The sequence below is a fragment of the Rhinoraja longicauda genome, chromosome 3 (assembly GCF_053455715.1).
Source record: "Rhinoraja longicauda isolate Sanriku21f chromosome 3, sRhiLon1.1, whole genome shotgun sequence".
Lineage (NCBI taxonomy): Eukaryota > Metazoa > Chordata > Chondrichthyes > Rajiformes > Arhynchobatidae > Rhinoraja > Rhinoraja longicauda.
Genome location: NC_135955.1, coordinates 45,365,186 through 45,653,543, shown reverse-complemented (window position 1 = coordinate 45,653,543; position 288,358 = coordinate 45,365,186). Strand labels below are relative to the sequence as shown.

Below are 288,358 nucleotides of genomic sequence, written 5' to 3'. Positions count from 1 at the left end.
CTCCACATGCTCAATAACAGTGCGGTGAGGACAAGGCTGTTTTCCCCATGCTTCTTTAGCTAGGTCAAGAAGCCCCCTGGGTTTGTGACAGTATAGGAGCTCAAAGGGTTAGAAGCCTGTAGAAGCTTGGGGCACCTCCCTAACTGCAAACATCAGGTACAGGAGGAGCTGGTCCCAGTTGCACCCATCTCTTTCAATTGACTTCCTTAGCATGGCTTTAAGGGTCTTGTTGAACCTCTTTACTAGACTGTCAGTTTGAGGGTGGTATACTGATGTTCTGAGGTGCTTGATCCTTAGGCGGGAGCACAGGCCCTTGGTGACACGAGACATGAAAGGGGTCCCCTGGTCTGTTAATATTTCTTTTGGAATCCCTACTCTACTGCACAGGAGGAACAGTTCCTTTGAGATATGCTGGGCTGTAGCCTTTCTGAGGGGTACAGCCTCAGGATAACAGGTAGCAAAGTCTACCAGGACCAGAATATACTGATGCCCCCGAGCACTTTTGGGTAGGGGGCCCACAATATCTAACCCAATCCTTTCAAAGGGGACTTTAATGATTGGTAGTGGGATAAGGGGATTCCTAAATGAGGGCCGGGGGGCAGTGAGCTGGCATTCTGGACAACTACAGCAATAATTTTCAACTTCTTTGTGGATGCCTGGCCAAAAGAACCTCTGCAGAATTCTGTCTTTTGTTTTTTCCACTCCTAGATGTGCCCCGAGCAAGTGTGTATGGGCCAGTTGTAACACTGTGAGACGAAAAGCTTTTGGCACTAACAACTGCTCTGTTACCTCATCTTGCCCTTTTTTCATCTGATACAGAAGCCCATTCTTTATAGCAAAATGAGGGTAAGTTAAACCACTTCCCGGCCCCTGGTCCACACCCTCTAGTACTCTAACATTTTTTAAAGCATTTATCAATGTAGGATCTTTGAGCTGAGCAGTACCATACTGGCCTGAAAGCGGGGGTGGTCTGTCTGCTACCCGGTTGGAATCCTCACTTGATGATGGCCAATTGTTTCCTTGCGGCCCCTCCCCTTCAGAAGCCGGCCCCGTATCACTGGATGATGCTACCGCGCCCAGGAGAGCATTTACTGGAGGAGAAGTAGGCGTTAAACTAGCACTGGACCTATTCTTAGGACTGCTTCTCTTATGCTTGTTCTTACCTCTGGGCAGTGATGTCTCCCTAGATCGTCTCTCTTGTATTTCCCTCCAGAGTCTGTGGAACAGGGGGCAGTCTCGTCCTATTAAGAGTGGGACTGGCAGGGCATCCAAAACCCCTGCGTTGACTTCACATATGCCTTGGGTTGTGACTAGCTTCAAACTACTAGTAGGATACCCACGAGTGTCACCATGGACGCAGGAGACGGGTCGGGTCTTTTCCTGCAGCAAGTCTGTTTCATCTATTAAAGATTTGTGAACTAGTGTGAAATTACTCCCCGAGTCCAGCAAAGCTTCCACATCTTGGTTATTTAGCTTCACAGAGCACATAAAAGCTGGGTGTTCAGCACCCTCCATCAAGGCAGCATAAAGGTTTGTGGGTTGGCTGCCAGAGGAGTCTGCAGTGGGCATCAATTCATCCACTTTGTCACATTGCCATGACATATGACCCATTTCCCCACATCTGTAGCATCTTCTGGTGTCCCTGTCCAGGATTTTTCTCCTTCGTTCAGCCTGATATAATCCCTGTACATTAACCTGTCTGGTTGGGTTGCCCTATATGGGTTTTTGGGGCTGTGGCCGAGGATTTGCTTGACGTCCTTGAACGATAGGTTGCTCTTTTTTCCCCATACGGAGCATTTCATTAGTAGCCTGAAACTGTTCGACTGCATCCACTAAGGCACTAGCTGCAACAGGAGCACTGTGGCCGATAACCCTTTTTGCCTCATAGGGCAGAGCACGTAAATATCGATCCACAACAATGGCTTCCAAAATGGCTACTGCAGAGTTTTTATCCGGATCAAGCCACTTCTTTGTAATATGAATAAGTTCATGCATCTGAGTCCGGGGGGGTTGGTCATTCCTAAAACCCCAATTATGGAAACGCTGAGCCATTCCAAACTTTGTAAGTCCTATTCTGCTCAATATTTCCTGCTTCAAGATGTCATAGTTATTCGCTATTGTACTGTCCAAGTCTTGAAAAGCTTTCTGTGATTCCCCGGCTAGGAACGGGGCTAGGATACCAACCCACTGGTCTTTAGGCCACTTTTCTCTGGTTGCAGTAGTCTCGAATGCATGGAGATAGGCCTCTGGATCATCGGTGGGTCCCATTTTAGGAATAAAATCACTGGCACGGACCCTTGGGTTGGTGGTTGATGACTGGATCCTCTGTAACTTAAGTTCCTCTTCTTTCAACATATTGGCTTTTCTTTGTTCCTCCAAAAGAGCCCGGCTCGTCTCTATTTGGATCTGGTTACTCTGAGCCAGCATCTTCAACATTTCCTCCATGTTGTTCTCACTGGTTCTCAATTGTGCCAAGCGGATAGTCAAATCACTGATGGACATTCGTACTCACCCACCCCTCCTTATCTGTCATTCTCCACCATTGTGATGTCTTGAGAGGTCGGGAGCTTTTCTCTTGAAGGTTGGGAGGTGTGGGTGCCGGAAATGAAGACAGAAAAGTTCTTGTTTTCAAACTTAAATTCCATATATTTAGTCTTTTCCAAAAACAGGTAAACTTAATTGTTTGCAGACAGGTACACAAAACCAAAACAGGTAGTTAAATCAAAACTGTAGCTTGCTGCCTTCTTACAAAATATAACTCAATCTCTGCTCCAGTCGTTGTCTCTCTCTTAAATATACTGCTTCCCTTCCCTTTTAGCTCTCTCACTGAGGCAATCAGCTCATCTGGTTCAGCTGGGCAGCAATCAGTGTCAGCAGTAATCAGTGTCAGCAGCAATCAGTGTCAGCAGCAATCAGTGTCAGCAGCAATCAGTGTCAGCAGGGCAGGCAGCCCTGCTGACTATGGGTTTTGTAGTCTTTTGCTGGCTGCCATGATGGTTTGTAGTCCTTGTTGCATCCACCGGGAGGAAATGTATCTCCCCTCTATGACTCTACCTCTCATGATATCACAGTTGGTTTTAATTTCAGAAAGTTGCCTAGATTCAGGAATGGCTTCATTAGATTAGAAAACAGGTAGGTCCACTATTCAAAAAGGGAAGGACGCAGAAAGAAGGACACTATAGGGCAATTAGATTAACATTGATCACAGGGAAATGTTAGGATCTTCCTTGAAGGTTAAAGTAGAGCACTTAAAAAAATCTCGGTATGTTGGCAATGTCAACACAGTTTTGTGGCAGGGAAATTATATATAACCATTTCACTAGAATTTTTTGAAGAATTAACGTATGTTGTAGATAAAGGGGAACAGGCAAATGTAATCTATTGGTGTGAGAAGGAGATCACTGGCTGACAAGAACCAGGAGGTCAGATCACTTATTGGTCAATAAGTGTGTAATGAGTGATGTGCCGTAAGGGTCATTCATGGGCCACGTCCCTTTACAATTTATGTAAATTGCTTGGATCAAGCCACCAATGGCATGGTTACTAAATTTGCTAAAGGTACAAGATAGTTAGGAAAATAAGTCATGCAAGGGACGTACGAAGGTTACAAAGTGATGTAGATGCATTAACTTGCAAAGATCCGGCCAGTGGGTAATAACATGGGGAAATGTGAAATTGGTCATTTAGAGTCAGCGTCATACAGCACGGAAACAGCCCCTTTGGCTCAATGTTGAGGAAGGAACTGCATGTATGGTGAAGGAACAATGCGGTATGTACATTGACTTCTCCAACAAGTAACCCTTGCTTTCCCTTTCTCTCCATCCCCTCCCCCTTCCCAGTTCTCCGACCAGTCTTACTATCTCTGACTACATTTTATCTTTGTTTGCTTTGCAGTTATCTTCTCCCAACAAACAATGATCTATTCTGTGTGTTCCTTGATCTCCATTTCCTTTGTCCTGTTTTCACACCTTACACTTCCTTATTTTTACACTTCCCACTCCCCCGACATCAGTCTGAAGAAGGGTCTCGACCCAAAAAGTCTCCCATTTATTCTTTTCAGAGATGTGGCCTGTTCCGCTAAGTTTCTCCAGCATTTTGTGTCCAATGCCTATGCCGAACCAAGATGTCTCATCAACACTACTCTCTGCTGTCCATGTTTGGCCCATATCCCTCTAAACCTTTTCTATCCATGTTCCAGTCCAAATATATTTTAAATGTTATTATAGTACCTGGCTCAACTACCTCCTCTGTTATCTTGTTCTATACACCCACCATCCTCGGTGAGAAAAAGTTGCCCCTTGCGTTCCTGTTAAATTTTTCCCCTCGCATCTTAAATCTATGTAATCTGATTCTTGATTCCCTACTCTCAAAAGACTGTATATTCACCTTATCTATTTCTCTTATAATCTTATACACCTCTATACGATCACCCCTCATCCTCCTGCACTCCAAGGAATATAATCCTAGCCTCCCCAACCTCTCCCTACAGCAGAGGCTCTCAAGTCCTGACAATGTCCTCATAAATTCCACCAGGTGGCATTTAGCTTGTTCTTTAGCTTGTTTTATGTAGGGGTGGGGGGGAAGTTGGGGAAAACCTTTTTTTCTGATGTCTTACCTCAACGGAGATGTGATTTTTGTTCCGTATCGTATCTCCGTCTGCACTGCAGCCTAACATCGAGGAGTTGGCGGCCTTTGCTGGAGACCGATTTTGAGAGCTCCACCGTGGGGAGCCTATGGATCTTTAGCATTGCGGAGCTCGCGATCCCTTTGCCAGGGATCGATCTTGGAGCTCCAACCATGGGTGCTTGCAGACTTAACATCACTGAACCCGCTGTCTCTGGTCAGAGACCGACTTCAGGAACTCCAAGCCGCGGGAGTTTCGACCGTCTCGACGCGGGAGTTTCGATCGCCCCGACGCAGGAGTTTCGATCACCCCAACATGGGGGCTTTGACCGTCGGCCGCAGGAGCTTCGATCACCCTGACGAATGGTTCGACTGCCCCGACTGCGGGAGAATAAGAGGAAGGAGATTGGACTTTATTTGCCTTCCATCCTAGTGAGGATCGTGGGGAATCCACTGTGGTGGATGTTTATCATATCATATCATATCATATATATACAGCCGGAAACAGGCCTTTTCAGCCCTCCAAGTCCGTGCCGCCCAGTGATCCCCGCACATTAACACTATCCTACACCCACTAGGGACAATTTTCACATTTACCCAGCCAATTAACCTACATATACCTGTACGTCGTTAACTTTTATGTAGTTATGTGTCTTGTTGCTTTTTTTTTCATATGGCTGTATGGTAATTTGCATATCACTGTACCTTAATTGGTACATGTGACAATAAAAGACCTTTGAAACCTTTGAAACCTTTAAATCTTATCTGCACTCTTTCCTGCTTAACAACATCCTACCTATAACAGGATGTCCAAAACTAAACATATTACCTCAAATGTGGCCTCACCATTGTCTTGTACATCTGTTTCATAACATCCCAACATTTATACTTAGTACCCTGACTACTGATGGCCAATGTATCAAAAGTCTTCTTGACCACCCTATCTACGTGTGACACCACTTTCAAGGAACTTTGTGCCTACACTACTAGATCCCGCTGGTCTACAAGACTCCTCAGGGGCCTTCCATTCATGTGTAGGTCCTGCCCTAGTTTGACTTCCCAAAATGTAACAACTCATACTTATCTTCCATTAACCTTTCCTCAGCCCATTTGCCCAATTGATTAAGATCCTGCGTAATTTTTGACAATCATGTTGTTTTTGGCAGAACAAATAAAACAGAAACACATGCAAATTTTGAGAGATTGCAGAGCTCTGCAAGTACAAACGGCTTAGTGCATAATCTGCGAAAGATTAGCATAAAGAGGAAAGGTAACAGAACGGTTTGAAGAAGGGTTCCAACCCAAAATGTCACCCATCCTTTTTCTCCAGAGATGCTGCTTAACCCGCTGAATTACTCCAGTACTTTGTATCTATCTTAGGACATTATTATTTATTGTGAGTGGAAATTAATGTAAATGCAAATTAAGGAATGTATTCTTTAGTTACATCCGACGTTGTTAAGACTTCACGTGGTGTACTGTGTACGTTGTTAAGACTTCACGTGGTGTTCTTATTTAAGTAAGGATGTACCTATTTTGGAAAGTATTCACAGACGCTTTATTATATAGATTTGATACCTGAAATGGGTGGGTAGTCTTATGAGTAAAGATGACACAGACAAGCCTGGATCCAGGGTAGGTCAGAGGAACCTTGTCTGAGAGTTCCTGAGATGTTTTGACACAATGGATGTCAAGAGAGGAAATTCTGTTTTAGGAGAATCTAGAACCATGGGTCACTCTTTTTAAAAATGTGATTAAGACAGACGTGGTGAACATTTTTCTCTCAGAGGACCTTGAATCTGAAACTTTCTTCCTCAAAGGGTGGTGAAAGGAGACATTTAGTTTACAAATTTTAGCTCAGAATTATCAAAATATTAGATAAGAAAGGGGGGGGGGGGTTAAAAGTTATTGTATGGAATGAGCAGCTGAAAGAATCAAATCAGCCATGATCTTCTTATATTCAAGATTCAAGATTCAAGATAGCTTTATTGTCATCCAAATTGGACGAAATTCAGTCACCCACAGTCCAACAACAAAAGCATCAAAATAGGCATTAAAATTACACAACCCCCAAAACACACAAAAGAAACATCCATCAAGAAAACATCCATCACAGTGAGTCTCCTCCAGTCCTCTCCTCACTGTGATGGAAGGCCACAATGTCTTTTCCCTTCTCCTGCTGTCCTCTCCCGCGGTCAGGTTGTTGTGGTTGCAGGCCGCGCCGGACGGTCTGCAGCGGACCAAGCCTAAGGTGAGTCGCAGCCGCTCCCACAGCCTCCGAAGACGGCCGGCTCCGCCGATGATAAGTCCGATCCGGGGCGGGCGAACACGCTGCTGCTGCAGCTGTTGCTGCACGTCGGGGCGGTCGTGGCTCCCGACATTGAAGCCCCCGCCCAGCAGAGAAAAATCCCGCGGCCTATTTTATGGCACTCCTAACTCACATATTATGTGTTGTATCATCTTGCACATTCCTAGATTTACCTTGCTTCACTCCTGAGAGGCCTGGCTTTAAATTGTAGCTCAGACTCAATTGTTCTGACCACCCACCATATAGAAATGGTTCCTCTCAGTTTCTTTAATATTTTGAAGTCAACCACCAAAAATCTGGGAAACGCAACATTAAGTTTGGCTACTTCTCTTCATACAATAGCCTTTGGAATCTCATGTTGCTCTGGTGAATCTGCATTGTAATCGCTCCAAAGCATGCATAAACTTCTTAAGGTTTATTGTCCAGAACTAGTCAAAGTCTCTGAGTTGTGGTTAACCAAGGTTTCGTATCAAAATAACAAAACTTCAACCTGCTAGAAATCTACACCTTTGGACTTGAAGGCCTCCATTCCATTAGCTTCCTGTTATTCATGTTGATAACTATTTCAATAATTTATGCACATGGTGCTCTTTATTCCAATGCCAATTTCTAGTTTTTCACCTTTTAGAATTATTCTGTTCCATCCATCTTTGATTCAAAGTGGATCGCCTCTCCTTTGCCTGTATTTATCCTATTTTCACAATTCTGTGTTTTTTCAAACTCTATTGCAGTTACTATATCCTATGCTTCCATCAACAGTATCGCCTTGTACATTTTGTACACTTGGTAAATTTGGAGAAATGTCTTACTTTCCTATCAGTTAAGTCTTCAATATCCATTGAGAACACCAGAGGATGTCTGTGTTTGTTTGTTTGTTTGTTCGTTCGTTCGTTCCGGTGAAGGCGCTGTGCACACGGCAGCCAGCCAACAGTCTCTTGTCTTTTTCTTTTTGTTTTCCCTTTTAATTTCAAGTACCTTGTGTGTTGTGACTGTCGGCAGACCAATTTCCCTCCAGGGATGAATAAAGTTTTATCGTATCGTATTGTATCGTATCGTATCGTAGACTGACTCAAAACAAGGTTTTTTGGTGCATTCTTGGTACACATGACACAAATGAACCAACACCAATTCCAACACCATTACCTCTCACTCTAACTCATACCTTCCTTCTTCCTTCCTTCATACTCTTCCCTCAGTTCTTTAGTGTTGACATTCAGCCAAAAAACCTGCTCATTAGAGCCACTTCGTTGCTCAACGAAACAGAAGAGGAACAGAAAAGAAATGTTAAAAACTATATTTTAAAAAACTATCTCAGGTGCGTAAAACCAGAGTAGTTTTTCTTCTATTTATTAAGGAACAAATTTAGGGTGGCACTGTGGCGCAGTGGTAGAGTTACTGCCTTACAGAGCCAGAGACCCCAGTTTGATCCTGACTATGGACTTTGGGTAAACGGAGTTTGTATATTCTTCCTGTGACTGCATGGGTTTTCTAGATGCTGGAGTCAATTATAAAAGACGAAATTGTGGAGCATTTGGATAGTAGTAACAGGATCGTTCCGAGTCAGCATGGATTTACGAAGGGGAAATCATGCTTGACTCATCTTCTGGAATTCTTTGAGGATGTAACTAGGAAAATTGACAGGGGAGAGCCGGTGGATGTGGTGTACCTTGACTTTCAGAAAGCTTTCGACAAGGTTCCACATAGGAGATTAGTGGGCAAAATTAGAGCACATGGTATTGGAGGTGGGGTACTGACATGGATAGAAAATTGGTTGGCACACAGAAAGCAAAGAGTGGGGATAAATGGGTCCCTTTCAGAATGGCAGGCAGTAACTAGTGGGGTACCGCAGGGCTCGGTGCTGGGACCGCAGCTATTTACAATATACATTAATGACTTGGATGAAGGGATTAAAAGTACCATTAGCAAATTTGCAGATGATACAAAGCTGGGTGGCAGTGTGAACTGTGAGGAAGATGCTATGAGGTTGCAGGGTGACTTGGATAGGTTGTGTGAGTGGGCGGATGCATGGCAGATGCAGTTTAATGTGGATAAGTGTGAGGTTATCCACTTTGGTGGTAAGAATAGGAAGGCAGAGTATTATCTGAATGGTGTCAAGTTAGGAAAAGGGGACGTACAACGAGATCTGGGTGTCCTATTGCATCAGTCACTGAAAGGAAGCATGCAGGTACAGCAGGCAGTGAAGAAAGCCAATGGAATGTTGGCCTTCATAACAAGAGGAGTTGAGTATAGGAGCAAAGAGGTCCTTCTGCAGTTGTACAGGGCCCTAGTGAGACCGCACCTGGAGTACTGTGTGCAGTTTTGGTCTCCAAATTTGAGGAAGGATATTCTTGCTATTGAGGGCGTGCAGCGCAGGTTTACTAGGTTAATTCCCGGAATGGCGGGACTGTCATATGTTGAAAGATTGGATCAACTAGGCTTGTATACACTGGAATTTAGAAGGATGAGAGGAGATCTTATCGAAACGTATAAGATTATTAAGGGGTTGGACACGTTAGAGGCTGGAAACATGTTCCCAATGTTGGGGGAGTCCAGAACAAGGGGCCACAGTTTAGGAATAAGGGGTAGGCCATTTAGAACTGAGATGAGGAAAGACTTTTTCAGTCAGAGAATTGTAAATCTGTGGAATTCTCTGCCTCAGAAGGCAGTGGAGGCCAATTCTCTGAATGCATTCAAGAGAGAGCTAGATAAAGCTCTTAAGGATAGCGGAGTCAGGGGGTATGGGGAGAAGGACGGAACGGGGTACTGATTGAGAATGATCAGCCATGATCACATTGAATGGCGGTGCTGGCTCGAAGGGCCCAATGGCCTCCTCCTGCACCTATTGTCTATTGTCTATTGTCTATTGTCTATGGGTGCTCCGGTTTCTTCCCACACTCCAAAGACGTACAAGTTTGTAGGATAATTGGCTTCTGTTAATTGTAAATTGTCCATAGTGTCTATGATAGTGCTCGTCTACAGGTTTATCACTGGTCGGTGTGGACTCAACCGGCCGAAGGGCCTGTTTCAATGCTGTATCACTAATAGAATATTCTCCGTCCTGTTTAAATGGGAAATATGATACAATGAGCATCAAAACATCAAACCTTTGCTTCATTTTCAAAATATTAAATTAAGAAAAAAAAAGGATCAATTTCACAAGAATAGGCTCAACACCCATCAGATGCCTGAACAACATATAATACTAATGTAATTTTAAGGAATTTTCTGGCTCCAGTCATGACATCTCTGTAAGCAAAAACTGTTTACTCCTGTACTCTTTTTAAAATCGCACAACAGTTGCAAGTGCTGACTCAACATCCTGCTCATACTACTTATTTCCTATTCAATCATATACAGCTGTTTGACTGGTAGCCATTAGCCATCACCATGGACATATTCTGCAAACTGTGACTAACCTGCAAGGTTTTATTTTACAGATTTTGCATTACTAACCACAGAATATATCGTGCTGTTTAAAGTTCCCAAAACATTGGAGAATCACAGGTATGATTAAATCTAAAGGGTCTGTACGATTGTAATTATGCCTTCATCAGAAGTGCAAAGGCTATTTCAGGCTACCATCCCAGGCAATGGAAAACTGTAATCACGTGGGTATCATATATTTTTCATGCACCTTTGGATGATGAGCCTATTCTTATGAAATTTATTAAGTTTCTCCTGATTTCATATTTGGAAAATAAAGCAATGGTTTGAAATTTGGGTGCTCATTGTATATATCTCCCATCTAAAAGAAATGGGTGAATATTTGTTTCTGAATTGTGCAAACAAAAAGATTTAGTTCAGAAACATTGGCAGAAAAAATTAAACCATTGCTTAATTTTCCAAATATCAAATCAGAAAAAAGATCAATTTCACAAACTTGTCAGTAGATAAAGTATAAAAGTTGTTCCAATTTTAGATTCAATAAAACTACTAAGCCACTTCAGAAAAAGTGAATAAGAGCATAGTCACATTGGAATAAATCTCTAGAATGCTATATTTCTTGAAACACCAGATGGCGCTTTTTAAGGGGGCATGAACAGACTGACAAGTAAGCACGACATTTTTACTTAATGAATTTAAGACTGACAGAAAGATTTTTTAAAAATCTGTCAATATTAATAAAATTATATACATGATTCTTGCTACATATTTCAAACTTTCGGACAGGAACAGTGAACTGTTTTTATTGACACAATAACTTGTCATGTTATTTTATGCTGGGGAATTCGGGATGGTCTATCTAAAAGGCCTGTCCCACTTAGGCGATTTCTAAGGCGACTGCCGGCGAACTAGGCTGTCGCCGACAGTTCGCCGGGGTGTCGCAGGCATGATCGTGAGGAGTCTTCAAAGAATCGTAGTGGATCTCAGTGCTTCGCTGAGAAATTTTCCGGGTTGAAATTTCTCGGCGACAGCTGGCTTGTCGCCAGGTATCGTTGCTTATTGCGGGCACTGTCGCCTGCTGTCCACAGGTTTGCTAGGTTGTCGCGGATGCATTTAGAAGCACGTAATATTAAATTAAGTAAATTAATTTGAAGATACCTTAAAATACTTGTGTTTAACCAATTTATTTACCGCCAGGACATTTGACAGGTAGATTGGAAGCGACAGTTTGACGGTCAGGTAAGAGTGGGAATTTCGTGATGTTTATGGCCATCAGCGATTACTTTTAAAGTAGGCTCCCAACCTAGATATGCAACCCAGAAACCAGATTTGGATCTCCCGTACATTTTCAAAGAATGCCCACACTCCGCACAAAAATCCATTTAACCACGTTTTAAATTAAATTTCTTAGTACTGCTATTAGTAAACTGGAAGTCAATCCAGTTTATGCCTTGTTACCGTGAAGCTTGGTTTTCAAGTAACCCGGGCAAGATGTTATATTTCAAAACTCTCAAGTAATTACAGACTTGTTAGTGATTTCAGCGAAAATTAGGACGCCGGAGAAACATTGATAAGCGTGGGAATTTCGTCAAGTTTCCAAAGATGGTGTAATCTCTTAACCAGGTGCTAGTTTCATTAAAAAAGTAACTTGTATCGACCTGACTTGGCATTGTCGTGGTTATTGTCGTAGGGTTAAAGAATATTTCGGCAATCTGCTACGACTTTGACAGTCGGCGGCAGTCGCCTAAAAAATCGCCGAAGTGGGACAGGCCCTTTAGACAAATAAAAATGCTTAACTGTTTGTAGAGGGAGAGACGGTGATTTATATTTTAGATATTTTAGCACAACATTTTTGGGAACGTCTGAGCATTTTTTTGCAATGCGATTTAGTTCCTTGCAGAACAGTTTATATTATCACTTGCAGCATCAAATTTGTCTCATCCATGCTTTTGGGTTTGTTTGGGTTTAGGTTTAGGTTTATTATTGTCACATGTACTGAGGTACAGTAGAAAGCTTTGTTTTGCTTGCTATCCAATCAGATCAGATAATACTATCACATCGGTCCGAACACAATCACCTTCTCCCTGTGACTGCGTGGGATTTCTCCTGGTGCTCCGGTTTCCTCCCACACTCCAAAGACATACATGTTTGTAGGTTAATTGGCATTAATAAAGATTGTAAATTGTCCCTAGTGTGTAGGATAGTGCTAGTGTGCGGGGATCGATGGACGGCCTGGACTCGGTGGGCCAAAGGACCTGTTTCCACGTTGTATCTCTAAACTAAACTCAATACCATACAGAGCAAAGGGGAAGATACAGAGTGCAGAATATAGGTACTCAGCATTGTAGAGTATCAGTTCCAGATGTTTCATGATGTATGTGACACTTAGAACGCCAAAGCTTATTTAAAGAAATAATTTCCTTTAATGGAGTAAGGCTGCTGCCTGATTACTCATGCAATGCAACATGTCTGCACACATTTTGTCTTTCTTTCATCCCATGCAACTCAAACTCAGCAGCTACAATACCTGTGAGACCACTGAACTATCATTCAGCTTCTGCTGACTTCGAGGAAGCAGAGATCATTTTGCTAGACTATCTTATTTTATACCCTTGGGGGAGTGTCCAATTATTACTGGACTTCACCTTTCTGTTGCAATTATTGCTAGACAGGAAAGTCGATCAAAATCAGTGCCAAGAGAAATAACAAGATCACAGTTTGAAACTGTGCCAAACAATTTGATTATTTATTTGTTAAAAATGAAGATCATTTTATGAGCTATTTTTCAACATTATGAGAAAAATAATTTGTGGAACGTGTCACAGAGTTGTAGACTTCTTTGGAGTTTAGTTAAAAGTTGTAATATTTGCTGAAGTAAGTACTTGTTATTGGAGATTCCATAAGTATTTGTGCTATGTATTTGAAATAATATCACTGCAAGCAAGCCCAAAAGTTTGCGGCTGTTTTATTATGTTTAACGTCCACTTTTGGTCCAATCCATGGATTTTCTGTTAATAATAGGAGACCATTGCTTGGGTTAACATGTTAATTCAATATTTTAAATGTCATGATATATTTATTGATATATGTAGTGAAGCTACTTTACAAGTACAAGGAAGCACTGTTTTAGTAAAATGCATGCATCCTGATTTATTGAAATGGTATTACCATTTTGTAATACTTAACTTTTGCATGACAAAACAGACTGAGCTACTTTTTTTCTGCTGCCCCACAATTGTTTTCCTCGGTAGTTACATTTTTTTCTAATGTTCAAAGCAATGCATAATCACTGTTTAAAAAAATAAAGGACCAACATAGAAATAAGATGACCTCCTCTGGCCTATGCCTTCCTGGAGGATTAAGGAAATTATAACTTATTCAGCTATTCACCGTGTTTAAGAGCATATTGATCAGAAGAACTGCCTGACTCTGATGTCTTTCATCTTGGAATTTAATACCAACACTCCCTTTCCAAGTTTGCACTTGTGGAGTTGCCATTGGTTTGATGCATTGAAACGAGACCAAAAGCAGTGAAATCATGCATTTAGAAGAAATGGAAAATAATTGTAGGAAGGAAAGGATTAACTAAGGAAGAGTAGATCAAAAAAATAATAAACTTCAAGATTTGGAGTGGTTAAACCATTGCTCTCCAGCTAACAGTTGAAATTAATTGGCATCTGATTAATCCAAATTGGCTCAGTTGCAGAGGCATTTGATGAAGTCTTCTAAGGAGACCTCCCGTGGTATTAATGTCACATTTTAACATAGCTGATTTAAGATGAATTGATTGTGCATTCTTGGACTTATTTAGTTTAATCATTTCTTTTAAATGAACATAAATGCCAATCAAAAGCATGAATTATTCGACAAAAAACAGAATTTCTCAAGCTGCTCTTTTGACCCTTTGATTACATTGATGGAAAAAACAGACTATAAATCGAAATGAAAAATGACTACCCTGGAATATATAATTATCTTATGAAATAAACCTACTTAAAAACTAATTATATTTGAGATATTTTTACCAATATTTCTTCGCACATAATTCCAAGTAAAATTTCTATGACTTGATAAAACAATGAGATAATATGAAATACATTTGATGTATTTCCTGGAGCTTTTCCCACCATAATTTTACAAGAGTTTTGAATCAGTTTAAACTGAATGGTTGAATTTCTTCTAAAATTGTTTAAAAAAAAAGAAATTCAGCCAAATTAAATGTCGCTCATGATATTTGAATGTAATTTTGGGATCCAAGGAATAGTGCAGAATATAATGATCAAATGTTACAATTTTTTTCTGGTGAATCTGCATCCCTCACTGACTTGCCAGGAAATTCTGGATGCACGTGTTAGAAACATAGAAACACAGAAACATAGAACATAGGTGCAGGAGGCAGCCATTTGGCCCTTCGAGCCCTGTGATCATGGCTAATCATCCACAATCAGTAACCTGTGCCTGCCTTCTCCCCATATCCCTTCATTCCACTAGCCCCTAGAGCTCTATCTAACTCTCTTTTAAATTCATCCAGTGAATTGACCTCCACTGCCTTCTGTGGAAGAGAAATCCACAAATTTACAACATCCTGGGTGAAAAGATTTCTTCTCACCTCAGTTTTAAATGGCCTCCCCTTTATTCTTAGAATGTGTCCCCTGGTTCTGGACTCCTCCAACATTGGGAACATTTTTTGTGCATCTAGCTTGTCCAGTCCTTTTATAATTTTATACGTCAGATCCCCTCTCATTCTTCTAAACTCCAGTGAATACAACCCCAGTCTTTCCAATCTGTCCTCATGTGACAGTCCCTTCATCCCAGGGATTAACCTCGTGAACCTACGGTGCACTGCCTCAATAGCAAGGACGTCCTTCCTCAAAGTAGGAGACCAAAACTGCACACAAAATGCCAGATATGGTTTCACCAGGGCCCTATACAACTGCAGAAGGCCTTCTTTACTCAAATCCTCTCATTATGAAGGCCAACATGCCATTAGCTTTCTTCACTGCCTGCTGTACTTCCCCTTTACCTAATCTGACACCATTGAGATAATAATCTGCCTCCTTGTTTTTGCCGCCAAAGAGGATAACCTCACATTTATCTACATTATACTGCATCTGCCATGCATCGGCCCACTCACTCAACCTGTAAGTCACCCTGCAACCTCCTAACATCCTCTTCGCAGTTCACTGCCACCCAGCTTTGTGTCATCTGCAAACTTGCTTGTCTTACTTCTAATTCCATCATCCAAATCATTAATATATATTGTAAATAGTTGTGGCCCCAGCACCGAACCTTGCGGCATTTCACTCTCCACTGCCTGCCATTCTGAAAAGGGCCTGTTTATTCCTACTCTTTGCTTCCTGTCTGCCAACCAATTCTCTATCCATGTCAATACCCTGCCCCCAATACCATGTGCCCTAATTTTGCTCACCAACCTCCCGTGTGGGACCTTATCAAAGGCTTTCAGAAAGTCTAGATACACTACATCCACTGGCTCCCCTTCATCCATTTTACTTGTCACATCCTCAAAAAATTCCAGAAGATTAGTCAAGCAGGATTTCCCCTTCATAAATCCATACTGACTTGGACCAATCCTTTTACTGCTATTCCAATGCGCCATTATTACCTCTTTAATAATTGAGTCCAGCATCCTCCCCACCATCGATGTCAGGCTAACTGGTCTATAATTCCCCGTTTTCTCTCTCTCGCTCCTTTCTTGAAAAGTGGGGTTACATTAGCTACCCTCCAATCCACAGGAACTGATCCTGAATCTATGTTAATATGTGTGAATACAGAAACCCTGAACCTCTTGAGTAGTCTTCAGCACTGTAATTCCAACTCTCTGACAGTGGATTCCTCATGAAATCCAGTAGTAGAGTGCTAATTCCTTGCAGTTTACCCGCTGAAATACAGGAAAATCTGCTTGCTGAATGTTGCCACGTTAGATCCAGTGTAGTTTCATCAATGAGGTGGGTTTGCGAAAGAGGTCTCACAAAATATCACCAGCAGGCAGTATTAACGAAAACCCAGAGATATTCTGTCAATATATAAAGCGCAACAGAATAACTAGGGAGAGATGTATAGGAAAGAAAACTGCAGATGCTGGTTTAAATCGAGGGTGGACACAAAATGCTGGAGTAACTCAGCGGGTCAGGCAGCATCTCTGGAGAGATTTCCACCACCTCCAACAGGATCCCACTACTGGCCACATCTTCCCATCTCCACCCCTTTCTGCTTTACGCAGAGACCGTTCCCTCCGAAACTCCCTGGTCCACTCGTCCCTTCCCACCCAAACCACCCCATCCCCAGGTACTTTCCCCAGTAACTGCAGAAGATGCAACACCTGTCTCTTTACCTCTACCCTCGACTCCATCCAAGGACCCAAACAGTCTTTCTAGGTGAGGCAGAGGTTCACCTACACCTCATCTATTGTATCCGCTGTTCCAGGTGTTATCTTCTCTACATCGGCGAGACCAAGCGCAGGCTCGGAGATTGTTTCGCTGAACATCTCCGCTCAGTCCATCTTAACCAACCTGATTTTCCAGTGGATCAGCACTTTAACTCCCTCTCCCATTCCCAATCTGACCTTTCAGTCCTGGGCCTCCTCCATTGCCAGAGTAAGGCCCAGCACAAATTGGAGGAACAGCGCTTCATATTTCTCTGGGTAGTTTACATCCCAGCAGTATCAACATTGACTTATCTAACTTCTGATAGTCCTTACGTTCTGTCTCTATCCCCTCCCCCTTCCCTGTTCTCCCACCAGTCTTCCTGTCTCCTACTACATCATATCTTTGTCCCGCCCCATCCCCTGACATCAGTCTGGAGAAGGGTCTCGACCCGAAACGTCACCCATTCCTTCTCTCCAGAGATGCTGCCTGACCCTCAACTTTACGAAACCTCAGCTTGAGTAATGCATGCAGTTCTGGTCACTCACTGATGAAGGATGTGTTTACATTGAAGAGGGTGCAGAGTAGATTCACCAGGATCTGACCCAAATGAGGTTGTGATGAACCCAAGACCTCATCTGAGTTTTGAGGAGAGACTGGGGAGAATGGGAATCAAGTCTCTTTTTACTGGGGCAGAGGAGGTCAAGATGAAACTGCCTGAGGGGCATGGATAGGGTAGGCTGCAGGAATATCTTCCACAGAGTTAGACAGAACCACTACAGATTTAGGATAAGTGGTAAGAATTTTAGAGGAGTTCTGAGGGAGATCCAGAGAGTGGTGAGTACACTGTCTGAGAGAGTGATGGAAAGAGAACCACTAATAGCATTTAAGAAGTGTCTAGACCAGTATTTTTTACCACCCTGGCATTGATGGCTGAAAGATGGGATTAATCTGGATCGGTGCTTTCTGGTCAACATGGATATGATGGACTAAATGGCCTGTTTCCCTTGTATGTTTCCATTCCTTTCAATTGTGAGGATGAAATCGCAAACCTTGAGTAAATAACATTTTTTTAATTCACTAAGTTTTAAAAATCTACTTCTTTTATGTATTTGACATTATAACCAAAATATTTAACAGTTAATTTTTAATAGCTTTTGAATGTTTGTAAATGTCGATGTCATTCACAAATATTCAATGGTGGTCACAGATTTGACAGTGAGGCAGACAGAACATTGTTTAACCAGATATCAAAGCAAAGCAATGTGTAGATGAACCATTTATGATCAGAGGTCTGAGTGTTGGAGGGGTCTCACCAATCAGGTCATTACAAGAAGAAGGGTTGAAAGAAGGGCTCGACTCAAAATGTCACCCATTCCTTCTCTCCAGAGATGCTGCCTGTCCCGCTGAATTACTCCTGCATTTTGTGTCTATCTTAAATATTACCAGCTTGCTGGATTATATCGCTAACGGAAGATCTGATCCTTGTGTTCATCTGCACAAATTGCTGTCCATAATTTTAAACATCTGAAAACCGCAGGGAGTTTGATTCAGATTTTTCAATGGATCCTTCTGGCAGTCAAAGAGTGGATTGGTCATGGTTGTTCCAATTTATGTTTCCTTTCCTTATACGCTTTAATTTGTGTACTTGCTTAAAATAAATTAGTCCTCAAGGGGGCAGACTAGTACCACAGCTTGGTAAATCATGTGGCTGCTGAATGAAATTGAGCTGAATGCAGCTAATAAATAGTATAGGTAACCATATCCCATTGATAAAGTTTATTTAATTGTGAAGATTTACATTTGTGTTTGCACAGGTATAAAAGTAAAATAACAGACAAATGGTTAAAAAAGCTATTTTCTTATCAATAATCTATTTTCATTGGTTAAACAGAGCTGATCAAGAAAGTACATGAATTAATAATTGAACATTTTTACAATACATTAGAATCAGTAAAGGAAATATTTCCTCTAATGATATATAATTAATCCTCGCTTCAATTACAAGCTTAAACAGAAGCATGTTAGATTTGTACAATAGTCTTGACAAGCAAACAAAAATCAAACAGTAAAAGTTTCTGCAAATTTACTTTGAGTAAACAAACATCCCATTTACAATCTACTTGCTTAGGTGTTTGACAACATTCGGGATGTCTATGAGGATGCTCTCGATCTTCTACAGATGCACTACAGAAAATGTACTGCTGGGATCAGTCTCAGCCTGGTCTGTAGCCTTGCTCTTAACCACCTGAACCTGCAGAAAGTGATGAACACAGCCCAGGTCATCATAGATAGACACAAAAAGTTGGAGGAACGCAGCATCTCTGGAGGAAAGGAATAGGTTGACGTTTTGGGTCGAGACCCTTCTTCAGACTTCTGCTGGCCAATTCACATCTTTGTGATCAAATGGTTTGTGCAGAGGGCATTGTCATATAATGACTTGTTCTATTTGTGTTTATCTGTTTTTTCGGAGTTTAGTAGCAGAGGGTTTTTGGAGATGAAAAAGAGAATAAAAATGGCTGCACATGGCTCAGACTGTCTCTGTATGGTCACAACACATCACATTTTACAATGTTAATAACTTTAGCATGAGTCAAAGGTGTAGCATCAAAGCAACCAGAGGATGGAATTATCCAACCACTAAACAGCAAGTTTCACATTCATATTTTCAGATGTTATAGAGGAAGGCCATTTGGCCCATCAAGTCAATGTCAGCTCAGTGAAAATTCATTCTTATTTTACTCTAACCTGGTAGCTTACACATGCCATCAACTCTACCCCGATTTTCCTTCCACTTGCCTATACTGGTGATAATTTACAGTAACCATTTAACCTACCAGCACATCCTTGCGATGTGAGAGGAAACTACAACACATGGTGGGAAATTAGTCACAGGGAGAATGCACAAACTCCACACAGATTGCACAGGAGATCAGGATCAAACCCAGATCACAGGAGCTGCGAGGCAGTAGTGCTAACCACTGCAGCCTTTAAACTATTCCTTTAAATAGACTGCTGAATGTGTATTCAGCTGTACAAGGTTAAGTGAGGGCATCAGCTGGACTCATAAAGACTGAATTTGGCAGCGCTGATATCAAATCAGCATTTTGAGACAGAGCTGAGGAAAAGGCATCTGCAGTTTTACACATACACACACACACACACACACACACACACACACACACACACACACACACACACACACACACACACACACACACACACACACACACATATATATATATAAAACAAACACACATAAAACAAACACACATAAAACAAACAATAATAGTGCAAAGACAAATACAATTCCCCAATGTGAGGAGCAGAGTTGCAATAGTGCAAGATACACTAGTCAAACTAATTAATGCATGGTCCACATTGGTGGCTCATATATACATGGCATCTGGGGTCCTGGAGGCATGTATATGCCTGCGATTCACATATTAAGGCAGTAGACAAGTTGGCCCCTTGTATGGAGCCATCACGATCTGTTTATAACTTGAGCATCACACAATGAGCTCAAATATTTCAACTCGCCCTTGTTTCCTGACATTATTCCTGGAAGCAGATACAATTGAGTTGCATTTCTGCGAGATTTGTATTTCTCTTCATGAGATTTTTTGCATTATTGAATTTGCATTTTCTCAATTACAGCTGTACTAAAATACCTTTCAATTTCTTTGTTCTTCCCCTATTCACTTTAGTATTTTTCTTCTTCAGGTATTTATTCATCTAATTTATTCTAGATTTCTTGACCTGAAATATCACCTATCCATGCTCTCTTGATATGCTGCCTGACCTGCTGAGTTACTCCAGCACTGTGTTTTTTTGTGTATTAACCAGTATCTACAGTTCTTTGTTTTGTTTCTTTTTTGTCTTATATGTATCAAAATGAACCTATTCTATGTATTCAGACATTGAGTAAAACAACACTTTGATCAGCAGTTGAAATGTGTGTGACTGTGTCAAAGAAACCATTTTTATTTGTATACTCAACAGAATCTAGGACAGTCCCTTCCCAGGTCTTATCTGCAACTAAGCCATCCTATCACCAACTAAAGACTGGTCCTGACCTACCATCTACCTCATTGGAGACCCTCGGACTATCATTAATCAGTCATTACTGAACTTTATCCTGCACTAAACGTAATTCCCTTTATCCTGTATCTGTACACTGTGAACGGCTTGATTATAAGCATGTATAGTCTTTCCACTGACTGGATAGCACGTAACAAAAATGCTTTTCACTGTATCTCAGTACATGAGACAATAAAATAACGAAAACTGAGCGTGTGAATAATAATAGGACTATAATGCAAACTTCCCATAGGGATTCAAAGACTGCCCTCACTGTCTCAAAGTGTGTCAGAGTGAGGGAGAGTGCCCTCTCATCACTCTGGGCCATGGAGGGCACAGTTCGGAATCAACGTTACAAACCCCACAATGCCCCTGATGGATAGCGTACAGACAGCATCAATCCCACCCAAATATGGCACATGCACACAGGTCATCATATCTCTTACCTCTTAAACTTAAATGTAACACAGACACCAAATAATATATTGTAGCGACCATAGAGAGTGGTCCTAGTCGTCGAACCCTCAGATTGGCCAGCAAGGTCACGTGTGGGTGCGACCATAAGGATTGGTCCAGAGAGCGACACCGCTGATTGGACAGCGTTGTCATGTGCGCTTTTGGCGCCCGAAAAGAGTCAGTTGGGAGACGTCTTCGAAGAGAACAGTTAGTTTTAATGGTTGTCTGTAATCTTGTTAAGAAAACTTTGTAATCGAATATTGCTATCGCAATAAACTTCTTCAACAAAGAACAAGTTTCCAGACTCGCCATATTGGTGACCCCGACGTGATCTGGGCGATCACCGACCATGAATGAACACGACGCCCCGTTGTTGGCTGCTGCGCCCGGCGCACCGGAGCTAAGCGCAGTCAGCGTTCACCTTCCATCGTTTTGGACACATCAACCACAATCTTGGTTTGTCCACACCGAAGCCCAGTTTCACTTAAGAAACATCTCGGTAGATGCGACAAAATACTACTACCTCGTCAGCGCTCTATCGCCGGAGACAACCACACGCATGATGCGGTTCATCGTAAACCCTCCCGCGGAAGACAAGTACGTGGCCATGAAGGCACTGTTACTACGAACCTTCAGGTTCAATAGGCATGACCGAGCTAGGAAACTTCTGCACCTACCAGATCTCGGAGATCGGCTGCCGTCCGTTCTCATGGCTGAGATGTTAATGCTAGCAGGTGAACATACGGAGTGCCTCATGTTCGAGCAGGCATTCCGAGAGAAGCTTCCCGAAGATGTCAAACTTATGCTCACGGATTGTTCTTTTAAGGACCCCGTGGCATATGCAGAAAAAGCTGATGCGCTCATGGCGTCCAAATCGAAAGGAAGCGGTTCGATCAACAAGGTCTCGACATCAGTGACCACGCCACAGCGACATCAAGATGGCGCCGCACCTCCCGCCATTTCTCCAAAAGCCCGCCAAAGGGATCCGCACAAGCGTGGCTGGTGCTATTACCATCTACGATGGGGTGGAGAATCCCGCAAATGCCGCTCACCTTGTACCTTCTCGGGAAATGCCTTGGCCGATCGTACATAGGGGCAGTTGCGATTGGCCAGAACCGACGCCTCTACGTCCGAGACCGATTCACGGACACAGAATTTTTGGTGGACACGGGAGCCATTGTCAGTATAGTACCACCGACCGACCTTGAGACCAGATCGGGTAAGACAGGTCCTACCCTCATCGCGGTTAATGGCAGCCCCATCCGCACGTTTGGTACGCGGAAGATGTCCCTGGTTTTAGGCCTCCGCACATATGAATGGCCATTCATTATAGCAGACGTCAGCCAAGCGATCCTAGGCGCAGATTTTCTCTGGGCCTTTTCACTGGTCCCTGACGTCCACGGTAACGACCTCCGACCCTCCGCCAGTGATGAGCCCGTCGCTTCGACAACCGCCACCCCGCCCAGCCCAACTGTCCAGGACGTAGTCGCGGCCCCCGACTCGTATGCTGAGGTCCTGGCGGAGTTTCCAGAGCTGCTCGTCCAGCGTTTCGATGCCCTTTCGGCCAAGCACGGCGTTGTCCACCACATCCGCACCGAGGGTCCCCCCGTTTTCGCTCGGGCCCGGAGGCTACCGCCCGACAAGCTGGTGGTGGCGCGGGAGGAATTTAGGAAGATGGAGGAAATGGGAATTGTCCGTCAGTCCGACAGCCCGTGGGCCTCGCCGTTGCATATGGTCTCCAAAGCATCTGGGGGGTGGAGACCATGTGGCGATTATCGGCGTCTCAACGCTGTCACCATGGCTGATCGCTACCCCATACCGCACCTGCAGGACTTCTCGTCTGGGCTGGAAGGTGCGGTGGTGTTCTCCAAGATCGATTTGGTGCGGAGATACCACCAGATTCCTGTGCGGCCGAAGGACATACCAAAAACTGCCACGATCACTCCGTTCGGGGTGTTCGAATGGTTGCGCATGCCTTTCGGTTTAAAGAACGCGGCACAGGCTTTCCAGCGACTGATGGACCGTGTGGGTCGGGGTTTACCCTTTTTGTTTATTTATTTAGACGACATCCTGGTCGCCAGCCCCTCAGTGCAGGAACACCTGGTCCACTTGCGGACTGTATTCCAGTGGCTCCAAGACCACAGGCTCATCATCCAACCCTCCAAGTGTCAATTCGGCCTCCCTTCTCTCAATTTTTTAGGGCACAGAATCACCCCTGCCGGCGCCTCCCCTGTGCCCGAGAAGGTGGAGGCTATTCGAGCATTTCCCCGGCCCACCACAGTGAAAGGACTACAGGAGTTCGTAGGCATGGTTAACTTCTACCATAGGTTCGTTCCGGCAGCTGCGCGGGTCATGCGCCCGCTCTTCCAGTGCCTTGCGGGTAAACCTGTAGAGTTGATATGGTCCCCGGCTGCAGAGTCGGCTTTTACAGCAGCTAAGGCAGCATTAGCAGACGCCACCATGTTGGTCCACCCGAGCCCCTCCGCCCCCACGGCCCTGACGTTTGATGCGTCTGACGTGGCGGTGGGTGGGGTTTTGGAGCAGCAGGTCGGTGGCCTTTGGCAGCCCTTGGCGTTTTTCAGCCGGCAACTGAGTTCGGCTGAGCTGAAGTATAGCGCCTTTGACCGAGAGCTTCTGGCCCTCTACTTAGCTGTTCGTCATTTCAGGTATTTCCTTGAAGGCCGCCCATTTGTGGCCTTTACGGACCATAAACCATTAACTTTTGCTTTTTCCAAATTGTCCGACCCATGGTCGGCCCGCCAACAGCGGCACCTGACTGCCATCTCTGAGTTTACCACCGATGTCCGTCATGTCGCCGGTAAGCTTAATGCCATTGCTGATGCCCTGTCTCGGCCTGCTGTTTCCCCCATTTCGGCGGTGGACTGCGAGGTGGATCCCCAGGAGCTTGCGGAGGCACAGCTCCTGGCGGACACCGCCCCGGCATACCAGTCTGCCACTTCGGGGTTGAAGTTGGCTCAGGTGGCCTGCGGGCCAGAAGGCACAAAAGTCTGGTGTGATGTTTCCCTTCCCCGTCCCAGGCTGGTAGTGCCGCCCGCCCTTCAGCACCGGGTTTTCGATGCCATTCACGGGCTGGCGCACCCGTCCATCCGCTCCACCTCTGCCTTAGTAGCCGCTCGGTTTGTGTGACATGGCCTGCGTAAACAGGTAGCTGTTTGGGCCCATTCCTGCGTTCCCTGCCAGACCGCTAAAGTCCAGCGCCATGTCCAGACCCCGGTACAGGAGTTTGAGGTCCCAGCGGTCCGTTTTTTCCACATTCACATGGATTTAGTCGGGCCCTTGCCTTCCTCCCGGGGCTACACCCATCTCCTCACGGTGGTGGATCGGTTCACCCGATGGCCAGAGGCTTTCCCATTGTCAGATACCTCTGCTGCCTCTTGTGCCAGGACTTTGGCCCTCCATTGGGTGGCACGTTTCGGGGTTCCGGCTGTTATTACCACTGACAGGGGGCCACAGTTCACTTCGACCCTCTGGGCCACGCTGCGGTTACAACACACCACAGCGTACCACCCCCAGGCTAATGGACTTGTGGAGAGGTTCCACCGTCAACTCAAGGCGGCCCTCAGTGCGAGGCTAGAAAGCCCGGACTGGGTAGACCAACTTCCCTGGGTCCTTCTGGGCATCCGGACTGCTCCTAAGCAGGATCTCGGTGCTTCGTCCGCGGAGCTAGTATATGGCTCGCCACTTCGAGTACCCGGGGATTTGCTTCCGGACCCCTCCGGCCAGCTGCCTCCAGTCCCGTCAGTCTTGCATCGCTCCGGGCACGCGTGGGTTCCCTGGCCCCGGTTCCGACTTCACGTCATGGGTGTACCATGGTACACGAACCTGCCCTGAAGGACTGTGAGTTCGTATTTCTGCGTAGGGATGCCCATCGTTCCCCGTTGCAGAGGGTCTATGAAGGGCCGTTCCGGGTTTTGCGTAAGGGAACGTTCACCTTCACCTTAGACGTGGGCGACAGGAGTGAGCTCGTCTCGGTGTCCAGGCTTAAACCTGCGCACTTGGATCCGGACCGCCCGGTCCTGGTCGGCCACAACCACCTCGGAGAGGCCGGCCTCCGGCAGTTCCGATCAGTCCAGGCCCCCCCGCTCCGGCAGTTCCACCAAGTCCGGAATCCCCTGCTCCTGTGGTTCAGGCTGCCCCTCTCCTTACTCGTTCTGGTCGCGAAATCCGGCTCCCTGCTAGGTTCCGTACCTCTGGTTCTGGGGGGGTCATGTAGCGACCATAGAGAGTGGTCCTAGTCGTCGAACCCTCAGATTGGCCAGCAAGGTCACATGTGGGTGCGACCGTAGGGATTGGTCCAGAGAGCGACACCGCTGATTGGACAGCGTTGTCATGTGCGCTTTTGGCACCCGAAAAGAGTCAGTTGGGAGACGTCTTCGAAGAGAACAGTTAGTTTTAATGGTTGTCTGTAATCTTGTTAAGAAAACTTTGTAATCGAATATTGCAGTCGCAATAAACTTCTTCAACAAGGAACAAGTTTCCAGACTCGCCATAATATACATAAAATATAGCCAAATGCTTCAAACAAAACTGTAAAACATTCCCACCAAAAATAGCTATTTATCTGACGGTTATCTTTCTCAATGCAAATAATACAGTTTGCACTGAAACTCCTTACTACATTGTTTTTACTTACTATATATTTTATATCATAACTTTTTATATTTATATCTTGTTATATTACTTACTCCATTTGTTTAAGTGAAAGGTGGGACACTTGTGGATCTGATACAAAGTCATCAGGTTGAACTGATGACTGTGGAGTAAGGTTTCTCGAATGGACTGGTGATAATAACAGTAAGCTCTGTTTTCAACAAATCCAAGTGGACTCTGACATCTCCATCCATCAATAACCTGCACTCTACCCTAATGTGGTGTTTCCAAACAGGAAAAGCAGAAATGTAAAACCTTTGTCTCCATTTGTCAGCCTTTTCAATCCATTAAACACAGGGGAAATTGCCCTTTCCACCAAACTGTTTAGGCTGGCTGCTGCAGAACCATACACACATATTTGATTCAGCGTCATTGCAAATTCAGCATGAGTGCAAATTCAGGATGAGTGAAGTTACATTTATTCTCCACCACAAGCAATCCTGGAAGACTATGCATCACAAAGATTATTTTCAAATTTAAATTAATCTCTTGAGATGCAGAAGTATTGATAGGAACTACCATCACTTTGAATGTGTTTATCTCAAGGTCAAGATCAATTTTTTCTATAAATGGAATCACAAAAACCACATGCATCTTCGACTCTCAGTTGTTCCATCTGTGGGCATGGGTTGAAAAGAACTGCTGGTACTCTTAACATTACTTACATTCCTCTGTACTGTCATTCAAATGCTTATCCATTCCAGGCCACCAGTCAAGCCTTTGGCAACCTATTTGATCTGTGATTGACCTAGCCTGCTTTATGTAAGGTCATTTTTAATGTGGTGAAATTAGGTCTAGATCCTCAAAGAACTATACTAATTTGGGTGGCTAGTTTGTACCTTTTTCTGTATCGTGTTAACAATGTGTTATCCATGCATTCTCTATCCCATCGCTGCTGGGTGGGTACATGTAGGTTTGGTCATATCTCGTCATGGTGGTAAGCTGTTGGGTGGTGCCTGGCAAAGGGGTTAATATATTCCAACAGTGACACAATCTAATCCAGGACTGCTGTCTCACATGGCAATATACTAACTAGTAGATGACACACTGCAGTCACTTTCTAACTGCATTGACTATTCTCATATTATCTGTCGGCATATGCAAGGATGCCATCTGAGATAGTCCCATGTGCAAGCAACCTCCACCCTGTGAAATGACTTGGATGTAAACGTGGATGGATCGGTTAGTAAATTTGCAGATGACACCGAGATTGCTGGGGTCACAGATTGTGAGGAAGGCTGTCAAAGTATACAGCGGAATAAAGATTAGCAGCAAAACAGGGCAGAGAAATGGCAGATGGAGTTTAATCTGAACAAGTGTGATGTGTTGCACTTTGGGAGGTTGAATGTAAGGGGGAAATATATAGCTAATAGCATGTCCTTTAGCAGTACTGATGTACAGAGGCACTTAGAGGTTTAACTCTATTACTCCATGAAAGTGGCATCACAAGTGGATAGAGTGGTAAAGAAGGCATATGATATGTTTGCCTTCATAGGTTGTGGCATTGAGTATAAGATTCAGGAAATCATGATGCAGCTTTATATGTCTTTGGCTAGACCACATTTGGAGCATTGCCCCATCACAGGAAGGATGTTGAGGCTTTGGAAATGGTGCAGATTTGCCAGAATGATGCCTGGATTAGGTACAGGCAGAGGTTGGACAAACTTGTATTGTATTCTCTGGAATGCTGGAGGTTATGGGGAGGTCTGATGGTAGTATGCAAAATTATGAAAGGTATAGATAGGGTAGACAGTCAGAACCTTTTGCCCAGGATGGAAATATCAAGTAACAGAGCGCATAACTTTAAGGTGAAAGGGTCAATGTTTAAAGGAGATGTGTGGGGCAAGTTTTTTGACACGATACGATACGATACGATGTGATAAAACTTTATTCATCCCCGGAGGGAAATTGGTCACAAAGGGCGGTGAGTGCCTGGAACGTGCTGTGGTGGTGGTGTTGGTGGTTGAGTCAGATATGAGAGTGAATTTAAGAGACTTTTGGAAAGGCACACGAATATAGAGATATGGATTATGTGCAGACAGATAACAGTTGGTCTTGGCATCATGGTCAGCGCAGATGTTGTGAACTGAACAGCCTGTTATTATGCTGTACTGTTCTATGTTCTTTAAGTTCTATTCCTAGAAAACCATCCTTATTGCAAAACCCTTTGAATCCCATGTTTTAAGTGGAGATGCGTTCCTCCGGGATGTTTAACTCTTAACAGTGTTGATAGTTCCGCAGTTGCTGGCACATGGCAGGGGGCCACTTACGAAGTGACAGTTTTCAGTGCAAATTTCCTAAGTGGTCAGCAGCTGCATTTGAAGATGCCAGCATCTGCAGATGTTATAGCACGCACCACGGTTTAAGTGGTTGCAGACATTCTTCTCCAGTAGCACATCTTTGTAAAATATCAAATTTCACAACCAGTGAATTTCTTTTTCCTGATCCTTCAGGTTTACTACTTGCATTTAAACTGCTCAGATGTCTTGAGGGTAAATAACATGGAAAATATAACAAAATAAACTGCTGGTCAGCACAATGAACCTATGGCACGAAGAAAAAATCATATTACCTGCACGTGTCAAGAAATGCAAACTGAAAAAAATACAAATCAACAACATTTGTGGTTTCTTTAGCATTTTGAGTTTATTTTCATTCTTAATTATTTTTTATTAATATTTCTCACATAAATTTCGTAAAGGTAAATTTTATTCTATATCTGATTTTTAGGTATCAATTGTGAATTCCATGAGGATAAATTTCTGTATCCCGAACAGCCATAAAGTAGGTGTCACCTGTATTCAACAGATGCATCCTGCAGATGTCTATGGTTCATCAAAATTGTTAATTTCCCATAGTTCAGGTACTTATCAAACTTCATCACTCTCCAGATGAAAGTTAAACCTTTCTCATTTAATTGTGAATATATTGTTTTGTTTTGGAACGAGGCCTTGCATGCCAAACTAATTGGTTGCTCATCTCCATCTGCCATATGATGTGTCAAAACTACAGGATGGATCATAATGAACAAGAACTCACAAATTCAGAAACACCCGCTTCATCTCTTGGAACACAGTTTCTTATTTCCATTTCGACTTCCATTTCTTCTGTGATTCAGTAACTCAGAAGTCCTACATCTTTGGTTAAAGACAACAGCAAAGGTTCATAGGTTTGAACATTTGTTACCTTCCAAGTTGAGCAAAACAAAATCACCTGATAAAGGTTTATCTTATAACCTAATGGCGCCATTTGACTCCACTACAGGAACAATTGGAGCAGCCAAGTCAGAAAATGTATCCTATTCAATCCTAGCTGCTTTCTACATTACCTGCAGCTCTTCCCCAACATATTTCTTTCGAGTGGAGTACAATGCGTGTTCAGTTTAGATTTTAGTTTAATGTAGTTTGTTATTGTTACGTATACTAAGGTACAGTGAAAAGCTTTTGTTCGCTTGCTATCCAGTCAAAGAAAATACTATATGATTAAAATCAAGCCATCTGCAGCACACAAGTAAAGGATGAAGGATACAACATTTAGTGCAAAATAAAGTCCATTAAAGTCCAATTAAAGATAGTTCAAAGGTCTCCAATGATTAAAGATAGTTCAAAGGTCTCCAGATGGGAGGTCAGGAACATAGACTAGCTGAGGAGATGTTGTAAGACCCAGAGTTACTCCTTGAGTTTCATTGCTCTATTTGTCAAATATAATTAATATTGGTGTGCGTTTTCATTGACAGCTCCTTTCTGTCAATGTATAATGTACATTTTGCACGTTTTGAATGTTTCACAAAATGCTGGAGTAACTCAGCAGGTCAGGCAGCATCTAGAAGAGAAGGAATGGGTGACGTTTCGGGTCGAGACCCTTCTTCAGACTGATGTCAGACTGATGACGTTTTGAATGGTTCACTAATATTTTGAATTAGTCTATAAATGATCTATTTAAGTCCCATCTTTTTCATCTGGTTCACGTTCAATGTCCACAATTCTCCCTTCCAGGTTTCACATTGCTTGGTTGCTTGATTTGCCATGTTTTTGCTTTGCTGTCAACAAAACCAATTGTTTCTTTAATATCTCAATAATATCTGAGATAAGATTCTTCAAAGGTCACAACATCAATCCCACACTAAGCTCACAGTCTTCTGAGATTTGCTCTACCTACATCATTCTCTCAGGGAACATGAAACAGTACAGTCAATGCCCTTCCAAACACATCCTTGGGATGCATTCAATCTAATGAAATCTGCTCAGTTTATTAACCAATCTGTCATCGTGAATGTATTGTGTAGAGCTCTCATAGATAACCACGTTACGACTTTGGTCTCACCTACATATTTCAATATTGCGGATCATATCTAAGTTCGACTCAAAAAAGGGAAACAAGATTAAGTAGCAAGGTGGCACTACAGTTACCATTACTGCCTCCTGCCTCCAGGAACTTAGATGTGTGGTGTGTGGTGTTTGCAGTTTGTGTGGTTTTCCTCTGGATGCTTCTATTTCTTCCCAATCCCAAAAACAAGCTGGTATATTAATCAGCTATTCTAAATTGCTTTGTTATGTCCGTAAGTGGTAAAAGATTGGAATAGGGTTGTTAGTAGGCAAGGGAGAGACAATAGAATTCAGGGGCACATAGGAACAATGTGAAGGAATAGTAAATGGATGGGATTGCTCTGCTGGGAGCTGGCATAGGCTCAACAGCCAAATGTTCTTCTAAAATGTTGTGATATTTATGCTAGATGGCAAGGACCTGAATATCAATCATCACATCATCTCCCAGCCTCCAATACTCACCCCCCAGCAAGTTAGGATTACACTCCTGTTAACAAATATAGACATTTAATTTAGTTTAGACATACAGTGTGGAAACAGGCCCTTTGGCCCACCGAGTCTGCGCCAACCAATGATCACCTGTACACTCGTTCTCTCCGGCACACTAGAAACAATTTGCAGAGGCCAATTAACCTGGGTGCCTTTGGAATGTGGGAGGAACGTGGGAGCACCAGGAGGAAACCCACGCGGTCACAGGGAGAACATGCAAACTCCGTACAGATAGCACCCATTTTCAGAAACAAACCCGGATCCTTGGCACTGTTGTGCCTTATTTTACATTCATTCAAGGGATGTGGATCTTTCAAGCTGAGTCTGTGTTTAATTTCCGATCGCTAGCTGCCCTTGAGAAGGAGCTGATGAGCTGCCTTCCTGAATTGCCACCGTCCTTGGGGTGTGGGTATACCCACAATGCTGTTGGGGAGAGAGTTCCAAGATATTGACCAGCAATAGTGAAGGAACGGCGATATATGTCCAAGTCAGGATTGGATGTGGCTCAGTGGGCAACTTCAAGGTGGTGGTGATTCCATGCTTTTGCAGTCTTTGTCTTTCTAGCTGGGAGAGGTTGTGGGTTTGGAATGTGCTGCCGAAGGATTCTTGATGAGCTGATGCAGTACATCCTGTAGAGGGTACAGGGTAAGTATGTTACAGCTGCAACTCATCCAGGCAAGTGAAGTCTTTTCTTTCACCCTCCTGACTTGAGCATTATAGATGGTGGGTAGGCTTTAGGGACCTAGGAGGTGAGTTACTTGCTGCCATATTCCTTGCTTCTGTCCTGCTCTTGTAGCAACAATGTATATACTTTTGTGTTCTTGTTCTATGTCTGTATGAAACTTTGCAAGTCTTCATGGTACAGCAGAGGTCTTTATTACATTACCTCATGCTGGCAGCAAGACAACTAAAATGGCTGCAACTACACAATCTGACTGCTCACTCCACACTGTGCACAGCCAAGATAACTATGTACAAAACATCTCCCTTTGTCCTGTGCAGCGCCACCTGCTGCACGGGAGGAGCAACGGGTCCTCCCACCCCACACAGTCCATCAAACATCACATATATGTCTATGTCAATTTAGTTGCTTATCAATGGTAGTTTCCCAAGCATTGACCATGGGGGATTCATTGATGATAATGCTATTACACAATAGTGGGTGATCGATTTTCTCTTCTTGGATTTTAACATTGCCGAGCACTTGTCTAACATAAATGAATTTGCCACTAATCAGCCCAGGCCTGGATATTGTCTAGGTCTTGCAGCATTTGGTTGTGGGTCATTATCTCGGTTATCGTGAACGGTGCTGAAGATTGTTCATCAGTGAACATCCGTACTTCTGACCTTACAAAAGAAAGAAGGGCATTGAAGAAACAACTGAAGATATTTGGGCCTAAGACACTACCCTGAGGAACCCCTGCTGAGATGTTCTCTGGCTGAGATAATTGATCTTCAATCACCGCAACCATCTTTTTTGAGTTAGCCGTGATTCCAACTAGCGGAGAGATTTTCCCCTGATTCCCATTGACTCCATTTTAACCAAGGCTCCTTGATCATCAAATGCTACCTCGATCTCAAGGGTAATTACTCTCACTTCACCTCTGGAGTTCAGCTCCTTGTTCATGTTTGGACAAAGGCTGTAATGAGAATAGGAGCTGAGTGTCTTTGTTGGAACACAAACTGTGCTCCTGTGAGCATGTTATATAGTCCTATAGTCATGAAATGCTTTGAAAGGCTGGTCCTCTCACACATCAAATCCAGCATCCCTGCCTCACTGGACCCACATCAATTTGCATACAGGGTAAACAGATCCACAGAGGACGCCATCTCGCTGGCTCTTCACAGTGTCCTGACTCACCTGCAGAGACAGGGCACGTATGTGAGGATGCTATTCATTGACTATAGCTCTGCCTTCAACACGGTCATCCCCACCAAGCTCATCACCAAACTCCACCAGCTAGGCCTCAGCTCGTCGTTATGTGACTGGATCCTGGACTTCCTGCTGGAGCGACCGCAGGCAGTGAGAATGGGCCTGCACCTGTCCTCCACTATCACCCTGAGTGCCGGCACACCACAGGGCTGTGTTCTGAGTCCCATGCTCTCCTCTCTAATCACACACGACTGTGTTCCTGCATTCAACACCAACACCATTGTCAAGTTTGCAGATGACACAATGGTGATTGGGCTGATCACCAACGGTGATGAAACAAAATACAGAGCGGAGGTGCAGAACCTGGCGGACTGGTGCTCTGATAACATCCTGTCCCTAAATACCACCAAGACCAAGGAGCTGATCATCAACTTCTGTAGGTCACACAACGGGGAATATGCCCCGATCTTTATCAACGGGGACAGTGTGGAGAGAGTGTCCAGCTTCAGGTTTCTGGGCACTCACATTTCGGAGGACCTAACATGGTCCACTAACACTGCTGCGCTGGTCAAGAAGGCAAAGCAACGACTGTTCTACCTAAGAACACTGAAAAAGTCTGGTCTACCCCAACAGCTGCTGACGACTTTCTACCGCTGCACCATAGAGAGCATCCTAACACATGGCATCCCTGTGTGGTATCTCAGCTGCACGGAGGCAGAGAGGAAAGCTCTTCAGCGGGTAGTCCATAGAGCTCAGAGGACTATCGGAACACAGCTACCAGCCTTGGAGGGCAACTACAACACACAATGCCTCAGAAAAGCCACCAGCATCCACAAAGACTCTTCACACCCCTGCAACAGCCTGTTCGAACTTCTACCATCGGGCAGACGATACAAGGCCTTCTACGCCCGCACCTCCAGACTCAGGAACAGCTTCATCCACAGGGCCATAGCTGCTATGAACCGGTCCTGCTGAGCCGGATGGTCACATCGCACAGTGATCCGGCACAGATCTACTTGGACTTTATTCTGTTATAAAACTGTTCTAATTTGTTTCATTGGGTTGTTTAAATTAATACTGACTAGCTAATTAATTTATTGCATCGTATGGGAGGCGCATTCCCAATCTCGTTGTACCCCTGTACAATGACAATAAAGATATATTGTATTGTATTGTATTGTATTGTATTGTATTGTATTGTATTGTATTGTATTGTATTGTATTGTATTGTATTGTATTGTATTGTATTGTATTGTATTGTATTGTTGCTAAGCAAGTGCTTGGTAGCACTGCCAATTATCCCTTCACCACTTTGCTGATGATCAAGAGTGCACTAATGGAGTGCTAATTGGCCAGATTGGATTTGTCCTGTTTTTTGTGGAGAGGACACACTTGGACAATTGTCCACCATGTCGAGTAGATACCAATAATTGTAGCAGTGCTGGAACAGCTTTGTCATGGGGCTGCAAGTTCTCGAGTACATATCCTCAGTGTTATCGGCTGAATTTCTATCAGCGTCCACCTGAGCATATTGTCTGGTTGCATCATGGTCTGGTTCGGCAACTTGAAAGCCCGGGTGCGGAAAGGACTGCAAAAAGTTATGAACACTGCCCAGTCCACCACCGGCTCTGATAAGAGTTGGTCAGCATCATGTGCGGAACAAACATTGTGGGCTGAAGGGCCTGTTCCCATACTGTGTCCTATATTCTATGTATTAAATTGTAGTGGCCTGTCTCCTTCACACTGATAAGCTACTGGGGAAGAGAAATTCACATGGTGCATGGAAAGCTGTCAGTATCATTCTAATCATAAGCAGCTTCAGTTTTACACCTCAATTTTATTTACAAACAAGGTTTCAAGGAACAGATTGCTGTTTTCTTTCCCAACAGATTCATGTCCCCATCAGAAGTACAAAGTCAGAAAATAACCTCTGCAGTGCTGCTAAAATTAAAATGCCACTCTCCTGGAAGGCACTAACTGTTACAGACAGCTGAAGTAGAACATTTTGAAATACAATAATGGAAAATACTTTCTATGCCTAATTTACAATAGAATCAGAACGCTTCCTCACTCTCAATAAATTTCTATTTCCATTTTCTCTTTAATTAACTGTACTCAATCTCATTGCAGATCTTTATTAATCATTGGACAAAGCATCTTTCTTTGTTCCTGTCAATGGACTGTCTTTGTTCTTTATAGATTAAGGGCAGTGGCCTGGAAATTAATTCTTATCCAAGTGAAAGCACTAAACCCGCAGTATACAGTTAACACATTCCTATTCAGGTCGCTGTGGCCGGGTTGTGATATTTAACTGCAATCCTCATGAAAATGTATAGGCGTATTTTAAATTTGCAACTTTCCATTTTCCACTTGGCTGACCAATTAACTGTGATTAGTTGGTCAATTCTGTGCACCTGCCAACCTATTCATGTGTGAACGTACAGAGCACGTTACCGCAGCACGCATCATTTCTGAAAATGACCGTCTTGCTTAGCTTTGAAATACTCTGAAGGAGGCAAAGAAGTGGAGGACCGTACTCCATGTTAGGGTCTGTTAGACATGGGACATCTTTCAAGAATTATAGGATAGGGGTTAAAGCCAGTAATACAAACAAGAATCTTCCTTAAATAAATTGTTTACATGTAACTTCTCAGCAGGCTGATGGTTCACAGCAGGAGGCCCCTTAAGAAATATGCTTAGGAAACTGACAAGGCAATCTCATCTATTAATACTCATAAATTATACTTTATTACACAATGTAACATTCATCAATTCTGCAAGGGCATTAAAACCCAATCATTGAATGGGGAATATTCCAATTCTGCACCATTGCAACTATGCAGCAGAGACAGTAAATGAGTTTTTAGGTTAATCAGCCCTCATTGAAAGGACCGAGGAGGAGATTGGGGAAGGCATTAAGAACCCATCTCCAGTATTAAAGTATAGTGAAAGATATATCCTTGCCACCTAAAACACAGTTCAAGACATATATGTTTCATCCATTAATATATTCTGGGTGTTTGTATATCCAGGAATCCACCCCTCAACACTAAGAACACAGGCATTTTGAGGTCTGGTACAGAAACAAGGAAATACAGATGCTGGTTTATACCAAAGATAGACATGGAGAGTTGGAGTAATTCAGTGGTTCCTGAAACATCACCCATCCTTTTCTCCGGAGATGCTGCCTGACCCGTTGAGTTACTCCAGCACTTTGTGTCTATCAAGGGTGTCTCTGGTGTTGTGCTCGGATCCTTTGGGACTGTCACTAGTATTTGAATATGCAAAGCTGTCAATTGAGATGTGCCCCATTGTAACCCATCTGTTTAATTTTGTTTAGTTTAGTTTAGAGATACAGCGTGGAAACAGGCCCTTCGGCCCCCCGAGTCAGCACCGACCAGCAATCCCCACACATTAACACTATCCTACACACACTAGTGACAATTTATACTCATACCAAGCCAATTAACATACAAACCTGTACGTCTTTGGAGTGTGGGAGGAAACTGAAGATCTCAGAGAAAATCCACGCGGTCACAGGGGGAACGTACTATGCACTTATTTTACGCTTTAGAGTCCTTTTGGAGTGCTTGGTTTTGATGTAATTATACTGTATCATCTTGCAAAAAGCAAATGCACAGGCAGGATTCAGGTCATTCCTGTAGATACAATTAACTGCAGGTGCTGGTTTAAAAAACAAAACAACACAAAGTGTTGGAGTAACTCAATGAGTTAGGCAGCATCTCTGGATAATATGGATAGGTGATGTTTTGGGTTGGAACCATTCTTCAGACCCGGCTCAAAACTCCAGCACTCCGCGTCTTTTTCAGGTTTTTCCAGTCTCTAAGGCATGCAAATGTGTAATGTGCCTGAAGTTCAGTATGTATTTGATAAAATGCAAATGAGGTTTCAATCAATGCCATGAATAATGTAGGCTTCATCTTTAAAGACAGGCATACTCAATAGCACAGATCTGACAGAGATAGATGACAGCTTGGAGCATATCTAGAACAAGGTAGTTGAAATCATTAAGAGGTTGAAACATGTCTGAAAAGTTTCCCAGAAGAGGATTTGATGAAATATGATATGGAGCAGCATATCATATGTAGTAGATTCTTGTAGAGAACCAGTTAGGTATAATAGGTAATGCAGATATCGGCCCACATTTGGGACATGCTTCTGTAATAGCCTTGTGAGATGGGGAGGGGAGTCTTGGTGTAGGATCTTATGCTGATTTATTTAATTAGAATCCTCTTAGACTTTGACTTTCCTGAGAAAGATTTCAGTGTGAAGGCCAAAAGAGGATGTTTGTTAAGAGGATATGTTTCAGGAGTTGTAGGATCGGAGTAACAGCCAAAATATTAAAGCTGACTATGTAATTATGACCATTGAGTCAGGAGTGTTTTATTGTCATACAGTATGTCCCAGAGAGAACAATAGGCTTCTTACTTGCAGCAGCACAACAGAATATGTGAACATAGTACACTGTAAACAATCTAATAAACGAGAAAATAAGTTCAGGGTCTATGTACACACATACATACATACACACACACACATATATATATATACATATGCATACATATACACATACACATATATATATAAATATATATAAATAACTTAATTACAGAGATTCTCCAGATTGTCTCCATGAGAGAGACAATGGAGTGACTGGTAGATGATCATTCAGCACATTCTTCCTAGTCTAAATATGCAGCTTAATTAGAATAAATGTCAAGACAGAGCAGCATTGTTCTTATGGACATTTTAGGTCATGAGATGAAAGAATTTCTTTGGACAATGTAGCAAAGTTCACATGTCAAGCTTAACATTCATAGTGCAAATGGGAGGGAAAATCTTCCATGATGTTCATTGATATGACTCAGAAACAAAAGTAATCGTTAAGTATAAAAGCATTCTCAATAAAAATGATAAGGGTAATCTGGACTCTGGAGCATGCACAAGGTGTATCATACTGCCAATAATGGATCAGAGGAATTTTTTCCTCTTCACTGCCCAGAATAACAGCCCAGCACATTGTATCAAATATCCTTTGCAGAGAGCTTGTCTAATTTCATTTCTATTGAAATGAATGAGCTAACATGAAGGAGATTTCATTGCAGTTCAGTGACCCGCTCTGCTAAATTACTGCTCACAGAGCAAAGAGCAACCTTTATGCACATGGCTTGAGAAATGTTACCATCGTGCTGCAGCCTCACCAACAAATAAGCACATGACCTCCTTTCTTCTCTGGTTTGAAACAACAAATATGGATTAGCATAAATTCAGTGATCAGGCTGATTGTGTACAGAAAGATTAGCCTTTTAGTTTGATTTTACTAAGGGTGCAGAGACCTACTGACATTCATAGCTTTAGCTTTAGAATAAACAGTTGCATTTGCTGACTTTAGAATAGACAGTTGTATTTGCTCACTCTAAAGCTGCTTGGTTCATACTTTCTAATCTAATTATTCGCTACCTCTACAACTAATGGGGATTATTAAATGTGGTATTAATTTCATGAGTCAGTTATTACAGGTTGACATTGTAATGCCACGTTCTTCTCTGCCAATTTTTGTTTTAATCTAAAAGTTGTGTTAAGAGCAGAAGGCATCCTCAAGAGACAAATTAAGAGTGTTTAATTGCCATATGTACCAGCCACAGAACAATGAAATTCTTACCTGCTGCAGCTTGACAGGTTCATTAATGCAATAATACACTCTTAATGTACAATAATCAAGAATAAAATAAATTAATAATCAGTAATACTAGGTACCCAGTGCAAAAAACAATGTCATGGTGCAACCAATACAAAATCCATAGAAGATCATAGATGCTAGGTAGTGGCTAATGTTGTTCAGTGTTCAGGACCCTGATAGTTGTTGGAAAGAAGCAATTCTTGTAGTGAGATGATTGTGTGCAGTTCTGGTCGCCCCATTACAGGATGAATGTGGTGGCTTTGGAAAGGGCACAAAGGAGGTTTGATGTCTGGATAAGGGGGTATTAGTTACAGGGAGAGTTTGGACAGACAAAATCTGTTTTCTGTGGAGGTTGCAGTGAGATCAGATAGAAGTATATACAATTATGAAAGGCATAGATAGGGTAAACAGTCAGATCCTTTTATGCAGGATGGAAGAATCAAATAGTAGAGGGCATGGCATTATGTTGAGAGGGGCAAATTTTAAGAGAGATGCGCAGGGCAATTTATTTTGCACAGAGGGTGGTGAGTGCCTGGATCGAGCTGCTGGGGGTGGTGTTGAGGCAGATACATTAGAAGCATTTAAAAGACTATTGGATAGGCATATGGATATACAGGGAATGGAGGGATATGGGTTATGTGCAGGTAGACAAGAGTTGGTCTTGGCAGCACGTTCAACACAGACATTGTGGGCCAAATGGCCTGTTCTTGTGCTGTACTGTTCTTTGTTCTATAATGTGGCCAGGGTGGTGTGGGTCTTTGATGATGTTAGCTTATTACCTTTATATAATTTCAAAGCCTTGCAAATGCTTTATGGATCGATGTTTTTGTTCCTTTCACCAATTGGAAATCTGTGCTTCTGCCAACAGCACTGGCTCTTATTGATAAGGGGTGAATAAGGTCCCCTTTAGACATTAAAAGCAAAACAAATTGTTACCTAATCTTCACATATTCAAAGCTCTGCAGCTCAATTTTGCCAGCTGATTGAAATGCCAATAATATTGCTGGAAAAATATACCTGATAAAAACTTGACTGAGAGAAAAGGAGTTGATATGTAAGCTGAAGATATACACAAAATGCTCAGGTAACTCAGCGGGTCAGGCAGCATCTCTAGAGAAAAGGACGAGGTAACATTTCGGGCCGAGACCCTTTTTCAGAATGAGCTCAGTCCGAAGAATGGTCTCGATCCGAAACATCACATGTTCTTTCTCTCCAGAGATGCTGCCTGACCTATTGAGTTGCTCTAACATTTTGTGTTTATCTTGGGTGTAAACTGTATCTGCAGTTCCTTCCTACACATGATATGTTAGCTGGATTGTTATGATTTGCACCAAAATGGCAGAAACACATGATGAATGGTCTTCGACCAGAAATATTAACTTAGTTTCATTTTCACAGATGCTGCCTGACCTGCCGACCCATTTTCAATATTTCCTGATTTCAGATTTCCAGCATCTGCAGTTTTTTGATTATCAGTGGTTATAATTTCATTAGTGAACAGTACAGCTTTGGCTCACTTCACAGATCATGCTTATTAAGCAGAGTTGGTAGATTTTAAAATTGAGTCATTTAGCAATGTCTGCCAAAAAGGCGATATTGCAGAGATTTTGATTAAAAAGCCTATATTATCCCCTCCCACCCAGAAAAATGGTTTGCATCAACAGTAAAATGTGGAAGAATCATGTTCCCCTTTGTCTTCTGCCTGCACCCTAACTGTTTCTACCCATCTTTCATTCTTGACCGCACTGGGTGCTCATTTCCGAAAGTACAAGAATCAAGAGTGTTTAATTGTCATATATACCAACAATGGAATAATGAAATTCCTACAGGCTGCAGCTTAACATGCCCATAAATGTAATAACACACAGATAATATATAATTAGTAAAAATACAAACAATTAATAACTGTAATACTAGGAAGCCAGAATATTGCAAAAACCAAAGTCTGTCGTGAACCCAAGGAGGCAGTCCAAAGGAGATCATAGTTGCGGTGTTCAAGAGGCTGATGGTTGCTGGGAAAAAAGCTGTTCTTAAACTTGGTTGTCACGATTTTCAGACTCCTTCCCAATCATAGTAGCCGAAATGAGGGCATTGTGGTGGGTCTTTGATGATATTGACTGACTTTTTTAAGGCAGCAGCTCCTATAGATCCCTTCAATGTTAGGAAGAACAGTATCTGTGAGAGTGTCTTCCATTCTCTGGAGTCACCGTAGACACATAGTGCTGGCGTAACTCAGCAGGACAGGCAGTATCTCTGGAGAGAAGGAATGGGTGACGTTTCGGGTCGATGAGATCGAGAGATGCTGCTTGTCCCACTGAGTTACTCCAGCATTTTGTGTCTATTTTCGATTTAAACCAGCATCTGCAGTTCTTTCCTACACATTCTGAATTCTCTGTTGTTGCTGGACATCTGATAATCTGTTATTCAATTTAGAACTCCCAGTGTTTCAGCATCTGGCTCACCAGGTGATGTTTGCTGCATTCCTTTTTAAGTCACCAGGATCCTCATTTCTATGTTCCCCCTCAACTTATGAGGATCATGATACTTATGTTCCCTCTCAACCCACTGGGTCTCTGGTCCCTGTGCTCTCTTTGAATGCACTGGGGCCCGGTTCCCCTGCTCTCTCCCATTCAACCACCTTCAGCTCTCGTTCCTGTGCTACCATCCAACTCACAGTTCCTAAGCTCTCTTTCACTGGGGCCGCAGTACGTGCTTGTTTTCACCTACCTGGACCTTTATTACCAAGGTTCCTTTCAATTCAATGGAGTCCCAGTTCCGTTGCTCTCTTTCACATACGAGGAACCCAGTTCCTGTGCTCCCTTTCAACTCATAGGAACCCTGGTTCCTGCACTCCCTTTCAACACCAGGATCACTGGAATTTTTTTAATACTTTGTGTAACGGTTAAAACAACCGTGAAGTTCAAAGTGGGTTGAAGCATCAACATGAATAACAATCATTAGTCTCAAAAACCTGTCAGACTTGCACCAAAGTCCTGAGTATGCTCAATTACCTCCACATTCAAAAGGTAAAATACTCCAGATACTTGAATTCTGAATTTTTTTTTAAAATGCTGAAGTACTCCAAATTATAGTGACCATCTATTTCATTCCGAAGGTAGACACAAAATGCTGGAGTAACTCAACAGGTCAGGCAGCATCTCGGGAGAGAAGGAATGGGTGATGTTTCGAGTCGAGACCCATCTTCTTGACCCGAAACATCACCCATTCCTTCTCTCCAGAGATGCTGCCTGCCCCGCTGAGTTACTCCAGCAGTTTGTGTCTACCTTCAGAATGAAGTAGATGGTCACTATAATGTGTCTACCTTTGATTTAAACCAGCATCTGCAGTTTTTTTCCCTACACGTCTACTTCATTCCGATCTTCCCATGTACCTCATTATGGCCCTTGTACTTTAAAAAAAAATCTGCACTTTCTCTATAGTTGTAACACTATATTCTCCATTCGAATATTTTTTCTCTTTGCATTACCTGTTGTACTTGTGCATAGCTTGATTGTGCTCATGAATGGTATGAATTGTTTGGATAGCCCACAAATGGATATTGTTCACTGTATTTCAGTGCATATGAAAATAAACCAATACCAATCTGTGACGAAAAGCAGTTAATGTTTCACGTGATGATTAAGCATTGGAACTGATCAGCACAGAGGCCAAGGTTAATGAGAAATAATCTGGCTTTTCTTAGTATGACGGCTAAAAGATTTACATTTTGGATCTCATCTGCATAGATCACATTGGTCTCCCAAGTCTTCACTGACTGATGGTTTGTTGTAAGATTTTGGTTGGAAGAGGAATAGCTATCAATAACTAGTTCTGATCTTAGGATGGAAGCTTTGGGGTATAAGGAAATAGATGAATGAGAAATAATGGATCAGCAACAACTCAACAATAATCTCTGTTTTTGTTTATTTGTGGAATAGACGGGGGTATTTTCAGTAACAGAGGAAACAAACTATGAAGATTGTTGGTACTGGGGCAAAGATATGGTAATCCAGGCCAACCAAAGAATGGAGGTTGATTTACACTCAATGGAACTTAATGTGGTTGACTCGGAAATGGTGAAAGATGGCATATCCAAATGCGTACCAAAAGTACACAGTCTGTCCATCCTATATGGATTGATAGAATGAAAATGATGAGAGTACTGGACATTTACTGTAGTGTTTAGCTGAGGTTTTAATGCAATCTGAAAAAAACCCAGGACCTGACATATCCATCCACAAAATTTCCACAAGCGTATCGTAAAACACATCCTGACTGATGGAGATGACACTAACTCTGCTTTAGTTCTTATGTCTTAACTTTCACACCCTTTGTTAGAGTCATACAGCATGGAAACAAACCCTTTGGCCCAACTTGTCCATGTCGACCAAGATGCCCCATCTACACTAGTCCCATATGCCTAAGTGTGGCCCATATCCCTCTAAACCTCTCCTATCCATGTACCTGTCCAAATGTATATTAAATGTTGTTATAGTGCGTGCCTCAACTACCTCCTTTAGCAGCTCGTTTTATGTACCCACCACCCTAGGTGTGAAAAGGTTGCCCCTCAGATTCCTAATAATTCCCTCCCCTCTCACCTTAAACCTATGGCCTCTGGTTCTTGATTCCCTGACCCTGTGCATTCACCTTATCTATTTCCCTCACGATTTCATACACCTCTGTGATCACCCCTCAGCCTCCTGTCCTCCAAGGATAAAATCTTAGCTTGCCTAACCTCTCCCTGTAGCTCACGCCATTGAATCCTGGCAACATCCTCATTCTTTGCACTTCTTTGCACATCTTCTGCAATTTTCTTTGCACTTTTTCCATCTTAATGACAACATTCCCATAGCAGGTAGATCAAAACTGAACTAAGGCCTCACTAATGTGTTGTACAACTGTAACATGACATCCCAACTATTATACTCAATACCCTGACTGATAAATACCAATGTACCAAAAGCTCCTTGACTATCTGTGATGTCACCTTCAGGGAACTACCTCCCTGTATTCCTGGATCCCTCTGCTCTGCAACACTACCCAGGGCACTACCATTCACTGTGAAGGTCCTGCCATGGTTTGACTTCCCAAAATACAATACCTCGCACTTATTTGCATTAAACTCCATTTGCTGTTCGTCAGCCCACGTGCCCAACTGATCAAGATCCTGCTGTAATTTCTGAAAACCATTTTAACTATCTATGACACCACTCACTTTAGTGTCATCTGCATACTTATAAATCATGTGTTGTACAATCTCATCCAAGCGTATTATTCTGAAATGTGCTTCAGGCTCTTCAAGTGGGAGTTTATTGCTGGCAGCATGAAATATTTTGCACAGAACATCTTCTTCATCTGGAAGCATTAAAGGCTGTCTACACTGAAGGAAGATGCTCTCAATATTACAACAAACAAAGACATCCTTTGATCATCCAAACAAATTAGGACGTACTGTATGTGCCGGTGGAATAAAAAAATAAAAGATTGTTCAGCATATTTTTAATGTTTACTAAGCTCTGAGATTCTTTGCAAGATAGAAATTAACAGACAAAGAAAGACACAAAATGCTAGAGTGACTCAGCAGCTCAAGCAGCATCTCTGGAGAAAACAGGTACTTGTCTGAAAAAGGGTAATGACAGATTTTGCATTGGTTTATTGTGTCAAATAGTACAAAAATTACAAAAAATGTGGCTAAATTGAAAGCAGGCAGACATTTACACATCATTTAGTTGCAATATTTGTTTTGTCTGTTTAAGTAACAAAGGAGTGTGTTGTAGTAACAAGGAACTGCTGATGCTGGTTCACCAAAGAAAGACATAAAGAGCTGGAGTAACTCAACGGGTTTGGCAGTATCTCTAGAGAACATGGATAGGTGATGTTTCGGGTCGGGACATTTCTTCAAACAATCTGAAGAAACGTCTGAAATGTTACCTATCCATGTTCTCCAGAGATGCTGCCTGACCTGTTGAGTTACTCCAGCACTTTATGTCTTTCAAAGGAGTGTAGCAGATGGCCATGCTCAAAAGTAAGCCATCACCTATTATGGCAGGACCTGACATATCCATTTAGCAGAGAGCACAAAATATATCTCAGGTCAGCATGGAGCCAGTTGCAGGTCAGTTCAATGTGCAATAAGGACACCTGCAGCCAATTTGTATTTTGATGATCATTCAACAATAGAGCGATTAAGATATGGGATCTTACTGTCATAAACCGAACAGAGCTGAAAAAGTCTGGAATTCTTTCCAGCAAGATGTTTCTCTGCTTTATGTCAACTGTGATCCAGAATACCATTGTAGCAGTGGAACTAAAACAATTGCTGATTAGTATCAGTAGACTATTCAATCTACTAGTATTCAACGTGAAAGATAACAATCACATCTGATTGTTACTTACCATCAGCAAATAATTTTAAATGTATCGAAAATCTTGGGGTTGTGTTTCCCTTTCTGAGTTAGTCCTTGGTTCGGTCAATCTCTTTTCTCAAATCAACCTCGGTAAAGAACTGGGGCATAGAACTAAAGCTTTCTGTCGGTGATACATTGCACAGATGAAAATGAAATGTTACATATGAAGTGAGCACTGATGTATGGAAAAGGGAGTGTACTAAGAGTGAGACCTACACAAAAAAATATGAACAATCAAACATTTACATTTGAACATTTGAACTTTAAAAATTTCCAACAAGAATCTATTGCATACATGAATGAAATTGGGGATTTAAATCTTTCCTTTCTCAACTAGAAACTTTGATTGAGAATAAAATATTTATTTTCAAGACTTGGGGGTTGCCAGCAGAGTCAGCATTTATTACCCATCTCTAATTGCTCCCGTGAGCTGAAGAACGAGCGATTATTTCCAAGTCAGGATTGTGTACAACTTAGAGAGGATACACTGGTGATGGTATTCCCTTGCATTTGCTGACATTTTCCTTCTTGGTATTGGACATTGGTTTGGGAAGTGTTGTTGGAGTAATTGCAGTGCACTTTCTTGGATAAAACACAGCGGCCTCTCTGCGCTATTGCTTGATCAAGCAATCTGCTTTGTCCTGGATGGTATTGGTGCAGTATTCATCCAGGACTGTGGAGAATATTCCCTACACTTCTAACTTGGATACGCTTAATGGTGTCAGGAGGCAAATCATTAGCTGCAGGATGTTTATTTTTTGATCTGCTCTTGTTGCTAAGCTATGTATGTGGCCAGTTGAGTTTCCAAACAATGGTGATCCCCAGGATTTTGATAAAGGGGTTTCAGTGACAGTATTGCCATTGAATGTCAAGAGTGGATGGTTAGCATTGCTGTAGTTGCAGATGGCCAGTACACAGCACACATTTTATTTGCCACTGATCACTGCCTGTAAGTTGTGTAGATCTTGGTATATGCAGACATGGACAGCTTTAATTGCTGAGGAGCTGTGAATGGAATTGAACATTGTGCAAACATCATCAAATGTCACCAACATATAACCCAGAAAACAATACAATATTGAGATGTATTTTAATGGCAATAAACATAAAATGGTCCCAAGCAGTGCAATCTCCACAGAAGCTGCACCATTTTGAGCTTTAAGACTTAAGCTTGGTTGCTCATCATGTATGATGCAAAAAAAGTAAATGGTGAAGCAGTTAAAGGTGATTGGCACTAGAACATTGACAATTGCACATATAACATTGGAACTTCTGCTGTGATATCCTGGCGCTGGGATTGTTGGCTTCCATCAACCACGTGCAAAATATTACTCCAACAACATTTGTTTCAACAGAGTGCCAAATGATTCACTTGTTTAAATGCTGCCTTGGTGTGAAGGACAGTCACTCTCACTTTGACTTTAGGACAGCTCTTTGTTTCACATTTGGACCTAGAGTGAGATGAGGTCTGGCACTGAGTGGTCCTGGTAAAACACAGCCTGGGCAACATTGAGTAGATTATTGGTGAGGAAGTGGTGAGAGCACAATCAATGACAGCTTCCATCACTTTGCAGATCGGCAGGAGTGGGCTGATTGGCCAGTATTAAATTGAATTGAATTGAATACTTTATTGTCACATGTGACAACTCACAGTGAAATTCTTTGGTTGCATACTCAAGGTGTGCAATAGTCGCTACGTAAAGGGCGTTGATTAAGTTACAAAGTATTCCACGCCAGGAACACTCTTGTTCTCCCTCCCCTCCCTCACGGCGGTTCCCTCTTTTGTACTCCAATAAGCCAAATTGGATTGTTCCTGCCTTTTGTGAACAAGCCACATCTAGGCAATTTTCTACATTGTCTGGTAGATGCCAGATATATAACTGCACTGGGACCACTTGGACTAAAAGTGCAGCTAGTTCTGGAGAGCAGGTTTCCAGTACTACAGGTTAGACTTTGTCTGGTCCCATCGTCTTGATTGATTCCAGCACTTCTGCCTTTTTTCCCCTCAATATTCCTGTGATATTCATTTGAAGAGTTGACAAATGTTCATAATTTGCAAACAGGCTGCTAGTATGAAGCATTGGTAGAGATGTTTAACTGGCATGAAGCGCTGGAGACTAGCAAACTCTGGAGATTAGTAATCCCTGGTGACTAGCAAACCCTGGAGATGAGTAGCAAATTCTGGAGATTAGTAACTCATTGTGTGGTGTGTGTCAGTATCATGGTGTAAATTAAATCCGCAGGTTTTCGGTTGATAATCTCAACACTTAGTCTTAGATATATTTCTATATTTCCAATTGGAGCCAGAAAGTTTAAGACTCAAAATTTTCTGAGGGAATGCAGCACCTGGGACTATTTTACTTCTACTGCTGTTGAGGTACATCTCAATATTGGATTTCAGTTAAGAACTGGAAAGAATGTTTGGTCTGATTCATATTTTGGTGGGAAGCCACGCTAAAAGTGATTGTTGCATAGGAAGGAACTGCAGATGCTGGTTTAAGATAGACACAGTCTGACTCTCAGTCTAAAGAAGGGTCTGGACCCAAAATGTCACCTATTTCTTTTCTCTAGACATGCTGTCTGACCCACTAAGTTAAAAGTGGTTGAACGCTGGTTCAAAATATCTGATAGTCAACAAGTATAATTTTTATAAATGGTAATTTTGTACAAAATCTTTTGTTCATATTGTTTATATTTTGATATATCCTATCTACACGCACACTTCAGGATTGTTGGATTTACTGAAGATTTTATTTTCCTGGGCGGTAAAAAGACAGAACAAATTAACTTTTAATAGAAGCAGATTTCTGAACAGACATTAATTTGGAGCGAGATTCATATATTTTAGTTTAAGCACAATGTGCACTGCCAGATGTATTTAACTGCCCTTGTGATCTGTATCACTCTTTTTGATCATTAAATATCACCAACATTTTATCTTAAATAATAGTCTGCCAGAAACTATAATTTTCCCATTTCTTTTCAATAAACATTGAGGAAAAACACCACTCCTTTTCAGAAGGCCCATTTTATATACAATGTGAAGGAATTTTATTTTACCATTCATGATGCAAAATATTCCAGGGAATATATGCCAAGTACTGGTAGGGTTAATTTTTACCATCTGGGATTTGCAGAATCCATGTTTAAATGAAGGAGAGGGTGTTTTTAAAAATGTGGTTTTATGTTCAGGGGTGGCCATTGTTCGGCTCCTCTCACTGCATTCAAAAGGGGGTGGTGCTTAGTTACAACTGTGTCTGCAGTGACGGAATATAGTGCAGAGTACAGGCAGCAGGAATTCACACTGAATTCAGCACTGTGTCTTTGATAGTGTCTGTGCATGCGTGTATTTCTAATTTGTTCCTTTGAATTCTGATCTTCAACAACATGGGGAAGAAATCCAAAAAAGGATGTGATTTTAAAGCTGTTTTGAGGAAGAACTGGTTGCTCATGAGTACAATTCTCGCTGTAGTGTTGGGTAAGCTTTGCATGTAGGCTCCTGAATTTTTTGTTTGTGTACAATGGTCATTTCTTCATAAAGGAAAAGGTCTGAATAGATTCATGTTAGTGGTATTACAATATAGAGTTCTGTATAAAATATAGCTATATTCTAGATCTTATAAGTATTCATATCACCGTGCTAATATTAACACCTGCTAGAGCGGCTGAATGGTTTTTCATGCTTAAATTGATTGTTGACAAATTATGCAGGATTCCATTATCACATTGTCCCAAAGCTTTTTAAACCTACACAATAACAAATGCCAGATAGCATATTTTATGAGTTGTATGTGTATCATTGCAATGAAATATCTAGCTCTTGCCAGTAAATGTAAGAGTTAATCAGCCCATCACAAGAAATGGTATTTTGCAATTTTATTCTCTCTATTTATTCTCTTCTCTGTTAATTTAATTCATTGAGTTATCAATTACTTAATATTCACTGAAGGTAAGCAAACAATCTCTTCCGAGGTTGAAGCCACGGCCCTCTGTACATAACTGTTGGGAAGTATTCAGGAGTGTTTGAATTGAAATTATCTCAAATATGTGGAATTGATTTGCAAACAAAATGATGTAAAATCTACAAAAATAATTTCAATTTCATAGTAAGAGAAGAGTGCGAATGAATGAAGTAATATATGCTCTTTTTTCTTGTGTTGTGAGAATATCTACTTTCCGTCTTTTGGGGAAAGGTACATTATCATTTAAGAGTAGAGAGAGAGAGAGGTAGAGAGAGAGAGAGAGGGGGAGAGAGAGAGAGAGAGAGAGAGAGAGAGAGAGAGGGAGAGAGGGAGTGAGGGAGAGGGAGAGAGAGATAGAGAGAGATAGAGAGAGAGAGAGAGAGAGAGAGAGAGAGAGAGAGAGAGAGAGAGAGAGAGAGAGAGAGAGAGAGAGAGAGAGAGAGAGAGAGAGAGAGAGAGAGAGAGAAAGGGAGAGGGGGGAAAGAGAGATAGAGAGAGATAGAGACAAAGGAGCGAGAGAAAGAAAGAAGGAGAGAAAGTGACTGAGCAACACCAAAAAAGAAAGAAAGAGAGAGACCCAATTGACTTGAAAAGCTTTTCAACTTTTCTCCTCAGGAATAATAGAGGCATGAACAAAGAATATGGTAACAAATTAATTCTGTATTAACTGATATACAGTAAATGATTTCTAATTGGATTTGGGCAAAAGCTGCAGTTCTTTCTTATTTAACTTAATTATAATTTCATTGATAATTAAAGTAAAATTATTTTTTAAAAATCATTATAGCTCATAAACATTACAATTATTTGTCTAAATTTCACAAATAATGGCTAAAAGCTGTGTGCATCAGGATTTTTCTCTTAATGTAATTCTATAAAATTGATTTCAGAGTATTATTGCAAAAAAATAGTTCTTCCAAAGTGTCCAATCATCAACCCCAAATTTACTTACTAACTATCCTCCTTCCTTCAATACCAGATTCCCTATTATCTGTATGTAACTTTCACTCCATGTCTTCAAAACGCACGTTATCACCTGAACATCTGCAACTGGTAACTTTATTAGTACATAATGTATGCAAAACAAACAGTCAAGTCTGCTCTCTGGAGGAAAATAAATTTATTAGGTTGCATTTATCAGAGCCCAATTCTACTCAGTATTGTTTGCACAGAATTCATTTGATATGGTATTGTAACTGACCCGCATTCCAATGTTAATACATTACGATGAACTGCCCCTTTGAAATGAGTACTCAAGATTATCTGTGATCACATCAGAGATTTAAATTTTAAGTTTGCTCTGATAGATGTGGCCCATATTTCATCCTAGCAGAAATGAAGTGTGACTAGAATTGTTTTGTCATTGTGTATGTATAATATATGATCTGTAAGGTAATTTCCTTACAGTAAACCCTTGTTATAATAGACTATAGGAGGGTAATTGTGTCCATTATTGCCGATTTTCCGCTATAACAGATTGAGGTATTGTCATTGTATAAGTCGTTGAAACAAACAACTGCATTTGCTGGTTAATCCACAAAAGGACACTAAGTGCTGGAGTAACTCAGCAGGTCAGGCAGCATCTCAGTCCGCCGAGGCCTAGGCGATCTCCCGGTTGCTAAACACCTTAACTCCCCTCCCATTCCCATACTGACCCTCTCTGTCCTGAGCCTCCTCCACTGTCAGAGTGAGGCCAAACACAAATTGATGGAACAGCACCTCCTTTTTTGTTGGGCAGCTGACAACCCAATGGTATGAATATTGATTTCTCTTACTGGTTTTATGCCTCATTGTCACCTGCCCCTCAGCCAACAATGAACCATTCTACATTTCCTTGATCATCGTCTGTTTTGATCTGTAAACATAGAAAAATAGAAAATAGATGCAGGAGGAGGCCATTTGGCCCTTCGAGCCAGCACCGCCATTCATTGTGATCATGGCTGATCATCCACAATCAGTAACCTGTGTCAAACCTCTCCCCATATCCCTTGATTCCACTAGCCCCGAGAGCTCGATCTAACTCTCTCTTAAATTAATCCAGTGATTTGGCCTCCGCTGCCCTCTGTGGCAGAGAATTCCACAAATTCACAACTCTCTGGGTGAAAAAGTTCCTTCTCACCTCAGTTTTAAATTGCCTCCCCTTTATTCTAAGACTGTGGCCCCTGGTTCTGGACTCCCCCAAAATTGGGAACATTTTTCTTGCATCTAGCTTGTCCAGTCCCTTTATAATTTTATATATCTCTATAAGATTCCCCCTCATCCTTCTAAACTCCAGTGAATACAAGCCTAGTCTTTTCAATCTTTCCTCATATGACAGTCCCGCCCTCCCAGGGATTAATCTCGTGAACCTATGCTGCACTGCCTCAATTACAAGGGTGTCCTTCCTCAAATTAGTTTTCACACCTTACCCCTCCATATCTCTAGTGTCCCCTCCCAGACTGAAGGAGGGCCTCGACCCTAAACATCACCCATTCCTTCTCTGCCTGCCCCGCTGAGTTACTCCAGCAATATGTGTCTATGTCTGGTGAACATGGATAGGCAACGTTTCAGGTCAGGACCTTTCTTCACACTCTCGGCCCGGAACCTGGCCTGAAATCCAGGTGAGTTGACGGCCCCAGCCTGCTGGCTGCCGGGGGAGAGGTGAGGATCGGCGGAGTCATTGGTTGTGGCCCGTGGGTGGCCGGTGTGCAGGGAAGGGTTGGCGGTGGCAAGCACAGCCTGGAAGCGGCCGAGGAAGCTGTGTGAGCTGGCAGTGGCAGCAGTAGGTCTGGCCGGGGAGGCGGTGCGGGTCGGGGGTGCCTCTGGTAGTGTATCAATAGGTCTGTCCGCTATAACCAAAATCCATTATAAGGAGGTGCGTTAAAACAAGGGTTTACTGTACTTGGAGATACTTGGAGAAAAGTTGAAGTACAGTTTTGCAGGAATAAACAAAAAGAGAGTTTGCTCAGTTATTTCGAGCTTAACAATGGAATATGGTTGCCTGCCTTTGATGAAGTGCAGCGATGAGCTTTGGAATAAAGGTATCTATAGTTTGTGAGACTGCAAGCTCCAAAGGCAAAGATGAAATACCATGTTTCTGTTTAGCCAAGTCGTTAAAAACAGGTAAATATATCTGGAAATGTCTCAGTATGCTAGGCAGCAACTGTGGAGAGAGAAAAGAGGATGCTGTCAGACCATACTGAGCTGACAGCCAGCAGCAAAGCGTATGTCATTGACTGACCTCTGATCCGACCTTGGATTCACCACTGAGTCCTGTGATGTTCCTGAATGACCCTGAGCTAATGTGCCGATCCACTTCATATCCAATTCCTCAGCTTTAAGCACACATATATGAACTAGAATATGCCACCAAACTTCATTAAGGAGATTAAATTAATGTTTTAATTTTAATTTATTTGAATTAATATCAAATTTTAATTCATTGACATAGGTTAACTGTATTTTAAATGAACTTACTTTTTTAAATCTTTTCTCTTTTTTTCAATTGTCTCTAAGGGTCATAACTGATTGTAAAACAGCAGAGACATCTGAAACTATTGGAAAGGCTTTCCAACAGCACAAGCAATTAGAAGGCATTAGAAATGTTGGTGGATGGGTTACATTTATGCAGTCTGAAGCCTCGTTGCACTTCTGCTTTCAGAATGGCCTTGACAGGGACACCTGACGATCATTGAGAACTGTGTGGTTGCAAAACATGATGAAGTTTGTGGTGGAGGTGGAGTTGGGGAGTCAGGGAGAGTGGGGGGGGGGAGAGAAAGCTTTGTCTGTGATAGACGCATGCCAGCCAATATTAAATTTTGTTCCTTTGTATTCATTATAATGTGGTGTGTGTATATAGAGAGAAGGATGCTACTCCTTCCAGAGAAACAAATGGGTTGGAACAAATGGAAGCCCCAAGCAATGATTGATTGCACAATATATCTTAGTAGTTTCAGCAAATGTACTGTGATTGGATTTAGGATTTTGCTGCCCTTTAGATACAGATAAATAATTAGGAATCCAAAATTAACCATTACATTCCTGAATGGGTAAATGAAATTGAGGAGAAGATATCGTCATTTAGCATCTAATTGTAATATGTGACATTTATATGCTTTAGCCCTTCCACACATTTGATATGGGAAGAATGATAAGTTAAAGAGTAGGATTTGCGAGTTGTTTTTGATTTTGCATTGTTTTGCTTTAACACATGGCTGTTCAGCAATTTCCATTGGACAACTCTGTTTTAGATTTATCGATACACAGTCCGAATTTTAGTTTATCAATCATAAATCTAATTCTGTTCATTTTCATCAATTAATGCAATCAAGAAATTATTTCTTACATCTATTTATCGGTATCACACATGACAGAATGTAAAACAGAAAATGGTAAACACAAAGTTATGTAGTTAATATAATACTGATAAAACGTACATATGTAAACACTGAATTGTGTTCTCAATCAGTAACTGAAGTTCATTTTCGTAAAGCACGAGACCTTTGGCCATTTCATTCTGTTGACGCATAAAGAAATCCAGATGTAACAATACCATTCAGTAAATTTTAGCTAAATATTATCCTGAAAACTTAGCATTGTAAATGTTAAAGATCTGTGTTGAAATAAGCTTGGAGAAATGTTGGCACTCATATATCTCAAACGAGGTAATGGTTAAAAATCACGCCTATGAATCAACAATCAAGTACAATAATAAAATTACGATTATCTTTTATTTACAGGTGATCAATTGATATTCTGATCCATTACGATGAAGGGATTTAAAAAAAAAATTTGCCTAAATATTTCAGAGAGGAACATTAAAAACCTGCAAACAAATGTTTGATGGAAAGCTGTTTAGGACATGTATTTTATATCTATGGGATCAGCAATAAAAGGATTAGGCTGTAATTTTTTGTATTGGATAACAGACCAAAAACAGAGGGAATTAGGTCCTTCAATTGCAAGTTGCCTTGAGAGAACAGCAATCCCAAAAATGTGAACATCTATCAGAAGAAGCGAAAGTGACAATCTTCACTAGAAAAATCGGACATTTAAAGATGACCATAGGAATTTGATAGAGGAGACACAGGAATATAAGTGTCAGCAAATAACGATACAGCCGTATAGGATTTTGGTAAGGCCGCACTTGGAGAATTGAAAGTACTCCATTACAGTAAGCATGCAGAGGCATTTGTAAGGGTGTAGAGGTGGTTTACCAGAATGATGCCCTGAATTAGCAGATGTTAGCTGCTTGAAGAGGTTGGACAGAATGGAAATATCAGGGCATGGGAACTACAGGGTATATCTTTAAGATGGGAGGGGTAAAGTTTAAAGGAGATGTGTGTGGCAATATTTTTGTTTTACACTGAGGGAGGTAGCTGCCTGGAATGTGCTGTTCGAGGTGTTGGTGGAGGCAGATACACTGGTGGCATTTGCAAGACATTTGGATTGGCTCATGGATATGCGGGGAATGGAAGGATATGGATTATGTGCTGGCAGATAAGAGTTGGTTTTGGCAGCATGTTGGAATAGGCATTGTGGCCAAAAGTGCCCATTTCTGTGCTGTCCTGGTCTATGTTAATTCCAAATTCAGTAGTTTGGACAGGAATTCACATTTGAACTTATTGGAGGAGCATAGTCATGAAATTTTGAACATTCTGCACATCCAAAATTATATTTTAGAAGAGTCTTGGGTGAGTGGGGATGTTATGCTCCCAACATCTCTTTGCATGTCCCTTGGAATGGCTTAGAGGCACAGCTGGTAAATTGCCAGGGAACTGGGCTCAAATCTGATCTCCAGTGTGTGGAGTTTGCATGCTCTCATGTGGTAGTATGGGTTTCCTCCAGGTGCACCAGTTTCCTTTCTTAATTAGCCGCTGCAAATTGCCCGAGTATTTCGGTGGCATTGATGAGATTGTGAGGAGATTAAGAATTGGATTAATGTAGGATTAGTGTTAATTGGCGGCTAATGGCTGGCAAGATCGGATGGAAGACCTGTGCAGACTTTAGCGGCGGGAGAAGTCTAAAATATACTGCTAAATTCAAAATAAATATTTCAGTATGTTATTTATTCTTATGAGGATGAGAATATTTAAATATTACATTAAAATATATATATATATATATATATATATATATATATATATATATATATATATTTAAAGGGAATCTACAAAAGCACACAGGGGAACAGGAGCACATTGGCTTTTTATGTTTTTCTGTTCATTTTCAGGAAACAAATGAATTTAAGTTTGTTTCATGTTCTTTTTTGAGTGCTCATTGTATTTGTGAAATGAAATATCGCAACATTTCTCTACTAGCCTGTTTAAAACAAAAATAGATACATCATCCTACCTGAAAAAAACCTGAATAAATGCACCTTCCACTAGTTAGCTGCCCAAATGATAAAATCTACCCAGGTTTTCTCCAAGTATGTCAAAATTGCATTTGTACAGAAAAGACAGTATGAGACCAATCTTCTGTAAATTATTAAGGTCATTTGATGTAATGACAAGCCCAGTACAATGGAAATGAATAGAAGCAAAAATAAACAAAGACCTCAACTGTTCCTAATAAATTAAATGAAAATTATATGCAAGTTGGAAAATATAAATCAGCACTAACATTTAACTTATTATTTCCATGCTGCAAATTTGACCATGTCAACAGAAGTTACCTCGTATTAAGACCAGGAATATTCATCCTCTAACTTGAACTCGCTGCAGTATAGTAACACAATAGTTCTATTACTATGGATGGTTGCCAGTAAGTTCCCATTACACTGGCATTGAGACATGAGTTCAAATTCCCATGTTGGGGAATTTAAATTCTAATAATTAAATAAATCTGAAATTTGAATAAGATGTTCAATTCAGTAATGAAAACCATATCTCCATCAAGATGTTGTAAATACCTATTGGGTCTCTGCTGTCTTTCAGGGAAGAGAATATGCTGCCTTTACCCCATTTATTTATATGTGGCCAATGAAATTATATGTGGCCCGGGTTTGAGCTTGACCTCGGGTGCTGTCTGATTGGAGTTGGCATGTTTTCCCTGTGTTGGTGTCAGTTTCCTTCGGGTGTTCCTGTTTCCTCCCACATCCGGAGGACATGCGGGTTTGTGGGATAATTGGCTTCTACAAAATAGCTCTAATGTACAGCGAGATAGTCATAGAGTTATAGAGTGATACAGCGTGGAAACAGGATCTTCGGCCCAACTAGCCCACACTGGCCAACATGTCCCAGCTACACAGATGAGATGGTGGAATAACGTAGAACTAGTGTGATTGGGTGATCAATAGTTGGCATGCTTGGTGGGTTGAAGGGTCTGTTTCCATGCTGTATCTTTAAACTAAACTAAACAGTGATGCCAACTCTCAGTGCCTGTTGGCTCAATATTTTCTCATTGTGCCATGAACTCTACACAACATCTTATTGCTGGTATCCAGATAGACAAAGTTCCTTGTTTTGTGGAAAATCAAGCCTGTCATGTAAATGAGGGATGGAAATGATCAAGGAGTTGAATGATAGGCACATTTTAGAATTCCTGAACACTTTGTTTCATAATTTTATGGTAACTGGAAAATTATCCATTGAGGATTGACCTAAAATTATGTGTTAAATTCCAGTTTAGAAATGTCATCCTGGATTAATTCATAATACTGGCACCTCTGCATTAGTAGATTGCAGATTCATGTTTCTTCACGGATTAGAGTAATTGATGAGGTGTAAAACAGAAGTCTTTACTTTCCATTCTGGTAAGACTGAAATATCTCACAATGTTTTTAAAATAAGGGTCCGATAATGTAAATAGTCTTACAGCACAGAAACAGGCCTGCAGCCCTCGTGTCCATGCCTACCAAGATACCACATTATCCCATGTTTGATGCATATCTCTCTGTCCATGCACCTGTTCGTTTGTCTTTTAAATGTTATTATTGTACTTGCCTCAACTATTTCTTCTGCTCGCTTGTTCCATTAATGTACATACCACCCTCTCTGTGAAAAAGGTTGCCCCTCAAATTCATATGAAATCATTCCCTTCTCACCTTAAAAATATGCTCACTAGTTCTTGATTCCCCAAACCTTGGAAAAAGACTATGTGCTTTCATCCAAACTAGGCCCATCGTGGCTTTGTACACCTTTATAAAAATGACCTCTTAGTCTTCCATGCTCCAAGGAATAAAGGAATTATCTAATTATATTGCTCCGTTCACCTGTTCTATAACACTTCCCAGGACGCTACTCTTCATTGTGAAATTTCTACCCTGGTTCAACTTCATAAATTGCAACACCTCACATTTATCTGCATTAAGTAGGAAAAAAAACTGCACATGCTGGTTTAAATCGAAGGTAGACACAAAATGCTCGAGTAACTCAGCGGGTCAGGCAGCATCTCTGGAGAGAAGGAATGGGTGACGTTTCAGGTCGACCCTTCTTCAGACTGATGTCAGGGAAGGGGGCGGGACAAAGATAGGATGTAGTAGGAGACAGGAAGACTAATGGGAGAACTGGGAAGGGGAGGGGAAAGCGAGGGACAGAGGAACTATCTGAAGTTAGAGAAGTCAATGTTCATACCGCTAGGGTGTAAACTGCCCAAGCGAAATATGAGATGCCGTTCCTCCAATTTGTCCTGGGCCTCACTATGACAATCGATGAGGCCCATGACAGACAGGTCAGACTGGGAATGTGAGGGGGAGTTGAAGTGCTGAGCCACCGGGAGATCAGGTTGGTTAAGGAGGACTGAGTGAAGGTGTTGAGCAAAACGATCGCCGAGCCTGTGTTTGGTCCCGCCGGTGTACAGAAGTTGACATCTGGAACAGCGGATACAATAGATGAGGTTGGAGGAGGTGCAGGTGAACCTCTGCCTCACCTGGAAAGACTGTTTGGGTCCTTGGATGGAGTCGAGGGGGGAGGTAAAGGGACAGGTGTTGCATCTCCTGTGGTTGCAGGGGAAAGTACCTGGGGGGGTTTAGGTGGGAAGGGACGAGTGGACCAGGGAGTTACGGAGGGAACGGTCTCTGCGGAAAGCAGAAAGGGGTGGAGATGGGAAGATGTGGCCAGTGGTGGGATCCCATTGGAGATGGCGGAAATGTTAGAGGATAATTTGTTGTATATGACGGCTGATGGGGTGGAAGGTGAGGGCAAGGGGGACTCTCTCCTTGTTACGAATGGGGAGAGGGGGAGAGGGGGAGCAAGAGCGGAGATCTAAAATGGAAGAGGGGAACCCTCATTTTCTAAAGAATGAGGACATATCTGATGCCCTAGTATGAAACACCTCACCCTGGGCGCAGATGCGGCCTCTTGTCGGGTACGTCAAACAATCCCTGTTCCTGGCATACACTGGCCCTATCCCCGAACTCTACCTCTGCTACATTGACGACTGCATTGATGCTACCTCTTGTACCCATGTAGAACTCACTGACTTAATCAATTTCACCATAAGTTTCCATCCTGCTCTTAAATATACTTGGACCACCTCCGACATCTCCCTACCGTTTCTGGTCTCACCATCTCCATCACAGGAGATAGACTAGTGACCGACATCTACTACAAACCCACTGACTCCATAGCTGTCTTGACTACACTTCTTCCCTCCCTTTTTCCTGTAAAAACTCTATCCCCTACTCCCAATTCGTCCGTCTACGCCGCATCTGCGCCCAGAATGAGGTGTTGGGAGTAGGGTACTGGTATTGGGGGTAGGGCAGTGACATGGATAGAAAATTGGTTGACAGACAGGAAGCAAAGAGTGGGGATAAATGGGTCTCTTTCAGAATGACAGGCAGTAACTAGTGGGGTACCGCAAGGCTCGGTGCTGGGACAGCAGCTATTTACAATATACATTAATGACTTGGATGAAGGGATTATAAGTAACATTAGCAAATTTGCAGATGATACAAAGCTGGGTGGTAGTGTGAGCTGTGAGGAAGATGCTATGAGGTTGCAGGGTGACTTGGACAGGTTGTGTGAGTGGGCGGATGCATGGCAGATGCAGTTTAATGTGGATAAGTGTGAGGTTATCCACTTTGGTGGTAAGAATAAGAAGGCAGATTATTATCTGAATGGTGTCAAGTTAGGAAAAGGGGACGTACAACGAGATCTTGGTGTCCTAGTGCATCAGTCACTGAAAGGAAGCATGCAGGTACAGCAGGCAGTGAAGAAAGCCAATGGAATGTTGGCCTTCATAACAAGAGGAGTTGAGTATAGGAGCAAAGAGGTCCTTCTGCAGTTGTACAGGGCCCTAGTGAGACCGCACTTGGAGTACTGTGTGCAGTTTTGGTCTCCAAATTTGAGGAAGGATATTCTTGCTATTGAGGGCGTGCAGCATAGGTTTACTAGGTTAATTCCCGGAATGGCGGGACTGTCGAATGTTGAAAGACTGGAGCGGCTAGGCTTGTATACACTGAAATTTAGAAGGATGAGAGGGGATCTTTTCAAAACATATAAGATTATTAAGGGGTTGGACACGTTAGAGGCAGGAAAATGTTCCCAATGTTGGGGAAGTCCAGAACCAGGGGCCACAGTATAAGAATAAGGGGTAGGCCATTTAGAACGGAGATGAGGAAAAACGTTTTCAGTCAGAGAGTTGTAAATCTGTGGAATTCACTGCCTCAGAAGGCAGTGGAGGCCAAGTCTCTGAATGCATTCAAGAGAGAGCTAGATAGAGCTCTTAAGGATAGCGGAGTCAGGGGGTATGGGGAGAAGGCAGGAACAGGGTACTGATTGAGAATGATCTGCCATGATCACATTGATTGCTGGTGCTGGCTCGAAGGGTCGAATGGCCTATTCCACCTATTGTCTATTGTTCCATAATAGGGCATCGGAGATGTCCTCATTCTTTAGGAAATGGGATTTCCCCTCTTCCATTATAGATGAGGCTCTCACTAGGGTCTCCTCAATATCCTGCAGCTCCGCTCTTGCTCCACCTCCCCCCATTCGTAACAAGGAGAGAGTCCCCCTTTTCCTCAACGTCCATCCCATCAGCCATCGCATACAACAAATTATCCTCCAACATTTCCGCCACCTCCAACAGGATCCCACTACTGGCCACACCTTCTCCCCATTTCCTTAACTCCGCTATCATTAAGAACTCTATCTAACGTTCTCTTGAAAGCATCTAGGGAATTGGCCTCCACTGCCTTCTGAGGCAGAGAGTTCCATAGCTTCTCAACTCTCTAAGTGAAAAAGTTTTTCCTCATCTCCGTTCTAAATGGCCTACCCCTTATTCTTAAACTGTGGTCCCTGGTTTGGGCCTCCCTCAACACCGGGAACATGTTTCCTGCCTCTAGCATGTTTAATCCCTTAATAATTTTATATGTTTTGAAATCCAAAAATGTATCCATCTCAGTGATATTTCTTCGGAAGATGGGTCAAAATGTGGCTGTTGTAGCGAGTCTGGGTCAAATAGTCTGAAGAAGGGTCTTGACCCGAAACGTCACCCATTTCTTCTCTCCTGAGATGCTGCCTGACCTGCTGAGTTACTCCAGCACTTTGTGAATAAATTTCTTTGGAAGATGATTTGTTGGCTGTTAATTGAACTCTATGATCTTTGCTTTTTCAGCTGAATATGATAGCGATAGAATATGCTTCAATTTATGAGAATATAGCAGGGATTAACTGTGGAATATAGCAGGGATTAAATGTGTTATTCACATAACACGTGAATAAAAGAAATTCAGAAAAGATGTCCCTTCTGCAACTCTCTTGAATAAAAAGATAAATCACACCCAAAGCATTGTTTTAAGTAGAAGAGGTGTGAAAATATTTTTAAATACAGATAATTTGCAACATTTAGTTTAAATGGTTAAATCTGTTAATTAAGTCCATTGTTGAGAAATAATAGTAAGAAGAAATTGTGGTCTGGCAGAAATAATGTTATAAATTGCCTGTTTGGATCAATTGTGGTGATGTAAATGGGCTGAATTATGTTGAGTGATAGCCAATGGGTATGAAGGACAATAGACACAAAACGCTGCAGTAACTCAGCAGGACAGGCAGCATCTCTGGAGAGAAGGAACGGGTGATATTTTGGGTGGAGAACCTTCTTCAGGCTGAGAGTCAGGAGAGAGGGAAACGAGATATGGAAGGGTACAAAGAACGTGTAAGGTGTGAAAAGAACAGATCAAAGCAGACCATGCTCCGGGAAATGTGCAATGGTTCATTGTTGGATGAGGGGAAGTTGACAACGAGGCATACAAACAATAAAATGAATCAGGAGGACAGTGAAACTAGTTGGAGAACTCGAGAAGGAAGCCACCAGCTATCAGACTCAGATTTCTATGCAAGCACAAGTCAATGATATCCTAAAGGTTAAATGCTGACAAGTATGACTCCTCACTCTGTAGCTGGATTCACCATTGAGAATGCACTTTCCATCTGTCCTGGAACTTATACCAGGAAAGGTTGGCATAACATAAGGTTATAAGATCTTAAGTGATAGGAGTAGAATTAGGCCTTTTGGCCCATCAAGTCTACTCTGCCATTCAATCATGGCTGATCTATCTCTCCCTCCTAACTCCATTCCCCTGCCTTCTCCCAATAACCTCTGACACCCATGACAACGTGGCCAATCCTATCTACTAGAATGTGGCTGTCCACACTGGAAAAAAATGTAAGTATAGGCTAAGGCTTTACTTATTTTACCTTAATGCTTTCTTATTTATGTGTTAATTACATTTATTAGTTTTGTGTTTATTTCTTTTAATTATTTGAATATGTTTTTAAATGTTCCTATCGAAGATATTTACATACTGTTAAATTCTGTTCAACAGTCTTAGAGAGTGGGTGAGTGTTGCCACTCAAAGGTTCAAAGATCAGACTGATATAATAGAAAAAGGCTCACACTTCAGTCACAGTGTAAATCAAGTTTATTAGCAATAGGGAGTAAGCATCTACTCATCTCGGTATGCGCATGGCCCCTTTTTATACAGTACTTGTCTTTCTCTCTCTCTCTCTGCCCCCTTCCGCAACGCAGGTCACAATCCAGCCAGTTGGTGAGGTCTTCCAGTCTAAATCAAGTTTATTGGCAATAGGGAGTAAACATCTACTTATCTAGGTATGCACAGGCCCTCTTCTACAGGAGCACACCTCCCTCTCTCAATGCCCCCTTCACAGGTGCCGGGCGCGATCCAGCCCGTTGGTGATACTTCCCTTCCGAGAACAAAGGAGCATGCAAGAGACGTCTGGTTTGTACTAAGTGACCGCCATAACACTATGTCTAGCCAATATCATTCCGAAATGCACCGTTAGTCCCCCAATGGCAGGGGCACACAGTCTTTCCTGCCCACCCTTGATACCAAGCTAAGCGCGACTACCTATTTGTTAACTACAGCCTATTCACACGCCAGGCTCTCTCACTGCAGCGAGTAAGCTCACCTCCTTGGATGCCAGCAGGGTGTAGAGAATGAAACAATTCAACCCTCTGCAGGCAGAAGAAAGAAATGCGGGTGGGTGAAAACTAAATACAGTGACATCAGGCAGGACAGGACAGGCAAGGAAATTCTGGCCCAATCTGTAAACTTTAGGTACAGGTGTCAGGGGTTATGGGGAGAAGGCAGGAGAATGGGGTTAGGAGGGAGAGATAGATCAGCCATGGTTGAATGGCGCAGTAGACTTGATGGGCCGAATGGCCTAATTCTGCTCCTAGCACTCATGATCTTATGACCGTATGCATTGTTCTGTTCTTCATATTCTGGGTGAGACTGAGAATTTAAGAATTGCAGTTCTTTAAATATGACATAAATATATTAAGAAATTAAAAAGCATAAAGATTTCTTCGAGGTAGCATTAGCAATAAGGTAGAAATACCTTATCAAGAAGGATATTTACTTAATACATTTATTGTGGTGGGTGCAGAACCTGTTCCATGATTCATACTTTATTTTTGGCAGAGAGCAGGTCAAATTTTTCCCAGCATACAATTCAATGGTGATGTTAGTATCTGAGGCAAGAATCTATCCGAGACTATATTGGTAAGGTATTGACGGTGTGCTGAAGCATTCAGCATGGGCAAAGGTTGACATCAATGGGTGTACTATGATGGGTGGATAGAGCTGCCATGTTAGAGCTCAGTGCTTGAGTGCCCTCGCCCTTAATCTTGTACAACTGATCGTGTGCTTTACTGCAAACAAAGCACTCCCCTACACTCCTAGTTGATGGATTATCAACTAGGTTCAGAGTAGCTGCAGATCACACAAGACTGTAATCATTTTGCAGTCTATTTTTTTAACATATTTTTTTTAACTATTAAAATGAATAAGCAAGTTGTAAGCAACACTGAGTTCGTCCAACATTTTATTTTAAGTGCTGAGACATCTGAAATTTTGCTATAATCAAATGCTTCCCCACGTATTTGCATTATTGGAATTTCCTTCGCAATGCATAACATGTTTTGGAACATGTTCATAAGTGATGCAACACAGGACAGGCTGCTTAGAAGGGAAGGAGAAGAGGTGAAAGGACCCTTGCCATCGGCCAGATATGTCCTGTGCAAGCCTTTCTGCACTTCTACCTGAACCTCAGTGAGAATCTGTGCATGAAATGTATGAGCCTGTGTAAAGGGATCCTAATTGAAATCTGTCACTTGCTGCAGTCATAATGCACCTTTCCCTTATGAGATGCTGTTAACATTAAATACTGCCTGACAAATTAAATTAGTGATAGTCAGGTTTTAAATTGCATTTTGCTGCAGTGTGCAGCCACTCAGCAGTATGTTAGCCAAGGTTGCAATCATTTGTAATTAGTGGTCAGTAATGTGTTGGCATGTAGTCTGAATCAAATAGACACTATTTGATTTTTATAGCTGCTTTGAGGACTTGTCAATTTAGTTCCCATTGACAAATGCAAAATTTCACTCCTTCGTCATATGCTTACATTTTGTATTATTCTAGACATGACCTTTAAAAGGAAACAGAATAGGATTAATCTGCTTTAAATCCATGTTTCCTTGCGACCATGAATCAAAGCATAAGTAATGGATTGCATTGGTATTCCCAGGTCCTTCGGTGCTGAGAGTGTAGAATATTATAATAGATCATTTCCCAAGGGCTTCTCAGTTGAACTGAATGAGTTCCTTCTAACATTAGAGGTGATACGGTGAATTCTGATAAGATTGAAATCCTCTTATATTAGTCACTTATACTGTACATCAATGCATCCTAATGCACCACATGAAGGCTTGGTCCCTGCCCTCCTCTCTTTTCCCGCCTTCTCCCCCTACTTCAATCAGTCTGAAGAAGTCTCGATCAAAGCTCCATTCCCTCCAGAGACACTACATGACCCAACATTTTGCTCAAGATTCCAACATCAATAGATTCTTGTGCATCCTTAAAGATTCTTGCCAAGACAATGCAGCTAATATGAATAGCTTTAATGTAAATGAATATGAAACTTTAAAATGAAAATCAATTAAACAGAAATCAAGCAAACCTCCATTGATAAGACTGTCTTGAATAATTCTGAAATAACTAACAACATACAAGCTTAAGGCACAGAGAAATACAACAAAATACCCAAATGTAGCAGATTTAGATGTTTCACTGAAAAGTTCAAGCGGAAAATGTTAAATCGGATACCAAGCAATCGAGTTGCAGCATAATTTGGTTAGGGCCTAAAAGAGAAAAACAGATGAATCTTACTAAGAATCATTATTTAAGCTGCCTAATAAAGTATTTATGCTTTGACACAATTTATATATGACAGTACCCTACTTCATTTTTGCATTTTTTACAGCTGGAGGATGAGGTTATATTCCAAATGAGATTTATTATTCAATAAAACCTCTGATCAGAATTCATCTTTGAGAATTTCAGTTCATATCCTTTAATCAATATTTTCCATTTTGTTTTAGAAATGCTATTTGATTGTCTATGGAAAGGATACTCATTTGGTCCATTTAGCTCTTCTTTCATTAAAATCTATGCTTCTCCATTTAGCTCCTCTTTTATTAAAATCTATGCTTTTCTATGTTTACGTTTACTTGGTTTTAAAGTTGCATTTCAGAGAGACTAGTATTATAAGTTAACGTGTTAATGGGCCTCTGTGGGCCTTTGTGGCCATCTGCAGCTGGGACTGTAAAATGGTGCCAAAATGGTGCCTCTTGCATATCGACTCAGTGCGCTGTTCTGTACATTCTGTACTAAACAGGGGATGGTGCTTATGTATGGTGATCGTCTTGCTGATCTGTAATCAAAAGGAGTATTTCACTGTACCTTGGTACACATGATAATAAAGAAATCATTGGATTATTGTTGTAGGGCTCGTGCCTCTGCTTCATTACCTATTGAAATACGACCCTGACTGCCTCCTACATGAATCAAGGGTTTGATCTCACTTTTTGTTTTTCTCCAGCTGACTTAAAGCAATCCCATAATTTAGCATCTGGCAGGGAATGGTAAACATATGCAGTTCATTTTGGGGAATAACAGGTGCATAGCCCATTACTTCCAGGAATTAATCTGTTATATTCCATGTTTCCTTATGATACTGAAAGAGGTAATACATCCCTTTGAAATCAATGGCAGTTAGTAGATCAATCCCACTTCCAAAATAAAATTTCCTGCAACCTATTCTACCATCAACTACCCTCAGATTACACCACCTACCTATACACGGGGAGCAAATTGAAGTGACCAATTAATGTATCACCCTGGATGTCTTTTGAATGTAGGAACAACCAGGGCACTTGGAGGAAATGAGGAGAATTTGAAAACTCTCCACAGAGGTCACGACTGAACTGCAGCTCTGTGATAGTAGTTTTACCAGCTATACCAACAAACTGCGCAGAGTTGCTGCCTTACAGTGCTTACAGCACCAGAGATGCAGGTTCAATCCCAATTATGGTTGCTCTCTGTCTGTACATTGTCCCTGTGACTGCGTGCGTTTTCTCCGAGATCTTTGGTTTCCTTCCACACTCCAAAAACGTACAGGTTTGTAGGTTAATTGGCTTGGTATAAGTGTAAATTGTCCTTAGTGTGTGTCGGAGAGTGATGATGTGTGGGGATTGCTGGTCGGTGCGGATCCGGTTGGCCAAAGGGCCTGTTCCAGTGCTGTATCTCTCAACTAAACTAAAATCAGATCTCCCAGAGAAACCTTCTGTTGGGTATGTCAGAGCTCTTTCCCAGCCAATTTTATTCATTATCAGATCACTGGATCTACTTGCCAGACATATTAAACACAAATTAATTTATATTAGTTTTTATAACCATTGATTTTCTTTTCTGCGCAATCTTAATTGACTTGGCTTCACTAAAGAGTTTGAAATTTCAATTTAAACAGTGACAGAAATTAATGCAAATAAATAATGAACTAATGCAGCAGTGAAAGGCAAATACAGCATTATGAAATTTAGCAGTGATCAATCTGAACCATCTTTCTATTTGGTCTGACCCGTTGGCCTCCATTAATAAAACAGCTCCATCCAGCATCAATTGGCCATAAACTTAAATGAATATTGTGCTTAATCATCGCAATCTATTGGAAATCCTTTTCTCGATCAGATATTGATTCTGTTTCTTTGAAGAAGCGAGTAAACTCTAAATTGCATTATTTAGGGATGATATACATTTTTTTTCTGATCTCCTTTACAGCTTTTACTTTTAACATTTTGTCCTTTCATTCTGCTTCACATTCCAAGTCAAATCAACAATCTTACAGTTACATCTGTCCAGTGGAAATAGAATAGCAGACCCATAAATGTTTCAAGTCAAGTCAAGTCAAATTTATTTGTCACATACACATACACGATGTGCAGTGAAATGAAAGTGGCAATGCCTGCGGGTTGTGCACAAAAAGAATTACAGTTACAGCATATAAATAAAGTTAATAAGTTACTATTAGTGTCGACAAAAATTTAGTCTCTGGGGTTATAAAAGTTGACAGTCCTGATGGCCTGTGGGAAGGTCAGTTTATTGTCACATGTACCAGTTAAGGTACAATGAAATTTGAGTTACCATACAGCCATACTAAGTGAAAAGCAACAAGACACACAACCACATAAAATCTAACATAAACATCCATCACAGTGGATTCCACATTCCTCACTGTGATGGAAGACACTAAAGTTCAAACTTCTTCCTCTTTGTTCTCCTGCGGTCGGGGCAGTCAAACCATCCACAGTCAGGGCGATCAAAGCCCCCGCAGCCGACGATTGAAGCCCCCGTCGGGGTGATCAAAACTCCCGCATCAGAGCGGTTGAAACTCTCTCCGCGGCATGGAGCTCCCGAGTCGGCCTCTTCTCACCAGAGAACGCGGGCTTCACGATGTTAAAGTCCACAGGCCCCGTGGTTGGAAATTTGATCCCCCGGCAAAGGGATCGCAAGCTCCGTGATGTTAAAGTCCCGCAGACTTCCCCGGCTTGGAGCGCCGGGTCGGTCTCCAAGAAAGGCCGCCATCTCCACGATGTTAGGCCACAGTGGGGACGGAGAAACGATACCGGAAAAAAAATGCATCTCCTTCGAGGTAAGAGATTGAAAAAAAGTTTCCCAACCCCCCCAACAAACCAAGGAACACTAAAATATATGTTTTAACACATACTAAAAATAACAAAATGAAGAAAGGACAGACAGACTGTCTGTGAAAGGTGACCTAAAAAGCCATTAACATCTCCATTATTATTTGTCCTGAAACCAGAGCAGGCCTCTTAAAAAGACCCGAAACATTACCTATCCATGTTGTCAGCCTGACCCGCTGAGATACCCCAGCACTTTGTGTCCTTTTAAAAAAAAAAATTTAATTAATTTTATTTAAATTTTAACAAAACAAATACATGTATGAACTCATAGTACACGATGGTACCTACATTATAAATTCGATTATACATTTTAAATTCGATTATACTTGTATTGTTCTGTATTATCTCCCCACCCACAACCCCCCTCCCCCCACCCCCCAGTTAGAAAAAAAGAGGAAAAAGGAGAAGAAGAAAGATAAAGAAATTAAAAAAAAAAAAAAAAAAGGAAAGAAAGAAAGAAAGAAGAAAGAAGGAAACCTGGAGACAAGGAAACACTTCCGGCTAATTTCTTATTAAATTCTTTTTAGGGGTATCAAAACAATCCTGAAATTAAATATTTCCAATTCTTAATCTTAGTTTTAAAGTGAATGGGTTCCAAAGTTTAAAAAAGAAATCATATTTATTTCTCAGATTATAAGTAGCTTTTTCTAATGGGATACAACTACGCATTTCTGCATACCATCTTGCAATTCTTATTTCATTGTGGTCTTTCCAAGTGCCGCCACACATTTTTTTGCTATTGCTATTGCTATTTTGAGAAATCTTTCCTGATATTTATCTAAAATTAATCTTGATAATATTCCTTTAGTATCTCCCAATAAAAACAACCTTGAATACAATGGTATGGTCTTATTCATCAATTGTTCCAAAAAGTTTTTTAGGTCTTTCCAAAAAGGAGTTACCTTCGGAGCACTTTGTGTCCTTTTGTGTGAATCAGCATCTGTAGTTCCTTGTTTCTACTCCCAAGACTTGGAGATTATTTGAAAATGATAGTCAATAGTCAATAGTCAATAGTCGTTTATTTGTCACATACACATAAATGTGTAGTGAAATGAAACATTACCCGCAGTTGAAACACTAAGACCAATAAGAATAATCAATAAAAATGCAATAACACATACAATCATACACTAACACCAAACAAAAGAAACATCCATCACAGTGAGTCTCCTCCAGTCCCTTCTCACTGTGATGGAAGGCCAAAAATGTATTTTCTCTTCCCTGCCGTCTTCTTCCGCGGTCAGGCTGTTGAACTTGCCACGTCGGGGCGGTCAGGGCTCCCGACATTGGAGCGCCGCGCCGGACGGTGAAAGGTCCGCGGCCTATTCCAGGCCGCGCCGGACGGTGAAAGGTCCGCGGCGGGCCGACCCAAGCCCCGCGATTCGGGGCGGGCGAACACGCTGCCTCTGACGCTGCCGGAGCTCCCGATGTCGGCCCCCATCCAGGGGCCTGCGGGCTTCCGACGTCCACGCGGCCCGCGCCGGAGCCTCCGGACACGAGTCGCAGCCCCAAGTTGCACATTTGTTTTTCCTCAGTAGAGATATAAACCATTTTGACTAATATTCCATGTATTTACTCATTTAATGAATTAGCAAGTGAAGACTCCTCTGATTCATTATCTATGTCCTACATTCCCTTGCATAGATGGATAAGAGAAGGGGATGGTTCACCTTTAGCAAGTTTGTTCTCTTGGTCTGTGTGACTGGGTCTGCAGGATGCCTGGTGGTCACCAAGAACAAAGTTGGAGCAGCAAGAACTAAAATAGAGTAAGCAAAAAATCATGGGTGCAAGGAAGATGCCCCATCATGGAGACATGCAAACTGAATGAATGGACAGGTCAGAGTTGTGAAAAAGAAATACTTCTGTGTTAGGAAATTATTATCTGGCATCTTTTCATGACCAAAGGAAGGTTTTCCATTCAATGAAGTGCTTTTCTTAATGTAAATAAGATCCAAAAACAGATCATGTTGGTGATCGTATAATCTGTTTTAATTAATCCGGAACACAAAGAGAACTCATTTACTCCACCTCAGATTTTTCCATGGGATATTTGTGGAAGATAGGGCTTCAATTTTACCTCTTCTGAAGCCCCAAGAAAATATTCCTTCAGTTTTGCACTAGAATGTCAGCCTACATTACAATATATCATTTTGATTTTAACACCATAAACCATATATGTTCCTTTTTTGATCTTTGTAAACCTAAGCTACTTTATTTTATCAACCCCATTGGAAGATAAGGTCATAAGGAATAGGAGTAGAATTAGGCCATTCGGCCCATCAAGTCTACTGCGCCATTCAATCATGGCTGATCTATCTCTCCCTCCTAACCCCTTTCTCCTGCCTTCTCCCCATAACCTCTGACACCTGTACTAATCAAGAATCTATCTACCTCTGCCTTAAAAATATTCATAGACTTAGCCTCCACTGCCTTCTGTGACAAAGAATTCCACAGATTCACCACCCTCTGACTAAAGAAATTTCCCCTCGTCTCCTTCCTAAAGGAATATTATTTATTTTAGCAACGTGTTTATCCAACTATCCTTCGAATGCTACTCGCATCAAGTACTTCATGTGGTGATGAGTTCACTTTCTAGCCATCCTCTGGGTAAAATCTTTCTAAAATTATTTTCTGAAATCACAATAATACATTTTGCACTGCAACAAATTATTGCTAGCAGTCAAAATGGCCTCTGTAATGCTCCACATAATTTTATAACCCCTGAATAATCCGTAACATTTATCAATCAACAGTGTTAAAAAACATTCTCTCTCATTTATACATGAATTATAACCCATGCAAAAGACAAACTGAATCCATTCTTCTCTTCATGCAGAATCTTTGAATGCTCATTATTGAATAATTATCACAGTAATCTAGATTAAATTGCCCAATTACTCCTCAAAATGACACCATTCTAAGCAATCATCTGGGAAAGTCGAAACATATGTAGCTCTATCAGCACCTTCGTCTGTTTTTCCATTCAATTAACTTGTTGTCAAACTATATCTTAACTCCACATATCTGTGTTAGTTTCAACTGTTTTCAGGCAACAGAATGGTCTTGTCCTCGGAGTGCAATCCTGACCTCCCATCTACCTCTTTGGACATCCTTGAATTATCTTTAATTGGACCAGTTATATCTTTGCACCAAATGTTACACCCTTTATCCTTTATCTCTGTGCTGTGGACAGCTTGATTGTATTCTTGTATAGCCTTTTCTCTGACTGGATAGCACCCAAACAAAGCTTTTCACTGTACCTTGGTAGATGTGACAATAATAAACCAGACTAACTTTGATTACCCTTACCAATGAATGATTGTGCATGCAATTACATTCTGAATCATAGAATTTTTCTCAATTGTTCACAATCTTTAAAAATGTTTGTTGTGAACCTTTACACCATATTAATGTACAAATTACGCTGACAAGAACTCACATGGGCCTAAAGCATGCTGTTAATTTGATGATTGCATTTAAATTAAAGACATAAAACTTGTCTTTCATAACTTCAGGACATTCCAAAAAAAATTATGCATTGCCATAAAACTGAGGCAGGCTTCTTGCCAATTCAATTGCAGACGCATAATACAGTGAATACTCACCATTTTATTTTGGATACTTAGCAATTTGTCTGAAAGACAAGAAAGTATTGGTGCTCAAATTAAGAACTGCTGTTGTCTGTTATGTTGATGTAAAATTAGATCAACTTTGGTTTAATGAGGAGTGCATACAAGGTGTACCTCAGAATGAGTGATCAATCCGGTGACAATACAAGGCAGGACTACTTGCATGCCAGAAGACATAAACAGAGCTAGATGATTCCACAACGTAACATTCACTGGTATTACCATCACCGAATCCCTCACTGTCGGTATCCAGGGGGTTATCAATGACCAGAAACTGAACTGGAGAAGCCATATTCACAATGTGCCTGCAAGACCAGGTAAGAGGCTAGGAATCCTGTGGTGAGTAACTCACCTTCTAACTCCCCAAGGCATTCCACTATCTCCCAGGCTCAATTCCGGAGTCTAATAACGTATACTCTCCAGTTGCCTGGATGAGTGCAGCTTCAATAACACTCAAGAAGCTCTACACTATACAGGACATTGCAGCCCACTTGATAAGCACCTAATGCACAACCATTAATTCACTCCACCACAGACGCACATTAACAGCAGTTTGTATCATCTACAGGATGCACCGCAGCAACTCACCATAACTCCCATAGACAACATCTTCTGAGGAAGGGTCCCAACCTAAATCGTTACTGATCCATGTTCTCCAGGGATGCTACTTGACCCGCTGAGTTACTCCAGCACTTTGTGTCCCGGAATGGCGGGACTGTCATATGTTGAAAGACTGGAGCGACTAGGCTTGTATACACTGGAATTTAGAAGGATGAGAGGGGATCGTATCGAAACGTATAAGATTATTAAGGGGTTGGACATGTTAGAGGCAGGAAACATGTTCCCAATGTTGGGGGAGTCCAGAACCAGGGGCCACAGTTTAAGAATAAGGGGTAGGCCATTTAGAACGGAGATGAGGAAAAGCTTTTTCAGTCAGAGAGTTGTGAATCTTGGAATTCTCTGCCTCAGAAGGCAGTGGAGGCCAATTCTCTGAAGGCATTCAAGAGAGAGCTAGATATAGCTCTTAAGGATAGCGGAGTCAGGGGGTAGGGAGAGAAGGCAGGAACAGGGTACTGATTGAGAATGATCAACCATGATCACATTGAATGGCGGTGCTGGCTCGAAGGGCCGAATGGCCTACTCCTGCACCTATTGTCTATTGTCTATCTCTCCTGGCTGGAAGGGCAGGGAAATCATATGAGCCCCACCACCTGCTGATTGCCCTCCAAGTCACGTACCATCCTGACATGGGAATATATCACTTTTCCTTTACTAACACCTGGTCAAAGTGTTGGGACTCCCTCCAGAAAAACACTGTGGGAATACTCACTCCTCAAAGACTGCAGTAGTTAAAGAAGGCAGCTCACTACCACAATCAAAGGTGGAAAGAGATGGGAAGTTAAAAGTGGGCTTATTCTACAATTCCCACATTCCTTGTGTGAGTAAAATAAAAATGAACCAAAACTATTTTTATCCTTGCTCAACATTTTACTGACCAACTTGCTTAATTATTTAATGCTAAGGCTTCATATATGTTTAATTGCACACAGGGATGGTATGTGTCTTTTTGGAAGTTGACTTGAAATGATTTGTGAAGTACATTTTATTTGACAAGCATATCTCTGGAACTACACAGGGCCTATAAGTTAAAGACACCATGATTTAAGGTCATCTTCAATTGCATTGAGCAACTGCTGCCCTCCAGTCTCCACTGGGCCCCACATATGACAGCATGCACTTGTGATATGCAGAGCAGTAACAATGTTTAATTACGTAGCAAGTCTATCTCGTAATGTATGTAGCTTAATTACACTGTGTAGAAAAAACAACTGCAAATGCTGGTTTAAATCAAAGATAGACACAAAATGCTGGAGTAACTCAGCGGGTCAGGCAGCATCTCAGGAGAGGAATGGGTGACATTTCGGGTCGAGACCCGAAACGTCACCCATTCCTTCCCTCCCAAGATGCTGCCTGATCCGCTGAGTTACTCCAGCATTTCGTGTCTACCCTAGCTTAATTGCATTTAAAGGCAACATGCCAATTTTTGGTGAATTTGTGCTAAAGACACCAGCCCTATGTTTTAATGGGGAAAAAAAATCAACTGCAAATTGAAATCATGTCATGGTTAAGGAGGAGCATTTTAAATTTACTTTTGGTGCAATCAACGGGAGAAAATAAAGTAGTGGGAAATATACATTTATGAGTGAATAGGCATCTGATCATAAAGTTCCCAATCATAGGTTGCTAAGTAACAGATATAATAAGGACAACGGTAAATAATAAAAATGAATGAAACGTTCACATACACCACTGAATATTTATGATGTACTTAGCATTATAATGAATTGGAGGGGTACAAAGTTTTATATGGAGATAGCATTTCAGCAAAATTCAAATATAGGATGTTTTCTGAATATAGGGACATTGAAGTTGAAGTTAAAGAAGCAAAAGCTTGGGAACATGTTTAAATAGAAAAGAATGGAACTGCGAATGCAGCTTCAACCAGAAAGATGGAGGGTGGTGTTTTTAGGGCCCGACATGCTATGGGTTAAAACTATCTCAATGAAATTCCCACAATGTGAATACATATAGCAAAAATATATTTTAAAATCACATTAGTCGAACATCATTAATTTATATTTTTTGCCATAAGCCAACAAGAGACCAGTAATGAAAGTTATAAATTTCCATTGAACAAATAATAATTTTCATTTCTTCAGAGAATCCTAGAAAGGTTGCAGCACAGGAGGAGGGCATTGGCCCATTTATCCAGCCAGTCCTTTAGTCTAGTTTATTGTCAGTGTATCGAGGTACAGTGATAAGCTTTTTTGCTGCGTGCTATTCGATCAGCGGAAAGACTATATATAATTACAATCAAGTTGTCCACAGTGTACAGATTTAGGATAAAGGGACTAACGTGTAGTGCAAGATAAAGTCCAGTAAAGTCCGATTAAAAAACAGTCTCAGGGTCTACAATGAGGTAGATGGTAGCTCAGGACTTCTCTCTGATGATAGGATGGTTCAGTTGCCAGTAAACAGCTGGGAAGAAATTGTCCCTGAATCTGGAGGTGTGCATTTTCACACTTCTGTACCTCTTGGCTGATGGGAGAGGGACGAAGAGATAGTGTCCCGGGAGAGACTTGTTTTGATTATGCTGTTGGCCTTGCCGATGCAGTGTGAAATGTAGATAGAGTCAATGGAAGTTGGTTTGCGTGATGGTCTGGGCTGTGATCACAATTCTCTACAATTTCTTGCGGTCTTGGATAGAGCTGTTTCCAAACTATGCTGCAATGCATTCTTATAAAATGGTTTCTTCAGCGCATCTGTAGAAGTTGATGAGAGTTGGGGACATGCCAAACTCCCTAAGCCTTCTAAAGAAATAGAGGCGCGGGTGTGCTTTCATGGCCATTGCTTCAATATTGCATTCCATGTCAAGTTGCTGGTGATATTTACTCCTCGGAACTTGAAGCTTTCAACCATCTCTATGCCTGCCCTTTGTCCATGGCTGTGCATTGTTTTCCTATTTAGTAATCATCTGTTCCCTTTTGAATTCTGCAAATGAGTCTATCTTTGCCATCCTATTCTGACAAATCATTCCATATTCTAAACTTTTTAAACAACTGACATGAGAAAAAAGTGCTGAATTATTTTTAAAAACTGCAAAAAAAAAGCCTCTTCGTGTCATGTTTGTTTTTTTGTTGCAGTCAATTGAATTTTTTGTCCTTTATTTCTTAATCCTCTGTCAATGGAAACATTTTATGACCTTTAGACATATTTGAAGCTGAATTGCTGTTGTTCTCCAGAACATGTGCAGCAAATGTCACACAAATAAATAACATGACATTGAATAGTTTATTATGTTAAATGCATCATTTAATTGAAATCTATTAATTATAGCTTAACAACATTGATACTGGACTTGTGGGTACATCTGACAGATTTGTGGAAGTTCAACTGTGGAGAATGCCATCACATACATGCATTCTGTGGCTCTAGTCTAGAGTATAGATTTGGAACTGGTTAACAGACCTCTTGCATTCAAACACTGTGTAATCAATTCTGTTGCTTGCCATCTTAACATTTTGTTTGTCCTATCAGTTTTCATCCCCTGAGACTTGGAGCAATTCCAAGGTTGTGCAACCATCATCTGAGGAGGTGAAAGGATATTTTCAGTAATTGATTTTTAATTATACACAAACCACAAATATACACTGCATCTTCTTGCATGAGAGAGGGCTAATGTGTCTGTTTAACTCCGTGAACAATAAAGGACAAAGTGGATTCCCCCATGAGATTGCCAAGAATTATTGGCATACATGTTATGAACCAATTGATAAAATGTACCATGATATTTGTGTTTTCTCTTGAATTCTGAACAGCAACTACATCAGAAGTGGGAAATGGGTGTGCAGTTTTTTGGCCATTGTTTGAAGAAGTGCTCTAATTGTCTGCTAAATGACTGCCACCATTTTACTACACAGCTTTTATTTCAGTTTCATCCGAGTAGCTGCAGATACCAAATAAGGCTCCCAATACAACTAACCAGCTCTAAATTCAGGCCAATCCTGGTAGATGGGACAAGAAATAGCCTTTTGGAGTTCCCGAGAAGAAAGGGGAATTGGAAAGGGCTATTTTTGGACTCCTCAGAATATAAAAAATAACACCACCTGTAGAACAAAGCCTATGGGTGTGTGCTTCACTCCATCATACTGTTTCAGCTGCAGGACCCAATTTGCATTTGATTTTAGCTACCTACTGCCTTAGAGTTTATTTCTGCAGATCTGGGGTACGTTTGGAGAGAGGATTGCAAAAGACAGAGAAGCCCATGTAGAAAGAATTGCTGAACTGTTTTTGGTATCCATCCTTTCTGAACAACAAGGAACCCTTAAGTTGAGCTAACGTTTTAAGTTCAATTGTTTGGCAGTTTTAATGTTTCCCAGGTCAGTGATTTGTTTTGAAATATTCTGCCCTCTTTGCTTATTAATAGTCCATTTATTTTAATGTGTCGCTTTGAAGCTAGCAGTACATTAAATCACTGCTTTATCTTCAGAGCCATCTGAATCAAGTTGATGACATAAAAGGCTGGAGTAACTCAGTGGGTCAGGCTGCATCCTTGGAGAAAGTGGATTGGTGACATTTCTGGGAAGGGTCCCTTCCCGAAGGTTACCTATCCATGTTCCGCAGGGATTCTGCCTGACCCGCTGAGTTACTCCAGCATTTTGTGTCTTTTCTTGGTAAGCCAGCATCTGCAGTTCCTTGTTTCTGCATGAAGTTGATTTTGGATATATACGAGGTTGTTCGGGTGTGCATAAATGTAGCACTGGTTTTATGTGCTGCTTTATTAGTATGCACCATCAAATGCCATTAAAATGTCTCCACTCTGCAACTTTCACTCTGTCTTAGATTGTCTGTGGAAATAAAACACTATTGCGAGCAGTCCCCTGAGCAGTCCATGAGGTAGAAATTCATTCTTTGTTTTTTTGCGTTAAAATACACGAGGAAACAACATAAGCAAAATTAACTCTGCTACTGCAATTTGGTTCCATTGATACACTTAGCATTTAAAATAAAGGAAAGCTTTCTACCCGCAAATTTCTTGTAATGAAATGCAGATGTGGAAAGGTCTGCAAGAACAGCCGAGGCCTGAAGATTCACCAGACCCAGATGAGGTGTTTGGAGGGAGAGGGAGCATCACAATGCACAGGTATCTTACCTGGTGAGACCCAGGAGGAGCCAGGCCTGGAAGCACCCCAGAGAGTCGGAAGCCTCCAAGTGGCACAACTAGTCCCTCAGAACAGATCTCTGGAGAAGGTTCGAGTCAAATGGCCACAGGCCTGCAAGACGGCAGTCTGGCATCAGTTCGGCGAGGACGCCGACAAGGTGCTAGAAGCAACAGCGAAGGGAGTCATGGATCGAAGGCCAATCATCGTCAGCCTAGCTGTGGAAAGGTTTGGAGCAGTGGAGAAGAAGCCTGCCAGGACACCCTTCACCATGAAGCAAAGAGCAGCAAAGATCCACAAGATCCGGTAGGAGCTGAAGGCCCTCAAGAAGCAGTACAAAGAGGCCAGTGAGGAGAAACGTTCCCCCTTGGCTGAGCTGAGGAGGAAGCTGCTGACACTCCATAGAGCTGAGCGGCACCGAAGACGCCGGAAGGAAAGAGCCAGGAAGTGAGCATCCTTCATAGCCATCCCCTTCAGCTTCACCAAACAACTGTGAGGGCAGAAGCGCAGTGGGGGTTTGGCTTGCTCTAAGGAGGAGATCGACCGGCACATGCAGACCACCTACAGTGCAGCACGAACTGGGCCAGTGCAACATCCTGATAAAACCACCTCCACCCATCAAGGAGTTTGACAGTAGAGAGCCACTCCTGAAAGAAGTCCAGGACATTGTGAAGAGAGCAAGATCTGGCTCAGCCGCTGGCACGAGCGAAGCCTTCTACAAGGTCTACAAGAATTGCCCCTTGTTACTGAAACGGCTGTGGAAGATCCTGAAAGTCATCTGAAGGAGAGGGAAAGTGGCACAGCAGTGGCGATTCGCTGAAGGAGTCGGGATCCCAAAGGAAGAAGATTGCAAGAGAATCGACCAGTTCAGGATCATCTCATTTCTAAGCTTTGTAGGCAAGATTTTCTTCAGCATAATAGCGAGGCGGCTGACCAACTTCCTCTCCAACAATGGCTACATCAACACCTCAGTGCAAAAGGGGGGCGTATCTGGAGTGCCGGCGTGCCGAGAGCACACGGGAGTGGTGACCCAGCTCATCAGAGAAGCCAGGGAGAACATGGGAGGCCTGACAGTACTCTGGCTTGACCTGGCCAAAGCCTACGGCTCCATCCCGCACAAGCTGATCCAGACAGTCACGGCCAAGCATCAGGTGCCGGCCAAGTGGAAGATCTCATCCTGGACTGTTACAACCAGTTCAGCATGAGAGTCTCAGCAGGATCAGTAACATCAGAGTGGCACAGACTGGAGGTGGGGATCATCACAGGCTGCACCATCTCTGTGATCCTTTTTGCCTTGGCGATGAACATGATCGTCAAGTCTGCTGAACCAGAGTGCTGGGGCCCTCGGACCAAGTCAGGAATACGCCAACCACTAATCAGGGCCTTCATGGATGACATGACTGTCACCACTGTCAGTGCCGGGAGGCAGGTGGATCCTGCAAGGGTTGGAGAAACTGATTGGATGGGCAAGGATGAGGTTTAAGCCAGGAAAATCAAGGCCACTGGTGCTGAAGAAGAGCAAAGTCCTGGACAGGTTCTGCTTCAGCATCGAAGGGACACCAACCCCAACACTCTCCCAAAGGCCATTGAAGAGTCTTGGCAAGGTGTTTAACAGCAGCCCGAAGGATACAGCATCGGTCCAGGCAACCTGTCAGGAGCTGTAGACCTAGTTGAGTGCGGTGGACCGGTTGGGGCTTCCCGGTAAGTTCAAGGCATGGATTTACCAGCTTGGTATCCTGCCAAGGATACTCTGGCCACTGCTTGTCCACGAAGTCCCAATCTCCATCATAGAGAGCTTGGAGAGGAAAGTCAGCAGCTTCCTCAGGAGATGGCTGGGACTACCCAGGAGCCTTAGCAGCATCACCCGTTACGGTAATAACACCAAGCTCCAGCTGCCCCTGAAGTCCCTAGAGGAGGAGTTAAAGGTGACTCGGGCCAGAGAGATGATGTTGTACAGGGACTCCAGCGACCCCAAGGCGGCTCAGGCAGGGGTGGAGGTGAAACCTGGGAGGAAGTGGAGAGCTGGTGAAGCTGTGCTGCAAGCGGAGTCTCGGATACTCCACAGAGTCCTGGTGGGAGCAATGACTCGGGGAAGAGCTGGTCTGGGAACCTTCCCAACTTCCCAGTTTGACAAGGCCAAGGGGAAGCAGAGGCGCAGGCTGGTCCAGGAGGAAGTGAAGGCAGCAGTGGAGGAGGAGAGGTCCAGCAGAGCAGTTGGCTTGAGGCAGCAGGGGGCCTGGACAAGTTGGGAGCAGGCCATGGTCTGAAAGGTCACATGGACTGAGCTCTGGCAGGCTGAACCACAGCGTATCAAGTTCCTAGTCCAGGCAGTGTACGATGTCCTGCCCAGCCTATCGAACCTCTTCATCTGGGGCAAAGCAGAATCTCCGGATTGTCCGCAATGCTCAGGCAAGGGGACGTTGGAACACATCCTGAGCTGCTGCCCAAAGGCTCTTGGGGAGGGCCGGTACACCTGGCGCCACGACCAGGTTCTGAAACCCATTGCAGAAGCCATCAGCATGGGAATCAGCAGCTGCAGGCGAGCACGCCCCACCACCCAGATGATCACCTTTGTGAAGGCTGGAGTGTAGCTGCCAAGAACCACAGCAGCCAAGAATCCATCAGGAATCCTGGCGACTGCGCGGGACTGGCAGCATTCTGTAGACCTGGTGAACCAGCTGAAGTTCCCATGGCACATCGCCACGACCACCCCGAGGCTGGACATCCTCCTGGTCTCAGAGGCGACCAAAAACATCGTCTTGTTGAAATTGACAGTGCCGTGGGAGGACCCTCTGGAGGAGGCCCACGAGAGAAAGAAGACCAAATACGAAGAGCTGGTCATAGACTGCCGTGAGCAGGGCTGGAAGGCAAGGTGTATGCCCATCGAGGTTGGCTGTAGAGTTTTCCAGGGCAATCGCACTACAAGGCCTTGAGTGCACTGGGCATCACCGGAATGGAGAGGAGAAGAGCCATCAAGAACACCACAGAGGCAGCGGAGGATGGCTCTGGATCAGGAGAGGATGTCCATGGGGAGGAGCGAATGCCACCTGAACACGTCGTGGTCCGATCAACCATGGCTGGGTCGCCCGGGCGAGGGTGTCTGATGTTGAAAGATCCGAAACCTGATGATGTGTTCAGGAGCGGCACGGTAGCGCAGCGGTAGAGTTGCTGCTTTACAGCGAATGCAGCGCCGGAGACTCAGGTTCGATCCCGACTACGGGTGCTGCACTGTAAGGAGTTTGTACGTTCTCCCTGTGACCTGCGTGGGTTTTCTCCGAGATCTTCGGTTTCCTCCCACACTCCAAAGACGTACAGGTATGTAGGTTAATTGGCTGGGTAAATGTAAATGTAAAAATTGTCCCTAGTGGGTGTAGGATAGTGTTAATGTACGGGGATCGCTGGGCGGCACGGACTTGGAGGGCCGAAAAGGCCTGTTTCCGGCTGTATATATATGATATGATATGATATGATCAAGAGATGTATTTATCAATGTAAAGTCTGACTCTGCAGTTCAATATCTAATTATACAATAATCAAATCCAGCGACATAACAATAAAGTTACCTTGATTTTGACTGAATCCTGCACTCTATTTGTGTCCTCTTGTGCTTGTCCAATCTGCCTGAAGGCAGTCCGAGACAATCAAGCATGTTTTGTTTATTTTCCTCGAAAGAAGCATAAGACACTAGACTTATTAATAATTTGTATCACCAAACTATCGGAGAGGAGCTTTGTAGATGGATGTTTGAACACTAGTGCGGGATTGATACTCAAGCAGTCTGTTTTAAATTACCCCCAGGGTTTCTGCACAAATAGATTTGGCCTCTGTAGAGTGATTATGAATGTTTATTTGGTTATCATTTCGGTAAGATGAAAAACTGTGGACTGTTCGTACCACAGCACTTCAACTGCAATCAAACTCAAAACCAATGCAGTGCACCAAAAGCCATTAAAAGGCCCCAAAATGTGACAAACCTCAAACATTAATAGAAATGACGCAAATTCTCTGATGCTGATCATTTGGCATTTCTTGTTACAGGTATAGTGACGGGACTTCTGGTTCGGCGGTATGCCGTATTATCAAGCTTGGACAAATTCTACTTTGGGTTTCCTGGAGAGATCCTGATGAGAATGCTGAAGCTGATTATTTTACCTTTAATTGTTTCCAGTATGATTACAGGTAAGCCATCTTATTAAGTTACATTATTGAAGAGATTATTGGAGTCAAGGAGACCGAGACATTTTCATTTCAACACATGAATTTAAAAATGGAACATCCATTAACTTGCTGAAATTTTCTGATTTCCTGCCTTTGATTAGCATTTTCACACCCGCATCCTCTAACCTCATCCCCATTCCACCTGGATCTGAAACTAGTGTTCCAATTTGAATACTATTATAGAACAATTTCCTTTTGTGTATAATTTAGGCATAACTTCAATTTAAACCAGCATCTGCAGTTCTTTCCTACACACTTTGGATTTAATAGTTTTACTGTGAATGCCTGACATGAGAACTGCATTCGTAAATTGTACTTTGTTTTCAGATTACTCTTTTAAAATAATGTTGATTACATGTAATAACAATGAAAAGAGGGAACATTACTTTTTACAGTGCCGTACTATGCCTACCTGAAAGTGTGTTGTTTTATTGCTACTAGGAGAATGAGAGCTAATTTGATAGAAGTATTAAAAAGTAACATGCAATAGGACAGAGTAGAATGAAACAAACTTTTAACTAGTCAAAAAAAGGTAAAGAACAATGAGAAGTTAAAGATTAATTTTAAAAGATTTAGTGAAATGAGGAAAAAATGTTTTATGTCAAAGGTTTATAGGTTGATTAGCATTATTGAGGGAATTAAAAATTGGATCAAGTTCTAATTATAGTTGAATTACGTGATTGAAGAGAGCAATAAAGTGATATGATTTTAAGGAGATCAATACAATTAGATTTATTACCGTTTTGGATGATAAACATAAACATTGCCTGTTTTTGCCAAATGCCCTTCTGCATTGCAACTTCCAAATAATTCTAAAAAAAGATTTCCTCACACAAAGTGACAAATTGCAGGGACTGTGTACAAACTCCAGGAAGTGCAAATGCTTTGCAAACATCATGCCCCTTCAAAAAGCAATGTGATAATTTAATAGATGATTTGAAATTCATTGAGGAAGTAAATAGCAGAATTGACAAAGGAGAGTTAGTGGATGTTGTTTAATTTTATTTTCAGAAGGCATTTGACACGTTGCCACACGTGAGACTGCACAACACGATGAGAGCTGACAGTTTTAGAGGGAAGATACTAGCATGGATAGAGTATTGGCTAAATGGCAGAAGGCGAAGAGTGGGAATAAAGTGGGCTTTCTCTGGTTGGCTGCCAGTAACAAGTGGTGTTCCACAGGGGTTGATGCTACTTTTCATGTTGTATATTAATGATTTGGATGATGGAATTGATGGCTTTGTGGCCAAGTTTGGGGATGGTATGGATAGGTGGAGGGACAGGTCATGTGGAGGAAACAGGGACTCTGCATAAGGACTTGGAAGAGTGGGAGATTGGGAGAGTGGGCAAAGAAGTGGCAACTGGAATACAGCCTAGCCAAGTGTGCAGTCATGCACTTTCAGAGTAGGAATAAAGATGTAGATTATTTACTAAATAAGGACAGGATTCAGAAATCACAGGTGCAAAGAGACTTGGGAGTGCTGGTGCAGGATACCCAAATGATTAATTTGCAGGTTGAATCGGTAATAAGGAAGGGAAATGCAATGTTAGCATTCATTTCAAGAGTACGAGAATATAAAAGCAGGGATGTAATGCTGAGGTTTTATAGGGTACTGGTCAGCCCACATTTGGAGCACTGTGAGGAGTTTTGGACCCCATATCTGAGGAGGGATGTGCTGGTGTTGGAGAAGGTCCAGAGGAGGTTTACAAGAATGACCCTGGGGATGATTGGATTAACATATAATGAGTGTTTGACAACTCTGGGCCTGTACTCGCTGGAGTTTTGAAGGATAAGCCTCATTGAAACAAATAATGAAAGGACTGGATAGAGTGGATGTGGAGAGGATGTTTCCACTAGTGGGAGAGTCTTACACCAGAGGGCACAGCCTCAGAATAAAAGGATGTACCTTTAGAAAGGAGATGAGGATGGATTTCTTTAGCCAGAGGATGGTGAATCTGTGGAATTCTTTGCTACAGATGGCTGCGGTGACAAAGTTTAGGGATATTTTAAAGTTAGAGATTGATAGGTTCTTGATTAGTGAGGGTGTCAAATGTTTTGGGGAGAAAGCAAGGGAATGGGGTTGAGAGGGAAAGACAGATCAGCCTTGATTGAATGGCCTAATTCTGCTCCTATAAATAGTTGATTGTTGGTGACATTACTGAAAGAGTACCATTTGTCAGAACACCGGGAGAATTCCTTATTGATCTGTTTTTTGTCCTCACTGGTACACTTGTCTGGCAATCTACATTGATGTTTAAGGACTACCAAGGAACTCGAACTCAGAAAAGGTAGAGCAAAACCAAATGACATTTTGGTAAAAGAATACACCTTCAGTTAATGCTATTTCTAATATTACAATTATTTAAAAGCTATAGAAAATCAGAAGTTTGTGAGATCAAAATCACTCCAAATGAGTAGATAATTCTAGATGATGCTTCAAGATGGTTTTAAGCATGCCCTGGATTGTGCTTTTTGTAATGGACTTTAAATAGGGGACCTATTAGCCCCCTTGGGTGTCTTTAAGTGACATTATCCAAAGAAAATCTCATGTACCATTCAGGCATTTCTCAGAACATTTTTTTTCAACTGACGTTGCGTGATCATATTGTCAGCTGTGAACCTTGCAGCGTAATACATGGCTGCAGTGTTTTTCTATACTTAAGACTACAAACAATGTTGCTCCAAGATCATGATAACAGTCATCTACATGTCAACACGTGACAAATTAGGATTTTTAAAAGGATGAAGAAAAGTATTTGTGGAATACATTGCAGTAGATGGGTGCCCTACAGGTTTAATTTTACCTAGTTTCTTTCAATAAGTAACAAATTGAAATTATCTCCATATATCTTTAATAAAAACATTATGGTAACCAGGTTCCCAAATCATTCTCTACAGGAGTTGCTGCTTTGGATTCAGACGTCTCAGGAAAGGTCGGAGCACGGGCAGTGGTGTATTATTTTTCAACTACCATCATTGCTGTGATTCTAGGTAATAAGCCATGCAGTGAAGTATTGTGTGTCTGGTAACATTTTTTGGTCTCTGAAAGTCCATGAAGAATAAAGTGCTGTTCTGTCACTGTTTGGGGAACGAATCAGAAAGAATCCAAAAGAGAAAAATATTTTCTCCCAAAAACTTCAGGCCTTGAAATTTATCCTATCGTAAAAATGCATGCATAAACAATAACATGGAAGATCGGTGCTAGTTGAAACTTGGTGAGTGATTTTGATGAACATAACTGGTATGAGGAGCTGTATTGTACAGTTGTGCAAACTGAACTAGATTGGAGGACTTGGGTTATACTAGACTGAAGGGCTTGAGTTATGAACTGAATCATGTCCTGTCATGGCTAAAATTCTAAAAGTGGAGGTTCTCAAACAGAGTGACTGGTGGAATTAATGGAGGGGCGAGGTGTGAACCATCATGGAGAACAGTTGATCATGGGAGCAAGCACATGTTTCTCTGACACTGCAATGAAGATTGTTGTGGCAGAAGAGAGCACAGAGAAAGTGGATCAGTGCAATGATGGCCTCCTCAGCAGAAATGCAGAAAGATCTTGCTTCAATGATCTCTGCCTTACCAGTATTACATCTGAGCAGAGTCAAACAATGTCTTCCTTAATGTGAACAAGGTGTATTCCTTTTAAGTCATGCGCAAGTGGGCTTTCTTCCTTCTATTGGACCTTATATTTCCATAGATGCTTTTGTACACAGTGGATAATCAACACAATTACTTTGTGTCCAGCATTCGTCTTGCAAAGGAGCTTGATGCACACTAAAGATCTGGCTGTAATATACTGCTCACATTTTGCCATGAAGCTTACGCTAAAATTCAAACACTAGCATGTAAAATGAAATCGACCTCTGATTAAACTTAGTGCATTCAGAAAGTATTCAGACCCCTTCACTTTTTCCACATTTTGCTATGTTACAGCCTTATATTAAAATGGATTAAATTCATTTTTATCATCAATCTACACACAATACCCCATAATAAAAAAAGTGAAAACAGGTATTTAGAAATTTTTGCAAAGTGATTAAAAAGAAATAACTGAAATATCACATTTACATTAGTATTCAGACCCTTTGCAATGACACTCAAATTGAGCTTATGTTCATCCTGTTTCCATTGATTATCCTTGAGGTGTTTCTACAACTTGGAGTCCACCAGTAGTAAATTAAATTGATTGGACATGATTTGGAAAGGCACACACCTGCCTATATAAGATCCCACAGTTGACAGTGCATGTCAGAGCAAAAACCAAGCCATGAAGACGAAGGAATTGTCCGTAGACCTCTGAGACACGATTGTGTGGAGACACAGATCTGGGGAAGGGTATAAAACAATTTCTGCAGCATTGCAGTTCCCAAAGAGCACAGTGACCTCCGTCATTCTTAAATGGAAGAAATTTGGAACCACCAGGAATCTTCATAGAGCTGGCCGCCCGGCCAAACTGAGCAATCGGGGGAGAAGGGCCTTGGTCAGGGAGGTGACCAAGAACCTGATGGTCACTCTGACAGAGCTCCAGAGTTCCTCTGTGAAGATGGGAGAACCTTCCAGAAGGACAACTATATCTGCAACACTCCACCAATCAGGCCTTTATGGTAGACGGAAGCCACTCCTCAGTAAAAGGCACATGACAGCTCGCTTGGAGTTTGCCAAAAGGCACCTAAAGGATTCTCAGACCATAACAAAACAAGATTCTCTGGTCTGATGAAACCAAGATTGAACTCTTTGGCCTGAATGCCATCTCATCACCTGACCAATACCATACCTACGGTGAAGCATGTTGGTGGCAGCATCATGGTGGGGATGTTTTGAATCCATTTTAAAATAAGGCTGTAACGTAACAAAATGTGGATAAAGTGAAGGGGTCTGAATACTTTCTGAATGCACTGTATCTTGTCACTCAATAACTAAATTATTGCTGCATTCTACATTTTTGCTTCCAAAGGCAAAAACTACTTGAGATTGCACTACAAGCTTTGCACTATTTTAGCATTTTGCATTCGTCATAGTAGTATGTATTGTTATCATGTGTACTATTTATTCCATGATCTTCATGCAAACACAGAATTGAATTGGACCCTGGTGTAAATGGCAATCAATGATGATGAATTTGAAGGAATGCAAATCTGGCAGACCTTGGAGATCATCATTAGCATTAAATCTTGGGACTTTTTTGTTTTATGTAGATCAGTTTAATTGATATTAATTATATAGAACAAAGTTTTAATGTACTTTCAATGCCAAGCCTCACAAGCATATAATTTATTTCGCTTTGTACAAGGAATTGTGTTGGTCATGACCATCAAACCTGGCATGTCTCAAAACGCTGAAGAAATTGACAGGAGTGGAAGCACCCCGGAAGTCACCACTGTGGATGCCTTGCTCGATCTCCTTAGGTTAGTAAATCACTCAGGATATGCAATTTGTAATCACTTATCTCCAAATACTTTGTCTATAATTAATGAACATAAAAAATTGACGGTCTGATTAAATTTATCTTGTCACTCTATAACTATATTGCTTGTTAAAGCAACATTCTACATTTGTACATATCTTGTTTGTATTAGTTTAAGGGCTAATGATTGCACAATATTCATATCCATTGTAATTCTCCAGCCTACAAACGAGCATGGATTAAAATGTGCCAAACAACATTTGCATCACTAAGGCTTCTCAAAGAGAGACCCTACTCAAATATATCCTTGATGTTCAATGGCATGTCCTTTCCCAAATCACCCACCAACTTCCTGGAGATTACCATTGATCAGGCACGTAAATAAATTAATACAGTGGCTACAAGTGTAGATCAGAGAGTCTATTTAGAGTGGTTCTGTGATCTGCAAGGCAAAAGTCAGGAATATAAAGAAATGTTGTTTCTACCTGGCCAAGCAACTCTAAAAACAGTCAAGAAACTCAACACTATTCAGAAACAGATAGACACAAAATGCTGGACGAACTCAGCGAGACAGGCAGCATCTCTGGATGGAAGGAATGAGTGACGTTTCGGGTTGAGACCCTTCCTCATTCGACCCAAAACGTCACCCATTACTTCTATCCAGAGATGCTGCCTGTCCCGCTGAGTTACTCCAGCATTTTGTGTCTATCTTCAGTTTAAACCAGCATCTCCAGTTCCTTCCTACACCATTCAGAAACAAGCAGGCAACTGAATGGCACCCCATCAACCACCCTAAACATTCATTTACTCACTCACTGGCACACAGTGGTTGCACAGTCTATTCTCTACAGAGGCACTGCAGTTATTAACTTAGGCTTCTCCAACACTATCTCTAAAATCTGCAACCTTTGCGATTAAGAAGGACAAGGGCATTAGATGCTTGGGAATACCATCACCTGCAGATTCACTCCCCAAATACACACATTCCTAACTTGAAGTCTATCACCAGCCCTTCATTGTTGCTGGGTTTCAATCTTGCATATCCCTGGCCAACAGCCCTTAGGGAGTACCAGCAGGAAAATAATGCTTCAAGCTTCCAAATGCTTCACCTTCTCAAGGTAAATCAGGATTAGTTTTGGTAACAAAGCCCAAATCTTGAATAATGAGCAACTGAAAAAAAAATGCACTGAAGTCTCCATTACACCACAATATTTAATCAACTTAATTTTGAATCACGTGATTTTTTGAAATGTACCATTTGAAACATCCATGCAAAGATATTTTCTTTTGAGTATTCTGCAATACATTGATTCTATTTTTAAAAATAGAATTGCAAGCTGGTGATTGAATCAATGCAATGATAGGAAATGATTAAGTAGAAGATTTTCAGGTGAAGCTCCGAGCTCCAAGATTTGATCTTTTGCCTTTTTCTAATAGATTATTGCTGTAACTGGTTATGTAAATCAATATGCAATCTCAATAAGCCAGAATATGCTAAATGCATTTAATTATACTTCAGAAAGATTTACTTTGTTTCCAACGCTTTAAACATTCCATTTGTCACCACCTGGTTAAAATGTAAATTGTAATAGGTTCTGAAAGAATCACCTGTTACATGGGAGTCATAAGGATGCTTTAGCATCATATCCCAAGCCACGTGCTTACATTGTAAGACATTACATTGCATCCTTTACTTTGCATTTTGAAGCAATTCTCATGTAGGTTATTTTGGCTCCTTGCCCGATTCCCTCTATAATATTTACTTGTCAATAGTTCCAAGTGTTTCTCTTCATTGACTCCTAACATTTGCTCAAAGTGTTCAGCCCCATTGTCAGACAGATAATTAACTATTTTGATGCACAAGCTTTCTGAGTATCTGTTAAGAGTTACAATTGCTCAGTAATAAGGAGAAGGGAGCAATGACTGTAAAGACATTCTCAAAATCATAGTGTGCACCCCACTGCACTTTATCTAGTCGCACTGGGAAATATATTATCAGTAACACATTGGTAAAAAACGTACATGGACTAATGAGTTTTGTGCAATTGTCTTTTAAATGTGAATTGCACACTGTCTGATGTCACCGTGCATGACTAGATGACTCAATATGTAATTGTATCCTGCAAGTGAAGGAACCAGAGCACATTCATCGTTCTGTGGTTCAACTGCCCATGAAATACTTGATTGCGTTAAACAATCTAGTTTTTAACAACAACAAAAAATCGCCATTCAGTGGTGCAACACCCAAAAGTGTTGCACCACTGAATGGATTTCTGGATCATTATTACCTTCCTGTGTGTGGAGGTTTCTGTGTGCAAACACTTTAATATTAATGTATTGGCTGTGAAGTGCCTTGGGACGATAGACAATGACAATAGGTGCAGTAGTAGGCCATTCGGCCCTTTGAGCCAGCACCACCCTTCAATGTGATCATGGCTGATCATTCACAATCAATACCCCGTTCCTGTCTTCTCCCCATACCCCCTGACTCTGCTATCTTTAAGAGCTCTATCTAGCTCGCTCTTGAAAGTATCCAGAGAATTGGCCTCTGCTGCCTTCTGAGGCAGAGAATTCCACAGATTTACAACTCTCTGAGTGAAAAGGTTTTTCCTCATCTCCGTTCTAAATGGCCTACCCCTTATTCTTAAACTGTGGCAGCTGGCTCTGGACTCCCCCAACATTGAGAACATGCTTCCTGCCTCTAACTTGTCCAATCCCTAAATAATCTTATATGTTTCAATAAGATCCCCTCTCATCCTTCTAAATTCCAGTGTATACAAGCCTAGTCGCTGCAGTCTTTCAATATATGACAGTTCCGCAATTCCGGGAATTAACCTAGTGAACCTATGCTGCACGCCCTCAATAGCAAGAATGTCCTTCCTCAAATTTGGAGACCAAAACTACACACAGTAATCCAGGTGCGATCTCACCAGGGCCCTGTACAAAGAGGGCGAAGGACCTCTTTGCTCCTATACTCAACTCCTCTTGTCATAAAGACCAACATGCCATTAGCTTTCTTCACTGCCTGCTGTACCTGCATGCTAATGTTAAGTGACTGATGAACAAGGAAACCCAGATCTCTTTGTACTTCCCCATTTCGTAACTTGACACCATTCAGATAATAATCTGCCTTCCTGTTCTTACCACCAAAGTGGATAACCTCATATTTATCCACATTAAACTGCATCTGCCATGCATCTGCCCACTCACACAACCTGTCCAAGTCACCCTGCATCCTCATAGCATCCTCCACACAGTTCACACTGCCACCCAGCTTTGTGTCATCCGCAAATTTGCTAATGTTACTTTTAATCCCTTCATCCAAGTCATTAATGTATATTGTAAATAGCTGCAGTCCCAGCACCGAGCCTTGCAGTACCCCACTAGTCACTGCCTGCCATTCTGAAAGGGACCCGTTAATCCCTACTCTTTGTTTCCTGTCTGCCGACCAATCTTCTATCCATGTCAGTACCCTACTCCTGTCTGGGACATCATGGAAGAGATGCAAAAGTCTTTTTTCCCCAATAATATGTGGCCAACAACATATTTTACAGTTCCCTTATGTGTGGTGTGTACTGTCATCTTCTTTGAGAATTCTGAATGTACAAAATCTTTGCAGGATATCAGGAAGCCAAATGCCTGCATGTTTGTTCGTAAGCACACATCCACATTCCTTTGAAGTAATCTTATAACTGTAGCGCATCTTTTTTTTTAAACATAGGAATGCATTCCCAGAAAACCTGGTCCAGGCCAGCTTTCAACAGGTAAATGATTTACTATTTTCTCCATGTACTTCAAAGCTATCAGAATCAGCCAGTTGCTTGAGATTGAATTCTTTTTTTTAAATTGCAATTGGGTAACTGATTGAAAAGTCAAAATTTACCATTATGAAGACATCATAAAAATAATTAATTGCAAAATCTTGCTGGATATTATAAATAATGTCATAAATAATATTTCAGGAATATCAGTAGCCAGATAATGCAAGTGATGCCACATTCATTTAGATGTCTCTTATGCTTGATGAGGCAGTACAAAGTCATCTTAAATGTCAAGTCTAAATCTAATAAAATTGCATCATCTGCACATAAATAAAACCGTGATAATAAATCTGCAACATTTTATGCTTGCGTCTACGAATCATCAGTGAGCACATTTTGCATTCATGTATGAAAACAGAATGAAAGTTTACCTTAGAATACTTGTATTTCCTGACATTGTTAAAGTAGTGCAACAGGAACTTGTCGTGTTAATTGTCTTCCCGTAAGTGCATTCCAATTGCGCTGTTGCATCCATCTGTTAGCTTTTCCCGAGTGAACCTGCTGTCATTTTAGGTCCACCAGGAATCATTACTTCCTTCTTTCATTGATTTAATTCTCATTAAATTGTTACAATTGCGATTCTCACTTTAAAGATCAAAGCTGCAGTCTGGAATGCTGGGTGGATGGCCTTGATGCCACCAGGGAAAAGCCTCAGTGAGCAGTCATTCACGATGTGTGGGATGGTCTGGTCTAGATATCCGCATTCGCAAGCAGGGCTGTCTGTCATCCCCCACTTGTGCAGGTGATGGGCTGGTCTTGCATGGAGGGTTGAACTATCCTGTTCAGGGTTAGCCATTGCTTGCGATCGAAGTCAAATCCCAGTGGTTTCACTGTGGGATCTGGGATGACCTCTCCATTGTTGGTGTTGGCATCTTTCCAGGCTCTGCCTTTCCAGGCTTGGGGTCAAAGTCTTCCAGGGATTTGGCTGAAGACCAGAAGGGTTTGCCGGACTTCAGGCACATGTTGGGCAGATTGTTCAAGTCAGCATGGATGGGAAGGTCAGGGTTAGCCTCGATGGTGCACCAATCATTCACCATCCTCTCCCTTCTACGTATGCTGGGAGGGTCGATGTGAGAGAGGACAGGGAGCCACTGCAAAGGTGTTGACTTAAGCGTCCCTGTGATGACCCGCTTTGCAGAGTTAAGGACAGTGTCAACTCGTTTGGTGTGGCAGCTATTAGCCCAAGCTGTTGAGCAAAACGCGGCTGTTGAGTAGACTTGGGCTAAGCTTGCAGTCGGGAGGGTGTGTGCATTGGATTTACAGCTGTTGCCTGCAAGTTTCCTGATAATGTTGACCCTTGCACAAGTGGTGAATTAATTAACATTATTTACATCACCATGCCAAATTAGTTATAAGTGAAATCGATCAGGAACTGGAAAAGCACTTAAAAGTTACTTTGGAAAGTGACAAGCAGAAAAAAAAATCTTGTCTTTGGTGAAAAATTGTCTATGGTGTCTTACCTCCCCATAGTAATCAGACACCATTGTCTCCAAAGAACATAATTCCCAGCAGGTGGCCATAGTAATTGACAAGCTATTGGTTCTATTGATACTTGTTCATTGATACTCTAATATATAGCATAACATACAGCCGTTAGTATTTTTAGTTTGTAGTAATAAAAATAAACTTAGAGCTATTAAAAAGATCTTTATTTTTGAAAATTTAGCAAAAAATCATTGTTATTAACAGACTGAAAGTCTATTGTAATAAACCTCTTTTCCCCATTCCCCACAATTGTTTTAAAACCTGATTTTTTATAATGTGAAGAACACACAGTACTGGAGTAACTCAGCGGGTCAGGCAGCATCTCCGGAGGATATGGACAGGTGATGTTTTGGGTTGGAGCCCATGTGAGGTTTCTTACGAACACAACCATTGCGTTATGGCATAGCTCTCTGTACTGTAGCTCCAATGTTGGAACTGGATGGTTTCCAGAGTCAACAGCTAGGAGAGCTATTTATCTAGCAGGTGAAAGTTTGAACTTCCACTTCTATAATGGAAATCTATAACCATGTCATTTCTCTCAAGTTATTCTGTATTTGCTCAATTGGTATTTGGGTAATTTTTTTAAAATGTTGATCTGAACTACTTTACCAGTTATTTACACTGTGTATTAATTGATCTGCCCTGCCATGTCAAAAACAAGCTATGTGTAATTTCCTTTTCCTGTTAATTTCCAGTATAAAAGCAAGCGACAGGAAATTGAACCTGTAAACAATGCCAGCGTTACCACTGGGGTAACAGTTACTGTTATAATGACCACTCAGATGAATGAGGTAACCTTGCTTCTTTGCTAGTCATTGCTATCATAATGCTTGATGAATACTTTTATCAGATAATTTTTACATCGGGTTTTTTAAGAGTGTTGGATTTGCAATTAATTGATCTAGAATATGGAACATAGAACAGTACAACACGGGAACAGACCTTTCAGCCCACAATGTCAGTGCTGAAAATAATACCAAGATAAACTAATCTTGCCTGCCTGCACATGATCCATATCCCTCAATTCTCTTCATATCCATATGCCAATCTAAACGTCTCTTAAAAACCACTATTGTATCTACCTTCACCACCACCCTTGGCAGTGCAGTCCAGGCATCTATGACTCTCTGCCTTTTGATAATTCCACTTTGGGACAAAGGTTCAGACTGTCTGTCCCATTCATGGCTCTCCTAATTTTACACATTTCTAGGATCATAGAACACCAATACATAGCAGGAAAGAATGAAGAAATGAGCAAAGTAAACGTGTCGTTTAGAAAGGTCAGTTTGTCTATCCAATGCATTCTATCTTAATTATTCCTCCCATGATGGCCCATCCACATTCAACAGGAATGTTGACAAGTGCTGATAGAAAAGAGTGCTGCAAATCTTTACATTCATTTGCAGAGGCACCTTTCCTGAACTGCAGAGACATGGCTGTCGTTCCTGAGAATCACAGTAATATTTATATCCAGAAATGGTCTGCAGTTTGAGAGTGGGGAGAGGATTCTGGCATGATTCTGTGCATTTGATCCTCTTTAATTTACATTTCAATAATATTTACAAGTTCTGCTGGAAACATGCAAGTCCATTAGTGAGTTGCTAAGGGCGCCATCAGTGGAGACACAAGAGATTGCAGATGTTAGAATCTGGAACAAAAAACAAATTGCTGGAGGAACTCAGTGGGCCGATGAGCAGAGTCTGTGGAGGGATGCAGAGTCTTCACCCAAAATGTTGACACTTCCTTTCTCTCCACAAATGCTTGACCCATTGATTTCCTCCAGCAGTTTTTTTTTGTGCCATCAGTGTATTGATTATCATAAATAGTTAAGAAATAGAAAATTAGACTATGATTTTTAATTTAAATCCTATCACAAATCTTCACAGAATAAAACCAAGGACTACAAGGTGGTTGGCATGTACTCTGATGGAATCAATGTGCTGGGGCTTATTGTCTTCTGCCTAGTGTTTGGGATTGTCATAGGACAAATGGGAGAAAAAGGAAAAATTCTGATGGACTTTTTTGATGCGTTGAATGAAGCCACTATGAGAATAGTGCAGATCATCATGTGGTGAGTAGGATGTAGTACTGAAATTAAGTTCTGCATTATTTATACATTATCTTTTTTATAATAAGTGAAAGAGGCATCAACACCATCGCTAGATTGGCTTTTTCCACCGAACAAATACATTATTTTACCACTTTATGTGATGGCTCGCTCTGGTAATCAAGTGTTCATCGAGGCTGGTGAAGCAAGATCTTGATTTGATGATCTTTATCATTCCTTTAGTGGCACTTCCAAATTCTTGGAAATGCAAGTAGTTAAAAGACACCACAATGTTCAAGCACCTCAAAGGGCCCATGGATCAAATCCCTGGCCAACCTTCTGTATTTGACAACTGAAAGTCCCTGTCGGTCATATCTAGGAAGGTTAAGCAAATAATCAAAATGGAAGATAAAACCACTTACTCTCTGAATTAAGACCCCAGGAAGTTGGCTGCTACAGTGCAGCACTGTATACGGTGTACAGCACGGCTACAGAACTAATACAGAGGAGAAGGTGCTTGGGAAGCTGAAAGGGCTGGCGGTGGATAAGTCAACAGGACCAGATGGACTGCACTCCAGGGTTCTGAAAGAGGTGGCTTTAGAGATTGTGGAGGCATTGATAGTGATATTTCAAGAATCACTAGAGTCAGGAGTGGCTCCAGATGATTGGAAAATTGGCAATATTACCCCACTGTACAAGAAGGGAGCAAAGCAGAATAGTGCGAACTATAGGCCGGTTAGTCTGACTTCAGTGGTCATTATAAAGGAAGAGGTTATGGAGTACTTAGAAGTTCATAATAAAATAGGCCGAAGTCAGCATGGTTTTGAGAAGGGGAGATCTTACCTGACGAATCTGTTGGAATTCTTTGAAGAAGTAAATAGAACAGACAAAGACTAGCGGAGTTCTGCAGGGCTCGGTGTTGGGGCCGCTACACTTCAGATTGTATATTAATGATTTGGATAGGGTGTTGACGGTTTTGTGGCCAAGTTTGCAGATGATACGAAAATAGGTGGAGGGCCAGGTAGTGCAAAACAGGCAGGGACGCTGCAGAAGGAATTGGACAGGTTCAGAGAGCGGGCAGTGAAGGGGCAGATGGAATATAGTGTAGCAAAGTGTGGAGTCATACATTTTGATAGTAGAAATAGAGGGGTCGACTATTTTCGAAATGGGTGGAGAATCTAGAAATCAGAGGTGCAAAGGGACTTGGGAGTGCTGGTGCAGGATTCCTAAAAGGTTAATCTGCAAGTTGAATCGGTAGTAAAGAAGGCAAACGCAATGCTAGCATTTATTTCTTATCATTTATCTCTTATCATTAAGAGGGCTAGAATTAAAAAACAGGGATGTAATGCTAAGGCTCTATAAGGTGCTGGTCAGACCGCATTTGGAGTATTGTGAACAATTTTGCGCACCATATCTGTAGAAGGATGTGCTGGCCCTGCAGGGGGTCAAGAGGAGGTTTACGAGAATGATCCCAGGAATTAGTGGGTTAACATATGATGAGTGTTTGACGGCACTGGGCCTTTACTCGCTGGAGTTTAGAAGAATGAGGGGAGACCTCATTAAAATGTACCGAATAGTGAAAGGCTTGGATAGAGTGGATGTGGAGAGTATGTTTCCATAGTGAGAGATTCTTGGACTAGAGGTCATAGCCTCTGAATTAAAGGACATTCCTTTTGGAGGGAGATGAGGAGGAATTTCATTAGTCAGAGGGTAGTGAATCTATGGAATTCTTTGCCACAGAAGACTGTGGAGGCTGTCAATTGATATTTTTAAGGCAGAGATAGATGGATTCTTGATTAGTACAGGTGTCAGGGGTTATGGGGAGAAGGCAGGAGAATGGGTTAGGAGGTAGATCGGCCACAATTGACTGGTGTAGTAGACTTGACAGCCGAATGGCCTTATTCTGCACCTATCACTTGTGACCTTCGTGCATATATTAAATCCAGTTTAACAGGAACATACATGATTTCCAATAATTAACTATTTTGCTTTTTTAACTTTAATTTGGCCTTCTTAATTACTTACGATTCAATGTGAAACTCTTCTGTTTCAGTAGTATTGTTCATCTAAGAGCAAATAAAATAATAATTTCTGAAATAACATATTGCCGGATTTATAACTATACCAAAATTAAGTTGAAATTACTTTTCCAGTATAACCATTTGTCAATGACTTGTTTCAGGTATATGCCAATTGGCATTTTATTCCTGATTGCTGCAAAAGTAGTCGAAGTGGATGACTGGGAAATTTTCCGCAGACTTGGGCTTTACATGGCCACAGTTCTGAGTGGGTATGTTTCATGTTACTTTAAATAGCTTTTAGAAATGTTTGAATTGGGTTGAAGAAAGAGTTCTATTTATTGAATTGTTGCAGAGAAAAGAAGTGGACCTAAAGTTATAGAGTTAAATAGTGGAGCTAAGTTGAAATCTTGAACTTTAGCAGTTGAATAACAAGCTGCTCTGTATTGAATCTAAAAACAAATGGTTCGGGTGATCATTGCTGAGGTTCGTGTGTTAAATACGTGGAGCTGACTCAATGCTGAACGTACAGCTTGAGTAATATAATGTTCGATACAGAATAAATTTATCAGTTTGTGTATTCCATTCTATAAAACCAGGATCTGGCGATTGAGGAAAGGTATTTGTGGTGTTCCTCACACAACTGAGGATCATCTACTGGGATTGGAATTGGGACATACTGCAAAGCCAATCGTGTGTATTTCTAGGTGTGCTCCCTGCTGAAGGCACAGTGGTATAAAAGTAAACTGAGTTTTATCCTCTAGCCAAACTATGCTTTGCTGTGTTGAGATAATCCATAGAAATAGCTTTCAGTCCATAAGAGTTAAATGATGTCTGGCAACAACAAATTCAATTTATGAAGTACCTCTAAGGCAGTAAAACTTTCCAAGGTCTTTCTTTCCTAATCCATTTATGTTTATTAACACGAGCTGGTAAATTCTCTTGTGTCTTTGAACCCATCTGGTTCTGCGAAGTAATGGATCTCCTCGAATCTCAGCTCCATGACTTTGGCTGGACAACAGGGACAGGGCATTGTGTTATTGAGGTCCTCAAGTAAATAATGTTAAATAACTCTCTGACATTACAACGTGGAATGGTCCTACTTTAGCTTTTATTCACTTTTAATTTTTTTCAACCTGCATTGTAGTAAGCTCTGGTTCATCATGTTTCTCAATCTATCTGCCCACTTTGACACTATCCCATTCCTTCATCATTCATCGATTTGCTACTGCTTGATTCTATTTGGTTCTATTTTTACTTGGTTCTATTTTAAGTATTGAATTATAGACATAGAATCACTTGCAATATGTCTTCCACCATCCCACAATCTCTTGCTTCTCAGGATTGCAACATTTTCCTCTCTCCTTCTCTGTTTTCATCTCTTCCCTTTCTCTCTTCTTTTTTCAATTAAAGTTTCCTGACTTTTCAGCAGTTGGGAAACATTTCAGTAGCTTGTGCGACTTACTCTGAAACAAGCAGCTGGAATGCATGTGGCAATTGTTGCACAAGGAGTATTATTTCTCTACATTCAATATACATAAGGCTACTAAATTTCAAATCATTTTTGTTGAAGATTTAATCTATTTAAAATATGGTTATGAAAGATAAATGTCCATAAATATACATTGTTGTTTTATAGATTAGCCATCCATGGAACAATCATCCTACCCATGATCTACTTTATTGTGGTACGGAAAAACCCCTTCATATTTATTGGAGGGATGGCTGAGGCATTACTGACTTCTGTGATGATTTCATCCAGGTAACTGTGCAGATTCTAATAATTTGATACAATCATCTAAGCAGTATGAATTGTTTATGAATCAAAATTTATAGTGCCTGGAATGAAATATTTTCCACTATAACCTAAACATAATTTGAGGCCTGCCCATTGCAAACCAATTGAAATTCAAAGCACTTGACTAGGAAATTAAAGTGACCAGACAGAATATGTTCCTTCACTAACAAAATATAATTTGAGGATGGAGACACAAGAGACTGCAGATGCTGGAATCTGGAGCAAAATAAAACAAACGACTGGAGAAACTGAGCAGATTGAGCAGCATATCTGGGGGAAAGGAACTATTGATGTTTTGGGTCGATACTCTGCATCACATATGAGAGTGGAGAGGGCAGATAGTTGAAAAAAAAGGACTGTAATGCTGACTGTCCTAAAGACACTTCCATTGACTGTGCCAAGATCCTGCTTTAGAAAATATTGTATCAGCCATATATTAAGAAGCTGGTGTAGCTAATGGATATCAGATGTATGCAAACTATGCTGAACAAAGCTATGGCATCAAATTGGATGAGTTTCCATGCTTTAAGTAATGATCAGGGATTCAGCAGGCCTCCCCCCCCCCCCCCTCCCCAACCTCCCCAATTTCCTATTGTTTAGAGATCATTAAATATTTGTAGAAAACATGCTTATTGTTTCCTACGTTCTAGTCACCTGGTCATTGAAAGCCATTTCCAAAGATTTAGTGATTCTTCTGATGTGTAAAAAATGCAATGCCATCTCATCTCATAGTAATATAATAATCGTAATCACAAAATATTTTAAGATAAGATGTGAAAATTAATTACCAAGATAGAGGACAATTGCACTGCAGGATTGTAAGTGAGCCATAGTATTTTTCTTCTACCATGTCTCTCTAAGTATCTTATACCATGACTCTTCAAGAATCATCAGAATGTATTGAAAAAGAACAAGCTGCAGTTGGCAACATAGCACAAAATGATGTAGATTTCCCTTTATCCAACACTGGATACTCTCGGACATCAGTTCAGAGGGCTCTCTGAAATCCAATATTATTAACACATTGGTGAATCAGCAAATCATGTTGAAGAATTCTCATAGACAGCAAAACAAGTGATATAAAGTAAAATATTTAACTAGTATTACAAAGGTGGCTACCGACTGGATGATCAGCCATGATCACAATGAATGGCAGTGCTGACTCGAAGGGCCAAATGGCCTCCTCCTGCATCTATTTTTTATGATCCCAAACATTGTGCATTTTGCTCCACAAATGCTGCCTGACCCGCTGAGTTCATGCAGCAGTCTATTTTTGCAAGAAGAAGTGTTGATAGATACTGCAGTTTAACCTATGTAGACAGGAACTGCAGATGCTGGTTTATACCGAAGATAGACACAATCTGCTGGAGTAACTCAGCAGCAGTGTCTCTTGAAAAAAAGGATGTATCCTTTTCGGGTTCCTTTCCGGACCAAAAATGTCATCCATCCTTTTTCTCCAGAGATGCTGCCTGACCAGCTGAGTTACTCCAGCACCATGTGTCTATCTGCAGTTTTACCTGATCTATTTAACCAATGAAATATATACTTAATACATAGCAGGAGATTATAAAGGTGTGCAAAAGCTTGTTTTACTGAGAATGTTGCTGATGCAATAATATTCAATCTTATAAACAGCTCAGCAACTTTGCCAGTGACTTTCCGATGTGCCGAGGAGAAGAATAAAGTGGACAAAAGGATCACCAGATTTGTGCTGCCAGTGGGAGCCACGATAAACATGGATGGAACAGCTCTGTATGAAGCAATTGCCGCCATATTTATTGCTCAGCTGAATGACTACCCATTGGATGCAGGACAGATCATCACCATCAGGTGTGATCTTTATCTCAAGCTTTCGTCAAAGTGTAAAGATATTTATTGCTTATTTTTCCAAGGTGACTTCGGAAGATCGATTCATTGTCAATTGCTCAAAGTCAATAGATCAGATCCAGATCTATTGTATACCACAGAAATTAGTTCAGACGGGGGTGTGCACATAGTGGTCACCAGGTAAGAGTAGCTAGCCCTCCCTAAGTCTGCCAACGTTTAAGAAACAAATAGGCAGGTACATGGATAGGTCAGGTTTAGTTTAGTTTAGAGGTAACAGGCCCTTTGGCCCACCGAGTCCGCACCGACCAGTGATCCCCGCACATTAACACTATCCTACACACTAGGGACAATTCACACTTATACCAAGCCAATTAACCTACAAACCTGTACGTCTTTGGAGTGTGGGAGGAAACCGAAGATCTCGGAGAAGCCCCACGCGGTCACGGGGAGAATGTACAAACTCCATGCAGCCAGCACCTATAGTTGGGATTAAACCCAGATCTCCGGCGCTGCAAGTGCTGTAAGGCAGCAACTCTAACTCTGTGCCACTGCACCATGTAGAGGGATATGGACCAAACGCAGGTAGGTGGGACTAGTGTAGATGGGACATATTGGCATAAGCAGTTACTTGTTTCTACCCTCTTAATCTGACATTCACACTTTTAGTGGAAATTCTGTTTAGAACAGGAAACCAGACTATTGGACAAACTGTTCTCTGATCAATATTGTAATGCCACAACATTTCTCCAATCTGATTGAAATTGGGAATTTTCTAGGGTTTTCGGCTCAATGATATCAGTTTATATAATTATCCACTTTGAAGGAGTGTGCTAAACCTGGACAGGGTGTAGCAGGGTATTACATGTTTTCTTGCTGATTAATTGCTAGGAAGCATGACCACGTGATTTTCATCTGTGCTTTTACATGCGTGTGTCTGCTCATTTCTAGTATTACAGCGACTGCGGCCAGCATAGGAGCAGCGGGGGTCCCTCAAGCTGGAATGGTCACCATGGTGATTGTTCTCACTGCTGTTGGATTGCCTGCTAACGATGTCACACTAATCATTGCCGTGGACTGGCTGCTGTAAGTGCCCGTGTGCGAAAAAAAAATCCCACTCGAAAGAAAATTCTAACAGTTTTACTTATAATTTAGCTTTAATTTTTAGAGATAGAGCATGGAAACAGACTCTTCGGCCCACCGAGTCTACGCTGACCATTCATCTCCCGTACACACTAGTTATCCCACAACTCACTAGGGGAAATTTACAGAGACCATTTAACCTACAAACCCACAGGTCGTTTGGATGATTGAGGAAACTGGAACACCCAGAGGAATCCTACGCAGTCACAGGGAGAACGTGTAAACTCCACACAGACAACACCTGAGGTCAGGATCAAACCCGGGTCTCTGGCGCTGTGAGGCAGCAGCTCTACCGATGCACCACTGTGCCACCATCATTCTAGAAAGAGAATTGAGAATTGTTTACAATGGGTAGATGCATATTATTTTTGAGCATTATTGTTACTTTCAGAATCATAGAGTTGTTTCAGCACAGAAGCAGGACATTCAGCCTGTTGTGTCCATACCAGCTTCATGGAGGGCATTCCCACCAGTCCCATTCCCCACCCTCATCCCCATTTATTCTCTCTGGTGTCCAATCAATCTCCTTGTCAAGGCATTGATTCTGCTCCCACCATGCCCAAGGGCATTGAATTCCAGATTATAAGGGCTTCTAAATTTGCACGCTTTGCATTCATTAGGTGACCGACACTCTCCACAAGAGCTGGGGAATCCATTGCCTTTCATGTCTTAGAAAGACAGCAACAAGTTAAGGCCACCCAGTTTTACAAGGTTCCTCACAGGGCCAGGATCCAATACACCACATCCAATATTTAAGAGGAACCTGAAGGGAAATGTCTTCACTCAGTGGGTGGTGGATATATGGAACGAGTTGCCAGAGGAGGTAGTTGAGCCAGGTACTATAACAGCATTTAAAATACATTTGGACAGTTGCATGGAGAGGAAAGATTTAGAGGGATGTGAGCCAAATGTGGGCAAAATGGGACTAGGTTAAATAGGGCATCGTGGTCAACATGGACAAGTTGGTTGAAAGGCCTGTTTCTGTGCTGTATGACTCTATGACATTCCCTCAGCGACAAGAAAAGGTTCCCAGTTCCTCAGTGAATATGTTGTATGTGCCAGAGTGTCAATGTGAAATAGGCTGGAAGCTGTCAGAATGTTTTCACCCTTCATCCTTCAAAACTTGCCCATACCTGACTGCACCATGGACTTATTTATAATAATAACTAGTCTGTGGGTTAATAATTAACAGTTAATTCATTGCTTGTTAACTGCTCCCTTGATATTTGATTAACAGTTGTTCAAACAGCACCGGAAAAGTGTAATAGCAAGATTCCTGTCCCAGCTTAAATGGTTATTGAGTGTCATCATTCTTAAAAGAATGCTACATTCCAAGTCAAGAAGGCCAAGGGTGTGCAAGTTTGGAGATTGTTGTGTCCTTCACAATTGCACTATTTACAAAAGCCTGGACTTTTGCAACAGTGGAGAAGTGGTTCTGACTTAAATTGGACTTGGAATTAATGGAGGAAAGCGTCAGCAACCTCCAGTCAGAATCTGCCAAGTTTGATGCAGGGGATATTATTAATTAAGTTATCCTTTCTTTATAATAGTCTGTCCCCTTATCTCCTACTACCCACATCCTAATGGAGAAAAACTCCCTTAATCCATCATGTAAGATTATTAAGGGGTTGGACACGTTAGAGGCAGGAAACATGTTCCCAATGTTGGGGGAGTCCAGAACCAGGGGCCACAGTTTAAGAATAAGGGGTAGGCCATTTAGAACGGAGATGAGGAAAAACTTTTACAGTCAGAGAGTTGTAAATCTGTGGAATCCTCTGCCTCAGAAGGCAATGGAGGCCAATTCTCTAAATGCATTCAAGAGAGAGCTAGATAGAGCTCCTAAGGATAGTGGAGTCAGGGGGTAAGGGGAGAAGGCAGGAACAGGGTACTGATTGAGAATGATCAACCATGGTCACATTGAATGGTGGTGCTGGCTCAAAGGGCCGAATGGCCTGCTCCTGCACCTTTTGTCTATTGTCTATTGTCTATCATCTCATTAACAATATGCCCACACAATATCCTTCTTACGAATGGTGTCAATAACTAGAACTTGATTTAAATTTGAGGCAGGCACAAAAGAGCACGTCTCTGTCACACCATGCGTCTAATTGCTGTGAATAATAAAGGTCAAAGCCAGTGCTTGTTGTACATTATGAACTTGAAGTCCAAATGAATACAGACTAACCTAATCTCTTCTTACACTCTGCATCCCTTGATTGGTTGCATGTAGCTTTATTTTCTCCAATCTGGTACTTCTCCAAAGTATATTCTAGGGGCTGATTGAAGTGAGTTTGCTCATATTTTACAAATAGGATAGGAAGTGGTTATTTTCTTACAGCAGCTTGGCCCAACTGTGAATATACAGCAGATATCACCAGATAAGATCTACTGTGCCTTGTGGCCATTGATGTCCACAAAATATTTCACCAGTTTTGAATCCAATGAGAGCTACAGATTTAGAATCAAACAGGTGAGTCACAACAATTAAATTAACAAACTAAGTTCAGCCCTTGTCCAAAGCTGTGATGTTTGAAAAATATTCTCAGTCAACTACAGAAGAGTTTAGGGTCCTATTTAGCCAGAGACAGGCTTTATCTCAATCTTCATTCAGAGTATGGCATGTTTTCTTCCGAAGATCGACACAAAATGCTGGAGTAACTCAACGGGACAGGCAGGTTCTCAGGAAAGAAGGAATGAGTGATGTTTTGGGTTTAGACACTTCTTAAGACATTATCATTCTTCAGTGACCCATTCCTTCTCTCGAGAGATGTTGCCTATCTCGCTGAGTTCATCCAGCATTTTGTTTCTTACTTACTTACTGCCCATTATGCCTCCTGGCATGTAGGGCAACAACGAAGGTTCTCCACTCCTGTCTGTTCTGGACTAGTTTCTGGACACTACCCCAGGTCAATTCCATAGTTTCCATTTCCTCTTTCACCATTGACATTCATCCTAGCGTCTGTCGATAGCCCTGGAAGTCCGTCACGCCCACTAGTGTTGATTCCTTCAGTTGTTGTTTCCGTAACATATTCGTTTTACGAGGCGGGGTTGTTAACCCTGGGCTCAACCCCCAACCTGGAGGCATTTTGTGTCTATCTTCAGTTTAAACCAGCATCTGCAGTTCCTTCCTACACATGTTTTCCTCCTATTTGAACTGCCAAGACTCACTCACATTCTGTGATTACCCTGTACCACCATCTGCATACTTTCTATCATATTGCAGCTAGATGAAGATATTTGATAAGAATATACTGTATACTTCTGGTACTGTAATACGAGGTTTTGATGAATGGAGGATATGGATTATGTGCAGAATTGGTCTATGCATCATGTTCAGCTCAGACACTGTGGGCCAAAGGGCCTGATCCTGTGCTGTACTGTTCCATGTTCTAAGGAATATGGCAATGCACGATTGTTAAGATGAAGGAAAAGCCTGCCGATTCTATTAAAAAAAGTCACAATTTTTAAGATTCTAAGTGAATATGCCTCAATCAGAGTGTGCTGTGGAAAAATTAATGGCAGTTGTTGGTAGAGTGTGGAAAACCAAATGGTACCTCTGGGTATTTAAAGAATAATGTGATCAGTTATCGTCTTTCTGAGCAGATCATTGAAAATTTGTATAGCAATGGTTTGTGTTTCAGGCTCCAAAAGAATAACATTTAGTGATGATTCCATCTCCACCTCCTCCCCTCCAGCACACCATGAATATGATTGTTGACAGGCTTTGTGCTTTCAGCACCCAACACTACATCTCCTCAGCAGAACTTCATTGAGCAAGGTGGGCAGTGACCCAAGCCTGTGGCAGTTTCTTCTCCATTTTGGGATTGTGCGCTGATCGCCAGCCAACTGATTCTTTGTTAAACATTTTTGAAGCGTGACAAAATAGTAATGGCACAGCCAGTTAAGCCAGCAGTCAACTGAATCAGACGGCAGCTATCCTTCAGCAACCTAATCCTCTGCTGCTGCACTCTTCTTCCAAAAGTGCTTTCCTCAAGGTCACACTGTGATTTTTATCAGCACATCGTGCTATTTCATTTCAGACAATTTTTACTCTAATCACCACTCCAAACATACGTACAAGGCTAGTATACATCTGCAAAGCCCAGCAACAATTTTTGACCACATGCATAAAAGAAGGGTGCACCTCACCATCTAAAATTTCCAAAAGGAGCCAAAGATCAGCACATGTCAAATCAGTTCATAAGGAATAGAAGTAGAATTAAGTCATTCGGCCCATCAAGTCTACTCCGCCATTCAACCATGGCTGATCTATCTCTCCCTCCTAAACCCATTCTCTTGCCTTCTCCTCAAAACCTCGGACACCTGTACTAATCAAGAATCTATCTATCTCTGCCTTAAAAATATCCACTGACTTGGCCTCCACAGCCTTCTGTGGCAAAGAATTCCACAGATTCACCACTCTCTGACTAAAGAAATTTCTCCTCATCTCCTTCCTAAAAGAACGTCCTTTAATTTTGAGGCTATGACCTCTGGTCCTAGACTCTCCTACTAGTGGAAACATCCTTTCCACTTCCTCTCTATCTGTGCCTTTCATTATTCAGTATGTTTCAATGAGGTCCCCTCTCTTTCTTATAAACTCTAGCGAGTACAGGCCCAGTGTCGACAAATGTTCATCATAGGTTAACCTACTCATCCTGAGATCATTCTTGTAAACCTCCTCTGGACCTTCTCCAGAGCCAGCACATCCTTCCTCAGATATGGTGCCCAAAATTGCTCACAATATTCCAAATGTGGCATTACCAGCGCCTTATAGAGCATCAACATTACATCCCTGTTTTTATATACAAGCCCTCTTGAAATAAATGCTAGCATTGAGTTTGCTTTCTTTACTACCAATTTGACTTGCAGATTAACTTTTTGGGAATCCTGCATCAGAACTCCCTAATCCCTTTGCACCTCCGTTTTCTGGATTCTCTCCCGATTTAGAAAATGGTCTACGCCTTTGTTCCTACTACCAAAATGCATGAATCCACACTTTGCTCTGCTATATAATCCATCTGCCATTTCTCTGCCCACTCTCCCAACCTGTCCTTCTGCAGAGTCCCTGCTTTCTCTACACTACCTGCCCCTCCACCCATTTTTGTATCATCCACAAACTTTGCCACAAAGCTTTCAATCCCCTCGTCCAAATCATTAATATACATATCTATGCAAAATGTTAAGTTTCTCCCTGTATCATAATCATAATCATTGGGTCAGGCAGCATCTCTGGAGAGAAGGAATCGGTGACGTTTGGGGTCAAGACCCTTCTTCAGACTGATGTTAGGGGGGGCGGGACAAAGAAAGGATATAGCTGGAGACAGGAAGACAGTGGGAGAACTGGGAAGGGGGAGGGGAAGAGAGGGGCAGAGGAACTATCTAAAGTTAGAGAAGTCAATGTTCATACTGCAGGGCTGCAAGCTGCCCAAGCGAAATATGAAGTGCTGTTCCTCCAATTTGCGGTGGGCCTCACCATGACACTGGAGGAGGCCCATGACAGAAAGGTCAGACTGGGAGTGGGAGGGGGAGTTGAAGTGCTCAGCCACTGGGAGATCAGGTTGGTTCAGGCGGACTGAGCGAAGGTGTTGAGCAAAACGATCGCCGAGCCTGCATTTGGTCTCGCCGATGTAGAGAAGTTGACAACTGGAACAGCGGATACAATAGATGAGGTTGGAGGAGGTGCAGGTGAACCTCTGCCTCATCTCTACACCTTTTTGGAGTCATGTATTTGAACACATTCCTGTAGACTATCACAAAAGTATTTCAAAAATCTTGCGTATGCACTCTGGATTACTGGATGCTTAAATCTTGCAACAGATGAAATGGCCAGAAAGCAAGTCTGCCTCCCTGTGTACTCTGCTTTTAATCCACGACGTTTTACATTCACTTCCTCAGGGATCGGTTCCGAACAATGGTGAATGTACTTGGAGATTCTTTCGGAGCTGGAATTGTGGAGAAGCTGTCTCGAAAGGAACTGCAACAGATGGACCTGTCAAGTGGCATTGACATAGTCAATCCCTTTGCTTTGGAAACAGCTAATTCGGAGAAAGAAGAAATGAAGATAAAAGAAGCGTATGTGAATGGGGCATTTGTTATAGATAAATCAGACGCAGTAGCTGTCACCGAAACATCCCAATTTTGACTGAATAAGAATGACAATTTGTGATTGTGACATTACAGCGATTACATTGGCAAAACTGTAAATCTGAATTAATTCATGAATTTAATCCCACCAACAACAATATGTTAAGATTAGCATTTGAAAGTGTAATATATACTGACCATTGAACACCATGATAATCAAATGCAAATTATTTTTCCATTAGCTTGCAATCAAGATATGTTAGTGCTCCAGGCTAAATGCATGGAGTGAGATACAAAACAATAACTGTTGCAAGTCAGTTGTTGTTGGAATCAGCTGATTTAAGAATGGGTAATAACTACTTAATGAAATTTTAAAAAAGTTCTATAAAAACAAATAATAGATTGCAAGAATTATTATTGGGCAATAATTGTAATTCTTGGTTCAGGTAAAAATTTATAACTATGTGCATTAGCTTATCATAATTGTCTCAAACTTCAATTAGCTGCATTAACCATTCCAATGAGCTATTATGTTCTAAATGATGTTTCAAATAGTACATGATCTACATTCAACGTTTGAGACAACAATGATTGTGTTATTACATGTGTAGTGAAAACTGTCTGAAATCAGACTTGAGTTAATAATCATGCAATTCTTGATTTGGTGAGCCAGGATGAAAATTCTGGGGTGAGGCAGATAAACCAAAATGATTCAACCTGCATTGGTTATGCAAAAGGATATGACATTACCTTGTAATATATCATGAATTTCTTCAGGGCATTTCTTGCAGTATTATTTTATGGTATTGTAATTTTGGTGGGAAATCTGTATATCTAAACTAGTACATATGTAAAATGAAATTCTGCTGATGTTATGAGAGCAGAATGGGAGATGGCTTAAGGAAATATATCCCAACGGTGTTGGCTCCAGTGTAAACTAAGGATGTCAGCATTATCCAGTTCATTTCATAGGTTTGCAAGAGCACCATTTATCAAAGATGGCTGATGCACAGATACCAATGCCTACTTTAATTGCTGATATTCTAAATGTACATTGGCAGTAGGTGCACACAGCTTTAATTAAAATGTCATATGACCTGATTATACTGGCTACATTCAATGGTGGTGCTGTCAATTTTCAAAACTTAGAACACCACTGAACATATATTGGGCAATAATTGTAAAAATGCACGGTAAGTACTGATGCCACAGCACACTGCTGCTTCGTTGATTAAAAGTGAGGAAAATAAATGTACTCTATTATTGCTAAATGAGTGAATGCATTGACTCTAGGTTGCACTCATCTGCTAACATTTATTATCATTTACTTTTTTGATATTGAATGTCCAGCAGTGGCTGTTACGCTTGGAACTATTTCCCCAGCATAATCTTTCCAATGTAACCAAGCCAATGTTACTCAATGTACATCTCCTATTGAGATTGTGCTTGTACTCTGAGTAACATTGTGTGCCTATTATTTATTCTGAATCTTGTGTTGGCATTCAGTTACCCAAGGACAGCTTTAACCAGTGTCATTATAACCTTCATAACCTGGCCCCATCCTACCTGACTGACCTCCTCCACAGACACACTCCCACACACACACGCACCCTCCGCTCTGCTGCTGCTAACCTCCTGTCCCCCCCCCATCCGGACCAAACTCAGATCCTGGGGGGACAGGGCTTTCTCCATCGCTGCTCCCACCCTCTGGAACTCACTACCCCAAACCGTCAGAGACTCCCTCCTCACTCACCACATTTAAAACATCACTGAAGTCTCACTTGTTCAACACCGCCTTCAATCATTGACCGTCGCTCCACCTTATTCATCCTTTTCTGTTTGTTTATTTATTTATCTTTATGTTAGATCTAATATGTAAAGCGTCTTTGGGTTTCTAGAAAAGCGCTATATAAATGTAATGCATTATTATTATTATTATTATTATTATAAACAAATGTAACTTTGACTTCTATCTACAACATTTGAAGACATTGATCTTGATATTACTCATTTTAATTGGCAGGAGAAGCTAGGAGAAATGGGAACCTGAATATCAGTGCATGGAAAAAAATACTATGTACTCAGTTCTCTTTTTTTAACTTCAACATATACAGTAGGTAATAGGCAGCATCTGTGGAGAGAGAAACAGGCAAGGTTTCATGTCAATGGTTTTTCAGCAAACATTCGGGATGTTTTAGCAAATGTTTGTTTCCCCTTGGTGTCTGTAGGGGATCAACTGTAATCTGATCAGTGTAAGCACGCAAACTAAAATTTAGTACAACTCAATCTTTATTAATACTCAGATCACTTAAAGTGTAAGGGGATTCAATTAACCCTTATGGCTCTCAATGGCCTTGCATTTTACTCACTGTTATAGCTTGCTATTCTTTACAGTACATCATAAAACCCGGGCACTGTTCGAATAAAATGAACTGGCCAGACTCACGCTGCTGGGCGTTAGTCTGCTCTGAGTTCAGAATTTGGTTCTTATTTTGGCAGTAATTCTTCCCAGATTGTTGCTGATAATGTACTCATTTAAAAAAAAAATATGGTTTGACATTAATCTTTCAGAACATTGAGCTCCTCAAACCTCAGCTGAGCCATTTAGGCACGGAGGAGTGCAGAATTGATTGCTGCTCAAGGTTTTCTCCAAGTCTTCCATGTAGGTAATTTATTGATTTAAGCTAGTTACTCTGGTTACTATGGTAACAATTAGCTCTTTTGGCTGCCGTTGAGGCCGTGGTTGCCAGTGGAGCTGTTTCAGAGTTTCTTATCTGACCACAGTTGAGTTGCTGTTGAGTTGCTGTTATCGATTTATTACTCCTCTGAAACCTTCGGTCGCAGCAAAGCCGCAAAATTCCCCACTGGGAATAATGAGGCAGAGAGACTGACACTTTGCAACTCCATTGCCTTTCATGAAAGCCTCGTTTCAATGTGTACTTGTAGTTTGATTGCCTTAGATGACTTCTCAAAAGGTTCCTGATTCATAATTCTGTGATCAATCAATCGCAATGGGAGAACACTCTTCCAATTAAGCGGTTAGCAATTTCCTCAGCATTTTCAAAGAACTTTGCAGACTATTAACTATCCTTGCGTGTGGCTTGTTCAAAAGGAAACACTTCTTTTCTGGCATGGTTGTTTGTAACCCTTTGCAAGCCAGTTTTGTATTGTTCTGCTTCACGTCTCACAATAACCTGTTGTTCGTATAAAATTGGCTGCTTTTCCCATCTTGCTTCGTAGAGGTTTAGCTGCTAGCCATGGGGCTGAGAACTGATGTAGGAAGAAGAAAGGAGAATGAATGGGAGGGGTGATAGCGGGTAATCAAATAAGCAGCGAGTAATCAAATAAGTCCTGTTTGTGATATAAGAAAATAATGTCAAAAAATATTCAGCAGGTCAGTCAGCAACTGTGGAAAAAGAAACAGTTAATGTGTCAGGCATGGTCTGAAAAAAGGATCTCGACTCCAAATGTCACCTATTCCTTTTCTCTAGTGATGCTGCCTGACCCGTTGAGTTACTCCAGCATTTTTTTCTATCGTCGGTTAACGTATCAAGTGTGTCAGGTTCAGATGTCAGACCTGAAACGTGAACAGTTTCTATTTTTTAACATGCTGTATGACCTGCTGAGTATTTTCTGTTACTTGTTCAGATTTCTAGCATCTGCAGTTTTTGTGTTTTGATGTTCAATGCTATTGGTGTCCTGAAAAGCAGGGAAAGATTAAATGACAAAAGGAGTGATGATGGAGGGCAAACACTATTGGCATCAGGACTGGTACAAAACAAAGTAAAGAGGCAGAGTTACTGTGAAGGACAAGAGAAGGATTATAACTGAGCTGTTTAACAAAAAATGGATGTGGTAGATATGAACTGAAATTATTGAATTGTATCTGTAAATTGGCTAATTCAAAAATGAGAAACTGTTCCTCAAACTTCCATTGAGCCTAAGTCAGCAGGACATGGGCACAAAGAATGGGCATAGTAATTAGATATGAAAAATTACTTCACAGTGGCACAGTGGTAGAGTTGCTGCCTTCCAGCGCCAGAGGCCCCAGTCCAATCCTGTCAACAGGTGCTGTCTATACGGAGTTTGTATGTTCTCCCCGTGTCCATGTGGATTTTCTCTGGATGCTCCAGTTTCCTCCCACACTCCAAGTACATACAGGTTTGTCAGTTAATTAGCTTTGATAAAAAATTGTAAATTGTTCCTAATGAGTGGGATGGTGCTAGTGGACGGGGATTGCTGGTCGGCAATCTCGGTGGGCTTATGGCCTGTTTTGCGCTGTGTCCCTAAACTAAGCAAAAAAACAAATTGCAATTGCAGGGTAACCAATGCTTGGAGATTGAGTGAGGATATTCAGTAAACCTATCATTCAGTCTGCATTTGGTCACCCTACTACAGAGGAAACTACATCTTGTGCAAAGAACAACTCTCCCTGCAACCACATTTGTTTTCTCTGGGTGCTCCAATTTCCTTCCACATTCCAAAGACGTGTAGGTTTGTAGGTTAATTGGCTTCTGTAAAATTGTCCCTTGTGCGTAGGATAGAATGGGTGATCGCTGGTCGGCACTGACTCAGTAGGCTGAATGGCCTGTTTCCACGCTGTATCTCTAAACTGAACTAAACTTTGGCCCCTCGAGAATGGGGAAGATCTGAGGTTTTCCTGGCTGCACTACACCACTGAGTTTCACGTGGTCTCCAACAGTGGAATAAGACGTTGCTGGGATTCTCCATCACTGAATACTGGGGGATCTGTTTGCAGATCCTGCATCAATGTAGATCTGGTGGCACACGAACTGCAGATACTGGTTTACAAAAAAACAACATAAAGTGCTGGAATAACTCAGCCGGTCAGGCAGCATTTCTCGAGGACATGTGTAGTTTTGGATTGTGAGCCTTCTTCTGACTGATTGTAGGTGCATGGCTTTAGAACCCATTCATTGGAATAACTATTGAATGACTATTTGAAAGAAATTTGTGCCATATATAATTAACTATTTGTGTTTGCATTAATGTTTTCTGCTATATAGGTGTTTGTTAAATGTTTTGAGGAGATTGTTTATTTTTATTAAAAAAAGCCCGTTAAACTGTCTCATTTCATTTGTAAAAATATCTGGCGGCTTGTCAGAGATGTTCAGAAGCATTAAAGTCCTGACAGTTTTGAGAGACAGCAAAGATGGGAGTAGGGCTTTGCTATCAATCTAAGACATGGGCCTGTTCTGACATGGCCCTATGACCTGATTAAATTATTTGAGGCTCATGTATCTCATAGGGCTAGCCCACCTGCTCCAGGGCCTTCTCAATAAGCAAGATGAGTTGGTAAGTTTGGGTTGTGAGGAATTAGAGCAGTAAGTACAAATGTGGGTCCCATGCAGCAACATGCCAACCATCAACTCTGGTTTTCTTCCGCAAACTACGTGACCTACTGAAAATTTCTAGCATGTTCTGTTTTTTTATGCCAGATTCACAGTTTGCTATTATCCTTTTGACTTCAATTTTATTGTTCATTTAAGTTCTCTCGTCCTCTTTCCCCACATCCTCTGCAATTTGCATTTGAGTTTTTTGTTTACTCACCATTTGGAATACATTGATGCTCTTACTTCGGACTGGAATATATTGCTTCATATTTCTCTTTGCAACCAGGAAAGCAATTGCTATATAGAATTGCCCTGAGCACCTTGCAACATACCATGTTCATTCATTCTGGCATTGTCTATTGCTAGTTAATGAATCAGACATTTTAATACTTAGGATTTATCAGAAAATTCCAAAGTATCGTGACTTAGGAGAAAATAGACATCATTTTGATTCATTCCTGCGATGGACTGGATTCAAGAAAGAAGAAATAAAGAATTGGTAAATGATAGAAGAAATAGGTTATTGTTCCTTGGATTGTTAAACACACTTGAAATATTTAAACGCTGTCCAAAAGGTTTTCTTTAAACAGGAAAAGGGAAAACAAGAATGAACGTCATTCAGAACCAAAACACAGTGAATCAAAGGTTATACTGACAGTTACCTGTAGAGATCATTGCATAAACATTCTGAAGCAAATGTTCAACACAATTTTGATAGAATGCATTTTATTATTTTTTATATATTGAAGGTAAGGAATGTGACGCACTTAAAAATGGATGCAAAATGTGCAGGTTGATGACTCCACCCTCTGGCCTGAACAAAATTTTGATTTAAGTTAGGCTGAATGTTATTCAACTGCTGCCCTTTGAACTTCCACCATAATGTTGGAGTTCACCAGTCAGACTACTGGAATTGACCCAGTTGGCCTGCAAGTAGAATCCCAGCAGGGGAGACAATTCAAAGAGGGTTATCACAGTGGCTGGAAGAAAAAAGAAAAACGAGTAAGTCAGCGGGTCAGGCAGTTTCTCAGGAGGATATGGATGGATGGATGACGTTTTGGGTTGGGACCCTTCTTCAGACATTCCAGTCTCCAGTCTGATGAAGGGTCCTGACCCGAAACATGGCCTATCCATGTTCTCTAGAGATTCTGCCTGTCCTGCTGAGTTACTACAGCACTTTGTGGGTATCTTTAGTAAACCACCATCTGCAGTTTCTTGTTTCTCCATCACAGTGGCTGGTCCTGAATCCAGATTGTTCTGGACCTCGGTTATGTTAACTCTTTCTTGAGTAACGTCTGTGTACAGATTTCTAGTTAGACCACTCGTTGGTTGATACTACCATGAAGAGCCACACACAATGCAAGCTTTCTCCCATTTGCACCTGAATTTTGCATTTGGGGAGCAACAACCAACATGGAGCATTAACCTGCATATTCCAGCGGTACGTTGCCACTCGTGGGGATATGTTGCTGTCCGATTGTCAGGCTTGTCTAAATATTCCATCTAGCAGGCCTTGCACATCATAGCAATGATGGTGTTACCCCAGTTTTCATCAACTGCTCATTATTTACGTGCAAGTTTGATAGCTCTAAGTTGAATTTCTCCCCTTGCTCTTTATCAATATATTTAATTGCGTGATAGTTGGTGATTGGATGACACTTTCCCAATTGCTTTTTGCATAGTTATACCCTTTCTCACCTCTTCTTTCCTCCCACTTTTCTTCAACACTCTCCTGAAATCATGCTACCCGTATGACAATACAGGATTATTAGTCAATGCCTTATCTCCCTTCACTGGTGATTATGCATGTCGGTGACAGCAAACATGAGTGATTGTTGGACTAGAGAGAGATAGCACAATAACATCTGACCGTGTCTTTATCTAACATTGATAAGAGATGGTCTTGTAGTAGCAAAGTTGTCTGATATAATTTCACTAATACACAAGCTAGTTATGCCATTCAAAACACGTACTGCTATCCAAACAACAAGCTTGGGAGGTTTTTAGTTTGTTTACTAAAAGCTATGGAATTTAGTTTTCACAATTGTGCACTACAAACCTGTGAATATCAAGGCTTAGAAATTCCAGTGCCCCGTACATAGTGTGCTTAATGATTGTACCAATAATGCAACAAAGACTGTTTCGGTTGTGGACTCTGCCCTGCAGACGTCAGGAGCTCCAGGACATGAGAAAGAGAAGGATGGCAGCCAGCAAGTAAGTGAGTGAGTTAAGTAGCTGGGCAGAAGTTTGGGGTTGGGGATAACAAGCAAGATCTGGGCTGGTATGGTGGGGTGAAGATCAAACATTGACGAGATCAGAGGCCATTTGGGGGTGAGAGTTGGATGTCAGAAGGATGGTAGGAAGGTGAAGAATTTGTTAAGTCCCATCTGGGAGTATTGGTTGCTGAATAAAAAAACACTGCTGGGATATAACGCAGGGGTCTCACTCCAGTCCTCGTTCTCAGGGTGATCAACAATGGCTTTGTTGATCACCCCTTGGCCCACTTACTCCACAGCACTCATGTGGGATTAATATGGAAACCACAATAAGTGTGCAAGGGTGAATCACACCAGTAAGTTCTCGGTTGAATTTCACACCCACAAATGATGTCTATCATGTTCCATTAAAAAAAAAAAATAAGATTAGCAGACAAGTGGTATTGAAAAAAACTTGCTACACTTTGGAATTGTTGGGACTTTATTTTAAAACAAATTCATTTTGTTGCTTTATAGATTTGTTCTTCAACATTTTGGAAGAACACTTGCAATGTTTTTAAATTTGAGGTAAATCATGTAAAATAAAGCAAGACCAAAGCGAAACAGCTGGTTGGAACGAGAGCAGAGGCAATCTCGCCCATGAATAGCATGGCCTTTCCCAGTGGGAAACACCAACAAGAAGGCAGAGGACCAGATGAAAGTCAAGTAGCCTAGAGGCTGCTGACTGGCAATAGATGAAGGTGCATGGCAGCAATGTTTGTTGGCAGAAGGTGCATGTGGTGAGGGCATTGCAGCCTGTATAGATTAGAATGGTTAGCCTGAATCATGGAGAAGTAGTTTCAGCCAGGGTGGGTGATGTGCTCATCAACTTCCCAGGAACAACTATTTTTCATTTTCACCCCATCTAGCCAGTCCTAAGTTTACTAACTCAGAAGTTTAAGAATTCATATGGGTCTCAGGAATGTAAGCAAACTTGGTATTGAATTATTTTATTATGAAATTCCTGCAAGAAACCAGAGCATCATTTTCCATAAAAATCCACAGCACCAAAATTGTAAATAAGCAGTAATGGTGGCAGAAATATCGAGCTCTACTTTTTTAACAACTCCCCAGCCCTGCTGGGAAGGAATAGTTAATTTCACCTGCTTGCAGTTTACATAAATTGTTTGAAAAGGTCATATTTTGATGCATTTTAATAAACCATCTTATCCACATTATACTGCATCTGCCATGTCTAAACAAAAAAAAAAATGATCGCCGATGCTTCCAGAATAAAACTGTTTAAATCATTTTTACATTTGCAAAATTTGCACTTTGTTTTGATCTTGATATTTTTTTGTGGTAGATAATAGTATTGCATTTTTTGATAAAAATTAGTAACTAAAATATATAAGCATAATTTGTAGAAACAAAACATGTATGCAGAATCATAACATGGAGTTTGTATGCATGCACCATTGATTTAAAGGTACATTTGCTTGCAAAGATCTACATGAACAAAACATAGTACTAGCACTTACATGCACTTCAGCTACTGTTGGATTTTCATGGGAATAACGATTCTGAACAGTGTGTACTCCAAATCTTGCCCAAAGTGTGCAATAAATAGGATTTTTTTTTGTGGAGGTTTAGGGCATCCTGAGTAGAAAAGGCTCACAACAGAAGAACATTTGAAATAATTGTAAAATAACTGCATAAAAAGAGGTGATATTAAAAAATCTGTGATAATGTGGAAACAATCAATAGAAATTATATAGAGTTATTGAAACTCTAAACAATGAATGTCGATGAGACACAAAAAGTTTGATGGATAATTCATGTGTAAGCTTCCGAGGAGCAGAATGTTATAGTGGAGAATATTTGTACATCTCGTTTCCAGTTGAATAAAGAATTCCCGCAAGATGTGTACAATGATTAATTGGGTCAATAATTTCACACAGACACAGATTGGTCTTTTATTTGCATTAACATATTTGATCAGGTATTGATATTCTTAATGCCAATTAGAAACATAGAAACACAGAAAATAGGTGCAGGAGTAGGCCATTTGGCCCCTCGAGTCAGCATCGCCATTCAATATGATCTTGGCTGATCATCCAAAATCAGTACCCTGTTCCGTCCTTTTCCCCATATCCCCCGATTCCCTTAGCCCTAAGAGCTAAATCTAACACTCTCTTGAAAACATCCAGTGAATTGGCCTCCACTGCCTTCAGTGGCAGAGAATTCCACAGATTCACAACTCTCTGGGTGAAAACGTTTTTCCTCATCTCAGTCCTGAATGGCCTACCCCTTATTCTTAAACTGTGACCCCTGGTTCTGGACTCCCCCAAAATTGGGAACATTTTTCCTGCATCTAGCCTGTCCAATCCCTTAAGAATGTTATATGTTTCTGTAAGATCCCCTCTCAATCTTCTAAATTCCAGTGAATACAAACCCAGTCGACCCATTCTTTCATCAGGCCCGCCCGCCATCCCGGGAATTAACCGGCGAATCTACACTGCACTCCCTCAATAGCAATAATGTCCTTTCACGAATTAGGAGACCAAAGTTGCACACAATACTCCAGGTGCAGTCTCATTAGGCCCTCCTTGCTCCTAAACTCGCAATGAAGGCCAACAAGCCATTGGCTTTCTTCATTGCCTGCTGTACCTGCATACTTACTTTCAGTGACTGATGCACAAGCACACCCAGGTCTCATTGCACTTCCCCTTCTCCTAATCTGACACCATTCAGATAATAATCTGCCTTACTGTTCTTGCCACCAAAGTGGATAACCTCACATTTATCCACATTATACTGCATCTGCCATGCTTCTGCCCACTTCCCAACCTATCCAAGTCACCCTGCAGCCTCATAACATCCTCCTCGCAGCTCACACTGCCACCCAGCTTAGTGTCATCCGCAAACTTAGAGATGTTACATTTAATTCCCTCATCTGAATCGTTAATATATATTTGAAAACAACTGGGGTCACAGCACCAAGCCTTGTGACACCCCACTAGTTACTGCCTGCCATTTGTGAAAAGAACCCGTTAATCCCTATTTTTTGCTTCCTGTCTACTAACCAGTTCATCCATGTCAATACCCGACCCCCAATACCATGTGCTCTAATTTTGTACACTAATTCCTTGTGTGGGACCTTGTCAAAGGCTTTATGAAAGTCCGGATACATCACATCCACTGGCTCTTCCTTACCCATTCTACTTGTTACATCCTCAAAAAATTCCAAAAGATTAGTCAAGTATGATATCCCCTTCATAAATCCATGTTGACTTTGACCGATCCCGTCACTGCTTTCCAAATGTGCTGCATTAACATCTTTAATAATCGATTCCAGCATCTTCCCCACTACCGATGTAAGGCTAACTGGTCTATAATTCCCGGTTTTCTCTCTCCCTCCTTTCTTAAAAAGTGGAGTTACATTGGCTACCCCCCAGTCCACAGGAACTGATCCAGAGTCAAGAGAACAATGGAAAATGATTTCTCGGGCCACCTCTTTGAGTACTCTGGGATGCAAACCATCAGGCCCTGGGGATTTATCTGCCTTCAGTCCCAACAGTTTACCTAACACCATTTTCTGACTAATATAGATTTCATTCAGTTCCCCTCTCCCACTAGATCCTCGGTCCCCTGGTATTTCCAGGAGATTGTTTGTGTCTTCCGTAATGAAGACAGTACCAAAGTACTCGTTTAACTGTTCTGCCATTTCCTTGTTTCCCATTAGAAATTCACCTGTCTCTGACTGTAAGGGACCTCCATTCGTCTTCACCTTTTCCTTTTTACATACCTATAGAAACATTTCCTGTCAGCTTTTATATTCCCCACAAGCTTTCTTTCATGCTCTTTTTTCCCCCTTTTAACAACCCCTTTATCCTCCTCTGTTAAGTTCTAACTTTCTCCCAGTCCTTTGGTTTGCCGCTTCTTCGGCCAATTTATATGCCTATTCCTTGGCTTTAACACTGTCCTTGACTTCCCTCATCAGCCACGGTTGAGCCTCCTTCCCAGTTTTATTTTTTTGCCAGACCGGGATGAACAATTTCCGGAGTTCATCCATGCAGTCTTGAAATCTTTGTCATTGCCTCTCCACTGTCAACCCTTTAAGTATAATTTGCCTGTCTATCCTAGCCAATTCCCATCTCATACCTTCAAAGTCTCCTTTATTCAAGTTCAGGACCCAAGTCTCTGAATTAACTGTGTCACTCTCCATCCTAATGCAGAATTCCACCATATTATGTTCACTGTTGCCCAAGGGACCTTGCACAACAAGATCGCTAACTAATCCTTCCTCATTACACAATACCCAGTCTAGGATGGCCTGTCCTCTAGTCGGTTTCTCTACGTATTGGTTTAAAAACCTATTCCGTATACATTCCAGAAAATCCTCCTCCTCAGCGTTGTTATCAATTTGGTTGGCCCAATCTATATGTAGATTAAAGTCACCCATGATAACCGCTGTACCTTTGCTGCATGCATCCCTAACTTCCTGCTTGATGCTATCCCCAACCTCCCTATTGCTGTTTTGTGGTCTGTATATCACTCCAACAAGCATTTTCTACCCTTGGCTATTTCGCAGATCTACCCACACCGATTCTACAGCATCCAAGCTAATGTCTCTCCTTGCTATTGTATTAATCTCTGCTTTAACCAGCAATGCCACCACACCTCCTCTTCCTTTCTGTCTATCCTTCCTGAATATTGAACACCCCTGCATGTTTAGCTCCTAGCCTTGGTCACCCTGGAGCCATGTCTCCATAATTCCAACTATATCATATCCCTTAACTACTAACAGCACATTCAATTCATCCACCATATTTCGAATGCACCTCGCATTAAGGCATAAAGCTTTCAGGTTAATTTTTCTTATCTCCCTTCTACCTTTTGCTTCTGTCCTCCTTTTATGGCCCTCTGTCTCCTTGCATTGAGTCCCATCCCCCTGCCCTATTAGTTTAAACGTGACCTTTCCTACACTCTCTTTCCCGTTAACTGCACACATATGTGTCCACATTGTTGATTCCACCCCCGCACTGTTTAGTTTAAACCCACCTGTGTAGCACTAGCAAACCTGCCTGCCAGAATGTCGGTCCACTTCCAATTAAGGTGTAACCCGTCACTTTTGCACTGGTCACCCCTGCCCCAGAAGAGATTCCAGTGATCTAGAAATCTAAATCCCTGCCCCCTGCACCAACTTCTCAGCCATACATTCAGATCCCCTATCTCCCTGTTCCTACCCGCACTAGCACAGACCTGTCCGCCACTCAGACTGCAAGTGTCGTCTGCCCCGACAGCTCCAAAGAGGGCATATCTGTTTTCAAGAGGTACTTCCACCAAGGTCTCCTGCACTCGCTTCATCCCCTTTCTTCCCGTCTCTACATTCTTCAAACTATTTTTTAATGTTATTAATTATTTTGTTTTATTTGGTGATGCTATGTTTTGTAATTCATCTTTAATTGTTTGTTTCATTTTTGATGCTTTTTAAATATTTCTGAATGTCAGTCCTAGAAGCAGATGTGCCAGCCTGCTCTGCTATTGGGATCTAAAGACTGGACATGTGGAACATTGGGGAATTCAAGTAGCAAGTGCAAGCAGTAGGTCAACGATTGACTCCACATGAAAACACCTAGACTGTCGCAAGATTATTTCCAATGCCCAATAATCTAGCAGTGTGGCAATTCACCAAATATAAACATACTCAAAACTAATTACCTCCCGTAGTCTACAGGTGCAGTTATGACACTAATATATCTCATTCTCATGGTAATTCTGTTTAATCATCTTTTGGCTCCAGGATGGTTGACAGTTTAATTATTTTTAAATTAAAAAGAGACACAGCATGAATCATCAGTGACAGTAATGCCAACGACCTATACTTCATTTGTGTAATGAGCATTTTGACAGCAAGGACCTTTTACCGAAGGAGTTATCAAAATCTTAAATAATTTTCAGGAACAGATGCAGTGTTTACCAGTGAAACTGTATCATGATTTTATAGTTTTAATGCGTTGAATTTACAACACAGAAACAGGTCAGTTTGGTTTATGCAGTCTGCGCAAACATTTATTCACCATACTTCTCCTCCCCAACAGTTATTTCATTCCCTCTGTTCACATATCCTTCTATTTCATTCAAACTTTAAATCTATCTGTTATTCTACCTCAGCCATTCCATGTGATGACATGTTCCATTTTCTGATTTCCCTCTGAGAATGCAGCTGTTCAAAAATTCTTCATGGCCACTAGCTTTGGAATGCCTATAATGGAAACACATGTTGAAGAAACCAAAATACCCTGGTCATAAATGGATATATTTTGCCAGGAGCTCATAAAATTCTGAAAGGTTTATTCCACATTTATCACAGACCCAAATCCAATTCCTGTAGATGGCTCACTTGAATAGTTGGCACCCAGCCCGAAAAGGCAACTGCATTATTGAACAGTGCCTGCCGTATGGATAATCCATCCCTGGAATAGGTTTGGAATCTCTTAAGGCTCTCAGCAAGGTTCATGTTGCCCAGGGGTGCTATGAATGCTGATGATGCATGTGAAGGTTTTGAAGTTTGTAAAGCCATGAAAAAGCAGAAAATTTCATTGTAACTATTTTGATGTCGGGTGAATGTTTCAAATGATGACTGAGAAAATAAAAGCATCCAATTTCTAAATCTTAGTAGAGATGTTATGAGTTTGTAGGGAATTAAATTATTTTATTATAAGTTAGGGCCTTTCATTTATATTGCACAGTGGCACAGCTGGTAGACCTACTGCCGCCCAGTGCCAGAGATTTAGGTTCAATCCTGACCTTGGGGGCTGTCTGTATGGAGTTTGCATTTTCTCCCTGTGACCACATGGGTTACCTCCAGGTGCCCCAGTTTCCTCCCACATCCCAAAGATATGCAGATTTGTAGGTTAATTGGATTTTGTAAATTGCCCCTAGTGTGTAAGGAGTGGATGTGAAAGTGGGATAACATAGAACTAATGTGAATGATCAGAGTGGACTCAGCTGGCCAAAAGCCTGTTTCCATGCTGTATCTTTCAATTTCAAACTTGTTCTAGCACGGATGCAGGCTCTGCCAATTCCCTTTCACATTGTCTTTCAGTGTTTTGGAGAAGGCTGTTTTGGTTTTTGATTTTTAGTGCAGGGAAAATATAGTAGCAGTGATACTCGATCCAGGGAACTCCAATCTTACCTGTTCACATGTACCATCTCCTCTTCCCAACATCAAGACAATGGTAATCACTGAAAAATCCACCATGACTTCCACCATATTATTGGGAACTTTGTGAGTCTCAGAGAATCTTTCCTGCAAAATGTTGCATCTGGGAATTTGAAATAAAGTTTGGATTAAAAAAAAGTCACAAATGCCGGAGTAACTCAGCGGTCCAGGCAGAATCTCTGGAAGACATACATAGGCAACATCTCAGGTCAGGACCCTTCTTCAGTCTGATTATAGTGGGGGGGGGGGGGACAACGCTCAGAAAAGAGGTGGGGGCAGGATGCTGGTGAGGGTTTTTTTATTGGTGGATGGGTGGACAAAAGTGAGAGATGAAAAGAGGGCAAAAGGTTGTTGAGAGGAGTAAAGTATGAAGCCAGAGGAAGGGATGTAGGTGAAAAGCGACAAGGGGAAAGGGAGGCAAGATAGTGGGAGCAAGGGGCACATGTGCATGTGGGCCACAGGGAAGAGAGGGTGAAAAAGGTGTGGGTTTGCGGTAGGGGGGGTGTTGAGCTAATGAGCTTGCATTGGATCAATTCCTTTGACATAGACGATAGTTAGAATCCTAAATTTTCTGCAGTGAACCATTGGTTGAAGCAGATTTAGTTGATCCGCCAAAACATTATGACCACTGACAGGTGAAGTGAATAACATTGGTTATCTTGTTACAATGGCACCTGTTAAGGGGTGGGATATATTAGGCAGCAAGTGAAGTTAGTTTTTGAAGTTGATGTGTTGGATGCAGGAGAAATGGACAGGAGTATAGACCTGAGCAACTTTGACAAGGGCCAAATTGTTATGGGCAGACGACTGGGTCAGAGCATATCTGAAACGGCAAGGCTTGTGGGGTGCTCCCGGTCAGCAGTGGTGAGTACCTTCCGACAGTGGTCTGAGGAGGGTCAAACCACAAACTGACGACAAGGTGTTGGGCGCCCAAGGCTCATGTATGCGCTTGGGCAACAAAGGCTATCCCGTCTGGTCGGAACCAACTGTGGGAAGACGACAAGCCGGCGAAGGGAGTGTGATGCTCTGGGCAATGTTCTGCTGGGAAACCCTGGGTCCGGCCATTCATGTGGACACTAATTTGACACGTGTCACCTACCTGAACATTGTTGCAGACCAGGTACTCCCCTTAATGGTAATGGTATTCCCTGATGCCAGTGGCCTTTCAGCAATGCGCCCTGCCACACTGAGCATATTGTTCGGGACTGATTTGAGGAACATGATGAAGTGTTCACGGTGTTGCCCTGGCCTCCAAATTCTCCAGATCTCAATCCGATTGAGCATCTGTGGGATGTGCTGGATCGACAAGTCCGATCCACGGTGGCTCCATCTCGCAACGTGTAGGACTTGAAGGATCTGATGCTAATGTTTTGGTGCCAGATACCACAGGACACCTTCAGGGGTCTTGTAGAGTCCATGCCTCGGCGGGTTGGCGCTGTTTTGGCAGCACAGGGAGGACCAACAGCATATTAGGCAGGCGGTCATAATGTTTGGGCTGATCTGTGGTATATGACTTTAAAAGGTAATGATGTACAAAAACTGATTGTAGGAAGGCTACAGGGAAAATGTGGTTAGAAGGCTTGGAAATGAACAAGAGCATTCCGTTAGCACAGTGTCTGGTTAACTTCTAAGCCTCATAGCCACCAGATAGACTACGTAGATAAAATCACTGACGTAGGGAATGTCTGAAGGACCACATCTCATGAATGCCAAATTTCTGGGCATCATCCTGCCAGCAGGAATTTAGACACTGTCCATTCAATACTGAAGACTGTTATAACTGGCAAAGCTTCTGTACATGACTTGAATGAAGGCAAGTTTAGAAAGCAATGTTACTAAATTTGCAGATGACACAAACATATGTAAAAAGGATGGTGTAAGGATGATGTAAAAATACTGCAAGGGGATAGAGATAGATTAAGTGAGTGGTATAGGTCTGCAAAATAATGGGGAAAATATAACATTTACCATTTTGGCAAGAAAAATAAAAACAAAGCATCTATATACTAAAACTCTTGTTTGTTTGTTTGTTCTTGAACTACAGCCAAAACGGTACACGATAGCGTGACAATTTTAGGCCCACCTTACTCATTGTCGTCCCTTTGGTGCTAATGAAGAAGTTTCATTGAAATCGGTGTTATATTTTTTAAGTTATTTACATTTTAAAGTTTAAATCTATATCCTAGCGAGGGAGGGGGGAGGAGGGTGGATGAGGAGGGGTTGAGGGGGATGGAGTGGGGGGGAGGGAGGGAGGAGGGAGGGAGGGGAGGGAGGGGAGGGGGAGGGAGGGGAGGGGGGGGGAGGGGGAGGGGGGGGAAGGAGAGGGTGCTGCACCAATGCAGGAGAAATTTGGGCCCAACGGGTCCACTTGGTCTAGTATAATCTAAATAGTAAAAGATCTGAGAAGTAGCATGATTTATGTTTCCTGGAACATCATTTGCAAATGCTAGTGCACAGGAACAGCAAATAATTGGGAGAGGCAACAGAATGTTATTGTTAATATGAATAGAAGTGAAAGCCAAAGGAGAGAGGTTATGCTTTATATATGCAAAGCATCAGCGAGACTACATCATCAGTATGTTATCCGTCTTCTTATTCAACCAAGGAAGTACATCAGGGGTTTGCAAAATGATCACCTGGAATAGACTATGTCCCATGAGAAAAGATTTGACAGGCAAGACGTGTATCTGCTGAATGAAGAATGTGGATGCTTCGGAGAACCTGCAGAAGAGGTTTACGAGGATGCTGCCTGGATTAGAGAGTATTACCTTTAGAGAGAAGTTGGACAAACTTGAATTGTTTTCTCTGGAGCATTGGAGGCTGAGGGGCGACCTGATAGGAGTTTATAAAATTATGAGGCATAAATTGAGGCATACTATAGACAGTCAGAACCTTTCTCGCAGTATGGAAATATCAAAGTCTAGAAAGCATAAGTTGAAGATCAGAGGAGGAAAATTTAAAGATGTGCTGGACAAGTTTTATGCAGATTGGTAGGTGCCTGGAATGTATGGCCAGGGGCGATGTTGGAAGTAGATTTGATAGTGGTAAGAGGTTTTAGACAGGTACATAAATATGCAGGGCAGGTATGTATGGGCAGAAAGAATTTAATTTGGCATTGTGTTTGACACAGGCATGTGGACTGAAAGACCTGTTCCTATGCTTTACTGTTTTCTGTTCTATGAATCAGTTTAAACATAAGATCCAGAAAATCTTGACTGGGTTGATGTGGAAAGGATGTTTTTTTCTTGTGGAAGAAACCAGAACTAGTGGGGTCACTGTGTAAAAATAAGTGCTCATCCTTTTCAGACAGAGATGAAGCAATTTATTTTCACTATGAATCACAAAGGACAGTGGAAGCAAAATATTTGATTATATTTAAGGAAAAGATGTGCATGTGTACGTGGGAATATGGAGCTGAGTTAACAATTCAATACAATAGATTACAATATGAATCACAGAGTCATAGAGGATTATACAGCACAGAAACAGGTCCTTCAGCCCAACTTGTCCATGCTGATCATGTTGGCATAATGGGCAAGACCCTTTTTCACACATTTGGCTCATAGCCCTCTAAATCCTTCCAGTCCATATACCTGTCGAAATGTCTTTTAAGTCGTAATTTTATCCCCTTCTGTGACTTCTACATGATACGGACTACTATGATATGTAGATACGGACTACTATACGAGTGAAAATGTTGCTCCTGTGGTGAAATCTCTCCCCTCTCACGTTAAGTCTATGTCCTTTAGTTTCAGAATCATCTACCCTGAGAAAAAGATTGAGCGTTCAATTTGTCCATGCCCCTCATTATCTTGTACAGTTTAATAGATCATCCTGTACAGCTTAATAGATCATCCCTCAGTCACATACGCTCCAAAGAAAAAAAGTCCCAGACCATCCAAAGTCTACCTATAATGCGTGCTCACAAACCCTGATAACTTCCTGGTGAATCACTTTTATACCCTTTCCAACTTAACGACATCCATCCAATAGCTGGGTAAACGGTACTGCACACAGCACTCCAATGTGGTCTCACCAATGACTTGCACAGCTGCATCATGATGTGTTAACTTTTGCATTCAAGACCCTTGATGGTCAAATGCCTTTTTCACCACCGTGACCATCTGACTCGTCACTTTTCGTGGATGTGGCATCTGTATTCCAGCACTGCTCTCATTTAATGCCAGGTAGACTTAAAAGGTGAAATGATTTACTCCTCCTAATTTTTACAGTTGTGTGTCAAAATGAGCTGCATGTTCTGAGCAGGCTAATGAATGACCCTTGCTCCAAACCAGAAGGACAAGGCAGCATCAGCCACTACAGCAGGAGAAAGGATGACCAGTGAGCAACTACCACTCTAATGCCGAATGGAGGGGTAGTGGTGGTCTTATTCGGCAAGGTAATCAATTGAAACTGGGAACAAGGCAATGGAGAAGGTGGAGAAGTAATTTAATTATTTGATTGACCCAGCATCATGCCCTCAAGGATTGTATTTTACTGATTTGATACCAATTCATGGATTTTGACATGTACCTTGAGATTCATATGTCTCTAGATGACTTGTGTTAAGCATTTTTCCAGCAGGATATCAAAGTGCATTCAAATAAGCCTTAGTAACCTTGCAGATCAGGCAAGACCTCCCCTTCACAAAGCCATGCTGACTTCGGCCTATTTTATCGTGAACTTCTAAGTACTCAGTAACCTCGTCCTTTATAATGGACTCTAAAACCAGCAAAGTTACACTAACCGGCCTAGAGTTCCCACTATTCTGCTTTGTTCCCTCTCTGTGCAGTGTGGTAATATTGGCAATTTCCCAATCATCTGCAACCACTCCTGACTCTAGTGATTCTTGAAATATTACTATCAATGCCTCCACAATCTCTAAAACCACCTCTTTCAGAACCCTAAGTTGCAGTCCATCTGGTCCAGGTGACTTATCCACCTTCAGCCCTTTCAGCTTCCCAAGCACCTTCTCCCTAGTAATCGCCACTCCATTAACTTCCACCCTGTGACTCTCTTGAATTTCAGGCACGTTGCTGGTGTCTTCCACTGTGAAGACTGATGCAAAAAAGGTATTCAACTCCTCTGCCATTTCTTTATTCCCCATTATCACTTCTCCTGCATTATTTTCAAGCAATCCGACTTGCCCTGTTCTTACTCTTTAACTCTCACTCTTTCTTACCCTCACCGAGCACACAGCTAACAATGGCCTGTTTCCTTTATCATCGTTACTTTTTTGCATATCTTTCATTCATTTGTTCTATATCTCTCCACATCACCATCTATATCTCGTTTCCCTTTCTCCTGACTCTCAGTCTGAAGAAGGGTCTAGACCCGAAACGTCACCTATTCCTTTTCTCCAAAGATGCTGTTTGACCCACTGAGTTACTCATGTACAGTTAGTCACATACATCCACAGCCTCAACTTCCAACTACTCAACCATGGTAGACAGATCACATGGGAGGTATTGCAAAGTACTCAAACAATTCCCTCTATCACTTGAAAACGTTGGCAAACAATCGGCAGCTGTAGGCACAGACTGGTGGGGGCCGTCCCCAGGCAGATCGAGGAGGTAGTGCATTACTCTGATTAGTATTTAGTAGAACATTTTCTGTGAAGTTAGGAGCTCAGTCCCATGTTACAGAATATTACATTTCTATGATGTCCTTGAGGCCAGTGATTAAAGGTTGATTCAAATCAGTTTCTGGTCGGTGAGGTATGGGACAAGGTATTGATGATGCAGTTGAATCACCAACCTAAAGAGCCTGTCCCACTTTAGGCGATTTTAAGGCGACTAGGCTGTCACCGACAGTTCGCTGGGTGTCGCGGGCATGTTCGTGAGGAGTCTTCCAAGAATCGTAGTGGAGCTCAGTGCTTCGCTGAGAAATCATCCAGAGTGAAATTTCTCGGCGACAGCTGATTGTCGCCAGGTATCGTTGCTTATTGCGGGCGCTGTCGCATGCTGTCCCCAGGTTTGCTAGGTTGTCGCAGATGCATTTAGAAGCACGTAATATTAAAGTAAAGTAATTTGAAGATACCTTAAAATACTTATGTTTAACCAATTTATTTACCATCAGATTGGAGGCAACAGTTTGATGGTCAGGTAAGTAGCGGCACGGTAGCGCAGCGGTAGAGTTGCTGCTTTACAGCGAATGCAGCGCCGGAGACTCAGGTTCGATCCTGACTACGGGTGCTGCACTGTAAGGAGTTTGTACGTCCTCCCCGTGACCTGCGTGGGTTTTCTCCGAGATCTTCGGTTTCCTCCCACACTCCAAAGACGTACAGGTATGTAGGTTAATTGACTGGGTAAATGTAAAAAATTGTCCCTAGTGGGTGTAGGATAGTGTTAATGTGCGGGGATCGCTGGGCGGCGCGGACTTGGTGGGCCGAAAAGGCCTGTTTCCGCGCTGTATATATATGATATGATATGATATGATAAGTGTGGGAATTTTGCGATGTTTATGGCCATCAGCCATTACATTTAAAGTGGGCTCCCAACCCAGATATGCAACCCAGAAACCAGATATGCATCTCCCGTACATTTTCAAAGAATGCCCACACACTTTTCACAAAAATCCACTTAACCACTTTTTAAATTATTTTTTTAAATACAGCTATTAGTAAACTGGAAGTAAATCCAGTTTATGCCTTGTAACAGTGATGCTTGGTTTTTACGTAACCCATACAAGATGTTATAGTTCGAAACTCTCAAGTACTTACCGACTTGTCAGTGATTTCAGCGAAAATTAGGACGCCGGAGAAGCGTTGACAGCATGGGAATTTCGCGATGTTTCCGAAGACGCTGTAATCTCGACCTGACTCGGCATTGTCATGGTCATTGTCATCAGGTAAAAGAAAAGTTCGGCGATCTGCTACGACTTTGACAGTCGCCGGCGGTCGCCTTAAAATCGCCTAAAGTGGGACAGGCCCTTTAGAGTCTCTTTGACGTTACCCAGATGAGCTCAAAGAGGATTCCTCAACCAACCAGCCAGCAATGAATGATTCCTGTGAATACCAGCTTGCTGGCCTTCTTCTTGCACTTCATTCCCAGTGTCAATGGAAGTTCCACAAGGTATGTAACTTGCATAATTTTGGCTCAAAATGGCTGGGTAGGAATTAAGAGCTTTGCTTGAATATTAACATCATTTTTGATATTTTGATTTTCTTAGGGATGAGTGAAAAGTTGTTTCAACATCTCAATTTGCATGAGATATCTCCTAAAATGATATCAAATCAAAAGTTTGCACAATTGGTGACGTTTGAATTGATTTGAATTTCAACCTTGCAGTTTCACATATGCAAAGTATAAATCTTTGTGCAATATTTGTATTTAATTGACTCAAACCTCACTCTTCAACCTGTAAAATGCTCTCACACGAATTTACAAAGCATGAATTTTTGTATAAATGTAATTGTTTTTTTGTGCATCATGGAGATTAAAGTTTACAGGGTCATATAATACAGAAACAGGGTATATAACCCACCAAGGATAGACACAAAATGCTGGTCGAGATCCTTCTTCAATCTGAATACAGTCAGAATAAACAGAGGGGACTGGTTGACAGAAGCAGGGGATCATTAGTGGATGGGAGAGAGGCTTATGAAGCCAGGTGGGAAAGAAGAGGGATGGAGCTGGGAGCCAGAGCAGGTAGATGATGGATGACGGTAGAGAGAAGAGAATAAGAGGGACAGAAAGCTGCTTCATCAATGACAAAAATGGGAAAGTCCACGAATGGCTGTATGATGTTCAATTCCTTTCACAATTTCTCAGCATTTCTTTGAACCATGCCTCTGTGCAGGACTTAGACAACATCAAGGTATGAGCTGATAAGCAGCAAGCAAAATTGATGTCACCAAAGTACCAGGCAGTAATCATTTTCAAGAAGGTTCTACCCGTGACATTCAATGGTATTGAGTAACCAAACCTCTATATCTTTGGCCAAGTGTGAGGCGATGCATTTTGGTTAGTTAGACTGGGGCAGGGCTTAAACAGTAAATGGTAGGGCCCTGAAGACTATTGGGGAGACCTGGAGTAGATAGCCCCTGACAGTGGCGACACGGGTGGACAGGGAGATGAAGAAAGCATTTAGCAAGGACTCTTTGCCTAGTTATCGAAAGGATGCCATTAAACTAGAAATGGTTCACGAGGATGTTACCGGGACCGTAGGGTTTGAGCTGTTAGGGAAGACTGGATAGGCTGGGCCATTTTTCGCTGGAGAGTAGGAAAGTGAGGAGTGAAATATTTGTCTTGATAATTTCCTAAATTATCTGTATTTCTCCAGATTTGTTGATTTAATTTGTTCTATAAATATTAAATTTAATCTGCTTTCCCTATGGATTTCTTGAAACTTTTGTTTGGCGCAATTTCTATTTATCTAATGGAATTATATTGGATGGGTCATCTTCATGCAACACCAAAAAAAAATCCATTCTCTCCTTTGTTTTCTCTGTTCAAGTCTTCTGTGGGCAATTCAAAGCTTTATTATAAAATAATTTAGTTCCAGAAATTATCCATTGTCATTTCTCACAATTCAAAAAGATTCAGATTGGATTACCAATCCATTTAAAACAATGAACACATTAACTTTTAAACCACAAAATGAGGAAGATGGAAACCTCCTTAAAAAAAGAACATCATGTAAAGAAATCAGCAAAATCACATACGTACGTTTATTTGTAAATGTGAACAAGTAATTGGGTCTATATACATAAAGATCAATGGTGATTGATAAGAATATTTTTGATTTGACTTTAAACATAGCATTTGAATAATTCGGAGTAAGTAAAGAATAAAATAACACAATTAACAATAAATGTACTTAAAAAAAAAATTGCATTGTATATTCATTTGATTTGTCCTTTCGGTGAACAATTTTAGTCAATTATTATCATTGGCATGATAATACAGCATATTTCTGATTACTCATAATTACTCATAATTTTCAAAACTGTTCCCTAACAACATTTGAGGATCAGAACATTTAGGTTTAAATTACGTTATTCTTATATGATTTAAGTATTTTTATACATATATGAAAAACATTGCAAAATAATTTGAGAAAGTGAGGCAAACAGTAAAGAAAATGTAAATTAATGGTCAAAACTGCATTGTTTTTTAAAAATCATTATAAAATTGTATTTTAAAAAAATTAACAGAATGCCTTTCACAACCTCACAATAACACTTAATACATCATTAAAATAAAAAGCTGTGAATTATTTTTTGTGTGATTATGTAGTGCTGTATTTTTGTGCGCTATCCAATCTAATTTCTATGAAAATAAATTTCTATGAAAAGAAATTAATGAAAATTTGAAACTTATGTGGATTGTGAATTCTTGATTATTATTCCAGGGTCCTCTGTGAACTTACATTTAATGCACAGATTATTGTGAATATAAGATGATAAGACATAGGAGCAGAATTATACCATTCAGTCCATAGAGTCTATTCTGTCATTCGATCATGCAGGTCTGGATGCCAATCTGGGATTTTCAGTGCTATCCATGGGCCACTCAGAAGCAAGTTTCAACATACCAAGTTGCAGCACAGCTATGATAATCCAACTTTGTTGATCTAATTTTCAGATTTAGTCACAGATTTCCCCCTTTTCCTGCACTGCCCATTGCCTTACTCCCACATCAGTATTGTTCTCCAACTCAAGCACCTACCAGCTCCAACACCAAGAGAAACACATCATCACTGATCTTCACCTCAACCAATAATCACGGTCCCTGATTATCCAACTCCCACTCTCTCACCATGATCCTCAGCAGCTGACTTTCACCTCAAACACTCTGCATTTAAAACCAATTAATGACTCTCCTTCCTACCCCCTGCCCTTTCTCTCCTACAACCCCCCAGACCTGGCAAGAGCCTTATTTGAATTTATTTCCATACACACATTGCACTAATAAACTTCCCAGTGTCAGAGCTCTGAAAACATCTGCGTTCAGGTGAGGGATAAATATTAGCTAGGATAAAACCCATCTCATTCTTTTACACAGCAATATGGAATCATTACATCTATGTTTAGAGCAGATTAGCCAAGGTTCAATGTTCTCCTCCCGAAACATGTAATCTCTAACGGTATTGCACTTAAGTGCCAGAATCGACCTTTATGCTCAAATCCATGGAATAAGTTTTAAATTCACATGCTGCAGAGAATAGTCACTGCAGAGCAAACAAAGAAAATTGCATGTTGGGACATAAAACTATTGACCAATTATTGAAATGTTTGTTGACATATTAGTATCTCTTTGGAGATTTGTTTGGGCCAAATGCAATACGACCCAGAATAATTTTATTGCAAATTGAAATGGCGCTTCAGCAAAATCTGACTTTACCTGGGGAGGGTGAGCTGAACTGTGAAGGAAGAAATAGAGAGTCAGTTGAGGTGGAAGGGGGATCTGGTTGAGTCACTGGTAGTGGGGTGATGTTATGTTCAGAAGAAGAGAAAGGACTGGGCCAGAAAATCCTTGGACAAGAATAATAATAATAATAATAATGCATTACATTTATATAGTGCTTTTCATACACTCAAAGACGCTTTACAGGGATTTAAAGAACATAGGGAAGTGAATAGATAATAGATAAATAAGTAAACGAACAGAGAAAGGAGACAGAAGGTGAGGTGACCTTCAGTGGTTGAAGGCAGTACTGAACAGGTGAGACTTCAGTGATGTTTTGAATGTGGTGAGTGAGGAGGAGTCTCTGACGATTTGGGGTAGTGAGTTCCATAGGGTGGGAGCAGCGATGGAGAAGGCCCTGTCCCCCCAGGATCTGAGTTTTGTCCGGATGGGGGGGGGGATAGGAGATTGGCAGCAGCAGAGCAGAGGGTGCAGGTGGGAGTGTGCCTGTGGAGGAGGTCAGTCAGGTAGGATGGGGCCAGGTTATGGAGGGCTTTGTAGGTCATGAGGAGGATTTTGTACTGGATTCTCTGGGGGATGGGGAGCCAGTGGAGTTTGTAAAGGACGGGGGTGATATGGTCACGGATCGGGGTGTAGGTGAGTAGACGGGCAGCGGAGTTTTGAATGTATTGAAGTTTACTGATGATTTTTGAAGAAATTGGTAATTGGACCTTGGTGGGGATATAGACTGGTTACAAATTGGTGGATGGAATGGTTGATGGAATAAGGAAAGTGGTGGCCGCTAGAGGGGAATTCTTTGCAATGTATATGTATTTAATTTAAAGACCTGAGTATACTGGACTCTGGAGCCTGGGTCCTACTGAACCCAGGAGTTGGCACCCCTGAACCTTACACTGTAGCAAGCTTTACAAGCCTGCCTTTGTATAGGTGGTCTATAGACCATACATACGTGATCTTAAATCTTGTATGGCATTCCAACGTACTGAATCCCTAGTTGGACGCCACTGCACATATCCAGGCTTTCCTATGCATTATCATGGCAGGCAAACAGAGGACACAAAGCTTTGTAGAAGTGACATTCAGCAACTTGCAATGTCCTTGCTTTTCCTTTTTGATTATTTTTTCATTGAAAATTAATCATGTGGCTTATAACACTCTGGCAGAGCACAATGCAATTGCTCGGCTGACATGTTTCATGAAGAAACTTGGGATGCAAGTTTTAAAATCTAAAATAAAATTTCATAGTTTATTTATGAAACAAGTGATTTTTCTTTTACAGCTTCTGCTTAGGTGCCATTTTTTCCTTAATATTTATGTTCTGGTTTGCATTGCCTTTTAGGAAAGAGCAAACCTCCAAAGCAGTACGATTTAAAAAAAAATCAATAGTTGGTCGGCTTGTTCAGACATGGCTTTCTGGGGCTGACAAAGTGAGCATTGGGTATGCAACATCATGATAGCTGGCAGGCTTGCAGGACAAACAGCTAACTTCACAGCAAAATGCAGGGATAGCAAATTCAAAAAGATTTTATGAGGTTCTGGCACCTTACTCTTGATATTCATTGTAGAATAGATCAATTATAAAGTTCAAGCTTGCAATCTAGCTATTGGGAAAAATTATGGCAGTTTTTCCACAGCCTTTAGCTCTAATTTTCTTTTTAACCTATTCCACCCTATGAGAGTGAGGTACACTTGGACAAGTGTCCGACGTACGCACTGATTTTATGCTTCATTAACTTTAATGGAACTGAAAATCACATGAGACACAAATCGAGTACGTGACTTTAAACTGGACTGACCTCAGAAAGTGGGTTAGCTTGAAAACAGGGGTTCAATGTCGGATGATGAAATTAAGTTTTCAGAAATGCCTCTTAGCACACGAAGAAAATGTAGAACAAATTAATCAAATGTTAATACAGAGGGGTTAGCAAGGGGTGGAGCAATCAAAAACTTGAAATCCAAGCAGCATGTTGCTGTGAAAGATAATCATGACAAAAGTGCTTTTGTATCTTCTCTCAATGGGTTGGCAGAGAATTATTCAGACAGAGGCTAGTGGTAGGCAGATGGGCTGAATATCGTGTGCATTGCCTCCAAGTTACTGGAGAAAAAGCTTCAGGAAATGATTGGTGGCTAGAACAAGGCAGATTATTATCTGAATGGCGTCAAATTAGGAAAAGGGGAGGTGCAACAAGACCTGGGTGTCCTTGCACATCACTCACTGAAAGAAAGCATGCAGGTACAGCAGGCAGTGAAGAAAGCAAATGGCATGTTGGCCTTCACAGCGAGAGGATTTGAGTATTGGAGCAAGGAGGTCCTACTGCAGTGGTACAGGGCCCTGGTGGGACCGCACCTGGAGTATTATGTGCCGTTTTGGACTTCTAATTTGAGGAAGGTCATTCTTGCTATTGAGGGAGTGCAGGGTATGTTAACCAGGTTAGTTCTCAGAATGGTGGGACTGACATATGAAACATATGGGACTGACATAAGAAAAAGGACTGAGATTCAGGACTGAGATGAGGAAAAACTTTTTCACCCAAGAGCCATAAATCTGTGGAATTCGCTGCCACAGAAGACAGTGGAGGCCAATTCACTGGATGTTTTCAAGATTGAGTTAAATTTAGCTCTTAGGGCTAAAAGAATCAAGAGATATGGGGAAAAAGCAGGAACGGGGTACTGATTTTGGATGATCAGCCATGATCATATTGAATGGCGGTGCTGCATCGAAGGGCCGAATGGCCTACTCCTGCACCAACTTTCTATATTTCTAACTGGCCATTTCAAATACTGTTCCTTCTGTTATGTTCTAAAATGATGGGCATCTTCTATAACTATGAAAATCAGATTCTGATGGTAACACTGACATGGCTGATTTTTTGAAATCTGAATCTGCACAGGATAGGTCAGATTAGGTCAAACTTTCTGCATTCTCATTCTAGGATTAGGAAAATCCAGGCAAGTGGAAATATATGATATCCTTTAACATGGGAATCACTAAGTTCCTCCACCAATTGTCATTCCTTTTGCCCCTTGCAGCTCCAGTTACTCTGAAACAGTTCACCCGGTCTTCAGCTTCTACTTTCAAAACACATGGTATAACAGGTAGCTATTTATTCTTGATGTCCAAACTTTCCTGCTGCTGCCTAAATTCGATAAGTGATGAGATCCAGGAGACATGTAAACCTCTGGGAGTGAATCATTTTGTATTGATGGCAATAAGAATAAAATAAAATACAAAGATAAGAATCTGCAGATCATGCTGATTCTCCTCAACTTATTTCAAATAAAGATTTGCAACTACAACAAAGCAAGTTAAATAGTAGATTGGAGCAGAAAAAAAAAACTGATGGAGGAACTCACCTACTTGACCCACTGCGTTCCTCCAACAGTTTTCTTTTTGTTCCAGCATCTGGTCTGTTGTTTCTCCTTAAATGGTAGATTACTATTTAATTACTTTTTTTCTATAAACAAATAATGGATTGTTTTAATTTTCTGTTCCTCCAGTGAATATCGAACAGGTTAATAAAACTAATAGAAATTATGTTTGCACAATATTTGAGCACTTCCCAAGAATTTCTCACAATTTATGCACAAAACCTCAGCTTCACAACTCCTGCACTGCACAATTTGAGAAGAGCAAGCCTAAGGCTAATGTCCCAGCAAATATGATGAACCATGGCACAAGCACAACACTGCTTGTTCTGAATTGGGCATTATTGGTTCCAGATCCTCAATATCTTGCTCTGCCTATTCCCCACTCGAAATAACTCATGTATCTCAAACCATGGTATCATAATAACAAAAAAACTAAATTGATTATTGCACTTGATTCTGAATGTGTCCGACATCCTGTATTGAAACAAATTTGGGCCTGAAAGATATTTTATTTTCAAAATAATCAGAAAGTAAAATCTTGCAAATGTTATACAATGGAGGGCAAATAAATTAATTGGCACTGCAAATGTTGCAATAGTTTTAATATTCTGGCTTGTAGTGGAATACCCAGAACTAAACTAAGATTGAGGTAAGAGAAAATTGGGCAGTCAGCTTTTCAGCTAACTGCAGGTGCTATAAATTACTTAAGGCTAGGGAAGAGATATTCTTGGCTTTTGGTAGTGATGCGAATTAAATCAGCTACCCATTCCATTCTTTGTCTGACAGTCCATAAATAAGCATGGAATGCATGCCCTTGTTTTAAGGAGAGCCACCTAAAAAAGCTGTGCATTAAAGTTGGTATATTAAGTCAGCAAATCCTTTAGTTAGAAAGGATTATATATTGAGTGGCCCTTGAACAGTGCTGAGCTGACAAGCTACTGCTGGTTTAGTCTGTTGTCTTTTGCCAACTAACATTAATCAGCAATTAGGCCTCTTGAGGACATGAAACCATCAGGAATTTTCTGCCCTATTGGTGCAGTATAAAATTGCAATTCCTAACATTCCATATTGATGCAGTTAATGACCTAATCTAACTTAATTTAACAAACCAAAAAATAACTTAAAAATCCATATGACATGAAGCCAAACCAGTTATTCAAATCTAGTGTATCAGTGTACAGCAATAATATTTTATATTACCCACAACAGTTCACTCTGAATGTGAAATAATAGCTGATAAGAGAACTACATTACACGTTGTTGACAGAATTATGCTTGTTTATTTGTCCATGTCCTGTAGGCCCAATTGTATCCAGGAGGATCTTGCTCGTAGTAGTCTGTGCTTGACAAGCTGTTAAAACAATTAAAAAGCAAGTTTTTACTTCCCGATAAAGTTTAATAGATGAAAATAGTTAACATGTAAAAGATCTAAAGAACATTTGAGCAGCAAAAAGCTTAAACATGTGAGAAACAATGTATAGTAAAAACAGTTATTTTTATGATGTCAGTTTCCTTCTAGAATAAAATTATTTATTTATTAATTTACCTATGTAGGCTCGAATTAAAATGGCACCTGTTATAGATGAATATCAACATCAGTATGCAAAGTCTGGAAAGTCAATTCAATTAGAGGACATGGTTCAAAAACACAATGCATAATTTATATTTGACCACAAGGACATTTACGGACTTCACTGAATATAATTGAACACTGAGACATATTCTTCTGCTCTGTTAAAAGTAGTTGAAAAGTACCCAGGTATGATGTGGCCCTTTGATTCCGATTTTATGGGCAGCAGATTCTCAAACAGATTTAGTGATTTGGGGAATATCATTATCCTTTATCAAAAGTTAAGGAGAAGTTAAAATAATCAGAAAACTTTGTCATGTTGTTGATGGATAGAATTGATTTGAAGAAATTGGGAATATGACTTGGTCATGTGGGTCGAGATTGCTCCAGAAAATGGAAGTCATTGCTTGGATTGTAGATATAAATGGAGTGCAGCAAGTTCAGTGCACTATGGTAGACACAAAATGCTGGAGTAACTCAGCGGGACAGGCAGCATCTCTGGAGATTTGGAATGGGTGAGGTTTCAGGCCGAGCCCCTTCTTCAGAACTATTATGTGTGATCAAAGTTATAAATACCTATCAAAAATAGTAATGCTGGAAGAACTCAGCCGGTCAAGCTGAATCTGTGGAAAGAGAACCGAGTTGACGTTTCAGGTTGAAGACCGTTCAGCAGAATATTAACTGGTTTTCTCTTTCCACAGATGCTGTACAAAGTTTGCACAGACTGCAAACTTACTGCAAGCATTTCACCCTTGGCAGTCATGATATCCAAACACTGACACTCTTAATCTCTCTCGCTGAACAACCTGGTATACAACTAGATACAGCAGGTATCAAGGGATATGGGGAGAAGTTGGGCACAGATTACTGATTGTGGATGATCAGCCATGATCACAATGAATGGCGGTGCTGGCTCGAAGGGCCGAATGGCCTCCTCCTGCACCTATTTTCTGTTTCTAGGAGTGAATTAGAGGGAAACGTTAGCTTGTATATCTTAATTCTCATGGAGACGATGAATGATTATGTGTGGGCATTGCAATAAGCATGGCTGAACATATTGAAGATGATGGCATTATCACACCTAACCCTTGTTCTCAAATCCCACATCTCCCACCTCTTCTGATTGACAAGAGACTGGAATTGTGTACTTTTATTTCACTACTCTACGAACTTAAATTTGTATCAATTTCATTTCATGTATCCAATTATTCCAACCAGGTAGATTCATACTGGGACAGCAAGAAGACAGTCATTTCTTCACCTAATTTAACAATAGTCATAATTAGGTCAGATTCAAATATGTTTAACTTTGAGGTAGACACAAAATGCTGGAAAAACTCAGCGGGTCAGGCAGCATCTCGGGAGAGAAGGAATGGGTGACGTTTCGGGTCAAGACCCTTCCTCAGAATGAACTGTTTAATTTTGAGGATGGTTTCAAGGTGAAATGCCCTTATGAATACTCTGAATGAAACAATGAGCACATGGTTTACAACTGGGGCAAGGAAAAAGGGTTGGTGCCAACCAGAGGGCACCAGCCCTGCAGCAAAAAGCTTAGATAGGATTTTGAAAGTAATCTTTGGAAGAAAACTGATGGGTATGACATTGAAATGCCAGGTGCATTGAGGAGTTTGCAAGAAAGACTAAACGGAATCAATGAGAATTAAATAATCAAGCACCATTGTGTTTTTCAAAAACCATGGAGCCATTATGTTCTTCTGAGGAACCGCCAACCAATTCTGTTTGCATACTTGTGGACCCTAACTATAATGCAGCACCTTTGATGAAAGTTGAAATTTCAAAAACAGCATGAGGAGCAGCTTTCCAATGCTCAAGTCCTACTGTGGGAGAGCAGCCTGGTATAATGCTGGAAACTTAGTAAGATTTTAGAGTCCATTATAAAAGACAAGGTTTCTTAGAAGCATGATAAAATAAGCCAAAGTCAACATGGATTTGTGAAAGGGAGATCTTACCTGATGAACCTGTTGGAATTCTTTGAGGACAGACAAAAGAGAGTTGGTGGATGTGGTTTACCAGGATTTTCAGAAGACTTTTGATAAGGTGCCGCACGTGAGGCTGCTAAAGAAGACGAGAGCTCATGGCATCAGAGGGAAGATACTAGCATGGATAGCAGGTTGGCCAGATGGCAGAAGGCAGAGAGTGGCAAAAAAAGGGGCCCTTTTCTGGTTGGCTGCTAGTGACTCGTGGTGTTCCAAAGGGGTGGGTGCCAAGGTTGCTACTCTTCAAGGTGTATCTAAATTATTTGGATGAGGGAATTGAAGGCCAGGTTTGCAGATTATACGAAGATAGGTGGAGGGCAGGTAGCGTAGAGAAAGCAGGGACTCGGAAGAAAGACTTGGACAGGTTGGGAGAGTGGGCTGAGCAGTGGTAGATGGAATACAGCATAATAAAGTGTGGAGTCATGCATTTTGCGAGTAGGAATAAAGGCATAGATTATTTTCTAAATGGGGAGAGAATTCATAAATTGGAGGTGCAAAATGCTGGTGCAGGATTCCCAAAAAGTTAATTGGAAGTTGAATCGGTAGTAAGGAAGGCAAACGCATTTATTTCAAGAGGGCTAGAATACAAAAACAGGGATGCAATGCTGTGGCTTTATAAGGCACTGGCCAGACTGCATTTGGCTCATTGTGAGCAGTTTTGGACCCCATATCCGAGGAAGGATATGCTGCCATTAATGAGGACCCAAAGGAGGTTTATGAGAATGATCCCAGGAATGATTGGGTTTCCATATGATGAGCGTTTGATGGCACTGGGCCTATACTCGCTGGAGTTTAGAACGTTGAGGGGGGACGTCATTGAAACTTTCCCAATAGTGAAAGGCTCCACATAGAGTGAATGTGGAGAGGATGTTTCCACTAGTGGGAGAGTTTAGGACCAGAGACCACAGCCTCCGAATAAAAGGACATATGTTAGAAAGGAAATGGGAAGGAATTTCTTTAGTCAGAAGGTGATGAATCTGTGGAATTCATTGTCACAGACGGCTGTGGAGTCCGTCAATGGATATTTTTACGGCAGAGGTTAACAGATTTTTGATTAGTAAGGGTGTCAGGGGTTATGGGGCAAAGGCAGGAGAATAGGGCTGAGAAGGAAAGATACTTCAACCATGATTGAATGGCAGAGTAGATTTGATGGGCTGAATTACCTTATTCTGCCCCTAGAATTTATGAACTCAGTTTGCTGGTATGGTGCAGCAGTATATACAGTATAAGCCAAGGGTCTTTTGGCAGTTCTGCAATTCACCAACAGATTAGTATAACTGCTGTAGTACTACCTGGAGGAGTAGCATTGCCTCAAAACCAGCTGGCATGATGACAAAGTGAAAGACCACTAGAATGTTTTAAGGAGTAAGTGTTAGGTGCCTTTTGTAGGATTTGGGGATTCTTTCTCTGGAGCTGTGGAGCATCATGATTTACTGAGACCAAATTGAATTTCATTCATTTTCGGCTTTGTGTTGTAGCATAGTTAGAAACATAGAAACATAGAAAATAGGTGCAGGAGTAGGCCATTTGGCCCTTCGAGCCTGCACCGCCATTCAATATGATCATGGCTGATCATCCAGCTCAGTAGCCTGTACCTGCCTTCTCTCCATACCCCCTGATCCCTAGCAAAAAGGGCCACATCTAACTCCCTCTTAAATATAGCCAATGAATTGGCCTCAACTACCTTCTGTGGCAGAGAATTCCACAGACTTACCACTCTCTGTGTGAAGAAATGTTTTCTCATCTCGGTCCTAAAAGACTTCCCCCTTATCCTTAAGCTGTGACCCCTGGTTCTGGACTCCCCCAACATCGGGAACAATCTTCCCGCATCTAGCCTCTCCAACCCCTTAAGATCCCCCCTCAGTCTTCTAAATTCCAGTGAGTACAAGCCCAGTCTATCCAGTCTTTCCTCATATGAAAGTCCCGCCATCCCAGGGATCAATCTGGTGAACCTTCTCTGTACTCCCTCTAAGGCAAGAACGTCTTTCCTCAGGTTAGGAGACCAAAACTGCACACAATACTCCAGGTGCGGTCTCACCAAGGCCCTGTACAACTGCAGCAGAACCTCCCTGCTCCTGCACTGAAATCCTCTTGCTATGAATGCCAACATGCCATTCGCTTTCTGCACTGCCTGCTGCACCTGCATGCTTGCTTTCAATGACTGGTGCACCATGACACCCAGGTCACGTTGCATCTTCCCTTCTTCCAATCGGTCACCATTCAGGTAATACTCTGCTTTCCTGTTCTTGCCGCCAAAGTGGATAACCTCACATTTATCCACATTATATTGCATCTGCCATGCATTTGCCCACTCGCCTAATCTATCTAAGTCACTCTGCAGCCTCCTAGCATCCTCCTCGCAGCTAACACTGCCACCCAGCTTCGTGTCATCCGCAAACTTAGAGATGTTGCATTCAATTCCCTCGTCCAAATCATTAATATACACTGTAAATAACTGGGGTCCCAGCACTGAGCCTTGCGGTACCCCACTAGTCACTGCCTGCCATTCCGAAAAGGACCCGTTTATTCCTACTCTTTGCTTCCTGTCCGCCAACCAATTTTCTATCCACCTCAACACTGAACCCTCAATACCGTGTGCTTTAAGTTTGTACACCAATCTCCTATGTGGGACCTTGTCGAAGGCCTTCTGAAAGTCCAGATATAACACATCGACTGGTTCTCCCTTATCCACTCTACTAGTTACATCCTCGAAAAATTCTATAAGATTCGTCAGACATGATTTGCCTTTGGTAAATCCATGCTGACTTTGTCCGATGATTTCACCACTTTCCAAATGTGATGCTATCACATCTTTAATAACTGACTCTAGCATTTTCCCCACTACCGATGTTAGGCTAACTGGTCTATACTTCCCCGTTTTCTCTCTCCCTCCCTTTTTAAAAAGTGGGGTTACATTAGCTACCCTCCAGTCCTCAGGAACTACTCCAGAATCTAGAGTTTTGAAAAATTATCACTAATGCATCCACTATTTCTGAGGCTACTTCCTTAAGCACTCTGGGATGCAGCCTATCTGGCCCTGGGGATTTATCTGCCTTTAATCCATTTAATTTACCTAACACCACTTCCCGACTAACCTGGATTTCCCTCAGTTCCTCCATCTCTTTAGACCCCCGGTCCCCCGCTATTTCCGGCAGATGGTTTATGTCTTCCTTAGTGAAGACAGAACCAAAGTATTTGTTCAATTGGTCTGCCATCTCCTTGTTCCCTATGATCAATTCACCTGTTTCCGACTGCAAGGGACCTACATTTGCCTTAACTACTCTTTTTCTCTTGACATATCTATAAAAGCTTTTGCAGTCTGTTTTTATGTTCCTTGCCAGTTTTCCCTCATAATCTATGTTCCCTTTCCTAATCAAGCCCTTTGTCCTCCTCTGCTGGACTCTGAATTTCTCCCAGTCCTCTGGCATGCTACTTTTTCTGGCTAATCTGTATGCTTCATCTTTTGTTTTAATACTATCCTTGATTTCCCTTGTTAGCCACGGATGCACTACCTATGCAAAGATAACCACAATTAGTACTTTAGATTCCATTGATTGTTTAGTTGAGTCATTGATTAAAGATGTAGGACGAGGGAACACTTTCTCACTGCAAGTAACATGGCAAAATAGAAACCAGTCAACTTTCTTGAAACTGTAAGTGCTGAGATTTAAAGGTTGCTGAAAATCCTGCTTTTTTTCCAGGCAAACAAAGAGATCAATTTGTTAAGAGATTCAGCATTGAAACAAGCTCTTCCGCCCACTGAATCTACGCCGACCAGCGATCACCCAAACTAGTTCTATCCTATACATTAGGGACAATTTACAGAAACCAATTAACCTACAAAGCTGGAATGTGGATGGAATGTGGGAGGAAATGTGAGTACCTGGAGAAGACCCACGTGGTTACAAGGAGAACATACAAACTTCGTACAGACAGCACCCATAGTCAGGATCAAACCCCGTGTAATCTCTGGCGCTGTAAGGCAGCAACGCTACCGCTGTGCACTGGTATTGGCTAAACAACAGCATAAAATATCCAATTCCAAACATATGGTTGAACAATGCAAATTTGTAGTATTCAGATTAAATCATTGTGAAGTTTGTTGCAGGTTAGAGAAGCACTGCTGAAGCTTCCGAGGATAGTGCGAGCTCTGAGGAGATGTTGTGGGATCATATAGTTTACTGAATCCAACACTTAAAGAAAGTTGCTTCATGCAAAGAAATTAAATCTTAAGTAGACATTTGACATCACTCATGCAATGGAGAAAGCAATCAAGCAAGCACAAGATTTGCAATGTCATCCAGCGGAGGCTTGGATTGTTAACCTGGCACAACTATGACAATTTGATTCTATGCCATCAACAGGGCTAAGGAAGAATCACCCAGTGAGAAAATGTTATTGCTCCACCTGTATTTAACATCAAATCGATGAGTGGATCTGTTTTCCACAATTCTGTGAAAGAACAGAAGCAAAGGAAAACTGTAGCAAATTCATGCATTCAACTAGCCCTCAAAAACCCCCAAATAGTGTGCACAATCTCAGTGAAGGTGGTGGTGACTTAGGTGGAGCATCTAAACTGATCCTGTCAAGTTAGAATTTGACTAGACTTTTCTGTACTTCAGTATACATTAGAGTCAATGGAAATCAACAATGCTGCTGCAAATTGGGTGATCCTTGAGAAGGAATTTAAATGGCAGTGAAAGTTGAATGAATCATTCACCAGCCCTTTTAGCCACCTGGAGAAAGGATCAAGGTAAGGAGGATATGCAAGGTTTGAATTGATTGACCGATTATCCAGTTAGATAAGGTAGAGATCACGGACAATAAGGAACTGTCGACATCAACAGTACTTGACAAGTACTTTCCTCATGAATTTATAGCACAAAAGACATGAAAGTCGCCATTTATTTAATTTTTTTTAAAGTTAGGGTTAAGGGGTTCTTATTTTATTTATGTTGATGTTGTTGTACTGTTCTGTCTATATCTCTGTGAAAACTCAATAAAAACATGAGAAAACAAAAAAGGCACCACTTATTTGAAGGATAATGCTGCATATCAGCTTTGCAAACATGATGGTAAAGCAACTTGAATGAAGAACACTATCAACGGAACCCTGCTAACCATCTTCTGCACAACTATGGACTTTTACCTTGTTTTTGCATTATGTATTGTTTTGTACAGTCTTTTACTTTCACCATCTACATCAATGATTTATAATTTCTGTACAAGATGTTTTGTGTGTTGTCTGAGCTTAGTAGCCTAGCCTGCTGTAAGATTTGTATAGTACCTATACCTCACCATACTTGTACATATGACAATAAACTCGACTCAACTTTACCATCTGTGTGAATTTTTTGGACATAGAGACATGTAATTTATCTGGTTCTCAATCATGCAAGTTTATCACAAAGAGTGTGAACTTAAATTAGTTATAGTAGTTTTGAAAATCAACACCTATCTCTCAATACATTCATAAACACAATGATTTACATGTAATGGGAAAGGATGCAAAAGACCACAAAGGATTATAAGAAAGGGATATTGATTGAATTGGTTGAGATAGATGGCACTAACAGAATCAGTGGAGATCATGAGATTACAATCAAGAGGCAAGTTAAAGTAACTGCTGTTGGATGACCTGTTTACTCAACTAGAAGGGCAGTTCTTACCAGCTCTTGACATATCTGATATTCACAAGGAGATCAAGTTAAGCAAAGACTTAAAGAAGTATTCAATGATTTTGCTTAAGATTCAAGCATCGGCAGACTCTTATGTCTCCATGTCTCATTTCAAAGTACACTGTTTCAAAACAATTGACTTCTATTTAGTAAAGCATCAATCCTGGGAATATTTGAGAGAACAAAGTAGTTTGATCCAAGATCTCCTGGATCTCTTAGGTTATCCAGCCAATTGCTAAAACTCTTAAATAAATAGTATTCTGAGAAAAAGAATAAGAACATAAGTAGAATCAATAAGTTTTGATAAGCAGGTAGCAGGAGTATGGCTGAGAAAAAAAAATTGCTGCCTCAGAGTAAGCCATCTGGACTTTGATAGGACTCCACTCAGTTGAGGAAAGGTTGAAACAATGTCGGATGCATCTCGTCTAACCAGTTCGACAGAGCTAAAGGGTGCCTTTATGAGCTTTTCTGCTCACTTTAAGATTCCAATATGATTTGCTAAATCACTAGACAATATGAAAGCAGACAAGGTTATAAGAATATATATTTTAGGATTAAAGTAGTCACAGTAAAAACCACAGGGTGATATTTATCATAATCCAGTGAAGCCATTTATGCTGTCCTAGTATACACAGTTCAGTTTAGTTTCAGTTTAGCTTCTTGTCAAGTGTACCGAGGTACAGTCTAAAGCTTTTGTTGCATGCTATCCAATCAGCGGATAGACAATACATGATTACAATCGAGCCATTTACAATGTATAAATACATGATAAGGGAATAACAGTTGGTGCGAGGTAAAGCCAGTAAAGTCCAATTAAAGACAATCCAAGGGTCACCAATGAGGCGAATAGTTCAGGCTGTTCTCTAGTTGTGGTAGGATGATTTAGTTGCCTGATAACAGCTGGGAAGAAACTGTCCCTGAATCTGGAGGTGTGTGTTTTCACACTTCTCTACCTTTTGCCTAATGGGAGAGAGGAGAAGAGGGAGTGGCCAGGGTGCGACTAGTCCTTGATTAAGCTGCTGGTCTTGCTGAGGCAGCGTGAGGTATAAATGGAGTCAATGGAAGGGAGGTTGGTTTGTGTCTGGCCTGCCTCCACAATTTGCTGCAATTTCATGTGATCTTGGATGGAGCTGTTCCCAAACCAAGCTGTGATTCATCCTGATAAAATGCTTTCGATGACACATCTGTAGAAGTTGGTGAGAGTTGTAAGACATGCCAAACTTCCTATGCCTTTTAAGGAAGTAGAGGTGCTGGTGTGCTTTCTTAGAAGTTGCTTCAATATGGGTGGTCCAGGAGAAGTTGTTGGTGATATTAATAATAATAATAATGCATTACATTTATATAGCGCTTTTCAAACACTCAAATACGCTTTACTTTGATGCCGTCAATGCAAACTAGGGTATGTGTAACTGCTTTGTTTCCTGAAGTCGATCACAATCTCCTTTGTCTTGCTGACTTCAGTGACTTTGGGTGTTGGTGTTATTTTGTTGTAATTTACACAGAATAAAGGAAAATTGACTGAAAAGTGATTGTGATGCAAAGCCTCAGCAGAACAATGTTATTCACAGCCAAAGATATTTAGCTATTTTTTGCAAGATCAGGATTGCAAACTTCACAGGGTTATTTTTAGTGATTCCAGATGGATACCACAAGTGGCACTTACATTTTCTCATTAGACTATGTTCTAGAAAGTCAGAATGCAGATGCACCGAGCAGACCTACAGTTGGTGTAGTCCCATATGAAATTGTATCATGGCTGGAATACATGCCAGGCACAAAACAGGTTGCTACCACGATGATTTGCAAACCTTCCCTCTCTCGTGGATGCATGGACACATCCAGTGTAGATGCAAAGATAAAATAAAGGTGATACATTGTTTTCATATTATAGCAAAATGGACAAGTACAAAGACTAGTGCAGTTCTTTATGGATCCAGGGTTGTTGTTCCACCACAAGAAAGAGCATACTAATGTAATGTAAGCATAATCATGTAGGTACACATTCAAACTAATTAGTGTCATTTCAATGCATATCTACAGCTTGTGACTATTTCAGAATTATTTTTGCTCCACATGGTCTTCCAGAGTTACTTGGATTTCTCAGAGGGAATGAATACAAACATGTGCACAGAACTCTATCCCATCGGGCCTCAAATAGTTTGACAGAAGGAACCAGTGTGAAAAGTGGAAATTTAAAAAAAAAACTGCAGGTGCTGCAAATCTGAAATAAAAACAAAAAAATACTGGAAACATTTAGCAGGTTCTTGAGCTTCCAATTATCTTTCACTTTAATTCTCTATCCTATTCCTTATCTGAATGATCTATACACTGTTACAAGACTCAATGCAAATTTGAGGAACAATATCACATCTTCCATGCAGGCACGTTGCAGTCTACCAGACACAATATTGAATTCTCAGTTTTTCTTTTTCTGCAAACATAGTCTGGCCTGCAGTCTTTTCCATAGCCTTGCTATTAACACAATGCAGGAAGTAGCATGAAAAGTACTTCAAACTACAATACAATACAATATATCTTTATTGTCATTGTACAGGGGTACAACGAGATTGGGAATGCGCCTCCCAAACATTGCAATAATTTAATTAGCTAGTCAGTATTACTTTAAACAACCCAATGAAACAAATTAGAACAGTTTTAAAACAGAATAAAGTGCAAGTAGATCTGTGCCGGATCACTGTGCGATGTGACCATCCGGCTCAGCAGGACCGGTTCATTGCAGCTATGGCCCTGGGGATGAAGCTGTTCCTGAGTCTGGAGGTGCGGGCGTAGAAGGCCTTGTATCGTCTGCCCGATGGTAGAAGTTCGAACAGACTGTTGCAGGGGTGTGAAGAGTCTTTGTGGATGCTGGTGGCTTTTCTGAGGCATTGTGTGTTGTAGATGCCCTCCAAGGCTGGTAGCTGTGTTCCGATGGTCCTCTGAGCTCTATGGACTATCCGCTGAAGAGCTTTCCTCTCTGCCTCCATGCAGCTGAGGTACCACACAGGGATGCCATGTGTTAGGATGCTCTCTATGATGCAGCGGTAGAATGTTGTCAGCAGCTGTTGGGGTAGACCAGACTTCTTCAGTGTTCTTAGGTAAAACAGTCGTTGCTGTGCCTTCTTGACCAGCGCAGCAGTGTTATTGGACCATGTTAGGTCCTCCGAAATGTGAGTGCCCAGAAACTTGAAGCTGGACACTCTCTCCACACTGTCCCCGTTGATAAAGATCGGGGCGTATTCCCCGTTGTGTGACCCACGGAAGTTGATTATCAGCTCCTTGGTCTTGGTGGTATTTAGGGACAGGTTGTTATCAGAGCACCAGTCCACCAGGTTCTGCACCTCCGCTCTGTATTTTGTTTCATCGCCGTTGTGTTGTCTGCAAACTTGACAATGGTGTTGGTGTCGAATGCAGGAACACAGTCGTGTGTGAAGAGAGAGTAGAGCATGGGGCTCAGAACACAGCCCTATGGTGTGCCGGTACTCAGGGTGATAGTGGAGGACAGGTGCGGGCCCATTCTCACTGCCTGCGGTCGCTCCAGCAGGAAGTCCTGGATCCAGTCGCATAACGACGAGCTGAGGCCTAGCTGGTGGAGTTTGGTGATGAGCTTGGTGGGGATGACCGTGTTGAAGGCAAAGCTATAGTCAATGAATAGCATCTTCACGTACGTGCCCTGTCTCTCCAGGTGAGTCAGGACAGTGTGAAGAGCCAGAGTTAGTTACTGCTAATGTAACTGCAATATTCACTCATTTGGTCCCACCATATCAGAAATATTCCATTTATTCTACCAACCAACCCCGCACTATTTCCATTGCTGAAAACTAACTTGCTTTTTTTCTTTCCCATTTCTGATAAATGGTTTCTAACCTCAAACTGGCTTAGATTATTTCCAGCATTTTTTGCTTTTACTTCAGTGTGAAGGTTTGACTGAAATAGATGGCAAGAAGTGGAATTGTGACAAAAATGATATATTTATTCATTTATTACCAGAAAATACCATATAAATTGTGTGGCAGTACTTTGGGCCCAGTGATCATAATTATTTGTTTCTGGACAGTTACAGGAAAAAGATGGAGAGAAAGGAACTGCAATGTTGGAAGCTTAAGCAAAACACAAAGTGCTGAAGGAAAGTGGGTCAGGCAGCTTCTGTGGAGGGAATGGATAAGTGACATTTTGGGTTGTATCCAAAGCTTGCCTATAGTAGGGAGGGGAGAGCTGGAAAAGAGAGGTGGGGCAGAACAAAGCCTGGCAAGTGACAGATGGATACTAGTGAGGGAGATTTGATTGGAAGATGGGTGGAGTAAGTAACAGAGGTTAGAGATGAAAGGGGTCAAAAGGGAGTCACATAAAGAAGAAGAGGAGTGAAATGTAAAGCCAGGGAGAGGGATAAAGGTGGAAGGGTTTGGGGCTAAGGGGCAGGATAGTGGGAGAAATGGGTGCACACCAGGGTGGGGGTGGGTATGGCACAGGAAAGAAGGGGGAAAGTTTCAGTTACCAGGCTTTGTCCCACCCACTATCTCCCTCCCCACCTCCCTCCCCACTCCCCAACCATTACAATTATTGTAAAGATAGATTCTGACTCAAAACATCACCTACCCATTCCCTCCACAGATACTGTCTGGCTTGCTGAACATTTTGTGTTTTGCACATGGAAAAAGATAGGATTAACTGATCGACAAGTTAAAGTCCCAAAAGGGGCAAGGTTAATTTTGATGGCAGAAGCAGAAACTTGCAAACATTTGGGAAGAGACTGTTAGCAGGGAAAAGGACATCTGGCAAAGGAGGAGCTTTTAAAAGTGAGATGGAAAATGTTCAGGGCCAGCATGTTCATGTTAGGTGAAGGACAAGACTGGCAGGATTACGGAACCCTGGTTGATAAAGGATATTGTGGCTCTGATCAGGAAAAAGGAGTACTATGTCAGGCACAGACAGATGGAATCAAGCAAAACTCTTGAAGACTTTAAGGGATATAAGAATACATTTAAGAAGGAAATTTGGAGAGATAAAAGGAAACATGCGATACCCCTGACAGATAAGGTAAAGAAATATTCTAAAAAAAATCCTCAAGTATATTAAGAACAAAAGAGTAACTAAGAAGAGATTACATCCATTTACAGATCATTGTGGGAATCTGTCTGTGGAGCCATGAAGAATGAGCAAGGTCATCAGGGATAGTAGTAGTAATTAGGCCATTTGGCCCATCAAGTCTACTCCACAATTCAATCATGGCTGATCTATCTCTCCCTCCTAACCCCATTTTCCTATCTTTTCCCCATAACCTCTGTCACCTGTACTAATCAAGAATCTCTGCTTTAAAAATATCCACTGACAACCTCCACAGCCTTGTGTGGTAAAGAATTCCACAGATTTCAGGTCTTAAATGAATATTTCTCGTCTATATTTACCACGTAGAAACTTCTGAGAAGAGAACAGTGACATCCTGAGGCATATTGACATAATGTAAGAGGCAGTCTTGAAGCAGATAAAGGTGGAAAACCCACAGGGCCAGACCAGGTTACCCTGGGTCCTTGTGGGAAGTGAGGGAAGAGATTGCTAGGGACCTGGTCGAGATTTCTGGTATCTTTGTTAGCCACAGGTGAGGTGTCGGAAGACTGGAGGATGGCCAATGCTGTGTCTTTATTTAAGAAAGGTTGCAAGGACAAGCCAAGGAACTACAAGCTGGTAGGCCTTACGATCAGTGGTGGGAACATTATTGGAAGAGATTCTGAGGGTTTGAGTTTAGTTTATTGTCCCATTTACTGAAGTACTGTGAAGAGACAGGGTTTATTTGCATTCAGGAAGGCAGTGACTGATTAGGGATAGTCAGTACAGATTAGGTTCATGGGAGATGCCATGCTACAAATCCCTTGTGATGTCATGTCACAAATTTGATTGAGTTTTTTGAGAATGACCAACAGAACTGTTGACGGTAGGGTGCTGAATGTTGTCTATATTGACTTCACCTATTTGTACCACTTTGCTTCCTGAAGTTGATCACTATCTCCTTTGTCTTGCTGACATCGAGAGAAAGGCTGTTGTCTCGACACCAGGACACGAGGTTCCCAATTTCCTTCCTATACACCGTCTCATCATTATTTGATATCCAGCCCACAATGGTGGTGTTGTTTGCGAATTTGAAAATCGACTTAGATTTGTGCCTGGGTGCACAGTCATGGGTGTAAAAGGAGTAAAGAAGGTGACTAAGAACTAACGCACCCGTGTTGAGGATTATTGTAGAGGATGATTTGTTCCCTTTCCTCACGGATTGGGGTCTGTTGGTCAGGAAGTCGAGGATCCAGTTGCAGAGATGAGTGTTGACACCAAGTCCCATGAGTTTGGTGATAAGCTTGGATGGTATAATGGTATTAAAGGCAGAGCTGTAGTCTATGAATAGGAGTTTAACGTAGGTGTCTCTCTTAACCAGGTATTCTTGGGATGAGTGTAGGGCTGGGGCGATGGCATCGTCAGTGGACCTGTTGTCTGGAGAACATGGATAGGTGACATACAGGTCGGGACCCTCCTTCAGACTGATTCAGACTGCTGAGTAACACAAGCATTTTGTGTCGTTTCACCTTAAAACTAAGCAGCAATGCCATTCGTCTGCATCACTGAGCCCTTCTTCACCTGCTGCTGCACTACCTGGTTGAAGTGGTTGTTGTTGCGGCTCACATTGTAGCCCCTGGCCGTTAGTGCTTTCTTCAGGCTGCTACCATTGACAGGACGTGCTCTATCACCATGGGGCTCTCTCCCTTCTCACCAGCTACCACTTCTCCCTGGCAACCATCGCTTCATTCCACCTTGGAACATGTTGGTTACTCGGGAGGAGGAGGCAGTGGTGGAGGGGGAATTAAGAAGTGAACAAAGCGATGGCCAACAGGAAGAAGCGGTAGCTGGTGAGAGGGGAGGGAGCTCCATGGTGATCCAGCGCATACTGAAGAAAGCACTTTCGGCTACAATATGAGGAGATAAACTAAAAAGTAGGACCTCAAAGGTAATAATCTCTGGATTACTACCAGTGCCACGTGCTAGTCAGAGTAGGAATAGGAGGATATTTCATATGAATACGTGGCTTGAAAAATGGTGCAAGGGGGAGGGATTCAAATTTTTAGGACATTGGAACCAGTTCTGGGAGAGGTGGGACCAGTACCAAACAGGACGGTCTGCACCTGAGCTGGAATGGAACCAATGTCCTAGGGGGAGTGTTTGCTAGTGCTGTCGGGGAGGATTTAAACTAATGTGGCAGGGGGATGGGAGCTGGAGCAGAGAGACAGAGGGGTGTAAAATGAGGGTAGAAGCAACAGGTAGCAAGGTGAAAAGTAAAAGTGGCAGGCAGACAAATCCAGGGCAAAAATCAAAAAGGGCCACTTTTCAACATAATCGTACAAGGGGTAAGAGAGTTGTAAAAACAAGCCTGAAGGTTTTGTGTCTCAATGCAAGGAGTATACGTAATAAGGTGGATGAATTAAATGTGGAGATAGTTATTAATGATTATGATATAGTTGGGATTACGGAGACATGGCTCCAGGGTGACCAAGGCTGGGAGCTCAACATCCAGGGATATTCTATATTCAGGCGGGATAGACAGAAAGGAAAAGGAGGTGGGGGTAGCGTTACTGGTTAGAGAGGAGATTAAAGCAGTGGAAAGGAAGGACATTAGCTTGGAGGAAGTGGAATCGATATGGGTAGAGCTACGAAACACTAAGGGGCAGAAAACGCTAGTGGGAGTTGTGTACAGGCCACCTAACAGCAGTAGGGTGGTTGGGGATGGCATCAAGCAGGAAATTAGAAATGCATGCACTAAAGGCGCAGCAGTTATAATGGGTGACTTCAATCTACATATAGATTGGGTGAACCAAACTGGCAGGGGTGCTGAGGAAGAGGATTTCTTGGAATGTTTGAGAGATGGTTTTCTAAACCAACATGTCGAGGAACCAACGAGAGAACAGGCCATTCTAGACTGGGTATTGAGTAATGAGGAAGGGTTAGTTAGCAGTCTTGTTGTGCGAGGCCCCTTGGGCAAGAGTGATCATAATATGGTAGAGTTCTTCATTAGGATGGAGAGTGACAAAGTCGATACAGAAACAAGTGTTCTGAACTTAAAGAAAGGTAACTTTGAGGGTATGATGCGTGAATTGTCCAAGATAGACTGGCGATTGATGCTGAAAGGGTTGACGGTGGACATGCAATGGAAGGCATTTAAAGGTCGCATGGATGAACTACAACAAGTGTTCATCCCAGTTTGGCAAAAGAACAAACCAGGAAAGGTAGTGCATCCGTGGCTAACAAGGGAAATCAAGGATAGTATTAAAACAAAAGATGAAGCATACAGATTAGCCAGAAAAAGTAGCATACCATGGGACTGGGAGAAATTCAGAGTCCAGCAGAGGAGGACAAAGGGCTTAATTAGGAAAGGGAAAATAGATTATGAGGGAAAACTGGCAAGGAACATAAAAACAGACTGCAAAAGCTTTTATAGATATGTCAAGAGAAAAAGATTAGTTAAGGCAAATGTAGGTCCCTTGCAGTCAGAAACAGGTGAATTGATCATAGGGAACAAGGAGATGGCAGACCAATTGAACAAATACTTTGGTTCTGTCTTCACTAAGGAAGACATAAACCGTCTGCCGGAAATAGCGGGGGACCGGGGGTCTAAAGAGATGGAGGAACTGAGGGAAATCCAGGTTAGTCGGGAAGTGGTGTTAGGTAAATTAAATGGATTAAAGGCAGATAAATCCCCAGGGCCAGATAGGCTGCATCCCAGAGTGCTTAAGGAAGTAGCCTCAGAAATAGTGGATGCATTAGTGATAATTTTTCAAAACTCTTTAGATTCTGGAGTAGTTCCTGAGGACTGGCGGGTAGCTAATGTAATCCCACTTTTTAAAAAGGGAGGGAGAGAGAAAACAGGGAATTATAGACCAGTTAGCCTAACATCGGTAGTGGGGAAAATGCTAGAGTCAGTTATTAAAGATGTGATAGCATTACATTTGGAAAGTGGTGAAATCATCGGACAAAGTCAGCATGGATTTACCAAAGGCAAATCATGTCTGACGAATCTTATAGAATTTTTCGAGGATGTAACTAGTAGAGTGGATAAGGGAGAACCAGTCGATGTGTTATATCTGGACTTTCAGAAGGCCTTCGACAAGGTCCCACATAGGAGATTGGTGTACAAACTTAAAGCACACGGTATTGTGGGTTCAGTGTTGAGGTGGATAGAAAATTGGTTGGCGGACAGGAAGCAAAGAGTAGGAATAAACGGGTCCTTTTCGGAATGGCAGGCAGTGACTAGTGGGGTACCGCAAGGCTCAGTGCTGGGACCCCAGTTATTTACAGTGTATATTAATGATTTGGACGAGGGAATTGAATGCAACATCTCTAAGTTTGCGGATGACACGAAGCTGGGTGGCAGTGTTAGCTGCGAGGAGGATGCTAGGAGGCTGCAGAGTGACTTGGATAAATTAGGCGAGTGGGCAAATGCATGGCAGATGCAATATAATGTGGATAAATGTGAGGTTATCCACTTTGGTGGCAAGAACAGGAAAGCAGAGTATTACCTGAATGGTGACCGATTGGGAGAAGGGCAGATGCAACGTGACCTGGGTGTCATGGTGCACCAGTCATTGAAAGCAAGCATGCAGGTGCAGCAGGCAGTGAAGAAAGCGAATGGTATGTTGGCATTCATAGCAAGAGGATTTGAGTTTAGGAGCAGGGAGGTTCTGCTGCAGTTGTACAGGGCCTTGGTGAGACCGCACCTGGAGTATTGTGTGCAGTTTTGGTCTCCTAACCTGAGGAAAGACGTTCTTGCCTTAGAGGGAGTACAGAGAAGGTTCACCAGATTGATCCCTGGGATGGCGGGACTTATATATGAGGAAAGACTAGATAGACTGGGCTTGTACTCGCTGGAATTTAGAAGACTGAGGGGGGATCTTATAGAAACATATAAAATTCTTAAGGGGTTGGAGAGGCTAGATGCGGGAAGATTGTTCCCGATGTTGGGGGAGTCCAGAACCAGGGGTCACAGCTTAAGGATAAGGGGGAAGTCTTTTAGGACCGAGATGAGAAAACATTTCTTCACACAGAGAGTGGTGAGTCTGTGGAATTCTCTGCCACAGAAGGTAGTTGAGGCCAGTTCATTGGCTATATTTAAGAGGGAGTTAGATGTGGCCCTTTTTGCTAAAGGGATCAGGGGGTATGGAGAGAAGGCAGGTACAGGCTACTGAGCTGAGTGATCAGCCATGATCATATTGAATGGCGGTGCAGGCTCGAAGAGCCGAATGGCCTACTCCTGCACCTATTTTCTATGTTTCTATGAGCCACAACAACAGCTGCGTCAACCAAATGGTGTGGCAACTTGTGCTAGTGCACCTCGTAGATGTCAGAGGCTCGGCTGGAAGTTGCTATCCACCACCTTCCTCGTTCTCCCTTGCCTTCCCAGTGTTGCACAGACAGTGACTGAAACTGGAAAAACAGCGAGCCCGGTCTTCGCTTTTATGTCTATGAAACGGATACAAAGCCCTCGCCATCCTCCCATTGCATTAACACAGATCGTACAGGAAATGGGACCACCAATTGTGAGTTGTTTACGTAAATGCGTGTTTACGGAAGTCGCCTATAACACAAGTCGGGGAGGGCCTGTAGTGACAACAGTCAGTTCCAGCGTTAAGTCTAGAAGTAATTGATGTGGGGTAGATTTTGACTCTCTGTCCGGGAATATAATTTAGCAGTGTGGATCATCTTTTCCCTATCAAATTCATTCAAGTTCTATTGATTATACTGGATTATTTTTCTCTGTAATAATTTTTGTTCTTGCATTTCAACACAAAAATCTGTTGGCATCTTTATTTCACTATGTCTTATTGGAAAGATTCTTGCAACATCCTTTTGTTTTGTGATGAACATCGCCACCTTCTGGCAATGATTTTCTCCATAACTAAGACTCTCAAATGGTTCCCGAGCATAACCTATTGACTGTTTTCCTGTGGTCATTATTTGCAATTTCGTAATTATCTTATTCTGGTTTTTAGAATTGTTATAACCTGCCCGTTTAAGCACTTTACAGTAAATAATTCAGGTATTTTGATGGCATTTTAAAAATATTGCAATGTCGTCTTTCTGGCTGGGCAATATGTGAAAACAGTTACAGTCAGAGAACTCTAATGCTTTAGTACTCTGAGCAAGGATACTATAGTTGCCAGTTTTACTCACTATTTACTTTACTTATGCCTTTACAATTAAATCACACGTTGGATCAAAAACATGATTAGTAGCATACCTGTCTTTAATAGCATTTGCTGCTTTTCTCTCTCGGGTCTTGTGACGAGCAAATGAAATTAACATTCTTCTAAGGGTCAGATCAATTTAAAAAGCATTAACACTTAATACTTGAAAAATCTTGCTTCTGACAGATTCCTCATAATTAATATTATAATAAAACAATTACTTTCTAATGTTACTGTTGCAAAATCCCTTCCTGCATCTTGCAATATTTCTACTTTAAATAGTTTTCTAATAAAATATACAATTAATTTGACAATTAATTAAGAAATACCAGGGCTATTAATTCATTAATTAATAATTAATTGTTCCCCTTTAATCTACATTTTATCATAAATCCATATTTGATATTCTTTGATATATATGTTACTGAACATAATTGTTATCTTTTGATGTGAATATATATTTAAATTCAGGTTTGTAACTTTCATAGCTAACCACAGATACTTACCGCTGAGGCCTTTTCCTGTGCATCAATACTAGCCAACAGATTTTGTACTCTTTCATGGATTCTATCCCATGCAGGGTGACTCACTGGATCAAAATAACGCCTATTTAACAAATAAACAAGAAAAATCAGAACAAAAAACTGAGAGAAGCACACCATCACTGGTCTTCTTTGCAATTAATAAATTAAGGGAAATATCTTGAGAACACAACATATATTTTCCTTGGCAAAGATTTATTCAGTAATAATTCCCTAGTAAACTTATCCTGTTCCCAGAGAAGAATCCTGCCTAATGAGAACAGAGTCTGAAATAAAGCTGCAAATTAGTAATTACAGTGCTATCACAGGTGTATCATATACACAGGAAAACTGATTGTAACTATTTTTGCTGGGAGATACTGTATTTTAGGCGTCTAAAAATCACTCACACTGTAAGATTAAAGACATCATGCCAGCTCCCTACATTCCTTTTTTTGAAGAATATAAAAGTAACTGATGATATAAACTTCAAGCATATTTGACACAGTCTCTTTTATTCATCATCAATTCAAAGTAACTTATTGAAACTGGTAGTGTAACTTTTTAGGTATTTGATCTTGCCACTACCATTATTTCAAGCAGAAATTGCTTCACGAGCAAACTAAAACGAAACAGCAAGAAAAGTAGGTGATCTATTGCGAGCTTAGTTGCATTGATGATATATTTGATTTTATGCAAGAAATGAGTTTATAGACTGACTTGTGTTTAAACTCTGTTGGTATTAAACTCTGTTGAAACTCTTACTGATGAAAGATTGAATTAAGGATGTAACTGCACTTTCAGGTATATGGAAAAGTTTCTGAGTTAGAAATGTAGTGTGATTTGAGAAACAGGCATTCGGGAGGTGAACTGTTGTTGAATGTGCCTGATTGTGTGGCCTAAGAGACTATATTATTGCTGCTGGATCACGAAAATAATTGGTCAGATAAACTATTTACTGTTTCATGTTGGTTTAGGTGGCACCAGAGAATTGGGCAGATCTTAATGTACCTGAAAAGGCAGTCAGTAACACTGTAAACAAGTATACCTTTACTTCAGACAGAAACAAAGCTTTTGGACCAGCATGGGAAAATGGGGCAAATGCATGGGGAAATTGGAAGATCAGCCACTGGGATATTCCACTTTCATTCTGTAGATCTCAGTCTTGGTGTTGGACGTGAAGAGAGAAACCCTATTTTCAAAAAAAGAGGAAGGCTTCCTCGAAATATCTGTCACTTTCTTCCCCATCAATATTGCTGGTGTTGCAAGCCAGAGTCTACTACCCAAGAGACAAAATCTATGGTAATATGGATAGGAAATATACTGGGGACTCAGCAAAAAGCAAGCTGCTGGGGGAACTTAGTAGATCAAGCTATATCTGTGGAGGCAAAGAAATGTTAGTTTTGGGTTAAGGTCCTGTACCAGAACTGAGAGTGGAGGGGGATGAGGTGGAGGAGTGAGGCAGAGCTGGTAAATGATGGATCTAGGTGAGATGTGGGAGCTTGGGCCGAGAAGCCAGTAGGAGGTGAGTTTAGAGATAAAAGCTGGTGGGTGATGGATGGAAAAACATAAGGAAGAAGATTAGGGGGATGGAGTTAGGATTGGGGAGAGGAAGTGGATTGATATGATTTCCTGCCTAACCTTAGATGAAAACATGCAATAGAATCCTTTAGATTATATGTAATCTTTATTTTGTTTTTTGTGATCGTCTTCAATCTACCCTCTTTTATCATTACAAAATTATTCTACATTCAGGCGGATTACTCTGCCTTTAACCGAGATCCCCTCTCTTGTATGAACTATGTACACTCAATTATAGTTGCTCCTTCTCTTGACCTTTAATTGTTCCCAAAGTTCTCACTCCGAATACTTTCATAACATTGCCTCCCTTTATTTCCACACCCCATCCAGACAAATTAATTAGAATCATATGGCACTGAAACGGGCCCTTTTTCATCCCATCTCATGCATGCCAATGTAATGCTTCTCTAATCTAATTCTATTTGCCTGCATTAGCTCCTTATCCCTCTACACCTTTCCTATCCAAGTACCTGTCCAAGTGCTTTTTAAAAGTTGTAATTGTATCTGCCTCCACCACCTTCTCATGCTCCTGCACAATCTCTGTTCTCCAAATCTAACCTTTTTGTGTACCTGCTTACTATTCCATCATGAATTACAGCAATTTCATGACCAGGTCTGATTCTCTGGAAACAACCCAAAAATGAATTTAGCTACTTTGCTTTTACATAATTAAAAAAACAATTACTAATTGAAATATTAGGTCACCATTCCTAATTCCTTCACTGTTGCCTATTACTTTATGCATATTGTGCATTGATATTCTTTCTTCTCCTCTATAAAATGAAATATTAGTTGATGCAAAGATAAGGAAGTCATAGGTTATTTGTGTTCAGATATTGAAAAGCAATAAAGCTGTAGATGCTGAAAATGTGAAATGAAAACAGAAAATGCCAAAGACATTCAGCAAGTTCGGAAGTAGCTGACGTTGGTCCATGGAGGTATCTGTTTCCATTGATGCTATCTGACCTGTTGAGCATTTTATGCTTTTTTACAAGAATATTATGTTTTACATTTTTGATTAATGGAATTATTATTCTCTGCAAAAATAATCATAGTTATAACTACAATAATTACCTGTTGATATTACTGGGTGCTTTTCTTTGTGAACAGATAGAGGGTGAGGATTGATCATTTGGATTATCTCTTAAAGTTGAATTCAGTGGATAACTAATAAGATCCTCTGTATCTTTAGACAGTTCTTCCCAACTAATAGGTTCTCTGAAACTTGAACTCTTTAGGATTCAGAAAGATACAAGCATTATTTATTTTATTAATGAAAAATTAAATTCAACATTGCCAAAAAAGGTTTCTTCTAACATTTTGGATATTCTAATGCATTCAGGGAAAAATAAAACACTAGTTTAAACTTTGCAGATTTATTTTACTAATTACGTCTCGTGCATTCTGTGTGGAACCATGAAACCAATCTGCCGTACATCTATGATATGACTAAAGACATCATTCCTTTGGTGATGCCCAGAATTTATAGAATGACAGAGTCATACAGTGTGGAAACAGGCCCTTCGGCCCAACATGCACATGCCAACCAATATGCCCCATTTACACTAATCCCAACTGCCCGTGTTTGGTCCAAATCAAAACCTATTCTATGCATGTACCTGTCCCAATGTTTTTTTAAACGCGTGATACTACCTGCCTCCACTACCTCCTCTGGCAGCTTGGTCCATATACCTACTACCCTTTGTGTAAAAAAAGTTGCCTCTCAGGTTCCGATTGAAACTTACCCCTTCATGTTAAATGTATGTCCTCTGGTTCTTGATTATCCCACTTTGGGTAAAAAAAATCAGTGCATTTACCCTATCTATTCCTCTCATGATTTTATAAATCTCTAAAAAAAATCACCTCTCATCCTCCTGCACTCCAAGGAATAAAGTCCTAGCCTGCTGAACCACATCCTATAGCTCAGGACCTGGCAATCCTCATAATCTTCTCAGCACCCTTTCATAGAAACATAGAAAAATAGGTGCAGGAGTAGGCCATTCAGCCCTTCGAGCCAGCACCGCCATTCAATATGATCATGGCTGATCATCTAAAATCAGTACCCCGTTTCTGCTTTTTCCCCATATCCCTTGATTCCTTTAGCTCTCAGAGCTAAATCTAACTCTCTCTTGAAAACATCCAATGAATTGGCCTCTACTGCCTTCTGTGGCAGAGAATTCCACAGATTCACAACTCTCTGGGTGAAGAGGGTTTTCCTCATCTCAGTCCTAAATGGCCTACCCCTTATTCTTAAACTGTGACCCCTGGTTCTGGACTTCCCCAACATCGGGAACATTTTCCTGCATCTAGCCTGTCCAATCTTATAAGAATTTTATATGTTTCTATGAGATCTCCTCTCATCCTTCTAAATTCCAGTGAATACAAGCCCAGTCGACCCATTCTTTTATCAGATGCCAGTCCCGCCATCTTGGGAATTAACCTGGTGAACCTACTCTGCACTCCCTCAATAACAATAATGCCCTTCCCCAAAATTGCACACAATACTCCAGGCATGATCTCACCAGGGCCCTGTACAACAACTGCAGTCGGACCTCCTTGCTCCTAAACTCAAATCCTCTCGCAATGAAGGCCAACATGCCATTAGCTTTCTTCACTGCCTGCTGTACCTGCATGATTATTTCAGTGTCTGATGTCCAAGCACACCCAGGTCTCGTTGCACCTCCCCATTTCCTGATCTGATACCATTCAGATAATAATCTGCCTTCATGTTTTTTCCAGCTTAACACTATTTTTCCTATAACAGGGTGAGCAAAACTTAACATAATATTCCAAATGTGGCCTCAACAATGTCTTGCACAACTGTGACATAACCCCCAACTGTGACATAACCCTAAGTTCTATACTCATTACTCTAATGAAGGCCAATGTACCAAAAGCTTTCTTTACTACCCTACCCTATGCCACTTTCAAGGAGCTATGTACCTGCAGTTCTAGATCCCTCTGCTCTGCAACACTCCACTGAGCCATGTCATTCACTGTATAGGTCCTACACTGGTTTGTCTTCCCAAAATGTAATGCCTCACACTTCTCGGTATTAAACTCCATTAACGATTCCTCAGCCCAACTGCCCAACCAATTAAAATAATTTCTGCTAACCATCTTTGCTATCTACAAAGCCACCCACATTGGTCTCATCTGCAGACTTACTAATCATGCCTTGTACGTTCTCATCCATCTCATTGATATAGATGTCAAACAGCAATGGACCGAGCATCAAACCCTGAGCCACACCACAAATCCCAGACCTCCAATCCAAAAAACAACCTTCCACCATCACCCTCTGCTTCCTTCCATGATGCCAATTGTCTATTCAATCAGCAAGATCTCCTTGGATCCCATGCAAACTAACCTTCCGGAGCAGCCTACCATGTGGAACTTTGTCTATATATCGTTTTCAGCAAGACATTTGACAATGTCTACAGCTCTGCCCTCATCAACCTTTTTGGTTATATTTTCAAAAATCTCCCACATACCAAACTGTGCTGACTATCCCTAATCAGCCCCTATCTATCTAAATGCATGTATATCTTATCTTTCAGAATATTCTCTAGTAAATGTCCAACCACAGATGTTACACTCACCAGCCTATAGTTTCTAGGCTTTTCCTTGCACCCTTCTTAAATAGTGGCACAACACTTGCAACCTTCCAGTCTTCTGGTACTTCGCCTGTATTTAATGATGACTTGTAAATCTCAACCAGGGCTCCTGCAATGTCCTCTCTAGCTTCCCACACTGTCCACGGATATATCTGATCAGGCCCAGGAGATATGTCAACCTTCATATGCATTAGGACCATCAGCACCTCCACGACCGTAATTCTGACTGCCCTCAAGACATTTTCTTTGGCTGCCCCAAGTTCCCTGGTGCTCATGTCTTACACCTTGGTAAAAACAGAGGATAAATACTCATTGAGGACCCTACCCATCTCCTGTGGCTTCACACGGAGCTGGCCGCTTTGATTCCTGATGGGCCCTATTCTCTCTATAGTTACCCTTTTTCCTTTAATGTACATAAAATCTCTTGGTATTATCTTTAATATTATCGGCTAGAACCATCTCCTGCCCCCTTTTTACCCTTCTAATGTCCTTCTTTAGCGTGTTTGTCACTTCCTGAAACTCCTCCAATTACACACTTGATCCCAGCTACCTTTCCCTGTCCCCTGCCTCCTTCTTATTCTTGACCGAGGCTCAATTTCTCACCTTCCAAGCTTCTTGAAACTGACCTGCCTTGCCCTTCAGGAACATGCATGCCCTGAACTCTAATCTGCACACTTTAAAAAAATCCCACTTTCTGAACATTCCTATTCCTGCAAACAACATGCCCCAATCAACTTGAGCGAGTTATTGTCCAATACCTTCAAAGTTGGACCTGCCGAATTTTAACTCATGGGCCCGCCTAGTCTTTATCCATAACTATCTTAAACCTAATAGAACAGTGGCCAAACGGCTCATCCAAAAACACTTCATCCACGTACTCCTCCCAATTTCCTAAGACTATACCAAGCATTGTGTTTTCTTGTGTAGGGCCCACTATATATTGCCTGAGCAAACGTTTCTGAAGACATTTGACAAATTCCTACCTGTCTAAACATTTTGCACTATGACAGCCCCAGTCAATATTGGGGATGTTAAAATCCTCATCTATTACAACCTTATTAGTCCTGCAGCTAGTCCTGCAATCTCCTGGCATATTTGCTCTTCTAATTCCCATTGACTATTTGGGGGCCTGTCATACACTCTGAACAAGGTGATCATCCCTTTCTTATTTCTCAGCTCCACCCATCTCACCTCACTGGATGAACTATCAGTAATGTCATCTCTGACCAATGCCGTGACATCCTCTTTAATCAATAAAGCAACAGACCCTCCTCTTTTACCCCCATCTCTATCTCTCCTGTCGCATCTGTACCCTGTAACATTGAGCTGCCAGTCCCGAGTCTCTTTTAGTCAGGTTTCCGTAATGGCCAAAATATCCCAATCGCACGTACCTACCTACACCCTGAATTCATCTGCCTTACCCATCAGCCTCTCACAATAATGTAGCTCCCATATAAATCTCTTTGCAAGAAACCCAGATATAAGATCGTAGGTTAACACCTACTAAGATAACCACACACTTTGAAAGGTTCTTTGTCATAAATTTCAGCTGCACGCATGTTGGCATTGAGCCTTTCCATACTCTGACACACTGTGGTCATTACTGATAATGCATTACTAGAAAATACATTGAGTTATAGAAATTAGTTACCGGAAATTCTAACAAGCTTAAACTGTTCTTACCTTGTCTGCACTATATTTAGGTAAGCAAACATCTAGATAAAAGAATTAAATAAAAATGAGACGCACACACAAGATAATATACATTCCTAATGGGTCACTGAACTGTGCCTGAAAAAATACTGAGTTTTGGCAGTATATCCAGAACCTTTCCAGTTTTCTGATTTCTATTTGATAAAATGTCAAATAAGCCATTCTCTTTTGCATTGTTAAAAGTCCAACATACTTTCTGGGAAATAATTCCTGTCTAGCTATTTTACGCATTAATGCTTCCTAATTTCATTGGTGTGAAATACAAATTATTAATGCCGTTATTAACCTGCCAATATGAAGTCTGGTCATTATTAGCTGACTTTGAGCTCTGCTCTTGTTAAACTAAGGAGATTTACAAAAAAAAGACACAATGTGCTGAGGTAACTCAGCAGGTCAGGCAGCATCTCTGGAGAACATTAAAATGTGACATTTCAGGTCAGGGATGAGGTTGGAGAAAGCAGGAAGCGAAGTGGGGGCAGGACAAAGCCTGGTAACAGATGGGTGGAAAAAGGCAGAGAGGGTTTTTGATTGGCAGATGGTTGGACAACTGCTAGAGATGAACAGACAAAAAGTAAGAGATAGAATAGATGAGGTATGAATTGTGAAGCCAGAGGAGGGAATATAGGTGAAAGAGGATGGGAGCAGAGGGAGAAATGGATGGGAATCCAGTTGTGGCACAGAGAAGGGAGGGGGGGGGATGGTTGGGAAAGAAATGGGGTGGGGGAGTTTGTAGGTTAGTTACTGAGATTTACATTGCAAAATGCAGGCTATGCCCAGCATATTCAACAGGCTATGCTAATTTCACTAATTCTTTACATCATATCGACCGGTTGTTTGGCACTATGAATTTTTGAAGGATTTCCATTGCCCCACTTTTTTTCCAAGCCTAAAGATTAATGTTATTTATTCTGAGAACTTTTTGGATATTTATTAAGGAACTACTGGAGAGTAGGCTTTATCAGTTAAATACAATCCAAACACTCTGAGGGCATTGAAGTGAATATGGTCTTGAAATATTTCCGTGGCATGAGGGCTAAGAAATGTGAGGAAATAAACATTTTTTTCCTGAGATTGAAATAAGCAACCATGCAATGAATAAAATACGGGCTATGAATTTTGTAATCAAACAAGGCACCAGGACTGGATGCAGTGGACATAGGCAGTGGAAAACAAGTATGGAGTGAATTAAACAGAGTAGCAGTTGTCCTAGTGCATTATGTAAGTGAAAGATATTAACCATCGACATCACAAATGCAGACAATGCATATTTTTGGGTAATTAAGAGGGCTATGCTCTGGCCAGGAAATTCCATTGCAAAGGCAATGACTGAAATGCACATCAATAAAATCTTACCTTGACTGCATCTAGCCGGACTTGCAGTTCTTGGTCTGCTTTTTGGGCTTTTATCAAATGGTAAGCTTGATAGTGAAGAAGTATACTTCTCTGACTCCCTTCTGTCACACTAATACAAACAAAAGATGTTTTGCTATTATAATGTTGTCTAAAATGTTACTCATACTATCCTCAGCTGAACTCTCACTGACCAAGAGCTGAGCTTCAAACCTACCTCTAAATCATCTATTTCAAGTTTTCCTTGCAAATAGTGCTTGAAATCCTCAAAATCATTGATTCCTTGTGTTTCTTTTTCAATGCTCTACTCCAAATCTCTTTAAACATGTTTGAGAAACCCACCATTATTCAATATTCCTCAATTAACACTTAATTATATTCACTTTAAAAATACTTACAGTTTCGATCGTAAAAGGTCGCCTGGAAATAGTTTCTGACTTTTGTGGTGGTGTGTGCTGCGTATCATCTCGACGAAGTTCAAGTAAACACCTCCTGCAGTAAGGAGAAAGGGATCTTGACCTGCTCAGTGTTAGTGGCTTCTTCGGTTCCTTATCAGACCTCCTTTCAGTGCATGATCTTCCTATCAGGTTAAATGATTTTGCACATCTGGGTCTTCTGATTGGATTCTCTTTTCTTCCATTGTCTGACTGATAAAGCAAATGAAGTTTAAAAAAATGGATGCTGTTGCTTAATGATATGGCCTTTTTTTAAATGTTTTACCTTGTCGGCTTCAGTGGAAGCAGTGGAAATGTCTCTCATACACAAAAGCGAGTACAGACCATTCCCACAGTATAGTAATTTGGGTAATTGAAACCCACCCTTCCAAAATTCACAAATCTCTATCCAAAAATTTGAGATATACAATAAAATTCACTTATGGAATTCACAATGAAACTTTTTGCCAATTTTCATTTTTAGTCACTCAATACTATGAGTCAAAATTTGGATATGTCATCACTGCATTCATTGAGTTGGCAGTCACATCCAAGTCCCTCCTTTGCTGCGTTCACTCCAGCATGAGGACATATGAACAGAGGTCTCAGCTGGTGCAATGGTAGAGTTGCTGCCTTGTAGCGCCGGAGACCTGGGGTTGATCCTGACTTCAGGTGCTTGTCTGTATGGCGTTTATACGTTCTCCCTGTGGCCTGCATGGGTCTCCTCCGGTTTCCTCCCACACTCCAAAGATGTACAGGTTTGTAGGCTAATTAGCTTGGTAAATTGTCCCTAGTGTACATAGGATAGTGTTGGTGTATGGGGACTGTTGGTCGGCGCAGACTCAGTAGGCCGTTGGGCCTGTTTCCGCGTTGTATCTCTAAAACTAAACTAAAAAAAGTACAGCAATGCGTTGCTCTTCATCCGAGTGATTTTCTCTGACATGATGTATTGTGTAGTAGCTATGCCCAGTTCTTGCACGAGCACCTTAAATTAATCCCTTGGCCTTTACTTCACTTCCATTAACCCATTATCCCACTGAATTCCTTCTACATCGCCTTTCACCCATGAATGCAATTCTGAAGTCCCTCCCCTTTCCCTGACATTCCCTCTTCTTAAAAACGTTGCTAATCTATGAACCTTGTGCGTCAGACAAAATGCCTTGCAGATGAAAAGTACAGCAGTGCTGCATCCTGAGATGTCTTTTCACTTGTCCTCAGACTGGAGAGAACACAGCAAAGGAGGGACATGGTAATGACTGCCAACCCAATTGACAAAATGATTTCATGTCAAATCTTATTGCTGCACATAATGAGACTAAAAATAAAACGTAATGATTTATTTTGTTTCTTTCACACAAACCTTGTTTATCCCTTGAGACAGCGGTTAAGTAATGGCAGTCAGTCACTTAGTCATCAGCAATAAAATGGCTTAATGACAGGGAACATCCGGTAGCTATGCATCTTCACTTATACAATGAGATTCAAAGGGAAAGGATTTATATCACAGAAAATTACGATACAAATATTTTTCTAGTAACATAACCTAACCTGAGTAACGCAGGGGCCACATGTATTTAGAGTCAGAGTGATACAGTGTGGAAACAAGCCCTTCGGCCCAATTTGCCCACATCGGCCAATATGTCACAGCTACACTAGTCCCACCTGCCCACGTTTGGCCCATCCCCCTCCAAACTTGTCCTATTCATGAACCTGTCTATAGACACAAAATGCTGGAGTAACTCAGCGGGACAGGCAACATTTCTGGATGACATTTTGGGTCGAGACCCTTTGTTCAGACTGTCAGGGGAGATCAAGGAAAATGTAGATTAGATCATTGTTAGTTAGGAGAAGGTAACACAAAGCAAACAGAGATAAAATGTAAACAAGGACAGTCAGATTAGTCAGAGAACTAGGAAGGGGGAGGGATGGAGAGAGACGGAAGGCAAGGGTTACCTGAAGTTAGAGAAGTCAATCTTAATACCGCTGGGGTGTAAGCTGCCCTAGCTAACATTGAACAATTTCTGTTCCAGGTGTACATGGGCCCTATCCCCGAATATCTCTGCAACATCGACGACTGCATCGGTGCTACCTCCTGCACCCATGCCAAATCACTGACTTCATTAACTTTACTACTGATATTCATCTTGCACTCATCTTTATTTGGACCATCTCCGATATCTCCCTATCATTTCTTGATCTCACCGTCTCCATCACAGGAGATAGTCTAACTACTGGCATTTATTACAAACCCACTGACTCCCACAGCTATCTAGACCACACTTTTCCCCACCCTGCTTCCTGTGGAGTCCTACTCACAATTCCTCTATCTAAGCCGCATCTGTGCCCAAGATGAGGTGTTCCATACCAGGACACCAGAGATGTCCTCATTCTTTAGGGAATGGGGTTCCTCTCTTCCATCAGAGATGAAGCCCTCACTAGTTTCCTCGATATCCCGCAGCTCCGCCCTTGTACCCCTCCCCCTAGTCGCAACAGAGACAGAGTCCCTCTGGTCCTCAGCTTTCACCCCATCAGCCATAGCATACAGCACATAATTCACTGGCATTTTCGCCGCTTCTAATTGGATCCCACCACTAGCCACATCTTCTCATCTCTATCCCTTTCCCCTTTCCCCTTTCCGCCGAGACCGTTCCCTCCGCAACTCCCTGGTCAACTCGTCCCTTCCCATCCAAACCACCCCCTCCCCAGGTACTTTCCCCAGCAACCGCAGGTGATGCAACACCTGTCCCTAGACCTCCCCCCTCGGCTCCGTCCAAGGTACCCGACAGTCTTTTCATGCGAGGCAGAGGTTCACGTACCTCCTCCAACCTCATCTACTGTATCTGCTGTTCCAGGTGTGGACTCCTATATGTCAGCGAGACCAAGCGCAGGCTCGGCGATCGTTTCACTGAACACCTCCGCTCAGTCTGCCTAAACCTACCTGATCTCCCGGTTGCTAAACACTAACTTTCCTCTCTCAATCCCACACTGACCTTCTGTCCTGGGCCTCCTCCATTGTCAGAGTGAGGCCCAGCGCAATTTGGAGGAACAACTCATATTTCGCTTGGGCAGCTTACACCTCAGCAGTATTAATATTGACTTCTCGAACGTACAGGTTTGTAGGTTAATTGACTGGGTAAAATGTAAAAATTGTCCCTAGTGTGTGTAGGATAGTGTTAGTGTGCGGGGATCGCTGGGTGGCGCGGACTTGGTGGGCCGAAAAGGCGTTTCCGCGCTGTATCTGAAATATGAAAATTTTAAGTAACCCTTACCTTCCCTCTCTCTCCATCCCTCCCCCTTCCCAGTTCTCCGACTAGTCTGACTGTCCTCATTTATATTTTATCTGTTTGCTTTGTTGTTATTTTCTCCTAGCTAATAATGATCTACTCTACATTTTCCTTGATCTCCATCCCTTTTGTCTCGTTTTCACACCATACACTTCATACATCTCTGAATCCTCCCTCTCCCCTGACTCAGTCGGATGAAGGGTCTCAACCCGAAACGTTACCCATTCCTTCTATCCAGAGATGCTGCCTGTCCCGCTGAGTTACTCCAGCTTTTTGTGTCCGTCTTCGGTTTAAACCAGCATCTGCTGTTCTTTCCTACTGTTTCTTAAATCTGTTTCTTAAATGTTGGGATAGTCCCTGCCTCAACTACATCCTCTGGCAGCTTGTTCCATACCCCCACCACACTTTGTGTGTAAAAGGTATCCCTCAGATTCCTATTAATTTTTTTCCCCCTCACCTTAAACCTATGTCCTCTTGTCCTCGATTCGCCTACTCTGGGCAAGAGACTATCTATTCCTCTCATGATTTTATACACCTTTATCAGATCACTCCTCAACCTCCTGGTACTCCAAGGAACAGAGTACCAGTCTACTCAACCTCTCCCTATAGCAGAGACCCTCTAGCTCTGGAAACATCCTTGTAAATTTTCTCTGTACCCTTTCCAGCTTGACAATATCTTTCCTGTAACATGGTGTCCAGAACTGAATACAATACTCTAAATGTGGCCTCACCAACATCTTATACCACAATCTGACAAGTTTTCAGGAACAATAAAGTTATATTTCATTGCTCCGATAATTTGATTGTTTTTAATGCCACAATTAAACAAAGGCATTGTGGATACTACAAATCATGTGGATCACATGAAATTAAATCAATTATTTTCAATTTAAACTTTTTATTAAATCACAAATGGTTATAAAGCTTTAATTATAAATAGTTTGTATAATGGATGGTCAAAAAACAATGAAGCACATACATGACTTACCAGGCATAAACTGGAAGAAATTCTCTTTGTAAATCTCGGAGAAAACTCTGTGATTGTTGTTGTTGTAGAAAATTCCAATTTTGGTGAAATTAACTGCAATATCGATTGAAATGTTGAATTAGTAGTATAATATACTGAACTGTTTTTGAAAGTGTGTTTTGATGTCTAAATAGTAAAAGTGATTTTTCCAACAGGTGGGGAGCCAAAACAGAAGTATATACAAAACTTTGACAAAAGAGAGGCAAGAGTGGACACTGGACTGCTGGAAAATGATGTTGTAGTAGTAGTAATGGGGAACAAAGAAATGGTGGATGAACCAAATAAGGTTTTTGTGTCAGTCTTTACAGTAGAAGACACCGGCAACATGTCAGAATTTCAAATCAGTAAGGGGGCAGAAGGGAGTGCAGTCGCTAATGCTAAGGAGAAGGTGCATTGGAGCTGCAAGGTCTGCAGGTGGATCAGTCACCTGCACCAGATAGATTACACCCCAGGATTTTGAAAGAGGCATTAATGGTGATCTTTCAAAAATCACTAAAGTCAGAAATGGTTGAAAATCGCAAATGTAACTCCAATGTTTAAGAAGGGAGTGAGGCAAAAGAAAGGGAATTGTCGGCCAGTTAGCCTGACTTCAGTGATTGGTACGATTGTAGAGTCCATTATAAAAAATTAGGTTTCGGGATACTTGGAAGGATATGATAAAATAGGCCAAGGTCAACATGTTTTGTTTAGGGGAGATCTTGTATGACAAATCTATGGAATTTGAGGAAATAACAAGCAGGATGAACAAAGAGTCAGTGGATGTTGTTTACTTGGATTTTCAGAAGGCCTTCAATAAGGTGCCGTATATGAAGCTGCTAAACAAGATAGGAGCCCATGGTATTAGAGGCAAGGTACGAGCATGGATAGAAGATTGGCTGACTGGTAGAAGACAAACAGTGGGAATAAAGGGAGCCTTTTCTGATTGGCTGCCAGTGACTAGTGGTGTTCCACAGGGGTCGGTGTTGGGTCCGCTACTTTTAACATTACATGCTAATGATCTAGATGATGGAATTGATAGCTTTGTAGCCAAGTTTGTAGAAGATATGAAGATAGGTGGAAGAGCAGGTAGTGTTGAGGAAGCAGGGATTCTGCAGAAGAGCTTGGACAGGTTGGGAGAGTGGCCAAAGAAGTGGGAAATGGTCTCAAGCATAGCAAAGTGTATGTCATGCAATTTGGTAGAATGAGTAAAGGTGGAGACTCAGAAATCAGAGGTGCAAAGGGACTTGTGAATGATGGTGCATGATTCCCTGAAGGTTAATTTGCAGGTTGAGTCACTGGTAAGGAAAGCAAATGCAATGTCAGCATTAATTTCAAGAGGACTAGAATACAAAAGTAAGGATGTAATGACGAGTTTGTCTGAGGTACTGCTCAGACCTCATTTGGAATGTTGTAGTAGTTTTAGGTCCCATAATGAGGAAGGGATGTGCTGGCATTGGAGAGTATCCAGAGGTTTACGAGAATAATCTAGGAGGGTGGCACAGTGGTATTGCAATAAAGTTGCTGCCTTACATCACCAGAGACCCTGGTTTGATCCTGGCTATAGGTATTATCTTAAGGAGTTTGTACATTCTCCCTATGACCACATGGGTTTTCTACCACACTCCAAAGACATTCAGGGTGGCACGGTAGTTCAGCGATTGAGCGACTGCCTTACAGCACCAGAGAGCCGGGTTCAATACCCGTGACCTGTGTGGATTTTCTCAGATCTTCGACTTCCGTCCACACTCCAAACACCTACAGGTTTGTAGGTTAATTGACTTGGTATGAATGTAAAATTGTCCCTAGTGTGTGTAGGTTAGTGTTACTGTGTGGGGATCACTGGTCGGCACAGACTGTGGGCCGAAGGGCATTTGTCTGCACTGTATCTCTAAACACAGGTCAATTGATTTCAGTAAAATTGTAAACTGTCCCTAGTGTGTAGGATAATGTTAAAGGCTCTGACAATAGACAATAGGTGCAGTAGGCCATTCAGCCCTTCGAGCCAGCACCGCCATTCAATGTGATCATGGCTGATCATTCTCAATCAGTACCCCGTTCCTGCTTTCTCCCCATACCCCCTGACTCCGCTATCCTTAAGAGCTCTATCTAGCTCTCTCTCTGGACCCGTACTCTGTGCAGTTTAGGACACAGATGCAGAATAAAAGGACATACTTTTAGAATGGCGATGAGGAGAAATTTATTTAGCCAGAGGATGGTGAATCTGTGGAATTCATTGCTACAGACAGGATGCCAACTCATTGGGCATTTTTAAAGCAGCAATTAATAGGTTCTTGATCAGTAATTGTGTCAAACATTATGGGGAGTAGGCAGGAGAATGGGGGTGAGGGAGAAATAGATCGAATGGCAAAGCAGACTCAATGGACCAAATGGCCTAATTCTCTTCAGTATGACATGAGCCCCCCCCCTCCTCCTCCTCCTCCCCCTCCACCAATGCACACGGAGGAAACCCAGGGGGAGAATATGCAAACTCCATATAGTAGGCATCCGAGGTCACGATTGAACCCGGCTGTCAGGCATTGTGAGACAGCAGCTCCACCAGTTGTAATTCATTTCAGTAATGGTCTGTTTATTCACCCAGTGAGGAACAGGGCATTGTGTACAGGAGTGTTGGTGCCAAGGTGCTGGGTGAAAGATAGCAGAAATATCCAAATTGTGTGCACATTGCTTATAGTTAAATGGATCGATGGATATCACTGAAAGTCATAGTTTAAGCCTGGTCCACAGGTGCACCTGTGAAAATTCTAACATATTGTAAAGAACTAACTTCATCAGGAGCTTAACACTGGAAACAAACATAAACTAAACTAGAAATCCTGATTTCAGTCAAATGAAAATGTCTTACGAAAACTGTTGAACATCGTCTCATCAGCACTTCTCTGTCTACACCTGGGTATGAAGGAGTTAACTTCGGCTCAGGGAATAAGAAATTTCTTGTATCATCTTCATAGTTTGCTAATGTTTCATTCACTACAGCCAGAAAATGAAAATAGTGTTAGTTTTTTGACTACAATTTGCAAGTTTATATCTGTGCATTATTGCCAATGATTGTTCAAATGGTTCATCATTGATTCTTCCAGTTATTAAAATTTGGAAGCAATGTCCATACTGATATAAAAGCTGATGTAATGTAACAGAAAATTGCATCTGGGACTATTATTTATACTCTTCGTAAAATTCTGCCTGACATAAACCTCCTTCCTGATTCCTCAACTCATTTCCCATTTGTATTCAATTTGAAACATCTAGATTGTGCATGGAAACTAATTGTTATCCTACTCACTGACAATTTAATGCCAACAATATCCCAAGACTGGACATTAAGATGTGTTTCTTGGTGTTATTGCTAGTTTACAAATTCTAATGTAAACAAAGCTGTAAATGTTTAAACCAGGAAGCCATCAATTTAACCAGTTATGAGGTGTAATATACTGTTAATATTCTATTGTAACATACTAACTTCAAATTGAGCATTAAAACTGAATATTTTTAAAATTAGATAGTATATTCACAAGGATAGAAAAATGAAAAAAATCTGACAAAATATGCTGAACAGTATTGAAAATGGCTACTCGGGGCAAAAGGAAATGAGAACACAACCCGAACCAAAAATTGATTACAGATAAAGGAAATACAAGCACATTTGCAGATCCAAGTATCAACTGGAGATGATATGGTGAAAGAAAATTAGAGTAATTGAATGGAATATCATGGACATTGCATCCAATATTTTCTTACATGTACTTGTTATGTACACACACACAAAAAAACATGGTTTATAAAACTTACCCCTAAAATAAGCAAACCAAAAGATTCTGTGCACAGCATTAATTATGCTCACTATTGCAGTACTAGATGAAATGGTCATTTTTAATGAAAGAAAATAAGTATCATCGTTGTTTCATTGTCTTCAGGCGTAAATCATGACTAATTTGGGTTAACAATGCTTTATTGCATGGCTGCATTGAGGTGCAAAGTGGAATTCATGTTTAAGTACAGCAGCAGGACATGAAAGGAGGAAACTTAAATCATCAATTCTTCAAACTTCAATAGATTGTCCAATTGATGCTTAATGCTGTAAGATAAAATTGCTGAATACTGCATTCATATTTGACTCAGAAATACAATCATAAACTTGAATCTCTACTTTGGCAGCCGACATATTTCATCAGATTAAACAGGAAAAGATGTAGCCCAAGAATGACGCACCCATTACTATTTGCATTTGTGTAAGGAAAAATGTGGGACTTTTCACATATTTGCTAAATGAACCAGCTATTTTTCATGTAGGAAGAAATTGGAAGATATTAGCTATTGTTTTTTCTCTGGAGTGTAGGAGGCTGAGGGGAGACCTGATAGAAGTATATAAAATGAGGAGAGATCTAGATAAACAGAACCTCTTTCCCATGGTGGAAATGACAAAGTCTGGCGGGCATAGCTTTAAGGCAGGAGGGACAAAATTTAATGAAAAGGTGTGGGACAAGTTTTTGCAGAGTGGTGGGTGTGTGGAACACACTGCTAGAAGGGGTGGTGGAGGCAGATACGATAGTGGCATTTAAGAGGGTTTTAGATAAGCACATGGATATGCTTGGACATGGACCATGTGCAGGCAGAGGAGATTAGTTTAACCTGACACCATGTTCGGCAAGGATATTGTGGGCTGAAGGGCCTGTCCCTATGATTTGTATTCTGTTTTCTAAATCATGATTTTTGAGCAAAATGTAATCCTAAAAAAAAATAAGAAAAATAAAATGGTGAGAAGATCATTAAAATCCTGTATCACAAAATGTTGGAGTAACTCAGCAGGTCAGGCAGCATCTAGGAGAGAGGGAATGGGTGCCGTTTTGGGTCGAGACCCTTCCTCAGACTGATGTCAGGGGGGCGGGACATAATCCCCCTGTCCTCGCCTTCCACCCCATCAGCCAGTGTATCCAACAAATCATCCTCCAACATTCCCGTCACCTCCAACGGGACCCCACTATCGGCCACATCTTCCTATCTCCTCCCCTTTCAGCGTTCCGCAGTGACCATTACCCCTGTAACTCCCTGCTCCACTCATCCCTTCCTACCCAAAACACCCCCTCCCCAGGCACTTTCCCCTACAACTGCAGGTGATGCAACACCTGTCCCTTTACCTCCCCCCTCAACACCATCCAAGGACCCAAACAGTCTTTCCAGATGAGACAGAGGTTCACCTGCACCTCCTCCAACCTCATCTATTGTATCCGCTGCTCTAGATGTCAACTTCTTTACATCGGCGAGACCAAACGCAGGCTCGGCGATCGTTTCGCTCAACACCTTCGCTCAGTCCACCTTAACCAACCTGATCTCCCAGTGGCTGAGTACTTAAACTCCCTCTCCCACTCCCAGTCTGATCTTTCTGTCATGGGCCTCCTCCAGTGCGATAGTGAGGCCCACTGGAAATTGGAGGAACAGCACCTTATATTTCGCTTGGGCAGCTTGTAGCCCAGCGGTATGAAGATTGACTTCTCCAACTTTAGATAGTTCCTCTGTCCCTCTCTTCCCCCTCCCTTCCCAGTTCTCCCACTGTCTTCCTGTCTCCACCTATATCCTTTCTTTGTCCCGCCCCCCCCGACATCAGTCTGAAGGGTCTCGACCCGAAACATCACCCATTCCCTCTCTCCTAGATGCTGCCTGACCTGCTGAGTTACTCCAGCATTTTGTGATACCTTCGATTTGTACTAGCATCTGCAGTTATTTTCTTACATTAAAATCCTGTATATATGTTGAAGATCAAATACAACCTGGGTGACTTCTTTGTAGGATACCGCTGACCAGTTAAGCATGATAGTGAACTCCTGCTTACTTGTTATTTTGTTTCTATATCTCAATCCACCCTTCTACAATTTTTTTGTGAAGCGCAATGCAAGAATGATGAATGGCAGCTAATCTTTGGACTTGATATGTCACTGCCTTCCAATTCAGCTATGCCAGATCACACTATTGGCAAGCTGGTGATTCTGCAAGCTGCCTGGTCGTTTCAGTATGTATGTAAGCATCTTCTGAACTTTGAATATGCTGGAAGTCAGTTGCTGGTTCACCACATCTCTCACTTTGCCATGGGGTTACCAGTAACATAACACACCAAGCTGAGGGACCAGATACTTTTTTTCTGACTTTGCATCACCTGTAGCTGAGCATCAAGCAAGTCCCATGAATGGTATCAACGAACTTCTATAACAGCAGCCGAGTAGTTTGTTTTTTGAAATGTTTAAATTAATACTAATATTTTAGGTAATTTCCATATTGCACATGTAATTGGATTAATATAAATAAAAACATTAAGAATCATGTAAAATTACATTAAATATGTAAATTGCTTAAAATATTAATATTTAAGTGACTTGATTTTATTGTTGTAAATATTTTTTTTAAATTGTTCCTAAATGGAGGCATTTAGAAATAACGCGAAAGACCACTGACTGCATAAATTCATATTTGGCTATGGGGTCTGAAGAAGGGTCTCAACTCGAAACGTCACCCATTCCTTATCTCCAGAAATGCTACCTGTCCCTCTGAGTTACTCCAGCTTTGTGTCTATCTTCTTAATTTGTCACCTGTGGACATTTCTATTTTTGCAGAAATGCAGCAACATTGGGTGGATGTCAGTAGCTGCGTAGCTTGTAAAGCAGGGGAAGCGTAAGCTGGGCCCAATGTGATCTGGCTTACGGCATTCACCAATCTCAGATATTAAGCATTTCCAGCATTTCTCATTTGTTTCAGATTTATAGATCCACAGCACTTTCCTTTGATAATTTCAGATAATGATCCTGCTGTTCTCATTAAAATTTATACATTGACATAATGCCGCCTTATCCTTTCTTAACTTTCACTGCTATGTCCTTTTGTTGCTTGATCTCACCTGCCTTCCACCCAAGTAGAGCTTTTCCACCGAGTTCCTTTCTACACTCATTTTTTCTTGTGTCAAACTTCTTTAACTTTTATCAACAATGAAAGGCCATTCAGCTGAAATATCAACTCACTTTGTTTAAAATATTTCCCCACACTTGTCAGACCTGTGAAGTAATTCTGGCCATTTTAATTTTAATTTTAGATGTACTACATCTATGTTATTTTGCTCCTCACCTCTTGTGACTTTAATCTTTAAGTGCTGCACCTCTGATCTAATCAATTCACATTGTCAACTCCAACAGATTTAAGCTCTTGAATTTCCTCCATACAGCTCTTCACTTTACCATCTTTCTCCTTTTTGATAAAGCTTTCAATAGCTAATCCTAATGCTTACACAGCAGGCTAGTTTTACATTTTGAGATATAATGTTCCTGCACTGGGATGTTTTACTACTTTAAAAGGTGCTACATATATGCAAGTTGTTCCAAGTTTCATAAATTCAAATCCCATCAGTAAATTGTTAGTCATCAGTCATGCCAAAAAATGTCAACTATTCATTAATGTATCTGCATATGCACAGTGGCTAAAACGAATTGAAATCTGAGCAAACTACATCTGCCCTTTAAAATAAAAACTTGGAAATATTGCTGTACTTCAATGAATAATAATACCTGAAGAAGTGAACTGGACTAATTCAAATTTTGTATCATCACCTGAAAAAAAAAGAAATATCATTAGCAAAATTTTAGAAGTTATGGAGATAAATATTTTAAATTAAAAAAGCATAAGGAATATATTTTTGTCTTCAGAAATACAAAACTAATAAAATATGTTTTCCTATTTATGTTATCACTTGGCCTAGCAATTCCATATACTTTTAGTGCTGTGATATTTGGTAATTTCCAGAATGGATTTCTATTGCAGTGAGTTAAACCATGTCACACTGTAAATTCAATTAGGCATTTTCATTTGCAAATCACTCTTGAATTGATGATATGATTTGCGCAAACATGCACATGGAATTACACCATATCCATATAACTCCCCTTTTGTTTGCAGTATGCATTACCAAGCATGGGACTGGAATTTCACAGGTGGATTCCACTGATGTCACCTTCTCTTACTTGCCACACCACTTACATTCCCCGATTGTGAGTGACGAGCAAGATAAACTAAGCAGAGTCCGACACTATGTGCACTTGGTGAGAAACAAGTTTTGAAGATGCATTCATTGATCTTGCCGTTTGGTGCGAGGTCATTATAGCCTTTTTCTGTCTGTAGACTGAACCATACATCGACCCCCCCCTGGCACTGACATCATTATCTGTCTACTCTAATTTCCTTTTTGCATGAAGACTTGTCGTAAAGTCTTCATGGTCCAATATTTTCACCTCTTCCACCGCATCTGAAGACCTGTTCTCTTCCAAGTTAAGCCATTTTAAAATTATTTTTCACATTAGGTGCATATCCTCCATGAGTATCAGATTTGCTCCAGTTATCTCCCCATTGAAAATAACATGGTAGTTTCAATTGGAGTTTGCTATTCATGTTTTGGAGTCTGCTCGGTGCTCAGCAATGGAAAGCAAAATTAGTGCTGGCAGAATATAAAAATCATCAAATGAGAGCACAGCAGGAAGCTGGTACGTTGCCTGCATTGCCACCAAAAATATGGATTGATCATACATTATGATCCTAATTCTTTGTTTCAGGCTCACCCTATTTAGCCCCCAAGTTTTGGAATTGATTTTAATTTTCATGATTTAAAGTCAGGAGTGCTGCAATGAATGCAAAATGAGTTACCATTTTAGTCTTATCTGACTTAAGAATTACTTTAATCTTTGTAGCAAAACAAGGCAAAATTTTCATAGAGCTTACTGAAATCAATGTATTAGATTGTAATGTTTAGCAGTGAACTGAATGTTAAATACAATAGTTTTTGCAAGTCCTTCTTACTGCCAACAATAAGGGTTGGCTGACTAACATTTTGGTACGAGGTTATGTGCATACAATAAAATAATTATTGATTTTTATACATACATTCTAGAAAAGCAGCCACATCAGCAGGATCAATAATATCTTTCCCAAACACCTGTTGAAGTGAATGTAGATGGATGAAATTGTGGCATACAAATTGTAAATGAACACATGATAAAAACAACATTATAAAACCAAAACACAAGAAGCAATACGTGGTAAAGATTGCCAAAATCACATGGAACTTAGAGCTTATGTGAATCTAAATGAATTATCGTAATGCAGTTGCATATAACCTGCTGGCCTTATTGCTTAAGTTATGTGGCGGTTGTCAAACATACCTGTAGTCAATCAAACATATATCCAGGGTTCTGAAGGCTGAATCAAAATGGACATAACACAAGCAATTGGTTTATCACTTACCCACATGAGAAATAGTGACTAAATTCAACATGAAGAAATTTTAACTTGTGTCCCTGAATTCCGAGTCTCTAAATATTAGCCTAGTAACACAATCACTATACTATGTTACCCTACTCATCCACATTGTTAATCAGCCAAACCTTTATTTCATTTAATGCATCAACCATACAACTACCTTCATTTAATTGATTGTATCTATCAGGCAAATACCTAATCTTTACTCTCTTGGATCCATTTTATTAGTTGTGGAAGAGAGCATAAAATGCTGGGATAATCTAGAGGACACTGTTGGAAATAACTTCCTAATGATCAGACACGTCTGTGCTCCTCTAATTAAATAGTGATATGAAGCTCAAACAGCCTACATGAAAGAAAAAATCTATTTCATGCATCTATACAGTGATATGTCTTTGTCAATGTCTGAACAATGGGAAGAATGAATGCAATTATCAAGCTTACACCCTTGCTAAATTTAGATTATTCTTTTCTTTCATCTTCCAGGTTCTTTACTTCTACAGCAAATATTGAAGGATATCCATGAGGAAAATTCCTCAGAGGGCAACATTATAATAATAATAATAAGCAGCATTTATTTTATATAGCGCTTTACCAGGTGCTCAAAGCGCTTTACAAAAACAGTCATAACATAAAAACAAACAGACAAACTATCCTGACGGAGAAGCGGCGAACAAACAGCGCCAGCGTCCTCTCACGTCAGGGTCCGGCAGTAGACAACAAAAAGCACAGGACACACAGATACAATTTTAACACAAACAGCCATCACAGTGATTGCTCCTCACTGTGATGGAAGGCAAAGAAAAGTCATTATCTCCTCCTCATTCTTCTCCCGTGGCGCCACGAGGCGATCGAGGCTCCCAACTTTTGAAGCCCCCACCAGGCGATGGAAAGTCCGAGAGCCGAGCCGAGCCGAGCAGGCCGATGAAGGTCCTGAGCCCCCACCGGGCGATGGAAAGTGCCGCGGCCAGGCCACGCAGGGCGATGAGGGGCCTGCGAGCGGGTCGATCGTACCTCACTCTCCGGGGCGGTCAAAGCTGCTACGGCTGGAGCTCTTGAAAGCCGGTCGCCAGCCAGGGACCTGCGAGCTCCCGATGTTGCGGTCTGCAGGGCCCACGGCCGAAGCCTCCGAGATGGTAAGTCCAGGCCCTGTGACTGGAGTCTTCAAGGTCGATCCCAGCTGGAGGCCGCCGACTCCACGATGTTAGGCCGTAGCGCGAACGGAGATACGACTAGGTAAAGGTCGCATCTCCGTGGAGGAGATTAGAAAAAAAATGTTTCCCCCACCCCCCCACATAAACAGAGTTAAAAATAGAACAAAACGTACATTAAACGATGACAATAGACAAAAAAAAAAAAAGACAGAGACTGCCGGTGAGCCGCAGCTGCAGAACACAGCCACGCCCCCACATTGTTTCTGAATATGCACCAGCATAGGATTTGTAATTACTCAACACAGAAATTACATATATTTTAATAGCTTCATTTTGGGCAGCTGGTTGGATTGTAACCTGGTAATTCAAAATAAAGGAGTAGTGCTCCAATTTTTCATATCTTCCTTGTTTAGCCAGTAGCTATAATAACATATTAAACAGGAAGGATAACCATATTATTCATTAAGATCATGGTTGCACTGTTTTCTTATTATAATCACATATCCTTCATTTCCCTTTAATATTTAAAACTCTATCCATCTATATGTTGAAGTCTCAGTAACAGAGCATTCACAGCCTTCTCTAGGTAGAGATTCCCAATCACCTGTCCATTATTTTGAGAAGGTGATCGAGTTAAAGACACCCTCGCCCAAGGAAAATGCAACCCTTCATCTAACATCAAGTTCCTTAATTTTTCTTTTTTATACGATCACCCCTCATTTTTCTAAAATTGAGTATGGGCCTCATTTACTTAACTTGCCTTGAATGCCAAAAATGCTGCACTTTCTCTGCTCCACAATATTGTTCCTTTGGTGTTGAGACTAGACCCGTACTCAATTTTCCATTGCAAGGCATCTCTACTCTTGTATTCAGTTGTTCTTGTAATAAAAACAACATGCCATTTGCTGTGTCTGTTGAACTCCATACCAACTTTCAGTAATTAGTGTCCAAGGGCAACATTCAGGCACAGTGATATATTGCAAATAAGGTTTGCATTTGTACTGCAGAGGTACCAGGTAAGAACCATCTACTTCACTTTACATTTGATGGCATTATCATCGATGAGTCTCAGACCACTAACATGAGGTCACCACAGAGTAAAAGCTCAACTGGACCAGCCATATAAATATCCATGCCTGTAAGAACATGTTAGTTTGGACATTCTAGGGTGAATGACTCAGATCCTGACACTGCAAAATCTTTCAATCATCTTAAGGCAGAAATGGGGAGAATGGAGTATTCTCCATTTGCCTGAATGGCAGCTCCAAAAACTCTCCAGAAGCTCATCATCCAAGACAATGCAGCCTACTTAAGTGGCAACTCATCCATCACCTCTGCATAACTGTCACAGCATGTACCATCCATGAGGTGCACTGCAGCTTCTCGATTAGGTTATTCAATCCCATGGAAACATAACCACTTGTATAATTCCCTCCAATTTGCACACCACCCTGATTTGCAACTGTACTCCTGGTCTGTCTTAGTCACTAGGTCTACTCAGTGAAACTCTATCCTATTAACACTCCGAGAGCAGTTTAAACTGAAGAACTTCAACAGTTCACAGGGGGACCTAACTGCTACCTTCCCAGGAGCAATTCAGGATGGGAAATGAATGTCCAATAATGCCCACATCTTAAAAAAAAAGGAAACAACTCCTGGTATTTAACCAATTTCTTTTAATCTCCTGCCATTTAAAAAATTCTTAGTCTTTCTACATTTTTTACTGGTGGATAACCTCAAATCTATCCACATTACTACTCACCCATTGTAAAGCTAATTTACAGTCGCCAATATAGCTTCAGAAGTCACGATAGAAGCTGGTTCTGAGGCAGCAACACTATCTGTTGTGCAACCACATTGCCTCTACGATTGCTAATCTCCTTTTCTCTTCTGCCCCCTACTCTACTGTGCCTTTCTAAATGTTGCTTCACGCCCTTTCCTTTATCTTATCGCACTCCTGCATCAGCTTTTTTCTGTTTCTTTATATATTTGTTAGCTGTCTCCTTCTGTTTCTCCATTTTCTTCCACCATGTTCCATCTTCTCTTGTCTCTTTCCTTTTCCGTCTCCCTCCACTTCACCAGTTTGTTATTACTTCCTTTTTTCCCTTCCCCTATTCTTCTCTCCCTCTTTAACGCCTTGCATGCTCCCACCCTTTATCTCCATCTCCTCTGTCCCATTAACATTTACAGCCACTTGGTCTTGGTGAAATCAAACCCCTTTTCCAATAACAATTCACAACCCTAATCTCATTTTTGTTTTTTTTACAATATTCTACTAAATTTAAATTCAAGTGTTTAACCTACTGACAGTAGTTACTCAAAAGCAAAGGTTGGCTAAACTCACCTTTTCAAATTGCAGTTTTTCATGAATAAGCAAAGGGAAAACTGGAATAACACATTTTGTTTTCCAGTACTGACCAAGGATACAAATACTGAGGTACACATCATCTTTCCTTGGTAATATCACACCTGGACAGGTTACCTGAATTAACGGGAGTGGAAGGTGGAGGGGGGGTGGAGGGGGGAGTGGAAGAGAAAGTGAGATAACATTTTATTTAGTACATTAAATACTAATTTAATTATCTTTGTTATTCATGTCTACTCATTAAAGTATTTTGAAATTTACAGAATTTACAAGACTAACCATTTTTAATATTAAAAGCCATCTGCAAACCTATAGAAATATGCACTCACACATTTTGCAATATGAGAATCCCAATAGAAGAGACTATTTGTTTTATATGATCAGCAATAGCAAAGTAGGCCACTTTCTGTACTCTAGTGTCCTCCACAATTAAGTAAGGACTTCCTAAGTCCCATCATTACAAACAGCATGTGCATTAACAAAACAATGTACAATTGGATGCCTGGATTCTCCATACTATGATATTTATTTAATGTTCTCTCTCTTTTGACTTTCCTGGTGGCACGTATGAAGTTGGCTCCAGCAATTTGAAACTGCTGTCACAGTTTTTGCGTTACTTCCAGAATTCTGGTAAAGTTAATATATATTAAAGAAATCTAGAAGCAGATACAAGATATAGACGGCACGGTGGCGCAGCGGTAGAGTTGCTGCCTTACAGCGAATGCAGCGCTGGAGACTCAGGTTCGATCCTGACTACGGGCGCCGTCTGTAAGGAGTTTGTACGTTCTCCCCATGACCTGCGTGGGTTTTCTCCGAGATCTTCGGTTTCCTCCCACACTCCAAAGACATACAGGTATGTAGGTTAATTGACGGGGTAAATGTAAAAAAAAAAAATTTGTCCCTAGTGTGTGTAGAATAGTGTTAATGTGCGGGGATCACTGGGCGGTGCGGACTTGGTGGGCCGAAAAGGCCTGTTTCCGCGCTGTATATATATGAAATATGAATGAAATAGACCTATTCACAAGACAGTATTAACTATTTGATTTATCTACTGTATACATATTTCTTTGAGGTGTTTTAACATATGAAATAACACTTGCATGACTTAAGGGGAAGTGTACATGGTACTTTATATCCATATTTGATTGGATGATTTCAATACCCTGTTTTGTCTTTATCTAAATGTAATCAACGTAGGATTGCCATTCTTTTTCTCTGGAAAATGTTTTTTTAATTCTTATGTAGCCAACCGTATTATTTATCATCAGAGATGGACTTGATATTGAAGGATCGTAATTTTTTCATAGAAAAAAACATGGATTTATAAGAAGGGCGTATTTAAAAAAATCTTGTATGTTATATACTCCGAGGCTCTGCCAATTCATGTACATCGCTGGTAAGCAACCAACGAGGCATCTCTCCACATAGGTAGTGAAATTACAGTTAAAATAGATCCTGGAATTTTTGATTAACCACTATAACTATTGACCTTGATTGGGCATACCAATCCCTTTTGAGAATGCTTTGCTCGGAATAATTGTTTAGTTGGTAACAAAGGACTCGATCTTTGCATTTGATCTTAAATCAGATAACTGCCTGTTGGTGCATTCTACTTAATACAAAAGCATAAACATAACGGGTAATTAATTTACTTTTACAGGCGTTGATTGGATTGAGATCGGTCATTTCAAAATAAAGTTAAATTGTTTGTACTTGTCACAAAAAGTCTCGTGAACTTCAAAAGAATCAAATTTCACAAGCTTGCAATAAAAGAGGTTGCCACGTGTGGCACTACATCACGGGTAGCACCTGTACGGTTTCCTCTGTTGAAAGGCTTCTAGAGGAGAGTGTACAGTTTAAGAAGAGCATATATTGAAGGGGAAAAAAGCAAACTGTTGGAGGAACTCAGCAGGTCAGGTAGTATCTGTGCAGGGAAACAGGCGGGGCCTTTCTCCAAGACTTGAAGACAGGCCCGGACCCGAAAAGTAGTTTGAGCATTTCCCTCCACAGATGCTCTAGCTTTTTGCTTGAGGTTCCAGCAGGCACTCGTGTCTGCAAAAAAATGAAGGCACGTTATTGAAAAATATAAACCAATGATAAATATGAACCTAACGGAAACTTTACAATTGTAAAAGGATAAATGTTTTTTTAAAGATTGCACTCATGGATTATTAAAACGCTTATGTAGCAAAACACGGACGATTGTAAAGAGAAATTCTGGATTATCAATTGTTTCTAATATCTAGGATTTTAACAATCGCGGCATAAGTTATTTTGACAGAAAGAGTCGACGTTTGCATATATTTAAACGAAACTGGTTACTGTTGATGCGCGTTTATATTTAAATATCGCATTACTCGTCTATTAAATCGACATTTACAGTACTGTTGCAATATTTTAATTCTACAGTCAGCAAATAGTTGACAATAAGTGTCTTACCGCGTGAATTTCAAGTTGAATGACACACTTGAGAGCTTTTTGAGGCATTTTACAGATTCACCAATCTGGATGAAAAATAACAATTAAAAAAGAAATCAATGAAAATGTTTGCTATTTGGTGACATACAAACTGCCACCGCTTCGGGGAGCGTCACGTTTCCTTGGTGAATTAGTCACGCCCGATACAGTCTGACCAACAAGAAAATAAGACATTTTCAAAAATTCACGTCGCCTGTGTCAAGGGGCTCTCGTTATCGAGATTGTATTGAGTCATCTAATTTTCAAAAGAACGAACGAGAATAGTCAAACTGACAGTTAAAATCTAGATTTGATATTTTTTTAACAAAATAACGTCTTCAATCAGACTATCCTAATGAACATTAATGAGATCTGGAAAACTCCAACAGAAAGAGTACTCGATTAAAAGTTATCATTTATTTCAAAATGAATGTTAAAATGAGAAATTAATCTCAAACACAAATCAGAAAGAATAGACTAGTTATTACAGAGTAAAGTACAAGGTGCTGGAGTAACTTGGCAGGTCAGGCAGCATCTGTGGAGGGAATGGACAGCCAGTTTGGGATTGGGAGTATAGGCTGGCACTGTGGCAGCTGCGGTCCTAGTCCCGTCTTCTACCTGTCTCTCTCGGTAACGGGGCCTGGTCGCTACCGCTCCTAACGCCAGCCTGTCTCACTCCCGGCGGGGGGGGGGGGGGGGGGGGAGTCACTGTGTTCCATCCCGCCTCCTACCTGTCTCAATCGGTAACGGAGCCAGGTCGCTGGGCGAGGGTCCCAGCCCCGGTCTTACCCCCAGACCCTACCCGTGTCTCTCGGGGCCGGGTCGCGGTACACGGTCCCAGCCCCGGCCCCGGTCCCAGCTCCTACCTGTGTCTCTCGGCGGGGGGGGGGGGGGGGGGGGGTGCGGGTCGCTGTGCTCGGTCCTAGTCTCAGCCCCAGTCCCTGTCCCTACCTGTGTCTCTCGGGGCCGGGTCGCTGTTGTCGGTCCCAGTCCCTACATGTGTCTCTCGGGGCGGGTCGCCGTGCTCGGTCCCAGTCCCTACCTGTGTCTCTCGGGGCCGGGTCGCGGTACACGGTCCCTGTGTCTCTCGGGGGGGGGGGGGGGGGTGCGGGTGCGGGTCGCTGTGCTCGGTCCTAGTCTCAGCCCCAGTCCCTGTCCCTACCTGTGTCTCTCGGGGCCGGGTCGCTGTACTCGGTCCCAGTCCCGGCTCCTACCTGTGTCTCTCGGGGCCGGGTCCCAGTCCCTACCTGTGTCTCTCGGGGCCGGGTCGCGGGGCGAAGGCACCGGCCGCTGCTCTCGCTCCTCCAGATGTCGTTGTGGAAGCCGGTTCCCTCCGCTCCGCTGGCCGTGTCAGGCGCTGTGTCTGAGCTCCAAACTATCCCCTCCCACCCCGTCCGTCCGGATGGCCGATGAGCTGCTGGCTTCACTTCTCTTTGAAATAGTTTGCAAGCGGGAATTAAATGAGCGGTCTGGGCCCGGCTAATTATCACCGTCGCCCTTTGATGCCGGTTGCCATGGCGACGTACCTCTGACCTGCCTGCTGCGCTTTGATAATGGGCGGCGGAGATTTTTCTAAACTACTTTAATATATTTGCGTGCGCCAGTAATTTATTGTGTTCACTCGAGTTGGATATTGGGTGTCTTGCTTTAGGTTTTGTTGACCCCTCAGCTCCGGCCCCAGAATGCAATGGCACTGCTGCGGGGCCGAGGAGGCAGCGCGCCCGACATGGCGGCGTCATCCGGCTTCAGGCTCAGCTGCTCCCTGGTGGGACACGAAATGGACGTCAGGGGGCTGGTGGCCACCCTCTTCCCCGTGGGATCCTTCGTGTCCGTGTCGAGAGACCGCAGTGCGCGGGTGTGGGTGCCCAACGGGTAAGGGAATCAGCCGGCAAGCGGCGGAGTGGGGATCTCGGCGCTGCTACCCGCCATTGCGGGCGGCGCTGCATCCTGATGACTTGACAAGATGAGCAAAGGAGGGAGGGAGCGGCTTCGGTACTAGTCACAAAGTTCGGGTGGTTTAAAAATATATACTCTTCGGTAACATGACGGTTTTTGGAAATGTATTTCGACTTCGAAGCAATTCTCAAGTTGGACATTTCCTGTCGAATACAAGAAAGAGGCAGGAGTAGGCTGGCCACCGGCCCCTGGGCCGGTTTCCTGTACTAACCACATATCTCTTCATTTCTTAATATTCAATGTAATACTAGCCCCTGACTGAATGTTCAAAACCTTCATGTATAGATTATTTAAAAAAATCACTACCCTCTGGGTAAAGAAATCTATCTTCATTTCTGTCCGTAATAATAAATCTCTTTGAGACAATGACTTAGTTTAGCTGGGATTAATCATCACTGTATCTACCCAGTCAAGCCCTGGTTCAATACTGGACTACTGCTTTCTCTGCAATGTATTAATAACTTGGGTGTGCAGAGTACAATTTGCAAATGACCCAAAACTTGGAGACCAAGTGAATCGTGAACAGTGTAGACCTCAAAAGTATAGACAGATAGTGGAAAAGAAGATTAGGTGGTAAATGAATTTTGATCTTAAGAAATGTCGAATTATATTTTGTCAGTAGATTTAGAAGAGGAATACGGTTATGGATAGTTCTCAACTGGCTACACAAAGTAAGTGTCACAGCAATTGGCAAAAATGGTAAACACAATTATTGCCTTAGAGTACAAGAGCAACCAGGTAATGATAAATTGTTGCGATTGTTTGATATGGTCACAATTGAAGCATTATGGTTCTCTCTGAGCACTACACTACAGGAATGGTGTGAAGATATTGGAGAGAAAGCAAAAGGGGGTTATCTAAAATTATTCAAGACAATGGACATTAGTTGTGTAGATAGCAGTTCCCAGACATGTCATCAGGACCTGCACAGACTAATTGACAGGAGTACTTGCAGGCATTTTTAATCTCTCACTGCTTCATTCCAAGGTTCCCAAATTTTTTCTGGCTTAAAAGTGGTAATTACTCAGAACATTGTCAGCCTATGGAAATAATTTAAAATACTACAACTTTGTGCAACCCACGCTAGTAACTATCAATAGAAACTGATTCCATGTTTCAAGTATAAGAAAATAACTGCAGATGCTGGTACAAATCAAAGGTATTTATTCACAAAATGCTGGAGTAACTCAGCAGGTCAGGCAGCATCTCGCCCATTCCTTCTCTCCCAAGATGCTGCCTGACCTGCTGAGTTACTCCAGCATTTTGTGAATAAATACCATATTTCAAGAGGAATGGAGCCATGCATATATTTAAATATAAAACTATGTCTTCTGATTATTATTTTTTTACTTCCTCTATTGCTATACTTCCCATTTTAATGACTAGAAAAGGAATCGACTGTTATAGGGATGTAGTTATGTCTTCAAATTTGTAGTAGAAATCAGGGTTTTGATGATTGTATTTATCAAGTAAAACTGTGAAGTTTCTTTGAAAGACTGTCCAGGCAACACTGGCAATTTAGATTCTTAAAATTTTGATTTTTCTTTAACTTTGTAAAGCTGCCTATAGTTTACAATTTGATATATTTGCTCATTTGTAATTGGATTCTATTTCAGTTCCAACAGGGGTTTTACAGAGATGCACTGTATGAATGGGCATTCAAATTTTGTATCCTGTGTGTGTATTATTGCACCCAATGACACCTATCCTCGAGGACTGATTGCAACAGGAGGGAATGACCATAACATTTGTGTTTTCACATTGGATAGCCCTGCACCACTGTATATTTTAAAAGGCCATAAAAATACGGGTAAGAAATCTTTTGAAAAATACTTACTTGCAACAATATGGAGGTCCTCTGTGGCAATTTTAATATTTCTTCTGTGGATACGTTTATTTGTTGAATTAAATTTGAGCCAGCAGGATACTGATGAGATGATGTATTTGGATGTGTTTTCAGTTTGGTTGTTTGCTAGCATTTTGCTGTTTCAGGAACTTAACCACACTGTTTTAGAATACAAAAGGTATCTGGACAGTGGTGTATTAGACATTTGCTTGGTGAAATTATTTACTTCAGGAAATACCTTTTTTTTTAAAAAGTATGGATAGTAAGAAACCATAGGGAAGGAGTTATAACAAGTTGCAAATTGCATTTACATCCACATTTGGTGTACATAAAGTGAAGCTGATGTTGTACAAGACCTTTTTTTTGGGTGCAGTCAAAAGTACAGGGACAGAATAAAAAGAACCATATCCACCATATAAAGCATACTGTTGCATTGCAGCTTGGTTTTGGAACAGCTCTTCCCAAGATCGCAAGATATTGCAGAGAGCTTTGGATGTAGCCCAGTCCATCTCACAGACCAGACCTCCCACCATTGACTCCATCTATACTTCACCCTGCCTTGGAAAAGCATCCAATATGATCAAAAACTTGTCCCACCCCATCATTCCTTCTATGCTCCAGCACAGCAGAAGGTGCAGAAGCTTGAAAGCATGCACCACCAGACTCGGAACGGGCTTCTTCCCCTCTATTATCAGGCTTTTGATGGGTTCTTCAATAAGCTAGGGTACTGTTCGATTCATCTCTACTCCATTGGCTATACTGGATTTTCTGTGGAATTGATGCATTACAATGCTAAGAACTATATTCTCCACTTTGTATCGCCCCCTTTGTCCTATTGTACTTGAGTTTGACTTGATTGTATTTATGTATGGTATATCTGATCTGTTTGGATACCATGCAAAACAAAACCTTCCACTGAATCTTGGCATGCCTTTCAATAATAAACCTAAACCAAGACAGGTGTTCAATTTTGGACACCCAAGCAAAGATTTAATATAAAGTTTAAATGTTACAGGGGATGAGGTTGCACAGTTATTAAAGTGAATCCTAAGTTCTCAAGTATTAAATTTTAGTGCTGAGAAAGTTAAAGAAGATACCTTGGAGATATTCATGTTATTGTTTTAATGAGATCAAACGTTATAATGAGTGGCAGCACAGTGTCACAGGTGATGGAACAACTGCCTCATAACTCCAGTGAACCAAATTCAACCCAACCTCTGGTGCAATAAGAGTGGAATTTTAGTATTCTCCAAGTGATCATGTGGGTTTGTGTGTTTTGGTTTCCTCCCACATTCCTTTATCATGGTTAATTGGCCACTGTTAATTGGCCACTGTAAGCCATCCTTTATGAAAAGTGGTTGAATCTTGTGAGAGTTAATGTAATTGTGATGAGAATAAAATGGAATTCATCTAGGATTAGTGTAAATGCATGCTTGATGGTGGATGCGGACTTGATGCGCTGAAGAGCCCATTCCGTGCTGTATGACACTTGATTAATATTACTGAGATTTAATTTAAAAGTATCACCATGTCAAATTGTGTGAAGATAATATCATCCAAGCTTTCAGCATGTGCATGGGCTAGAACAAGAACCACTTAATAGTCACTTTGGAAATTAACAAGCAGATAAAAACATGTAATGCAGGACAAAAACATTTGAAAATCCTATGGGAAATTTTACTTTGTTATTGCGAATCTGAAACACTCTGGCCCCTAACCTGCCAGTTCCCATTGACACAATTGTTCTTGTAATGCAATCTTGGGTTTAGGTTTAGTTTTATTATTGTCACATGTAATGAGATACAGTGAAAAGATTTGTTTTGCATGCTATGCAAACAGATCAGATGTACTATACTTGGATACAATCAAGTCAAACTCAACAATAATAGATAGAGCAAAGGGGAAGGTACAGAGTAGAATGTAGTCCTCAGCTTTGTAGTGCATTGTGGTGCATCAGTTCCACAGTCAATGTCCACAATGGAGTAGTCCCCTAGCTTATGAAGGGACCATTCAGAAGCCTGATACAACCCAACAATATGCTTTCCGTGATGCATCTAGCAATTCGTAAGAGTCACTGGATACATGCCGAGTTTCCTCGGGATGTAGATATGTTGGTGTGTCTCGGCTGTTGTATCAATGTGGTTTCTTAGGAAGAGAACTCTTGTGCAACAGCAGAACTATCCGTAGTTCTGAAAGTGCCCCAATCTTCTTCTGATAGTGAATCTTGGAAATGTAAGAAATATTCAGATGAGCTAAGATCTGGGGAAGGGAAACAGTTAATGTTTCAGATCGATGATCTTTCATCAGAAATGAGAAAGTTAAAAAATATGCTTTTTATGTTGTTCATCCTCATAGCGTTATGTTTCTTTCTAGTTTTGAGTAGTTTGCTGATCTGATTTATGAACCTTTCTCATTTCTGCTCAAAGCTGAAAAGTTAACTGTTTCTCTTTCACAGGTGCTGTGTGACTTGCTGAGTAGTTTGAGAGGTTTCTGTTCCTAATTCAGATTTCCAGCCACTGCAGTGTTTTGTTTTCTGATTAGTACATTTATAAATGCTGATAATTTTATTTAAGTTTATATGTGGATGAGAATTATTTTCAATTTTAAAGATGATAATTTTTGGAAAGGAATGCTGGCTTTTTGATTGTTCTTTTTTCCTGATCTACAGCTGTGAATCGCAACTTTGCTTAATGTTAAAACTCCACAGGTGGTCAATTTGACCTAAAACCGGATGTCCAAGTAACAGGTTGAAACTAGTTCTGGTGTATGTGCAAGAACAAATGAAAATTCTTCACGGATGGGGATGGGTTATTCAAAATTTATTCCAAAATTCCACATTCCTTTCCTAAATACATTTATTTCTCTTCAGTTTGCAGTCTGTCAGCTGGAAAATTTGGTACTTTACTCAGTGGATCTTGGGATACAACATCAAAAGTCTGGTTAAATGAAAAATGTTTGATGACTTTACAGGTACATCTTATTTTTGACCTTTTTTAATAATTTAGCAGTAAATATATTCTGAACTCTCAAGCTTTAATATTATTTGAAGAAGTATATTTTGTTTTTAGGGCCATACTGCAGCTGTGTGGGCAGTAAAGATACTGCCTGAACAGGGTTTCATGCTGACGGGATCTGCTGACAAAACAATTAAGATGTGGAAAGCTGGTCGATGTGAGCAAACATTTACGGGTAAGTCCGTGTTTTGGATCTTTCACCAATGTAGCACGCATTTCTCACATGTAAACAGAATGTTACTATTTATAAATCAGCAATTTGTACACTTTTTCTAAAGATGGGGATGGGAGGGATTTGGGAAATACACTTTCTTTAGGGATTCATAGGTTATCAACTATATTAATCTGAGAAATATACAACAGTGAGTGGTACTGCAGTGTGTCTTGCATAACCTGACAAAGCTAGATATATAAAATATATTTAAAACTATACACAAGATATATAAATAAGTTCTGAAAAAAATTATGACTATGGAAGTTCCAAATTTTCAGCAGTCTGTCTCTGAGTGGTCTAAATAATTTCTTAGCTGGTGAGATTCCATTGATGGTGATACCTATCCCTGAATCAATGGTATCCAGAGATAAGTATGCAATGAACAATGGATGTTCCAACTGGACAGAACAAACTTAATTTTCATTTTGTAAAGTCCAGTATATTGTCGATTAGAGAACTTGTCGAACAGAGAGCAATCGGTTAAGACCACAGCAAAGGTTTAATTTTCTAGGGATAACTTTTAAAGAAAAAGGGTCTACTTGTCTATGCTTGTCCACAGTTAGAATCACTGTATTATGAAAAGGATATTGAGAAATTGGATTGGGAGCAAGTAGGTTTATAGAGGAGGTACCCACATTATAAGCTTGGGTCAGGAAAGAGTGATTGGATGGAAGTGCAAGAAACTGGAATCCGGAAACTGGAGCAAAAATAGAACTGCTGGAAGAATTCAACAGGTCAGGCAGCATCTGTCGAGGGAAATGGACAGTTGATGTTTTGAGTTGAGAACTTCAACTGTCTCTTCTCCGGGAAAGAGAAGGCCAAGGCAGAACAACCAGTGTTATTTCCAAAAAGAAATAGTAATTTGGATTGGAGATCATTTACAACTTGCAAAAAAAGATCAAAAGTTTGAAGACGGCCATCAAAAAGATTAAGTAATTAAAACAAATGCAATAAATACAGGATTAATTTTAATGGGTGATGAATGGTCAGCATGGACTTGACGGGCTGAAGACCCTGTTTCTGTGCTGCGTCTTTATGATCTATGACTCTAACAGAAGAAATAGAAGCAGAAGTTGATAATTCGACCCCTCACATGCTAACCTACTTACGACCATGGCTGATTGTTTAATTTAGAATACTTTTCTGTGCAAACCCTTATTGATTCCCTTAAATGCACTGATGGATTTTAGATGTTAAAAGGAAGCTGATGTCACCCCTGCTTTGATCTGCAGTGGTTCCTGGTCAGGCAATATTTTGCTTAAAAATATATATCTTTTCATATCTTTCGTACCCCATACTCAATATCAGACAAGTTTCTTATAACTAAATACTGGTTTTCATCAACTCTGCTTCTACGCTGTTCCATTCCTTTCTCTCATTTCTATGTTGTTGTCCTGGACATTTTAAAACTTTGAGCATTTAATCATGAAGTAGCTATGTACTGCACATTTTTTCGATTACCAAGGCCACTTATGCCTCTGTGACATTGCCTTACTCCATTCTTGTCTTGGGTAATGATTATTAGGTTTGCAGATGAGACTAAAGTAGGTGGTATCATAGACAGTAAAGAGGGTTATCAAAAATACAGCAGGATCTTGATCAGCTGGGTAAATGAGCTGAAGAATAGCTAATGGGGTTCAATGCGGATAAGATTAAGGTGTTGGATTTTGGGAAGTCGTACCAGGGTGCAACCTTCACAAAGAATGGTAAGGCCCTGGAGAGTGTTGTCGAGCAGAGGGATCTAGGAGTAGAGGAGTACAGTTCCCTGAAAATGGTGTAACAGAGGCTTTTGGTACATTGGCCTTCAGTCAAGGTATTGAGTATAGAAGTTGGGTTGTTATGTTATGGTTGTACAAGATGCTGGTGCGTTGTGTTCCGTTTTGGTAACCTTCTTGTAGGAAGGATGTCATTAAGCAGGAAATAGTGCAGGAAAGATTTGAGTATATGCCAAGACTCAAAGGCCTTTATTTCTTGGAGCGCAGTAGGCTGAAGGGTGATCTTATAGAGGTGTTTAAAATCATGAGGGGATTGTTGGGGTGAATGCACAGTTTTTTACCCAGGGTATAGGGGAATCAAGAACCAGGGGACATAGGTTTAAAGTGAGAGGGGAAACATTTAATGGGAACCCGAGGGACAATTCTTTTTACTGAGAGGATGTATGGAATGAGCTGGTAGATGAGGCAGCCTCTATAGCAACATTTAAAAGACACTTAGACAGATACATGGATAGGGAAGGTTGAGAGCAATACGGACCAAGTACGGGTAAATGGGACTAGCTGAGATGGAGCATCTTGGTTGGCATGGCGGGTTGAGCCGAAATGCCTGTATCTATGCTTTGTGACTCTTTGACTATCTGCTAAAATGCTTACCCAGGATTTTGTTACGTATAGATTTGACTATTACAATAAACTCATTGTTAGCTTCTCATATTCTGTTCTCCACAAATGTAGGATCATCAAAAACTCTACTTCATGCAAATCATGTATCAATCACCCTGTGCTTCCTGACCTAAATTGGTTCCAGATAAACCCGTGGCAGATATTTAGAGATTCCATCCTCGTTTTCAAAATCCACTGATCTTGTTCATTTCTTTTACTTGAATCTTCTTTTACCGTACCACCTCGGGAGATATTTGCATGACTCCATTTCTAGTCCAGAGTGATTGGTTTTATTGCCAATATTATAAACTCTGGAATTCTAATCTTTGTGCCTATCATCTTTGCTTTAAAACCAGCCTCATTGACCAAGATGTCTGTCATCTACTCAAATATCTTTGGGGGTGGGGGACAATATTACTTTTCATTTAATCTGTAAAGCTTGTGACAATTTACTAATTCATTGGTGTTATGTTGACACACGTTGTTACTGAGATGAGCATGCAAATCTTTTTAAAGGAGTAATTCTCATTGTAACTATGCCTCACTCATTTGACTGTGGAATTAGGTGTTTCAGGGAACTAAATAGTATTTTTGTAACAATTGATCAAAGACGTTTTTCTGGTTTTGTTTTTATTAACTTTGGCCTTTTTTAGGTCATAACGACTGTGTTAGAGGACTGGCCATTTTGAATGAATTAGAGTTCCTATCTTGCAGTAACGATGCCACTATTCGACGATGGCAAATCACTGGGCAATGTTTGCAGATTTATTATGGACATACAAATTATATCTACAGCTTATCAGTCTTCCCAAATGGAAAAGGTAAGTAGTTTTATAGTTTTATATTTTCATTTATAATATATATTTGATGCGCAAATCGAATGGTTAGACATGGAATACATGTTTTAAGTTGCTGACAGTGCTAGGGCTGTACATGGAATGAAGTCAAGGTGTTTTTCTTCAGTGCTGATATGGAATTTTGGACTTGCTTTGTCTAATGCTAACTTATTATACTTCTGGAGGGAGAATTTCTTAAATGTAAATCTTCCTTATGCCACCAGATAAAGCATCCAAGAAAAAAATTTCAGATCGTAGATCCTGTTGCCTTGGACAGAAATGTATTTTCTTGAATTTACAAGTTATTTCAAATCTATTTCAATATTGCAAATGTTAGCAAAATAAATGCTTGATTTCTTAATCTTAAGATTCAATTTACCATATACTGATACATATACATGAGACAATCATGTCCTATTTAAGTAATTTATTAATTCATAATGCAAGGTGCTTTCTTGGCATAAACATTTTTAACAAAATAGTAGATGGTCATGTTACAGATAGGAAAATATAAAATGAAATGCGCTAAATTCCCCTCCAAAGTTTGCAGAAATGGTAATATTCGAGAGATAAAATAAGATTTGGTAGATATACTGCAGAATTTGTACAAATTATATGCTGAATTATCATTCACTCAAAGGTCTATTGTTTCAAACAGGTTGGGTAAATTCTTAGGCATAGATAAATTTTGATGTGGGAATTGAGCAAGTGATTGAAAACAACTATTTTTAGTTTAAAATTATTATTAACTACATTATGCAAAATTAGTTATAACTATCTATAAATGTCATTGGAAACATTGTTTACTGGATGCATTTATTCTTAAGTCTGGGGTCTGTAGTATGGTTGGAGTCTGGAGTGTGTAACTGAAGTCACCAGTGTAAGCCAGGCATGTTTTTAAATAGTGTTCACGTGTTATAGCTTTTGATGACCAGGATGCAGTAGAAAAACAATGTTAAGAGGGAAGCACCCTTGTACTTCTGCCATGGCTGATGAAAATCTTAGGAAAGCGACAGGAAAATAAGTACTATAGAAATGTGCTGAACTTAAACTCACAAATTAACCTACTGCCCAAATGTGACTGGAATAATGTGACATGACATTTTTGTACAAAGGGCATAGATTTAGTGGGAATACTCCTGGAATATGCAAATAGCAAAGTGGTCAAGTTACAAAGGGAATTTTTATTTTTATTTCATTTGTTTGTGTTTAGACTGATGTTATGGTATAAAATAGACTTCATTGTGTGCTCTTTTCTGGGAAGACAATGCAGTGCTTTATAATACCGAATATTGTACCTTACAAGTACGTGTAATATTTTAAGGCAAGAAATCACGTTCTCTGCTTTCTGGACAAGAAGGATGACTTTATTCAGTATTGGCTTGTAGATTCACTTATTTTATCATTTGCAAATCAATATTTGCTCCTGTGGAAACGGGTACCATTTGCTTTGCAATAGTAAGAGAGAATTCTATTTAGCAAACATGTTATAAATTGCCTTTAACTGTAACGGACTATATTTGTAATATTTGAACTCTCCTATGTTGTTGTGATATTTAAAATTTGATCATAGTCTATTGCAGCACTTTTGTAAGGACGAAGTTAAGACCTTAAAATTGATCATGGGTAGTGTGTCACTAAAACTGAACTGATCAAACCGATTTATCATAAAGCTACTTATAATTACGAGTACCTGATGCATCATAGCAAATGTGTAATGGTTTACATTGCATGATGCTCCATTGTTCTTAGCATGGCATAAGTGGGAGCATGTTTTAATTACTGAGACAAGAAATAGAAGTAGAATTATTTCCCGATAGCTAGTCCTGTGTGAAAATGAAATGTTTAAAAGGATCAAACAAATATTTCATCTTGCTATCAACTTGGAACCAACACTACTCCAATTCAGATAAAACATGATATTTAACCAGAGCAAGTTTTAAGCATTGTGTTTGTTATTTTCAGTGTATCAAGGTGGAAAACGTAACTAAAATAATGTTTTATTTCTTTGGAAACCAAAATAATTTCTTACTTCTAAGTTGTACATTTTTCTAATCACTGTGCAAATCTCTTTCTGTCCAGATTTTGTAACCACAGGGGAGGATCGATCCTTAAGAATTTGGAGGGATGGAGAATGTACTCAAACTATCAGACTTCCAGCTCAGTCTGTATGGTCCGGCTGTGTATTGGATAATGGTGATATTGTTGCGGGTTCAAGGTAAATTTGTTGTTCAATAATTAGGTATTATTGCTTTTAATAAATTTATCATAGAATTAATTGGTTCTTTTCAAGATTTGAATTTGTGCATGATTTACTGTAGCCATGCTAAGAAAAGTATAATGGAATAAGTGATATAAAATACCTTGTTACCAGAAATACATCTTTGCGCTGGGGGAATGTGTACAGCAAATCAAAAGGAAGGAGAGACTACAACACCTCCAGTCCTTCCAGTGATTTCATACACTCTGTGCAGCCCAGGGTGGAGCTATAAACCCTGCCTTAATGATGAGTGGCTGCATTGTTTTCACCAGCCGATGCAGTACCAACCCTCACAGATGGCCTCATTTGAATTGATCATTGTATTCTGAACTGCACCAGTGGGGGTTCCTTTTGCTGTTTTGTTGCTCCACATGCCCCACTGTAGACCTGAGTCCACTACCTAGTTCCTGACACAGCCTTGCTCTCATTGTGCTACAATGATCATTTTTAATGCTGATTCACTGGTACACTTGTTCCTGGAAACACATTCTGAGTGCTGCGAGAGGTGGCAGGATAAGCACCTTTACTCGTTGCGAAATAAGTTACAGGTTTTCATTAGCTGTAATATTAATTCTACACATCTAATTGTGTATAATTGTAAAGTTTCACCCTGAAATTGTAAAACATGTTCAATCTCTTTTAAGATCAGAGAACTTTGATAGCATTTTAACATAACCTTGGAACCCTTTCTGCCCTTGCAGAGTCACAATTACTTCAGTTTCAAAGTTATTGTTTTGGTCAAACTCTGACATCTTGCTATCTCTGTAACCTCCTCTTCTACAACCATTTGAAATCCATGTAGCTGGAACTCTTTTGAATTCCTCTCTTTCCCACTGGCGGCAAAGGCCCTCTGTTAATGTCATAATCTCTAATTATGTCCCTAAATCTATATTACTCCTTCCTTAGATGCCTTAATGTACATTTTTTTATCAAGCTTGGTGGCCACAAGCTGTACTATCTCCTTATGTGGCATAGTGTCAGTTTTTCTTTTCTTTGAATTTGGTTGTGCAAAATGCTTTGTGGTTTTACTGCATTAGAGATATTTTCAACTCAGTTTGTATTGCTTTAATATGCTGATGAAATTTCCATTGCAGCGATAGTGTAATAAGAGTTTTTACAGAAGCTGAAGAACGGACAGCCTCTGCAGAGGAGATCCAAACTTTTGAGAACGAGCTGTCCAGCGCAACCATTGATTCTAAGACTGGAGATTTAGGAGATATAAATATCAATGAACTTCCAGGGAAAGAACATCTCGATGAACCAGGTATGTGATGTTATTCCTTTTTAAACTTGGTTAAAATTTTAAAGCTGTTTTATAATGTGCTCAACATAAATTTATATGTGTACATTTTTTTTGTTGGCTGCATCAAAATATTACTGAAGTGCTTATTTCTGTTTGGAATCTTTTCAGGTGAAGCTGCGAGTTTTTCCTTTTCTGGAAAAAATCACAAGATTGACATTTTACAGCTCTTTGTATTTTCATATTGATATGCAGTATTTATATTGTGTCATTTCACATGCTGGCTAAAAAATAAGATATTTTGAAGCAATTTTGTTTTAGTCGTGATTGTTTCTGATTGAGTATGTAGAGCTCAATTATTGGCAGTTTTGTCATATTGACCCCTATTTAACTGAAGTTACAATTCAATAGACAATAGGTGCAGGAGTAGGCCATTCAGCCCTTCGAGCCAGCACCGCCATTCAATGCGATCATGGCTGATCACTCTCAATCAGTACCCCGTTCCTGCCTTCTCCCCATACCCCGTCACTCCGCTATCCTTAAGAGCTCTATCCAGCTCTCTCTTGAAAGCATCCAACGAACTGGCCTCCACTGCCTTCTGAGGCAGAGAATTCCACACCTTCACCACTCTCTGACTGAAAAAGTTCTTCCTCATCTCCGTTCTAAATGGCCTACCCCTTATTCTTAAACTGTGGCCCCTTGTTCTGGACTCCCCCAACATTGGGAACATGTTTCCTGCCTCTAATGTGTCCAATCCCCTAATTATCTTATATGTTTCAATAAGATCCCCCCTCATCCTTCTAAATTCCAGTGTATACAAGCCTAATTGCTCCAGCCTTTCAACATACGACAGTCCCGCCATTCCGGGAATTAACCTAGTGAACCTACGCTGCACGCCCTCAATAGCAAGAATATCCTTCCTCAAATTTGGAGACCAAAACTGCACACAGTACTCCAGGTGCGGTCTCACCAAGGCCCGGTACAACTGTAGAAGGACCTCTTTGCTCCTATACTCAACTCCTCTTGTTATGAAGGCCAACATTCCATTGGCTTTCTTCACTGCCTGCTGTACCTGCATGCTTCCTTTCAGTGACTGATGCACTAGGACACCCAGATCTCGTTGAACATCCCCTCTTCCTAACTTGACACCATTCAGATAATAATCTGCCTTTCTATTCTTACTTCCAAAGTGAATAACCTCACACTTATCTACATTAAACTGCATCTGCCATGTATCCGCCCACTCACACAACCTGTCCAAGTCACCCTACAGCCTTATTGCATCTTCCACACAATTCACACTACCCCCCATCTTAGTATTATCTGCAAATTTGTTCAGGCTAATTCCTGCAGCAATTAGAGGGATGCAGATTTTGTCACTCAAGGCTGTGGCTGTTATAAACACCGACACCTAGTTTTTCTGTGAACTAAAATTACCTTTGAACTAGTTTTTAAAGAGCAAGACTTTATGCTTGGATTAATTTGAAATTTAAATGAAATGAAGAGTTCAGGAGGGATTTATTTTCCAAGCCTGTCGGTTTCATTACACAAACTGGTTACTATTTTTCTGTGCTTTATAAGAAAATAACATGTACATAAACTTCAAAATTAAGGAAAAAATAATCACTCTCCTGTGTTGGACTTTGTTAATTCTCAAAGTCAGGAACTGAAAACACAAAGCATTAAGGCATAATTTGACTAGTATTCAGCATTTGAGCTTAATTTTTAAAATCTTTTTTTCAGGCACTAAGGAAGGTCAAACGCGACTAATCAGGGTTGGAGATACTGTTCAGGCTTATCAATGGAATGTTGTTGATGGGCGATGGTTAAAGATTGGCGACGTGGTGGGTTCATCAGGAGGAACCCAAAAGTCCTCGGGCAAAGTTCTTTTTGAAGGCAAAGTATGTTTAAACATGAAGGAATGCCATCTAATACATGTGTCCAAAATGCTAGTCTAGCCTATTGTATATACCGAATATAATATAAATTCACTTACCAACATTTGCAAATGTGTGATGATATGGTTTCATGTGTGAGGGAGAATATTAAAATAAGTAATTTAAATCCAAATGTTTGTTAAACAAATGTTCGGCATCTTTATTTCATTGATTAATGGAGCATTCAAGAGTGGTCAGTGCTTATGTATGATAATGTGATGGTAGCAAGCAACCTTGAGTTCTTGGATAAATTCACCCCCCCCCCAACCGCCTCCTCAAATGTAAGATAATGATTGAGGATATTACTGAGAAGCTTCTAGTCTTCTGCAGCTGAACTAGTTGTGTTGTACCTCAGCCTATCAAGTTTCAAACTATTCTTGCCCAATCCACTTGTGTGCATCCCTCCATGACAGTTCTTTAATCTTACAAGTTCCATGTCACCATTCTTGAGTAAAATGATGGAAAACCTGCACACTGTATTCTGAGTACTAAGTCTGCACGATCAGAAAGCCTTTGATAAGGTCCCACATAGGAGATTAGTGGGCAAGATTAGAGCACATGGTATTGGGGGTAGGGTGCTGATATGGATAGAAAATTGGTTGGCAGACAGGAAACAAAGAGTAGGGATTAACGGGTCCCTTTTAGAATGGCAGGCAGTGACTAGTGGGGTACCGCAAGGCTCGGTGCTGGGACCGCAGCTATTTACACTATACATTAATGATTTAGATGAAGGGATTAAAAGTAACATTAGGAAATTTGCAGATGACACAAAGCTGGGTGGCAGTGTGAACTGTGAGGAGGATGCTATGAGGATGCAGGGTGACTTGGACAGGTGTGAGTGGGCAGATGCATGGCAGATGCAGTTTTATGTGGATAAATGTGAGGTTATCCACTTTGGTGGTAAGAACAGGAAGGCAGATTATTATCTGAATGATGTCAAGTTAGGAAATGGGGAAGTACAAAGAGATCTGGGTGTCCTTGTTTATCAGTCACTTAAAGGTAGCTTGCAGGTACAGCAGGCAGTGAAGAAAGCTAATGGCATGTTGGCCTTTATGACAAGAGGAGTTGAGTATAGGAGCAAAGAGGTCCTTCTGCAGTTGTACAGGGCCCTAGTGAGACCGCACCTGGAGTACTGTGTGCAGTTTTGGTCACCAAATTTGAGGAAGGACATTCTTGCTATTGAGGGAGTGCAGCATAGGTTCATTAGGTTAATTCCTGGAATGGCGGGACTGTCGTATGTTGAAAGACTGGAGCGACTAGGCTTGTATACGCTGGAATTTAGAAGGATGAGAGGGGATCTTATTGAAACATATAAGATTATTAAGGGATTGGACACGTTAGAGGCAGGAAACATGTTCCCAATGTTGGGGGAAGTCCAGAACCTGGGGCCACAGTTTAAGAATAAGGGGTAGGCCATTTAGAACGGAGATGAGGAAAAACTTTTTCAGTCAGAGAGTTGTAAATCTGTGGAATTCTTTGCCTCATAAGGCAGTGGAGGCCAATTCTCTGGATGCTTTCAAGAGAGAGCTAGATAGAACTCTTAAAGATAGCGGAGTCAGGGGGTATGGGGAGAATGGCGGTGCTGGCTCGAAGGGCCGAATGGCCTACTCCTGCACCTGTTGTCTATTGTCTATTAACAGACGAGGAGCTTTAATAATAGGCTGCAGTTTGTCATCTTTAGTATTCTCAATTAAAATGGAAATTCTCTACCTTTATATAAAACCATCCATGAATGTATGTTTATGATGGTAGCTAATCTTAATGATGTTAAACATCAAGAATATTTTCTTTTTCTCTTCATTTTAGGAATTTGATTATGTATTTACCATTGATATTAATGAAGCAGGACCTTCAATGAAACTGCCGTACAATATTAATGATGATCCATGGCTTGTTGCACAGAACTTCTTGGAAAAGAATGACCTGAACCCAATGTTCCTAGATCAGGTTGCAAACTTCATCATTGAGAATACAAAAGAGCATACATTAGGATCAACAGGCACAGGGTTCTCTGACCCTTTCACAGGTTAGTGAGATAATGTACTGAAAGTATTATGCCTATTGGTTATTCTTCATATGCAACAAATGCATGCACATTCCTCTGGTTGCACAGTGAAAAAAATACTAGGTCATATCTTAACTAGTCTATGCCCTTTGCTTGGACCTACTGCCACTTTGCCATTCTAGACATACAGCGTTATTTGATATAAATGTAAAAGGTTTGACTTGCTTACAGAGTAAGCACTGGAAACATTTGGCATGGTCCTCATCCATACAAACTACAGTGATATATGTGAATGATCATGCTAGGAATCTGGGACTAAACTCTGTTTTGGTATTTGTCCAAAGCCAGACTAATCTGCTGAACTGCTTTACTTCAAAATGGCAGAACGGTTTTGAGCTTCCAAATATTTTTAAATATTTTAAAAGAGCTGCAGTAAACTGTTGGAACATCATTTAAAGCCAAAGTATTGTTGTACAAATGCTCTCAGAAATACTTTCACATATTTCAAATTAAAGTTGATAGATCATTGCACTAAAATCTCAATACTGTGGCGGGCTAAACTCTGGGAACTATTGGTTTTAATTCTAACTAATAGATGGGCGTGGACACGTTGAGTCCAAACCTTTCCTGCGGGCCCGGCAATCCTCCGTGCAAACCTCCCCTGCAGGCCCAACAATCTTCCCCCCTCAACCCCCTTAAAACTCCCCCAGGGGTGGCTGAGGGGGGGAAGAGGAAAGGAGAGAGGGAGCCACTCGCCCCGGGTGGCCATCGCTGCGGCCAGCAGCAGGAGATCTCTCCTCACCCCCCTCCCCACCCCTCATTGGCCGACACTCGGGCGAGTCCCGCCCCGGTGGCCATCTTGGGCACGGCAAGTGGAAAAGGGAGTTATTAAAGTTTAAAAGGTGATTTTTAGTGTTTAAAAAGTGAATAACTTTTAAAATATAACAACCATTTGAACCGCAGCCAATGGGAGTAAGGTGGGCCTAAAATTGTTGCACTGTCGTGTACCGTTTTGGCTGTATTTCGGGTATGTACAATCAAACTAACAAAATGACAAACAAGATGGGAGTTTTAGTAATATTTACTAGACCAAGTGGACCTGTTGGGCCCAAACCTCTCCTGCATTGGTGCAGCACACTCCCCCCTCCCCCCCCCCCCATCTCTCCACCCTTCCCCTCCCCCCACTCCATCCCCCTCAACGCCTCTTATCCTCCCCCCTCCCTCTCTAGGAGATAGATTTAAACTTTAAAATGTGAAAAACATTTAAAATAAAACACCGATTTCAATGAAACTTTTTCCATTAGCACCAAAGTGACGACGACGAGTAAGATGGGCCTAAAATTGTCACGCTATCGTGTACCATTTTGGCTGTAGTTCAGAAACAAAACAAAAAAAAATGAAACAGGAAGATAGAGGGAGAACTGGGAAGGGGGAGGGGAAGAGAGGGACAGAGGAACTATCTAAAATTGGAGGTCAATGTTCATACCGCTGGGCTGCAAGCTGCCTAAGCGAAATATGAGGTGCTGTTCCTCCAATTTCTGGTGGGCCTCACTATGGCACTGGAGGAGGCCCATGACAGAAAGGTCAGATTGGAAGTGGGAGTTGAAGTGCTCAGCCACTGGGAGATCAGGTTGGTTGAGGCGGACTGAGTGAAGGTGTTGAGCGAAACGATCGCCGAGCTGCGTTTGGTTTCGCCGATGTAAATAAGTTGACATCTAGAGCAGCGGATACAATAGATGGGGTTGGAGGAGGTGCAGGTGAACCTCTGTCTCACCTGGAAAGACTTTGGGTCCTTGGATGGAGTTGAGGGGGGAGGTAAAGGGACAGATGTTGCATCTCCTGCGGTTGCAGGGGAAAGTGCCCGGGGATGGGGTGGTTTGGGTAAGGAGGGACGAGTGGACCAGTGAGTTACGGAGGGAACGGTCTCTGCGGAACGCAGAAAGGGGAGGGGATGGGAAGATGTGGCCAGTAGTTAGGTCCCGTTGGAGGTGACGGAAATGTTGGAGGATGATTTGTTGGATACGCTGGCTGATGGGGTGGAAAGAGAACGAGGGGGATTCTGTCCATGTTACGAATAGGGGGAGGGGGAGCAAGAGTGGAGATGCGGGATATAGAAGAGGCCCTAGTGAGAGCCTCATCTATAAATGGAAGAGGGGGAAGCCCCATTTCCTGAAGAATGAGGACATCTCTGATGCCCTAGTGTGAAACACCTCATCCCGGGCGCAGATGCGGCGTAGACGGAGGAATTGGTAGGGGATAGACTTTTTGCAGGAGACAGGGTGGGAGGAAGTGTAGTCCAGCCTTCCTTTGTCCCGCCCACCTGACATCAGTCTGAAGAAGGGTCTCGACCCAAAACGTCACCCAAACCCCTCTAATTTATTCATTGCCAGGCTTTGTCCAGCCCACACCTCTTTCAGTTTTCTGCCTCCACTACAATTAATCTGAGCAAGAATCCTGAGCTGAACATCACCTATCCATTCCTTCAACAGATGCTGCCTGACCCATTGAGTCATTTCAGCACTGTGTTTTATTCTTTGAACCATGTGTTCAAAGCTCTGACTTTCTATACCAAATACCCGTTTATACATGGTATATATAATGAAAGCTATTACTTTTGTGATTCTTCTTTTGATTTTGGACCCCGGCTATTTTTCTTCTTAGTTCTTCAATTGCCAGGCTTTTTCCAGCCCCAAGGAGAAATTATTTACCCTGTTACTGGCTGACAGTACAGACCTTTAGACTCTCAATCGTGGTTTCAGAGAATCATCTCTACATCACTAACTGGCCAGTTTTTTCCATTCCACCCCACTGAATTTGCACCATGTGCTATACTGTTATGATAAATAGTTATGTTATATAACACTTATGATTAGCTGCGCATCCACGCAGTAGTCTGTAACCTTATTGACATAGACCGCAAGAACATCATTTGTGTTGGAGAAGTGCAAGGGCTAAGCTTCATCAGTACTGGCTTCTGAATCTCTAGTTTATAGTTGCATCCACCTACCCTTCTTTCCTGATCAATTATAAAGGAACGTGACTGCCTCTTGAATAAAGTATCCAAGTAACCTTCCCCTTTCCTGTGCACGAGCGTCGCAATCTCATTGGGTTCATCTCAAGGGTTCATCAACCCTTAGCTAAAAATTCTGCCTGCTTGCTATAGATGTTGACGTTATTTTGCAAATCACAAATTAGAAGTTAAATTGAAAGTAACTGAATAGTGATTAGGCCAAAAAAACCATAATTTCAGATAACTAATAAGTTACTACAACATGGGCATTTGTGTAGCTGATGAGTAAGAAATAGACCATGCTTTAATGCTGAAGTGGGTGATTGCCAGTTCCAATACTTTGAGAAAAAGGTATTTGATGCATCCCTTTCTCTGCTTTCCCATAACTTTGAGCAGTTTTTCTCCAAATTTCTTTATACTATTTTTTAACATTTTATTGGATCTGCTTTTATCACTCCAGCTTTTCAGATCTTTCAATATCCATTTTTTTAAAGTGGAAAAATATATTCTCTTATGCATCTTTGAGATATTACCTTAAATATGTCTTTTCTGCTTATGAATACGTTCCAGTGAAAATATTTTCTTATTTACTCCATAAAAGCTCTTAAATATTGTGAATACCATTTGTTTGCATGTAACATATTTTTGTATGAGGGTATGTTGCTGTTTATTTGTATGAGGATCTGTTATTGATATTGACAGTAAAGGTTAAGCTTTTTCTGATCTCCATCAATTTTCCACTAAATGGATCTTGATCACAACATTTCACAGTTCCTTTTTCCTAATTAAGTAAGCAAAACTTGATATTTCATAATATTTTTACAATTTGCAGGTTCAGGGCGTTATATACCAGGGACTGAATTGGGAACTGGAGGCACAAATGAAGTGGATCCTTTCACAGGTATTGTTTCTCTTTGGAAACCGTGTTTTTGATAAATCAACTAACACATTTGAGATACATTTAAAGTGTTTTGACCACATTTTAGAACTGACAGATGATCTTAAGTTCCCTCAAATCAGAGTATTCACTTTGTTTAATATTCATGTTCCAGTAATGGCCAATTCCACTGGGGACTTCTGTGATGGTTATCTTAAATACAACATTTTCTATTTTTAATTGCTTTGGAAAACACAGCAGAGCTTTCTCTCCCCTCTCCCCTTTCCTCTCCCCCCTCACACGACCCGGGGGAGATTCCTCGGCCGGCAACGGGTGCACCGGTTGTCAGTTTGTGGAGGGTTGCCACGCCCGCAGGTGAGGTTTGCACCCGACGGGGGTTGCCGCGCCCGCAGGAGAGGTTTGGACTGAATGGGTTCATGCCAGTCTAGTAGTTGGATAAATCCTAATGCCTTTCTCCTGTATGCAAAACTTGTTTGTTTTTTTATTCCTTGGCTTTAGATGGCCATGGATTAATCTGATCAAAATATTTTTAAGGTTGAGGGGTTTTGCTGTGAAAATTCAGAGTAGAAGGATTGATCGTAAGGTTGAACCAGTTGGATATGCAAGTCATCCTATCGTGTATTGGAAGTCTGGAACTCTAAAACTAAAACATGAATGCAATTGTGATTTTCAAGACTTGGAAATTTCTCTTGTTTAGCTGTAGATAGTGGTCAGCCATGATATAATTAATTGTGGGAATGAATGTCGTGCCCCTGTATTTGTGTTCTCAGTTTCTGTCTTGGTCAGCTAAGATTTTGATGATGACTTTATTCCAACCAAATCCATGCATGAAGGTAGCTTGAGGAGTCACTCCAGTATTTATATGTTCTAACAGTTATAACTTTCAGTTATTTTGGTGAAAGCACCAGCTTTCTTTGTAGGCCACTTAGATTAACTATACAATCAATCAGGGAGGAACTGAAGGGAATCCACATCAGTCAGGAAATGGTGTTAGATAAACTGTTGGGACTGAAGGCAGATAAATCCCCAGGGCCTGATGGTCTGCATCCCAGAGTATTCAAGGAGGTGGCCCTAGAAATCGTGGATGCATTGGTGATCATTTTCCAATGTTCTCTCATCTCTGGATCAGTTCCTGTGGCCTGGAGGGTAGCCATTGTAACTACACTTTTTAAGAAAGGAGGGAGAGAGAAAACGGGGAATCATAGACCAGTTAGCCTTACATCGGTAGTGGGGAAGATGCTTGAGTCGATCATTAAAGATGTTATAGCAGCGCATTTGGAAAGCAGTGACAGGATCGGTCAAATTCAGCATGGATTTATGAAGGGAAAATCATGCTTGACTAATCTTCTGGAATTTTTTGAGGATGTAACAAGTAGAATGAATAAGGGAGAGCCAGTGGAGGTGGTGTATCTGGACTTTCAAAAAGCCTTTGACAAGGTCCCACACAAGAGATTAATGTGCAAAATTAGAGCACATGGTATTGTGGGTAGGGTATTGACATGGGTAGAGAACTGGTTGGCAGACAGGAAGCAAAGAGTAGGAATTAATGGGTCCTTTTCAGAATGGCAGGCAGCGACGAGTGGGGTGCCGCAAGGCTTGGTGCTGGAATCCCAGTAATTTACAATATATATTAATGATTTAGACGAGGGAATTAAATGTGATATCTCCAAGTTTGCAGATGATACAAAGTTGGGTGATAGTGTGAGCTGCGATGAGGATGCTACGAGACTGCAGGGTGACTTGGATAGGTTGGGTGGGTGGGCAGATGCATTACAGATGCAGTATAATGTGGATAAATGTGAGGTTATCCACTTTGATGGCAAGAACAGGAAGGCAGATTATTATCTGAACACCTTCGCTCAGCCCGCATGAACCAACCTGATCTCCCGGTTGCTGGACACTTTAATTCGCCTACCCATTCCTACACAGACCTTTCTGTCCTCGGTCTCCTCCATTGTCAGTGAGGCTAAACGCAAATTGGAGGAATAGTATCTCGTATTTCACTTGGGCAGCTTGCAGCCCAATGGTATGAATTTTGATTTCTCTTACTTCAGGTAGCCCCGGCATTCCCTCTCTCTCTCTCTCTATCCCTCTCCCATCCAAGTCGCTCTAGCTTCTCATTTTCACCCCTCAAACAGCTAACAATGGCCTGTTTCCTTTATCATCGTTACTTTTTTGCATATCTTTCATTCATTGTTCTTTATCTCTCCACATCACTGTCTATATCTCTCGTTTCCCTTATCCTTAACCAGTCTGAAGAAGAGTCTCAACCCGAAACATCAGCCATTCCTTCTCTCTAGAGATGCTACCTGTCCCACTGAGTTACTCCAGCTTTTTGTCTATCTTCGGTTTAAACCAGCATCTGCAGTTCCTTCTTACACATTATCTGAATGATGTCAGATTAGGAAAAGGGGAGGTGCAACGAGACCTGGGTGTGCTTGTACATCAGTCACTGAAAGTAAGCATGCATGTACTGCAGGAAGTGAAGAAAGCAAATAGCATGTTGGCCTTCAATGCGAGAGGATTTGCGTTTTGGAGCAAGGAGGTCCAACTGTAGTTGTATAGGACCCTGGTGAGACCGCACCTGGAGTATTGTGTGCAATTTTGGTCTCCTAATTTGAGGAAGGACATTATTACTATTGATGGAGTGCAGCGTTGGTTCACTAGGTTAATTCCCGGGAAGGCGGGACTGACATATAATGAGAGAATGGGTCGACTGAGCTTGTATTCACTGGAATTTAGAAGGATGAGAGGGGATCTTATAGAAACATATCAGTTCTTAAAGTATTGGACAGGTTAGAATGTTCCCGATGTTGGGGGTGTCCTGAACCAGGGGTCACAGAATAAGGGGTAGGCTATTTAGGACTGAGATGAGGAAAGATTTGAGTTGTGAATCTGTGGAATTCTCTGCCACAGAAGGCAGTGGAAGCCAATTCACTGGATGTTTTCAAGAGAGTTAGATTTAGCTCTTGGGGCTAAAGGGATAAGGGTAAAAAGCAGAAACGGGGTACTGATTTTAGATGATCAGCCATGATCATATTGAATGGTGGTGCCGGCTCGAAGAGCCGAATGGCCTACTCCTGCACCTATATTTCCTATGTTTTCTATGTTTCTAATGTAAATGAGCTAGAAACATAGAAAATAGTTGCAGGAGTAGGCCTTTTGAGCCAGCACCGCCATTGAATATGATCATGGCTGATCATCCAGAAATAGTACCCTGTTCCTGCTTTCTCCCCATATTCCTTGATTCAGTTAGCCCTAAGAGTTACATCCAACTCTCTTGAAAACATCCAGTGAATTGGTCTCCACTGCCTTCTGTGGCAGAGAATTCCAGATTCACAACTCTCTGGGTGAAAAAGTTTTTCCTCATCTCAGTCCTAAACAGCCTACCCCTTATTCTTAGACTGTGACCCGTGGTTCTGGACTCCCCCAACATCGGGAACATTTTTACTGCATCTAGCCTGTCCAGTCCCTTAATAATTTTATATGTTTCTATAAGATCCCCTCTCATCCTTCTACATTCCAGTGAATATAAGCCTACTCGACCCATTCTTTCATCATAAGTCAGTCCCGCCATACTGGGAATCAACCTGGTGAACCTATGCTACATTCCTTCAATCGCAAGAATGCCCTTCCTCAAACTCAGAGACCAAAACTGCACATAATGCTCCAGGTGCAGGTTTGAATTAATGTCTCGGGTCTAGATGCAATTGGTGCATTAGTCCATGATGCTTGATTTATGTTACGCAGGAAACCAAAGTTGGGAAGGTGTTGGTGTTTATATAATATATCTGAGGATGTATTGTAGTTTTAAAAGGGTGATATCAACTTCGTGTACACATTCTGATGCTAAGAAGATATTGTTTATTATTATTGCAGGGTCTGGTCGTTATGTACCTGGCTCCTTACCATCTGGTCTTGCTCCCTCTGCTGGAGGTGACCCATTTACAGGTAAAATTTGAGAAGGCACTGGGAAAAATATTTTTTTCTCCACAATTAGTGAACATTGTAAGTTACTTACCAAAAACTTTTTTTTTCTCTGCATGTAATATTTCAATTACAGAACAGAATTGATTTGCTGTTCAAGCTGCAGGCAATCGACTGAAGAGTCTTGACATTTAATTAAAAGTCAATACATTCTGTTGAACTTGAATTTTGGAGTGGGTTCCATTTAAGCCTTGAAATATTTAGATTTTTAGAATTATTAGTTTAAGATGCATTTTTAAAAAGTATTCAATATGTAATCTACTAGGATGCTTCTAAGCTGTTCTGTGGATTATTCTGAGACCACATTATCTGAATCTATACTGAGTGAACAATATTCTTAAATTATGAGAACTGCTTTTACATTATAAAAATGTTAATGTTCACAGGAGTAAATGCTTATGTTTCTGCTGCTGGACGTGCTCCCACTACAGCTGTCAGTAACCCTTATTTTCCAAAAAAAGACCCTGTTACATTTGATCAAGCAAACACAATTCAGATAATAGGTAAGCATCTTTATTCTGTCTTTATTTAAAAACCAACTTTTGTTGACTTTCATTTGATCAGCAAAGATATTTTGCAGTTCTTTCCCCCCCCCTCCCAATGTATCGGTATACATTCTGTTAGTAAATAAGTGTTTTCATGTTGCCACGCATTGCCATGCCAAAGGGATAATTCTTTTAAGGTGCTTTGTCAGATATTTGTATCTTTACTAAATAATGTGTATTATAGGGAAACTAAAGGAACTGAATGAGCGCACATCTGCTGACCATAAACTGTCTGAAGATGATTTGCAAATGCTTGAGAAGTTTCTATGTGTTGTATCGAGTCCTTCTGCACAAGAAAGTCCTACAGCACAACAACTAGAGATTTTATGGAAAGCTGCACAGTGGCCAGAAGGTTGGCAAATAATGATTTATATTGTTCTAGAAATGATTAAGATATTTAATGTGTTTTAATATTTGTGAACAACTGAAAGTAAAAGGACCATCCAAATCTCCAGAACTGGTATTGATGAACATTTATTTTTGAACATTTTGCCATTATTACTCTTAAGGATATCCAATAAAAGGAAATACGCAAGCTCACTTTACTGCTTTCTAGAGATTGTTTGAAAATTTTAAATTCTGTGACTGAGAAGCAAATCCTGTTTTACTTAAATATGGACGCTTTGGTTTTGCTAGTTTGTTTCTACTCGCTGTTTTATTAATAGAGAATTGGATTCTATTGTCAAGGATGGGATTTAAATACAAGTCTTTTCATAGATTTTATTCCTGCTAAGTATGTGAAGGGGTAAGATTTTACTGTCCTAATAGTGCAGTTCTTGTATCTAATAATATTTTATATTAAATTAGTTGGGTTTCTGTTACTTGTTTTTTGTTTTAAATAGCTGTGTAGAATAGTCATAGAACCCAAGTTGCCCAAGTCATAGCCGCCCAAGTTGTCCTATCGTCGCTCGCCCACTCTCCCGTGTTTGGCCCATACTCCCTTAAACCTTTCCTGTCCACGTACCTATCCAAATGTCTTTAAATGTTGTTTTTGTACCATCCTCAACTACCTCTGCAGCTCGTTCCATATGCTCATCACAATGTGTGGTTGCCCCTCCGGCTCCTATTAAGTTTTCCCCTCTCGCATTAAACTATATTCCCTGGTTCTTGATTCCCCTACTCTGGGTAAAAGGAAACCTCACCCATTCCTTCTCTCCAGAGATGCTGCCTGGCTGCTGAGTTACTCCAGCATTTTGTGTCTACCTTCTGTGGATTCAACCTATTCATTCCCTCGTGATTTTATAAACTAGGAATGCGAAGAGGATTAGCATCTGTTTGGGTTTCTTGTGAAAAGATAATGTTGACATTATTTATAATGTTTGTTTTAGGCAAAGTATTGGGAACATTTTAAAGTAGGAAAGACCATGGAAGTGGTAAAATAAAAGCCAATGCATAAAAGATATAGGGTTATTTAATCTATAGCCAGACTTGCATTTTCTTTTCACAGCTTTTAGAATTACAGTATCTTGAATTCTGCTATTGAAGTCTTGTTATTTTGATTTATGAACTCCTGTCATAGGGCAGATCTGAAAATGACATAATCTCTTGCAACCAGTTTGCAAGTGTGGCTAGTTTTTTAACTGAAGATTTGGGGTTAAAATAACATTATTTCCACATTCTGGAAATCTGAAATACAAGGAACAAGTTGGACAACATTTCTAGAGAAACAGTTAACAGATTTTGGGTTGGTTGAAATTTATCTTATGATAAAGTGTAAAGGGGAGGATGAGCAGGAGAACATTGAAATTGTTTTGAGATGGGAAAAGCACATTTGAATGTTAAAGATAACAATATTCAAAAGACATTTGGACGGGTACATGGACAGGAAAGGATTAGAGGGATATCCACCAAATGTGGATAAATGGGATTGGCTTTGATGGGGCACCTTGGTCCGATAGGATCAGTTGGGCTGAAGTGCCTGTTTCCATGTTATGTGACTCCGATCAATGACATTTCACAAGTATACTTCCACTCTTCAGCTGAGAGTTTTTTTAAATGGATTGATATCATGGGGAAGTTAGCAGATACATTAATTTGCAACGGTGTAGAGTTGATTCACTTAAAAAAATCATGGACACTTGGCCGAATAGACCAGTAGGGATTAAAGTTCTTCAATGTTTTATGAAATATTACCATGATGTTTGAAATATATGTTCAAATATATTAAATTTGTACTTTTAATATTGTTACAGTGAAAAGTCATTTATTTGTGACTTAATTTGTTTTTATCTCTTTTCTAATTTAGATATAGTTTTTCCTGTGCTGGATATTCTTCGTCTTGCTATCAGGCATCCCACAGTAAATGAACATTTCTGCAGTGAACACTACAGCAAACAGTTCAGCAACTACCTCTTAAACAAAATCAATCTACGGGGAAAGCCTGCTAATCAAATGCTTATTCTCCGAACAGTCTGCAACTGTTTTGCTAACCAAACACATGGCTCAAAGTTCATGATGTCCTTGAGGGAAGCAATACTCTCCCAAGCAATTGAAATGAGATCAGCTAGCAGCAAGAATGTTCACATAGCACTATCCACTTTGATATTAAACTATGCAGTAAATCTGCACTCAGGAAATGATATTGAAGGTAAAGCAAATTGTTTATCCATTATAAGTGCAGCCATAGAAGTTCTCCAAGATTATGAAGCTATTTTCAGACTTTTGGTGGCTCTTGGAACAATTATAAGTGATGATCCAAATGCTTTGCAACTGGCTCAATCGTTGGGAGTTGATTCTCAGATCCGAAAATATTCTTCTGTTTCAGATCCAGCAAAAGTTGGGGACTGTTGTAGATTTGTTCTGAAAGTGCTGTAATTTCTGATTATAGATTTTCAAGGGTTATAGCCAAGTGGTATTAATTTTGATTACATTATTCCTTAAACTCTGGCAAATAACACATATGGGAGAAAAATAAATTCTGGGGTGTTTGATTATTGTGACAAAATTGTTGCAGTAGAAAAGTACAAACGATTTTAAGAATAAAGGAACTGCTAAAATGTGATTTTATATTTGAATATTTTTGCTTTGTTTTAAGATGTTTCCAATAATTTAAGATAGTCGACCTTTCAATTTATTTGTGAAACTGCTCTTGCAAACATCTAAATTTTCCATAATTGTCATTTAAATTTTCCAAATTAAATTTCACCTTTAAATTACTCCTTCACAGACTTTGTAAGAGCATTATTAGCATTTTCTGAGCTCTTTTCATGTTATAGGATTTATTTTGCCCTTCGGCCTTCAGCATCTTTATGGGTTTGTTGGATTATGAAAATTTCATGAACTAGTATTAAGACTCCTAAAATGGAATGAGCATTGACTACCTGCTCCTCCCACAGACTATCTGATAGATAATCAAACCCTTGATAATGGAAAGTTACAGGATTTAGTGTTGAAATTAGTTTACAATATTAATAATCCATACCGTGTTCACTGATTTATCCTCCAATTGAGCTTTAAAGAACAAATATATCAATGTTAAAGCCGTAATTAATTCTAGTTTAATGCTATGGCAGGAGACAAAGTACACGAGTAACTCAGCAGGTCGTATGGATATGTGACGTTTTTGTTTGGGACCTTTCAACCAGCATCGGCAGTTCCTTGTTTCAACATACAACAAACCCTCGTTATAACGGACCATAGGGGAGCACACGGCATCCTTTGTTGCCGATTGTCTGCCACAACCAAGTATGTGATTATCAATGTATAAATAGTAGAAACAAACAACTGCAGATGCTGGTTAATACAAAAAAGGTCACAAACTGTTAGAGTAACTCAGACTGAAGAAGGGTCTCGACTCGAAACGTCACCCATTCCATCTCTCCTGAGATGCTACCTGACCTGCTGAGTTACTCCAGCATTTTGTGATACCTTCGAGAGTAACTCAGAAAGTCAGGCAGCATCTCTGGAGAACATGGATAGGTAACGTCCTAGTCCAGACCCTTCAGATTCTTGGTCTGGAACTGGACCTTGAATCCAGGTGAGGATTGGCATTGTCATTGGTCGGGCCCGCGGGCGGCCAGAGTGCAAGTGAGGGATGGTGGTGGCATTGTGGCATCATTGGTGGTGGGGACTCTGGCGGCATCAGTGGCGGCGCTGGTGTGGCCTGCGTCACTGGTGGTGACTGCGGTGTTGACGGCTGTCATGGTCCGCTTTAACTGAAATCCGTTGTAAAGAGGTCCATAAAAATAAGTGTTTACTGCAATGTCTAAGAAACCTCGCATTATAGAATATCATGTTAGAAAAAGAATTGTGTCAATGGGGTAGTGGGTTAGGGGCTAGAGTTTCAGACTCAACAACAACACAACACTTTTTTCCCCTATGTAGGATTTTCAAAAATATATGTTTTTAATAGCTACGAGTTTATTTTTGTTAATACTAAAAACTATATGTTACATTATTTAATAGTATTATTGCACAAGCGTCAATTGAAGTGATTGCTTGTCAATTTCATTTGCCACCTACGGTTAAAGGTGTACTCTATATTTTTATTCGTTAGAGACAAAGGTGTCCAATTAGTGCGAGAAGGTTGGATGGAAACTATTTATTTCCCTTGACTGTTTTTGCAAGACATCTTTTTGGCATGTCGATTTCCAAAGTAAATTAAGTGGTTCTCAAGTTCCCGATCACTAATTCTGCCTGCATACTACAAATAGTGTTTCTTAATTCATCAATTGCATTACATCCTTTTTGCGGTATGGAAATGGGTTATAACAATACCACTGTGCTTTAATTTTATGCAGAAAATATTTCCTGGAAAAGATGCTGAAGTCGCAGAGAAAGGATGAATGGACTTTTTATGTACTTTGTTTAATGGGTTCTGATTTCTTACAATTGAGTTACCCCACATTAGCTCTTAGACTTGTCCAGCACTGGGCTTCCGTTGTTTTAACTGATCCAGAATCATCACATCACCTGATGTTACCAATGCAATTTAGAAGAAACTCCAAACAGCAAGCACTTCAGATAAATGGGTTTCTGACTGTTCAGTTTATGTCCTAATACGAATGAATGTTTTAAAAAAATCTCAAGTTCGTCAGCTGTTCTAAATTGTGACTGATAAAATTAATCCACGTTTAGGGTTAAATAGTTGTCTAGAAACAATAGAACGGTGATTTTCTCCTTTTTTACATTATTGTTGCCAAAGCTGTTACCAAAATGCAATTGTTATCAGACAGTGCCTGAGTGGTATGGGTGGCACATTTTTACTGTGCTGATAGGCCCCATAACAACAGGCCATTTGCTCTAGTGGTTCAACCTTGAGTGATTTCACCTTATCACTGAAAGTTCAAGTATATCTATTATCAGCTAGGCGTCCGACAGTATGGAAATAGACCTTCGGCCCACTCGTCCATGCTGACTAATATGCCTAACTATTCCAGTCCCATTTGTCTACATTTTGCACAAATCCCTCTAAACCGTTCCTATTTATGTTCCTGTCCAAGTCTTTTAAATATTAGTTACTGCCTCAACCATTTCTGCTAGTGTTCTGAGGAAAAGCAGCTCTTTGGTTTCCTGTTTAACTGTTTTCTACATTCACCTTAAACCTATGCCTTCAGAGTTCATAATTCCCTAACCCTGGGAAAAAGACTGCATGCATCCACCCTATCTATGCCCCTCATTATTTTTCCACCTCAAAGATCAGATCAATATAGCTGATAGCAGCAATCTCTGTACATTTTTTATATTCTACTTTCAGCTTCATTCATAATTGTAAAATCAAATGTAAACAAGACCAAACACTAACACCCACAGGATATTGAGTATATTTTCTGTTCTTTAAGGAATTTGTATGCGTCTAAGAATTAGTTTGTTCAATCTCCTGTCCTATAGATGACTCCCTAAATATATCCATCTCCTGTGGCTGTTGCCGGCACATTTGTCTTTAAGTTAGAAATTGCGATTTTGTTCACTTGAACAGAAAAGTTTCGAGAGCGCTACATTTTCAAATATGTAATCCTTTGGTTTTTTGCAGTCTAAACTGAGCAAAAAGATGTTGCAGTTCCAGTGGGAGGTGTAGTGAAGTATTATAGATAAACTTGCCAAGATTGTTCCCATAATCAACACAATTAAAACAAATCAACTAGTCAATATACTACTGCTTATCAGTATCTTCTGTGTACACATTGATATCGCATTGATTATAATGGCAAAGAAAACGGCCATTCAATCCGCAAGCGAAGCCGCAGAGAAAGCCACTAGATTGCTTTGATTAAGAGGGCTGATCCGTGGGCGGTTGCTGCTGGGACGCAAGTCGGGGCCTGATCAACCCTGGCTGGATCGCCTGGGCGAGGGTGTCTGATGTTGTGAGACCCGAAACACCCGATGACCCCAGGTCACGTCACTGAGGATGCGTTCCAGTGCATCCAGAAGATGTATCTTGCACATTGTAGAACTTGATTGTAGAACTTCCTTTCAGTGGCTCATGTTACAGAATGCAAATCCGTAAGATACTAATCTTGTGCAAATTATATAACATTTTGCAAATTATACCAGGTTGTATGTAACAGGTTTTTAGGAGATGCTTGATAATGATGAGGAAAATGTTTAAAGTGAGCAGTTACTTCTGGCATTCACTGTTAAAGTGCGGTGGCTGTGAAATTCAAACGGTAAATGGATAAGTACTACAAGGGAGTGAAATTGTATGGCAGGGGAGAGGGAAGAATGATTTGGATTGCTCTTGTATAAATTTAACACCGGGTTGATAGGCATGGTTGCTAATGGTTCTTTTTTTGACTCTCTCTACTTAAGTGAAATCTTGTACAATGTGGAACCAGGTCATCGTATCTGCACGATTTCATAATTGGAGAGTCTGTCATATAAATTTAAAGTCAACGAGGAAATCAGGGATAGCATTTTGGATGTACGTGCGAGCACCGCCGACTGACTTCCACGTGAATGGAATCTATTTTGGAGGCGACCCACCCAGAGGGAAGTTTCAGTAAGAAGAGTCGAAATTGCAGAGTGGGCAGCCAACTCCTGTGGAGATAGAGAGAGAGAGAGAGTGAGGGAAAAGCAAGAAGCTGGCGTCTCGGGTGCATGCGTTGTCTTGAGATGAAAGGTCACCTGCTTCTTTCTCCGCTTGCACCGACCCTTTCTCTCCCATAGCTTCTCCTTTCCCATTGGTCCCATAGTTTCTCCTTTCCCATTGGTCCCATAGCCTCTCCTTTCCCATTGGTCCCATAGCTTCTCCTATCCCATTGGTCCCAGAGCCTCTCCTTTCCCATAGGTCCCATGGCTTATCCTTTCCCATAGGTCCCATAACTTCTCCTTTCCCATTGGTCCCATAGCTTCTCCTTTCCCATTGGTCCCACAGCTTCTCCTTTCCCATTGGTCCCATAGCTTCTCCTTTCCCATTGGTCCCATAGCTTCTCCTCTCCCATTGGTCCGATCGTCTCTGGACTCCGCCCGTGACTCTCGACCCCCGGAAGCAATGCCGCGACACTTTCCGGCGCGGCTGGTGGCGGTTGGCGATGGCGGGTAAGAGGTCGGGCAGAGACAAGCGGCGGAAGCGGAGCCACGGCGAGGAGAGTCATGGGGAGAGGAAGCGCCTCAACTCCGACTCAAGCGCCGTCGAGGTGAGGGCGGCCCCGCGGGGCGAACATTTCCAGCGCGGAAAGCTGGAGCTGGCGGTCTACCGGTGAGGCCAGGGCAGGGCAGGGGTCGACCCACCGGCTCCTTGCCCGGTACCTGCCCGCGAGTCAATCCCATGTGCCCCGGTACTTGTCCCCCTACAGCTGGGCCTCAGCCCTATGTTCCCCATGTACTTGTCCCCTTACAGCTGGGTCGTAGCCCCATGATGTGCCCCGGTACTTGTCCCCCTACAACTGGGTCTCAGCCCCATGTGCCCCGGTACTTGTCCCCCTACAGCTGGGTCTCAGCCCCATGATGTGCCCCGGTACTTGTCCCCCTACAGCTGGGTCTCAGCCCCATGATGTGCCCCGGTACTTGTTCCCCTACAGCTGGATCTCAGCCCCATGTGCCCCAGTACTTGTCCCCTACAGCTGGGTCTCAGCCCCCTGTGCCCTGGTACTTGTCCCCGTACAGCTGGATCTCAGGCCCATGTGCCCCAGTACTTGCCCCCCTACAGCTGGGTCTCAGCCCCATGTGCCCCAGTACTTGTCCCCCTACAGCTGGGTCTCAGCCCCATGTACCCCGGTACTTGTCCCCCTAGAGCTGGGTCTCAGCCCCATTTGCCCCGGTACTTGTTCCCCTACAGATGGGTCTCAGCCCCATGTACCCCGGTACTTGTCCTCCTGCAGCTGGGTCTCAGCCCTATGTACCCCGGTACTTGTCCCCCTACAGCTGGGTCTCAGCCCTATGTACCCCGGTACTTGTCCCCTTAAAGCTAGGGACTTGCCCCAGGTTTGTCAGGACCGACCCCTGTTCCTGGGTCTCTGCCTCTACCAGGTTCCTGTCCCCCATACCCGGCACTTATCCCGGTACTTGCCCCCAACAGCTGGGTCTCGGCTCCATGTACTCGGTTCGGACCCACCCCTCCGTCCATCTATAATATATGTATCTACCCTACGCACCCTGGTACCTGCCCCGTTTATCTCAGTGCTGACTACTCACACTTGGTATGGCTCGCTTTACCCTGTTACAATGCTGCGTACGTGGGCATCAGCACTGGCCTCTTACACTGAGGTACCTTTCTCTTGTATCCTAGTGCAAATCCCTTGCATCCTGTACATGCCCCTATCCCATATTCACATTCTGGTACGTGTCACATTTAGCCTGCCTGCTACCATGCCCCTGCCCTTTGGTGTTAGTACTGACTCTCTACACCTAGATATCTACCAGTATTGACCTCTACAACTGGGGACTTGCCCTTTGTGCCACGGCACTGCCCCATAACCAGATTACCATTACTGACCATGATGTTATGTGTACCTAGTTCCTAAACCACCGTATGGCCATTTATACCCGTACCCCAGTACAGAGGTGCAGTACTTAGTTATTATTACTGATCTCTTGTAGCCAGGTATCTACCTGATACATTCAGGTATCGGCACCAATCTCTTGTATCCTAATCCTTTGTTTATCTTGGCAACAAGGATGGAACCAGGTTCTTTGACCCACCGAGTGCACACTGACCGTGAGAAGGGTCTCGACCCGAAACGTCACTCATTCCTTCTCTCCAGAGATGCCGCCTGACCCGCTGAGTTACTCCAGCATTTTGTGTCTACCTTTGATTTGAACCAGCATCTGCAGTTTTCGTTCCGACACACTGACCATTGATCACCTGTTCACATTACTCCTGTGTTATCCCACTTTCGCATCAACTCCTTACACACAGGGTCATTTATTACTTTTTCCGCCAGGGCAGTTTCCCAGAGGGAATTTGTGGCTCCCGGTGGCGGGCATCAGTTGACCTGCGGGTTCTGCCCAGCTTTTACCATCATATCTTAAGAGTTAGGAACCTGGTTACCTTCAGCCAGCAGGCTGTTCCTCAGGGGGAGAGGTGTGTTGTAGCTGCGAGAGTGGCCGGTCCTCACCCTGTCACGGTGGGTGTCGAGGAGGGGCGTATGCGGAACAATTCCGGCCGAGTTTATCCCCGCTCGGTTGGAATTGCTCATTGGGCCCAGGCCCCGGAATCTTTCCCGGGAGCCAGCCATAAACAACATGAACCTCCTTTCCGAGATGCCCAGCGTGCCGTTCCCTGACATGGAGAGACGTTTACTGTACAGGTTGCTCCTGCACACTCTGCACTTCCTCGCTCTCGTCTTCCATCCGGACATGCCCTGGTGCTCCGTGTTACCACTTGACGGCGGGAGTGGAACTCATCAGAGGTCTCTCTTTTATGGAGTCCCCCCCCTTTACATCGGGGACCTGGGATGGAGAGTGTTGCACGAAGCTGTGGTGTGTAATAGATGTCGGTCTGAAGAAGGGTCCTGACCCGAATTGTCACCCATTCTTTCTCTCCAGAGATGCTGCCTTTCCCGCTGAGTTGCTCCAACTTTTTGTGTCTATAATAGATATTTGAGTCAGTTCACATACTCGCCAGCCGCCTGTCACTTCTGCGGCGAGGAAGCGACCGTGTTTCACGTGTACATGGAGAGTGAGAGGTTGCAGCCCATGTACGAATATTTGAAGGGGCTGCTCCTCAAATTTTGATTGCATTTCAGTCCCATGATTTTGGTATTTGGGCACAAGGCAGGGAATGGGGAGCGTCAATCGGGAGGGTGGGAATCTCCCTGTCGGTTTGGTCCTAGACCTGGCCAAGATGGCAATTTGCGGGTCCATGCAGCAGGTAATCGATGGTCACACCAGAGTCGGCTGCCTGCCCCTTTTCCGGGCGTATGTCCATGCTCGTGTGTCCCTGGAGAGGGAACACACAGTGTCTGCGGGGACTCTAGAGGCCTTCTGTGAATGCTGGTCGCCATGGTGGGTCGAGTGTATTATAGATAAAGATGGCACTATTGTATTATATTGATTTGCTGATGTAATGTGACTATTGAAAGTGTTTGTACCTTCTGGTATACTGTAAAATGTAAATACTGAATAAAGTCCTTGATAAGAAGGAAAAAAAAAGGGCAATTTACAGAGGCTAATTAACTTACAAACCCACACAACTTACAAACCCACACATGGAAGATCGAGAATATATCCTAGCTTAAAGTGGGGACGTTCAGAAGTCTGACATCAGAAGGGACGAAGCTGTTCTTGAGTCTGGTGGTTGGTGCTTTAATGCTTTTGAATCTTCTGAGTGGACAGAAAAGGGAATGACTGGGACCCAAAAGATCCTTGTTCATGTTGGCTGCTTTTCCGAGGCAGAATGGTGTATGAACTCTCATGACTTCAGTAAAATCTTTGACCGAGTTTGGCATGGTAGGTTTGCCTGGAAGGTTAGATCCCGTGGAATCGAAAGTAAACTACCCAATTGAATTCAAAATTGGCTTGAAGGAAGGAGTCAAAAGGTAGATAGACACAAAATGCTGGAGTAACTCAGTGGGACAGGCAGCACCTCTGGAGAGAAGGAATGGGTGACATTTCGGGTCGAGATCTTCCGACTGACCATGTCTGAAGGTAGTCAAAAGATAGTTGTAGAGGTAGACACAAAATGCTGGAGTAACTCAGCGGGAAAGGCAGCATCTCTGGTGAGCAAGAATGGGTGACGTTTTGGGTCGAGACCCTTCTTCATACTCATGTCAAGGGCGTGGGTGGTACAGAGATAAAATGTCGTCGGAGACAGTAAGACTGGTGGGAAGAAGGGATGGAATGGAGAGAGAGGGAAAGCAAGGGGTACATGAAGTTAGAGAAGTCAATGTTCATACCGCTGGGGTGTAAGCTATCCAAGCGAAATACGAGTTGCTGTTCCTCCAATTTGCACTGGGCCTCACTCTGACAATGGAGAAGGCGCAGGACAGAAAGGTCAGATTGGGAGGCGGAGTTAAATTGCTGAGCAACCAGGAGTTTAGGTAGGTTTTGGCGGACTGAGCGGATGTGTTCAGCGAAACAATCGCCAAGCCTGCGCTTGGTCTCGGCAATATACAGGAGTTGACACCTGGAACAGCGGATACAGTTGAGGTTGGAGAAGGTGCAAGTGAGCCTCTGCCTCACATGAAAAGACTGTCGGGGTCCTTGGATGGTATCGAGGAAGGAGGTAAAGGGACAGGTGTCTCCAAGCTAAACTAAGTGCTTCTGCTGATATGTGCAGCAATACTGTGTTAAACGACCTTTAATACTTTTTTAGCTTCAGTTAAAAAAAGATAAACTTATTGCTATTGAAAAGACTTTCATTTTTGAAACTGCAGGAAAAATAAATTTGTTATTGTGAATCGGAAACCCTCTGTTCCCTGACTATTTCCCCAAAACACAATTGACTTTATATCACAAATTTCTATAACGGAAGGTTTCTTAGGAAAGCAACTATTTATTGAGTTAAAGCAGAATTACCAATAATATTGAACACTGCACATTCTCAGTGAGTCAGGTTCCATCCATTTAGAGAGGAACAGAACTTGCATTCTCAAACCCCAAGAATAAAGCTGTTATATATTTGGCATCTTAGCCAGTGAGAATTTGAGGAGGGATACTCACAGTGTTTTGCAAAAAAAATCTCATGGGTGCAAGATTCATCCTTTATCATCTATATACTAAAACTCTCATTTGTTTGTTTCTTCCTGAACTACACCCAAAACGGTACACGATAGCGCAACAATTTTAGGCCCACCTTACTCATCGTCGTCCCTTTGGTGCTAATGGAAGAAGTTTCATGGAAATCGGTGTTATATTTTTAATGTTATTCACATTTTAAAGTTTAAATCTATTTACGGGGGAGGAGGGAGGATAAGGGGGGGTTGGGGGGAGGGGGGGGGGGGGAGGAGAGGGTGCTGCACCAAAGCAGGAGAGGTTTGGGCCCACTTGGTGTATTAGACAATAAGTTTCATTATGTAAGGGAAGAAATTGCATTGCAAGTACTTGCATTGTTTTAATTGGATATTTTGGAGGTTAAGTGTTTCTTGCCACCTTTTAGCCTTGTCTGATCAGAGCTTAGTTCCATGAGTTTTCCGAGTTCTGCTACCTTGGGCATTTATTTTCCATACAAGCCTCTTTACAATAATTGACCAAATTGCGTAGTGAAATTAGAAACTTTTCCAGCAAAATTGTTTGCAGTTGTTTCATGGGCTTAGTATTTGACATGCAGTTCACGGTTATTTTGCTGTAGAAAATTTGCCATTTGCATGTAGAAAAATAAGCTTGACATTGTTTTTCAGATTATGAATTCTTTTATCTTTTCTTACTTTCATAATGTAACATTTGTAATTTTTCACTTAAGACGACAATACTTTTGTTTATTTGTGAATTTTAGTTCTGTGATTGTTTTTGTCCTTGAAGGCAGGAAGAATTGCTTCAGAAAAAGAGGCAACTATTGAACACAGTGACTTGGAAGAGGGAGGTCTCGACCTTAGTATTTCCTTGAAACCAATCAGTTCGTATATCTCTGACAGGAAGGAAATGCTCGAACAGTGCTTCAAAGTTATTGGTGAAAAAAAACTTCAGAAGATGCTCCCAGATATTTTGAAGGTACTATAGCAAAAACCCATTAGAGATAATTTGTGAGTACACAAAACCCTTGTTATAACGTGCCATGGGGGGGGGTAATTGGTGTCTGTTTTTGCCGATTGTCTGCTATGACAGAGTAAGGGATTATCATTGTATAAGTAGTGGAAACAAACAACTACAGATGCTGGTTAATACACAAAAGGACAAAAAGTGCTGGAGTAACTCAGCAGGACAGACAGCAACTGGAGAACATGGATAGGTGACATTTTGGCTTGAGACCCTTTTTCAGACGCTTGGTCAGAAACCTGGCTTGGAATCCAGGTGAGTTGACGACCCTGGGCTGCTGGCAGCCGGGGGAGAAGCGAGGATCCGTGGAGTCAATGGTTTCAGCCCACTGGTGGCTGGAGTGCAGGTATGGGTTGGCGATGGCATATGGCAGGAAGCTGTCTGGAAGCAGCCAGGGAGGCGGTGCGGACCTGCGTTGGCAGCTCGGCCTGGATGCGGCTGAAGTGGCGCTGCAGGACTGGGATGGTGTCACAGCCTGGCCTGGAAGCGGCTGGGAGGCAGTGTGGGCCAAGGGTGCCTTCGGCAGCCTGGCCTGTCGGTGAAGGTCATAAGTCCATCCACTATAACCCAAATCTAACAAAAAGAGGCCCATAAAAACTTGGGTTTCTGCATTCTACGCACAATCTTTATACTTTTTTGTAGACTCAGTAAGTGGCCGTAAAAAGGATGTACATTTTCTCCAAATATCTGTTTTTGTACTGTTAATTAACACACATTTTTGAATTTTTAACTCTTTAAAATGTTATTGAATTAAGATTCACCTTTGTAATATTGCAGCTCAAGTAAATACTAAGAGATGATAGGTCTGGAAGGAATTGAATGAAAGTAGATTGGAATAAAATCTACAATTAAGGCATTTAACTAATCCAGAATCAATTATCTGTGCTGTTAGTTGATTTCCTGTGGAGTTAATGCAAATTCAAATTAATTAGTATTGTTAATGAGTAATTCAGAAATTAACAACAAATCATGCTCATAAAATGAATGCGAGGCTTCACTAGTAGCCAGCTGCTTGATATCGGGTAAAATATGTTTAAAATTTAAATGTAATTATATGGATGTTTTTTCATTTTTGGGATATTCAGTTTATTAACAGAGAAATTATTTCAATAACCCATAATCCAAATTACATTTTAATAACCTGTAGTTTAATATTTACATAATAGTGCACTGGGCTTAATGCAATCTAATAATTTTATCTTGTTTCCAGCAGAGCTGCTCTGTAGAAGAAATTAAATCACTATGCTTGGAGCAACTGACACTTCTATCTGATAAGAAACTTATCCAAATTATTGAGGGTAAGAAATGGTTGCTGAATCTCCATTCACTATCTTAAAAACAAATGACTATTAGGTAAAAAATAATTTTCAGTATGAATAAAGTGATTTGTAAATGAAAAGATGTGTGTACATCTTGTGAAAAATTTGAATATTGTTAAAAATATTTGACTACTTGTGAATTTCCCATTGACTTCTACAAACATGTTGAGTTTACATGAGAATCTAAAGTTTTGATTTGCAAAAGGGTTTGTCTTTGATTTGTCTGAAGCAGGGAGTCGACCCGAAATATTACCCATTCCTTCTTGCCAGAGATGCTACCTGTCCCGAGTTGCTCTAGCATTTTGTGTCTGTTTTGATTTGCAAAGTGTTTTTGTTTTATTCACAGTATAGTTTGAAGAAAAGGCCATAGCATCATATTTGAAAAGTAGGTGCACCAGCATCTGTCACTCAGCTCCTTTCAGATTTGTGGTTATGCTACATAAATCTGGGACATACTGACCTGCAAACAGCTGAATGTCTGGAACTGCTGGCCTCAGCCAGGTCAATATAAGCGAGGACAGATTATACTTATCCATACGGAAGAAGGGTCTTGACCCAAAACGTCACCCATTCCCTCTCTCCTAGATGCTGCCTGACCTGCTGAGTTACTCCAGCATTTTGTGATACATATCCATCCAAACAACATTTTCTATATTGTACTTTTTTGTATGTTACTGTTGCTTTTTAGTTTATTTTAGAGTTACAACACAGAAACCGGCCCTTTGGCCCACCGAGTCTGTGCCGACCAGCACTTTAACATTATCCTACACGCACGAGGAACAATTTACATTTATACCAAACTAATTAACCTACAAACCTTTACGTCTTTGGAATTTGGGAGGAAACTGAAGATCTTGGAGAAAACCTACTGAGAGAATGTACAAACTCTGTACAGACAGCACCCATAGTTAGGATTGAACCTGGGTCTCTGACTCTACTGCTGCGCCATCGTGTTGCCCCAATTTACTTGTTGCATTTCAATTGGTAAATGTACTACATACTTCATAACCTTGTATGTAGACAATGATATTGTGTTTCTTTGGAACTGTAAAATATGTAACTATTTCATCCACTGAGGCAATTATACAAAATCCTCCGATTTGCCGATCTTGAAACATTTTAAGAAAGCATGATTGCTTCCAAAATTACTTGATAGTACAGTGGAACTTGTGATAAAGTAATAAATAATGCATTCATTGGAAAAAACTGATACAGAAAGTATCAGAATCAAATCTGCAATATTTCTGTCATTGGCTAAGGGTTGCTAAATTTGACAATTGGCATTTGTGAATTCTCCTCTTGTGTGTGAATAAAACATCAGGCTTCCAAATGATATCACTACAAACATCCTATCTTTTTATATCAGGTGAAGACCTAGGATCCTCTGAGACTGAGGAGGAGGCAGAGAGTGATAGGTGCAAGAAAAAATTGGAAACAGAAAGCCAGTAAGTATGGTTTTAAATTTTCAGTTTGCATTTTGACTATTTTCTATGTTGTGTCTATAAAGTTGTGTCTATAAAATTAATTCAGTCACATTTATTAGAATTAAACCCATCTCACCCTCAACCTATCTCCTCTTGTTTTTGACTCTTCTACCTGGGGAAAAGACTGGGTGTTCACCTTATCTATAATCATGATTTTATGTATATGCACAAGGCAACTATTCCCAATTAGAGACCATATTAAAAGACTAAGGTTCTGAGTGCATAGAAACACACGATCAACATTGTTTTGTGAAAGGGATATCTTGCCTGATGAACCTGTTAGAATTCTTTGAGGAAGTAAATAGCAGGATAGAGAAAGGAAAGTCAGTGGATGTGGTTTACCTGGATTTTCAGAAGGCCTTTGCTAAGGTGCGCACGTGCTTTTATCAACTCATGATTAAAAACTCGTTTGTGAGACATGATTTCCCATGCTCAAAGCCATGTTGCCAATCCCTAATTAATCGTTTTCTTTCCCAATGTACGCTTATTTTTCAGAATTCCTTCCAATAACCTGCCCACCATTGATGTAAGGCTCACTGGACACGCTCGTACCCCTTTTATTCCTCAATCCCACCCACTCAACTTTGCTAGATATTCTTCCTGAAATATCCTGGCTAAAAACTGCCAATCGGCTAATCAAACTCACAACTTCCACTCCACTTATCTCCACCTCCATCCCTTCTGTAGCATTTGTACCCCAGAACATTGAGCTGCCAGTTCTGCCTCTTCCTCAGCCATTTTTCTATAATAGCTATATCCCAGTTCCATGTTCACATCCATGCCCTGAGTTCATCTGCTATACTTGACAGGCCTACTGCATTGAAATAAATGAAAGTTAAACCATCAGACTCCTCTCATTCACTGCTATGTTCTGTCTCCTGAATATACTCTCTAATCTCTATATTGACCTAAACTTTCTCTTCTGCTCATTCCTGCTTTGCGTCTCAACCCCATGCCAGACTATTTTAAACCCGACTATCTCTCGCAATCCCCTCCAGTTCAGATAACCCTCTTGTACGAGGTATTAAGGCTACACTGATGTTAATTATCTACAATTTATTCCTTAATTAAGCTTTAGGAAGTTAACTTTATACATCTTTTGAAAGTGGTGACACATTAGCCAACCTCTTAAAATAAATTAGTTTGAAAACACCATCAGCTTCTTCTCTCACAGAGCTAGATGTTATAACAGACATTTAAGATTATGCTCATTTGCAAATACAAGAATGTAGCAACATCAATAGACTATTTCCATATATATAATGCCTTGGATTAAGGCAAAAAAAAATTGATGGGTCATTGCAGGAGTATTATCAAACAGGAACAAGACTGGAATTGGTATGAAATTTGGGACCCCTTTGAACATGTTATTTTATCCATGAATCATGCAAGATCGTGGTCTTACCTGGGGTAGGTGACACACATTTGGAAATTGGCACGAGTACCTCCATGTGTGATTTATTTTGGCACAGCTAATATTTGCCTGACATTTATGCAGGTCAAGTCAAGTCAAGTCAATTTTATTTGTATAGCACATTTAAAAACAACCCACGTTGACCAAAGTGCTGTACATTTGATTAGGTTCCAATAGAAAAAAAAATGAAAACATACAGTAGTACGCAAACAGTTCACAGCGCCTCCTCAATGAGCCTCAAACGCTAGGGAGTAGAAATATGTTTTGAGCCTGGACTTAAAGAGTCGATGGAGGGGGCAGTTCTGATCGGGAGAGGGATGCTGTTCCACAGTCTAGGAGCTGCAACCGCAAAAGCGCGGTCACCCCTGAGTTTAAGCCTAGACCGCGGGATAGTGAATAGCCCCAAGTCGGCCGATCTGAGGGACCTGGAGTTAGAGAGGGGGGTTAGAAGATTTTTGATGTAGGGGGGGGGAGTGTCCATTTAGGGCTTTATACGTGAATAGGAGGAGCTTGAAGTTGATTCTTTACCGTACAGGGAGCCAGTGGAGAGAGGCCAGAATCGGGGTGATGTGGTCCCTTTTACGGGTACCCGTCAGGAGTCTCGCTGCGGCGTTTTGGACCAGTTGCAGGCGGGACAGGGAAGATTGGCTGATCCCAGTGTATAGGGAGTTGCAGTAGTCTAGGCGGGAGGAAATGAAAGCGTGAATGATTTTTTCTGTGTCGTCGAATTTGAGGAAAGGTTTGATTTTAGCTATGGTTCGAAGTTGGAAGAAGCTGGCTTTTACCACAGCGTTGACTTGCTTATCAAATTTTAATGCAGAGTCAAATATCATGCCGAGGTTTTTGACATGCGGTTTGACTAGGCAGGATAGGCTTCCAAGACTGCCTGTTATCAATTTGATGGAGTCGGGGGGGCCGAATAGGATGACCTCAGACTTGCTCTCATTTAATTGGAGGAAGTTCTGTGCCATCCAACATTTTATGTCCTCAAGGCAGTGTGAGAGGCTGTTTAAATTTGACTGGTTGTTGGGTTTCAGGGGGAGGTAAAGCTGAGTGTCATCGGCATAGCAGTGGAAAGAAATGCCGTGCCTTTGAATGATTTGGCCAAGGGGGAGCATAGCATGTATAGAGAGAAGAGAATGGGGCCTAGGATGGAGCCTTGTGGAACTCCGCAGGAGAGGCTAGCTGGAGCAGAGGAATAACTGCCTATGTTGATGGCGAAACTCCTATCTTTGAGGTACGAAGCGAACCAGCTCAGGGCAGTGCCATCAATGCCAACCGCGTACCGGAGACGGTCAATAGGGATGGTGTGGTCCACTGTATCGAATGCTGCGCTGAGGTCGAGAAGGAGCAGGATTGCACAGTCGCCGGTGTCGATGGCGAGAAGCAGGTCGTTGTGTACCTTCAACAAGGCAGACTCTGTGCTGTGGTGGGCTCTGAAACCTGACTGGAAACTTTCCAGGATGGTGTTTTGGTGCAGGTAGGGCACTAATTGGTTAAGGATTGCCTTTTCAAGGACTTTTGACAGGAATGGCAGTTTGGAAATGGGTCTGTAGTTGCTAGGCAAGGTGGGGTCTAGGTTAGGTTTTTTCAGTAGGGGCTGGACCACCGCGTGCTTGAAACTGGTTGGAACAGTGCCAGTGGCCAGAGAACTGTTGATAATAGAGAGGATGCTGGGACCAGCTATTGCAATGACATCCTTCAGAAGGGCAGTGGGGGCAGGATCAAGGGGGCAGGTTGCAGGTTTCATAGTGGAGACAAGCTTTGCAAGGGAGGATAGAGTGACGGGTTGGAAGCAGTCCAATTTAGATGAACAGACTAGTGAGACAGCTAGGTCACGGGTGGGAGGGGAAATGTTCATTCTAATATTCTCAACTTTGTTGGTGAAAAATTTAGCGAATTCTTCGCACTTAGCAGGGGACCCAACTAAGCTGGTACTGGGGGCGGGACATATGACAGAGGTAATTGTTCTAAATAGGACCTTGGAGTTATGAGAGTTTTTCGAAATAAGGTCGGAGAAGTATTGTGCTCTAGCAGACTTTACTGCTTCCTGGTATTTGAGAAGATTGTTTCTCAGAATTTCGATAGCATTTTGGTGATAGCATTTTGCATCATGCAATGCACACATCCAAACAGCCTGTAGGAAATGGAGCTCTGGTGTAAAATCTGGAATATATTGTGCAGATTTTGGAATACATTATGCAGATGGCAGTTAAAAGGACTGCACTATTGGATTGAAATCTTGCACAAGGAAATTGCCGGTCTCTTTTCAGTGGTGAACGTTTTGTACAATTGTTCTCTTGTGCTGTCCAATTGCAATCTGTTTGTTCAGATTACTTCTTGGTTGAAGGCTATATTCTTTGACCACTTAATCAGATCAGACCTCACAATGCCTTGGAGCCATTTACAGCATGGGAGTTGGAACAGGTCAGACAGTATGGGATGGTAAAGCATCGTCACATTCCCAGATAGCAGTAAAACACGAACAATAGATTCAAGAGGAATGGTGTGACATATTTTGGGACTTGTTGGTTTTGTACTTTAATGTACCACTAATTTGAAAACATGTTGATAAAATGTTTAAAATAATAATTGCTGCATAGACAGTAAATGGAATTTGGAGAGTCTGAAGAAGGGCCTCGACCCGAAATGTCACCTATTCCTTTTCTCCAGAGATGCATCCTGATCTGCTGAATTACTCCAGCATTTTGTGCCTATCTTCGGTGTAAACCAGCATCTGCAGTTTCTTCCTACACAAATGGAATTTGATTATGGGCGCCAGAGTGACATGGCTGGTAGAACTGCTACCTTGCATCTCCAGCAACCTGGGTTCAATCCTGATTCCTTGTGCTGTTTGAGTGGGGAATTTGTATGTTCTACCTGTGATTTTGTGGGTTCCCTACATTGCTCAGGTTTTGTTCCACATTCCAAAGATGTGCAGGTAGGTTACTAGGACAGTTAACCTCATAAATTGTCTCTTGTGTGTCGGTGAGTGGTAGAACTTGGGGGAAGTCGAGGAGAATGTGAGAAGAATACGATGGGATTAGCACAGGATTAATGTACAGTGCATTCAGAAAGTATTCAGACCCCTTCGCTTTTTCCACACTTTGTTACGTTACAGCCTTATTTTAAAATGGATGAAATTCATTTTTTTAATCATCAATCTACACACTATACTCCATAATAAAAAAGTGAAAACAGGTGTTTAGAAATGTTTGGAAATTATTAAAATTAAATAACTGAAATATCACATTTACATAAGTATTCAGACCCTTTGCTATGACACTCAAAATTGAGCCTTGGTTCATCCTGTTTCCATTGATTATCCTTAAGATGTTTCTACAACTTGATTGGAATCTACCAGTGATAAAATGGATATGATTTGGAAAGGCACACACCAGTCTATATAAGGTCCCACAGTTGACAGTGCATGTCAGAGCAAAAATCAAGCCATGAAGACGAAGGAATTGTCCGTAGACCTCCGAGACAGGATTGTGTCGAGACAAATCTAGGGAAGGGTAATTTCTGCAACATTGCAGGTCCCGAAGAGCACAGTGGCCTCCGTCATTCTTAAATGGAATAACTTTGTAACCACCAGGACTATTCATAGAGCTGGCTGCCCGGCCAAACTGAGCAATCGGGGGAGAAGGGCCTTGGTCAGGGAGGTGACCAAGAACCCGATGGGCACTCTGACAGAGCTCCAGAGTTCCTCTGTGAAGATGGGAGAACCTTCCAGAAGGACACCTATATCTGCAGCACTCCACCAATCAGGCCTTTATGGTAGAGTGGCCAGACGGAAGGCACATGTCAGCCCGCTTGGAGTTTGCCAAAAGGCACCTAAAGAACTCTCAGACCATGAGAAACAAGATTCTCTGGTCTGATGAAACCAAGATTGAACTCTTTGGCCTGAATGCCAAGCGTCACAGCTCATCACCTGGCCAATACCATACCTACGGTGAAGCATGTGGGTGGCAGCATCATTCTGTGGGGATGTCTTTCAGCGGTAGGAACTGGGAGACTAGTCAGGATCGAGGGAAAGATGAATGGAGCAAAGTACAGAGAGATCCTTGATGAAAACCTGCTCCAGAGCCAGGGCTTGTACGTTCCTTAAGTCCTGGAATTTGAACCTGTTTTTCAAGGCCTTGAAAGTCCTTGTTTCCAAATACACAGGACAAGATGTTAGAAATCCAAAGTGCCAAATATCAACTTGCTCCCGGTGGTAATGGGAGGCTTATGCACTCACCTATGGTCCTCCGATGTTGAGAAAGGCTAGGCAGACACATCATTGGGGTTATCAAGTGGGCACCTACTTTCATCGACGTTTCGCTGATTGGACCCACGACGTCTCCAGTAGGCTCAGCAGTGCATTCTGGCGTCCCAGAACCACCCCCCTCTGCATCTGCCTAGCCGGCTTATTTGGGAGACCAGATGGGGTCTTTCCTCTTCAGCCAGAGCCACTGGCTACTCCGCTCTGCCACCTGTGATGTTTCCTTGATAGCCTGGCGTTGGGCTTGTCCGCTGATCCCCAGGTCCTTCATCAGTCTTACGGTAGATGTTGCCACAAATCCTCGACATCCAACTTCTACCGGGCAGATCTTTGCTCTCCAGCTCCGCTGTTCTGCCTCCGCTGCAAGGTCTGTGTAGCACAGTTTCTTTCTTTCAAAGGCTTCCTGCACAGCATCCTCCCAAGGGACTGTGAGCTCCACAAAATACACCATGCGCTGAGAGTTGGACCAGAGGACAAGATCAGGCCTCAAGTTGGTATGGCTATCTCTGGTGGAACTGTAAGCCGTTGGTCCACATCCACCAGCATCTGCCAGTCCCGGGCTGCCTCCAGCTGTCCAAATCTTGTCCTTGGTGGAATTTTCCGTTGCTTTTGTTCCCCCTCCCGAACAAAGGCAATTGGCATAACTGGGTTGGTTGTTCTGGGCGGCAGGGCATTGTTGGTTGTTCTCCTGCTTTCCAGAGTCGCTGCCAGGCATTTGAGCACTTGATTATGTCTCCAGGTGTACCGTCCTTGGGAGAGGCTTACTTTACACCCAGTGAGGATGTGCTTAAGCGTGGCTGGTGTTGAACACAGGGGGCATGATGGATCTTCGCCCAGCCATTGGTTGAGATTTTGTGGGCTAGGAAGGACATCATAGGTTGCCCGAATGAGGACGTTTATCCTGCTCGCCTCCATCTCCCACATGTCCTTCCAGCAGATCTTCCGCTTTTCCACACTCTCCCATCTCATCCACTGGCCCTGTTTAGCTTGCGACACAGCCTTGGCACACCTACTCGACGACTCCTGTCGGCGGACTTCGTCCTTGGATTTATCATAGGTCCTTAAGTCTTTGTAAATTCACTTTTTTTGATAAAAGTATTAATTCATGCAGAGTAATGTGTGTTTTTTCATCGTTTGTAATGCGTTTTTTAATTAAAAGTCAGGAACATTGTTAGACATGTTTGTCTTTGTCGCCTATTTTTCCCTCCTCGCTGCCGCAGCTCACCCCGGGGCTTCTGAACAACAACTACAACACTTGTGTTTGTTCTTATTTCGCTGCGTTAGAGGGAGACGGGGCCGGGGAAGAGAGTGGAGGAGCGGCGCAGGTCTCGCTGGCGCTGGGAGAGGGGGGGGGAGTAGGGGTAGAGGGAGCAGTGGGTGAGCGCGTGGAGGGGGAGGGTGTCAGAGGGTCCGGTGAAGGAGCATCACCACTTGCGGGTGCCGCTCCTCCACTCTCTTCCCCGGCCCCATCTCCCTCTAGCGCAGCAAAATAAGAACAAACACGTGTTGTAGTTGTTGTTCAGAAGCCCTGCATCCCCGGGGTGAGCGGCGGCGTTAGCGAGGAGGGAAGTTTCACTTGTGTTTGTTCTTATTTCGCTGCGTTAGAGGGAGACGGGGCCAGGAAAGAGAGTGGAGGAGTGGTGCAGATCTCGCTGGCTCTGGAAGAGAGGGAGGGAGCAGCCCCCGCAAGTGGCGGCGCTCCTTCACCGGACCCTCTGACACCCTTCCCGCGCTCAACCGCTGCTCCCTCTCCCCTTCTCTCTTTCTCACCCCCCTCTCTCTTTCTCACCCCCCTCTCTCTTTCTCACCCCCCTCTCTCTTTCTCACCCCCCTCTCTCTTTCTCACCCCCCTCTCTCTTTCTCACCCCCCTCTCTCTCACCCCCTCTCTCTTTCTCACCCCCCTCTCTCTTTCTCACCCCCCTCTCTCTTTCTCATCCCCCTCTCTCTTTCTCACCCCCCACCCTCCCTCTCACATCCCTCTCTTTCTCGCACACCCTCCCTCTCTCCTCCACCCCTCACTCTCTTCCCTGGCCCCGTCTCCCTCTAGCACAGCGAAATCAGAATAAACACAAGTATTGTAGTTGTTGTTCAGAAGCCCTGCATCCCCAGGGTGAGTGGCGGCGAGGAGGGAAGTTTCCTTGAGTTTGTTGTTTGCGAGAGGGCGCTGTGATCTATCGCCTTGTCCCGGCTCTGGGTCGGTGGCGATCCGCTCTCCTGTGAACCTTCGCCGGCAGCTTCTGCCTCCAGTCCCCGCCACCACCGCGGTTCCATGGCTCCGGGACAAGTTAAAGAGTCGGGGAGAGTTGAGGGGAACTCGCCGCATAAAGCAAAAAAAGCCTACAAAATAATCGTAGTTTTTACTAATTAACCATATACATCAAATTAAGTTTTGAAAACAGTATTTTCTTACCTATACGGAGAAAAACTGGAAAAACACTATCAATGTTTGCTGGATTTTGGTCCTTGAAAATGGGATTTTTGGACCTTAAGTCCTTGAATTTTTTCCTGTTCCAAGTGTACGAACCCTGCAGAGCGTTCTGGACTTCAGACTGGGCGGGGGTTCACCTTCCAACAGGACGTCGACCCTAAGCACACAGCCAAGGCAACGCAGGACTGGCTTTGTGACAAGTCTGTGAATGTCCTTGAGTGGCCCAGCCAGAACCCGGACTTAAAACCGATCGAACATCTCTGGAGTAATCTGAAAGCTGTGCATCGACGCTCCCCATCCAACCTGACAGAGCTTGAGAGGATCTGCAGAGAAGAATGGGAGAAATTACCCAAATACTGATGTGCCAAGCTGGTAGCGTCATACCCAAGAAGACTTGAGGCTGTAATCACTGCCAAAGGTGCCTCAACAAAGTACTCAGTAAAGGGTCTGAATACTTATGTAAATGTGATATTTTGAGTTATTTCTTTTTAAATACTTTGCAGAAAATTCTAAATGCTTGTTTTTGCTTTATTATGGGGTATTGTCTGTAGATCGATGATAAAAAAATGAATTTAATCCATTTAAAAATAAGGCTGTAACGTAACAAAATGTGGAAAAAGTGAAGTGAAGTCTGAATATTTTCTGAATGCACTGTAAATGGGTGCTTGGTGATCTCAAAAGAGAAATTAGACAGATACATGAAGCTGAAATTAGAATTAGATGACAACATTTTAAAAATACTATTTAAAAATTATATTTGGAAGGTCATGTAGTCAAAAGTAATATTTTGTCATATTTTTCTGAAAGTTTTTTTTCGAAGTATAGTTAACTGTTGTGATTGGAGAACTTGGGTGTTGCTGCAAGATGAACTTCAGTATTGCGAAATAGTCTACTGTTTCTAACCTAGAAATAGCCAAGAGGAATTCTAACAGATTGTGTCAAAGAATCATGAAGGTATCAAGTGGCAGAAACGGATGTTGTAAGCAATAACATCTTAAATTTCTGCAGTGTTGCACTTCTTCAGACTAATAACAACACAGAACATGTTGTATTTTGAAAAGATATTTGATAGAGTAAGTGCTGTACAACCAAAAATATATATTTGAAGACTTGTGGTTGGCTGTATTTGGTTGGGACAAAATTAATTGTTCAGTAATGCATTATTAATTAGCTTTTGTTGTAAAAATTGAATGGTGGAAATCTTAAACATTTTATTCCCACTAAATCTGATGTTACAATAACATAATTTGGATTAAAGTAGAAATGACAAGCGAATGATTAGTTCTTGTTATAGTGTATTTGCAGTAATTAAATATTTTGCTACAACGTAGTCACTGCATTTGTAAGAAAAAAAATGGAGAATGAATGTGCATACTTTGCTTTTATTAAGGTCAGCAATGAATTTGCTAATGCAGTACCATAAAATTAAGATTTAAACACAAGACAACGTCATAATAATTATTAGTGTAAAATAACATAATTTGTTATACCTTGAAAGAGCCATAAATTTTAGGTGTCATACATAGTTTAAAATTTTAAATATACTTTTTTGTCAGATCTTACTGTCTGTCTGTAGCACGTACCCAAGGACAAAATGCCATTATCAGGTACTATTTATATTTTATGAAAGTATTTTTTCCTGTTTAAAACTGTATCTTTAGATGATGTTAAGATAAATTTCAGAATACGATTTTGCATTGAACAGGTACATTGACCAGGTTGGTCAATTTTACTAAAATTTAAAGTAATGCAACTAAAAAGTCTGGTAACTATTAGGACAGTGACATCAACTGTTGTTATCAATGTTTAGGCTTTTTTTTAAATACATACCATTTAGATTTTTAATGTATGATAAAGAAATTGAATTCATTCTTGGTATTCAAAGCAAAATGAAACATGTAAAGCTGTAGATCTGTCACTTGATAGCCTGAGAGAATTGGAGAAAATGTCCATTAAATATTGTTACCATACACAAAGGTAGCATTTTACAGTACCAGACTGATGAGTACAAAATCTGCTGTTAAGTTAACAGTTACTTTATCGATGTCTTTCAGCCATTACAAAATAGTAATTTTACATTAGGAGTGAAAGCTGAAATGTAAACTTGTGGTAAAATGCAATATAGTGTTGGGATTAATTAGAACAGAGTACAGACGTGCTAATTTAATTTTTAAATTCAAAGATGAACCTTTTATATATCAATCACAAGTTCCTATATCCATATTTGTAGCAAGAAACAATATATCCCACTAAGTTACCTACCACTGATTATTTTTGAGATTGTCTAGAATGTTTAATTGTCATATACAATACAATACAATATATCTTTATTGTCATTGTACCCAGGGGTACAACGAGATTGGGAATGCGCCTCCCATACGATGCACTAATTTAGGTAATTTAGACAGCAGCAACCCAACGAAACGAACAGTTGTAACAGTTTTGGACAGGGTAAAGTGCAAGTTGATCTATGCGTTGTGGCCATCCGGCTCAGCAGGACCGGTTCATAGCAGCTATGGCCCTGGGGATGAAGCTGTTCCTGAGTCTGGAGGTGCGGGCATAGAAGGCCTTGTATCGTCTGCCCGATGGAAGGAGTTCGAACAGACTGTTGCAGGGGTGTGAAGAGTCTTTGTGGATGCTGGTGGCTTTTCTGAGGCATCGTGTGTTGTAGATGCCCTCCAAGTCTGGTAGCTGTGTTCCGATGGCCCTCTGAGCTCTATGGACTACCCGCTGTAGAGCTTTCCTTTCTGCCTCCGTGCAGCTGAGGTACCACACAGGGATTCCATGCGTTAGGATGCTCTCTATGGTGCAGCGGTAGAAGGTCGTCAGCAGCTGTTGGGGTAGACCAGACTTTTTCAGTGTTCTTAAGTAGAACAGTCTTTGTTGTGCCTTCTTGACCAGCGCAGCAGTGTTATTGGACCATGTTAGGTCCTCCGAAATGTGAGTGCCCAGAAACTTGAAGCTGGACACTCTCTCCACACTGACCCCATTGATAGAGATCGGGGCATATTCCCCGTTATGTGACCTACGGAAGTTGATGATCAGCTCCTTGGTCTTGGTGGTATTTAGGGACAGGTTGTTATCCGAGCACCAGTCCGCCAGGTTCTGCACCTCCGCTCTATAGTTTGTTTCATCCCCGTTGGTGATCAGCCCGATCACCGTTGTGTCATCTGCAAACTTGACAATGGTGTTGGTGTCGAATGCAGGAACACAGTCGTGTGTGAAGAGGGAGTAGAGCATGGGGCTCAGAACACAGCCCTGTGGTGTGCCGGTACTCAGGGTGATAGTGGAGGACAGGTGCGGGCCCATTCTCACTGCCTGCGGTCGTTCCAGCAGGAAGTCCAGGATCCAGTCACATAATGACGAGCTAAGGCCTAGCTGGTGGAGTTTGGTGATGAGCTTGGTGGGGATGACCGTGTTGAAGGCGGAGCTATAGTCTATGAATAGCATCCTCACGTACGTGCCCTGTCTCTCTAGGTGAGTCAGGACAGTGTGAAGAGCCAGAGAGATGGCGTCCTCTGTAGATCTATTTGCCCTGTATGCAAATTGATGTGGGTCCAGTGAGTCAGGGATGCTGGATTTGATGTGTGAGAGGACTAGCCTCTCAAAGCACTTCATGACAATCGGCGTTAGGGCAACCGGGCGGTAGTCGTTCAGGTTGGAGATCTTTGCTTTTTTCGGCACCGGAACTATGATAGCCGACTTCAGGCACTTGGGGACTGTAGCCAGAGATAATGACAGGTTAAAGATCCTGGTGAATACCTCAGCCAGCTGTTCAGCACAGTCCTTCAGTACCCTTCCTTGAACACCATCCGGTCCTGCAGCCTTGCGTGGGTTGACCCTTTGCAGAGCGCGTTGTACCTCCTGTGTGCTCAGTTGCAAGACCTGTCCCACCGCCTCGGCTGGGGTTCTTTCACTCAAGGTGGTTTTGCCAGTTTCAAAGCGGGCAAAGAAGGTGTTAAGCTCGTTGGTCAATGCCATATCGCTGTGGGGGCAGGCAGGGCTGCTCTTGTAGCCAGTGATGTCCCTGACACCCTGCCACATGCTTCTGGTGTCCGTGGTGTTGAAGTGGTCTTCCACCCGTTGCCTATGGGTGTCTTTGGCCCTTTTAATACCTTTGCTTAGGTGTGATCTGGCAACACTGTATGCTGAAGTGTCACCAGATTTAAAGGCATTGTTGCGTGCCCTCAGCAGGTTCTGTACCTCCTTGTTCATCCAGGGTTTCCGGTTTGGGAACATCTTTATCACCTTGTCCTCCGTGACATTTTCCACACAGCAGTTGATGTAGGAGAGCACAGTGGATGCGTATTCCTCCAAGTCTACCTCTATCTCTGAACCGTAGGTGGCCTGTTGTGCAAACAGGTCCCAGTCGGTGCGATCAAAGCAGTCCTGGAGTTGTAGGGTGGCATTCTCGGGCCATATTTTGACCGTCTTTATTGTGGGTTTGGTCTTGCGGATGAGGGGTTTGTATGCGGGCAGTAGAAACAGTGAGAGGTGATCGGATTGTCCCAGGGGTGGGCAGGGGAGAGCTCTGTAGGCGTCCTTTACATTGGTGTACACCTTGTCCAGTGTGTTTGAGCCCCTGGTAGGGCACTGCACATGCTGATGGAATTTGTGGAGCGAGGCTCGTAGGTCGACCTGATTGAAGTCCCCTGCAACAATGAAGGCACCGTTGGGGTGGGCATCCTGCTGCTTACTGATGGCCGAGTGCAGCTGTGCTAATGCTAGGTTAGCATTAGCCTGTGGGGGAATGTATACGGCCATGATGATGACCACCGTAAACTCCCGCGGCAGATAGAACGGCCTACATTTGAGCAGTAAGTACTCCAGGTCTAGGGAGCAGTAGCTCTCTATTGCAGTGTGGTTGGTGCACCAGTCATTGTTAATGTAGATGCAGAGCCCACCGCCCTTGCTCTTACCGGAGTCCTTTGTTCTATCAGCACGATGTAGTGAGCGGTTTGTTAGCTCCACAGCCCCGTCGGGGACCAGTGCGTTGAGCCACGTCTCCGTGAAGATCAGCGCGCAGCAGTTTTTCAAGGATCGCTGGGTGTTGATCCACAGCCTTACCTCATCCAGCTTGTTGGAGAGTGACCGGACATTGGCGAGAAAGATGCTTGGTAAGGATGGTCTTTGTGGGGCCCTCCTTAGCCTGGCCTGCACCCCCGCTCTCCGACCACGTTTTTGCTTCCTCTCCCTGCGCTGGCTCCGTCTCCAACTCCCCGGTGTGGTGGTCCAGGGGCCTGTTCTACCGAGCTCCGTTGGGACTTTGGTGAGGGTTTTGTGGTACTCACCAGCCAGTCTCTCGCAATCGTGTCCGATGTTGAGCAGCTCCATGCGGCTCCATGTGCGATCCGCCTTCCGGGAGCTGCGGTGCCTTGGGGGACACGCTGCTGCTGCCCTTGGACCTGAACCTGCTGCTGCTGCCGTTGGGCCTGCTGCTGTTGGACCTGGACCTGCTGCTGCCGTTGGGCCCGCTGCTGTTGGACCTGGACCTGCTGCTGCCGTTGGACCTGGACCTGCTGCTGCCGTTGGGCCTGGACCTGCTGCTGCCGTTGGACCTGGACCTGCCGCTGCCGTTGGACCTGGACCTGCCGCTGCCGTTGGACCTGGACCTGCCGCTGCCGTTGGACCTGGACCTGCCGCTGCCGTTGGACCTGGACCTGCCGCTGCCGTTGGACCTGGACCTGCCGCTGCCGTTGGACCTGGACCTGCCGCTGCCGTTGGACCTGGACCTGCCGCTGCCGTTGGACCTGGACCTGCCGCTGCCGTTGGACCTGGACCTGCCGCTGCCGTTGGACCTGGACCTGCCGCTGCCGTTGGACCTGGACCTGCCGCTGCCGTTGGACCTGGACCTGCCGCTGCCGTTGGACCTGGACCTGCTGCTGCCGTTGGGCCTGCTGCTGCCGTTGGGCCTGCTGCTGCCGTTGGACCTGGACCTGCTGCCGTTGGGCCTGCTGCTGCCGTTGGGCCTGCTGCTGCCGTTGGGCCTGCTGCTGCCGTTGGGCCTGCTGCTGCCGTTGGGCCTGCTGCTGCCGTTGGGCCTGCTGCTGCCGTTGGACCTGGACCTGCTGCCGTTGGGCCTGCTGCTGCCGTTGGGCCTGCTGCTGCCGTTGGGCCTGCTGCTGCCGTTGGGCCTGCTGCTGCCGTTGGACCTGGACCTGCTGCCGTTGGGCCTGCTGCTGCCGTTGGGCCTGGACCTGCTGCCGCTGCCGTTGGACCTGCCGCTGCCGTTGGACCTGCCGCTGCCGTTGGACCTGGACCTGCCGCTGCCGTTGGACCTGCCGCTGCCGTTGGACCTGGACCTGCCGCTGCCGTTGGACCTGGACCTGCCGTTGGACTTGGACCTGCCGCTGCCGTTGGACCTGGACCTGCCGCTGCCGTTGGATTTGGACCTGCCGCTGCCGTTGGGTCTGTACTGACCGCCACGGGCTTCAACTGGATTCCGGTGCAGGTAGGGTTTTTCCCCCCGCTACTGGGCTGCTCCATGCGTGGTTTGCAGCGCTTTGAAGAGCGCGATGTTGCTGTGTGAGGACGTGCTGTCGCCCTGGAATTCTTCGTGGTGAAGGTAAGTACGTTGCGTTTTCTGGTTACACTTTTTCCTGTTTTCTCGCAGCCGCGTTTGGTGCTGGGCTGCTCCGGATTGCATCGAATGTGGGAGCGCAAAGCCGCTGCGTCTGGACGCGCCGCCATCTTGAACATATGTACCGACAATGGAACAATGAAATGCTCACACTGCAGTTTAAAAGGCCTATGAATGCAATAACACAGATAAATGTAAGAATCAAAAATTAAATAAATTAATAACCGTAATAGTAGGTAACCATAATAGTGTAAAAATGAAGTCCGTAGTGCAACCAACCATGCAATCCATAGAAAATAGTATTCAAGAGCATGATTGTTGCTCGGAAGAATCAGTTGTTGAACCTGGTGGTCATATTTTTCATGCTCCTGTACCACCTTCCTGCTGGTAGATGCCCCATAAGTGCATGGCTGGGGGGGGGGGGTCCATTGATGATATTGACTGCCATTTTGAGGCATTGCTTCAAAGATCCCTTTGATGGTGAGGAGGTCACAATGTATAATGGTCCAGGCATGTCCCCACTCTCTGTAGTCTCCATTCCGAGGCATTCGACCTGTCGAACCATGATGCAATCAGTCAGTATGTTCTCTGCCATAGAGGTTTGATGGAATATTTGCTGACATGATTTTTGTGAAAATAAAAACAACGGACTTTCTGCAGACCTCTGACAAAAAATGCTGCAGAAAAGGCAGAAACCAGGGGTGGAGCTCAGCAACATGTGATTTAGCTATTGGCTTCTACTTTTGCAGTGAGAAAATCATTGGTTTATACAACTAAAATCTGAACCCTTGTGCATACTAAATCAGGTGTGAATATGTATTGTTTCCTTTAATGATGCAATTATCTAATAATTATTCGCCTTATTTTGAAATTCTCATGTTTGCGGAAGGAAACCACTTAAATTTGGTTACATTTTAATTATGTAAAAATGTTAAATATAAAAATTATATTAAACATTTCCCAAAATTAGCAATATTTTGCAGACCTATGTGAAACCGGTTACGTCAATAGACAATAGGTGCAGGAGTAGGCCATTCGGCCCTTTGAGCCAGCACCGCCATTCAATGTGCTCATGGCTGATCATTCTCAATCAGTACCCCGTTCCTGCCTTCTCCCCGTATCCCCTGACTCCGCTATCCTTAAGAGCTCTATCTAGCTCTCTCTTGAATGCATTCAGAGAATTGGCCTCCACTGCCTTCTGAGGCAAAGAATTCCACAGATTCACAACTCTCTGGCTGGAAAGGTTTTTCCTCATCGCCGTTCTAAATGGCCTACCACTTATTCTTAAACTGTGGCCCCTTGTTCTGGACTCCCCCAGCATTGGGAACATGTTTCCTGCCTCTAACATGTCCAACCCCTTAATAATCTTATACGTTTCGATAAGATCCCCTCTCATCCCTCTAAATTCCAGTGTATACATGCCTAGTCACTCTAGTCTTTCAACATATGACAGTCCTGCCATTCCGGGTATTAACCTAGTAAACCTACGCTGCATGCCCTTAATAGCAAGAATATCCTTCCTCAAATTTGGAGACCAAAACTGCACGCAGTACTCCAGGTGCGGTCTCACTAGGGCCCTGTCATGGTGTATACAAGGAAAACTTGCAGTCATGGTTCTCTTTTGAGGTTCTAGTTTAGGTACATTAACATAGGCCATTTTACTGAAATTAACTTGTGCCACAGTAATTGTAATACTGTATTTTCAATTATATTTTGTACAATTCTGTGTTTTACCTATATTTGCTGATTTCTCTCAAAATGTTACAGCCCAAGACACGCAGTAATAATTAGAACCCATCACTGGGAATATTTACCAACGGCTTTTGTGATATAGTGGTCATCAATATCTCTATTTTGAGGTGTTTTCAAGTTCTCCATTTGGAGATACCCCAGAAAAATTATGATGAGGCTTATCCAAACTTTTGAATGGCAGACAACATTTACACTGCAAATGAATAGTTTTTTAGTTTTGGAGGTACAGCATGGAAACAGGCTCTTCAGCCCACCGAGTCCATGCCGACCATTAATCACCGATACACTCGTTCTGTGGTATCTCAATTTTGCATCCTGCATACTTGGGGCAATTTACAGAACCCAATTAACCTACAAACCTGAACATCTTTGGAATGTGGGAGGAAACCCACATGGTCACATTGAGAATGTACGTACTCTGCACAGGCAGCAGTGCTACAATGACAAAATGTTGTTCTTTTGGTCTCCAAAGATTATCTAATACTAAGTCTACCCATTAATTTGCTTGTCACTTACCAATTCCAATGATGAAAGCAGAAGCTAGAAATGGCTGTAAAATAAAACGTGGTTGATGTAGGAACTGATCTATGGAGAGATATGGTGTTTTACTGTTGGTGAGTTTGAGTCAACAGTAGGGGAACTCCTGAGATGAGGACATGGGTAGATTGTGAAGAAGACGCATGGAGATTAAGGTAAAAGCATGAATTAAGCTGAATTGATCAAACAATCAAAGATATAGTAAAGATATAATCTCAACCCGAAACATCACCCGTTCCAACTCTCCAGAGATGCTGCCTATCCCGTTGAGTTACTCCAGCATTTTGTGTCTACCTTTGATTTAAACTAGTATCTGCAGTTCTTTCCTACACATAATAAACTGAGTTTGATTTGTTTGTGGATACACTGTATTTAGCGACAAGCCTAAGTAATTTGTCGCTCCTTAGCTGTTAATTCTGGTTCTTTTACCCTCAGTCTGGTTCAATAATAATTGATTCGAATACACTGGTTGAGCAACAGATTTATTACCGTGGGACTTTTACTCCCAAAATATTTCTCCAAACCAGAGTGTCTGGTAAGTTTTTCAGCAGAGTCCAAAGCAGCTTATCCCAAGATTGATTGTTTTTTATACAGAGTTGAAAAGGGGTGGCACAGTTAATTACTTAACAGCCATTTTCAATACATGTCCATATAATGCTTTGTTCCTACAAGGAGTCATTCCTTACATCAACAGTTTTGCGCTATTTCTGCAGCTTCCGCAGGGTTTTACTTCTAAGCTGTTAAAGACAACATTCCATTCCAACTAAACAAACACTATAAGCAAGGCATCCATTTTACTGCTGAAAACCACAGCAGGGCATCCATTTTATAGCCCCATAGCATTCCTAATCCTATATACTCTCATAGTTTCCTTGCTGAATAGTGCATATTTGTTGAAATCTTTTTCTGGCATTTTATTCATTTTCTTCCCAATCGGGATTTTTAGACGTGTTTTACACCTCCAATGGCACATGGCCTCTTTAAAAGCCTGTACCTTCATTTGCAAAGTGCATATAATAATGTTGTATTTTTCTTTTGAAAATAATAGTAGCCAAAAAATAAAACTACATCATCATAGATGGCATTGAGTCACACAGTGATCCAGTGTGGAAACACGCCCAACTTGCCCACATTGGCCAACTTTTCGCAGCTACAATTGTCCCATCTGCAATGAAAAGCAGTCATGCAGGAGTTGAACTGTTCGGCTCAAAGGTATTTCCGAACACCAGACTTTCAAATCAATAGGAATATTTCTTAACCATCCATCCTCTGCAGGTTTGTGGAAGGACCATGGTGTGGTCATGGTCGTGTCAGACAGCATGAAAACAGGGCATTCAACTTGTCCATGGCGATCAAAATGCCTCATCCAAGATAGCTGCATTTGCACATGCCTGGCTTGTATTCCTCAACCTTTCCTATCCATATACTTCTCCAAATATCTTTTAAATGCTGTTATTGTACCTGCTTGAACTACATCATCTGACAGCTTTTTCTATGTACTCGCAATCCTCTGAAAATTTTGCCTTTCAGGTTCCTACTAAATCTTTCCCCTCTCACCTTAAACCTATGCGGTCCATTTGATTTCCTCTACACTGAGGAAAAAGACCCTGTATATTCAACCGATCTATACCCCTCATGATTTTCTACAAATCTTAAGATCACCTCCAGCCTTGTACGTTCCAAGGAATAAAGCCCTAGCTGCCCAACCTCTCCCTATAGCCAGGACTTCGAGTCCTGACAATATCCTCGCAAATCTGCACTCTTTCCAGTTTAATGACATCTTTCCTTAACTGACCAAAACTTAACCCCCCACCTCACCGAGTTTCAGGTCCGCCATGACGTCGAGCTTTTCTTCCGTTGCCTCCACCTCTGTACCATTTTCTATGGGAAGGAGTCCTCACCACCCAGTAATGATCCCTTGTCCCATCTCCACTACCCCCCTCTTGGACTCCCCAAACGGCCTTCTATCCTCTTTAGATCTCTTCATTTCTAACTGCTGATGTGACATCAATCGTCTCAAAGTTTCCACTCCCTTCACCTATCTAACCTCCCTCCCTCTTAACGTATAGCCCTCCGCTCACTCTCCAGCAACCTCAACATTATCATCAAACCCACCGACAAGGGAGGTGCCGTGGTAGTCTGGCGAGCTGACCTCTAATGCACTGAGGCCAGGTGCCAGCTCTGACACCTCCTCCTACTTATCCTTGGACCATGACCCCACAGATACACACCAGGCCATAATCTCACAGACCATTTCAGCCATAGCCAACAACCTAATCATTTCCCAGCCCCGCTCAGCCCGATTTTACCTTCTCCCCAAAATCCATATACACAACTGCCCCGGCAGACCCATTGTTTCTGGCTTCTCCTGTCCCACTGAAATGATTCCCACGTATCTCGACTCCATCCTATCCCCCCGGTCCAATCTCTCCAGAGCTATGTACAAGATACCTCACACGTCCTTCGTCTCTTTAATGGCTTCCACTTTCAGAGCCCCCACTCCCTCATTTTTACTATGTACATTCAGTCACTGTACACCTCCATCCTCCCACCAGTAAAGCCTTAAAGCCCTCCGTTTCTTCCTCAACCGCAGAACCAGCGAATTTCCCTCTACTAACACTCTCCTCCGCCTAGCGGAGCTGGTCCTCGCCCTTAACAACTTCTCCTTCGACTCCTCACGCTTCTTCCAAATCAAAGGCGTAGCTATGCGCCCCAGCAATGCCTGCCTCTTTGTAGGTATGTTGAACAATCCCTGTTCCAGGCCTACACTGGCCCTATTCCCGAACTCTATCTCCGCTGCATTGACGACTGCATGGGTGCTACCTCCTGCACCCATGCAAAACTTCACCACCAATTTCCATCCTGCACTCATATTCATTTGGACCATCTCTGTCGCCTCCCTCACCTTTCTTGATCTCACCATCTCCATCAAAGGAGATAGACTATTGACTGCCTTCTATTACAAATCCATTGACTCCCACAACTATCTCGACAACACTTCTTCCGACCATGCTTCCTGCAAAGACTATCCCCTACTCCCAATTCCTCCCTTTACGTTGCATCTGCGCCCAAAATGAGGTGTTCCATACCAGGACACCTGAGATATCCTCATTCTTAAGGGAACTGGGGGTTCCCCTCTTCCATCTTAGATGAGGCCCTCACATGTTTCCCCTCGATACCCCGCAGCTCCGCTCTTGCTTCCACACCCCCTCCCCCCCCCCCCCAGTCGCAACAGGGACAGAGTCCCCCTAAATCTTATCTTTCACCCCATCAGCCGTCACATACAACACATAATCCTCCAACATTTTTGCCATCTTCAACGGGATCCCACCACTAGTCACATCTTCCCATCTCCACCCCTTTCCGCCTTCCACAGAGACAGTTCCCTCCTCAACTCCCTGGTTACCTCATCCCTTCCCACTCAATCCACCCCTTCCCCAGGTACCTTTCCCTGCAACCTGTCCCTATACCTCCTCCCTCGAATCTGTCCAGGGACCCTGATAATCCTTTCAGGTTAGGCAGAGGTTCACTTGCACCTGCTCCAACCTCATCTACTGTATCTGTTGTTCAAGCTGTATACTCTTATACATCAGCGAGACCAAATGTAGACAGGGCGATCGTTTCGCTGAACATCTTCGCTCTGTCTGCCTGGACCTACCTGATTTCTCGGTTGCCAAACACTTTAATTCCCCTTCCCACACTGACCTTTCTGTCACTAGGCCTCCTCCATTGTCAGAGTGAGGCCAAATGTAAATTGGAGGTACACTTGGAGGTACTCATGTTTCACTTGGGCAGCACGAAATCTATTGATATGATTATTGATTTCTCTAACTTCAAGTAACCCTTGCATTCCTTCTACATCCCTCCCATACCCCAATCGCTCCAGCTTCTCATTCTCACCTAGAAAACAGCTAACAATGGCCTGTTTCCTTTATTATCGTTACTTCTTTGCATATCTTTCATTCGTGTGTTCTATATCTCTCCACATCGTCTATATCTCTCGTTTTCCTCTCCCCCGACTCTCAATCTGAAGGGTTTCGCCCTGAAACATCATCTATTCGTTCTCTCCAGAGATCCTGCCTGTCCTGCTGAATTTCTTCAGCACTTTGTGGTTTAAACCAGCATCTGCAGTTCCTTGCTGCACATAATACTCCAAGTGCAGCCTCACCACTATCTTGTACAACGAACAATATTACAACGTCTTTATTCAATTCCCTGACCGAAGCCCAGCGTGCCTAAAGCTTTCTTCGCCAACCTATCTACCTCCAATGCAACTTTCAGGGAACTGTGAAGAGTCATATAGCACAGAAACTGGACCTGCAACCCAACTTCTCCATGCCTACCATGGTATCCCATCTAAACTGGACCCAGTTGTCCGCATTTGGGTCATATCTCTCAAAACAGTGCACCTCTGTTTTAAATGTTATTGTACCTGTTTCAAAAATTTTGTTTGGTTGTTTGTTCCATCTACCCATCACCCTCTATGTGGAAAACGTTGTCCCTCTGGTTCCTATTAGTTCTTTGTCCTCTTACCTTTTTCCTCTGACTTCTTGTTCTTGATTCCCCAAACATGAATTAAGTCTGTGCATTCCCTATCTAATCCCCTCATGACTTTATATACCTATTATTCAGATCGCCCCTCAGCCTTGTACTCCAAGGAATAAAATCGTATCCTGCCCAACCGCTCCCTCTTGCTCAGGCCCTTGAGTTCTGGCAATGTCCTTGGGGAAATTTCAAATCCCCTACAATTACGACTCTATTGGTCTTGCAGATGTCTGCAATTTCCCGGCATACTTTTTCTGCCCATTCCTGTTGACTATTTGTACTGTAGTACAATCCCAGTAAGGTGATCATTCCTTTATTTATTTTTCAACTCCATATAGCCTCATTGGCCACTGCTTCAGTAATATCATCATGGATTACTGAAGCAACTCCATCTCCTCTTTTACTCCCACCTGTATTGACTATAGCCTGGAGCTCGCAGTCCCTTCCCTCCCTCAGCCAGATTTCCATAATGGCCATAAAATCTGAATCCCTGCCCCTTGTACCCACACTTCGGCCACACATTCATCTGTCTTGTCTTCCTATTGTTACCCTCATTGGCATGTGATGCTGACAATAATCTGGAGGTTGACACAAAATGCTGGAGTAACTCAGCGGGTCAGGCAGCATCTCAGGAGAGAAGGAATGGGTGACCTTTCGGGTCGAGACTCATCTTCAGACTGATGTCAGGGGAGGGGGTGGGTCTGAAGAAGGGTCTCGAACCTGACCAGTCTGAAGAAGGGTCTCAACCCCCCTCCCCTGACATCAGTCTGAAGAAGGGTCTCAACCCCCCTCCCCTGACATCAGTCTGAAGAAGGATCTCGGAGAAGTGCCCTCAAGGTCCTGCTTTTTAACCTTTACCTATGTTCACCCTGCAGGACTTCATCCCTTTTCCGACCTATGTCATTGTGCCAATGTGCACAACAATATTTAATATTTAATTTAGAGCTACAGCGTGGAAATAGGCCCTTTGGCCCACTGAGTCTCCACTGATCAGTGATTATCCACACACTAGTTATCTCCTACACACTAGGGACAATTTACAGAAGCCAATTAACCTCTTAACTTTATCTGCCAGATAAAAAGCTACTCCACTTTTTCTGGGGGAAAGGCCACAAGGGATTCCTGCACTCTCAGCCTGCTCCCTTTACCCTTCCTTGTAGTCACCCATCTACACTCTGCATGCACCTTAAGTGTGATTACCTCACTATACCTATAAAATTTTCTAGGCAATCCTGACGTCATCCAACAGCAAATCCAGTTCCCTTATGCAGTTGGCCAGGAGATGCAGATGGATGCACTTCCCACAGGTGTCCTCAGGGACACTTGAAGTTTCCTTGACTTCCCACATCACACATATGCCCTAACTGCCATCCCAACTGCACCAAGACCAAAAAAAGAATTTAAAAAATGAAACTTCCCTTACCTTGCCATTGTCCTCTTCTCAACCTTTGCTGAAGCCTCACTAGCCAAAGGCTCAGCACTTACGCTCACATGCATCACATCGGTCACTCAACTGACCCTGAATCGCGCCTCGCGCGCCTTCCTTTTATACACTACACGAGCAGTCACTTCCAGACTGCCCCCCTCACCTGTGTCTGCTTATTACCCGTCAGACTTTGTTCTACCACCTTTCTTTTCCAGCTTTCCTTCCTCCCCCTGCAATTAGTCTGAAGAAGGTCCCGACCAAAACGTCACCTATCCATGTTCTCCAGTGATTCTTCCAGACCCGCTCTGTTACTTTACTCCAGTAATACGTGTCTTTTAAAAAAATATTGATTAGGACTTGCTGTATTTGGATGCAGACTGCTTTATTTTCTGAGGAGTCATGAATGGTGCTGAACATTGACATAGGACACATGAACACAGGACTGTCCAGAGGAACTCTTGCAGAAATGTCCTGTGGATGATTGACCTCCACCCACCATGACCTTCCTTTGTGCTGGTATGATTTCCAATCAACAGAAGGTTTTCTTTCTGATTCCCATTGACTTCAGTTTAGCCAGTGTTTGTTGACGCCACACTCATTCAAATCTGCCTTAATATCAGAGCCAATTACTCTTGTTTAACCTCTGGAGTTCAGCTCTTTTGGCCTTGTTCCAAGTCAATATTGAGGTCAAGAACTGACAGACTATGGCAGTATCCAACCTGAACTTCTTGATAACTCTAACTTTAATGTTATTAGACATTGTCAGATACCTTTTAAATAACCTAATTTTATGTAACCATCAGTTTTGATTTTGTGGCACATAAATATTATAGAAGATGCAGTAACACATTTATTCATTGCCCAATATGCTTCCCCACAAATAATTATCTATGTTTGCTGCCTTGACACAGTTATTATTCATGTGATGAATTGGTGAGAAACCGTAAATGTAATTTCTTTCTTTCCAAACCAAGTTGAAAAATTGCCGGTGCAGCTAGTGTTTTGTTTTTGCATATTTTTCCCACTGAAAACACAACGCTTCATTCACTTTGAGTGGTTGGTTTACTACCATGCTGAAACTTTGCTTTGAAAGTCTATAACAGTCTTTTGAATAGGATACTGATGTTTTTTTAACTTCACTGACATATTAGTGATGCTGAAAAATATTTTGTTTACTTGCAGCATTGAATTATCAAAAATAAAATTAATTGTATGGTGGCATTTGCGACATTGTTCTCAATAGGCTGATGTGTTGTTACTTGACTCGAACAATTACATTAGAACATAAGTAATACAAATAGAGGAGTAGGTTTTCTGCTCTACCATTTAAGATGGCTGATATGCTTGTAATCTCAATTGTTGGTTCGTCTTCCTGCAATAACCTCTCCATCCCCTCATTTGTGATGAATCTAATTACCTCTGCCTCAAAAATAGTTAGTCTGCTTCCAACATCATTGAGGAAGAGTTCAAAGAATTATGACTGAGGAAAAAAAGCACCTCGTCTGTCTTAAAGAGCCAAACGTCTTTATTTTTAAACAGTGAGCTTTATAGTTTTATATTTTTCTACAATAGGAAACACCCACACGGCATGGCAACAGGCCCTTCGGCCCAGCTCATTCAAGATCCCCCATCTAAGATAGTTCCATTTGTTTGATATTCCTCAAAACTCTCCTATCCATGTGCCTGTACTTGAGCCTATCAAATGTTGTTATTGTTTCAAAACTTTGACTTTGAAAAACTTAAACACTATTGAAATATCTATCAAAGATAGACACAAAAAGCTGGAGTAACTCAGCAGGTCAGACAGCATCTCTGGAGAAAAGAATTAGGAAACGTTTCGGGTTGAGACCCTTCTTCAGCATACCTATCAATCACCCAGCACTTTTCACTCTTCCTCATCCCTATTTCACCTGTTTTGTTCCAGAGAAGGTATACCAATATTGAGTCTCCCGTACTGAAACCATTTAAATCCTGTTATCTGGACTATACTTTATTTGTAGCTTTAACAACCTTTCTGGAAGTACTTATTTTAAGAGGGAATTAAGTTTTTAAAAATGCATTGTTTCTGGTACCCATTTCCAGCAATTCAGAGTAATTGCCCATCGTGCCATAGTAATTGAATTACTCGACTATATCCAGAGACGTTGAATTCAAAACATACATTTTCAGCTGGGGAATTTAAATTCGGTTGATTTATATAATATAATCTGAAATAAAATGCTGGTGTCAGGAATGGTGACGCAGAAAGCTACCTGATTGTTCTACCACATGTGCTCCAGGAAATAAAATTTACCATCTCATCTGATCAGGCCTGTGACTTTGGGCACCACCAATGTTATTGACTCTTAAATATACTCCCAAATAACTAAGCAAACCACTGAGTTTTCAGAGCAGCCAGTAACTATGTGAGTGAAAAAAATAGTTAGAATTAAAAAGTTATTTGTGACTTTTACCAATTTATGTTTAATTCATCCTTTTGTGGAATAAATAAAGGGTGATTAACTGTAAAAAGTATTTATGCTCTCAATATCTATTGATACCACTCAAAAGAACAAAGTAAGGGGATGGCATTTGTTTGTTTATTTGCCATTCTTCCCCAATTCTGGTTAAACGATATTTTGTGAAATAATTCAATGTTAAGTGTTGTTAGTTGCATTTTTCTACAAGATGGCTGAGTAGTATGCACTATCTTTAAAATTCCACAAGATGGCAGAATTTGTCTGCTTAAGAGATTTTTAGTCAGATGGAATACCATGAATGCCAAATCTTTATTTGTTAATATATTCCAACATGTACATTTTTAAAAATGAGCTGTGAAGTTTTCTTTTTCTTTTTAGACAAGACAATAATGTAGACTCCACATCTTCCTATAAAGATCACAAGGACCAAGAAACACCTGAATTGACAAAGGGTATGTTATGTTTTCTGCTTTTATTTTTTATTAAATTGGCATAAGAGTGCTGCAGCTTGTTTTTAAAAACTTTAAAACGTGTGTGTATTCTTTTTTAATTGTCAAGCTGATTTAAGTTAACATATTTGGCTAATTGTGAGGTCATGTTTTGGTTTTTTTTCTAAAGTTTGACATTATTTCCTTAGTTTTTCTTCTATCAAATGGATTTCATCCAGTAAGTATAGTAGATATTTAGTAGAATTAATAGAAAAAGTCAAATTTGGGATGAGACACAACTGATTGGAATTCTTAATGAATTAATATTCAAATGATAAAGGTTTCTGGCTTCACCATTGCAGGAACTGAAATGATCATAAGAGGGTGCTATCTTACAGTCATTTGCATAGAGTTATAACCTCAGTTTTAAACTGTAACTTAAAGAACTGTGGCAAATTAAACAATTTTGCACTATTTAATCATGTACAAAAATAATGAAATCTATTTTCCTGTGCACATTTAAGTAGGAGTGGAAATTCTATCTTGTATTGTGAAACCTAAATGGACTCCAGGTAGAAAAATGTTGGTCTCTTTAAATTTGTTTGTCAATTATACACTGATATTTTCGAACTCTAAATTAAAAAAACCCAATCTAGATTAATTTTCACTCCTTTTCACACCTACAAGAGTCCTTCCACAATTGGAGATGATGCTGCTTCAAACTGATGGAAATGCATGAAACGTTGAAGATTCCAATCCCCTATTGCTGCACCTCATTTTGTGTTATCAGCAGATAGATAGATATGGTACTGAAGAGATTAACAGAAACAAATGGATGTTGAGATGAGCATGGATGGCAATTTACTGAACACGATAACAATGAAGGGCGGAGAGAATGGAATGTAAACGAGAACAGGTTTGAATGAGGCAAAAAAGAGTGTCAGCTTGTCTCGGAAGGTGAAATATGTCATTAGCCTACAGTTGAAAGTGAAACAGAAATGGAACAGGGAGAACATGCAAACTCCTTAATCAAACAGCACCCATAATCACGATTGAACCTGGGTACCTGGCGCTGTAAGGCAGCAACTCTATCGCTGCACCACCATGTAGCCACTTTTATGTGGGTGAAGGAAGAGAGCGAGAAAAATGAAAGGGTTAGTACAAACAGAATATTAAGGCTTGGAAACTAGATAGGGAAAGAGACATGTACTCTTTATATTGATTGAAAATTAGAAGGGTTCCAGTATAGCTGAGGGTTTTGCAGTATGAATTTGAGCACTGAAGGCTTGATATAGGAGAGTAGCTCTTGAAGTAACTGAAATGATCTCAATATCCTATTTACCTTCCTTAAAAATATATATATATTATACAGTGGCATGAATTTGCCAAATCAAATATTTGAGCCCATCTCTGTATAAGTGCATCACCAAACGAGTACACAGTGCTGGAGTAACTCCACAGGTCAGCATCTCTGGCGAACATGCATAGTGATGTTTCAGCACCAGGCCCTTCTTCAGACCTGCTGAGTAACTCCAGCACTTTGTGTCCTTTTGTGTATTAACCAGCATCTGCAATTCTTTGTTTCTACATAAGTGCATCAGCAGTTAATGTACTTGACATGTACTTGACTCTTCAGGGTTTTTAATCAGTACAACTTAAAATCCTGCATGTGCTTGCATCAAGTTATGAATCCTTGTGAAATCACTTGTTGATAAGGGTTTTATTTTTGTTAGAGATTTTGAGTGACTTCCAACTATACAAATATTTGGTTTGTATCATTTATTTGTGTGACAATTTGCCATTTTGGATTGGAAAGGGTGCAAAAATGATTTACAAGGAATTAAAGGACAGGCTTAATTGGCTGGGTTTTCATTTTCCCTGGAGCATAAGAAGCTAAGGGGTAAACTTAAAAGAGATGTATCAAATCATGAGGGTATGGATATGGTGAATAGCCATATCTTTTCCCCAGGGGAGGGGGAGTCTCAAACTAGAGGCCAGAGGCTTACGATGAGAGAGAATCTAAGAAGAATTTAAAAGGGACCCGAGGAGCCCATTTTGTTTTCCCACACAGAGAATGGTATGTTTATGAAACAAGCTGTCTGGGGAAGTGGTAGAGATGGGCACAGTTATGATATTTAAAAGACACTTAAATGGGTATAAATATAAAAAAGATTGCAGTATCTGGGCCAGGTGCCAGAAATTGGGACTCAGTTGAGCAGGTTTGTTGACATGGACGAGTTGGGCCAAAGGGCCTGTTTCCATGCTGTTTAGCTGTATGACTACATTTTAGTAATTAACGTGATTAGGTACTGATGGACAATAATGCAACAAGTACATCTTTCAAGAAATAGAAGCCTTTGTGCATCATGTTTTACTGAATAGATATTTATAATTCAGGTGTTTCATTGTGCATGTTTGCTTTCTTGCATAATTGACCAAAAAGCTAGTGAATAGTGTCTAGCTGCAGATAGTAGAAAACCTTACACCATAATGTGACAACTAGTGCTCTTGCAGTTAGCATATTACAGCAAGTTAAACATTTTTCATGTTGCACTTCATCTTTAACTTCAGCCTTTTTTTCATACCCTGGCATTTGAAATGTAAAAATCTCAAATCAAAATTAATGGTGTAACAGCTGCCCTCTGACTGAGAAACTTTACACATTTTTTAACAGTAAATATTTGAAACTGTTGACAACCTTAATTTAGTGAAATCGCAATATTCAGTTATACTAATTATACAGAAGTTATTTTGAAATAATCCAAATTAAAAGCATTATTAAAAGCATTCAATGTTCCAAATCTTAATACATTGTCCCGGCTTTAAAAAATTGAAATGCACAAAGGTAATTAGAGCAAACGCTTTGCTGTTCTTGTACCACTTTCCTAGCTTTCAAATGCATTGGAGATTAAATTAGTGTGGGAAGGTGAATGAATACCTTTCTATAATAATATTATTTTATTGCATGGGGAGAGACAGAAGGTTTTACATTTTTATCCAGAAGAGCAGCAACCTTGAATATCAGAATAAAGGAAAACAGTGCAACAATATAAAGCAGTCCTTGTTTGAATTATGTTCTAATCAAAACCATGAAATCTCAGACTATTAAACATATATAACAAAACTTAAAATTAGTAAAAGTCCATTTTTACCTCGGGGTACAGTTGAATTGCATTTATCTCCCACGACAAAGTCAAATTAAAACTCTCAGGATAAATTGTGATTTCTTTGAATGTAACAAAGTAAAACCTCTTGTCATGGGATAACATCTTCCACCTAGTACTCAATAATGTTTTTATTCTTTTGAGATCAAATTGAGTAGTTTATTGTCATACACCAGCGTGCAATTAAATTATTTGTTCACATGAAGGTTATAACGTAAGTATACGTACAGTAATGATAAATCCAAAATTAATACAACAAATAGAAAACAGCAGAATAGTGCAAGATATAGTGGAATCCTAAATGTAAAAATAATATTAAAGTAAAATAATGGAACAATTGAATGAGGTAGATTTATGAATAAGAGTGTGTGGCACACCTCTGAGAATGGGGTGGGAAAGAGGTGATTTTTTTTTTGAGAGTCTGATAGCAGTGGGATGAAGCTGCTCTTAAGTAGATGTCCTGGCATTTAAGTGAATGTCCTGGTATCTTCTTCCTGAAGGTAAAAGAGAGAAAAGGGAATGGCCAGGCTGGTAGGTATCCTTGACATTTCCTCCTGATGCAGTGCACCATAAAGATAGACTGGATGGAAGAAGGTGAGGAGCCTGCATTGGACTAGGCTGTGCGTGCTTTTTTTTGCCATCTTCATTCCTGGGTGTTCAAATTACCAAACCAGTCCATGATGCAACCAGTTAATATGCTCTTTACTGTACCCCTGTAGGTTCAAAAGAGTATTTGTTGACATACAGAATCTCCTCAATCTTCCAAGGAAGTAAAGGCATTGATGGGCTTTCTTTATAATCATAATCATACTTTATTTGCCAAGTATGTTTTGCAACACGAGGAATTTGATTTGCTATACAGTCATACCAATAAAAAGCAACAAAACACACAAAATCCATTTTAACATGAACATCCATCACAGCGACTCCTCCACATTCCTCGCTGTGATGGAAGGTGAAAAAAAAAGTTCAATCTTCATCCCTTTGTTCTCCCGCGGTCGGGGACCTTGAGCCTTCTGTGACGGGACAATCTTGGCTCCCATAGCCAAGTTGGGCCCTCTGCATCTGGGTCATCAAGCTCGCACATCGGGGCGGGGGGATTTTGGCTCCTATGTGCCAGGCAATTGGACCCGGGTCGGGGCTAGTGGAACCACCTGCGACTTTGGAGCTTCCCTGCATCAGCCTCTACCCTAGACTGCGGGGTTGGAGCGTTGATCCCAGGTAAGGGATCGCAGGCTCCGATAGTAAGTCCATGGCCCCGTGGTGGGGCTCAAAGTCAGTCTCGAGCAAGGCCGCCAGCTCCATGATGTTAGGCCACAGAGCGACCGGAGATACGATCCGGAAAATAATCACATCTCCGGCAAGGTAAGAGATTGAAAAATAAAAGTTGCCCCTGACCCCCTCCCCACATAAAACAAACCAGAGAACATTTACACAAACTTTTTAAAACACACTAAAAAACCCCAACAAAGACGAAAAGACAGACAGACCGTTGGCAAGACTGCCATCGCTGACGGCGCCACCAGAAGGACTGCTTCAATGTGCTGGGTCTAGGACAAATCTTCAGAGATATGCACGCCCAGGAATTTGAGGTTTTTGACTCTCCACCACCGTCCCATCGATGACAGATTTGTGGATCCTCGTCCTTCCAAAATCCACAATCAGTTCCTTGTTCTTACTGAGGTTAAGAGCAAGGTTGTTGTTCTGGCCCCATTTGATCAGTCGATCAAACTCCCTCCTATTCTCCAACTCATCCCCATCTGTAATTTGAATCTCCCTCCTATACTCCAACATCCCCATCTGTAATTCGTTCAACAGCGCTGGTGTTGTCAGCGAACTTGAAGATGGAGTTGGAACTGTGTCCGGCTACTCAGTCGTGAGTATAGAGCAGGGGGCTGAGCACGCAGGTTTGCAGTGCTCCTTTACTGATGGTTATCAAGGAGAAGGTGTTGCTGCCAACTCAAAGGTTATGGTCTGCAGAGGGATGCGCAGAGGCCCAGTTCCGTGAGGTTGGTAACCAACTTGGAGGGGATGACGGTGTTAAAAGCCGAGCTGTAATCTATGAGCAACAGCCTGACCTATGAGTTTGTATTGTCGAAGTGGTTCAGTGCGGAGTGGAGAGCCAATGAGATTTAATCCTTTGTTGACATGTTGTGGTGGTGCTCAAATGGTAACGGGTTCTTGTTAAGGTAGTAGTTGATATGCGTCATAAGCAACCTCTCAAAGCACTTCATCACTGCGGACGTTAGTGCCACCGGTTGAAAATCATTGAGGCACGTCACCTTATTCTTCTTCGGCACCTAGAATTGGACCTCAGTAAAGAGAGGTTGAAAATGTCCACAAAAACTCCATCCAGTTGGTCTGTACGGGTATTAAGAACAAGATCAGGTCCAGACGCTTTTCGATGGTTCACCCTCCTGAAGTTCACCCTCTGACATTGGCTTCTGTGGCTGAGATTGTTATACCTTCGTGGGCAAAGGGGGCCCCGGGAAGGCGCAACAATGTTCTCCCTATCAAAGCATGTGTAGAACATCTTGAGCTTGTGTGGGAGTGATGCTTCGCTGTCGCTTGAGCTGCCAAGATTTCACCTTGTAGAAGGTGATGGCCTGTAAACCCTGCCATAGCTGCCAAACATCTGCCTTGTTCAGTTTGGAGTGAAATTCCCTTCTAGCCTCTTTGATAGCCAAATCAAAGTCATAGCGCCACGTCGCTAGACATGAACGAAAGGAGCCAGGTTGGGTTGCTGGTTATATGAATGCCTAGCAACTTGAAGCTGTTGACCATCTCTACAGCAGCCAATGTTGATGAGGACAGGATTGCATTCACCCCCTTGCTTCTTTAAGTCAAAAACAAAATGTGTTGTAATATCTCATGACAGCCCTTAAAGAGAAACAGGGGTGTTATTTACTAATTGGTGACACAATCTCACATTGCAGATGGATTTGATCCAACATTCCGCAGGGAACTGTGCTAGCTCCATTCTTGTTCACCCTGTACACTGCGGACTTCAGGCACAGCTCTGCAGACTCCTATCTACAGAAGTTTTCTGACGACTCTGCCATCGTCGGCCTCATCACGGGCGACGAGGACAGGGTGTACAGAGAACTGATCAAGGAGTTTGTGGACTAGTGCCAGCGGAACCGCCTCCGGATCAATGCGGGGAAAACCAGGGAGATGGTGGTAGATTTCCGCCGTCGCAGCCAGGTCCCCCCGACACCGGTGAGCATCCAGGGAATGGACATCGAGTGGGTGGATTATTATTAGTACCTGGGTGTCAACCTCAACAATAAACTGGACTGGACTGAAAACACCGATGCGCTATAAAGGGCCAGAGCAGACTTTATCTGTTAAGGAGTCTCGGGTCCTTTGGAGTGCAGGGGGCACTCCGAAGGACCTTCTACAACACGGTTGCATCGGCCATTTTCTATGGAGTGGTCTGCTGGAGCAGCAGCATCTCAGCGGGGGAAGGGAAGAGACTCGACAAGCTGGTCAGGAAGGCCAGCTCTGTCCTGGGTTGCCCCTCAAAGTGCAGGTGGTGGGAGAGAGGAGGATGATGGCAAAGCTAACATGGCTGCTGGACAACGACTCCCACCCCATGCAGGACACCGTCACTGCACTGAGTAGCTCCTTCAGTGACAGACTCCTTCACCCCAAGTGCATAAAGGAGAGATATAGGAGGTCCTTCCTTCCCGCTGCTGTGAGACTTCACAACCAGCACTGCTTCCAGCAGACGAGTCAACAATAAGACTAAGAACACACGAAAAAAACTGATGACAATTTACGTGTCTTTTATTTATAATGAATGATCTCTTGCTATCCACTTTGCTGCTGTAACACTGTAAATTTCCCCATTGTGGGACGAAAAGGAATATATTATTATATTATTAAAGAATGTGCCTCCAAATACTTGCTCAGACACCATTCTGAGCACAGTGCACTATTAGGGTGGAAGTAGAAGAATGATTTCAGCATGTCGATGATTCAAACTCTTCCTGGAAAGCAATTGAGGAGCTTTGATTTTAAAGACAAGTCTGTAATAAGGATTATTTTATATCATCTGAGCAGATACCATTTTTTGAATTTGAGGGAAGGTTATTGAAATTATGTTCTAGTTAAAGGGAACGTGGCATCATGAAGCTCCATCCAGTGCTCCAAATCACTTGCAAACCATATTAATGTTAACAATTTCAGAAACATTCACCGTTAAATGTATTCAAACTTCTAATTTGTTCACATTGAAATTGGAAGTTTCATGAAATGTATAACATTGTTAGTTTATGTGAAGTAAATAGTACTATATCCTATGGTTTAGTAAATGATTTTAATTTGATTATAGTAATCTTCAGAACTAGTTATTACTCATTTATGGCTTGGTTGTTTTCATGATTCGTGTCATCTTGTCATCTTAATTTAGTTGGGTAGCATGCAAACAAAAGCTTTGCATTTCATGTTGGTACACATGACAACAATAACCAACACCAGTACCAATGTGGCTGGTTAGAAATGTTTCAATATTGAAATAGAGATTTATGGCAATAGAATGTTCTTGTTTCAGTTTTGGCATGTTTTGTATTTCATTTAATGGATTAGCATAGAGTCAGTAAATAATATGGATTTGTCCTTTCTGAACCAGGTGGAGCTTCTGGAGATGAAAGTGATGCCCTTAGCATAAATGCTGAAGCATACGATAGTGACATAGAGCAAAACTGCAATGAACAAGAAGAAAGTAGAGATGTGTTACTGCACAGATGTGCACCTACGCCTGTTGGTGTGGAAGATGAGATTCAAAAGGACATTGAAAAGAGTGTAAATGAGATTCTTGGTTTGTCAGGGTCTACTACAGGGAAAGATCAATCGGCTGCTGCTCTCAATGCTGACAGTGATGGTCTTCAACCTTCTGCACAGCAACTGGAACTGCTTGAATTGGAAATGCGAGCCAGAGCGATCAAGGCTCTTATGAGAGCTGGAGATATCAAAACACAGACTTAACCGCTACAACAAACTGAGTTGTGACACTTAAGGGAAGGTTAAACTGTCATAAGCTAACACTACAGGCCAAACAGAAGATCTGCTTTGTTATCACTCTTGCCTTTGTTCTTCCTCCTACAGAATTAAAACTGTATTTTTGTGCTAGAATCTTCTGTTGATATCTTTCTTAAATCTACTATTGAGTTCCCTTTGTTACTGATATTTGCTGTTGGAAATACTTAGTAAAAGAAATGTGATGAAAGCAGGTAAATATATTTGAATGTGCAATCTGTACTCGTCAAAATAGTACCTGATACGTCATTGCACCCTGGATGGCCTGGCCGTGACATGGTAAGTGACCTCGTCGTTTCAGTCAAATGTTTACAGAATACAACTGGTTAGATGTGGCATTGTTGTAAAGATTCTACTAACAAAGCCTGCTCATTTTGCCCTCTGAGCAGTTTAACTAGTTAACTGAGGAGTCAGCACTTTGAAGTAAAAGAAAGGAAAAATGTTCACTGGTTGAGAGAATTATGTCTCAATGTATTTTCTACCTTGTAATGCTAAGCACTATTACTAAATTCACTGATTTTTAAATAACATTTGTTAATACAAATCTGACCCATCATTGTGGTGACAGCCTATTGGGCATAAGTTTATTTTAAAACATAAGTTCAAAGTAGGCTAATACTGGAGCAAAAAAAAAATCTGAATTGTACATATTGCCAGATATTTGAATAGGTTTATCATTGAAAAAAAAATCAGGCACATCTATTAAACAAGGAAATTACCTGAATGCAGAATATTTTATTATATGGATAAAGAAATGTTGGTGGCTGCCATTTTTTTGCTGTTAAGTTTAGCTAATATTCTAAAAACAATTTAAGATAAAGACCACGATTTATTTACCCGTTTCAAGTTTGCTTCAAAATGTGAAGTCACTGCATACAGACCTTCTGGTGACTAGTCTGCATAGTTGAAAATGGATGTTCTTCAGCATTTGAGCATATGATAATCTGAAAACCTGAACTATATTTAAAAATAACATCCATTTTAATTAGAACAAAAGAAAATTACCATGGATTATTTTGTTGAAAACAGTTTTCCAAATGTGCTCTTGAAAACAAAATTGCAATCATTTCATCAAACTGGTTTAACCAAAAGCATGTTATTTGTATGAGGTAACAAAGATTACATTATTTTAATGTCCTGTCTGGCAGTTGTTTGGATTACCTCTTTTGCAGATTGTTCACTTAAAAACTTAATTGTTTTTAATTTGAGCGAACGAGCAATTTCATACTTTGTAGATTGCATCTGCAGAAATGTTCCTTTGAGGAGAATAAATCAGAATCTTCTCATGAAAGTAACAAAAAGTATATGTGAATTGAACAAAGATTATTCCGCGTACTGCTAGAAAGCATCATGCCATTTTCCACTGTAAAACTGAGATCAATGACATTATCTTTGACATCACCCCTGTCTTGATTTAAATGCAATTAAACCTCAATGTGGTATGAACATTTTGTGATGTTTCTACACTTTGTGTTGTGTTGGCTTGAATTGTATACCACATGGTGAGTTTGCAGTTATATTTCAAGTAGATGTTGACTGAAGTACTTCCATTAAACGATATTTTTCGCAAGATCAACAGTTTTATTCTCTTGCAAAGATCTTGGTGAAATAAGGGGGTTTGGGAACTACTCAAAAGGATTTGAATTAAAGACCTCGGCAAAAAAAAAAAATTACATTGGATGCTTGAGATAACAATTCAAAATAGAGTTGAATTATTTCATACTTCAACCTATCTTTGAACCATCCTTTATTATTGCTCTACCTATTTTCAAAGTGTGCCCACATAGTGGTGTGGAAAGTCTCTTTCTAGTTTGTTCTTATGTGGGGCATTGGATATTGGAGATGACTTATCCCATGACTACAGGCGAGAACCTACAGCCATATGTAAAATATAAAGACGGGTATAAAGTTGTTCCTAGCCTTAGAAAAGTAATTTGAATTAATGCCATCCATATCCCCATGGTTTTTTTTCAATCTAAAGAAAATTATTTTTGTGTAGTTACTTCACTTTGGCTCATTTTACACAACCTCAATTTACAATTGTTTTCAGCCATTGATTCTTTTACTTTATCCCTTTACTTTTTATGGACAACTTGTGTTTTATATTTATTTTCCAGGATTTTGGCATCAATTATAAGGCCAGTTGTTGCTGCCCATCCCTAATTGCCCTTGAAAAGATGGTGGCGAGACATTTTCTTGAACCACTGTCTTTCTGTTGAAAATACTCACTTTCACAATGCTTTTAGCTTCAAATTCCAAAATTTATTTGTAAGACCAGCAACATGTTTTCAAGATAGGCTAGTGTGTACTTAGGGTGGAATCTGTCAGAGGTAATGTTCTCTAGCACCCGGTGTACTTGTACTCCTGTGGTGGAGATCATGAGAGATACTGCCCATTGTGCACTGGTAATGGCAAAAATGAATGTGTATGAAAGTGGACAGGCAAGACTAAGGAGGAAAATTGTAGGTGATGTTGTTCTAACAGTGGAGTAAGGGAAAGTAAAGAAAATTCCACTTCTTTGTCATCCTTTTTGTGAACGTAACATTTAGGAATGCAAGTGAAGTAAGAGGGCATATAGCCCTTCAAGCCTACTTCAGTTCCATAAATTTAGTCAATTCTGCATGTCAATTTCCTGACTGATTCCCACATTTTTTAGTCTGTTAGTCTCAAACTTAAATTCACCCGATAACTGAGCAGTCACGATCCACTAGGCTGCAGTATTCCAAAAGATGTTCAGATGAGAAATTTCTTTACGAGCCTGAAACTGTGAACCCTTATTTTGAAACAATCCCTTAGATCCAAAGCCTAAACCTTCTTTAAAGAGGTCCATGGAACTCATTTCTCCAATAACAATCTGTCAGGAATTAATCCAATACATCCATAATGCACAGCTATCAATGCTGGTATTTTTTGGAGTTCAAAACATGACAGGGTACACCAGGTGAGACCTTATCCATATTTAAAAATTGTTAAAGTACTCAGCAGTTCAGTTAGCATATGTATAAATAGAAGCAGAGATTCTGGTATAGTGAAATTGCGAATGGACCCCAAGAAAGGGAGTTTGTGAAGTGCCTCTGAGATGGATTCTTAGAGCAGCTTGTACTGGAGCCTACCAGGGAGAAGGCAATTCTGGATTTAGTGTTGTGCAATGAACCGGATTTGATAAGGGAACTCGGTAAATAAGCCATTAGGAGGTAGTGATCATAATATGATAAATTTTAATCTACAATTTGAGAGGGAGAAGGGAAAATTGGAAGTGTCAGTATTGCAGTTGAGCAAGGGGGACGATGGAGGCATGAGAGAGGAGTTGGCCCGAGTTGACTGGAAAGAGACCCTAGCAGGGAAGACGGTGGAACAACAATGGCAGGTATTTCTGGGAATAATACAGAAGGTGCATGAATAGTTCATTTCAAAGAGGAAGAAAGATTCCAAGGGGAGTAAGAGGTGACCGTCAAGGTAAGTCAAGGACAGTATAAAAATAAAAGAGAAGTATAACATAGCAAAGATGAGCAGGAAGCCAGAGGTATTGGGACTCTTTTAAAGAGCAACAGAAGATAACTAAAAAGGCAATATGAGGTACGAAGGTAAGCTAGCCAAGAATATAAAGGAGGATAGTAAAAGCTTTCGGTATGTGAAGAGGAAAAAAATAGTTAAGACAAATGTGGGAAGCCTTTGATAAGGTCCCACATAGGAGATTATCCACTTTGGTGGTAAGAACAGGAAGGCAGATTATTATCTGAATGGTGTCAAGTTAGGAAAAGGGGAAGTACAAAGAGACCTGGGTGTCCTTGTTCACCAGTCACTGAAAGTAAGCATGCAGGTACAGCAAGGCAGTGAAGAAAGCTAATGGAATGTTGGCCTTCGTGGCAAGAGGAGTTCTGCAGTTGTACAGGGCCCTAGTGAGACCACACCTGGAGTACTGTGCAGTTTTGGTCTCCAAACTTGCAGAAGGACATTCTTGCTATTGAGGGAGTGCAGCGTAGGTTCACTAGGTTAATTCCCGGAATGGCGGGACTGTCGTATGTTGAAAGACTGGAGCGACTGGGTTTGTACACTGGAATTTAGACGGATGGGAGGGGATCTTATTGAAACATGTAAGATTATTAAGGGATTGGACACGCTAGAGGCAGGAAACATGTTCCCGATGTTGGGGGAGTCCAGAACCAGGGGCCACAGTTTAAGAATAAGGGGTAGGCCATTTAGAACAGAGATGAGGAAAAACTTTTTCACTCTGTTGTAGATCTGTGGAATTCTCTGCCTCAGAAGGCAGTGGAGGCCAATTCTATGGATGCTTTCAAGAGAGAGTTAGATAGAGCTCTTAATGATAGCGGAGTCAGGGAGTATGGGGCAGGAACGGGGTACTGATTGTGAATGATCAGCCATGATCACATTGAATGGCGGTGGTGGCTCAAAGGGCCAAATGACCTACTCCTGCACCTATTGTCTATTGAAAGACAGAATTCCAGAAATTGACAATAGTTTCACTGCATGGCATAATGTTCTACAGTTTGCTCGAACACGGTCAGAAGAAAACAAGAATTAGAAAAGGACGTGTGCTTGGAACGAAGTGTATAATTCCCTGGAAAAGTGGTTTTATTCATTGTGCATTTTATTTTCTGATTTGATGCCTGGGAATACTTATGCTTTATTTTGCATCTTGGTGACAGCATTGTTCAGTTTGGAACTGAACAATTTTGCATGGAACCGTCCTTGGGCCCACCTTGTCCATGTCAACCATCTGTTCACATTCATTCTATGTTATCCCACTTTCACATCCACTTTTTACACACCAAGGGGTATTTACAGAGGCCAATTAACCTACAAACCTGCACATCTTTACGCTGTTGTTCGGAAATTAGCATCCAGGGAATAGCGACGTGGTCAGAGAGAGAGAGAACATTCAAACTCCACACAGACAGCACCCAAGGTCAGGGTCTTGCACAGCCTGGGTCTCTGCTGCCGTGAAGAAGCAGCTCTATCAAATGTGCCTCAGAGATTCCACGCATCTGATATCTGATAAGAATCAGGGTCAACAATTTCTCCCTCAATATCAGCATGACAAAGGAGATTGTAATTGACTTGAGGAAGCAAAGCGATATACATTAAGGGTGCCGAAGTAGAGATGGTTGAAAGCTTCAAGTTCTTAGGAGTACATAGTCAGCAGTTAGTCCTGGATCAGCCACAATGAAGCAATGGCCAAGAAAGCACTCTAATGCCTCTGCTTCCTTCGAAGGATTAGGAAAGTTGGCATGTCCTCAACAACCCTAACCAACTTCTCCAGATGCACCATAGAAAGCATTTTATTGGGATGCATCACTGCATGGTTTGGAAACAGCCCAATCCAAAACCACAAGAATTGAGAGGTGTAGACATAGCCCAGACATCACCTAAACCAACCTCCCTTCTATTGACTCCATCGTCATGCTGCCTCAGCAAGGCCACCAGCATAATTGACCAGTCTCACCCCAGTCACTGTCTCCTCTCCCATTAGGCAAGTGGTACAGAAGTTTGAAAACACCTCCAGATTCAAGGATGGTTGCCATCTGTTATCAGGCAACTGAACAGTCCTCAGCAGCTAGAGCAATCCTGCCCTTCTATGTACTTCTATGGAGACCTTTGAACTATCTGTAATCAGACTTTATCTTTCACTGAATGTTACATCCTTTATCCTGTATCTGTACACTGCACAGCTTGATTGTATTCATGTATAGCCTTTTTGCTGACTGGATAGCATGCAACAAAAAGCTTTTCATTGTACTTTGGCACACATGACAATAATAAACTAAACTAACAGGAAGGAAACATTCCATTTCATAGACTTTCAGTGGTTTAGTTTTGAGATACAGCATGGAAACAGGCCCTTTGGCCCTCGAGTCCGCACCGACCAGCACATTAACACTACCCTACACACTCTAGGGACAATTTACACTTATACCTAGCCAATTAGCCTACAAACCTGTAAGTCTTGAGTGTGGTAGGAAACCGAAGATCGGAGAAAACCCATGCGGTCACGGGGAGAACGTACAAACTCCATACTAAGAGCACCCGTGGTCAGGCAGCAACTTTACTGCTGTGTCACCCTTGGGTATATATTTTTGGTATAAGAGGATGAAAATCAATGATGTTGCTTTGCCATTGATTATTCATGTGATATTAACACAGCTAAGGCTCCAACATCACCTTTAAGACTAAAAATGACACTTTAGTCTCACTATTTAATACTTGTTATCCAATCACGTGTACTTGTTATTTTGTAAAACAACCTTTTTGAATAGTATGTTATTGGATACCTTCTAGTTTTTTCTTTATCTATCCTGCTAACTTTCTACCAATTTTCTTAAGTGGAATTCCACTGTTTCCAGACCAGTGATCTCGGGATAAGTGCTGTGAACTTAACTAATTTCTCATTCTCTTCTAAAATGAATGAATATTTGCTATTTTCCAATCTATTTAGATCATTCCAGAATATAGGCATCTTAGATTACTGCTAATGCTGTCGTTGCAGCCAGCTCTTTCAAAACCGTAGGATGTAGTTGATTTGCTTCAGGGAATTCATCAGCTTAAGTACTGAAGAAATTAAAAGGACTGAGATTCCTCACGCTGGTGTTTTACTTCTCCACTCCAGGCCCCACAACTATTTTAAGTACATTAAATATTCTATTACAGTAACCCTTTTGAATGTCTCTCTTTGATACTATCTTATTCTTCATTATAATTAGTTTTGCCAACAAGGGATCTAGTTTTAACTTTGTCTTTTTCTTATATTATGTATTATAAAAAGCATGAGCAAAGTAATTCCACAGTTTGATTTTTCACTGCTATTTTCTCCTCATGGTTTGGGAGGTTTATGAAATAGGTACTTTAGTCTTTAGAATTGTAAATGTCTAATCTAATCATGTGTCCCCTTTAGTTAGCTGTGGATGGATCATTTCTCATGGTTTTTATTTCCACATGTAATTAGTGACAAAACCACACAGACAGTTTTGAGCTGGAGTGTGTCACTTTGAAATTCAGTGCAAACGTCTCTCAACGTTCTCACTTCTGATCGTTTGTGTTTAGTTCCAATTTTACAGTTGCAACCAGATTCAGAACTTAAATGATTTGACCATTTATTTTTGTAGCTGTGCAAAATTGCCCTAATATTATACCATTCCAATCTCTATTTTATACAAAGTTAGAACTCCAACGTGGGAGGTAATCAGAAATCATAATCATAAATAACTGAGGGAGTGGGAGGAAATAAAGACAGTCACACTGAAGTGAATATCATAAATCCAATAAAACAAAATAGAAATATGGAAATTGAATAATGCAGCCAAAGTAAAAATTGATTTTTGAGGAACAGAGAAAAAAAGAAATGACATCTTATGTTTAACAAAGTTATAGTTGCAATGTAGATAACTTTCTCAGGATATAAAAATCAAATATTAGAGGGCATATTTTTAAGTTGAGAGGGGCAAAGTTTAAAGGAGATGCGAGGGACAAGTTTTATTTAAAAAACAGTGGCTAGTGGCTGGATTGCATGGCCAAGAGTGGTGGTTGAGGCAGACATGATAATGGCATTTAAGAGACTTTTGCATATTAATATGTAGGAAATGGAATGATATGAATTATATGAAGACAGATAAAAGTTGGTCTTGGCATCATATTCAGCAGACATTGTGGGGGAAGGGCCTGTTATTTATATATTTATATTCACCAAGGACATTAATTAAACATTCCATTTCAGCAATGAGGAAAGATTGAATAGGCTAGGTTTGTATTCCTTAGAATGAAGGTAGCTGTGGGGGAGAGGGGAGCCTCTGAGATACAAAGTTATGAGGAACATAGATAAGGTTGATGGTAGGAAACTTTTCCACTCTGCAGACGCGTCTAAGTGTGAGAGAATAGGGTTAAATGGCAGTTGAAGGAGAACCTTTTCCACCCAGAGGGCGACTGGAATCTGGTTGAATGGTCATAGAAGGTGCTCTCACAAAATGGTATTATATTGAATGGCGGCGCTGCCCTAGCAGCTGCGGCTTACCTGCGGTCCGTTTGTCTTTGTGTTTTGTTGGTCTTAATTGTCGATGTGATGTCGTGTTTTTGTGTTTGTGTACTATGTGTGTGTGTGGGGGGGGGAGGGGGGAACTGTAAAATTGTAAATTTGTCCCTTCCGAACGGAGACCCGACTTTTGTTTTCTGGGTCGGGTCTCCGTTCCTGCTGCGGCCCAACCATCGGCCCAACTCCTGGAGCTGGCGGCCTCCAGGGCTCTGGTTCGCAGAGCCCACGGACCGGACTTACCACCAGCGGAGCCGACCGGACTCACCATCAGCGGAGCCGGCCGTCTTCGGAGACTGCGACTCGCCTTAGGCTCGGGCCGCGTGGATGCCGACATCGGGAGCTCCGGCAGCGGCAGCGTGTTCGCCCGCCCTGCCGCGCGCATTTCGCCTGAAATAGGCCGCGAGATTTTTCTCTGCTGGGCGGGGGCTTCAATGTCGGGAGCCACGACCGTCCCGACGTGCAGCGGCAGCGTGTTCGCCCGCCCCGGATCGCGGGGCTTGGGTCGGCCCGATGCGGACCTTTCACCGTCCGGCGTGGCCTGCAACCACAACAGCCTGACCGCGGGAGAAGACGGCAGGGGAAGGGAAAATACATTCTGGCCTTCCATCACAGCGAGGAGGGGACTGGAAGAGACTCACTGTGATGGACGTTTCTTTTTTTTGTGTGTTGGTTGGGGTTGTGTAATTTTCTTATTTTATTGCTTTTATTGTTGGACTGTGGGTGACTAAATTTTGTCCAAAAAACTTGTTTTTTGGATGACAAATAAAGATATCTTGAATCTTGAATTGCCAAGGCAGAGAAGACAGTGGATCAAATGCAGGTAAATGGGATTAGCACTGGCTAATCTGGACTGTGACACTTGTCTGTGGGCTGAAAGGTGCATGTCTGCATTGTATGGACAACCTCCACTTATTGTTGCTCAACTACTCAATTTCTTATTGTCTCAAATAAGGTGTCTAATTTAGAAGACACGCAACTGACTTTCCATTATGTCTGCCTATCTCACTTTGGATTCACATCCAGCATTTCTGCTTTTCTCTCTCCAATCATCTCAACTCAGGGTGACCTTGCTCTAAGTTAAATTCAAAATGTTACCTGTTGATCAGAAAGATGCATAAAACTTAGCAGATGTTTGAGTATTATGTTCAATGTGGCTTAGTTTAGTTTAGAGATACAGCACGGAAACAGACTCTTCGGCCCACTGAGTCCGTGTCAACCAACGATCCCTGCACACTAACATACTAACTCTGTACAGACAAGCACCCGTAGTCAGGATCAAACCCGGGTTCTGGCGCTCCAAGGCAGCAACTCTACCGCTGTACCACAGTGCTGCCATTCCCAATGGTATTCCCAGTGATGCAATAAACTAGTATACTGGCTTGAACACGGTGGCGCAGCGGTAGAGATGCTGCCTGACAGTGTCGGGGACCCGGAGTCCATTCTGACTGCGGGTGCTGTCAGTAGGGAGTTTGTCCACTCTCCATGTAACCTGCGTAGGTTTTCTCCCACACTCCAAAAACCTACAGGTTTGTAGGCTAATTGGCCTGGAAAAATTGTTCATTGTCTCCAGTGTGTGTGTAGGATATTGTTAGTGTGCAGGGAATTGCTGGTTTGGTGCGAATTCGATGGGCCTGTTTCCACGCCGTTTCTCTAAAAGAAACTAAACTAAAACTAAGATTCAATTGGATGTCAAAGATTCCAAGACATTATTCATATAAGAGCTGGCGAATTCAGTCTTCTGGACAATATTTAATCAAACAAAATCACTAATACAGATTAATATGCCATTTAAAATATTGCATTTGGGACCTTGTAAATTGGATGCCATGTTTCCCATGTTACATGTCATCTTTAATATTTACCCAACTCACAAGTACATAATAGGCATTACTTTACCAGCAGGATTAATTAAACATCTAGTGCTCACCTGAAGTGTGACATGCTGGCACTGCACCACCATCGCCAAGATGATTGATCTTGGAATTATAATTAGAACATCAAGGCAACCGTGGATTTTTTTACTGTAGTTCCTTGTGTTTTAACTTTGAAATAAAAAAATCAGCATCAGAAATTTCATGTGAGCAAAGTAAAATATTGTATGCGAGAATTAATTTTTTGGCAATTTTAAACATAGACCAGGTAATGCAATACAACTGGCTAATCAGTGTTAATTTACTTGTATAATTAAACTTTGTAAATAAAAGAATGCTTTGTGTTTCATCAGACAAAGTAAACCGTTACCTTCATAACAAGAAATTATGTTAATTTAATCTTGAATAAATTTTCAAATGCCACGTCATTCGGGTCTTGATCCGAAACGTTACCCATTCCTTTTCTCCTGAGATGCTGCCTGACCTGCTGAGTTACTCCAGCATTTTGTGAATAAATACCTTCGATTTGTACCAGCATCTGCAGTTATTTTCTTACACCACATGTCATTCAAGAGTAACTTTAACAGTAATTTTATATTTTACACTTAACATGGTTTAAACCTAATGCATTAAATCTAAATATATTCCAGATAATTTCAGACTACAATCTTAGACACAGCTCTTAATACGCAGATTTTAATTAACTTGGTTATTTGCAGAAAATTAGAGAGAACTTGCAAATGTCTACAAATGTGGTAGTTATGGACATAACTTCCATCCTTCTATTGGTCAGGTTCAATTTCAATGTCCTTCAGTTTATAATCCTTGAGATACCAATGCTGCTCCAAGTCTGTTCCCTCTATAGTTTTTTAACTGATTTTTTTTACCCAATATTGGCTGTTCCTTTAGCAGCCTTGAACTCTGGAGTTCTCACCCCACATTCCTTGCTGGCTATCCTTTAAAGTCTGATCAAGCTTTTGGCTATCTGTTGTAGATTCTTTTGTGGCATAATAATCAGGTTTTGTGGTGAAATACACTATCATTTTACGATTAGAATGGAAAAGGGAGGATCAGAAGATTTGTATTTATATCAACAGCCCCTGTCATTTTACTTTTTCTCACTTTACAAGGATCCAAACACCCTACCAGATAAAGCAATACTCAATACTTGCAATCTTGTGTTAAGTACTGATGTTGTCATCTCTATGTTGGAGAAACCAAATGCAGTGCGAGTGACCACTTTGTCGTGCACAGTTTCCTGTTACCTGCTACTTTATTGTTTAGATTAGAGATACAGCGCAGAAACAGGCCTTTCGGCCCACCAGGTCCGCACTGACCCCCCACACATTAACACTGTCCTACACACACTGGGGACAATTAGCTTAGGAATGTGGGATGAAACCGACTGCCCTGACCGCGAGAGAATAAAGAGGAAGGAGAACGGACCTTATTGCCTTCCATCACAGTGAGGAACTTGGGGGATCCGCTGTGGTGGATGTCTGTTAACTTTTATGTAGTTGTGTGTCTTGTTGCTTTTTTTAAGTATGGATGTATGGTAATTCGAATTTCACTGTACCTTAATTGGTACATGTGACAATAAACTGACCTTGAAACCAAAGATCTTGGAGAAAACCCACGCAGGTCACGGGGAGAATGTACAAACAGCATCCATGGTCAGGATCAAACCCAGATTGCTGGTGCTCTACCGCTGCACCACCATGCTGCCCTATATACTTCCATTTGCTATTCCACTAGTGATATGAGATCCAATGCAGGTTTGAGACAGAGCACCTCATCTTGTTTGCACGTTGTAGCTTTCCAGACCTGTATCAATTTCTGCTGCATTTGTTATGTTCACCATTTGTGTCACAACTGAGATGTTTATTGGCGATTCATCTGTCATATTGGCTTAGTTTTTCTCTCTGTTAGCACAGCCTGGCCTTGGCCTGCTGGGCATTTCCTATAGTTGTGTATTTGCAGCCATTTCATCCCTTTCATCTACAGCTCACCCACACCTGGACTCACTATCGGATATTCCCCTTGTCCTAGCCATCCCTCTTCCTTTCTCTCTGCAACTTAAAAATAACATTTTTCTTTCAATTCTGACAAATAATTTTTGACTAGAAATATTAAATGTTTTTCTCAATGCTGCCTAACCCTGTTGAGCATTTCCAGCACTTAAAAAAAATAATTACATTTATAAAATTATTTTTCCCACAATTTCTGAACAATGACAGAAAGTTCTTTTAGTGACTGGTGTAAAACCTATTGCTGCTCCATGGCTATGCCAATTGCTGCAGGAGATCATGGATTGCTTCATTTCCTGCAGAGCTCGGAATGGCACATACAGCTGCCCTAATTAGCAAAGACCACAACGCCTGACCTTGTGGCAGAGATTAATTGGAATTTGGGGGGAAGATAATGGAGCATTACCGTTTTTTCTTCATCTGGCAACACAATTAATAAAATTGCTCATTAACAGGAATGACTACTTCTGGCACACTTTTGTTTCCTAGTAAGTCTTTGAATTGATCCGTACTCCTGCACCAGCTCATATAACACGAACTGCAAAATATTGATTAATTATACTGCACCAGGCTTTGATATTTACTGGAATTAAAAGTATTTCAAATGTAAATCCACACTGTTTACAAAAATTGGAATTCGAACCCAGGAAGCCTAACATATGTGGTGGGGAAATGCTGCATTCTATTGTAAAAATTGCATTAACAGAACACCTAGAAAATATTAACGGGATTGGATAAAGTTAACATCAGTTTATACCATGAAATCATGCTAAACAATTTGACTGGACAATTACTCAAATAATTAAAGATGAGCCAGTGGTTATGGTGTATTTGGAATTTCAGGTGGCTTTTAATGAGCACCAAACGAGGCAAGCAAAATAAAAGCACATAGGATTGGGGATAGTATACCCACACGGTTAGAGAATTGCTTAACAGGCAAGAAACAGTAGGTGGCAGTCATTAATGGGAGCCACCTGTCACAATGAAAATCAATGAACTATATGTAGCATTGCCATATTTGCAAACAACACAAGCCAGGGAAAACTAAAGTATGCAAGGCAAATGAGTAAATTAAATATCAATAGTGATATTTGATTCTGCCTTGGATGGTTTATGGGAGGTTTCATTATATGCTTAGTATTCAGTTACCAACTACTTTCTTGAATGCCACTTGCCATCCTACATTTATCCATGAAGTATGCATGAAAAGGGTTTGAATGGCCAGGATAGCTATTACTAAGCCATGACAGAGTTTTCTGCTTTTTAAACTTCAAGGAAAATAATACATTGAATCCAGTCAGAAGCATGAAAATGGAACAAAAATACAAATTGTCAAATAATCAAACTCCTAGTGGAATTCGCAGGCCAAACAGGTCTGTGAGGGAAAATGGACAGTTCTTCAGACTCGTAGAGTGGAGAAAGCTGTTGCAGGTAAGTGGTGGGACAAGAACATGAGTGATAATTGGATTCAGGTGAGGAGGATGAGTGAGAGATAAATCGGGTGGGGAGGAGACAGCTACCAAGGCTCGTGGTGAAGTGGAAAAGACAAAAAGGGTGCAGATGGGGAGTGAAATGTAGAACCAGGGGGAGAGATAGTGGATGGAATGGAGCAGAGAAAGGAAAATAAGGTAGGTGGAGTAGGGAGTGGTGGAAGATGACCAAATGCAGGAAGGGATGGGGCAGGGCAAGTGGAAAGAAACATGCTGAGGTGGGGGAGGGAGCAGGTTGCTCAACATTGGAGATTTCAATATTCTTGCCATTGCGTTGTAGGCTCCCCATCGGAAAGCGCGTTGCTGTTACTCCATTTTGTGTGTGGCCTCACTCTGACAGTAAATGAGGCAGACGACAAAAGGCTAGTATGGAAAGGAAAGACTGTCAAGGAGGGATGATCTGTCATTAATCTCACCTCTCCACCAGTTTTCTCCCCACTACTCCATCAGGCTGAAGAAAGCTCCCAGCTCAAAATGCTCTCACTATTTTCCTCCATGGATAATACCTGACCTGCTCGATTTCTCCAGGAGTTTTCTTTTGCTCAAGATTCCAGAATCTGCAGTCTCTTATACATCGATCAGCCAAAACATTATGACCACTGATAGGCAAAGTGAATAACATTGATTATTTTGTTACAATGGCACCTGTCAAGGGTGGGATATATTAGGCAGCAAGTTGATGTGTTGGATGCAGGAGAAATGGGCATGTGTAAAGACCTGAGCGACTTTGACAAGGGCCAAATTGTTCTGGTCAGATTACTGGGACAGAGCATGTCTGAAATGGCAAGGCTTGTGGGGTGCTCCCGGTCAGCAGTGGTGAGTGCCTACTGGTCCGAGGAGGGACAAACCGGCGACAGGGTGTTGGACACCCAAAGCTCATCGATGTGTGAGGGCAACGAAGGCTATACCGTCTGATCTGAACCGACAAAAGGTCTACTGTGGCACAAGTCACAGAAAATGTTAATGGTGGTCACGGGAGGAATGTGTCACAATACACAGTGCATTGCACCCTGCTGTGTATGGGGCTGCACACGGAGGACCAACAACATATTAGACAGGTGGTCATAATGTTTTGGCTCATCAGATGATAATGTTTTGGCTGATTGGTTTATCCGTCTTAAACAAGGATGCCTGCACTAGCAAATCTCTTATTCAATCTTTTCCCCAAACCTGTGCTGGTTAATATTACGCAGACAACATGGTTGATAGATATGTTCTTAAAGCCTAACGATAGAACAAAACTATTTCCCATTCCCATTGCCTGGTTCTTTGTCTCTGGGCCTCTTATGAATCTTCAATGGAAACCTGCTATGCTTTTAAAATAAAATTTTCCTTGAGGAATAATAGGATAAAGACCAGCTAAACATGAAATGGTCTCAACCCCCCAAACGGGCAGCTAATTCCTTTGAAAGAAGTTGACTTTTAAATCATGCAGTGTCTGGTTTTTAATATAAAAATTTAAATCACCTAAACATTGGGGATTCATATTGACAGTTTGGGGAGAAATAAACTCCCACAATTTACTACTTTAAATTCAAAAACTTAAATACACAAAAGTAACAGCAGTTGTTTTCAGATTGAATTTGTCAAACTTTAACCAGAGGTTACTACTGTGGAAAGTCTGGCATGGGAATGTAGTTGCCCAAATTGTAGTATTCTTGCTTACACGCATGATAGAACAATAAATATGTCAAGATTTAATAAATATATCGTAACATTGTTGACTTTAAGGCAACTTCTAAACCATAACGAGACTACTATAGTGTTCTACTATCAAGAGTGCTTATTCTTTCTGTTCTATTGACACCCATGATCCAAACTGACCAGGCAAGTGTCCACTCCCTGTGTCGCACATTGGCGATGTTATCCCCGAGTGTGCAAGGCAGCCAGAGATTTTCCTGCCAGGTATGACACAGGTTGGGTCTTTCCAAGAACAGACGTGATCAGCCTTGTGAAGATTTTAGACAGGATCTTGTAATCCACATTCACCAGTGAAATGGATTGCTAGTTCCCGATTTCCTCCTCATCCCCTTTCTACTTGTAGAAAGGGTGATGATGGCCTTCCTCATGGATTTTGAATTTGTGCCAGCTGGAAGCATGGCATTCTACACTTCCCGCAGGTCCAGGCCAGTCCCACAGAGCCAAGTACAACTCAGCCAAAAAGCAAGACACAAAATGCTGGAGTAACTCAATGGGTCAGGCAGTATCGCTGGGGGAAATTCAGCCAATAAGCTGTTGCTTCCAGGAGTTTTATTTGTCCCTAGGACATGGATGGATTCAGGAGCAATTGTTAGTAGCTCCAGAGTTGATTGCTGGTCTAGACTCTCCTGCTCACTATTATTGAGTCCCACACTCCAAAGACGTACAGGTTTGTAGGATAATTGGGTAAAGATTGTAAATTGTCCCTAGTGTGTGGGATAGAGTAAAGGGCCTGTCCCACTTAGGCGATCATTTTGGTGACTGCCGGCGACTGTCAAAGTCGTAGCAGATCGCCAAACTTCTTTTACCCGATGACAATGCCGAGTCAGGTCGAGATTACAGCGTCTTCTGAAACATCGCGAAAATTCCCACGCTGTCAATGCTTCTCCGGCGTCCTGGTTTTCGCTGAAATCACTGACAAGTCGGTAAGTACTTGAGAGTTTTGAACTAACACCTTGTATGGGTTACTTAAAAACCAAGCTTCACTGTAACAAGGAATAAACCGGATTTACTTCCAGTTTACTAATAGCCGTATTAAAAAAAAAGTGGTTCAGTGGATTTTTGTGAAAAGTGTGTGGGCATTCTTTGAAAATGTAAGGGAGATGCATATCTGGTATCTGGGTTTGGAGCCCGCTTTAAATGTAATTGCTGAAGCCAAAATCATCTCGAAAATTCCCACGCTTACCTGACCGTCAAACTGTCGCGTCAAATGTCCTGATGGTAAATAAATTGGTTAAACAAGCATTTTATGGTATTTTTAAATGACTTTACTTATTTTAATATTATGTGCATCTAAATGCATCTTAAGAGAACCTGGGGACAGCATGCGACAGCGACCGCAATAAGCTACGATGCCTGGCGACAAGCCAGCTGTCGCCGAGAGATTTCAAACCGTTTGATTTCTCGGCGACGCGCCGAGATCCACTACGACCTTTAGAAGACTCCTCACGATCATGCCCACGACACCCCGGTGAACGTTCGGCGACAGCCTACTCGCCGGCAGTCGCCTTAAAATCGCCTAAGTGGGACTGGCCCTTTAGTGTATGGGGATCGCTGGTGGGCTGACAGGCCTGTTTCCACACTCTAAAGTCTAAAATAAAGTATATGCTTAGTGTGCTTCTAGAATTTCTTTAAAAAAAAAATCTTAACTAATATATTAGATGATTCAGACCAGAACAGATGTTGAAGGCTTACTCTTGATAAATCTTGAAGATGTAAAAGAGTAGAATTTAGAAGATTCAACTGATTAAATCCAAGTAATTGTCAGGGAAAGTTGATACCAATTGGATTTTAATTAATACCGTAAAAAGATTGTAATGTAGCTGACTCGAGTGAAATTGATACTGAAGCATAATGGTTTCCATTTTCAAAAGGCAGCCTTCCCGTTGTAGATTTGCAAAAGTTCTTTTTAATGACAATGCTAACAGCTCCAGTAAATTAGTGAATATTCGGTCTGAATTACAGAAAGAAGTGCTTTGCACTCAAGTCATTTTCTTTGGCAACTAACAATAAACCAAGTTGAAATTAGACGAGCTGCTCATTTTAGGTAACAATATTAATCTCCATCTCAATACCATTCCTTGTGGCTTAAGATGCCTTTGTGTGGAATCTATCCATCTCACGTATATGCAGCAGGATGACATCCACACCATGCAGAGAATGCCACAGGTTCCCATGCTCTGAATGAAGAAATATTTAGACCACTTTAAACTTTAGAGATAGTGTGGAAACAGGTATGCCTCCAGTAATCACCCTGTTCACCAGCAAAATCCTACACGCTAGGGACAATTTACAAAACCTAATTAACCTATACACCTGTATGTCTTTGGAGTGTGGGAGAAACTGCAGCACCTGGAGAAAACCCAAGCAGCCAGAGAATGTACAAACTGTACACACAGCACTCATAGTCAGGGTCAAATACAGGTCTCTGGCTCTGTAAGGCAGCAATTCTACTGTTCCGCCACCCTATATCTCAATCTTAAATATATATATTTTTTATATCCAGAGACTGACCCCAGATTGCAGCCAGGGAAAATATTCTCTCTGCATTGATCCTGCCAAAATGTTGCACATTTCAGTGAGATAACCTCCTGCTCTTCTAACCAAAAGGCCCGTCAACCAAAACTCTCATCATATGTCAGTTCTGCTATCCCAAGAATTAACCTGATGAACATTCACTGTCACCTTTGTGACAGTTATCCTTCAAATGGAACTGCAATCAAAACTCCACCAATACTTTCATCAAGATCCAATGAAATTAGAGCAAGACATTTGTGTTATTGTACTCAATGTCAAGCAATGAACCATTTGAAGATTTTGGTACCCGACTAGTTACTGCCAGTTTCCCTGTTAAAAAAAGAAGTTTACTCTTTGTTTCTTGACTGTCAACCTGGAAATTACAATAAATCCCACGTGATTTAACATTTTACACATTAACCTCTTATACAAGTCCTCTCAAAGGTTGTCTGAAAATCCATAATACACTGCTTTCACTGTTCACCCATATGCAGTTATATTCTCAAACTCCAGCATGTTTGTCAAATGCTGCAAATCCAAAACAAGTTCAGAAAATGTGGCAAACACTCAATCTCTGCCGCAACATTAGCCGTGTTTCTCTTCCCACAGATGTTGCTGAACTGCTGAGTAGCCCCAAAATGTTTATGTTTTTATATAAAACCAGATTGTGCCTTTGAATGCTATTCCTTTATGTTCCATATAGATGAGAAATAGGGCTAACGACTAAGTCCTTGCAAGATTTGAGAAATAAAGGTGCAGAAGATATTGAAGGCAATTCTCGAGAATAAATTTGATAAATATAAATGAAACCAGGAGGGGAACAGATGTTTGGGATGGAACAGTCAGCTGTGCTTAAGACTGCAATCACATAGGTAAATAATTACTCCTCAGTCTTCTCACAGTCAAGGTCACATGAGATGTGAGTTGTAACGTTATTAAAGATTGTTTCTGTGCTGTGGCGGGACCAGAAACCAGAATGAAAATAAAAGCATTGCAACATTTTGCTTAGTTTCTAGCAATAGTCAAACACTTGACCAAGGTAAACAGAATAGCATTTGAACAAGACAAGTGGAATTAAGATTGTACTCTTTTGTTAGGTATGAGCTGACAAATATCTCATGATCAAACTGGAAGAAACCTTTCAGTCAGTGTTTGCAACTACCAACAAAGATTTCCAAGCACCAAAAAACCCCAAATAAAACAAAATGCTCGTCTGAAACGTGTATTAGGGAAGAGGAAATATTTGAAATATTGACTGACATTAAGGTGGTCAAATTGCTAGCGCCTGGTGAAATCCATCCCAGGGTGTGAAGCAAGGAAGGGTTTGCTGGAGCTCTGATGGAGATTTTTGTATTATTTTTAGCCACAGCCGAGTACCAAGTGGCTAATGTTCCTCTATTCAAAAGCAATAGGGATAAGCCAGAAAGCTGCAGGCCATTGAGCCTTGCTTCATTAGTGGGGAAACTATTGTAAATTATGGGATATGATCACTTGCAAAAGCATGGACTAATTACAGGGTTTCAGCATGGTTTTATACATGGGGAATCCTGTTCCAGTAATACTTGCCCCCCCCCCCGCCCCCCCCCCCCCCCCCCCCTCCCTCTACATCATTTGCTGCGCGAGGGGAGACCCTGATATGTTATGATTGCCAAAAATGTGGCCTATTTGATGAAAATATAAGATCAGGTCACTCTTCAAGATAATTTGTAAAAACTTGTTTATCATGTGGTGGCCTCTGTAAAATGTAAACTCGGAGGATCAGAATAACAGCAAAACAGCATTAAAATAGTATACAAAATATATAGGAAGGAACGGCAGATGCTGATTTAAACCGAAGATAGACACAAAAAGCTGGAGTAGCTCAGCAGGACAGGTAGCATCTGGAGAGAAGGAATGGATGATGTTTCAGAATGAGACCCTTCTTCAGACTGCTAGTAGTAGCAGTAGTAAAGTAGCAGAATGGGTTGCAAATTGGGAAATGACAGGTTTGGGAAGATTTTATTCCTTTTAATGCTATAATATACAATTTACAAGAATAAAAAATAAATATTAACACTGAATTCACGATCTGTATTTGTTGACCCATGTACAATAAGAAATTACATTAAAACATTGCCAATTTGAAAATAGTTTATTGCTGTAATTTGAATTCAACAATTCAGTACCTTTAATACTAATGACCAAATTGGTTATATTTATTTGAAAAAGCCTAATTTTGTTGCAATTTGGGCTGCTGATTGTTGAATAAATAATTTAGATAAAAGTATTGAACTTCACAGTGGAAGTACATTTTGAAGATTTTGCTACTGCAACTCATTATTTCACTGCAAGCACTTGATTAATCCATCAGGCCCGATAAATCAAGAATAAACTTTTTCACAATTCTGAAAGCTTTAAGAAGTATGTCAGTTAATCTTTCAATGGCACGGTCTAGGTAAATCTCTGCTCCATTGGTGATTTGGAGGAATTCCAATTAACCTTGTTTCAGATACATGGGATTAGAGAAAGTTGGATGTTCTTGCCAGAGATTACCAAACTGATACTTGCAAGTAGTTGTGGATACTCTGGGATTTTACAAATCTTATCTTCAGATGGATTCTGCCATCAGACAGAGTTCTAATGAGAAAGTGTATGACACATTTGCTATGTTGTCTCTTGCATTAAGCCTGATTATGCTTTACATTTGACGAGGAAGTGCATAACATAGTGGCAATATATTCCCAACTGCTTCATACTCTAGTTCTTCAGAAAGAGAAAATTACATAAAGAATAGGTGCCAAGAGAATCTGAAATAAGATTTGATTGGCATTTGCTTGGTACATCTGTAGTAAATTATAATGTTAGCTATGCAAAATACAAATCATTTCTGACTAGGGCTGGAAATGTTTGTTCATAAAGGAAAGGCAAGTGTCATCAAAGAATGCAATTCCCAATTTGATGAAAATGAACATTTTAACTTAATGAATAATTCATATTGTCTATTATATTTTAACAATTTAAAAGCTCAAAAACCTGCAGAATCCTTGGGCTTTTGTATGACATACTGGGAAAATATCACAAAAGTAATATAATGAATATGAATATTATGGATGAACAAAAGCAATCTCAATTATATAAACAAAACAGCAAAAAGTCTGAGTTATCAGGAAATAGTCCACAAAATCTTACTTGGCTATTCAGTGTCCTTGAACTGGTCAGGCTACGTATGACCTAATGATAATTGGTGAAATCATCAAGTGCAAAACTGTGCAATTAAATGCCAGTACCATCTATAAATCACTTCAATTAAGACCAGTAAAACAACAGTTCAGGTGAGGGATGTGGACTGATTAGTGGTTACAAGGTTGAATCATGTAGCATTCAGTCTAATTAACTGCATTTTCAGTCAAGAGGTTGATTTGTTGTAAACACGGAAAATGACAATTTCAGGTGCCTTTTCAGGGGAATTGGCCCAAGACTGGCTATTTCTTTCCTGAGTATGTAGGAAGGAACTGCAGATGCTGGTTTAAACCAAAGATAGACACAAAAAGCTGGAGTAACTCAGTGGAACCGAGTTGTGAAGAAGGGTCTTGACCCGAAACGTCACCCGTTCCTTCTCTCCAGAGATGCCGCCTGTCCCACTGAGTTACTCCAGCTTTTTGTGTATTTTTTTTCCTGATCCCTTCATGTGGCCTACACATTTTCTCTATAGTATATTGTTCCTGCAGAAAATGCGCATGGAACAGAAGCAGTTGGAAGGGTAGAGAAACTGGCAAAAATGCCAAAATTGTTAAGATCAGTGAATTCAAGCATTAAAGTAGAGTATTCATGATAAACTTTAAAACGGAAACAGGCAATGCTGTGTATATAAAAGCTGGTTTCTTTTTATGCTGAATATTTGAACAAGTCGCTTATGGTTTAGTGTCTTCTAATCAGGTCTTGCTGATTACTTCAGGACAGCCTACTTCTAAATTTCAGCTTGGAGTTATTGCACATACTCATTTGCCATTGTAGGATTTTATCTGATTATATCCATCTGATTGTGAAGGATTTTTTTGATTTCTTTTGTTTGGTGAAGTGATTAGAAGGTTCATTTTACAAAAATAAATCAAAGCACTTCACACACATGATGACACATAATAAATAACAACCTGCTTGCAGAATGACTGGACACATTTGTTACTTCAAGCCATCGTTTATCTCCAACCTTTCATTACAATCAGTTAAAGAGACTGAATGGGTTTTTGTCAGCCACTCCACACAAACAATATTTAATTCTATCTAAAAGTACATATCTCCTTTCAAATGTACGAGCTTAGAACTTGCATGCATTTATTTTTAAAAAAACATGATTTATCATCATCTTTCAGACACTCCTGACATCTGTCTCAGGACACGGTTACATTGAAGTTAAAGGTTTAAGGCCAGTGCCTACTGGGAGCTTAAAGCAAAAGCTGATAAAGGTCAAACAGCAGATATGTCAGCATCTAAACAAAAGGAAACTAAAATAACTGATGATTGTGTGCAGAGGCTTCATCACAATAGCAAGCCTCTTAATCGGGCTGAACAAAATGAAGGCAGGGGAGGATCAACAGGTGTAGCATGTGTAATATTGACTGTGAACAATGATTGTTACTTCAAGGCTGAAGTCCCTTTATGGATTGTGTCAAGTGACTAATGGATGTCTGGGTTAAACAATATTTGGTAGAAATGTCCAGAGGCCAACCTGTGAAGAGTATTCCATGAACCTCATGCTATGTTTTCTATATTCCATGATTTATTTCATTAGTTAGAACTAGTGTGCAAATATTCTTTAAACTGGATAATATAAAAAAAATATCAAAGCCATGGACACAGTTATAGTGAGATTTAAAAAACAAACCTCATTGTTTCCCTACACCATACTCTAGACGTAGCTGGTTTCAGAGTTAGATGATGCCCATATGCACCAGTGACTCAGAAAAGTGCTTTCAGTAATTTATTTGTTCGGTAGATTGTTCAGTTTTCCTATAATTTTATTATTTACGCCACTCAAGTATGAAGGCATGGTCCAGAGGGATGTTAAAAAAAAAACCTAGATATCTCCTGACACGTCTTTGGATATTCTGCAAAAAATGTAAAAACTTTTAACCTTAATCTATTCTGTAGATTTACCACTCTTTACATTTGACAGATGATCAAGAAACTGTATCATTAAACCTCTTCTGCTACTTTTCCTGGTATCTTGTAATGTAGTTTACTCATCCTTTGTTTAGTTGAAAGTTCCTGGTTTTAGATCAAACTATATCCTGTTTCACACTTAATATAATGCACTGCTGCGTTACGATTCCCTCCCCCCTTAAGGCCGCTTATCAGTTGAATGATTACACATTGTACAATCCTAGATTTAAGTAACACATTCCTTGTTGCTTCCTCAACACACTGATCTAGAAAACTATCTTGTATCCACTGGGCGAGTTTATCATGGACACTATAATGGTTGATTAAAGTCAACTATGTCCTTGTTGAATGGTGGAGCAGAAAGAAGCGGTCAAATAACCTACTCGTTTAAACATAACTAGACGAAGTGGACCCATTGGGCCCAAAGCACTCCTGCATTGGTGCAGCACCCTCTATCCCCTCCCACCCCTCCCCTCTGCCCCCCTCCTTCCCCCACTCCCCCTCCCCTTTCACTCCATTCCCCCTAATCCTCCCTCCCTCGGAGATAGATTTAAACTTTAAAATGTGAGTGACTTTAAAAATATAACACCGATTTCAATGAAACTTCTTCCATTAGCACCAAAGGGACAACGGCGAGTAAGGTGGGCCTAAAATTGTTGCGCTATTGTGTACTGTTTTGGCTGTAGTTCAGGAACAAACAAACAAACAAGAGTTTTAGTATATAGATGTTGGACACCATGGGCAGCTCTCTCGCTTTGCAAAAAGTGCCATGCCATACCTTTTTATTCTTCTGGTGAAGCACACAAGGTCTCTGTTTAGCACTTCTCAAAATAGTATAATTTCCGAAAGAGTAGTGCTCCCTTTGGATTGTAGGGGATTTAGGGGCTAGATTTATGCATTCGGGATGCTGGAATGGGGCTTGAATACAAAGTATTCCACCAGAGCCACCTTGTTCAATACTATGTTAACGACCAGCCTATCCATCCCAACACCAGGAGTTTCATTTATGCAGATGACCTGTGTATTGCAACCCAAGGTGCTGACTTCCTTGAGGCAGAAGCTACTCTGTGTGAGGCTTTAGTCAACCTGTCCTCATACTACAAAGAGAATCACCTGAGAGCCAATCCATCTAAAACCCAAGTCTGCACCTTCCACTTGAAGAACAAGTATGCAAATCGAAGGTTGAAGATTATATGGAATGGAGTCAGATTGGAGCACTGTGACAATCCAGTCTATCTCGGTGTGACTCTTGATTGATCTCTGACCTACAAAGCACATATCACCAAGCTTAAAGGAAAAGTCAGTTCCAGAAATGCTCTTCTTAGCAAGCCGAGTACCTCAAAATGGGGAGCAAATTCTAAAACCATTCGATCAACAGCTCTGGCTCTCTGCTTCTCCACTGTCAAGTATGCCTGCGCAGTGTGGGAGCGTTCAGCTCATGCAAGGAAGATTAATCCTGTGCTAAACACAAGCTGTCGCTGCATCAGTGGATGACATCTACTGATCTACCAAGACTGACATCTACCTACTCTCTGGCATTGCACCTCCTTGAATCAGAAGAACTGTAGCCAGTCAAAAAGAACGCCTCAGACAATCAGAGCATGAAAGACACCCCCTACATGACCACCCTTTGCTACCTCAGCGTTTGAAATCACGCAGAAGTTTCCTCTCTTTTGTCCATCCTCTGGACTGCAGTGCATCGTCCAGAAGGCTCAAACTCTGGGAAGAGAGACTAGAGAAATCTCTGGAAGACATTCACATGGCAATCGATCCCTCTGAGAAATTCCCATCAGGTTCCGACCAACCGTGGATAACCTGGCGTTATCTCAACAGACTGAGAACAGGCATGGGGAGGAGCAAATTGAACATGCTGAAGTGGGGATATACTGAAGATGCGGCAGACTGCGAGTGCAGACGGGGCCTCCAGACTATGGAACATCTCCTGAGTTGTGACGTGCTGCATGACACATGCACTGTAAAGGATCTTGCAGAGGCCAACGGCGTAACACTAAAATTTGCTCGCTATTGGCAAACAGTTGTGTGATGACACGAATAAATAAACCAGAGCTACAGCTAACATTGATTTTCCTTAGTGTAGGCGTGCAAAGTTGTGTTGAAATTGGTTTCAGATCGGCTACTTTTGATCCATGTTGAAAGAGGCTAATGAAACATGGAAACACATGTTTTTAAAAAAAATTATTCATTCAAATCATTTCAACACTTGAAGCAATTTACAGGAAGACAAAAAGTATGGTTTATTGCAAAAGTTAAATGTTGACAATGCAGTTTTAAGGTTCAGCCATGCTTTTAATGTAAAATATCTTGCATCTTGTAAATTGGAAGTACTGGAAATTGTAATGTGCCTATTTTGAATAACCAAAGTATTTAAGGCGGGTGATAACACTTGAAATTAGACAAATGGAAGCAGCTAAAACAGACTTGAAATTGGAGAATTCAATGTTTGTTCTCTTGGGTTGGAAGCTACCCAAGCAGAATATGAGGTGCCATTCTTCCAGAATATGTATGGCCTCACTGGCAATGAAGGAGATGAAGGACAGAAAGGTCAATATAGGAAGAGGACAACATGCTTAACAGGAAGCTCCAGCAGTCCTTGGCAGTCCGAGCACGTGTTTAGTGAAACATGACTGCATCATTGATCTATCCCTTTTCTCAGTACAATATTGTACCTCACCTCTTACAAGCTATAAGTTAGAGTGGAGCTGACCTGCAGAACAAGTGGGAGGTGCTCCAACCAGACATTGCACTGTAGGGTTTGGACAAATGGGGTGAGACTGAGAGGATTCCTCCAGCAAAGGGCCAATTTACCAACTTCTATACCACAATGATTCTATTATTCCAAATACAGTTTTCAGCTTTAATAAATCTTTTTGAAATTCCACCTAGTAAATATGCTTTGGTACTTTTTAGTCTGACTGTATGGCATCACAAATTGCATCTAGAACATGATATTCACATGGTAACATAAAAAAACTCTGTATGAGCCATTTACGCTTAATTTAGTTACTGTCATTGTATTATGGCTATGTTTAATATTTCTAGTTTCTGTCCTTTTTGCATGCTTGTGGGTGTGATTTGATACGTAATGGGGAGTGTCTACATTAGGAGGAAGCTAGCGTAACGACAGAGATTATGGGTCAGTTTAGTCTCGGAGGATGGAGAGAATACAGTTTTTTTACCACACTCACGTCTGCCACACTCACAAGGACCACACGGTAACGACATGATTTTTACTGTAATGTTTGAAGAAACAGTTGATAAGAACGAAAAGTTATGAATTACTCTTGATTTGTGCTACTTTAATAAAGACCAATTAATCAAGAAACGGCATTTGGAAGATTTGTTTTTGTTATCTCAGAGTGCGGCGTGTGCGTAAGCTATACCTCCATTCCATCCCCGAGCAGTAATGGCTATTGAAGTTGGGCTTTAAGGTATAGAAACTGCCATTACAGACTCCTTATTTCATTATCTCACCTCCCCCTCTGAGGTCAGCAATTGTAAAGAAAAAGTAATATGTTTGCCTTTGGAAATTGACTTTTGAATAGAGTACAAGAAATCTGGAAAATGCTTGAATTATGATAGTACATGCAAATGATAATATTGTTCATTTTACACAAAATACAAACAGAACATTTTGAAAACACTCAGCAAGTTAGGATGGAAAGAGAAATAGAACTAATATTTCTTCAACCAGAAATCTTAACTGTTTCTCTTTTCACAGGTGCTGCCAGACCTACTGAGTGTTTCCAAAATCTTATATCTTTTATTATTGATGCAGTTTGAGCATTTCCAGTGTTTCCGGCTTTATTTCAGATTTCCAGCAGACAAGGTATTTTACTTTTGTTGCTCATGGTGCCTCGATGGCAAGATTGATTTGTAAGAGCAAAAGTATGTCAGTTGTATCACAATGGCCCAGCTCGAGCTGTGGCCTCATAGCAACAAAAACCTAGGTTTAATCCTGATCAAGTGCTGCCTATGTACAGTTTGCATTTCTCCCTGTAACCATGTGTATACCCTCAAGGTGCTTGGTTTCCTCCTACATCCCAAAGACATGTGGGTTGGCAGACCGATTGGCCACTGCAAATTGTCCCTAGTGTAGGCGAATGGGAGAATCTGGGAGGGGAATTGATAAGAATGCGAGAGAAAAAAAAAGAGCAATTATGGATTAATGTAGATGGGTGGTTGATGGTCAGCGAGGGCCTGATTCCATATTGTAACATTATGACAAGTCAATGCGAAAGTGCTTGGTGAAATTTGATCGAGTGATCGGTTGAAAGGAAGATGATCTCCGATTTTATCTTTGGAATACAACGCTAAAGAATAAATTCAGTAGTACTGCATAGTCTTCCACACATTAATAAAAATGCTTTGAAATACAGTTATGCTAAATATGCAGAGGCATGACTTAATAATAGATTTGTATTATAACAATCACACCAGCATAACCAGGCCTGTTTATTCTGCATTAATTTACTCCCGTGTTTTTCTAGCCATGTAATTATTTTGTGATGCATTCTCTCTCGTCACCGTTTTGTTCTTTATATTATAAAGCTGTGTGATTTACAAGATGACTGATCTTTTTCTCCGTTTACTAAGTGATAAAGTATACTTATTTATATTCAGGACAGGTGACTATCTGGCTTCTTCAGTAATAACAGCACATGTATTTAATATACTAATTGGTTAGCATGGGGCACACAGTCTTCCATCAAATAAATGAAATCAGATAAAGTGTCAGTAGCAGAGAATTTTCATCTTTATTATGCAAACAAATATAAAGATATACAAACTTAAATCAAAACTCTACAGTTTGGTGATATCAATATATCCCAAAATATTCAGAGGTACCAAATTGCAGTGTTTGGATTTAAGTTTTGATTTGTTTAATAAGTAATAACCAGTAAGTAATAAATTGTATTTCCTCTTCATTGCAAACAACTTTCATCTTCTCAGATGGTACCCTGGGATCAAAGATAATTTACTTCCATTTCATTTCTATGGTTGTCTAGATGCCCAAGGAGTTCAATATTGGACCTGCAGACATGACTGGAGGGGAATTTGGTATATATGGTTTACTTATTTCATTCTTAATCCTGGGCTTCTGGAGTTCCTGTTCCTAACAAAAGGAATCAAGATTCTTAAATCAATATTATTGACACCTCCAGTTGAAATGTACAATAATGACTCATTTTAGAAAAAAGATAGGAAATCCTGTAATTAGTGCAGTGTAATCAGGATTTTTAGAATGCACAAATTCAAGTATTTTAGTAAAATGGTTCTGGGAGATGAGAACATTTAGTTACGTGGGTAAATATGTCATATATGATAGAACAGAAGATCCCAAGGAAATAAGTTAGAAAGTTGGCTTTGCTGTCGCACTGGGATGATAGTGGTCTTCTTAATGCAGGAGGGTT

The 288,358-nt window shown here is 41.5% G+C and overlaps 4 protein-coding genes across 10 annotated transcripts; 3 read left to right on the top strand and 1 right to left on the bottom strand.

The window, feature by feature from the left end:
• The first annotated feature begins 47,946 nt into the window (after positions 1-47,946).
• On the top strand, positions 47,947-115,801 carry slc1a1 (solute carrier family 1 member 1). The gene is made up of 12 exons (XM_078396062.1): positions 47,947-48,178; positions 80,536-80,676; positions 83,615-83,707; positions 86,007-86,121; positions 89,842-89,884; positions 92,122-92,217; positions 93,313-93,497; positions 95,656-95,763; positions 97,131-97,253; positions 98,925-99,119; positions 100,065-100,199; positions 106,152-115,801. The coding sequence occupies exons 1-12, from the start codon at positions 48,088-48,090 to the stop codon at positions 106,396-106,398; spliced, it is 1,572 nt and encodes a 523-aa protein (XP_078252188.1). The 5' UTR covers positions 47,947-48,087; the 3' UTR covers positions 106,399-115,801.
• A 14,481-nt stretch (positions 115,802-130,282) lies between these two features.
• LOC144591967 (spermatogenesis-associated protein 6-like) lies at positions 130,283-185,525 on the bottom strand. 2 transcript variants are annotated; one of them, XM_078396060.1, is made up of 14 exons: positions 185,350-185,525; positions 184,085-184,149; positions 181,625-181,762; positions 177,752-177,803; positions 176,386-176,427; positions 171,687-171,811; positions 168,806-168,898; positions 164,498-164,746; positions 164,103-164,211; positions 162,720-162,751; positions 158,494-158,651; positions 155,824-155,923; positions 155,371-155,439; positions 130,283-136,207 (listed from the first exon to the last, which is right to left on the bottom strand). In XM_078396060.1, the coding sequence occupies exons 2-13, from the start codon at positions 184,130-184,132 to the stop codon at positions 155,377-155,379; spliced, it is 1,209 nt and encodes a 402-aa protein (XP_078252186.1). In that variant the 5' UTR covers positions 184,133-184,149; positions 185,350-185,525; the 3' UTR covers positions 130,283-136,207; positions 155,371-155,376. The 2 variants fall into 2 exon arrangements, with proteins under 2 accessions (XP_078252186.1, XP_078252187.1); XM_078396061.1 differs by lacking the exon at positions 185,350-185,525 and adding an exon at positions 185,145-185,169.
• A 264-nt stretch (positions 185,526-185,789) lies between these two features.
• On the top strand, positions 185,790-213,283 carry plaa (phospholipase A2-activating protein). The gene is made up of 14 exons (XM_078396950.1): positions 185,790-185,974; positions 187,675-187,868; positions 190,774-190,874; positions 190,973-191,093; positions 194,164-194,331; positions 196,429-196,564; positions 197,701-197,870; positions 199,590-199,747; positions 201,590-201,809; positions 205,631-205,699; positions 209,576-209,647; positions 210,070-210,186; positions 210,413-210,580; positions 212,474-213,283. Exons 1-14 carry the CDS (start codon positions 185,790-185,792, stop codon positions 213,040-213,042), a joined length of 2,448 nt encoding a protein of 815 aa, XP_078253076.1. The 3' UTR covers positions 213,043-213,283.
• A 4,384-nt stretch (positions 213,284-217,667) lies between these two features.
• Positions 217,668-261,679, top strand: caap1 (caspase activity and apoptosis inhibitor 1). 6 transcript variants are annotated; one of them, XM_078396059.1, is made up of 7 exons: positions 217,668-217,704; positions 223,066-223,254; positions 224,510-224,597; positions 225,985-226,063; positions 235,769-235,819; positions 251,890-251,963; positions 259,737-261,679. In XM_078396059.1, exons 2-7 carry the CDS (start codon positions 223,186-223,188, stop codon positions 260,090-260,092), a joined length of 717 nt encoding a protein of 238 aa, XP_078252185.1. In that variant the 5' UTR covers positions 217,668-217,704; positions 223,066-223,185; the 3' UTR covers positions 260,093-261,679. The 6 variants fall into 6 exon arrangements, with proteins under 6 accessions (XP_078252185.1, XP_078252180.1, XP_078252179.1 ...); XM_078396054.1 differs by having other exon boundaries at positions 217,668-217,802; positions 224,513-224,597; XM_078396053.1 differs by having other exon boundaries at positions 217,668-217,802.
• Positions 261,680-288,358: the final 26,679 nt, after the last annotated feature.

Excerpts from the sequence above, each read along its gene's own strand:
- plaa (XM_078396950.1), top strand. The coding sequence starts at position 185,790 with ATGGCACTGCTGCGGGGCCGAGGAGGCAGCGCGCCCGACATGGCGGCG. Across the intron at positions 187,869-190,773 it reads AAAAGGCCATAAAAATACGG|TTTGCAGTCTGTCAGCTGGA; the intron begins GTAAGAAATCTT and ends ATTTCTCTTCAG. Across the intron at positions 209,648-210,069 it reads TGGAGGTGACCCATTTACAG|GAGTAAATGCTTATGTTTCT; the intron begins GTAAAATTTGAG and ends TAATGTTCACAG.
- LOC144591967 (XM_078396060.1), bottom strand. The coding sequence starts at position 184,132 with ATGCCTCAAAAAGCTCTCAAGTGTGTCATTCAACTTGAAATTCACGCG. Across the intron at positions 162,752-164,102 it reads TCCGGCTAGATGCAGTCAAG|ATGTTTGCTTACCTAAATAT; the intron begins GTAAGATTTTAT and ends TCTTTTATCTAG. Across the intron at positions 155,924-158,493 it reads GCACCCAGTAATATCAACAG|GCGTTATTTTGATCCAGTGA; the intron begins GTAATTATTGTA and ends TTTGTTAAATAG.
- caap1 (XM_078396053.1), top strand. The coding sequence starts at position 217,698 with ATGGCGGGTAAGAGGTCGGGCAGAGACAAGCGGCGGAAGCGGAGCCAC. Across the intron at positions 217,803-223,065 it reads CCGACTCAAGCGCCGTCGAG|GCAGGAAGAATTGCTTCAGA; the intron begins GTGAGGGCGGCC and ends TTGTCCTTGAAG. Across the intron at positions 226,064-235,768 it reads AAATTGGAAACAGAAAGCCA|ATCTTACTGTCTGTCTGTAG; the intron begins GTAAGTATGGTT and ends CTTTTTTGTCAG.
- slc1a1 (XM_078396062.1), top strand. The coding sequence starts at position 48,088 with ATGGGGAAGAAATCCAAAAAAGGATGTGATTTTAAAGCTGTTTTGAGG. Across the intron at positions 92,218-93,312 it reads TGACCACTCAGATGAATGAG|AATAAAACCAAGGACTACAA; the intron begins GTAACCTTGCTT and ends AAATCTTCACAG. Across the intron at positions 93,498-95,655 it reads ATAGTGCAGATCATCATGTG|GTATATGCCAATTGGCATTT; the intron begins GTGAGTAGGATG and ends GACTTGTTTCAG.